Here is a 286,385-nt window from a genome sequence, read left to right on the forward strand (position 1 = left end):
GGAAGGGCTCGAGGGCTGCCTTCAGCAAGCATTCCCAGCACCCGGGGAACATTTTCCTTTTATTTCTGAAGAGGGATCTGGGCAGAAGGGCACACATCTACTACAATGGGGTTAAGCTTCAGATGGGATTAATTTGTATTTAGGCTGGGACGAAACCCAGCATCCTCTGCCCTCCCTCAGCTCACTATCTAGGATGAGCCCCTGGATGCCAAAGAAGAGTCAGGAGCTAGTACTTTTCCCAGCGTGAGACACTCTGAGTGATCAATTTATGGGAATAAAGTGAGACTGGATTGGACTGGGAGTTTGACTCTTAGATCTGATAGAAGAGAAAGAAGGCTATCAGAAGTGAGAATACTTGGCTGGTTGGTGCACTGTGCTAATAAGACTAAAGGTATAACACCCATGTGGGCCAATGAGATTCATTCTTTTGCTCATCATTAACTTGGGGTGAGCATGCATTAGCAGATAATTCGAGGCAAAAGATACCAATTCCCCAAATCGTGTCATGACAAAATAGTGCTCTACTATGACCACCCGCTCCCCCAATAAACACACCTTACCCCAACCCCACACTATCTCCAGAGAATTGAGCTCCCAACGGCATAAAGTCTCCAATTAATTATGAAAAGGTTTATTATGGCAGAAAATAATGTCACCAAGGCTGAATCCCGGATATTTGACTGTGCTGATTTTGATAGGCCCCTTCCAAGTTTCACAGTGGTTACATTCCCCTAATCCCTTAGTAATTATTAGAGATGTCTAGGAAAAAAAAAAACCCACCATATTCTTTTGATGAGAATGATTGTTTGGTATTCCTATTTATTTATTCACTTGTAATGAGCAAGAGACACTCGGTGAGGAACACTCTATCAGATCCCTTTATGCATAAATTATTTGAGGGTAAGATTTATGCTCAAAGAATAATGAGGTAAACAGGAGCAAACGGAATAATTTAAAAGCAATTCATAACAAGGAAGCGATCACATACATACCGAAAGCATGGAGAACCCCATCCTGTTGCTCTGTTCTGTTTGAAGTCAGGTCAAAGGAGAATTTCATCCCAGGGTCCAGTTCTCCAGTGAAACCCCAAAATGCTTTCTCTTGTTTTAACCATGTCACAACTCGAGACCTGAGTGTTGAGAAAGAGAAACCGTTGGTACCTTCATTAAGATTGTTTTGGCTTACTTTTATTTTCTAAATTAAATCATCATCGGTGCTTTTCCTAAAAGTTTCCTCCTTGAGAAAGAGTGCTCATCGAAACTATGTTTAGTTCGCCAAAGCTCTTAAAACAATATACAAAAACTTAAAAGAGAGCCAGGCTTGGAATGCAATTCATATGCAAAGACTCTGGATCAAGCCAAAAGGCATTACTTAAAACTATGAACAAATAACTTTGTGACTAGAATTGTAAACAGAAATATAATTTGCTAATGGTTTGTTCCTGAAGTCAGACGTCCCTCCTCTTACCTGGTTATTAATCTGGGACATCAGGGAAATGAGACAGAAATAATATATCTGAACTTCATTTAGAAATTTGACAGGATTTCTTCTGCTGTCTGAATGGGTTTAATACAGAAATACGTTCTGGATAATCAATGGCAACCTGGAGGTGTGTCTTTAAAGCAATGTTGCAGTCCTGTATTTTTTTTCAATGACTGTATTACAACTAAAATGATTGATAAAATCTGTGAATAATAACCTAAGCTAGGAGGAATAGTTCTATAGCTTTAACTACCAATTAGAAACCTATATGCTCCAAATTTACGTCTCTAGCCTGTTTTCTGAGCTCCATATCTATCCAGCAGACACTTCTACCTGATACACCAAAAACTCAACATGGCTAAAGCTGAATTAATCACCTCTACTCTACCCTCCAACTGCTTCATCTCCTATAATTCCTAATAAATAGAAGCTTCATGTAGCATCTCAAGCTAGAATATTTCAGTTTATTATATTACGTCTAGAGTACAAAACATTCAGTTGTCAGCACCCCACTTCTATCCCCTTGAGCCTTATTTCAGGGCATGCTGGCCTGACTTCTATCTGTCCCTCTTTACCTGAGGTCTTTCTCAGGCCTCCAGAGCCTACTCTGCTTGCACACATAGCAGGCCAGGCATGCTGGGAACTAACCACCCACTGTTCCTCAGCAATCCTTGACTGGATTATTGGCAGGAGGTGGTGTATACATACCCCAGCTCCCTTGCTTCCCAGGTGGGATGACTCTGGGGGTCATGTTTTATACTCTGAGAGTTCCCAGGTGGGATGAAGCACCAGTTGCCCACAACAGTAATGCTATTGGCTGCCTTTACTTCCCCTTCTGCCTTTCCCACTCTCCTACTCATACCTTCTGGGATCACTTCACAAATAAATTACTTGTACTCAAATCCTTGTCTTAGGGTCTGCTTCTGGGAGAACACAAAGACATCAACCAATTACTGCCAACTAAGCAGAAAATAATTATCTACTAAATCAGAATTTGAGGATATCAGGATTAAAAAGGCATCTCCTTAAAAACATTTTTTAAAACTTGGCAATTTGACAGCACCTGCAGGCTGGGATGATATTGATAGGAACAGCTAAGTTAGAGGGTCCAACTGCACTTGGCATCCAGATCACTGGCTACTGAGGGTTGCTGTTCATTGATCTTAACAGCACCCACACCTCTCTGGGCCTACTTTCTACCACCTGTCCTTCCCTCTTGATTCCCCCCAACACCTCCCTGTTTCACGTCCCTATGTCTCTGACTGTTCTATCTGCCATTTTCCTAGAAATTTCTATTTGTCCTTTAAAACACAATAAAGCTGCCCATTCTTCCAGGTATCCTCTTGCCTCATTCCCCTACACCAATGGAGTCGTTCTCCACTCTGATTATTCCTCGTGCAGAATGACACAATTATCAATCAACTGAATATTTAATATTAAAATACAAGTGAGTTAAATTGGAGGGCATAGAAATCTACCCTGGCTCTCTCATGCACTCACAGCCTAAGCATGATGGTTCTTAATAATGATTCATTTGTTTATTATCATTCCTTTGTTCCTTTGTTCCACAGCTAGTTGAGTTAGAATGCAATCTTTAAACAAGCGTGCAGAACTTAAATCCAGATAGAGTACCCTGAAAATGAGGGACTATTACGCATTATTTTAAAACAATCTTTATAATAAAAGTAAAATGCTTATGCTATCATGTTAATTGAGAAGAACAGGATACAAAATTCAGTGTGCAGCATAAATTCAAAAATTGTGAGTTTGGGCTTTCTTTGTGGCGCAGTGGTTAAGAATCCGCCTGCCAATGCAGGGGACACGGGTTTGAGCCCTGGTCCAGGAAGATCCCACATGCCAGGAAGCAACTAAGCTCGTGCACCACAACTACTGAACTTGTGCTCTAGAGCCTGCAAGCCACAGCTACTGAGCCCTCGTGCCACAATTACTGAAGCCCGCACTCCTGGAGCCTGTGCTCCGCAACAGGAGAAGCCGCCGCAATGAGAAACCCACGCACCGCAACGAAGAGTAGCCCCTGCTCGCCGCAAGTAGAGAAAGCCCGCATGCAGTAATGAAGACCCAATGCAGCCAAAAATAAATAAAATAAATAAATTTATAAAAAAAAATAAATTGTGAGTTTGAAAAAAGTGGAAAGAAATCCATTAATGGTAACGGCAGTGGATGTCGGGTGTGGGACTCTGGTGATTATTTTTCTGCTGCTCTCTACTTTTTATGTTTTCCAAGTCTTCAATAATGAGCAGGTTTCAGAAAATAACAATGACACCTTTTTCACCTGTAAGGAATGATTTCCCATAGATCAGTCACCATGGAAGAAATTTTATAAGTTATTAAAGAATTATCTACAAACCATGTCAAGAGACCATGAGGCTTTATGGGTGAATCCCTTCAAATGTTGAAAACTACATCACATCAGTCTGCTGCCACATAATTCGTTTCAGAGCATAGCAAAAGCTGAAAAGCTACACAGTTTTGTTTTTTAATGAAAGAAGTATGACCCTGAAACCCAGTCTTATTACACACACACACACCCCTTACCTATGGATCAATGACCCTAATCAATGTAGGCAGAAGAATACTAAATAAAATACTAGCCAATCAAATTCAACAGCATCTAAAAGAATTTTCTTCTGCAATCAGATAAACTATCCAGGAATGAATAAGTGATTTAATATTAGGAAAACTATCCCTATAATGAATAACACCAATAGGGCAAAGGAGAAAAATCATGTCAACGAATACTAAGCAAGCAGTAGGTAAAAGTTTTAAAGTATATTTCATAAAACTGGGGATAGAAGGATCCTTAATATCATTGATCAACACACTTAGCCATAAACAATTTTAGTTATGGGTAACGTGCTCTGTAATCATTCTGACCTAGGTTTAAATTCTGCCTATACATTTTCTGCCTATGAGATTTTCACTAAGTTACTTAATATTTCTGCTTTGGTTCTGTCTATAAAATTGGCATTATAATTTCTTACCACATAGAGTTAGTGTGAGCATAATTCAAGCGATGCATTTTACGTGCTTAGTACAGTACCTGGAATTTAGTGATACTCAGTAAATGCTATAATATCACTTATACTAAATGCTGTTTAATACCCTGTACATTGTATTTGTACATTGTTATTTACACATTGTATACAAATGTGTATACATTACAAATGTATAAAAACATTTTTAACAAATTCTATGATGATGATAACAATAATAAACACTAGTAGTGATAATAGTAAAACTGTTGTACTTCAGAATTTACTTGTGGAGATTCTTCTCCCCTATACCCCAAATACACATGCCTGAGGGTCTTCTCCCAGGTCATTCTAATGTATACCAAATGTTGTGAATCACTAAATTAGAGGCATTTCTAGTAAAATTATAAATAAGAGAATATAAAATATTACCAAACTGTTGACTACTGTTCTGAAAGATCCAGGCAATGCAACAGTCATGAAATAGAAGGGAGAGGTGTACCTATAGTTGATGAAGATAAATTTGTTATTTTCAGATGGCCTTTCATTAAACATAAAAACTTCAAGACAATCAAAACACTCTCTCATGATAAGCCCTCTTAGAATCAAGAGGAGGGGACTTCCCTGGTGGTGCAGTGGTTAAGAATCCGCCTACCAATGCAGGGGACATGGGTTCGATCCCTGGTCCAGGAAGATCCCACATGCCACGGAGCAACTAAGCCCATGCGTCACAACTACTGAACCTGTGCTCTACAGCCCATGAGCCACAACTACTGAGCCCTCGCGCCACAGCTACTGAAGCCCATGTGCCCTCGAGCCTGTGTGCCGCAACTACTGAGCCCGTGTGCTGCAACTACTGGAGCCCGGGCACCTAGAGCCCCGTGCTCTGCAACAAGTCACCACTATGAGAAGCCTGTGCACCGCAATGAAGAGTAACCCCCTCTCGCCGCAACTAGAGAAAGCCTGTGCGCAGCAACGAAGACCCAATGCAGCCAAAAAAACAAAACAAAACAAAAGAATCAAGAGGAGGGTTCATGACAGTGGTCAGATACAAGATCAATATACAGTAAGTTCCCTACATACGAACATTCAAGTTGAGAGCTTTCAAAGATGCGAACGTGCATCTGGTTCCAGCAAGGAACCAGAACCTGTGCCATCAACGTCAGGCATGAGTGAAATTGCAGCTTGCCCTCCATCTCCTGTTGCTGATGATCCTTCAGCTCTACCATCTCCCACCTCCTCTCCCTCCTCCAGTCAGTAACTCTTCTAGCCTGTTCACTCAGTGCCAGCCCCTGTATGCCAGCTGTTGTACTGTACACTACTGTACTTTTCAAGTTACTGTACTGTAAGATTAAAAATATTTTCCTTATTTTTTTGTGTTTGTTTTTTATGTATTATTTGTGTGAAAAGTATTATAAACCTATTACAGTACAGTACTATATAGCCAATTGTGTTAGTTGGGTACCTAGGCTAACTTTATTGGACTTAGGAACAAATTGGACTTACGAACGTGCTCTTGGAATGGAACTCGTTCATATGTAGGAGACTTACTGTATTTAAAAAAACAAAAAGTTTTTCAACAATATCCATTTAGACCATATAGCCACGTAATAGAAAAAACATCCATACATAATAGTGCTAAACACATAAAATACCTAGAAACAACTTTGCAAGAAATGTGATACATATGAAGGAAAGTATAGTACTTTACCAGGTGGTACAAAAGAAGAGTTGAATAAACATAGAGATGTTCAATACTTCTAGAAGAGTGGGCTGAATATTGGAATTTGGGAAGCACTCATAGGCTTAATGCAATCCCAATAAAAATACTAATAAATTTTTAAAAAATTAAATAATTTGGATTCTATCTGAAGACTATGAGAAAATAAACAGCCTGGAGCTTGACATAGAGCAGGTACTTAATAAATGCTAGCTAACTTCCTCTTGCTTCTTAGCAAAGTTCTGATGCCTCCGACCATGGTGATCTACTCCTTTAATTCTTACAATTACCATTCATTTGGCACTTACTGTACAATTTTTGGAAGCTCTATTTTACATTGAATTTTTAGTTAATTTACATTATTGGGTTATTAATTATTCTCTCCAAAATAGATTGTAAACTCCTTGAAGTCAAGGACTAGGCTTATATATATTTGAACCAAATACGTAATGCGCACTAGTCATCTACAGAGAACTGGGGGTGATAAGAAATAGACTACAGAACTGTTAATAGCTCATCACTATAGAATAAAATAAAATACTGTTACTGTTACAGTTACAGTTGAGAAAGTCAAACTTTGGAGCCACCTAAGCAATCTGAATGCCAACCACAGTCCTGACTGGAGTGAGCCTTCTCTTAGCTAGAGCAATTACTGCTGAATATCATGTTGGCTGAGGGGTCACTTCATTCCTAAAATATGCTGGAGCTGATAAGAAGCGGCAGAGGTCAATTCAAGAGTGCAGTGAGGATTCTTGCAAAATAAGGGTGATTAATTAGAAGAAATATGTGTCTACTTAATAGCAGTCAATGGCCTAGGAGGCCAAAGGAATGAATGAACTCCCCAGTTCCCAAAGCTTCAAAGCAAAATATCTCAGAATCATGCTCTGAGTAGGCCTGGCAGATTCTCAAAGTAGAGTGGTTGCAAAATACTCACTTGATATTTTAAGCATATTTTGTATGCTTAAATTTCTAAAAATTGGTAAAAGTTGTGGAGAAGATACTGCTAGTCAGGAAGTAAACATGGAGAACGTAAGTATTAAATTGGTATGTGTGCAGTTTCCAAGAACTATGAGTAAGCAAACTGCTCCCTGACTTCACCTTATGGATGTCATTTTACCTAAATATATGCAGGGGATATTAATACTATACTTGTGTTTACCTTAACAACCACCAGGCCTGTGTGAAAATCAGCTTCACAGCCAAATAAAGTGACAAAAATGACAACTCCAAGAACACAGAAACCACTTTGCAAGTTTTGCTGGCATATTCTGTGTAATCTCCAGAAAAGAAGTCTTATACATTTGTACACTGGCTGCCTACCCTACCTATTTCTCAAGCCCCCATTTAACACTCTGGGGAGGGATCTTACTAAAATGCCAACACTCAAGTCAGATAAATGCCTCTAGCCTTCAAAATTTGTCCAGTGTTTCAGCTATTACTAAGAAGTGGGTAAATCTCACCCATAACTCAGAGCTCCAAATTTCTGAGCAGAACTGTGATGTTTCAGAGCACCTATTCACACACCCCCCAAATGAAGAGAAGGGTTGTGCGAGCCTCCAAATGAAGTCAGCTTCAACACGACTGAGTTCACTGTGGCAAATGATCAACTGCTGATGATAATAAGTAAGGTAGGCCTGCCATCTCTGCATCACCCCCGGGTCCTCACGTAATTTGGAGGGCTACAACAAACGTGAAGACACTGAAGATACGGCCTGCACTTTACCATAATTTAAAACACATTTGAGAAGAAAATTCACAAACAAAGCACAAGAATTAAATGGTAATTAAAGGTAACAAGAAAAACTGTTGAAGTTACATAATACTTATTTGATGATAGGAAGTTTCCAGATATGTGCTGCAGACAGTAACTCTAAAGGGGATTCAGAGGACAGAGGCTGCACTGTGGACGGGGGTCATTAGAAGAGGCGTTAGGAAGAGCTCGGTCTTTAATTGGGAGGTCACTTAGCTTATCAATTAAGGCAAAGGGTTCTGAGCAACACGCTGTGCTTTCCAATCCTGCTTCAACTCAGAGGAGCTGTGTGTCCTTAACACTATTATTTGATCCTTCTAAGCTTCAGTTTTCTCACCTGTAAAATGGGAATAGTAACAGGATCCACCTTAAAGGGTTGAGTCAGATAATGAATGTGAAGCAGCGTCTGGTATATGGTAAGGACTCAATCAAACATCAGCACACAAACAAACAAGACAACTTGACCCTGAAAGATAGATTGTTTGTGCTGGAGAGGGTGTGGAGAAAAGAGAACCCTCCTACACTGCTGGTGGGAATGTAAATTGGTGCAGCCATTACGGAGAACCGTATAGATGTTCCTTAAAAAACTAAAAATAAAGTTACCATATGATCCTGGGCATATGTCTGGAGAAAACTCTAATTTGAAAAGATACATGCACCCCAATGTTCACTGCTGCACTATTTACAAGAGCCAAGACATGGAAGCAACCTAAGTGTCCATCGACAAAGGAATAAAGAAAACATGGTATCAATATATATACACAATGGAATATTACTCAGCCATAAAAAAGAATGAAATAACGCCATTTGCAGCAACATGGGTGGACCTAGTCATTATCATATTAATTGAAGTAAGTCAGACAAATATCATATTATATCACTTATATGTGAAATCCAAAAAAAAATGATATAAATGAACTTATTTACAAAACAAAAATAGACTCACAGACGTAGAAAACAAACTTATGGTTACCAAAGGGGATAGGTGGAGGTTGGGGGGATAAATTAAGAGTTTGGAATTAGCAGATACACACTACTATATATAAAATAGATAACCAGCAAGGACCTGCTGTATAGCACAGGGAACTATATTCAATATCTTGTAATAACCTATAATGAAAAGGAATCTAAATAAGAATAGATATATCTTAAAAAAATAAAATAAATAAACTACAAAGACCCACTGTATAGCACAACTATACTCAATATCTTGTAATAAACTATAATGGAAAAGAATCTGAAAAAGAACAGATATATATATAACTGAATCACTTTGCTGTACACCTGAAACTAATACAACATTGTAAATTAACTATACTTCAATTTTAAAAGTTAAAAAAAAAGATAGATTGTTTGGAAGTGGACTAAAGAGGGATATTATAGATCAGATGATGCTTGGCGGGAAACAGCTTAAGTCAGTCTCTGATTCCTTACATTACTCACCTAAGGTCCTGGTTATTTATTATAAACCACCAGGATTTAGGGGAATTTGGGAGAATACCCACTGGGCCTTTGCCTTAGAATCTGATGGGGAGGAAACCACATCTTCACTTCCTGATTTTCCATTGAACACATTTTGGGCCTAGCACACCACCATCGGAATAACATTCCAAAAACTCAGAAAGCCCAAGCTGAAAGAGCAAAATAACTGCCTGACCCAGGAGAAGGGGGTGAATTTTCATGAAGCCAGGCTTAAGAGTCACTCTGACACTCAAAAGAGTTATGTCTGTAACACACCATTGAGAAAGAGCTTTTCAATTAAGTGAAAACTTGAGCCAATCTAAATGTTTGGAATGGTGTAGACAGCTCACCCCCTTCCCACCCCTCCCCTGCACTTGCATTACCCCTTTCCCCCATTATTTTCATATTATTTCATTTTCATATTGTTCAGCAAATAACGGGCTGAAATTTTGGCTCCATTGATCAGATGTCTAGCATTCTATAGCCAGAGCCAATGAATAGAAAACAACTCACTCAAGAACCATTCTAGCCAAGAAAGGGCAATAAATGGGCCATTTCACTATCATCCATAATGACTCCCAAATCCCACATTTCTACATATGATCTGGCAATTACGGCTATGGATTGAGGATTTCAAAGCAATTTCTGCCATTCCAGGTGCAAGCATAGTTGTTTAATTGGTGTTTGCAGCTTAGGAGGAGGGAGTTTATTGGACTCTTTCTCTATGGCCTCCCAAAATCCAGCTGCAAAATCTAAACTCCCTTGCAAAACAACTTCACACCTAAGCATAAAGATTCAGGGAAATATTTAGAGGAGCAAAAAGAGAGCTCACTATTGAATAGCAGCTTTCAGGGGAGGGAGGAAAGGCCAGCCACGATGTCCTTCAGCTCCATGTTTCTGGAGGACACGTTGGCCGTAGCACCAGACTGCCAGGTTGGCAGAAGCTCCTGGTGCGTGCTGCATCTTGCCTTCGGGGGGAGACCTGTGACACCTTTTCTTCTCTCATACCACGGCGTGGGAGGCATGTCAGAGAATCTACAGCCAACATAAAAGTCAATTTTTACAATCACTTCTGTGCCGAATGGCCCACTTTCCCCCTTGCGCTTGGGGACTTCATCGTATTACGGAGAGGCAGCAAAACAGGCCCATTCTTTTCGGCAACCAGACACATCTTCAGGCAATCACTGTGAGAGAAGAGGGGCTCGCAGACCAGCTTGCAACTCCCCAGCAGCCACTATCACAGGTTCTTACAGGTCACCTTCAAGCAGAATGCTAGGGATAAATGCCTCTCATTTTAATCATGGAGTACAATTTTTAATACAAAGAAAATGCATTGATACAACATTACCACACTCCTAATAATGCATTTTTATTTCACAAAGCAACAGCTAGACTATGGCTAGGCCAACTCTAATTTCTTCAATCATAGTCTGTTGAGTCCCTCATCATATCTCGCTTGGATGACTGTAGCCCTTTCCCACCTGTCTTACTGTTTACCAGCCTCTTGTTATTCAGTTCACCCTTCACAGAGTGTTGTCTAAGAGACAGTGTGAATGTCTGAGCCCATTGCTCTAGTAGTTCCACGTTGCTATGGGAGGAAAGCCAAACATGGTTTAATGAAAGACACTACCCTCTGCTGATGTCTCATGATCCTGCCCTCTCTTCTCACCTACTCTACCCTCAACAACCTTATGACAGCTATTTTGAACTTCTATTTATGGAAGACTCCTTCTGTAGATTCCATCCTCAATTTATGCTTAGAGAGTTGATAGTTCTCTTCCAAAAGTCACCTCCTCTGTGAAGCCTTCCCTAATGACCCTTAGACCTAGAAGGTTAGCTTCTTCTTCCTTTGTGCTCCTGGAGCTCTCATTACCCATTTCTATCATGGAAGTCGTCATACAGGATTTGAAAGACTGAAATTCCACAGGGGAAAGAATGAGTTTTACTCCCTTTTCTATGCTCTGGCACATACGGAACTTTCTAAAAATGACCAGTGAAAGAATGAATGAGAGAGTGAGTGCATACTTGCTGCTTAAGAGGCCCTGGGCTTGTGTCTTCATTTTTCTCAATGTCTACACTTACAAACTGTACTCTGCCCTTAGTCATGCTCTCACGGATGTGTGTCACTGACCCAAGCAGCTGGGCTGACAATCAGACTCGAGGTGCCTATTCCTGATGATAGGTGAATTCCAGTGCACACTCACCAGCCCCATGACTAAGCTATCCAGAATACAGCTCCATGAGGGTAGGGATTTGGGCCTACACTGGGGCCTGGTGTATATAGTAAGCACTCACCAAGAGGGAGAACAGAGGGAAACCAGGTGAGGATCAGTGTCATCTCTGTGTTGGAGGAATCACACATGGGCTCAAGCTGAACTTCCCAACAATGCATGTGTTCAAATAGAGTATCACTCCACCTCTCGGAGGGTGGTAGCTCTGTTTCTTAGACTTTGAAGATTACCTGCTTCTCCAGAAATATTTACCTGGTGCAGGCAGCCTACCTGTTGGGGCCCCTCTCAAGATTTATCATCTGTGAAGATCCCTCTGTATCAAGTTGGTCCTTTCTTTTCTTAACCTCTCCCAGCATATATTTTGCCAATTAATTATAATCAGTTGTCTGTGTGTTTTAATCTTGTTTTCCCACCACAGTAGGTATCAATTTGGATACATCATTTTTAGATCTCATAGTGAGCAGCCCCTATACCAAGCACAGCAGGGACTCAACCCCTTCTTGTTTGATTGAAATGTTGAGGATTCACCAGTCTGGAGGGATTAAATGAGTGTGCGTTAGCGTAACAGCTAGCACCACAATCCCTCTTAGAAAGGAACTAACTACATTGAGAAAATACATTATTGGGCCATTTGGGGGTGAAACGATAAAGCCTCCAGGACAAGGTCTGGAAAAAAAAAAGCAGAATTGGAAGACAAGGGCAGAACAGGAAATTAATTGCTCTACACAGAAAGTGAGAGGATTTCCTTTTATTCCTGAGAGGACGCAGGGAGTGGAGAGGGAGAAAGAGGTCCCACCCATGTGGCCAGAGTCTGGAGCCCAGATTGGCAGGGACAGATTTCTAAGTAGCAGGGTGTGTAAGATCAAGTCTATGGTTTCCCTCATTCTCCTCCTCAATGTTTTAGGTTTTCCTCCCACACAGAGGCCCTGTGCAAGGCATCTGTATGTGTGATTGTTCATTGATGGAAATCCATGAGAAAGTAAACTGCTATATTGAGATCATCAGAAGCCAGAGCTGGATTCACACACATGAGCTATCAGCTGAGGGAATTAACCTGAAACAAGATCTCAGAGCCAGAAGTGAGGGAAAAGCCGTGAGTCTTCTCCTCTTCCTTCCCTCAATCCCCAGATCCTATGAGGATGGGGGTCTTACTACAAGTGGGGTGAGTTTCAAATGAGCTTTAGTAGGATCTCAAAGGGCAGATATTGAAATTGACATGTGCATGACACATGGATTACAGGCTGTCAAGACCCAGGGCTGCCATCAGTATGAATGAGTACACTGAGGCCTGGAGTGGGGAAGTGACTTGCCCAAGGTCATTCTGCTCTTTGGTGAAGGAAGTGGGTCCAGCACTCAGGCTTTTCCCAAACATTATTCCATCTTCTACTCTGTGCAGTGCCTCTGTCCTTAAATTGACCATGGGGGCCTAGAAACAGCGTCTTTCCAAGACTGTGGCATTTGCTGGACTTATAATTGGAGAAATTTAGGTTACCGTCCATGCCACTAAGGGCTATTATTTATCTGAAGGCTGGGATTACATCTGTGCCGCCTGGCCATCCGGGAGAGCCATCTGTCATTTGGGGGAATCCTAAGGGGATCTGGCATGGGTGGATGAGGTCCTGGGAATGGGCTGAATTGGGGATGCTGTTAAGTAGCCTCCAGGCCTCAATTACCAAGAGCCTCTTCACCTTGTGCCGCCTTTACTTGTGTGTTTCAGGAGCCCGGAAGGGAGCTCCTCATGGCTGCTGGAATCTCACATTTGCAGTTATGGAATACAGAAGATTTGCTTCCACCAGTCTCAGGACCAGTACCTGGGAGAGGCATACCAAGGGAAGGTCCTCTCTGAGAGGCTGCCTTCTTGGACCATCCCCTTTATTCCCAGGGAATCAGGGTGGCTTAGTGGAGTCTGTGAAATTCATTTACTTCTTCCTGTCCATCGGGTTTCTTTCCTGCAACTGACATTGCCCTGCAGGTACAGATAGGTATCATGAAGCTGAAATTGTGCTAAAACAAGGGGATTCTGCAGGTCAACGCAGCCACAGGCTTAACCGTTAGCTCCCAGCCACCAGGCTTGAGCAATGGCTGTCCCCAAAGAGCCAGGGAACCAGAGAGGTCACAGGCAGCCTGTCTCCTCAGGGGTCTGGGAAGGCTAGGAGAGAAACTGTCTGTCCGGGGTTGATTACAACAGAAACCAGAGCAAGCAGAGGAAGGGAGATGATAATGCTATGCAAATACAGCAGCCTGCTTTTGTCTCTTCTAACCACAAGCTCTAAACATTTGATAACAACATCAAAACCGAAAATTTATTTATCCCTGCTATTGTGTGAAACGATGGCTTCAAGAAAGAGAGGTTAAGGAGATTTAGTCGAGGTTAGCCAGCAAATCAGTAAATCCTGGAAATGATTCAGTCTCTCTGCTCTTCTCCAACTACCACCCTTTACTGTTTTCTATTGCTGTTTAAATATGAAGCTGTGTGAGCAAACAGAAAACGCTGTAGGTCCCTTCTAGTGGGTATGCAAACACAGGCTAAAAGCCATTTCCATTTTTGACTGGATGAAAATAACTTTTAGGCATTTTCTGTCTTCTTTTTAAATGACTGCCACGATAAACCTTTGAAAGGGGGTCAGGGGGAGGGCGTGTTTCTGAACCAGAAAAGCTGCTCTGGGAATAATCAGTTTTCCATAGTGAGAAGGAGGTCTGGGATTGACTTGTGTACCTCTTAGCTGCTAATGACCTATTGCAACACAGGTTTGGATTTGGAAGCATGCAGGAAGTGTTTGCTGAGTTTTAGGAGTCTGAGAAGTTGAAAATGAACTTGTAAACCTATTCCAGATTGCCCTCTGATTTCAGGGGTAACTGATTCTAACAGTGATAAAGATCTTTATTCCAACATCCCCTACTTCATAAAGTCTTCCCTGGACACCCCCTCTCCCATTCCACAGTCTCTTCCTACCTTTTTTTCTCCTCTATCCTTAACATTTATCACTATTTAACATATTATATGTTACTTATTTATCACTGTCTAAAGTAGTGTATATTTACTTATTTATCTTGTTTCTTGTCTTTTCCCCAAGTAGAAGCTAAGCTTCCTGATGGCAGTGATTTTTCTTGTTTTGCCCACTGTTTATCCCCAGGGTCTAGAACTGTGCCTGACACAGGGAGGTGCTTTAGGAAGACTTATCGAATAAATGAATGTAAGGAAGGTGATCAAAATGAAATCAAAATTCTTACAAGGTGTCTGCTCTATGCAAAGCACTAGTAGCTAATTTAAACAAGTATAAACCATAATAATTCCCTTGTATTGGTCTGCTAGGGCTGCTGTAACAACATATCACAGACTGGGTGCTTAAAAAATAGAAATTTTCGTACAGTTCTGGAGTTAAAAGTCCAAGACCAAGGTGTTGGCAGGTTTTATTTCTTCTGAGGCCTCTCTCTTTGGCTTGCAGTTGGCCACCTTCTTACACATCTTCACATGGTCACCCCTTGGTCTATGAGCATGCACCCCTGGTATCCCTCTGTGTGTCCAAATTTCCTCTCTTATAATGACACCAGTCAGGGGCCCATCCTAACAGCCACATTTTAATCACCTTGTTAAAAGCTATATCTCCAAATATTGTCACATTCTGTGGTATTGCAGGTTAGGGCTTCAACATATGAATTGGGGAGGGGGCTCATAACATCCCTCAAAAGGATTAAAGTGTGTTAGGAAAATAAGATAAAATTCCTTAGATATTAAAAAAAAATTATCAGGGAGAAAGAACAAAGTAAATGTAAGAAACGTAAGATACATCTACAGGATAGACAATGAAGTGGTAGAAGGTAGCAGGTTTGTAGTAGCTCCTTCTCTTTATCAGGTATTGGGGAAATTACATATATTTCTGAGCCTTGTTCCTCATCTGGAAAATGGGAATAATGGAATTGATGAGGAGAGTAAATGGGATGATGTATGCCACATTCCCAACAGCTTGGCATGTAGATGGTGTTTAGTAAATGCTGCTTACCTTCTTTTTTTCTTTTCTCCAAAAATACTACATTCATTTTGGTGCCATGTATTAACAGGAGCACTGATAGCACTGTGAAGACTGCCCTTCCTAGGCAGTCCTTTTTGTTTAACCACAAAAGTGATATCATTTTTTTCTGATTATGAAATAATATACACTCATGTTAAAATTCAAACACTATAGAAGTGAAGTAGAAAGTGAAAGAAACCCTGTTGACTAATACCCTCCCCAGCAACAGATAACCACGGTTCACAGTTTAGTGTGTAGCCTTCAGCCTTTTTCTCTATTTTTATATAAACATCTAATTTGTTTTTCATATAAAAGTAAAGTGATCCATGATGGGTATTTTTCTATGCCAATATGTACCGATCCAGCCCATTCGTTTTTACATTAGTATTTCATTATATTGAAGAAGGGGGACTGAACCTGATTTCTTTTCCGTGGAACTGCTCAGAGCCTTTAATATACACAGTGACTATCCAAGAGACTGATACACTAAGTGGCATGTGCCACTTATCAAATTATTGTGTCTCAGCTCTAAACCCACACTCTTTACTGGGTCTGCAGTGCTGGGATAGGACTCCGCTTTGATGACTGGCCTCCTGACATGCTCGGCCACTAGAGGGCTCTGGGGGAGACAGGGAGAATGGAGGAGGAACTTCCTGTTTGTTTCCTGCCTGTTTCACTCCTGTGTCACCCTAGCAGCACTTCTTTGAGTTGGCAGCAGCAAATACTTCTCCTAGCGGCAGCTGAATCCAGTCTGTTCTTTTTCCAACGCTTGCAGAACCAGCCTCGTTGCATCCGGGATGCCAGCACTAGCCAGCTAGCTCCCCTCTTAGAGGTCTACATCACAGACCCAAGGGGACTCCTCCTTCGAGCTCAGAGTCTAGCACCTGACAAGCTGTACCACCTCCTCAGAGGTCTAAGTTTCAGCAACTTGGTGTCCCTCCTGCAAGCTTCTATGATTTAACAGAACCAGCCCTGTAATACCAGCTGGCATATTTAAAATACCAGTCCTAGGGGAGATCGCTGCTTCCTGCAGTTGCTACCTCTGTGGTAACTTAGTGTTCTTGCTCTGCCTTCTCTGTTAGTAGTTAACAATTTTATATCTTTATATCAACTTCTTTCTGTTCAAATAATTGGTAGGTTTCTGTCTCCTGACCGATTTCTGACTGGTACACGACACTTCTGGACCTTATTTGACTATGTCCCCGTCCTCAAGGGACAGCTCAGAGTCCAGCCTTCTGCCAAACACTCTTGGAGAGAGGAGGCTCTGAGCATTGCTATTAAGTTAAAAAAATATATGATCATTAACAAAGGCTCATAAAGACTCGGTGAACCTCCCTGTACAAATAAGGGAAGGTAGAAAAAAGGCTGTATATGCTACCGATTTTAATATGCAACCATCATTTTTCAGCAACTAGATATGCCATTAGTGAAAAGACTTTGAAGAATCACCAAGATGCATGTTGAAAGTTAACCCTAAGGGTTTTTGTTTGAGCCAAGACTCGCAGATCTTGAACATTTAACCTTCGTCTGAGTTCATTTTATCATTTCTTAAAGTCTTTTAGTCATTTTGGCTTAATCATTTATCATGTTCTTTTTCTCTTAGATTGGTGGATTGGGATATCTTGTCTTTAAAATATAGTATTCAACCCAATAAGCCATGAATATTCTCTCTCCACTTTACAAAGCTAATTAAATTCTCCTTCCTACAATAGTATTGATTCTTCCTGCCAACTTTTCCTTTAAAATATCCTTCACACTCATTGTTTCCTATTCATCTCAGCTGCCACCAATTCCATCTGCGTTCCTCCTCTCCAGCCTCACTCGCTACAAGAACCTCTCTATGATTCTCCTAATCTCCAACTGCTCCCTCTTCCAGTTTACCCTCCATGCCATCACCTGACTGATTTACTGAGTTCCATAATTCTTCTGGTCAAAACGCTTCAAAGGTTCCCAAACACCTGCATTTCTAACTTCTGAGCACGATGCTCAAGTTCTTCTCAAAATGACTGCGGCAATTTGATCTCCATCAACTCAAGTTCCTGAATCTAATGCTCCAATCAAACATGTTTACTCATTGTCTTTAAGTTGGATCTCTGCCGTCTTGCCTACAAGCATGTATTCATTTCATTATCCTATCGAGAAAGCCCTACCTGTTCTTACTCCCTTCCAAACATTATCAGGTCTGCAAGGCTGAATTCAACATCCTTCTCTTAGCAATTGTCCTTTCCAGTATGCTGGTCTCTTCCTTCCCTGAATCCCTATAATGTTTAGTGTTTTCACCTCTAAAGAAGTAACACTAGCTGCCATTTATTGAGCACCCACTCTACGACAGTACTCACCTGGGTACTTTATTCTCACTAATCCTCTTTACAACTCTTCATCCTATTTTGGATGAAGAAATTAAGACTCAGATTGGTTAAGAGTTTCCTAAGGTCATGTAGCTTATCAAGAGGGGGCGTCAAGAGTAGAGGCTTCTGGGCTTCCCTGGTGGCACAGTGGTTGAGAATCTGCCTGCCAATGCAGGGGACATGGGTTCGAGCCCTGGTCTGGGAAGATCCCACATGCCGCGGAGCAACTAGGCCCGTGAGCCACAGCTACTGAGCCTGTGCGTCTGGAGCCTGTGCTCTGCAACAAGAGAGGCCACGACAGTGAGAGGCCCACACACCGCGATTAAGAGTGGCCCCCGCTCGCCGCAACTAGAGAAAGTGCTCGCACAGAAACGAAGACCCAACACAGCCAAAAATAAAAATAAATTAATTAATTAATTTAAAAAAAAGAGGAGAGGCTTCTTCCTTCAACTCTACCATGCTGTTATCCATTGAACTTCCAGTCAGAAGACCTGGGTTTACCTCAGGTTCTGTCACTAACAGTCAAATCTTGCATGGATCACTTCACTTCCACTGACTTTTGTTTTCTCATCTCCAAGGCCCCTTCCATCACTAACATTCAGAGAGCCAGTTCACAGAGGGTCATGGATCCGATTAAGTTCTTCCAGATGAGAGAAAAGATCTCAGAAAATCCCGACTGGTGTTTTTATTGGGCTTTTAATTCCTGGGAAAGGGAAGATGGGGTGGGGTCAGGACAATGAGGTGACTACTCTTTGCAGGATGCTTGGAGGCATCTTGTCATGTTGAATTAAGCATTTATCTTTATTTAGAAACTCCAGAAATTTTACAGGAAAGGTTTGTTAGGAGAGAGTTTAAATTATCAATCTGCCATAGAATCACAGATGAACAAAAGCTATGGAGATTTCTTTTTTCCTCTACACGGCAAAGGGGTTTGCCTTTCATTTTGAGGCGCTATGGAAGAGCAGACACACGTCTCTTTTTTCAGATGGGAGACTGTGTTTGGAAAACGCCAAAGCAAGCTGGGCCGACCCCAAGGAGAGTGCTAGGTAGCTGGAGGTCTGCAGCTTTTGCTTGAACACATGTCCTGACCCTTGGCCTTGCAGGGTGCAACTACACAGCACTGACAGAGCACTGTGCACGTGGAAATAGGAAGCCAATATAAAGACAGGGCCATTTAAATCTCAAAACCACGATTAAGTTTAATTCCTCAATGTACTTACCTTGACTCTAGTTGTATAACAGGGAAGAATAAATCTTACTCCATAATAGACCTGTTCCTTTTACACTAACCTTTGTATTCTATTGCTTTTGCTTCAAGTTAAGAATGTTGTCAAGAGCCTGAAATATACAGGATAGCCCATTCTCAAGGCTCTGACCTTTAAGGGTATAACACTTTTCCATTCATATAGAGATTAAAACGTTGTAGAACAGAGAATAACATGTGTCTGGCTGGAGGTTTATGGGAACATCGTGACCTGACCTACATGGACAGCTGCAAGGACAAAGGATCCCGGCACCAAGAAGTTTGCAGCAGCCAACCAGGCCCCTCCCTCACCTTTTAAAAATGCTTTGCTGAAATCCTTCAGGGAGTTCAGGGTTTTGGGGGGCAAGAGCCATCCATTCTCCTTGCATGGCCCTGCAATAAACCTTTCTCTGCTCCATACTGCAACGTTTTGGTTTGTTTGGCCTCACTGTACATCAGGCACACGAACTTGTGTTCAGTAACAGTTGTGGAAAGAACATGGATTTAGGAGTTAAGCAGACTGAAATTACAACCTGGTCCTTGTTATTCACCTATATGAGTTTCAGTTTTTTCTTTTGTAAAATAAGAGTCACACCACTTGCCTATTGCATTATTTTCTAGAACTCGAGGAAATGAGAAGGTAGGTAAGTACTCTCAGAGAAGGTACTCACCAAAGGTTACTTTCTCTCCCTGTCTGTACTTTAAATAGTTAATCAAATGCTAGCAACTAAACTATATGTATCTCTAAATTCAAATTGAGGTGGGAGGGTGGATGGCGTGTCTAAGAAAAAGGCCACAGGAACACTATCTATCCCACTTTATACATTTTCTCCTCATTTGAATATCCCATTTGTCAATCTTGCAAGGAAGAAAAAAAAAATCACTCATTGTTTGGGAGATTTCATGCTTTCCTCTCCATCCTGCTTCTTGAGATCAATCCTAAAAGAGTCAGCGCGGCACTTCTCAGCACTGCTACCGCCAATCCCAGGAAGCCGGTTCTTCTAGCACGCTTTTAAGTGCTCGCATGACTAATAAAGTGTGACATGGCTGAGATTTCCTAGGCTTCTCTTCGGGAGCATACATTCTACCTGACAAAATATGACTAAATTTAGCTGCCTTTAGACAACAAGCGTCTTCCAAACAAAGAGGGCATCAAAGGCAAAAATGAGCCATAACGTGTCTCTGTCCTAACACGGATTTGCCCAGCCTCTCACTGGCGGCCTGGCCCTCGGCACAGAGACACACACACTCACGAGCAGTGTCTGAGCTGTGCTGATGGTGACAAATACCAGGTAAGGTGACAGATAACTAGGTAAGGTGTTCCTCCTGCAGCCTCTGACCCCAGAGTTTTTACAGAGGTGGGAAATGGGTGTGTTGCGCAGCAGACAGAACAGGGACGGTGATCACAGTATCCGAAGCTCTGGTAGCGCCATCTGTGTGCTGATCTGTGCTCTAACCACTGCCCTCTGCAGCCTCCAATCGTAACATATCAGGCCTGGAAGAGAGCCCAGAGGTCATCTCACTTAACACCCCTGTTCTGTGCTTGGGACCACCAAGTTCCAAAGAGGGGAAGCAACTTGCCCAGGGTCCCACAGCCAATGGGTGGCTGACCTTAGGCAAGAAGGCCAAGCTCTTAACTCTCGGTCAAGCTCTTAAAACCGCTCCAAAGGAAAGAAAATGTGGGAAATCTGCCAGGACATATGGGAGGCACTTTGTGGAGAAGAATCGTATGTTGCTGAAGCATCCTAAGAGCTAAAACTGTCTCCCTTCCAGCTCAAAGTTTGTGTAGTTGGATCCAAAACATTGTGAACGCATTTGGCATGGATCACAAAGAAGACATTGACTTTGCTGTGGCAGGTAATGGCACTGAGGGTGACAGGGGACACTCTCGGCGTTCAGACAGAGACCCAACAGCAGTCAATCAATCGTAGGCTCAGACTCACAAGCTCAAAGAAAGACAGCCACAGTCCCCTGAGGTGTCAACTACCAAGCATGGAAAGGACATGGAATAGAGCCTTCCGGCTGAATTTCAGATCCAGGCACATCCTCTGCATGCCAGGCATTACTTGTTGGCCCTTGCATCATTCCCAGCCCCTTTTATGCTTTCCCCGTGCCTCAGGGAATGATAGCTGGGAGCTGCATTTCCTAGGTTCCTAGGTCAGCAGGGTTCCTGCTATGGTTTAGGTTCTGTCTATGAGATGCATTTAAATGAGTGTTGGCAGAGAAGCAGGTTATTTTTTTTTCTCTGGTACTGCTAGTGAACATATGGCTTTAGCCACATGTTATCAGTGGCCTCCATGTTCCCCTGACCGTCAGAGGTTGCAAGGCCAGCTGTGACCGTTGCCCAGGGTGGTTTTCTGCAGTTTCTTGACCCCCGGGAGGTGGCAGGAATTTCCTGATTCTCAGAATCACAGCTAAGGTGGTAAAGCTGAAAGCTGGTGGCCACCCCCTTGCTTTAACATATCCAGCCAGTCCTTCCAGAACTTTCAAAAGCACCTAATTCTGTGTTAAGTTCTTTTCTGTTTGAAATATCTACAGTGGTTTCTGATCTCTCGACTAAACACTGATTACCAATAGATTTAGTTATAGTAACAATTAATTTATGGAACACTTCCCAAATGCCAGGACTATACTAAGCATCATCTCATTCAATGTTCACTATAATATGGTAATCGTTCTCATTTTACAGATGAAAAAATGGAGGATTAGATAGATAAGATGACTTGCCTGGGTTCACCTACTCAGCAAATGGCAAGCCAAGATTGAACCCAGGCTATCCCACTCCAGAATCTACACTCTTAGTCACTTTGCAAACCCACTCCCTTCATTTTAGAATTGCAGCCTGCCTCAGAAGAGTCATGCTTAAGGCCACCATTGGAGACAAGCTTAATCTCAAAGGAAAGAGAAAGAAATCAGCGTTCAAGGAGAGAGACAGTGGAAGACATTCTTTGCCTCTTCCCTCTCTCACCCCTTCTTCTGCAGCTGATGAAATTTCACAAGCACATGCCAAGCCTCCATGTGCCTGACCCTCTACCTCAAAGTAACCTCTCTCCATAACTCCCCACCATCACCTGCGTGATAAGAGTTACTGCCCCTGGTTTCGGGATGAAGCCAGTTCAGATCTCCTCTGCACAGCCTTCTTCACTTGAGCACTCTATGGCTGCCCCAGTCAGAACAATTGCTTCCCTTGCTCCACTGCCATTTATGACCGGTGTCTCAACCCACTTTGAATTAGAACAAGTTGCATGTATGTTCCCCTCTTATTGGTTTGGAAGTGTCAGTTATCAGGCAGCACCTTTAATTCACACCACAGCAAAACTTTGACGGTGCCCCCGGCTCTTTCATGGGAATCTCCCTGCCAGCAGAATTCTGACCATCGGAATTTGGCTACACAATCCCCTATTTCCTCTTCAAATTCCCATTTCCTGATACCTCATCAGCTTCTACTGGGTTGGCCAAAAAGTGCCTTTGGTTTTTAAGTAAAAACAAAAGACACATTTTTCATTTTCACCAAGAACTTTATTGAACAACATGTTCACCCTTTTGTTCTACTACCTTCTGCCATTTTTCAGGCAACTTCATAATTCCATCTTCCCAAAACTTTTTATCTTTTTGAGCGAAGAACTGTTCCAGGTGCCTTTTACAGTCTTCCAGGGAATTGAAATTTTTTCTATTATGAGAATTTTGTAAAGACCGAAATAAATGGAAACTGGAAGGTGCAATGCCTGGTGAATACGGTGGATGGTTCATAACTTCCCAGCCAAGCTGTAACAGTTTTTGCCTGGCCATCAAAGAAACACGCAGTCTTGCGTTAGTTACCCTGATGGAAGATTATGCATTTTCTGCTGACTAATTCTGGATGCTTTTCGTCGAGTGCTGCTTTCAGTTGGTCTAATTGGGAGCAGTACTTGTTGGAATTAACCATTTGGTTTCCTGGAAAGAGCTCATAATAGAGGACTCCCTTCCAGTCCCACCATCTACACAACATCACCTTCTCTGGATGAAGACTGGCCTTTGGTGTGGTTGGTGGTGGTTCATTTCGCTTGCCCCATGGTCTCTTCCATTCCACATTATTGTACAGTATCCACTTTTCATTGCCTGTCACAATTTGTTTTAAAAATGGAACGTTTTTCATCACGTTTAAGTAGAGAATCGTATGTGGAAATACGGTTAAGAAGGTTTTTTTTCGCTTAACTTACGCGGAACTGAAACATGAAAGCGATTAACATAACCAAGCTGGTGCAAATGATTTTCAGCGCTTGATTTGGATATTTTGAGTGTGTCGGCTATCTCCCACGTGGTATAACGTTGATTGTTCTCAATTAATGTCTCGATTTGATTGCTATCAACTTCAACTGGTCTACCCGACCGTGGAGCATCGTCCAGCGAGAAATTTCCAGCACAAAACTTCGCAAACCACTTTTGACACGTTCGATCAGTCACAGCACCTTCCCCATAAGCTGCACAAATCTATTTTTGCATTTCAGTTGCATTTTTACCTTTCTTGAAATAATAAAGCATAATAGGCCAAAAATGTTGCTTTTTTCTTCCATCTTCAATATTAAAATGGCTACACAAAAATTCTCCAATTTTGATGTTTTTTTGTAAATGCACGTTGATATGACAGCTGTCACATACAACCTAACAAAATTGTTCTGAATGAAGTTAAAGACAACTAAGTGCTACTAGAGCCATCTTACAGAAAAAAACGAATGAATCTTTTGGCCAACTCAGTATTAAGTTTCTGTGCATGGCTCCTGACCACAGCTCTGATTCAGGTATGTGCTCACTTAGCAGTGGGTATCCTTTGACCTGACATCTGGTAATTGCCTGGTAAACACAAAACAGAGCTGGATCTATACTGGCATTCCAGAAATATTTCTAACACTCATATGGTGCATTACTCCTCAGCCCTATCCCTGACTGCCAGACAGCCTGTAGGTTTCTCACTGACAGCACAGTGACCCTTTCAAAGGAGAGATTCAGGAAATGTTAGTTGAACTGAAATAAAAGTGAATGCCCATAATTTGGAAGAGCCCCCAGAAATGAAAGATTCACTGAAATTGACAGTTACCAAAGAAGAAAGAGGTGTCATCTGCCATCTCAGGGGCAGTAAGGAGGTCAAGGAGGATGGGAATGGCCCAAAATGTATTTGAGAAAGTGTTTGTCCATTTGATTAGAGAATTCAGACAGAACAGATTAGATAGGATCCAAAAGAAAGAAGGAAGATACATGAAAAAACCTGGAGGTAGGGACCACATGGGGCTTTCTGAAGCTGAAAGGCAGACCCAGGGAAGCAATTGTCAGGGGATAAGTGTCAAGAAAAGGCTTTGTAGGGAAAGGAGAGGCACAGGAGGGAATGGGAGAGGAGAGAGCAAGTTCTCAGAAGATGGAATATAAAATAGGGACATGGGTCACAAGTTTAGGAAACAGATTAAAAGGGAACAGCGATGAATAAAAAAGAAGAAAGATGATGAAAGCAGGGAGAAAGACAACTACAGATTCTACTAGGCATTAAAAATGGCCAGGAAGATCGCTGAAAAATCCTTCATATGTGCAAAGTGAGCGATATGCATACTGGGAGATTCCTGTCATTGCTCTGAAGTTTCTGACTTTTCAGACATACCTATCCTTCACATGATATGCTGGTCAAGCCGTGCAGGAGAAGCGTCAATAACAAATAGTCTCCAAGTCTCGTTGGCTTAAAACTAGGACAGTTTATTTCTCGCTCACACTATAGGTCCATCATGGTTCAGCTGATGCTCTGTTCTACATGGTTCTCACTTAGGGACCCAGACTGAAGGGGGTTGCATCTCCCTGAGGGCATGAATACTGAGACAGAAAAGGAGAACACAGTGAATCATGCACTGACTCTTAAAGCTTCTGTCTGGGAATGAAGCATATCACATCCACTCACATTTCATGGACCACCAGCAAGTCACATGGCTATGACTACCATCAGAGGGGGCGGGAGTGTAATCCTACCGTGTACCTACAAGAACTAGAACCATTTTGATGAAGAGAATTAATGACTCCAGTGTAGTAAAGTCCCAGGTTCTCTATTTCCAGCATGGTGTTTTCTTAACCAGAATCCATAGAGCCATAAAGTATCAGAGCAGGAAGGGACCTAGCAAAGTATCTAGGCTCACTTTCTGAATTTACTGGTAGGAAAACTGAACCTCAAAGAGATGAAGTGACTTATCACGGACCACACTGCTGGTGGAACAGCAAGGTTGTTATTTCCCAGCTCTGCATGCTGCTTGTACCAGGGCACTTCTATTAGCCTAATAAATATCTACTCATTTGAACTACCAGATTTATTTCATTTTGCAACAGGCTTTTAATTACAACTAGAAGAAAAGGAAGGGTTTTTCTTGCCAAATGCCTTGGTGCTGCCAAGTTCCTTATACCTCCAATCATGAATCTCAACCATATCAATACCATATAAATAAACAGAAGGCAACTAGAGTGTGAAAATAAGAATTTGGGTAGCATTAGAGAGAAATGTTTGATGATACACATTATCACTTCTACAACACACAGAATTATTTTGGGCCATTAGGAGGGGTATGCTTAAGTGTATATGTGTGTGTAGTTTTTAATATATATTTGCATCTAGGTAGAATATTTCCAAAATGATGCCTAAGAAAGTTGTAATGGCAGGAGGGGATCTGCAATCAAGAGAGAGACTTTCATTTTCCCATATGCCCTATTGTATCATTTGGATTTTTCTACCATGCGTGTATTACTTTTTCAATAAAAATAGTTAATAAAACAATAAAAGCAGTTAGATTTTAAAAAGTAACAGATGTCAAAAAATGCTTAATGGGGCTGTGCAGTATCTTTTAGAGTAACATGAAGTAGAACAAGACAAGGAAAAAGACTAAAATGGAAGCAACTGACAGCACTTACCAGCAGGCAGTACATTTTTTAACAAGTTGCAATATATTTTTATGTCAGACAAGCATAATTTAAATATCATTAGGCTGGGATAGTCAAGATCTGGGTTCAAGCCCCCCAGATGTACTGCAATCTTTTGCTATTACTTTGGGAGTAAATCACTTGAACTTCTTTGTGGTTCAGATTTCCTATCTGTTAATAGCCCAAGGTTTGGGTTTTCTATACCAAGGTCCGCTGGTGCCCTGGTCACTTGAGTTTTACTGAAGAGCCAGCACATGCAGTGGTAAGATCAAGGGCCTTGGACACAGACATACTCTGGCTTGCATTTTACACCACCCACTTCTTAACTGTGAGACCTTGAGCAAATTACTTAATTTCTCTTCATTTTCAAAAAGGTTGGGTAATGTCTGCCTTCAGAATTGCTGTAAAGATGAACTAAATGCCAATACAGAGAACTCCTGGTCCTTGACGGCACTCAAACATTTTAAATTCCTTTCTGAAACCATCTCAACAAACCAACTGAAAAGATCCTGCAGCTGAGGAAGACAAAAATTACCCATTTCTGGCATCTAATTCTTTTCTTTAAGTGAGTCTATGTTGACATAAACTAGGATGGAACAGGCCCAGACAGAAGTGACAACCTTCTGGTGATCAGAATCTTTAATCCATAACACGTGTAGTTCTTGATCCCAGCCAGTATTTCTTTACAGTGTTATCTCAACAAGGAACAGACATCTTAAGAAAGCAGACTGATTACGAGAATAACAATAATTTTATAGTTTATAAAATGCTTTTACACATACTATTCCATTAAATCCCCCAAAGTAATTGTGACTCATTCATCCATGTTTTCAATCATCTAGTCAATAAGTAGTTATTGACTATCTACTATATGCCAGGCACTGTACTAAGTACCAGAAATATACTGAGAGATAAAAGAGCTATATTACCTGCCCTCAGAAATCCTATCATTTAATGGGGGGGAGGGGAGACATACACTAATCAAATTATCATAAAAATAAATGATAAATTAGATCTGAGTGCTTTTCAGGCAGACAGGACAGCATGTGCAAAGACCCTGTGGCAGAAAGGGAAGGAATCATACTATCAGGGGACAGAAAGATTCCAAAGTGACACAGTCATAGCATGAGGTGACTTCTAGGAGACCCCGGAGAGGTGGGTTGGGGTGGGGTAGGCTTTGCAGTGCCAAGGAGAGATGTCCTTAGGAAGTACAGACATTTGCCAGGGGCTAAATTCAGAGCACAGAGCTGACAAGGTGCACAAAAGAATATGCTGGCTGTAAGCAGGTGGAGAAGTAGGGAGACACGGGTTAAATCACCTGTGCTTTCTGAATGGAATTCAAAAAGCCTGAGGAAGTCATTGTCCCATTTGTGTCTTGGAAAAGCTCTACAAGGGAGGGAGGAGGGGGGAGGGAAGGAAGGGTAGGGTTCATGAGCCTTATTTCCAAGATAGAGGGAAGAAAGCTATATAATGCTTCAGGGAAGATGGTGACTTGGTAGCTTTTCTTTAATAAGAAATTCATGGTTTCAATACTTTCCTTGGTACTCACATCTTTTCTCAGTTCTTTCTCCTGACCCACAGACACCTACATTTATTACTGTTGATGGCGTTTGGAAATTGTGCCAGTACCCGGAAACCAGACAGTAAACTAAGTTGATCCGCAATTGTGTGAAGCATCTGGACGTACGGGGTACCCCACATAATCAAGACTACCGAAATCCCTGACAACCTTTTCTCCAGGAGAGTGGGTTGTGAGTCTTGAGACAGTCACGGGAAAGGACAGTGGTTCTCAAGCCTGGTAACACAGTAGATTCAGCTGATGACAATTTAAAAAAAAAAAAAAACAAACTATGACTGGGTTCCAACCACATGAGAGCCTCTGGAGTGAGGACCAAGCACCGGTACCTTCTTAGTGCTCATTCTGCTGCCCAGCCAGGGGGAGGAACCACTGGCACGGAGAAATCACAACCGCGTCCACGTCCTTGGTTGTTGGTTATGTGAACTAGGGAAAGTCACCCCTGTCTCTGGACCTCCATGTTCCTATCTCTCCACTTGGGGAGCCATTCCTGATGTCCTCAAAGGCCTCTGCCAGCTGTCACAATCTAGGACTCTAACTCTACTTTAGGAAGTGTCTCTGCATCCACCATGAGTCCTATTCCTGCCTGGGTTCTATTGCTCCCTCCCCCAAGTGCCCCCCCCAACTTGAGGCATGGCATCATGGGAAGAGCACTGAGCCAGGAGCCAGGAGACCAGTCTTCTAGTCCACACACACAAGCTGTTAGCTGACCAACACAGAAAACATCACTCGAACTCTTTAGACCTCAGTTTGCCACATCCGTTAGATGGTGCTCATGCTGACCCTTCTCAGCACTGAACGCAGGAAGCTGGACCAGACGACCCACCCAGGACATTCCAGCTCCAAGAGTCTCTGAGGATCCCAGACTAGACGTGTGAATTACGTTTAGAAATACAAATAAAAACACGCAAGCCAGTGCTCCCTGCGATGAATATTCTATGGGCTCTGGTGCTTTACGATCCCCTCACAGTACAATTGTTCTTACCTGCACTATGCTGTTCTGACCCGTGACATGTTGTTTCAATAGCAGCACCTGCCCACAACTTTGAAGGAAACTGAGAGCAACTGGGGCTATAGGATCCATTTTGATCTGCCCACAAGCCTCCAAGGGGCTGATGACTACAGTTGCAGGAAAGAAAAAGCGTTATTACCGCTGATGGTAGCACAAGGTCACCATCGGCAAGGAGGGGACAAGAGGATGATCCCACATCAGTGGGATGTAAGATATGACTCCACCTAATGGGCCTATGTTATGATTTATGTGCTGTGGACTCCCAAACTCCCTTTCCTCACCTGAGCTCCATATTTAACTGCCCCCTAAATCGTTTTTTTTAAAAAAGGGGGGAATTCCCATGTCATAACATTGAGAGTTGGCCAACAAGCATCCCTCTCCACGACCTCGTGTGTTGAGGCCTGTAAAATCTCTTGCTGAAATATCTCACCTACCCACCCCCACTCCATCTCTAAGCCTTTCCCAACCAAATACCCCAGCCTCCTATCTGCTCTTCTTGCTAATTACTCCCCCTCAATCTATCCTGGCTGAATGACTGCACAGTTTAATCACTCTGCCCCCTAAAAAGCTCTTCTATCTAAAGAAATCACCCCACTATTTCTTGTTCATCACCCTCTTTAGTTCCTTCACAGCACTTACCACAGTCTGCTTCTTCATATGTTTGTTCACTTCCCTGCTGTCTGTCCCTCCCCTAGAATCTCAGTGCCAGGAGGGTATGTTCCTAGTCTTGCTCATGTGAGGCCTCAACATTTAGCACAGTGCTTGGCACATGGTAGACCCCCCCAACAAAATATTTATTGAGTAAATAAATGAATGAAAGCTCATCGGGTAAAATCCAAATGTTTTAACCTTGCGTGCTAGACTCCTGCACCATGTGGCCTGAGACCCCCCTCGTTGCCCTATCCAAGGCCCCTGTTCCCCATGCCCTACGATAAGCGTTGTTTGCTGTTCTTCCAAACCACCATGGCCTTGAATGTTCCTTGAATGAACGGAGTTGGAACCTGATGGTCCCAATGTCTGAAATGACACCCCCCCCCCAGCAAAGTCCTAATCATCTTTGAGAGGCGAGCTTACATTTCACATCTTTTAAGAGCCCCACCCCCGCACAGCCCTCTGCCCATCTGTCTCCTGCAATCCCAGGATGCTCTGAAATCCCTTTACTGGATCTTTCACTGCCTCTCACTACGCTCATTTGTTGAAATGACTGCTTCCCACTCTGGACTGTGAGCAACTTAGGAACAAACATTCTCTTTGTTCATCTTCGTTTTCCATCAGCGCCTGGCATGGGATCCAGTCCATAGTTGATGAATGTCTGCGAATTGTATCTGCAATTCTAGAAGCTGTCCTGTGTGAACATTAGTCCCATTACAAGTTGCATCAATTCATAACTGTAAGAACTGAAGGGCCAGTGGTCCTGGACTTCCTAACTACCCATCCCCGGAGGGTACACCCAGGAATTCCATTTATTCATAGACTTTCGATTGTGACAAAAAGAAGCGGAAAAACAAGTCCACTTTTGGCAATAAAGTCAGATGGATTTCAAACAAGGAGATGGTCCTCCACTTTATCCTTCTGCTGGAAATGACCTTCTGTCAGCAAACATTACTGAGTGCCTACTAAGTACCAGGCACTGTGTTAGGCACCAGAACCTCCCAAAGTCAAGCAAGACATGGCCACGACCTGAAGGGGCAGGGAGAAGATATCCTTCCTGTTCCTCTGCCTTGAAGTTTAACTTCAAACCTGATTGTTATTGATAAATGAAAATCTCAACCAAATTGGTGAGCCTGGAGGGCAATTCAAGCAGCTCTCCAGGAGATGAGGGTCCTTCTTTTTGCTCTTCTCAGGCGTCATGTCCAATGACTGAACAGCAGACAGCACAGCGATGGGGAGCACCTGACCTACTGACAAAGAGGCACGAGGGAAGGTCCCCACTGTGGAGGAGCTCCCAGAGGTCATGGTACCAGGCAGCCTAGGGCACATTCATGAGATTTAGGGCAGCACAGAAGTGTGCCAATTTCAGAGCCCCGCCCAGATTGCCCCTAAATCATCTGAAATACTCCTTAAAAAAAGATCACTTGGATTTCCTGGATGACTCATCCCATTGCCCCAGAACACTGGCAGATGTCCCAATTGTTTACCGGCTTAGGATTTTTCTACTTTGGGGAAAAATGTCTCCAAGTGTGCAGAGCACAGGGGATAGATGAACTGCCCTTCCAGCGTGTTACCGTCTCCGCTGTCAATCGGAAGAGACATAAGCTGCTAGTAAAGAATTCCCTACGAGTCTGAAAAGCAGTATTCATGCTCCTTATCCAGGGTGGCCTTTAGGAAGGTCAGCATCTGCTTCCACAGTCCTTCTCTCTCCCTGACCTCTTGCTAACATAGGGATACATATCTCTGGGATGACCTAACCTAGCTTAGGGCTGAGCAGGGATCCTTTTGAGATTTAGAGAGCCTTTTATGAGTTTTTGGCTTGATCTCCCTTTTTGGTTTTAAAACCCAAATTACATCTATTACATTCCTCAATAGAAAGGCTCTGCTGGCCAGAAGGGAATAATAAATTTTATAAATTACCCAATTAATCGCAACAGCAAACAATTAAGCTGGTGGGGATGGTCGGCATTCTACCTTCTTTTTGGAGGGATGTTTTAAGATGTACATGATGACATTGTTAATTTTATTATTGATGTTGCTTAAACTTCTTATCAGTCCCAAGAGATTGGCATTAACTGGGCTAATTCATAGTGAAATAAAGCTGATTTGAAATGTACCTCTCTGAAAAGTCTATCCTCATAAAATTTCTCAAGTTTCTTTTACTCAGCTCATGATATGTTTTTCGGAAGGAGGGAGATGACATTGAATACTCCTGGGGCACAATTACGGGCACCTATTACTCATGGAGCCCATCTATGAGCAAAGAGCCAGGCAATTCATAGGTGTTCCCCTCTCTGGTTTCACAATCCATCAAACCCTGGGACTCAGAGGATCTGAAACCAGCCTGTCCTACTCCCTCAGGATCATGCCCGCCCCACCCCCCCCACCCCGCTCCCCCACTGCCACCCTCTGCTTCAGTTTTGCTTTAAGAACTGGAATTTGGAGACCTGCTCACATGGATCTGATGATCAAACCTCCATGCATCCTAGATTCCTTTTTACTGCTTTGGAGGATAAAGTGAGGCCCTGAACAGCGATGACAGACATAATAATAGTTACCTTTCTCCAGGGCTTATATGTGCCAGGAGTTTATACTCTTATTTTTAGTAATCATCAGAAGTCCTCTATGGTATAAATCATCATACTCCTTTTATAATTGTAAAGCTAAGGTTCAAAAGAGGTTATTTAACTTGCTTAGGGCTGCTGAGTGGACCCAAGCAGGCAATGAAGGATCTGACATTTGGGAAGATGTACAATGTGAGATGGACCAGAGCACGTGGTTCAAGATTCAGGCTGGTGTTGACGAAAGGAACCAGAAAACAGACAATGGCCACAGGTGTCAAGGCCAGTTTATTGCCTTTTAAGAGGCATGCAGAACTTATGACAATGACTTCAGCCAGTAGGAAATCACCAGCAATTATATTGCAGCATCAGTGTGATGGGGCAGAGGTATGTGTGGTGAAGGCAGTGGGTTGCTACCCTGCAACACCAGAACTTTAGAGCTGCAGAGACCATATAAGCCAACCCGTCATTTTGGAGCCCAAAGTGTACAAGACCTGAAAGTGCAGGTGACCTATCCAAGTTCACACAGCTTATGGGAGGTGGAATAAGAACCAGAAACCAGGTGTCCTATGCCCTAGGCTGATATGCTCGCTCACACACATGTGTTACAGTGTTGGACACTTATGAAGCAAGTCAAACATAGCTTCTCTCTTTTTATAAGAGATTATAACATGGAGACAAAACCAGGAACACATGTAATAATATGGGAGCCCATAAAGTGGGCGATGGAAAGAAGCCTACTTTACAGTTGAGGGGGACAAAATTCCAGAGGTGATAGTGAATTTCCCTAGGCTTTATTGTTGGTTAGTGGCAGAGCTAAGACTAAAATGTCCCAAATCTTAGCCCCATGCTTTCCCGTCTCATTCGTTGTCATTAGCCCTCTTGCCTACTGCCATAAATGCAGGTGACCATGGGCTCAACAAAATGTTATGAAAAAAATAACCCTTACCTAATATCAACTAGTAAGCACCTCTCTAGAAGAATAGGAATCTTCAATATCTAAAAGAATCAATACTGAATGATTAGAAGAAAATAATGGAAAATGAAGTAACTGAATTCAGGTCAACACTTACTTTTCTAATCAACATTTTATTTCAAATATGCCTTGAGTGTATGCTGGGCATAAAAATAACAACTGTGCTTATAATGACTACCACTTATTGGCCATCATTTTTATACATTACCTTATTTGACCCTTAAAATAATCTAATAAGTAAATATCTTCCATCCCTGAGGCATAGAATGCTAGCTGCCTACCTCAATATCCATTCTGCCTTTCCCTTTAGAAATACAAACTTGAGTTCCAACTGGATATATTTTTGCCCAGTCAACTAAATGTATTTCCCAGATATTCTTACATGTAAGTGTGGTTATATAACTAAATTTGGTAAAAGAAATGTAAGTAGAGTAGTCATAGAAGTCTTCTAGGAAGTTTTCTTAAAGGGAGAGGACATGCCTATTTTTGCCTCCTTTCTCTAGCCTACTTTTTAGAAGATGCATGTGATGGCTGGAGCTCTAGCTTCCATTTTGAGCCATGAGGATAACTACATTTGAGGCATGGTCAAGCAGACAGCTGAGAGGATTCAGAGTCCCTGACCATTCCGTGGAGTTACTCTACCATTGCTGGACCACCTACTCTGAACATCTATTGTCTGTGGGGAAAAAACTTGTTTAAGCAGCATAACCTTAGGCTGTTTATTATATACAACCAAAACCTAATCCTAACTAATATACAGTTGACCCTTGAAAAAAAATACAGGGGTAAGGGATACCAACCCCCTGCACAGCAAAAAATCCATGTATAACTTCTGACTCCCCTAAAACTTAACTATTCATAGCCTACTGTTGATCGGAAGCTTTACCAGTAACATAAACAGTTAATTAACACATATTCTCTATGTTATGTGTATTATAACTGTATTCTTAAAATAAAGTAAGCTAAAGAAAATGTTATTTAAAAAATCATAAGGAATAGAAAATACATTTACAGTACTGTATCGTATTTATCAATACCGTAAGTTTACACTGTTTACAAGATGAATCTTCTGTCAGTACCTACATCAATATTGTGTTAGATGATACAAAACACTGTAGATGTTATATGTATTACTAACACTAGACATCAAAAGTGAAAGGTGATGTGAAAAAAATTCATATTTATTTACAGTTATTCATGCATTGATAACAAAGAAGCAGCAATATGACTGCTTTATGGTAGCTTAGTGTAATCGATAGGAATGCTTCATGGTAGCCTAGCCTATATACCAATAAATGAATCATGATAAAATTTTTATGGCATGCAGTATTATAGTCATATTCATAATACAGTACTGGACACATTGTTACATTAAAAAAAACACACCAGCGAAGAGAGGCTGATGTGCACTTTCTCCAATTATGAGAGAGAGGGGCATACTGTATGGTAATGTAATTCTTTGAAAGCAAAGGTATAAAATGGCAAGAAAACTAACACAGTATTAATTTTATATTAAATATCACTCACCTTATACCTATGTAAGGATAGAATAGTATCTACACACATTTTATGCATTCATGACATTCCTAACTTTATCTTAATTTTTTTGATATTTCTAGGCTATGTGGCTCATCAACAACAAGTTTTTCTCAAATCATGGCAAATCTCCAAATATTTTTCCAATATATTTATTGAAAAAAACTCGTATTAAAGTGGACTGGCAGCTCAAACCTATGTTGTTCAAGGGTCAACTGTAATTCCCCTTTGCCTACGAGGAAAAGGAGGCTTAGAGAGGTTAAGGAACTCCTTCCACTTCCACGACAGGATGCTAAACAGTTAACCCTTGAACAAGGGGGTTATCCACGTATAACTTAGAGTTGGCCTCTGTATTGGAAGTCCCTCCGCATCCGTGGATCCAACCAACCACAGATGATGTAGTAATACAGTATTTACTATCGAAAAATAACCGCCTATAAGTGGACCCACACAGTTAAAACCTGTGTGGTTCAAGGGTCAACTATATATGTAACACAAATCTATTGCATTTTTCTCCTGGGAGCACAGGAAGAATACGTTTCCCAGGTTCCCTTGCTGTTAGATTGGGGCCATATGGCTGAATTCTGGCCGATGGGATACGTGTAAAAGTGATATATCTGTAACTTCTAGGCCAGGCAATAAAATCCCCTGCATTATCCTCCATGCTTGCTCTTCCATTTGGAAGCGATAATCCATGCTTAAGATGGGGTTATCACAGGATAGAAGGGCACTGAGTTCCTGCATGACTGTGGGGAGCAGGAACTCCTGCCATGCCCTACAGACCCACATGTGACCAACATAATAGAGAAATAAACCTTAGGATGTTAAGGCACTGAGATGGTGGAGTTGTTACTGCAGCTGGCGTTGCTGATCCTTATTAAGTAAACTTCATTCAGCTAGTGAGTAGAGAAGCTGGAATTCGGTTTCTGGGGTTGTTTGAGTCTAAAGCCTATGCTTTGGTCCCTGCCTTGGAGGAGTTCATAATGCATCATGAGAAGACGAATGGGTACATCATTAGGTTCAATGAAGTGTGGGAATCCCAAAACAGAATTCTACATAGTATACAGTGCAGCATGGAAGAGGTAATGGTCATTCTGAAGGTCTGAGGAAGTCTCAGCCAGGAGGTGAAAAAGGTAACATTATACCAGATATTTTAAGGACACGAGGAAGCTTAGGGCAAAGCCTCTGCCTTCCATACCTTACAGCCAGGCTGTGGAAGCAGGACAACTGCAAATGAAGCAAAAGCAACAGTGAGAGGCAGTGCCCTGTGTGGTTAAGAGACGGACTAAGTGACAAGATACTGAGAGCATCTCAAGAGCTAAGATGAAAGTTGAGTGAAATCTGGAGTGCACATGGAAGGCTTCAGGGAGGAGACTAACTCCAAATTAGACCTGGAAGGACAGATGGGATTTGAGTTGGTACAAGGAAGATACAGGAAACATTTCATGGGAAAGAAACAGAAAGAGAAAAGACGAAGGTGGAATTTTTCATTTAACAAAGATAGGTTAAGCCCGTACAGTGTGGCAGGAGTTTGCCTGAAACTTGAAAAGTTAAGTCAGATGAACTTCCTGTCCTCAAGGAGTCCATGGTCTGGAGGAGGTGAGAATGTCTATTGCTCAATAGTCACCACAGCATGAAAAGTGCTCTCAGAGGCGTGTGCAAAGCACAGGGGGCGCAGAGGGGATAGAGGAAGACCAGCAAGGACTTAGGTGAAGATTCCGCCAGTGGGGCAGGACGATTTCATGGGGTCCTAAAGGAAGAGTTGTAATTGTCCAGGCTGACAAGGTGCAGGCAGGGAAAACCATTCCAAGCACAGGAAACAGCCTCTGCAAAGGGTGCAAGAAAGGCTATGCTACGTCCAGGGATGGTAAGACAACTAATGTGGCTACAGTGGAGGTTCATGCTGGTATGCAGCCATAGCAGCCAAGACTGGATAAATAAGCAGAAGTAATTAGGAAGATTTTTAAAATCCAGGAAGAAGAGTTTACCTGAAGTGCAATAATCAAGAACCGCCCACAGCGCAGAGATATACAGAGTCCTTTAGACGTATGTATGGAATTCAGACCTCACTTTCCTCATTTGGGGAACATATTGGAAGGAAATCTGCATTTTCAATGTGGCTTAAAAATCTGGAAGGGAAAGTGTCAGTCAAGTTAGAGTACAGAGCACACTTTTCATCTCAGACCACAGCCAACCATGGTAAGACAAGAGTGGGAGTGGCAGAAGTAGATATGCATGGAGGAGAGATGAGAAAAAGATTTGGGCAGGAGAGAGAATGGTTAGGAAAAAAAGACATAGAAACTTCAATAGTGAAGGTAATTGAAGGTGCAAATCCAGGTAAGGCCTCAAGGTATCAGTTGTTTTCTCCTCTTTTTCTTCCAAAAATATTGAATACCTTACTCTACTACTTTTTTCCAAGCACATTTTTGATTTAGCCATGAACAACCATAAATAAAAGATTGATAAATTGGACTTGATCAAAATTTTAAATGTCTGCTGTTTCAGAATCACTTTTAGGAAAATGAAAAAATAAGCCACAGACTAGGAGAAAATATTTGCAACACACCGATAAACACATCTGATAAAGGACTAGTATTTACAGTATATAAAGAGTACCTGAAATGCAATAATAAGAAAACAAATGACCCAGTTAAAAACTGAACAAAAGATATGAAAAGATGCTTCACTAAGAATGAGTTATAGATGGCAAATAAGCAAAAAAAAAAGATGTTAAACATCATTAGTAATGGGGATATGCAAATTAAAACCACAACAAGCTAGCACTACACACTATTCTGATGGTCCAAATTTTAAAAAGATGATTCCAAATGCTAGTGGGTATGCATACCAAGTGAGACTCTCATACATTGCCGGTGGAAATGCAGAAGCATACAGTCACAATGGAAACCAGTTATGGCAGATTATTATAAAGTTAAACACACACTTAGCATATGACCAGTAATTTTGTTCCAAGGTATCATCCAAGACACATGAAAAGTTATGCCCACATAAAAACCTATGTGCAAAGGTTTATGGTAACTTTATAATCTCCAAAAATGGAAGCAATCCAAATGTCCATCAATTGGTGAATAGATAAACCAATTGTGGAACATTGGAACACCCACATAATGAAACACTGCTCAGCAATAAAAAGGAACAAACTGCTGATAACATGCAACAACATAGATAAATCTCACCATTTCGAAAAGTGAAAGAAGCCAGACTCAAAGGTCTCCATACTCTGCGCTTCCACTTATGTGATATTCTGGAAGTGGCAAAACTATTAGAATAAGGAAGAGTTCAGTGGTTGTCAGGTGTTTCTAAGATAGCAGAAGAGGATTCACTATGCAGAAGTCAGAGATAACTGTCTGGGATGATAGAAATAGTCTATATCTAGATGGTGGTGATGGTTGCAGAGTTGTCTATGCTGTTAACATTGATGGAACTGTCCACCTAATAAAGTGGATTTCATTCTTGGTACATCATAACCTAGTGACTTTGACTTAAGAAAAAAAACCACAACTATTACATTCAGAATGGATAAACAACAAGGTCCTACTGTATAGCACAGGGAACTATATCCAGTCTCCTGGGATAAACCAAAATGGAAAAGAATATGAAAAAAAGAATGTCTCTAGGTGTAAAACTGAGTCGCTTTGCTGTAGGGCAGAGATTGCCACAACGTTGTAAATCAACTATACTGCAATTAAAACAAAAGGAAAAGAAAGAGAAAAACACAAAAAAACAAACCAGCAGTGTAGAGAGGCACCGTGTCCTTAAGGAGCTTGCAGCCCTGTCTCTGGACATGCTGTCTAAGCCTCTTCCCAAGTGACCACTGGCTGACTCTCCTTCCACGTGGCCTTGAATGAAGTGTAGTAGAGATCTTGAAGCAGGCTTTCTAGACCATGGAGAAACACCGCAGGGGAGCTTCAGACTTTCTAGATGGAAGGGACTAGGCATGGCAAACTGAATGGAAGAGGGGTCTGGGGATTTATGCTGATCTTGCAGATCATAACAAGCCCATTGTTCTTATTCAGGTTGCCTAACACAGACCAAAAAAAAAAACCCTAGCAAACCCTCCTGAGGAAGCTTTATTCACACTTTACATCTGATTAAGAAATTGTCCATGCCGGGGAGGGGTAAATTAGGAGTTTGGGACTAACATATACACACTACTATATATAAAATAGGTAACCAACAAGGACCTACTGCACAGCACAGGGAACTCTACCCAATATTTTGTAATAACCTATAAGGGAAAAGAATATAAAAAAAGATATACATGTATGTATAACTGAATCACTTTGCTATACACTTGAAATTAACACAACATTGTAAATCAACTGTACTTCAGTAAAAATAAAATTTTAAAAAAAGAATATGAAGAAAAGAAAGTGTTCGAAAAATTGAGATATTACCCTCAAGGTATTTTGCTTCTCTACCAATCTCAGTTTCTCACATGAAAGGTGAGCATCTACCTAGTATCCCAAATGTGTGTTTTAGTGACTGCTAGAACAATCTAGCAGCTACAGTTAAGACTAAATGTCCCTCCTCTGAAATATCAACTGTTTAAATATGATTACCGAATGTTTAATAGTAAAATTCCAATGTTAAGTTTTGAAAAAAAAGAAAAAGAAATTATCTGTGCCCAATTAGATTGTCTAAAAATTTGCAGTGGCCTGAGGAGGGGTAACTACCCCATGGCTCCCTCACTGCAAGGCAGCTTCTGCTGCATTCACCTAAAGAAGGAAGGAACTGCCTTTACCTGAAAAAGCAAGGCTCTAACCTCAGCTTCCCTCCTCATACAAACTCCTCAGGGAAAAAAATCTCTTGGGTAGAGGGACCTCAGACAGGAACAGCTCCAGGAACCATGGATTATTCAAATGCTGAAGTGCTGACCCAGACCTTAAAGGGGCTCTCAGGGAGGTTGCCTCTAACACAAAGCATGTCACACTGCTAGTGGGTTTCTCAGAAAATATCCCCTTTCCTCCTAAGACATCTGAGGGAAATACTTTATAAACTGAAGTATGTTTTCCTGGAGGGCACCATTTCTTCAACTCATTTTGATTATCCATGAGGTTTTTAAGCTCCATAGTTTAAAGGGGTTTCACTAGAATACATTTTTTAATCAAATGGCTATGAAATCTCAAAGGATCCCCAACTGCTTTACTTGGGTAGCACACCATGAGCAACTGGAATTAAAATGGGACCAGAGAAGATAATCTACGCAAAGGTAAAGCCAGCTGAAAGGTTAAAAAAAAAAAAAAAAAAAAAAGGAAACAAATCAGCCACACCTCAGAACATTCACAGCTCTAGGAAAACATCAATTAAAAGTATTAGTTACAAATAATTCCTGAGGAACTCACACCAAAATCCCCCACTGTGTCTCTCTTACTATTTACCTAGGTGTTTTAATTTGCACCTAATGCCAAATGCCTTTCTTCCTAGTTTTGGTTTCCCATTTGTTTTATTCCTCTCCAGGTAGAATGATGACTGGCTGTTTTAAAACATATGACTATTTTGACAACTTAGAATAAAATAAGCGAGTTACCTCTTTATCGCTAAGGAACCCTATAATTTGGTAATTCAGCACTCAGCTACCTTCCATGAGAATTCAGCTTAGCTGAGCATCAACCATGTCTCAGACATTGAGCTAGGCACTGTGGCTAGAAATGCGGATAGAGGTACAGTCCTGTTTTAATGAACTTGAGGTCCTGAAGAGTATGCAGACATGCAAACAAATTGTTATACTTTGTGATAAGTGATACTGCGAAGGTACAGTACACAGGGGAGGAAATGAGTACCTCTGCGTCATTGAAGCTGACTACTAAGCCCACCCTTTTAAGGATGAACAGTAATTCCGCAAGGCAACAAGGGTGGAAGGGCATTCCAGACAGGGGAAATAGCAAGTGGGAAGGATGAGTTGTTGACAGCATGATGCATTTCAAGGACCGCAAGAACTTAGATACCGCAAGAACTTAGATCAAGTGCAAGGTAGAAGAGGAATACGAGAGAAGCAAGCAGGGACTGGATCACAAAGAACTTTGTCTGCCGTGCCAAGGAGTTTAGACCTCAGCAATAGGAAATGCGGCACCAGGCAAAGGTTCCAAACAGAGGGCAGACACAATCGTATTTCTATTGTAGAAAGATTACTTTGCCAGCAAAAGGAACATCAGAGCCTGAGCAGGCAGAGGCAGATTCATTGGAGAGATGCCACGGATACCCAACAGTGGTAGTGGTGGTGTGGGGTAAGGAGAGGCAGAAGTTAGGACAGGTCCCAAGTTTCTAAGTCGGGAGGCTAGGTGGTTGATGGTGTCACCCAAAGAGATGGAGAATATGGAAGAGAGACGAGGTCTGAGAGGTAAAGGGTGGAGGTGGGGAAGATGATGGCTTATTTGGGGAGAAATCAAGTTTTCCATCTCGGTGGAGATATCTGGGAAGTGATGATTAAAAAACCTAGAGCGAAAAAAAAAAATCACCTGAGGAGAAGGTGAGAAGAGCAGATGAAGAAGGCAGAGCCTGGAGAATGCACCAGAATACTGAAGGCAAGCAGAAGAAGCAAGTCCAGGCAAAGGCGCTAAGAACAAGAGCAACGGGTCCAAACTAGAGATTTTCAGACTCTCACTATCTGACTGTGGAGCCTTTTTCTCAAACAAAATCTCAGCTGAGTCTCAGAATGTAAAACAGAAGTAGAGTTGGTTCCCAGAAGGAAGCCCACTAACACTTTAGCCCACAGAGTAGAGCCTGAAAAGCACAGAGCTAAATGATGCCATGGCAAACAGGGAGCACAAACACCCCTCCTCAACAGCAGTAGGTCTGAGGAACAGACCTCCCCCTACCAGTGAGTTAAGAAAATGAAACCTACAAGCTAGTTATGGCATTACAAAAAATAATGCAAGACAAATCCGGGTTTATTGCATGTTTGACAAGTATGAACATAGAGCAAAGACTGGTAGCACCAGAGGACCACCTCTTCCTCATCCCATTGAAGAAACAGAGGTCGAGAGCTAGGTAGCTGATTGGTTTGCCAAACTAGTTGTCCTAGGTCACAATCTAGACAGTGGCTGAGTGAGGACTAAGTTTCTAGTTCAGGGTTCTTATTACTGTATTCACTCCATGCCAACCCTGCTAGAACTCAATCCGGAACTGAAACCCAAGCCTAAAGCAGAATTGGTAATTCCATTATAATTCTCAGCTTTGACTCCAGTCACTGTGCTGGGCTCTCCAGAAGAGCTCACTCAATGCTTCCTGCTTGAATGGTGGAGCTCATGTAGAAAGAACTTTGGGAGCCTGGGTTGCTCTTCTGAGGTCAAAGAGCCTTTGGACCAGAAAGAGTACTTCTATTTATTCAGCATTAACCACCTAGAACAGTTCCTTAAACCGAGGTCAGTGGTGCTGGAGAAGTGTTAAGACTTGCACCTGTCAGATGGCAAAGCCATCTAGGAAAAGATGGTACACGGTCCTCACAATAGCACCGTGGAATGCCAACCTTCCCTACCTTCAATGACTCCAAGACAATCTCATGAGAATATCTGTGCCAAGATGACAGGACCAGCTATGGGACCAGAGTGGCAGCTAGATCTCCAAGCAAGTGGAGGTGGCAAGAACATGGCTGGAAATGGAGGTCCAGAACATGGCACCCCTGTGGCTTCTCACCGCTAAAATATCCTAGTAGGAGTTGGCCATAATCTACAAACTCTCGGAAATCGGAGGCAAGCCTGAAAGGTTTATTATCCACCAACCTCAAGGGTCAGCCTGAGACGGATACTGGAAGAGGAAGGAGGAGCAGGCAAGCAATTTGCCTTTAAACTTATCTTGCTCTTCTGGAGCGGATTAACTTTTGGCTTGCTGCAGCACAATTCTCCTCTAGGTTTGCTGCTGGCAAAGCTAGTGACTTACTGCTTGCTGCAGCTTCACCACCCTGAAGAGCTCCCCCCACCTCCCCCTCCCTGCAGGTATGTGTGTTTCTCTTTTATACCACTGGAGTGAAGATGAGGAGTTTCAGGCTTGGTCTGACACAGACTCTCCCACTTGAATTACTAGAGTCTCGTCACAGACTGGAGGGTAACAAGAAAGGATAAGTACATAACAGTTTTCCATCCAAAGAAATCCAAGTCTCTATCTTGTCCAGAGGCAGTATCAGAGGTAATTTAAGTAGGCAGGGTAAAAATATACAAAACGCAATCTGGCTTGGGAGAAAGAAGTTCCACTCTCAATGTTCCCAAGTATTATATTTGGATTTTGAGGATCAAATATAAAACAGAGGCTAGCCAAAGATTGCTTAACTTCTAAAAGTCCCGGCAAGTAACTCAAATGAGTTGATGTCCTCCTAATGCTGTTCTGGAATTCTGTTAGGGGAACAGAATGTCCCACAAGATTCCAGGAATCTCTACATCTGCAACACAAGTACAAATAATTTTCTCAGTATTTTAGCCTTTGTTCAGTAGGAGTCGGTTTGCAGGGGTGGAGTCTATAGAAATTGCTTACTGCTGGCTTTTAAAAATGAAGTCAGGGGCTTCCCTGGTGGCGCAGTGGTTGAGAATCTGCCTGCCAATGCAGGAGACACGGGTTCGAGCCCTGGTCTGGGAAGATCCCACATGCCGCGGAGCAACTGGGCCCGTGAGCCACAACTACTGAGCCTGCGCGTCTGGAGCCTGTGCTCCGCAACAAGAGAGGCCCCGACAGTGAGAGGCCCGCGCACCGCGATGAAGAGTGGCCCCCGCTCGCCGCAACTAGAGAAAGCCCTCGCACAGAAACGAAGACCCAACACAGCCATAAATAAAAGAAATAAATAAAAAATTAAAAAAAAAAAAAAAAATGAAGTCAGACTGAAAAGCAAAGGAGAATCTCTAAACCCACCATGGGAACAGGTCTCAGTGAGGGCAGTGTGGGGCTTAGGTTTGGGGGACGGTCCTCCAAGTAGCCCTTTGGGAGAAACCAAACGAGAGAAAAAGATCAAAACACAACTTGAGCCCAGGGTTACAAATTACAGCATTCAGCATGGTAACATACAGAAACAACTATCAGTAACTAGGGCGTGGATGTGGGTTAATCTTGGAGTGTTAGGAAAAATCAGACAGACGGTGGAGGCGGCCACGACATTTGGGCTCTCTGCCTTCTGAGGCTTCTTTACCCAGCTGCCAGTTCTTGGGAGCACATAATAGCAAGAGTACCTGTGGGCTGGACTACATGCCTCAACCAGACCGGGCCTCAGGCAGTGCTTCCGGACTTGGCCTTAACAAGGAGGCTAAAGGGAAGGAATGTGATCCATACTGACAGAATCCAGCCTCTCTACCTGCCTGCTTCATCCTTGGAGCCACTCACTAAGGTTCTACTCCAGCTCACAGAGGCTGTGGAATAATACCTCATCATACTAGCCACCATCTACTGGGCACCATGCAGGTGCTTTATATGTATACATTCTCCAATTCTTCAATTTAGTCTTCTCTACAATCTTATTACATGGCTATTACTTTCAACTCCATTTTACGGTTGAGAAAACAAAGGCTTATAAGGGTCAAATAACTCTCCTAGAGTTTAGACAATCTTCAAAGCCGGGTTGGTCTAGCTCTATACCTGTGCTCTCTCCTCTCTAGAAGGTGTGGGAACAGAGTAGCTAGTCTAGGACACATCCCCAATGAACCATGTTTCCAATGTTCCTCTGGGGGACACCTATCAGTTCACTTTACTTAGTTCACCCTTCTTGCCTTTCTAATCACCACCCCACTGATCCATAAGAAAGCTAATAGGAGAAGCTTTTGATAGTGAGGCAGGCACTAAGGATGGACCACAGAGGATCCAGGCACTTCTGTTGAACACATGCTCCTGAATGTTGAGTCCTAATCCAGTAAGTCCTGCATAATGAAAGGAGTACAATTTACCCAAAGGAAAAGAGAGGAATCTGTCTAATGACCAACCTAGAAAAAAAATGTGCAGAAAATGGTTACTCAAAGAAACCAGGCAGAGAAAACTAAAGGGGTTGGAGGGGAAGGCAAAATGTGTCTTTTTAAAATGTTTCTGTGATTTTAGTGATTATCCAACTTGATGTAATATTTTTAATCAAACTTCATAAAAATGAGGAACTCATTTTATCCCATATACTAACTTTTCCATCCTAGTTAGTGATTTCTTTAGATATTATTATAGTGAGTTGTGCATGAGTCTGTCTGCCAAGGGCAAGGCTGGCTTTTCAAATCTGGTTTCCCTGGACCAGTGCCCAGCCCTGGGCTTCAAGCAGAGTTGATCTCTAACACATATATGTTTGATTTATGAACAAATGGATGAACGGAGGAATAACTGATTGGATTTTATTTGTAGTGGCCAGGTTTAAATATTTTTAATATAAAATTTAAATTATTTTTCTTTCCTTTAAAGGGCAGCAGCTGCCTGTGAAATCCTGCTGTTGGCTAATTTCAGCATTTTCAGCGTGGGTGGAAGCACTCTGGCTTTGGCTGATCTGGGCTGCAGTGTCGCTGTGGCTCTCTCGCCTCCTCTGGATGACCACTGCCTATCACTCACTCTCCACTTCTCCCTTCTACAGAGAAGAGGGAATAGTCAATCACTACCACTGTCTTCCCCAGCCCACTTCATCACACCCTGTTCCTTACAGGGCCACAAGAAAACCTCATTTTCTTAGACACGTTAAATACCCCCATCACATACACACCTGTGAAGTTCTCCTATGGGATGGTAAAATGTGAAACAATTGGGACCAGGGGCACAGAGGTACCCAAATCCATCCTCAATTAAAAAAAAAAAATACTACAGAGGCAGCTGTATAAAATACCAACACCCCCACACTCAGTGCCATCTTCTCTCTTTACCACACTCCATGGCAGACCACGTGGGAGTGGGCTGCGTCTTATCCCTGCATGCTGGTTTCTCTGAAAGAAGGAAAAGCCAGGGTCTGAGTCCAGGAGAGAAGAGAACAGATAAAAGGTCAGGTGGGTTCCCTGGAGGCACAGAACTGTGAACACTGATGAGCGTTCCAACTCATCCCTGCTGTCAACCTATTACGCCTGGAGTCCTGCTGTGGATAGATGTCCTGGTGGTGAAGAACCTTGCCAAAATGCACATTCTACTAACCCATGCACACTTACTTATTGACTCATTGATTTGGAAGGCAACAGAGCATAGCTGTTAAGAACATGGACCAGGCTGCCTGGGTTCAAATCTTGACTCAAACACATACTAGCTGTAATCTTGGCTTATCACTTCTGTTTCTTTATCTGCAAAATGGGGATGATGATGTTAATAATGGTACCTACATTACAAGATGGTTATGAAGATTCATGGAGCAGGTAGGTATAAAGATTTTACTTTGCCATGTTGAAACTACTTTATTCTGTGAGACTAAGGGCTATCAAAAAACTCATAAGATTCATCTTCAAGAAACTTAAATCCTTCAAAGAAACATGAGATATGCACATTCACATCTAAAACCCTGGGTCCAGCGACTTCCCTGGTGGTCCAGTGGTTAAGACTCCATGCTCCCAATGCAGGGGGCCCGGGTTGGATCCCTGGTCAGGGAACTAGATCCCTCATGCCGCAACTAAAAGATATCACATGACGCAAGGAAGATCCTACACACAGCAACGAAGATACCGCATGCTGCAACTAAGCCCCGGCACAGCCAAATAAATAAATAAATATTAAAACAAACAAACAAACAAAAAAACCCTAATCCTTAAGGGCCATACTTTAAAAAATAATAATAAAATAAAATAAATAAATAAAACCCTGGGTCCAAAGTGATAAGTACTATACGAAAGGTACAAGGAAGTATTATGGGAGTTCCGAGAAGTTATTTCTTCCAAAGTGGTGGAGGAGGAATTGAGAAAACTTTGGAGAAGGGGGCAATGGAACTGAGTCTTAATAAATGATAGGAATTGTAGATGCAGATATGGAAAATATGGGCATTCAACAAGAAGAAACTGTAGGATCAAAGATAGAGAGGTAGAAGAATCTGAGGTAATGTGTGGAGGAGAGAAAATAGTTTGGTTGGTTAAGGCAGGCAATTACCAATGCTTCAGACTCCACCCTATCCTTCTAGGTTCTGATTTAATTGATCTCTGTTCCGGTCTGAGCATTAGCAAGGCAGTGGCTATGATGGCTGAAAACCAGGGCTGACTAGTCAGGTAACTCAGGATTCAGAGGTGAAAGGCTTTGCGGCCTGGGTGGGACTTCCCAGGTATCTCCCCAGGCTCAGGCTTAACTACCGAAGACCAAGAGGGCCATTAAGTGAGACTCAGAAAAAGATGGAAGAAACAGAGAACAAGGAATTGTGGGAGGGTTTTCTGGTCTTCCTTGACATTACATAATAGATTCATCATTCATACTTTGATGAGAACCATTTGTATGGAATTTTACCCCATCTGTAGATAATGAGCACCATAGGTTTGGTGCCTATATTCTAAGTAACATTCCTTTTCTTGGTTCATTTTTTTCAAAAACTTTTTTTTTTTAATTTTTATTTATTTATTTTTTGGCCATGCCACACAGCATGCAGGATCTTAGTTCTCCAACCAGGGATCAAACCCGCGCCCCCTGCAGTGGAAGTGCGGAGTCTTAACCACTGGACCGCCTGGGAAGTCCCTCCTTTTCTTGGTTCTACACCTCCCAATCAGCTTCCTCTCCATCTCAGTTCTTCCCCTTCTGATTCCTCAATCACTCTTCACAAATTTCACAAACGGTCCCCTGGGTGCAGACAGCTAGGCTTTGTTGGACACATCCTCACTTACGTGCTCCAATGCCTTCATCCATCTGTAGGCAGCTGACATGTCCCTTCTCTGCCTCAGCCTTTTCACACCAGAGTTTCATTTTCTTAGTCAGTCTCCTGTCCCTTGAACCATTCCTGTGCTCTCACTCTGTATCTTCTCCAGCTCCACCTTCTCTTTCCGGAGATGTGAGGACCTGCAGTAACATCCCACTATCCCGGCTGTGCATTCCATGTAGTTCCACATAAAAGCCCCGCTCCATCAAATAAAGGGCTGCTCCCATCTCACTAAAACCCACCTCCTAACTGGGATCTGATTAAACCTCTGGATACGTGAGCTTTCCCACGCATTTTATTTAACATACATGTATATGTATGTATATGTACACACATATGTATAATAATCTGTTCCAGATTAAAGCTAAGTACCTATTACCCTCCAAATGCAAAGTCTGACTCTTTCAGTTTAAAGAGGCTTATTGTGAGCCAAGTAGAAGGACGTCCTATCTTCAAGACACGAGAGTCTTCCTTTGATTTCATTTTCCTTGGTCCCCATCTATCTGAACGCTGCTTAGCAAATGAAGTTCTGCAGAAGAGAAGGAGCTGGGATGGCATCACTGACATCCTCAAAGAACAGAGGAACATTTTTAGCACAAGCACCGTCACACACATTTTCTACCGCTTCCATGAAATGACATGCACTGTACGAAAATGACACCTGCCATCTATTCTCCAGTACATCACAAAATGCAGTGATTTTATACATAAATCTTCAACAGAGGAGGAACAATGAGACACGAGCTCAGCGTTCCTTTGTTTCCAGTCAGTCCTGGGCATGGTAGCCACGGAGCAAGGTCAGGAACACGCCTGTTCCTGCAGCCTTACTGCAAAGGGAGACCGGGAACCACAAACCCTGCCTGCACTCACTCAAGCCCTCTGCTTTTAAACTATCCTTTTTTCCCTCATTTCAAAATTATCTAAAGACCAATTGGTTCCAGGCAGCTCTTTCTGTATATTAATTTTTAATTGGAGAAATAGCAATTAGATGGCTGCATTGATTGCCAGTTCCCGTAATCTTTTTTAATTTGAGATAACAATCTATTTAAAAAATGAGTTTGTCCCTACAATATCTTTTCTTAATGGCAATAATAACTGAAGTTATATACAAAACCAGCAGAGCAGTCCACAGGGAAGGGGTCTAAATTATACATGGAATATTCTGCACCTTGTTTGTCAGTTACAACAAAAACCTTACCACAGGTGCCCTATGAAAATGGTCAATTTCATATGTTGTTTTTATTAATACCATTTTTGAAACAACCAGAGCAACTCTGAAAAGAAGATTTTCATGGTTTGAGGCCAACTTTTCCATACTCAAGAAACTTAAGACATGTAGATAATAAAAATTTTTACTCAGCTCCTTGCTGTGGACCCTGGGCAGAGGAAGATTAAGAGGGAGAAAGAGGAATTAGAGAGGAGTAGACATCCTACTTGGGAGGAACTCCCAAGCTATCCCCAAATACTCCTAGCAGGCAGGAGTGTGGAGGGCTCCAAGGGAGTCTGCAATAAATAATCCTCCTTTCCCAACCAGGTTCTGAGCAATTTGAGAAACAGAAGAGTTGAGATAGAGGCCAAGTATCACCTTTATTACTCACAGAAGCTAAGCAAAAGAATATAGCTTAGGTGAGAGTCCAGTGGACCAGACCACTGAACCCCTGAGCCAGGAAGGCTTATTACCCACTCAGTCACAATGTGGCAGCCACCCAGGAAAGAAGAGCATATGGAGGAGTCTAGGACCCCAACTGCTCTCTAAAAAAGGAGGGGGGCACTTGCAAGAGAAAGAACAGAGGTACCGCCAGCTGAGCATGCTTAGTTACTCTTTCCCCATTTACCAATCAGAGGGCCACGCCCCCTCCCCAGGGTGTGAGAAAACAAAGGCCAGGAGTATGTATTAAGGAAAATCACTCCTCATGGAAACCAAGATTGAGAAAATGGATTTTCCTCTAAAATCAAAAGAGGGAACTGGGATCCGGAAGTGACTTGCTTCCACCCAAAATGGCTTTTTTGGAGGGTTCTCTCATAATTTTATCTTAAAATTGTATAAGATTTGTCTTCTGTTCCATAAAATTTCATAGAAAAGGTTTGGGGCAGACCACCTGAGAAATTTTATAGTGGTCATTTGGAGAACTCTTTGAAATTGAGCAGATGTGAGTTTGAATTCTACCCTTCTAGTTTGAGTAAGTTCTGTATCTTAATTTCCTCATCTGAAAAATGAGGATAATGACTGGACTACCTTAGTGGGACATCAGGAAATGATTAGAAAAGTTAGGTCAGAGAAAATGCTCTGGAATGTACTAACTTGATAAATGTTATGTGAATTTATGTCTAATTATATTCCATAAAAATGTCTGTGTTTATGCTATGAGTCTCATGCTCCTGGGCACCCATTGAGAAGCCTGGGGTTCACATCCTCCAGCAAGAGAAGCTTTGTTTATGTGCCTCAGCTGATCACTCCTTCTCTGCCTTCTGAATCTCAAACCCCTCTCCTCCAGCCCATACCTCAGGCAGTGTGACCTAAAAGCCTGTGATGAAAAGTGTTCAAGTGAAGATGGAAAGGAGGAGAGAGATGCAAAGATGACCCCTCAAGAACTTCTAATCCAGCAAGAGTAAAGAAAAAAACAACTTATTATTCACAAGTGAGGTACAGTGTGGAAATAGTACAGATCAAAATTTATGGTAACCTGGAATGGGAATGGGGTTTAAATCTTCCCTCCTCACCCTGCTGTGATCCCTCAGGAGTTTGTCTCAATGTGCTCACTGGAGACACCTTAAAATTAGGGAGTTACCACCTCTGACCAGAACTTACAAAATTAAGAGAACACCAATATGAGCAGATATGTTCACCAGAACTCATCTGAGAATGAGCTAGCTGCCATGACTCTTGAAAGGCATAATATGCAGAAAAATGATATACAGTTTATTAGGATAGCTGCCTCAGAAACACATTACCCACAGGAAGAGATAAAATCTAAGATACACATAACTTAAATAATGTGATGGATAAATTCATGGATAATAATAATAGCTAATATTTATTACAGTTACTACAGTACTGAGGACTTGGCTTGCATTATCTCACTAAAAAATGGCAGATTCCCATAAAGCATGGTTCCAAAGGAGCATGGCCTAGGTGGAGTTCCCTGGGAAACAGACTCGAAGGCCGAGGTTTATGGGCAGGAGGTTGATGGGGAGAGCTCGCAGGAACAACACCTGTGAGGAGTGAGGGAAGCAGGACTCAGCGAGGAAGCAGCGCCAACACAGTGCAGTCACAGAAGTCTCGGGTGATCCCACAGGGAGCTCTGAAGCTGAGATGGCCCTTCAGGGACATCCCCAATGGAGGCAAGGGGGCCAGGACTTATACCCCTGCAATGACCAGTTATTGGCTACAGGCTGCTCCTGGGGAGGGGATGTGGCTGGAGAGAGGCAGCACCCTTCAGCTGAAGGCAATGCACAGGGAGAGACACACTGTGAGCGGTCAGCAGACAGTGCCCCTGGTAGCTGGGGGACGGAGTCTTGCAGGCCTCAAGTGGGGGTGCAGAGGCACACCACAGTATTCACTCCAGGAGGGAGGAACAAGATGAAGCTCAATTTATTTAGCACTACATTGGTCCCAGGCACTGTGCAGGGCACTTTCCTTACTGTCTTTAATCCCGCTGTGTAGGCATCAGTGACTTATCCCAACCTCCAGAGAAATTTCAAGATCCCCTCCTTCCTCTAAACTAGTGGTTCTCAACTGGGGGGTGGTTTTACCCTCCAGGGGACATTGCCAGAGCAGTGTCTAGAGACATTTTTATTTGTCACAACTGGGAGTGGGGTACTACTGGCATAGGTAGAGGCTAGGGATGCTGCAAAACATCCTACAATGCACAGAACAGCTTCCACAACAAAGAATTTCCAGCCCAAATGTCCACAGTGCTGTGGGTGAGAAACTCTGCTGTAATCATTAGGAAGGAGAACACACAGAGGGGCCACAGTAATCTGGGAAAGAGTCTTCAATCACGTGGCTCATTCACTTGGCTTTTTCCTCTCCTGGTTCTTTTGGCATCTCTAGGCTTCTTGAATTTTCTGAATGGAAGGCCTTGATCCATGTGATTTGTACCACAAGGTGGGCCTGGGTCTGCTTCCCCTTTGCCACTCCTCCAGCCTGGCAGGACCAGGTGGGTTTCATGAGAGGGGTCTGGGGTTGAGGACAGAGGATAGGACAGTGTTACTTTAGTCTGTGGGGGAGAAGATGCTCCATTCCTTTGCTTTATCTTTGTGCTTCTTCTTGCCATCAGAGGGCTAAGATTCCAAATGCCCAGATAAAATGGGTGAGAGGAAAGGGGCTCAGGAGGATACACTTATTCTGGGTCTTAGGCCAGATAAGCACAGCTGTCTAAGCTTACAGCTCACCAGGGAAGAAGTCCACTTACACATAAATAGTATGCATTTTCCTGGAATGCCCCCTCTGCAGATCTTCAACAAACTCTCCCAGTTGATGGGCCATTCTGGATCCCAACCACCTCTATTTTTTCCATCAGAAGAATAAGAATTGTCATTGATGTCACCATGTTACAGATGAAAAATCAGGACATAGAAAGGTTAAGCAACCTGTCCATGGCCACTCAGCTAGTTAATGGCAGGGCTGAGATTTATAACCAGGTTTGTGTGGTTACAAAACACATGCTCATTGTTTGAGAAACATATTTACTCTTTGAAATTAATCAGATGGGATGTGCACGTCTTCCTATACGTCCCTTGATACCCTGAGACACAATCTGGACTGGACCCAGTCTCTTAAGCTTTCTGCTCTTTTCTTATTTCTAGTGTAAGAACTCTGAGCTTTCTGATTTCTAAGGGAAGGCAAGAAATGAAAGACAAGCTGGGTGATTTATATAAAGTGATAATGTGAGCCCATCTCCTTGTAGCCATCATTTTAGTCTGCAATAAAAATGACTGGTCTGACACCCTCCAATTCCTGAATATCCAGAAGGCCTAACTGCTTGGACTCTTAGACATAAAGCTCTCTGTTAATAGACCTGTCAATTTCTTAAAGTGAGCAGTTTTTCATAACACTCTATGAAACAGGGAAAAAAAATAAAATTAAAAAGGAACATAGAATTTAACATGAAAATACGTGTATCATTTATTGAGCATGAGCTAAAAGCAGCAGAAAAAGAAACTGAAAGAGGAACAGTGGCTAGTGATGGAAAACAGAAGATTGCTTAGGAACAGGATTCTATACCTACCAAACAGGGCCCCTATTTTTAGCAACTTAAAAATAACCCAAAAAACAGACATTCATTAAGTATTTAACTTAGAAGTAAAAACCTTTGTTTTTCTAATAGCAATCTAGTATCCTTGTTATGATAGATTTACTAACCTCAATTTAGACTCTCAGAGATCAGATTCATGTCCCATAAAATATATAGGGAATACATTACCAAGCAAATATATAGTAATAGTTGACATAAATACTTATGAACTATTAATTTTTCAGTTATAAACAATGTTCTTTTCTTGAGCCTTTTTTTTAAATGAATTTATTTATCTATTATTTATTTTTGGCTGAGTTCGGTCTTCGTCGCTGTGCGCAGGCTTTCTCTAGTTGCGGCGAGCGGGGTCTACTCTTTGTTGTGGTGCACGGGCTTCTCATTGTGATGGCTTCTCTTGTTGTGGAGCACAGGCTCTAAGTGTGCGGGCTTCAGTAGTTGTGGCACACGGGCTCAGTAGCTGTGGCTCGCGGGCTCTAGAGCACAGGCTCAGTAGTTGTGGTGCACAGGCTTAGTTGCTCCGCGGCATGTGGGATCTTCCCAGACCAGGGCTCGAACCTGTGTCCCCTGCACTGGCAGGCGGATTCTTAACCACTGCGCCACCAGGGAAGTCCCTCTTGAGCCATTTTAATTCGTGAAATTATTTAGAAGGCTACAGACACCAAGGAACAAACTGCTATACTGTGTTATGCAAATGTTTTTTCCAAATATGGAAGTCATAAGAATAGAATACATCTAGTGATCAACATATAATTATAAAGAATATTTCAAGGCTTCATTAATGGCAGCTGTTCATGAGATATTTGGAAGTGTTCAATGATTTTTATTATTCCTCTATAAATGTAGCTAATTTATGAAGGTCATCCTCCTTTACATTGCTCTATTATCATTTGCCCCAAATTTTAAGCCTGTTCAAATATAATTTAGAGGATATGTTTGCCTATCAAGAAAAATCTGAGAATGCAGAAGCTAACCTCAATACGACGGATTTCTATCTTTTTTTAGAGATAGCGTAACATAATAAACAAGCACTGGCATTCAAGTCAGTAGAGATGGGTTAGGGTCTCACCCCCCCCACGATCAAGTTTTTAACCATGGGCTAGTCACTGAACCTCACCATGTCTGTTTCTTATATGGAAATGAATGTACTAATCTCTGCCCTACCAACCTCTTAGGGTTGTTGTGAGGACACATGACATAGTTATATGAAAATACTTTGCACACTGAATGAAGGTAAATAGGGTATCAAAATGAGAAACAATTACGTTTTTGGAGAACATGCTGTTGAGAAAGAAACAGTAATCAAATGCAAACATATTCACTTGGGGAGGGTAGATCTGACAAGCCTAAGGTAGAAGCGAGTTTGAGAATTCTTTATCCCCCTTCCTCAGGTGTGCAAACCATCTTGATTATTGATTTACTTCTCGCTTGATCCCTTGCTTTGTTCATCTCAAATATCAAGGGCTTCCAATACACCCCCTCTTCTGACCAATCCTTCCAATGAGAAGGTACATTGGTTTAACATACCTAGGGCTACCATAAGGTTATAAAAACATTTTGAATGCTGTAAAGCACTCCTGAAATGGTATACAATAAAAACAGTAGAAAGAACAATATAATAAGTATCATTACTGACTCATGATAGTAGGGCATTCAGTTAAATTTGAAGTCTATATAAACAATGTTTTATTTTTCACCATAAGTATGCCCCAAATATTGCATGAAACATAATTATACTAAAAACTATTCATTGTTTACCTGACATTCAAATTTAACTGGGCATCCTGACTTTGCCTGGTTTGGTTTGGTTGGGGGGCTAAATCTGGCAATTCTTTGAGAATTCCTTATTTCCCTTCCCCAAGCATGACAAACCACCTTGATTATTGAGAGTATTTACTTCTTGTTTTATCCCTTGCTTTGTTCATCTCAAATATTAAGGGCTTCCAGTACACCATCTCTTCTGACCATTCCTTTCAGGTATCCCAGCACCTGCGCCACCATAAACCATTAGAACATTATTATTCTCCAGTACACAGTTGACCCTTGAACAACACGGGTTTGAACTGCATGAGTCCACTTATACAAGGATTTTTTTCAATAGTGAATACTGTAGTACTCCATGATCAGAGGTTGGTTAAATCCACGGATGCAGAACCTCCGATACAGAGAAACTGCAGATAGGAAGGGCTGACTGTAAAGTTACACTTGGATTTTAACTGCATGGAGGGGCAGTGCCCATAACTTCCAGGTTGTTCGAGGGTCAACTGTATTCATCTGTGCATTTTTCTTCCCAACCAAAAAGTGAATTAATTGAGGGAAGAGACATTCATTTTGATCACCCAGTGCCTGGCTCAATGCCTGGCACATAGCAGGTAATTAGAAAATGTTTTATGAATTGAAGATCACAGCTTTCTTCACGTTCTATGCTCTCACCATGGGAAACCTTGCTCATGTCTGCTACTTAATTGATCAACCACCAATGGACAACTCAACAATGCATGTCTCTGTTCTGGACTTCTCTATTGAGCTCCAGATCCATGTTTTCCAACAAACTATGAGCTGTCTCCACCTAGATTCCCAAGAGCACCTCAAATGCAACCTGCCCAAGACTGACCACATCATCTCCCTCTGAAAGCTGCTTCTCTCTTGGCACGGTATCCTGTAACCCAGGCTAGAAAATCAGAGTCCTTCTAGATTACTTCCTCTCCCTCACTTCCCCCATCACTAAGCCCTTTTCATCAAGAAATTTTTGAGGAACTTTTGAAAGGCAAGTTCTGATTCAGGTAGTATGGCCTGTGGCCAGGGAGTGGGTATTTTCTGAAAGTGCTCAATTTGATTCAGTGGTATTTAGGGCCCAGTGTCGTGTAGAACACAGCAAAACACCTAGAAACAGCCTCTCTGTACAGGCCTACTAATTCAATTAAAAACATGGAAATAACCCCCATCTGTTTTGTACTAATAATTTTGAGAGCCTTACTAGCTTTTGACCTGAAACACTATTTTCATTTATGTATGGGAATTTTTAGTGGCCTTTGTATTCCTAGGTACTATTTGGGATAACTCCCCTACACAAAGCTCAAGAATGTATTTCTCATTTTATAATGAAAATTGTTACAAAACTTGTAATATAAAAATTCATGTTCTAAGTAGGCACTTACTTAGTATTCATTTTATTACAGGTCTTATCACCTAGACTCTGACAGCACCATCGATTAGAAATGAAAGGAATGAATAGAGAAAATAAATATTTTGGATTATTTAGAGTTATTCTCCTGCATACACACACACACACACACACACACACACACACACACACACACACACACATTAGGATAAGTCACCAGCTGGGGACTTACAGATGCCCAACTTACCTGAAATTCTTCTTGGAATATGCTTCAAGTCCAGAATATGCTTAAAACTCAGAGCTTAACTGTAAATACTCAAAAACACTCCCAATTTGCTACCTTCTTGAGAGCAAACCATTTACCTCCATCCTGCATCCTTGCATATGAAATGGTAACTCTGAAAAATCTTACCATCAGTGAAAAAAATAATTTTTCTAAACTTTTTAAATAAATGGTTTGCCCAAGGGTAAGACCTTTTATACCATCTTAGCCGAGAGCAAATTTCCCTAGACAAATTGGCTGGCTGCTTCTTGAATTCTTCTCAGCTAAAATTGAAGCACTCCTATTATTGATATTAGCTGGCCATACTTTTTTTTCCTTAAATCCATGTATTTTGTTACACTGGAAGAAAATTAGATTGTATTAGGTTGTGTACAACACAGATCTTCAAAACATTCACCCTGTCAAAATAATTTCTTAATTAGTGGTACAACATACTTTTCTGAGACAGAACTTGTCAGAAAAACATCTTGCAGTGGGGAGCTTAAGTGAATTCATTCTCAGGATTTTAATAAGACTACATTTTGCCTCCTATACGGAGGGGGAATAAAGTAAAATTGTCTGGCAATTCTTTGCTTCCTTGGAGACCCACTTCAGGAAAAAAAAAAGTTTCAGCTACTTTTTTAAAACATTTATCTATCTATCTATCTATTTATTTATCGCTTCGCTGGGTCTTCACTGCTGCGCGCGGGCTTTCTCTAGTTGTGGAGAGCAGGGGCTACTCTTTGTTGCAGTGCGTGGGCTTCTCATTGTGGTGGCGTCTCTTGTTACGGAGCACGGGCTCTAGGTGTCCAGGCTTCAGTAGTTATGGCACACAGGCTCAGGAGCTGTGGCTCACGGGCTCTAGAGCGCAGGCTCAGAAGTTGTGGCACACGGGCTTAGCTGCTCCATGGCACGTGGGATCTTCCTGGACCAGGGCTCGCACTCGTGTCTCCTGCATTGGCAGGTGGGTTCTTAACCACTGCACCACCAGGGAAGTCCTCAGCTACTTTTATAAAGAAATTCCTTACATTTTTGTTAAGAAAATGAAAAAATACATTAGGTTATTATAGGTTGAGTTGGTGATAAAACTTATAGAATAAAGTATTGAGAGAAAAACTAAACCTTCCTTCTCAAAAATAATATCCAACCATGAGTTTGTATAAAATGAACTGATTACATACAAGGATCCAATTAAAGAACACACCATGCTGTACCTGAAACTGCTGTAAAATATTTTACCAGTCAGTCGCTAAGTACTTTAAAGACATTTCTTTATTCATATCAAGCATAAATATATCAGTGTTTTAGGTTTAGAAAACAGAAGAACTGGATTTTCAATCTCGTTTTGCCACATTTCCAGGTGATAATAAGAAAACCAGTTAACTTCTTCAAACTTCCTTTATTCATCTGTAAAAGGGGCCCAGTACGTGCACCCTACTGGTCTCACAGGGTTATTATGAGGAAAAAATGTTGTCGTGACTGGGGTCATGCTTTGCAAATAAAAGCAACAGCTGCCATCTAGGTGTCTACTCTGGGTCACGCACTACATTAGATGCTCCTCATAAATGGAGGATGAGCGAGAATTTCCTACCCACAGCTTTTAAGTGAGGAAATCGAGGCTCAAAGAGGTTAAGCGTCTTGCCCTGAATCAAACATATATGAAGCAGTAGAACTGAGATTGGAACTTGAGTCCATGGGACCCATGCCTGCCACTGCCCCTTTCTGCCCTTCCTCACTCCCTTCTCCTCCTCTTCCCCTCAAAAGTTATGGTCTGGGCTTTGGTGGAGGATAGAGAAAAGAGCTTAGGACTGAGCCCTTGGCTAGCACACAACAGGGGTGATCATCATGTCTTGCTCCTGAAAAATTAGTCCCTTGGAGCATTGCCAAAGACCAGCACAAAGACCAGACTGGAGTGGGATTGGGGCTGGGCTACACGATCCTAATTCAAAGGAAGGTTGTAAAATGGGACCCCTGGGGTTCGGACTCAGGGTCTGCAAAAGTCCAGACGGCAGAGTGAAAAGCAGAGGCAGTTCATGCCCTCATTACCATCCAGTGTGGGGACCGCACGGTAATGATGTCCTGCTTGGCAGCGCCAGTGTTAATGAGCATCTGCTTTGTGCAAGGAGCTTGGACACGCACCCCGAAGGATACCCAGAAGTGTAGGACATAGTTCCTGTCCTCACAGAGGGCAAAAGAGCAAAAATACACATGTGAGAAAGAAAGTGGCAGTACACGATCAAACTGTTCTAGAGAATAGTCAAGAAGCCATCACAAGGCAGTATGCAAAGAACTGCCATTTGCGTGCTATAGATAATAAAGTGCTGTGAGAAAGCACAGGGTGGGAGGCCTTTCAGGCCAAAAGGGTCAGGAAATGCTTTAAGGAGGAAATCAAATTAAATCTTTATGACATTTCAGGTATTTTCACTTCCTCCCACCTTAAGCTGGGCATTTATTCTTCACTCCTTGTAGTATCTTCTAAAACAGACCTACTGGCCAGAGTTCCTTGTTCTGTGTGTAAAGGAGCCATATGAGCACATCAGGGCCAGCGTATCATTAATACCAACTTCGTTAAGGAACAGAGATCCAGACCACAAAGCATTAAGCAGGCCACTGGAGAACAGATGGGAGCGTGGAGAGAAGACTTCCTGGGTGGGAGAATACAGCATGTGCAAAAGCACAGAGGAAGATAATGTAACTTGCCACTAGGAGACGGAATGTAAGGTCATCTGGCAGGAAGAGGAGCTGTAGAGAGGACTGGTGGGCGGTGACACTGGGCTGGTGAGTTAGAAGCCCTTGGGGCCAGGCTAAGGAGTCAGAATTGGACTTCCCTAGGGGTCCAGTGGTTAAGACTGTGCGCTTCCACTGCAGGGGGCACAGGTTCAATCTCTGGTCGGGGAAGTAAGATCCCACATGCCATGTGTCCAAAAAAAAAAAGTCAGAATTTCATCAAACAGGCAATGGGGTAACACTGAAGTTAGGAGTTCAGCATGGTCAAAGATAACTTTGCAAATAAATTTAGGGAAGGTGTTCATTTGGTCCAGAAGACAGTAAAGAACAACAGCTTAGGTGAGAGATAATTAAGAATCTAGGCAATGGGTGTGATGGGTGTGGTTAGGGAAGGGACTTGTGTAAATAACTGGATTTGATCAGTGATTGGCTACAGGGGAAGTCTGAAGAGTAAGGAAGGCACTATTAATTCATTCAACAAGTATTAACTGACTACCCATGTGCTAGGCATTGTTCTCGATGTTTGGGGTTTGTTGATGAAAAAAAAAAAAGACATACAAAGATCCTTGTCTTCACAAGCCCAAAGTAGAGCAGAGACAGACAATTAACAATGGACATAATCATTAAGTATATATGCTAGAAATTGATTAGTGCCAAGCAGACTAAGAGGGGTTGGAAGTGCCAGGAGTAGGATAGGACATGTTTCACAGAGAAGGTGGCATTTGAGCAAAGATCTGAGGATGAGGGAGACAGCCATGAAGATACCGTCAAGCGGAGGGAAGAGGCAGTGCAAAGGGCCTAAGGTGGGAGAATTTCTGGCATGCTCAAGAAAAATTAAGGAGGCAGTGCACCTGGAGCAGACAGAATGAGGAGGAGGGTAGGAAGGGATGAAGAAATGGGCGGTGGGAAGGGTCTGTATCACATAACAACTTACAGGCCATTGTAAGGACTTCGGCTTTTACTCTGAGTGAGATAGGGCTCCACTGTAGGGTTTTGAGCAGAGAAGTGACGCGATCTGATTTGTGTTTTAAAAGGATCACTACAGCTGCTAGATGGAGAAGGATCTGCAGGGGGCAAGTACAAAAGGAAGAGGACCAGCTAGGAGACCTTGGCAGTAATTCAAGCGAGAGGGGATGGATGCTCACAGCAGAAAGGCAGCAGCGGAAGTAGTGAGAAGTGGTAGAATTCTAGATACACTTCTCACAATAAGTCTAACAAGATACACCCTGAATTGGATTTAGGGTGTGAGAGAAAGAAAGGAGTGAATGATGGACATATTAAGAGTGAGGTATCTGGACCTCCAATTGGAAACTTCCAGAAGTCAGCTGGATAGAAATGTCTGTATTAGAGATACATTTGAGAATTACTGGCACTTATTTGGTATTTAAAGCCATAAGACAGAATGAGGAAAGGAGTGAAGATAAAGGGAAGAGGCCCAACACCTGAGTCTTGATATACCCCAACGTGAGGCAAAAAATGAGGAGGAACCAGCAAAGAGGGCTGAAGTGGAGCAGTCAGTGAAATCGGAAACCAAGTGAAAAAAAAATGTCAGAGGGGGTAATCAGCCATGTCAAATGCATGGATAGGCCAAGCAAGGTGAGGGTTAAGAACTGATCACTGGCTTTATTAATCTGGAGTCATGGGTATGTATGAGTGCAGTTTTAGAGGGTTTAATCAGGAAGGCTAATGGAGCCTGTTTTAAGCAAAGGCAGGGCAATGTTAAGGAACTTGGTTTCAGACAATTTTCATTTCATGGTTTTTTTCTTATGTAGGAAGTGCACTGCAATTCTCTACTTTGTCACTTTCTGAGGGTAGACCAAAATGTTTGTCCAGACCAAACTGAGGCTCTCTCAAACAACTGGAACCCCATGAGGGAAGTTCTGAGTGATCCTACTGTCCTATCCCATAGCATTTAATTGTATTTACTGGTTTGTTCTTTGGTATCCAAAATAATATGTTATATATTCTATTCAAATATAATTCCATTCTCTGTAAACAATGACCCAACTTAGGCCCCCAGATGAACTTGCGGGCAGTTAACAGATGCCTAACCTTCCCCCAGTCCACAGTCAATTACAGTCAAGTTGACATATCTATTCACAGCTGTCTGTGGCGTCACTTTATCATGAGACATCAGGTATCCATTCATTTCACAAATATTTATGTGGAGCCCACTTGGGAGCAATCTATTTGCTAGGCCCTGGGGAAACAACCATGGACAAGGCACAGATGTGGTCTTCAGCAAGTACAGCTGAGTGGAGGTAGTGGATAACAGTTAAAAAATTGATTCCCAGAGTTAAGACGGAGGACATTCAGAGACTAATGGGAGCACCTCTGCAGAGCAGGTATACACACACAGGGGAGCAAGGAACATTACAGTGGCAAATGCATAGCCATTTTACAAACTCACATGACATATTTTACTTTCCCTCCTAGAAAGTGAATCTGAGTAAGTCTATACATTTAGAAAAATTCAATGCAACTACATGGTTTGCAAATTTGCCCCCATAGATAGAGGGCAAGGAGAGACTGAAGGAAGAGGCAGATCACTCCAGGTTAGTAGGTGGCAGTTTCAATAAGCAAGGGAACTTATGAAGCTTGTCTTGGGCAGCCACAGGATCTCCACAACTGCCCACCAGAATCTTAACCCAGAGGCCTTAACTGGGTTCAGTCACCTTTACAGTCCAGGTGGTCGCAACATCACCTTACTCTCTCAAGGCTGCATCCTTGCAACAGTTCTCACTTGGAACAGTGGGAATGTTCCACAACGTACACTCCAAGGACATGGAGGGGATAAGGAGCCTCTGACTGCCCAGGTCCAGCTCACGGTCAACTGGCAGTTGTGCCCACTTGATGACCTCCTCCAACACTACTACTGACCACTTTGGCTTATGACTTTGTCAGTCATTGATTCACTCATTTACTGAGCATTCACTAAGCACAGAGACTCTACATGGCCAGACTGGTGCACTGGGAATACAAAGATGAGGAGAGTGGAATTCCTGTCCTCAACCTCATCATTTCTACTCCTCTTCACAGGCCCATCTTCATACCACTGGGAGTTTAGAGAGTTTCCATCTCTATATTCTCTCATAGCTGGCTACCGGGAGTAAAAAGGAAATAGATGAAGAACAACAATCTCGTCTTGCCACCTTCACTTATCAACATCCTACTTGCCCTCCAAAGGCCAAATCAAATGCTACCTCCTTAATGAAGCCTTTCCTAACAACCCCAAGGTGACCTTTATCTTATGTAAGCCAAAGCTCCTTATGTAGGGTTTCATAGGGCCTTTAGTGCATGGACTCTAATAGTATATGTTTAGTATACATTTGTATATCCCCAGTTAAATTCCAAGTTAATTGAGGTCAACTTTCTGATTTACTTTTACCTCTGGCAAAGACTTAATTCAAGTATGTATATATTAGATGGTCAATGAACATTTGTTGAAAGAATGAACAAAAACATGTTACTTAAACCCTTCCAACTCTTTCTTCTCTCATCCTCTTCATTTCTTATATGTGAACAAAATTTGAACAAAATTGAACAAAACCTATTTGTTTTTCTGACTATAGAAGCCATATGTTCATTGGAGAAAAAGGAAAATTTAAAAAAGGAATTAAAATACCCATAATTCCAGAATATGGCCACTGTTTAACATCTTAGTGTATTTTTTTCAGTATATACATATTTAGGTTTCAAACAAAACTGCTGTCTTGCTCTTTATAAAATTTTACATTCTAGCTCAGAGATGATGTTACCGCAAGAATGTCAATGCCAAGAAATTTCAGGCTGAAATAACACAAGTTAGAAGAGGAGGCTATCCTATAAGATTCTTTGATTAAATTGGAGAATATAGTTCCATTCATTAATTCCACAATCCACTGATGTAATGTATCTCCTGGGATATCAGGAGTTGTTCAAATGTGAAATTGGGGTCCAGGCACCTGTAGGACTCTGAGTTCCTTTCACTTCTGGTATTGTTGTATGACAATTTAATTCCATCATATATGAGGAAATAACTCGGACTACTGTTGGGTGTATTTACTCAGAAATCTTAATCAATCTTATTAATGAAGCCATTAATAAATGGCCTCCTCTTATAGATGAGAGAACTGAGACTCAAAGAGGAGAATTCCCTGGCAAAGTTTAACTTCACACCACTATCGTCCAACTCCAAGTCTGCCGTTTTTCTTGGTACTGGGATTTTTCTCAATCAGAGCCGGAACTAAGATGAGGTCATGTCTAGCTAGTGGTCATGGAAAAAGATAGAGGGGATCATCGATGCTGAATCAACCTGCTGGCCACGTGTGGTGATGCTTCCCAGAACCAGGATAGATGTTGGTTCAAGAAAACAAGGGGGTGTTAGTCCTTTTAAAGGAGTTTATATTCTCATTGACAAGGCAGTCTTGTCTCCTGACACTACCACATGCTGTCCATGGTGATTTACTAGTCAAGAGCCAATAAGCATTGCAGGACAGGGCCAGTGCAAGCTGTCAAGGCCAGGTGGAAAAGGCAAAGCCAATGACTAGTGGGAAAGTCAGGAGGTTGGAAAGCTAGGAGAGAGCAGGTGGGGTGCTGAGGCCTGGGAGCAGAGCAGGAACTCAAAGCAGGGAGCATGACCAGGTGTAGGAAATCAGAATAGCCAACAGGAGATATCAAATTCCCAACTCAACCAGTCAGAGATGGGCTTCTTTGCCAGTCTGGGTTCCAAAGTCAGTGAGCAAGCAGCCAAGGTATACTCATTTGGGTTCAAACATTATTTGGGGCCGAAGTGCTGGCATTCCTTTTGAAAAGTCTGTGTTCCTGAGACCCCCACCTGTACTTATCTTCAGGGCATGACCTCTAATTCCACATGACTGCCAGTTCCAGGACGTGCATCATAATACAACGGCATTATAGAACTGGGCTGAATTTAGGCCAGATGATTTTGGGTAAGAGACTCCACTTCTTAGCCACATACTCAGACCCCTTAGTGTAGCCACCCCTTCAGACCCCATGTGACGGAATTTTTTTTTTTTTTATAAATTTATTTTATTTATTTATTTTTGGCTGTGCTGGGTCTTTGTCGCCGTGCATGGGCTTTCTCTAGCTGTGGTGAGCGGGGGCTACTCTTCGTTGCAGTGCGTGGGCTTCTCATTGCAGTGGCTTCTCTTGTTGCGGAGCACGGGCTCTAGGCACCCAGGCTTCAGTAGTTGTGGCATGTGGGCTCAGTAGTTGTGGCTTGCGGGCTCTAGAGCACAGGCTCAGTAGTTGTGGCGCACGGGCTTAGTTGCTCCGCAGCGTGTGGGATCTTCCCGGACCAGGGCTTGAACCCGTGTCACCTGCCTTGGCAGGCGGATTCTTAACCACTGCACCACCAGGAAAGCCCCATGTGACAGATTTTAACAATGTGTATGAGGATATGGTAGGGCAAAAAATGGAAAATCTCATATTTTCTTTTATGCAAGAGCTCATTGGTTAAGTGAATTAAAGTTTCTAAATACATTTTCAAATACTGTATCACCGGGACTTCCCTGGTGGCACAGTGGTTAGGAATCCGCCTGCCAGTGCAGGGGACACGGGTTTGAGCCCTGGTCCGGGAAGATCCCACATGCTGCGGAGCAACTAAGCCCGTGCGCCGCAACTACTGAGCCCACGAGCCACAACTACTGAAGCCCGCACGCCTAGAGCCCGTGATCCACAACGAGAAGCCACTGCAATGAGAAGCCCGCGCACCGCAACGAAGAGTAGCCCCCGCTCGCCACAACTAAAGAAAGCCCGCGCGCAGCAATGAAGACCCAGCTCAGCCAAAAATAAATAAATACATTTATTTAAAAATATATATATACTGTATCACCGTACTGAACGGTCAGGAAACCAGCTTTTGGTCACTCAGGTCCCTGAGTTCTAAAATTCAGCTTCTTTCTATATAAAATAAGAAATAGTTTAAATTTATCTCAAATTTCATTTTTAAATAAGCCTTTCGTTTTAATTAATTTTAGATACAGAAAAGTTGCAAAGATAGTACAGAGTTTTGTTTCCCCAGTTTCTTCCAATGTCAGCATATTATGTCACCATGATTCATTTGTCAAAGCTAAGAAATTATCATTGGGAAATCACTATTAACTAAAAAACAGACTTTATTCATATTTCACCACATTTCATTTTGATTCCAAAATGTTACTGTTTGCAAATATGATGGCATCTGATTTGTTATTTTTTGATAATTTTTAAGGGCCTATTTTGAGGTGAATGAGGTTTAGTGGACATATATTCACACTTCGGGAACATGCTCAAGAAAAAGTTCTGATGGGAAACACATAAATCAGAACTCCTATGTTGGAGATCCAGGGGCCAAAGACTTGGCTGGTAGGGACTGGGGCCAGCTATTATGACTAAGAAATAAGTATGTGGCAGAGAAGTAACTGGTAGTTGCCAGAGGGAAGGAAGGTAGGGGTTGGGAAAAATAGGTAAAGGGAATTAAGAGGCACAAACTTCCAGCTATAAAATAAATAAGTCACCGGGATGTAAAGTAGAGCATAGGGAATATAATCAACAGTAACATAATAACCTTGTATGGTCACAGATGGTTTTCTAGACTTATCATGTGATCATTTCATAATGTATATAAATGTTGAAGTACTGTATTACACATCTGAAACTAATATTATATGTTAACTATACTTCAAGAAAAAAGTAAACAGAAAAAAAAAAGAAATGAGTAAGTGGAATGGTTTTATATTTTACTCAAATTATTCCAATCTTCTAGTCCCACCCATTGAAATCTCAGTCTTAAAATATAGCTGGGAACCCTTGTGCCCAACAGAGCAGAACTCATTACATATACACTTGGCAATTCATTCTCTTCAATGTATCTGTAGTTGCTTTTGCTTTGTTTGTGTTTTCATTCTTAACAAGGATCTAGTCTGGATTAAGATGGTAAAATATATACAAGCCTCTAATGTAAATATGCTACAGCATCACAATAATCACCATGAGATAACGGACCTTATGTTTTTAATCAACTCTGTATTTTCCTCCTTTCTAATTTTCTCACTCATCCCATTTCTTGAGAAATGAAGCACTGATAATTCTGAAAGGGATTCTCTTCAAATGATGCCTTTTTAGGGAAAATTAGTTAATATATAAAGATTAGCACAATAATTTATTGAAGGCTTAAAGACCTTTTATAATCATGCAGGTTAAAAAAAAATGTGAGGCATTGTACTGACAAATTTATAAATATTAGCTCTTTTATTCCCTCTGGAATCCATTATTTCCATTTTATAGATGGGGAAACTGAGGATTGTGAAGGCAATTTGCCCAATCTGCACAACCATGGCAAACAGTGGAATCCAGAGCCCACCTTCTTAACGTCTATGTCATACGGGCCCCTGTTCTCACAAAGTTTGGACACTAGCCATAGAGCCACAATTACCACAGTGAGACAAATACAGCGACATTCGGCAGTATTGTCATCCAAAGGAAGTGTGTATAATAGTGCTCTGTGAACCGTACACAACTACCTAGCATTAATGTTTGTTTAATTGTTATCTGGTGACACCATAGGCAGGAACTATCAATTTCCACCTGCTACACACCAATTACTTCAGTTAATTAGTGGCCCCATCTCTTCTAAGTCCTTTGGGAAGAATACCAAGTCCATGTACCAACTGAAATAAAGAAGGATGAAGAGGATGCAGACAACAGAGAAGGGAAAGGGAGACATTTTACATTTTTCAGAATCTGAATAACAACATCTTATGTTTTAGGACTGGCTCAAAAGACAGAATGCTTCTGCAAACGAAACCAAAATACCCTTTCAAAAGTTTCCTTTTCAAAGAGATTATAATTTCTGGAGACAAATCCCATTCTCCCTTTCCCAATTCATTCTTTTTTCCTTGAGAAAATATTTTTAAAAAAATAAATACATCTGGACAGTTTACAAAGTCCTCAGAGGCTGAAAAACTAGCTATAACAAGGACTGCACTTGACACATTTTTCTTCAGGCTAAGTTACTTCATTCAAGGTTTTAATGTTTAAATAAACTGCTACCCAAATCAATAATCTACAAAATCATTCACTCAGGGAGAGGTCTTCAATCCTTCTGCCCCATTTAAGGCTGATTTGTATGGCAAATGAATGCATTTTATTATATTTCACACAGTCTGCTCCCAGAACTCCTGCAAGAGTGGTGAGTATATATTCTGCAAAGAAAGGAATACAAAGCTCTTACTATGGTGCCACAAGCAGCACTTAGTACAGCTAAGACTGAATCTGGTCTGGGAATGTGATGGGGCAGGCATCAGGAAAACATCCTTTGTTCCTCGTCCCTCCCAGGCAGAGCAGTGAGATGGTCAAGCAGGCAGACTTGGGAGCTGGCTAGACTCAGTTAAATCCCAGCTCTGCTAATGGCTCAAAGTGAGACTTCAGGCAAGTTGCCTATCCTTTCTGTACTCCAGTTTCCTTATCTATACAATGGAGATGAGAGAACACTTACTTCATAGGTTACACCGTTGATATACAAATGTTAGCCACTCTTATTTATCACAGACTTATAGGAAAGAAATTTACATCAATTGCATCCCTAAAAACTGCAATTTCTGAGGCTCAACTAACCCCTGCCTATTTTCCCTGAGGAAGAACTGCATGGCCCCCTCCTGCAACAGCTCTGCAGGTCACTTCCTTCTTGCTTCCACGTAGAGCAGAGAGTAATTCCCATTGTAGAGCCTAGCCATCCCCAAATTCAAATTTTCACTCAGTAAAAAAAATTAAATTTTCTATTTTTCTGGTTAAGAATCATTATTGTGAAACAAACAATGACCCCATGAAACACAGTGAGAAATAACAGTTCATAAAAAAAGTAAGCAGAAGAACATATAACAATCTCTGAGGATGACAGGGGTGTTACTTAATACTATTTTATATGGGAATTAGGGATGGCTTCTTGGACAAGGTGGCACTAGAGCTGAGAAGTGATGGAAGTAAGGGAGGAATCCAGATGGAGGCAAAAACAAGTTCAAAGGCCCTACAGAGGGGGTGTACCGAGTTTGAGACGGGCAGAAAGAGTACACACCTAGAATATCTAGAATCCAGTGAGCAAGGGGAAGAGTGGTGGAAGATGGAGTCAGAGAGAGGTGGGGCCTGGCCATACAGGGGCTTGTAGGCCCTGGTAAAGACTTTGGATATCTCAGTGGGAAGCCAGTGGAGGCTTTTGAGCTGAGGGATGATGATCTGATTTATGTTTTAGAAGACTGCTCTGGCTGCTGGTGGAGGAAAGACCATTAGGGCTCATTAACAGAAAGAAGCAGGGGGACAAGGAAGGAAGTGACTACAGTGAGTAATGGTCATCTATAATGATGGCGGCTTGGGCTGTGATGGAGGTGGAGAAAAGTGCTAGACTCAGCGTTTATTTCCAAAAGAGAGGCAAAGGATTTGGTGATGGACTGGATATGTATGTGTGTGGAAAGGGGCTGTGAGAGAAACAGAGGAGACACCGGTTACTCAAAACTTTTTTTTTAAACATTTAATGAGATAGAGATGACTGTATGAGGAGTCTCTCTTAGCCATCTTTACTTCCATCACTAAGACTAGCAGAGTGCTATCTTTCCAGGACCATCTTATTTCCTCACAAAGGAATAGTATTTTCAAATCATTATTTCACAAGAGGTTCTAAGCCGAGTACGGAACATCAAAACCACAGCCCCTGGGACTTCCCTGGTGGCACAGTGGTTAAGAATCCACCTGCCAATGCAGGGGACACGGGTTTGATCCCCGGTCCGGGAAGATCCCACATGCCACAAAGCAACTAAGCCCGTGCACCACAACTACTGAGCCTGCGCTCTAGAGCCCACGAGCCACAACTACTGAGCCTGTACACCACGACTACTGAGCCCACACGCCACAACTACTGAAGCCCATGTGCTCTAGGGCCCGTGCTCCGCAACAAGAGAAGCCACTGCAATAAGAAGCCCACGCACCTCAACGAAGAGTAGCCCCCACTCGCCGCAACTAGAGAAAGCCCACGCGCAGCAACGAACACCCAAGGCAGCCATAAATAAATAAATAAATAAATACCACACCCCCATCTGAGAGCCTGGCTGTATTCATTCATTAGCTAAAGGATCACTGATTCAACAAACATTCACAATTTACTATGAGCTGGGTACTGTCCTAGGTGCTGAAGACACAGGGATTAAGTAAGACCCTCTCTCTACAGGAATTCAAAACTGTATTTTAGCAAAATTTCCAATTACTCCATACCATAGAGAGTAATTAAAATGCAGACATTAAGAGTGAAAACTATGAGGATACAGCGACATAAAGAGTTCCCTGTGTCCCCCTGTGATTTCACTGCTCCATGACTCTGCACGTTCTGCCAACTCCTCCCCAATGGGTGGAAAATCCTGGTCATTTAACTCAATCAACTCAAATTCATCAACCCCTGGAGAAGCTGCTCTGAATTCTTCCTGCTCCCAGGAGGGCTGAGTTCACTCATCATCCTTTGTGACCTTCTCCATTACAGCCCTCATCACCCTCTGTTCCAATTACTGGTTTGCATATCTATCTTCCCTGACAGACAATAAACATATTCACAGGGACCACGTCTTAATTTTTGTGTTTGGGGAGCCTAGAACATAATCTGACATGTAATAAGCACTCAATCAATGTGTGTTGAAAAAAGGAATGAACCAATCAATTTCATGATTCATTCCTAGAAGCTAGGAACCAGGATTTATACCTCTGAAATATCCATGGTGTCTAGAACAGAGAAACTATTTTATTTTTACTGCTTGAATTTCCACCCAGGGAGCATCTCTTATCATCATCTGTTCAGATTTTATTGAAAATATGACCTTGAGAAGGAGATTTTTGAATCTTCACTATTCCTTGAATGGGATTCAAGTGCTGGTATTTTCTAAGTTATGGAATCTGGGAAGAAACTTACTTTTCTCTAGCCACAAAAATCTTTCTGCAATGGTAGTACACGGAGTCAAGCCAAGAAACTCAGGCTTCATGCAAACCTTACTGTCCCTGGAAAAGAGTGTTTTTTGGCTATTAAATAAGCATACGAGAGGATACTTAAACAAAATTAAAAACTAGATTTCAGATATTGATATTCATTCCCTGAGACTAAATATCGATGTGGAGTTAAAGAACATTAAAGGTCTTTATCATGGAATGTGATATTGAACATAAAAAAAAAAAAATCAGGCATTAGAGGTTCCTAGAAAGATGGCAAATGGACAACATGTGTGACTCACCTCCATCATCATCTTTGAAATAACAAATAGAATATAAAATGAAAAAAATCTGTATCAAATTATAAATTGGGACAAGAGGACATTGGAAACTTAAGACTTTTTGATAGAGTTTAGGTGGGCAGCATGGAAAACAGACCATCTATCTCGGGGGTCAGCAAATTATGGGCTATTTTTTTAAGTAAATTTCATTGGAGTATAACCATGCTCAATTGTTTATATATTGTTTACGGCTGCTTTCTCAAAACAGGAGACGTGACTAATTTTGACAGAGATAATACCTCCTGCAAAGGCTAAAATATTTACTATCTGGCCCTTTGCATAAAAGGGTTGGAAATCTATTTTTTTTTAAGATTTAATTTTTTATTTATTTTTGGCTGTGTTGGGTTTTTGTTGCTGCGCACAGGCTTTCTCTAGTTGCAGTGAGCGGGGGCTACTCTTCATTGTGGTGCGTTGGCTTCTCCTTGCGGTGGCTTCTCTTGTTACGGAGCATGGGCTCTAGGCGCACGGGCTTCAGTAGTTGTGGCTCATGGGCTCCGTAGTTGTGGCTCACGGGCTCTAGAGCACAGGCTCAGTAGTTGTGGCGCACGGGCTTAGCTGCTCCGCAGCATGTGGGATCTTCCTGGACCAGGGATCAAACCTGTGTCCCCTGCATTGGCAGGCGGATTCTTAACCACTGCACCACCAGGGAAGTCCCGTGGGTTGGAAATCTTTTATCTAATCCTACACCTCCCAACCTGTGAAGGAACAGCTCACCTAGGGAAAAAGAGGAAGATACCCACTAACTGGAAGGAATGAGGACTGGAGATTAGGGCAGGTGAGGACAGTCAGCAACCTCTGACCCCCACCATAGCCTCTGCAGGCATAAAAACACCAATGACCAACCCAATAACGCAGGTCACAGCTGTGATCCCTGACCTGCCTTTGATACTGTGGGCCTCACTAGGCAAAGAGATGTAGTGGTACCCAAATCACCCCTGCCTGCAATAATCATTAATTTTTCAGCTGAGAGGTATAGCCTCCCAATACACAGCCTCTGGATTTGGCATCCGCCCTATACCCCCAGGCTGCTACAAGTACACACTGGCAAAGGAAAAATAAACTTCCCCCTTTGGCTAGGAGATTTGAAGTAGAAAACACACAGAATCTGACAACACTCACCTCAGCCCCCAGTACTAGAAAAGCATAAAACTCCTTTGGAAAGGACAAGCACAAGGAGGAAAAAAAAAAAAAAAAATCACTGGAAACAGACAAACTTTCTGAAGCTCACAAAATGAGGAACCACACTGAGAAATCAATGCTAACGTCTTCTTATGAAAATTACTGCAAGAAAAAACAATTTAGAAACTTTCTAACTACATTCTCAACATATTCCAAGAGGCTGTTGCATTTATAAAACTAAAACAGGTAGTCACAAAGAGGGAAGGAAAAACTGCTTTGAAGTGAAAAATGCCATTGCTAAACTAAAAAGTGCAATCCAGTAGGTAAACGGTGTTATTAGCATGCGAAGGCAACCCTGGCCTCCTGAAAGACAAAGACCCTTCTGGTTTGCAGAAGGTTTAAGATGTTGGCAACGTCAAGATACACAGAGGCATCAAGGGAGCAGAAAAGGCATTTCAGTTCCAAGGACTAAATATGCACAAATACACATTATAGTTTATGCTTTTACCCAGAGTCATAACTTTCCCAATTTCCAACCATTTTAGCTCCATCTTTTTCCACATCCACAGCAACTGGAAACATTGGCAAGTAAAGCGGGGGTGGGGGGGGGAGTTTATCTGGGTAAGAATGCTTCATTTGATCCTTTTTACCCTTTTTTGCACCTTGCCATACATACTATTTGCCAAATAGCACTTCAAAAGATGGATCTGTGATTGTAATGTCTTAGAATCAAGACCTCTAATTACATGCATGCATATAAAATATACACATTAGATTTAAAAAGTGCCACTGTTAGATAAATCCAATATATTATAGGTGGAGGAGGAAGGCGCTCAGTGAATCTGGACTAAGCCAAAGGTTCTTAAAGTAGGGTCTACAGACAGCATCTGTATCACCCGGAAATCTGTTAGAGATGCAAATTATTGAGCCTTACATCAGATTTACTACGTCTGAAATTCCAGAGGGAGGGACCCAGATTTTGTCTTAAGAAGACCTCTAAGTGATTCTGATGCGCACTAAAGCTTGAGAACTACTGCCCTCATCACACACACACACAAATAGGCTAGCAAAAGGCGTTAGAGCAGTGCTTCTCAATACTGGTTACATATTAGCATGACCTGGGGAGTGTTACACATTTCTGATGCCCTCCGATCACTCTGGGAGTGAATTCATACGATTCCAATGTGCCACCAAGTTTGAGAACCAATATTTCTTAAGCAAAAGGGAATCCCAAACGTAAACAGTGGCGCCATGGTAACAACTGGAAAGACATGCTATTGCAGAAGGTATTAATAGAAACAAGAAACAAAGCTAAGCAATAAGATAAGTTAGGATATGAACTGTGCCAAACAAATACAGAAAGATAGCTATAAACTTACCTGACCTGGAGAGCAACTGGAGAGAAATTCAGGCTGAACGGGTGTTTTTGAGCTTCTCTGAACCTTATATTGGGTGCAGAGGGGAGCACACCTGAAAACAATGAAGAAAAAAAAGAGGCATGGAAAACAAATCCAGGAAACCCAACACATCTGTGGTTCCCAAAGTTGTCCGCACCCTGAAATCACCTGGGGAGATTTAAACACTCCTGCTGCCTGTATTCCACCCCCAGAGAATTCCATTTAATTAGACTGAGTGTGACCTAAGCATTGGGCAATTTAAAAGATCCCCAGGTGAATTTAATATGTAAACAAGTTTGGGAATCACTACAATATATGTGGAACAGATATTGCAGAAGAATATGACCAAGCACACAGGAGAGGAGCAAAAATTAGAAGAAACAATAGAAGAAAATGATCCTAAGATGAAGAAAACCTTGTGCGTCATCACCAAAGGGCATCACTGATGCTTAGATAGAATAAGTTAAAAGAAACCAACTCAGATATAGCCTCATAAATTGTTAAATTGCAAGGTCAAAGAAAATATCATGAAGAACCCAGGCAAGGAAAAAAAATCATGTAAATATACAAGAAAAAGGGTCAATGTCTACACAGTTCTAACCACAGATAGTAATATATAAATAGTAACCTGAACACAATAACCAGCCAAATTCTCATCCATGTGTAAAGGCAACCAATGATATTATCTCCATGTACAGAAACCGGGGAGAATTACCAAGAGAGGAAACAATAAAACTGAGAAGTCAAGAATGAGGGATCTTTGCTACAAAAGAATGGGCAATGAGTGATACAACCACTAAACTAATGGGTTCTTAAACTTGGCTGCACATTGGAATCTCTGGGAAGCTTATAAGAGTACCACTGTTTTGCTGCTATGCCAGATATACTGATTTAATTGGTCTAGAGTGGGCCCCCCCCAAAAGTATTTTTAAGTAGTTCCCTAGGTGATTCTAATGTGTAGCTATGGTTGAGGATTACTGTACTAAAACAGTTAATTAAATAATTATCGCTGATAACAATTACTGAAAGAAGATGTATAATGAAAATAATAATTTAATAACAATCTGGCTCTAAACTTCCGTATTATATTTACTCCTTCCTTGGGGAAAATCAATTAAGTTGGTGTATTATTCTACAGTCTGAACACTCTGCCAGAGGGAAGTTCTCAGCCCCCATAAGCATCAACCCTGGCTGTGTGCATACACACATGCCTCAGATGATAGGGAGCAGCTGCTCCCTGCCCCCAGGTGAGGCTCAGAGTCCAGCTGGGATGAGGAAGCGGGGAAGAAGGGAAGTGCAGGAGCTCAGGAGAGAGGTCAGGAATCTCCTGAAGCTATCTGTGCTTTCCTTTGAGTTAGGCTTGATCTGTGAAGGGAAGAGTGTCCTTATATGTGCCACCCTAAGTAATGCCTGAACTCCAATACAGCACACTTGAGAAGCGGGGTGGGGAGTAAATAATCAAAAAGAGATGTTTCATGCAAGGGGCGTGTTGATTTTTAGATAGAACAAATTAAGAAAAATACACTAAGAATGAGAGAACATATACACAGGCAATTCCTTTTCTTTTTGTTTTCAAGTTTGGAATTAGAAAAAAAAATATTTATGGTAATAAAAATTTACTTAGCAAGTGCAACCAAGCCAAAGTGTAGACCAGGGTTTCTCAACTTTGGCCCTATCGACATTCCTGGCCAGATAATTGTTTGTCGTGCGGGCTGTTGTGAGCACTGCAGGATGTTCAGCAGCATCTCGGTTCTCTATGTATAAGATGCCAGAAGCACAACCCTCCCCTCAGTTGTGGCAACCAAAAATGTCTCCAGACATAGCCCGATAACCCCAGGGGAGCAAACTCACCACGGGGTGAACACCAACGGTTTAAACCAGATTTCACTATTCTGTTAGAAAAACTAGCAATTAATTTTCATCCTCTCTGGTTTGTATTAACTATGATCCTGTATTTTTATGTCATTTTATCCTTGACATTGTTAATCAGAGCTAAAAAACTGGTTCAAATATATTCTGAAATAATGGAAAGGTAACCACTAATAGAAAGAAAACCAGACTTTATATAATCTAAGTTACTTAAAATATAAAACAACAAAGTCTCTTTGTCAAGTGACAAGTTATTAAGAGCAGAAAGTTAAAGCAGGGTGGTAGAAGACCAAGCATAACTAGTGAAAATAAATGTGAATGGAGTAAACCTCCCCATTAGAACAGGAAGAACTACAGATCTAGGGTCAAAAATCACAAATTCAACTGTTCAGAAAAAAAAAGTTAGAATTAAAGGGCTATGCAAAATATACTTGGCAAAGCAAACCAAAAGGAAACAAGAACAGTGATATTATTGTCAAAGCTGAAGTTAAAGCTTAAAGCCTTATGGACCCAAAAGGTATATTCACAGTTAATGGCGTTAAAATAATCTTGAACTCAGAAGACAGTAGAATAACGAGCTATTGTTATTTTCTTCTTCCTACATTGCTCTAATTTCTAACTTAAGCTCCTTGAAGGCAGCAGCTGTATTTTATTTATTTTGTATTCAGTGCCACTGTGTCTGCCAAGGAAATCACCCTCATTTATAAATGTTTGTTGGCTAAGTAGATGTGTTTACATGATCCATGGACCCTGATGGAGTTCAATGATTCATTGCATGGGCCTCTATTTCCTCTCTGTAAAATGAGAAATCTCTGCTCTCCCACTTCTATACTGTGATATTTTTATCTCTCCCCACCCATCCCTTTTTTTAATGCTAGTTGCCTAAATTATGCCTCAAAATTAGTGTTAAGCTTATGGGACATGCAGACATTAAGGATCTCCCATATTAAGCAGTTTATATTGAGAAAGTAGTTATTAATCTGAAATGCTATAAGATCCATATTCAGCAAAACTATAAGGTAGTGTTGCTATGAGAACAGTCACGTCAGATGGGATTACATTTTGACAGCTCTTTCCAGCCCCGTATCTTTCAGAGAGAACGTTGCCTTGAAATGGTAGGTGAGGCTGCAAGCTCTGTGAAATTAGCCACACTGTTTTCCATTTTGCTAAGCCCGTCCCTGGCTCATAGTAGGTGCTCAGTAAATGGGTACTGACTGTGAACTAAAAAAAAGCCCCGTGTTTTCATTTACTAGATAGGGCCCTCAAAATGGCATTCTTTTCCTCTAAATTTCTCAATAGCTTTGAAGTGGGTATTTTAAAAATAGAACCTGTATTTGGACAAGAGGACATATGGAACAGTCTTAACGATGCCACTCAGTTTGTCACCACTCAGCTAGAACCACTACACAGGGGAAGCCACAGGAAAGGAAATCAAGACACTCCCAGCAACTGACTGAAGTGTGCACCCATCTCTCACCCAGGCTTCCTGCCTCCTGCCCCGTCAAATTAAATAACACAAAAGAAAAAATATCAGTCTAACAAGGTCTTATTTAATGTTCCAGACTGACTCAAATCCATACTGATCAAGTTCAATGTGAAGGTGGAGCCTGCAGCAATAAGTGAGATCATTCAAATATCTCACCTGTAAAAAAAATAAAACAAAACAGATTCTAACATTGTACAAAAACATTAGGTTGAGGAGAAAACCAATTTTTTTTTTTAAAAAAAGCTACTTTAAAAAGATGTAACCAAGTATTTATGCTTATGATAGATCTGAACATTTCTTTAAAAGAAGAGAAAAGATATTTTTAGGCAAGGAAAAAGAAGGAAATCACTAAGACTTGCCTAAAGCCCTTACTGATTTAGTTGCAAGGTTTAACTTCTGTGTTTCTATGATTTTTTTCTTAATGCAGCTCTAAAAATACCTTTTGTGGATGCTGAGTGTTGCTTTTTATACGTACTCAATCGATGAGTGCCCCATGTATGTGCCTAGCACCGTGCAGAGTATAAGAAGGATGCCCAAGAAATGTGAGTCACAGCCCTATTGTCTAGGAGTGCACAAGTCTGTGCAGAAAAATGGGATTACACATACAAATATGATTAAGATCTAAAATGAGGCAATATCTCATTAAAAGCCAAAATAAGTGATCCAAATAAAGACCACAGAAAAGCAATTCAGGAATAGATTAAAGAATGGATATTTGGAGAAGACAGACCTCTGCCACTTACTATTTCCTTAAGCAAATGTCCAACCCCTTTGTATACATGTTTCCTCAACCATTAAACAAGGAATGTGATACATCTATATCATGAGGCTGTTGTAGGCAACAGGTGTCAACAGCACAGTTAGAAATAAAAGCAAAAATAAACAAATGGGACCCAATCAAACTTATAAGGTTTTGCACAGCAAAGGAAACCATAAAAAAAATGAAAAGAAAACCTACAGACTGGGAGAAAATATTTGCAAATGATGTGACCGACAAGGGCTTAATTTCCAAAATATACAAACAGTTCATACAAATCAATAACAAAAAAACAACCCAATCAAAAAATGGGTGGAAGAGCTAAACAGACATTTGTCCAAAGAAGACATACAGATGATCAATAGGCACATGAAAAGAAGCTAAACATAGCTAATTATTAGAGAAATGCAAATCAAAACTAAAATGAGGTACCACCTCACACCAGTCAGAACGGCTGTCATTAAAAAGTCTACAAATAATTAATTCTGGAGTGGGTGTTGAGAACAGGAAACCCTCCTACATTGTTGGTGGGAATGTAAATTGGTGCAGCCATTATGGAGAACAGTATGGAGGTTCCTCAAAAAACTAAAAATAGAGTTGCCAAATGATCCAGCAATCCTGCTCCTGGCCATATATCGGACAAAACTATAATAACTCGAAAAGATACATGCACCCCTATGTTCATAACAGCGCTATTCACAATAGCCAAGGCATGGAAACAACCTAAATGTCCACTTACAGATTGAGATATATATATATATATATATATATATATGAATATTACTCAGCCATAAAAAAGAATGAAATAATGCCATTTGCAGCTACACAGATGGACTGAGAGATTTTCATACTAAGTGAAGTAATTCAGAAAGAGAAAGACAAATACCATATGATATCACTTATATGTGGAATCTAAAATATGACACAAATGAACGTGTCTACGAAATAGAAACAGACTCATGGACACAGAGAACAGACTTGTGGTTGGCAGGGGGTGGCGCAGGGGAGGGATGGAGTGGGCGTTTGGGATTAGCAGATGCAAACTATTATACACAGAAGGGATAAACAAAAAGGTTTTATTGCATAGTACAGGGAACTGTACAGGGAACTCTATTCAATATCCTGTAATAACCTACAATGGAAAATTTAAAAGTAAAAAGAATATATATACAAGACAAACAGAATTAAACAATACTTAAAAGAAAAAACAAAGAGTTGGCTATTGGAATTAAAAGAAGGGAGGATCTATGTACATCTACATGAGCCAAAAGACCTAGTAGAGGAGATATGGCCTGTAAGATGGCAGAATTAGCTAGGTGGAGAAAAGGTGAGCTTTGGCATATCATTTACCTTTTCTGGGTCTCAGTTTTCTCAGCAAGGTAACACATGTAATGGTTTCACCACACTGCCTGATTATCTAGTGCTGAGAAACAAGTGACCCCAGAACTTGGTGGCTTAAAACACTTATTTTTCTCAGTAGCTGCAATTTGGGCAACACTTGGTGGGGACAGCTGTTTCTATTCCACTCGGCATCAACGGGGGCAGCCTGAAGCCTGGGGGCTGGAATCATCTTAAGGTGGTTGATCCTGGCTGGGGTCTTAGCTGGAGCTATTGGCTGGAACACCTACATGTTGCCTCTCCATGTGGCTCATGCTTTCTCACAGCTGGTGGCTGGATTCCAAAGGTAAATATGCAAAGAGTGAGAAAATGTACCCTTTCCTATGATCTAGCCTCAGAAGTCACATGACATCATTTCCCTCATATTTTATTGTTTGGAGCCCTTGCAGGTTCACAAGGAGGGAAAACTGACATCACTTCTAGATGGGGAGTGGGCAAGGATCCAAAAGAATATGTGATACCAGAAATATTACTGCAGCTATTTTGGGGAAATACAGTGTGCCACACCTACTGTGCTTTCTAAAATGTTTGTAGTCGTTAGTAGCAGCAACAGTAGTAATACTGGAAAGAGGAAGCTTGGTGCAGAATGTCAAGAATTAGTAAGGCATTCAGCAAACATGCATTTATTACGGACATAACTATAAATAAGACACAATCCCTGCCCTCAAGGAATTATGATCACACAAACAATTATAACTCAATATGTTAAATTCTAGAACTGAGAACACGAAAAGCACTGGAGCTAAGAAAATTAAGTTTCTTGGAGATGGGGGAAGCCTTCAGTGACAAGCTGGAGGTTCAGTGACAACCATGGGGTTCAGGAGCTGATCCAGGTTTTCTGGGCCTTGAAGCTTATATGATTTGAGGCTACTCTTTAAGAAAAAGAATGCAAAACTACAAATGCAAAACCAGGTATAGCACCTTTGAAAGGGCCTGTGAAAGTGAGAAGCCCTGACACTTCAGCTTTAGCATGAAGTAAGATCAGCGAGACCTAAATCTGAGTGGAAAGGAAGTGAGGCCAAGAGGGAACTGACAGATTCGAATAAAAGGGAGGGGTCAAGGGACAAAGGGTCTTAGTAAGGCTGAAGAGCCCCAAATAGGGAATAAGATAGTGAAAGAATAGGGGCCATATTTGGAGGGGAGGCAACAGCAGGAAATAAGAATTTATTTACAATTGGATCTGATTTGGAGAGCCTGGAATGGCAGGAAACAAAGTTGGGATTTTATATTGTGAGCAGCTGAAATTCACTGGAAGATTCTGAAAATGAGAGTGAAATGATTTATGAAGTTTAGTGGGTAGAAAGGATTGAAGTGGGGAAAATGCTTTTCATAGACAATCTTTTGATACCTACAAGCTATCTGTCAATGTCCCAGACCAGATAACTGGCATTTAGCTTTATTGCTTCTGCTAAACACATCACTGGATCATTTATAACAGCTAAAAATAGTAAATCAGAGTATTTTAAAACATGGTAATTGTTAAATATATTTTTGGCGTATTTGTTCTTTGGGACATTATTATTCAGTTGTTAAAATCATATTTACAAGAAGTCTTCACAAAATGAGAAAACATTTAAAATTTCAAGTGAAAAAAGCAAGATGCAAAGCTATGTAACTATATATGTGTGTGTATATATATATGCATGTACATATACATGTACTTTTAAGTGATATGTACTTATATATTTGAGTACATATAAAACTACTGTAAGAAAATACGTCAAATATAACAATGATGTCCTTAACTGGTCGCCATGTCGTGAATTTTTTTTACTCTTTTGTTTCTATGTATTTTTAATAACGTACGTGTGTTGATTTAATGATTGGGTACAAAAATTAATTTAAAACATCCTGCTCATTTTTCAAAGTCCATCCCCAAATCCCACCTCCTCGGGAAGACTTCTCTGATGTGTGACCTTTCTCACCCCTCGCCCACACCCCAGACCACAACATGTATTTTCTTCTTTAAAATACATTAGAACTGCTTGTAACTCTCTTGCCACGTAATCGTACTCAGCATTCTGTACCAGCTCCTGTAGTAGCCCCCATAAGAACATAAACCCTATGACAAGGGACTAAGGCTGCAGCCCCATTTCAGTGCCTTGAATATAGTTGGTATTAAATACTTACTGAATTGAATCAGGTTCAGGGTATGTTGGCATTTGTGTAGGACAGAGTGCAAGTTATTCAAGCAACAAGGCATAAGTTGATATTTCCATAAAGGGAAAGTGCAGACAGACCACTTTCCAGTGACCAGTGACCATTCACTTTAAATGATGACAATAATACTGCTAAGGGCTTTGGCATCCGCCATCTCTTTTCAACCTTATAGTTCTGTGAGGGGCAGATATTCTTATCCACAAGATTAAATGAGATGTATATGTAAAGTGCTTATGTGCCTGGCACTAAGTCAGTGAATAAATGTTAACTTTTATTTTCTGTGATTTGCTCAAAAGTCACAGAACTCAACAGTCAGAGTGCTAGGACTAGAACACTTTAGCCCTATCTCCTACTTTTCCACTCTGCCACAATCATAGGCCTGGCAAGCAACTGTCTCTCTTCTCTCCAAGGATTCCTGGGGTGGACCTGCCCCAGCAGCTAACAAGGGTGAAAAGACTCTTGATATCCTGTGCTTTTTAATCAAATGATTCAGTCACTTCTCCAGTGACCCTGATCACCATTATGGCTCCAGAAAGGACAATTAGTCACTGAAAACTGAGGAATATTATCATATATTTAGTATCATCAGCCCACAGACTTTCTAGGAACAAAATGCAGTTCTTCCTAAAATGAATGCATCTTTCATGGCCATTATCCTGATGATAACAGCATTCATTTACTGAATGGCAACTATGGTTCTACCAGGTAACCTACATGGGTTAGCTCCATTTCATTATTACAGATGCCCTATGAGGTATGCATTAGCATCTCCATTTTTCACATGTTCATTGAGGCTCAGAGAAGTCAACTAAATTTTCCAAAGTTTCCAAGCTAGTGAATGGCACAGCTAGGTCTGGCTGGCTGCAAAGACCATGCTTCTTTCACTTTGCCATACAGTACGTAATCAACAAATACACTACAGCAATGATGATATAGTAGGCTATCAATAAAAACCACATACTAATAATAATATAGTAGGTGATTTAAGAATATGGGTTGAGGAAAATAACTGTCATCTTCAGGTCATCACTTATTTTGCCATCTTCAGGTAGTGTGGATGAGAGAAGAGGAGAGAATGGTGAAATACATTCTTGTCCCATAAAACTGTTCTTATTTATTTACCTTCTACCAGAGTCAAAATAAGCATCAAAACCCAGAAACCTCAGTCAATCCAAGCCTAGTTTAACCTTAATTCCTCCCCAGGCCCTTCAAGTGGACGATGCACATCACCAGCCCTTCCTTTTGCAGAACTTGACCTTCCATTCCCCTCCCTTTCCTAGCCTTTCTGCCTGTGCCCTGCTGGCACAGCGGCCGCCACTGCAGGCACATCCACAAAAGGTGAGTGAACACACTCGGAATGAACAAGAAGCCTAGGGGACAAGGTCAGGGCCTGTGTATCCGTCAGCCTTGAGGCAATGGGAGCAAAAGTGGAAATTGCTGAGTGGAGGAGAAGCCCGTGGTTTTTGGAAACTCAGCTTGGTTGATTGATGTTGCGTTCCCTTCTCTTTTGGGAGGTAGTGGGCAGAATAATCACGCTGCTCCCCAAAGCTGAAAGTTTGGGTTTTCTCCTTTTGTGCAGGCTGCAATGCTGTTTCTACCACCTGCCAAGGGCCAGCTGCCAGCTCCTTTGGGAAGCATTGTTTCGTTTTAAAGCAGGGGTGGAGGGAAGATGGAGCGACTCTGGCTCTTTCTTTCCAGAGAGCATTTTGTTCCTTCGGCTGTCAGGAAGCCTTTGTACAGACAGGTCTTTATTCCCAGGGCAGAAGAACTGGAGACAAGCATTAGACATTTGCCAATTCTTGATCACTTTCCTCACCCTTTATACTTTGTTCTCTTGAAATTTGTTTAGACCATGTCTTTTTCTTGAAAGGCTTTGAGACCTTTTTCAAAATAAGGTTTATCTACAGTAAGGCTATAAAATAGGAACAGAGAAGAGGAAGCCCAAGTCAAAGGGTGAGGCAGCCATACATATTTTAAATGTAAAGATAAGCAAAGCTGCTACGATTAAGCTTTAAAAATTAAGCTTTGTAATTAAAGCTAAAAATTAAGCTTTTAAAATTGTCTCTGAGATGCCTGCCAGATAGGATGAGAAGGGAAACATAGCACGTTATATAACTGTCAGACTAGGATCAAAGAGGAATTTGATGTTAAATTGCCACTTTGGGCATCTGTTTATACCTGCCTTGAAATTGTCCAGGCCACAATCATTATGGCCGTTTTTATATGAAGACTCGGCAGCTCTGAGGAGCCACTCGGGAGAGTATATTCAAAATTATTTTCTGTGTTGAATCTCGGCCCAGCCAAAGAAGAGATGCACAATCTACTGTTTAGGATCCTCAATTCTCTTAAAACGGTGTTAACTGATCCCCTTTTTCAGTTGGCTGTTTCTCCGAGGGGCACCACACTTAGCTGGCAACATATGAGAATTACACACTTTGTGTTTGATAAGGAGTATGATCTTGAACTTTTTACCACACTGTATCTATCAAGTTTACTAAGGTAAGCAGAATTTATAGAGGAGGCGGGGGTAATTCAAAAGATTTCTCATCTACCTTCTTCTAGATACATAATACCTGCCATGGGATTAAGTCAGGTCAGCTGGGAAGTGAATGATTTCTGTGGTACTATTTAATGGCCTCTCCCTAACACCCTCTCAGGGTCTTCTCTGAATTGCTTAAATATTTTTACTGAGTCACCCCCTGGTGTGATACCATCATCCTGTAATGAGAGATGATCAAAAAAAAAAAAAAAAGCCCCTTAAATTTATTGCCATATCTCCCTACAGATATTGAGGCAGTCCTCTGACCAAGAAGCCTTGAGAGAAATGAATCTCCTACACCAGGAATCGGTGCCCTTCTTCTAAGGAACCAGCATGCTCTCATATTTTGGATGCAGACAGGTAGGACTGATCTGATTTTCCTTTTAGAATCAGCTGATTCGAAGCTTAGAGCTGAATCTGGTCCCCAAGTCAGAAAGTGTATAGGACTTCATCGCTTATTCATGCTTGAATAAGCCTCAGCGCTGAAGCCTTGGACGAGGCTACTAGAGTTCTCACTTTGCCTCACCTTAAATTAACATGTCTTTAATTTTGAGAATTTTCTTTATTTCATTACACTGTCATTAGTTCTTGCTGGAACAAGGTGGGATTAATAAGCACACTTTTTTTTTTTAATGTCTTTACTGGAGTATAATTGCTTTACAATGGTGTGTTAGTTTCTGCTGTATAACAAAGTGAATCAGCTATACATATACATATATCCCCATATCTCCTCCCTCTTGCGTGTCCCTTCCACCCTCCCTATCCCATCCCTCTAGGTGGTCACAAAGCACCGAGCTGATCTCCCTGTGCTATGCGGCTGCTTCCCACTAGCTACTTGTTTTACATTTGGTAGTGTATATATGTCCATGTCACTCTCTCACTTCGTCCCAGCTTACCCTTCCCCCTCCCTGTGTCCTCAAGTCCATTCTCTACATCTGTGTCTTTATTCTTGTCCTGCCCCTAGGTTCTTCAGAACCTTTTTTTTTTAGATTCCATATATATGTGTTAGCATACGGTATTTGTTTTTCTCTTTCTGACTTACTTCACTCTGTATGACAGTCTCTAGGTCCATCCACCTCACTGCACATAATTCAATTTTGTTTCTTTTTATGGCTGAGTAATATTCCATTGTATATATGTGCCACATCTTCTTTATCCATTCATCTGTCGATGGACACTTAGGTTGAATAAGCACACTTCTTAAAAGAAAGTAAGGAGCATACTGATTCCTCAAGGGAGACAAAGGTTTTGCTGGCACTAAACTCTGAAAGAAATACGTAAAATGGGGATGTGACTTAGAGGCTACTGAATGGTAGAATGGACAAGGTCCTCAATGATAATTTTATAACAAGTACAGAAACTGCATTTGGACCACTTTTTTTTTCATTTTAAAATAAATCTTTGACAAAAGTTAAAGACCTAGGAAGTTGCTCAGTGCCCATCTATAGCAAAATGGATAAATTGTGATATATCCCACAAGGGAATACTATACAACAATAACAACAAATGACCTACAACTACATACAACAATATAGATAAATCTCACAGAGGTAATGTTGAAGTAAAGAAGGCAGATACAAAAGAGCATATATATGTGATTCCCTTGACATAAAGTTCAAGGTCAATTAGAGCATTTATGGCGTTAAAGGCAGGATAATTGCTTCCCCTGGTGGTGGTAGGCCCTGGAAGGGGGCACAAAGGGGGCTCTGACAACTGGTTTGTTTCTTGTTCTGGATGCTGGTTGCTTAGGTACATTTACCTTGTGAAAATTAACCAAACGATGACATGATTTGAGTACTTTCATTATATGTTGTACTTCAATAAAAAAACAAAAACCAAAAAAAGATGAAGAGGACCTACACTAAGTGAGGAGTACATTGAACAGCCTCAGTTTTGGAAATGGCCATGAATCTGATTTCAGCTTCAGCTTTCAAAAGTCCAAATAACCAAATGCCTACTTCACAGTCATTTCTGGCTTCCCTGAACTTATGCATGATCAATGATCATATGACCATAACCATTATCTCTTATTATTACATTTTAATAATGTCAGCAATATGAATGAGGTGTGTCATTTGATTTTATTGTTATTTTCAAACATAGGAAAGCATTCTAGTTGTATTAAGAAAAATCTCCTCATGCAGTTTATAAGTTGAATATTATTAGTCAGTTAGTGCATGATGCATATTTATTATTGCAAGAGTAAAATGCTATAACAATTAATGGTGTACAAAGTTTTTTTTTTTGGTACCAAAAACAATATCAGCTTTCAAATGGTTAAATAAATAGAAAAATAAGTTGACAAATAAATGCTAAGAGACAATGTTAGCTAGTTAATGTACATCCTTTTTGAGCCAACAAAGTATTTAAATATAGAAATTTAAATAACAATGCAAGGTGGAATAATAGAGATTCAGTTGTATCATATTTCTAATCCTTGTAGAATTGTTTGGTGTATTAGCATCCATTACATTAAAAAACCTTTAAGGAATGTATTTAAATTGTCGTTACTTAATTCCATTTAGGCCAAGAGTCTTTAAGAAAAAGTCTTATTTGGGAATTCTTCACATTTTGTGAGGACAAATTAAAAACAGAATGTCAAATTCACCATAGCAAAATTTCATGAGGAGGAAAAGCTCCAAAATCTTGTATAATAACCTTCACAATAAATTATCTTTGGTTCAGACAAAGTAAAAAATAAAAAGAATATGAAGAAAAGAGGAAATCATTAGACACAAATGAGGAACCCAAACAGATTTTATTCTCACCAAACTTCAACAAAACAACTGACTCGATAAGACTATTTTAGGAAGACAATCCTTATATTTTTATCCTCCTATAGAAGCTGAACTTTTTAAAAAGCTTGTTAAAATTATGCTATACTGTATACTAGTAAGTACATAGCATTTTCATTATTTAAAATAAAAGTTTTTTAGATGTGTCCTAAAAACAAAGTTCCTTCCAGAACACATGCTACTGAAAACCTTTTATTCTGAACTACATTCTGTTGTGTACATGAGTCTTGTGATGTTATTAAATATGTCAGTTTAAAGTGAATCTCTATGTAGTACTAGAAGCTCCTGCACTATAATGACAGACCTTTAATATTTGACTACTAAAATTTTAATAATAAAATTGTCATTGCACAGCAAAGGAAACCATAAACAAAATGAAAAGGCCACCTACAGAATAGGAGAAAACATTTGCAAATCAGATATCTGATAAGGGGTTAATATCCAAAATACATAAAGAACACATACAACTCAATAGCAAAAGACAATTTGATTAAAAAATGGGCAGAGGAACAGAACAGAACAGACACTTTTCCAAAGAAGACAATCCAAATGGCCAAGAGGTACATGAAAAGATGCTCAATACCACTAATCATCAGGAAAATGCAAATCCAACTGCAGTGAGATATCACTCACACATGCTGGAATGGCTATTGTCAAAAGGACACGAAATAACAAGTGCTGGCGAGGATGTGGAGAAAAGAGAACCTCCGTGCATTGTTGGTGGGAATGTAAATTGGTGTAGCCACTACGGAAAACAGTATAGGCGTTCCTCAAAAAATTAAAAATAGAGCTACCATATGATCCAGCAATTCCACTTCCGTATCTATACCCAAAGGAAACAAAATCATTGTCTTGAAAAGATATCTGCAACCTCACGTTCACTGCAACATTATTTATAATAGCCAAGACATGGAAGCAACGTAAGTATCCATCGATGGATAAATAGATAAAGAAGTTGTGGTATGTATATACATAGTGGAATATTATTCGGCCATAAAAGAGAAGGAAATCTTGCCTTTTATAACAACGTGGATAGACCTTGAGGGCATTATGATAATGAAATAAGTCAGACAGAGAAAGACATATGCTGTATGATCCCACTTGTATGTAGAATCTAAAAATAAGAAACTTATGAAAACAGAGAACAGACAGCTGTTACCAGAGGCAGGGGTTGGTAGAGGGCAAAATGTACAAACGTCCAGTTATAAGATAAATAAGTTCTGGAGGTGAAATGCACAGCATGGTGACTATAGCTAACAATCTGTATTGTATATTTGAAAGTTGCTAAGAGAGTAGATCTTAAAAGTTCTCATCATAAAAAAGAATTGTAATTTTGTGAAGTAACTAACTATATTAACTAAACTTATTGTGGTAATCATTTCACAATACATACATATACCAAATTATTATGTGGTACACCTCAGAATAATACAATGTGATATGTCAATTATATATGTCAATTATATCTCAACAAAACTGGAAAAGTGTCACAATGATTAATTTTTAAATAATATAGCAGATTCATTCTTATCTCCTAGAGGTTCATTCAACAATAGTGATATTTGTCTTGGAGTACTAATTTTAACACTTGGTCAGTTTTTAACTCATGCAACATTTCTATTTTTATTACACATGTAATTTAAGTACAATGTAGAAAAGTGAATGAGCCTAGGGCTAAGCCTCACGGTCTAAGAATTTGGCCTTCTCCAAGTCTCAACTGAACCCACCTCAGGGCCTTTGCACTCACCGTTTGCTCAGCCTGAAACACTTCTTGCCTAGGTCTTCACATCACGAATGCCTTACGACCATTCAGGTATTAGGTCAAAGTCTCTTTTCTAGAGGCCCACTCTGACATCCTCATGAAAGCAGAAATACGCCCAGCCCAGTTACATTCCGTCCCAAGCCCAGCACTCTGGATTACTTTGTTCCTGTGAGGATTTATTGTTAGTTGAAACTGCTGTATTTTTCCCCCATGTCCTTTTGTCTGTTTCTGCCCAATCAGGGTCCCTGCTCAGATGATGGCAGTGAAAAGAGACGCTTTTCTCCTTCCTCCCTCCTCACTGGTGCACTCAAAGCTTCTGGGCAGCACCTCCCATCACTGTCTAAGTGCCCAACCACCTGCAGGAGGAGGTGTGACACACACAGCTATGAGACCGAACTAGGTAGGCAGCCACCCTGGCTCTACCATCTACCATCTGTGACTCTGGACAAGCTTTTTAACCTTGCTTAGCTTACTTGAGAGGCTAATTTTTAAAAAGCTGTGTTTTATTTCTTAAGCTGTGTGGTTAGGTATAAAGCTGTTTTAAATTTTTATATACATATATATAATTAATATTATTTCCATGTATTTAATATTTAATTTTAAAAGTATGTGAAGCACTAGTACAAAACACATAAAACACAAAGGTTAGCTTCCTTCCTACCCCCTTTGCCTCCATACTTTTTGGAACATACTATTTTCCTTGTCCAAAATGCCTCTTGCCTTCCAAGGCACTTTTCTATCTGGAAGTTCCTATTCATCCTTTTATTTCTCTTAAAGGAAGCCTTCCCCACCCCAATGGCAAAGTTCATTGCTCCTTATCTCCTCAAACCATGAATATGCTATATGGACCTATAAATGTTGCTTGCCTACTCATCTAACCCTACCCACCTGTAAGCTCATTCAGAGTGTAAAATACAGCTCATGCATCTCCTTAGCCTCAGCACCTATCCCAGTCTCCTTTATATAGGAAAAACTCGGCACTTACTACATTAATAAGTTAATGCACTGATAACTAAGCACGTAATCTTGGACAAATTACTGAATCTCTCTGTACTGTACCTCAGCTGCTTCCTTTGTAAAATGAGGACATTATTAACCATATTATAGGACTGTCAGGAAGAATAACTACAAAAGCTCCATGAGGGCAGGGACTTACGTTTTTTGTTCACTGCTGAATCCCCAATGCCTAAAACAATGCCTGACACACAGGAGGCACTCAGTATTTCTAGCCTGACCCAAGCGCCACAGTCCATGCAGAGTGCTTGGCATACCGCCTGACCTACGGGCGGTCAATAAATGTTAGCTATTATTAGTAAATTTCTATTCCGGTCAGGGTCTACCTCACTGAACACACATCGAGGCTGGAAAATGATCAGACACTCTTTTAAGATGACATTTTCCTCGTCATGTAGCTATTCCCTTAATCACCCGCACCGAGCCCTCCCTCCTTCCCAGACCCTCCCTGCCAACCTCAGTTCCCAGGAAGCACGGGGTCTCTTCTGAACTGCTACGGTCTGCATTGTTAGGGATCCTTGCTGGACCCTGGTCATGCTGAGTCCCCAACTAGCCTGTGAACCCCCTGAGGTGCCTTCTGTCACCCCCTCAACAATACAGAGGGACTGATGGTTGGTCCACCTACTTAGTGAGCCGGGCCTTTAATACACCCTCCCCCTGCACACATATCCCTATCTTCAATCTCTCTTTACCCCTGTCTCGACTCCTTCACCTCCTTGCAAAAGTCTGCCCATCATTTACCAGATTCCATCTTTGGGGCATGGTTCAGTTCAATCCGTTTTAAGTTCCCCTAGGCATTTCTCACCCCACACTCCCCTTCGACACCATGGAAAGCCCGAGATCCCGCGAGATTTGGCTTCCGCTCAAAGAAGCGGTCAGGGCTGCCTGATTCCACCGTTCTCTAAGCAGGCCCTGAGGCTCGGTGCATCCGAGCCCATCACCACAAAGCACACCCTTCCTGCTTCTCCTGCCCCCTGTTTGCCTTTCTGGGAAACCCCATACTCCACCCACCCGGCCCAGGCCGCAGCCCACAGGTGTCCTCCTTGGTGTTTTGTAGAAGAGAGAATATTTCATGAGTGAGGGGACTGCGTGAAGGGCCCAACTCCCCAATTGCTTAAGGTTCTGAAAGAGAGAGTACTGACCTGAGGCTGCTCTTCAGGAGATAAGCTCGAGGGGCCGGCAGTGATGGTCACCGGGTATAAATTTTAGATGCCTGCAGCTGCTGAGACGAACTGCCGGCCCCAACGATGTACAATGGAACAGTGCGAGCGAGTTGTGGCGGCCGTGGACCTTGGCAGGTATCAGATAGGGGCCCCGGGGTCCCGCTCTAGAAGCCTCCGCTGCCCGGGTGCTTGGCGCTTCTGAAGGCTAGAGATTTGGGACCGCGCATGCGCAGTTCACTGGCGCAGTGCAGCCTGGGGCGGTCCCTCTTCCGCGCAGCCTTTGGACCAAAGCCGTTCCCCTCACCTGTGGGATCCCCTGGAGCCAGGAAGTGCTGCACTGTGACTGGGGGGTCGGGTGGGGTTTGCGTGATAGGTGGTGTGATTTAGACTTAACCAACTTCCGAGGGGTAGAGGATAACCCAGGTGACTAAGACAAAGTTCTTGTGGTTCAGGAGCAGGGAGAAGTAAAAGATGCCTTCCCTGCCATTCATATTTGTCTCATCCTTCAGAGTCCCCTAAGGAAATGCCGCCCTCCAGGAAGCTTCTTCCAGGGAAGTGGCTTCCAGGGAAGCCACTCTGTTTTGAGTATCCCTTTGTACGACTCCCCCTCAGGGGCTGTGTATTGCAGGAGAGGAGGGATCGAGGGAAGGGGGAGCACCGTTGGATTCAGCACTTGTGCCTGGGGTGCCCTGAGTAAACAGGCTTTCCCTGAGGGCCTCAGAGTGCTGGAGAATTCTTAGCATCTGCGTCTCCCAGGAGCTCCTGGCATGCAACTGACACTTGATGACTGTTTGTAACTAAGCAACTTATGCAAATTTTATTCTTTTCTTAGTATTAAACTGTTTCTCCAGGGATTGGAGAGCCCCTCCAAGTCCTGGACTGTTGCAAGGGGATATTAAAGGTCTGCTCAGTTAAAGAAGCAGTAAGCACTGCTTCAGAAAATCCTCCCAGCCCAGCCTGGAAAAATCCTAAGACTCAGGGACAGTTTCCTGTTCCTGTCTCTCCTGTACACATTCAAAGTGCCAGCTCTCACAGCTAGATTCCTAACTCTGTGATTTATGATCTGTTTGGCCTTGGGAAAGTTAAGTCAACTCTCTGAGCCTTGGTTCTCTCATCTGTAAAATGGAGGTTAATTTACCTTTTGTGGGTGTTGTGAGGATTAGAATTGATGTTTTTAACAGTGCTACAATTAATATAGTAAGAATTATAATGCATATAGCCTTTACTTTGTGCTCGGCACTGTTCTAAATGCTTTACATGTGAAGGGGATCAGGATATGCCACCCCCAAATATGCCACTTTGGCATAATGATTATTTTGAGCTGAAGGCAATTGAGAATCAGCAGATGCAGAAAGAGTTCTCTGCCCTCCCCTTATTTGTCCAAAATCAAGGCATAACTTTTTAGTTGTGAAGGTGTTTTCCCCACCTCCCTGTACCAGGAAGAGGAGAATGACTCTTATCACTGGAGATGAAGAGTCGACACAGATGTGAGTTTGCATACACAGAGCCTACTAAAATAACCCGTATCTTCCATTAGCTCCCCCATATTTCCCCATTTATTTCACCTCCCCATCATGTATCATCCCCTGAAGCCCAACCTCCCCTCCTTTGTAAAAATGGTCTGTAAGCCCCCAAGTCTAACCACTTTTTTGTTTCATATCTTTTTTGTGAAACTTTGTGCATGTAAATATTAATAATTATGTGTGCCTTTTCTCCTGTTAATCTGTCTTTTGTTAATTTAATTCACAGGTCCCGGTTTCCGAACATAAAAGGGTAGAGGAAAAGGTTTTCCTCTTCAACACATGAATTCACTCATTTAATGCTCCTAACAACCCTCTGAGGTAAGTGATCTTATCCTGATTTTACAAAGGAGGAAACAGACACACAAAGAGGTCATGTAACCTGCCCAAGATTGCGTGGCTCATTAGTTATGGAGTTTGTGAGATCCAAATTGCTCAGGCATTCTGATTCCGTGGGCCATGCTCTTAGCCTCTGCTTAATAAACAGTAGTTTTTACATTAGCTAACAATAAGCTGTAGTTATTCTCATGGTTAAAAATCTATAATTCTCTACCTTAAAGAAATACTCTGAAGATAGCCCTTTCTATTCTTCAATTGAAAAATATTTGAAGCTGGGAAAAAAGACATAGTTTATTCAAAGGTGATGCTGCAGGAAAAACATGGACATTACTGTGTAGAATGTTCAGGACCCTGAAATATTATGTGCAAACCTCAGGCTTCCCATTAAGCTATTTCCTAGAAGATTAAGTTCCAGCATAAAATACTAACTAGAACATGCACTTCTGCCTCAACAATATTCATTTTAAAACTTCCAATTTAAATAAAACATTTTAACTCCAGCTTTTCATCCCATAGCTTGTCTTAACGTCCCCAAAGCCTTCATGCAAATCCACTTTACTTTTCCATCACAAATTGTGGAGCTATTGTTTTCCTGGAATTGAAGAGAGAATTTATTCAAATTTGACCTAAAGCTATAGATAATAAGCCACTGAAAACAGTTCCCCCAGACACACAACTATGTCCCTACCCAATATAGTAGCCCCAAAGGAATTCTTATGGCCTAGTTATATCATCTGGGGATGGGGGTGAGGGTATTCAAACCGAATATGCTGACACTGCACTAACTATATACCAGGTACCCTGTAATGGCACCTTTGGACAACACAGAAAATGATTGTGTTCCAAGGATGGGCTGTAATGAGAAGGGAGGGTACAGAGAGCCACAGGCGGCATTGTTTCCAATCTAACAACACAACTGGGGGCAGGGGCAGACGTGTACTTGTTTTCAAAATAATAAATACTGTTGTTTTTGCACAAGGCTTTTGAGGAGAGCATGAAGTTTGAAGAGCCAACCAGCATTAGTAGATTTCTAGTTCCCTTACAAAGGTAGAAGTAGGCAGAGCAGCCTGACCAATGGAATTCTGTATGGCACTTGTTGGTCACTGATAAATTTTCTACCAAGTTTACAGATTTCCTCTTCACTGAAGCTCTATTACTTGGGCAAATGACTGGGCCTCTTTCAGCCTCAGTTTCTCTATCTGTTAAATGGGGATGAATTATAACAGGTAACTCATAGGTTATTGTGATACACACACATACGTACATAATATTTTTATGTTGTTAGATAGATAGAAAGAAAGAAAAATAGAACCTTCACAGTACCTGGATCATAGTAAATGAATAATAAATGTTAGCTTCCCCTTATGTCTCCCAAGTTCCCCCTAATTTGATGGAAAAGAAAAAGTGAAATCATCCCATTTGGAATGAAAATGAAACCCAACCTTTCATGTGCTCTATGAAGACAAGATCCATTCAGACAACAGAAAGAGCTCAAAGCCGAGCAGCATCACTCTATAATCCTTTACAGGATGATGACACTTGGCTGATTTGTCAAAAATCCTGCTACATATCCACACTGGGTGCTTCTAATGAATGTCAGATTTTAAGAATCAACGACATTGACATTACTCCATGGAGCAAAGACTGACGGCCCAACTTATAAATTCCCTGACGCATGTATTAGCAAGGAGGCAAGATAAGTTTTCTGTTCACTGGTCTTGTTCTGCTGTCAAATTCTGGGGGACTTGCATTTCAAGCAATATACCTAATCTCTTTAAATTAAATTATCTTCCTTTCACCAGCCAGAAATTTTTTTAGAAGAATATTATCAACTAAGTGGATCAGAAAATGTGGGTTTAAGTCTTGCTTCCTTGGTGAAATGATATTAAAATGAATGTTATTCCCCAGATAAATGATGTGTTCCAAGGGTCATACACTACAGCTGTTAGAAAGGTTTTTAAAAGAACCTTCAAATCAAAGGAGGAGGCACATATAAAATTAGAGAATTTCCTTCTTCAAAGGAATAGTGGGGGTGTTTTGCTTTTATCAGAACAATGATAACTTCCCCATCTCAATCTGGCTTCTCCATTGATATTATTTAATCACCAATACTATTGAAGTGTTAGGATGTGTGTAAAATATTTTTCTGTGTAAAAAATACTCTCAGCTTACCATTTCATTAAGAAGTTGTTTTTAAACTAAAATCCCACATACCTACCATCAAAAAATGCTAAGCTCTGCCTTTGCCTCATCCTCTTATATGGCCTATTTACTGCATAAAGCTTTTTTATGGTGATGGTCACATATATTGACCCCTCTTTTGGTGTAGTAAATGCTCACTTTGAGTTCCTGCCCAACACATACTTAGACGTTAAAAATTTCCTTGTGATTTCAAAGCTAAAACAATCTAAGCCAAATTTGCCCAAAGTCTTATATCTAGTAGTTGGAACCCAGTCCTCTTGACACTCTATAAGGCCAAGCTGAAATCTGTACTTTTAGCTTTACTTTTAGGCCTTATTACAAAGCCTTCCTCAGTGAAGTCCAGACCAGAGGTCAGCACATTTTTTTTCTATTAAGGATAAGATAGCAAATATTTTAGGCTCTGTGGGCCATATGGTTTCTGTCTCAACTACTCAACTCTGCAGTGCTATGCAAGAGCAGCCAAAGACAGTAAGTAAACGAATGAGTGTGATGTGTTCCAATAAAACTATGTCTTGGTTAGACTCATAACACACATATCATTAGCTCTGTTTATATCTTATCGCCAGGACTAAGTAGTAAATTTGTTAAGAGTACAGAATCATCTTACCCTGCACTGCCAGCCAATCTAAAGTCATGTAATACAATCTCTTTTTTTTTAATATCTTTATTGGAGTATAATTGCTTCACAATGGTGTGTTAGTTTCTGCTGTATGACAAAGTGAATCAGCTATGCATATACATATATCCCCATATCTCCTCCCTCTCGCGTCTCCCTCCACCCTCCCTATCCCACCCCTCTAGGTGGTCACAAAGCACCGAGCTGATCTCCCTGTGCTATGTGGCTGCTTCCCCCTAGCTATCTATTTTACATTTGGTAGTGTATATATGTCCATGTCACAATCTTGACATCAAGTAGTTTCTTAAAAGATACCTGATAATTGATCAAATGAGAGATGGAGGGAGGAATGTATATATACTTCAAGGGGTTCCTCCTGGAGATTTCTAGTTACTAGAATCAGCATTGTGGCTAGATAGCTTTAGTTCTACAAATGATGATACATACAATTCCATGTTCTGAGGAAGCTCTGAGGATCTTGGAATGTTTCACTCCTTTTTCCCCTAATTTACCCAATATCCATTTGATAAGGAGTGTTACTGCTAGTAAATAATTCTAGGAAATTAGATTGCTAGATTAAAATCACCAAATTGTTTTCTTGGTTATAAAATATTAAAAGCACACTTGCTTTTAAGTGAAACTTTCCAGTACTGAAGACTGGGGGGATATAACCCTAAAAGAGATTCCACCATGCTTGAACATGTGGGACTATGGGAAGCCCCTAATGAGCTAAGTCTTTCAAGTAAGATAGAAAGATCACATTTTCATTATACTTGACAGTTCTCTGAGAGTACCCCTTCCTGTTTCCATATTAGCTTGGAGAAAGCATGGGGTTTAATACCTGGCCATAGAGATGCTGTCTCAAAGCCAAAGATACCAAATACACTGTACAGCCTATGAGGACACGTGTCATCTTGTACTTAGAAATTACTGAATAATTACTAAATGGCAGACAGTATTAATTCAGCCACTATCCCTGTTTGTTCAAGAGCTTTCTGTTCTATAATCTAGTCAAGTCTAGACTGCCATTACAAAATGGGCAATGGTTTTCACTCCACAATACAGGTAGAAATGAAATAACCTTGTGAAGGCAGAATTTTTTTCCTTCCTATCAATGAACTTATACATTGGAGATTATAGTGCTCTGGATGGTAATTATTTCTAAAGGCTTCTAATCTATCTTGTGGGAATTTATCCCCTCCAAGGAAGGGGACAAAGCTACCCCTGCACCAGGTCGATAACATAACATGTGACTTCACCGTGACCAAGGAGAACGTGGATGAATTTTGAAGGTGAGATCAACAGCTTTTCAGGAAGAATATGAAATTTTGTATGACTTTAATGAAAACATCAGCCTTCTTTTTTAGGGTAATAACAGAGAAAGTCATGGGTGTGGCAAGAATGACGGGGCCTCCATAGCCCAAAGAGGAAGAGAATCAAGAATAAAGTCAGGGACTGGAATTTGAACATAAGTTTTAGACTAAAATTATTGAGACTAAATGTGGATTTTATGAATGATTTTAAATCTGAAAAAATCTAAAATTTTAATTTTAGTGTGGAAAAAGCATAATATGATTAAGAGATTAGGCTTTAGTTCCAATCAACCTGAGTGAGTCCCAGCTCAGCCCATTCTCAGCTGTGTGACCTCTGGCACACAGAGCACTCTAAGGCTCATTTTATAAGTTAGGTTTTAATCTAAACAAGAGGGATAATCATAGTACTCACCTATGTTATTGTGAGAATAAGCGGAATAATGCATCAGAAGTGCTTGCCCAATGTCTGCAGCACAGTAAAAGCAAACACTCAAGATACGGTAGGTTTTATGGGATACTTGTGACCAGAATGGAGGTAAAGGATACCATAATTCCTGTAACACCAAAAGAGTACATAATACCCAGAGTACCTCCATGAAACTTGACCTGGCTGTGCCTGCCAGCCCTTATTTCTTCTTTTCTCATCATCAACAATCCTCAACCATTCATGCACCAAGATTTTATTGAGCACCGGCTGTATTCCAGGTGCTTTACTAATCAATGATAACAAATTAGACACCTTCTCTCAGCCTAGATACTCTCTAAGTTACTCTCTCGGAGGGAAAGAAAAATATCTAAAAGGCAGAATGTGCAAAGTTCCACAATAGAGGTATGGACACTGAACAAGAGCAGGGTGGAAGAAGGCAAAGAGATCTCATTGGGGGAAATCACAGACAGCTACCTAGAATGGGTAGTGTTTGACTTGGGCACTGAAGGATGGATAGGATTTTTTCTGATGGAGGTGGAAGAGGAAGAAGTGAATTCCAAATTAAAGGTTCAGTTGAGGAAAGAGACAGGGGTGGTCAAGCACTGGGGGTCCACTTAGGGTCTAGTGAGGACTCTAGCTGCACTGGATAATAGGGTGGGTGGGAAGAAGTGTTAGTAGAAGTTGTTGGAAAGCTATGGTGGGGACAGTGCGTGGACCCCAAGTGTCAGGCTGATTCAGAAGAACTTGCCCTCCAAGAGGCATGTTTTCTTTAACAAAACACCCATCAGTGGTCAAGAAGGATGAGGACTAAGATAAAGCTAAAGGTTTGAACATTAGGAAGCCACCAAATGCAGTTTCTATGAACTAATAGGAGCAGAAGCCAAATGCAGTCACTTGAGGAGTTAGAACTTGGTAAGGAAATGTGTTTTGACTTCTTTTCTAAAGAAAACTGGCCATAGCTTGATATGAGAAGTAAAGGATTTTGTATTTATTTTTGTTTCCAAAAAGGGAGGCCTAAGCATATTTTAGGCTGAGGGAAGAGAGCCAGAAGGGGCAGAAGAAAGAGCAAGAAAGAATGTATAGTAGAACTATCTTCTCCAAAAACATACTTCATACTAGCCATGAAGTTTCCTTATTTTGAAGAGTTTGAATTCTGCAAAGATGAAGCTATTTCTTCTGCAGACACAGGAGTGAGACCAAGATGGTGAGTGAAAATACTTGAAGATCCTCTGGTTAAAAGGGGGTAGATTGAAAGCTCTCAAGTTGTAGAGCCTTGAGCAGTAAAGATGATGGGACTTAATCTTCTCCAGGTGCAAGGAATGGAAATAGGCATAGGAGCCTGAGAAGCCTGGACAATGGTTGGTTCAGCCACTATGGAGAATGCAGCAGGTAGTTGGCAATAAATTTATGGAGCCAGAGGCCAGCTAGGGTAATAGAGACCAGCTATTGAGTGGACCATATTACCACTGTTTTCATGACTTTCTCTAGACATGGGAGATGAGAAGGCAAGCAATACAGGTTCCTCAAGTTGGAAGTTGTCAAGGAGGAATGGTGGTATATGATATCACTGGTAGTGGGAGACAATAGGGAAGAAAGAATTCTATGAAAGGAAGGAGTAGGTGACCATTGGGTTTTGGCCAGAAGGGAAGGAAAGTGGTTCCAGGAGAGGGATCAAGGGACTGGTGGTTTTGATGCTGAAGACTAACAAGCACCTCGTGAGGAGCTAGGGGAGAAAGTGGAAGGTGGGAGTAGGGAGAGGTAGAAGGTGAGGGATTCTGCTCAGAAAAAGGAACTTGTGACTTCTGGATCTTTTCTGGCCCACACATTTGTGACACCGAGAATGCTAAAACTTTAGGTAGTCAAAATTTGCTTGCATTCACTTCCGCACTTAATATATACCGTCAAATATGTTATGTGAACACCTTGTCAGTGTAATAAAATTGTGAGTTTCCTGAAAGCAAGCATAACACACTCCTTTCTTTCATAATGCTGAAATAGGTAATAGAAGAGAGGTTTGTCATCAGTGACCAATAATTATTGATGAATTGAATTGAAATTCATTGACAATCATGGTGCTTGACTCCTCAAAGTCACTACTCTCCTTCTCTGTAACTGCCGAGGATTCCACTATGAGAGATGCAATCAGGACATTGCCCAGGTACCTTCTGAGGCATCTGAACTCCATTTCTGGCACTTAAAATCTAGAATATGCTCACAGATTCATAGAACAACCCTTGGTAGCTTTAATCCATCCAGGGATTGAGAAACAGTTTATTGTTGTGGCTAAAAGGATGGCTTTTAGAAGCCAACAGCCCTGGGTTCCAGTCTGAGCCCAGCCACTTATTAAGAGTGTAACCTGGGACTTCCCTGGTGGCGCAGTGGTTAAGAATCCGCCTGCCAGTGCAGGGGACACGGGTTCGAGCCCTGGTCCAGGAAGATCCCACATGCCACGGAGCAACTAAGCCCATGCTACTACTGAGCCTGTGCTCTAGAGCCAGCGAGCCACAACTACTGAGCCCGCATGCCACAACTACTGAAGCCTGCGCACCTACAGCCTGTGCTTGGCAACAAAGAGAAGCCACCGCAATGAGAAGCCCACACACTGCAACGAAGAGTAGCCCCTGCTCGCCGCAACTAGAGAAAGCCCGCATGCAGCAACGAAGACCCAACGCAGCCAAAAATAAATAAATACATAAATAAATTTTAAAAAAAGAGTGTGACCCTCTATCAATTATTTAGCTTCCCTATTCTCTGTCTCCAATCTGTTAAAAAAAAAAAGTAGTGGTGGAGTGGTACAGTATAAACCTCATGGGATCTTTGTATAAAGCATTTGGCACAGAGCCTGCTATATAGCAATCTACCAATAACAACAGTGACTGTTTAGAAACATACACTGCAGTGCTTATGCTACCTCTAAGCTTTAAGCAAAATTCTGGAGAATTTTGATAGGAGGAAGAGAAATCTTATAATCTCTACACATCTTAACCTCTCTTTGCATCAATCTCCTTATCTGAAAATAAGAGTAATCTAATGCCTACTTCAGAAGTTGTTACAATCATTCAATGAGTTAATATTTGCAAACTGCTTGAAACAATGCCTGAGAGCAATAAGCACCATTCAGGTATTTTTAGGGACTCTGGGTTTGTGATGAAAGGTTCTGCAAGTCAGCTGTCATTTGCAGTTTCTTTCTCTTCAGGAAGATTCTAGGAATAAATGTGTGGCCGTGGTTCTGTAAGGCCTGGACCATAAGCCAGCTTCTCAGAATGTCTTGTCTGAACAGGCTGTCATCCCCATTGTCTTTATATAATAGTCTAAAAGAAATTACAAACTCTTCTCATTACTAACTTCTTCTTTCCAGTTCCCATCAATATCATCTTGGCTCTTCTCCCAAGTCCACGGCACACATCTCCCAAGCTGCTCTATGTTGGGTTGAAGTGTCTTGCCCAATCAAGGTGGCAGATGGTCTGTGGTTGTATCTGAGAGTTCTCACGAAGAGAACCAGGTTGACCTCTGAAGTTCCTGTGTTTCTCCAACTCAGGACATATGAGTGGGGCCCATCGGTGGAGTACAGTGGGAAAACGTCAGAAGACTCAAGTTCAAGTCCATGTAATTTTCTAGTTTCAGAGAGGGTGCAAGGAGGTGCACCTCCAGCCAAATGAGCCCAAAGAAGTGTTTCAATTCATCAGTGGAGTGACAAGAGCTCTGCTGGGTCAGCCTCAGAGCTGAGGGGGGAATGCTATGTAGCAGAGGCAGTAATAGAAAATGATTTGAAGGATTAAAAAGGAAAAGGAGGATGGCTTCTTTTCATCTCTGAAAGAAAAACTGCACAGGCTAGTCTTAGCAGAATTGCCAAGTAGGCACATTTCACGGAGAAACACTTTCCTCCCTTCTCTCCCCTTCCATTCCCATGCCTCTGCCACACTTCCACCCCATACCTTGACTCTTCTCAGGCTTTTCAGGCTCCCAGAACCGACCAAGTTAGGCGGACAAACCAAGCGCCAATTAGAACACTCACAAAACAGGGACAGTGACATAAATATATTTTGCCATCATAGGAAAAACCAAAACTGAGTTTGACTTTTTTACCCTAATTTTGTAAAATAAAACTGTCTTTGGTTTGCACTGCATACTGGAGGCAATGGACCATTATGTTCTCTGTGCTTGGGGCCTCCATGGTTCTGAAAGCCTTGCCTCTGGCCTGCGCCCCCTGGTCTCTAGACCCACTGGTCCCTCAGGGGCCTGAGACAGATTGCTGAAGCTGATGACTAAATGATGCCAAAATGTCTGTGATTGCCAATGCATTAGGATGGGAGCTCCACCCAGAAAACCCATTTGTATCTTAACAGGAGCTTCAAGGAGATGGATGGTTGGACAGATGGATGATGGATACGTAGATAGATGATAGATAGATAGATGAGAGATAGATAGATAAAAGCAAGGGAAAATTCCAGGCACCTTGATAGATCAGAAAAGTAGATGTTTGTAGAAAGAACTCTTTCTGTTTCCCTCAAATCTTATTGCATTAGTAGCTGTGGTTGATCCTGGAGTCTGTCTTTGCGGGCTATTTTCATCTAACTTTCAAATAACAAGTCTGGCAATAGGGCTGGTGGGTAAGGGTGGGGGAAACACCTCCTCTGAGTCCTTTACTTCCACCTGATCGTCAGTTATCCACAGAAAGTAACCCTAGGCACCTTTCCTACTGTGTGCTGTTAGTTTATTTTTCTTCTACAGTCTGTACCCAAATATATAATTTTTCCTCTTCTTGGTTTGTAAACGGCTCAGTCACTAGGGAAAAAAAGCACAGTGATTACTAATGGGAGATGCCACTAAAGTTTCAGCTGTGAACAGGAGAAATCCAAGATGACCCATCATCTAAATGTCAACGCAAACACCATGCCATTCAGAATGAAACAAGGAAGGCTGCATGCAGGCAGCCAGAATATATTACCAACTGCATATTTAGCTCCAGAACTCTTGAATCTTTGCAAGGAAATTTAGGGGCTTCTCGCTTGATTAAATAGCCTGTGATGGAGGATTCAGTTGTTCCCCACAATAGTTGCATGCAAATGATAGATTCACATGGACTACAGCATCGAGAGCCCTTAGGGGGCTGTACATTTTTAAGTAATTCTGCCATTGTTTTTGCATAGTAATTGGAAACACGTTCTATTGGGATGTGATTCTTATTAGAAGAGAAGGTAGCTGCTCTCTGCTACAGGATTCTATTCATTTAGGGTCACAGGGACTTAAAGACAGAGGAAGAGCCTGCATTTATGCTCTAAAAGGCGTTCTGCATTAAACACCAGCAAATCTCTAGCCTGCATTAAAAGCTAACTTCCACTTTCTACTTTCATCTGCTTCTTTTCCCAGCTTCCTATTATTTATTTAGCCTGATTCTGCTTTGCGAATAAGTGACTCCCTAATGACCGAGTAGTAACTAGAGTTAAATTAGTCATGTAAGAGCAGCAAATTAGTAAATGGCACCCCCGTTACCAGAGAAAGGCTGTAGCATGTGATGTGCTTAACGTGCTATTATCATCCAGAAGCAGGAGCTGTCCTGTGTGTATGATGCGTCTCAGCGGTCCTGCTCACCATACGGCATGGGACTTGGCTGGGATGGAAAGCTGTGGGGTCATCTAACCATACCCTCCCACCCGTTTCTTCCTTGTGCTTCTTGGATATTTGAGTGAATGCTAGCCTGAGTCAGGGTCACAGAACGCAACTGACAGCCTCACAGGAAAGGTCAAGTCTGTGACATTGTGGAACTCCACTAACATAAATGAGGACAACCAGCCAGCCACGTAGGGAAGGAGGGGGAGCAGAAGGGCTTTGCATTCTTGCTATGCAAAGTATAGGCTTTGGACCAGCAGCAAGAGCATCACCCAGGAGCTTATTAGAAATGCAGGCTCTCTAGCCCCACCTAGACTTCCTGAATCAGAATCTGCATTTTCACAAGATGCGCAGATGATTTTTATGCACATTCATGTTTGAGAAGCACTGGCTTACATCTCTAAATGTCAGCATCCAAAACACAGAGACCCTGTGAGCCTTAGTCAATCCTCTACTGACAGTGTCTGGACCAGTGCCTGGCACATAGTAGGCACTCAAATATCTGTGAAATGAATAGAATGGGCATGAAAAAAGCAAAGGGAAAAAAAAACTGCATGGAAACACAAAATAACTTTGGCAGCAATGAAAAGGGAGAGAGGGAGGAAGAATCAAGTTCCAAAGGAAAAAGGAAAATCAAAGGCAGCACAAAGCATCCAGGGGGCTCCACCTGGCTGGTGGAGATGGGCTGTGGCCCCACCTACTGGCCAGAGTGGCTGGAGTGCCATCCTTGTCCATGACCTTCATTCACAAGTCTCTGCCTCTCCCACTGGCCTTAGGATGCTGGCCCCCTATCTTGCTCCACCAGGCCTGTTAGGCACGGTTATCTGTCCCACACAGCACCATCAGGTTACATTAAAGCTGAAGCTTAAATGCACCAATGTAAACTCTTTGCAGTGTCTTTAAAGTTCTGACCTCTGGGTTTTAGTGGATAGGAGGTCAATGGTGATTTACAGTAATCAGTCTCCTGGGGGGCTCGTGAGCCCAGAGCTTGAGCTTTCCAGCTAGAGAGGAATCATCAGGACCCTAAATATTAAGAGAGAAAATAAGTCAATGTGTCCCTGTAGACAAAAAAGTAAATCAACCCCAAACTCTGTTTTGTCCTCAATTCCCTTTTCATCTGGTCTGGTGGAGGAGAGTTTGGCCATACACGTGAAGGCAGGAAACTGAGTGTGCGTGAGTCTGGGGTATGTGGAGAGGAGGGTATGTCTGTTTTCCTGGACATGACAAAATAAAAGAGACTATTCAGCCCCCAATTAGGTTAATTAACCCAAATATGTAATTGTTTTCAATTTTTTAATTAGATCGGTATGGGAAATCACAAATTGAGTGGATTTACTCAGTTTTGGATTTATATCTTACTCAAAAGTAAGATGCTTTTGATATGATAATGGCTAATATCTATTGGGATCATGTGGACACTCGGCTGAGTACTTTATTTGCTCATTCAATCCTAACAACAACTCAATGAGATAGGAACTATTATTATCACCTTTTTAGATGTGAGAAAACTGAGGCACAGAGAGGTTAAGTAACTTGCCCAGGGTCACACAGCTGGTAAATAAGTAGGGAGTAGAAAATACAGGACTCAAACCCTGGTCTATATGATTGCAAGCCAGTGCTCTTAACCTCTCCACTATCCTGCATCTCTCTTATGTTTTTTTAATAAAGAGAAATGAAAGAGAGAGAGAGACATAAGAGTCAGAGATGGTTAGGAAAGGGAGACTAGAAGCTAGCAAATTACCCTGTGTGGCTAGAACTTACACTGTATAAAGAGAAAAGGCTTTTTAGGAGGGTGATGGTTTTAGAGAACTATTTGCAAGGTTGAATTCACCTCTTCTGGCCACTCTGAGGCAATTTTTTAGATTTCAAGAGTTATTTAGCAAATGGATCTTAGTGACCCAAGGAAAGAAAATGCTGTCCTTAAGGAGGAAAAATGTATTATTTTCTTCTGGTAGGATCAGGAGCTACCGCTGATTTGAGAAGAGAAATGGTCTCTAAGATCCAGCAAGACATGACAATAAGAGAGTCACAAATTTCTGTTTCTCTGCCCGGTCTTCCTAGGCCTGACTGAGCTAGGCCAGTAATTAGTATAACTTCATGTAAAATGTAATCACTATTTCTCTGATGGGGTCAAGCTCACAATGGAGGGGATTCTGCTGTCTAGTTTCACTAACCTCTCTGGCTCCATTTTTCTGGCTGGGTTGAGGTTTATCTCTTTGTGCAATTCAGTTTAATAATTTAAAAAAAAAACCCTAGAAACTAAAAGTAGCATATGAAAATTTGCAATGCATATAATTGTATTATAATTGGAGCCTCCAAAATAAGTCATGGCATTTATTTATTCATGTACCACATACCCTGTGGTCCCTTGGGAAAAGAAATGTTTAAATTAAGATGTATTATAAGACAGAATGCAGTGTTTTACACACTCAATTACAGCTCACTAGCATGTAGCTAGTGCTTATAAGATTTGCTCCCTCATACTCTGGCCTTGACTCTGGACATTTTTACCAAAAAAAAAAAAAAAAAGTCCCCTAGTCTCACTCCAAATTTGAAAAACTCATATTATTATTATTCTAACATATACTTCAATTTTATTTTTAGTTCATTTCCAAACAGGAAGATCTATTAACTTGATGAGGGGAGAAACATCAAAAAGAAACTCACAGTACATGCAAATAGAAATGAAAATCCTCTTTGCTTTATTATAATTTCCACCCTAAAAACATGTGCATAATTCATGATGGGGGATAAGGGGAAAGTATCAGATGTAGGGCTGGGGACCAACTTTTTAATAACGATTAGTGCTGTGAAAGCAGAAGCTTTTTTCTAATGAGTCAAGAGCCTGAGACAGAAACTCACAGAGGCAATGTCAGTTTGATCTTTCACCTTTACATCTTTGGAAACGGAGAACAGAAAAGAAGTTTACCCTTTAAACTTTCTGAAATGACCGTACATTTAATGAACTAAAATGTCAAATATTTGAAACTTTTAAGAAATCTTGCTCTTTTGCTTAACACACAAGATCATGTTTAAAAAAAAAATACTCAGTAGATATTCACATCCGTAACCTTATCTTTCTACAAGGAAAGAAAAAAGGCACGGAACTCTATGGGGGTGCCCAGGCTGCTGCTTTACTGCACTTCCACCTTGGCCAAGGACAAGATTTGCCTTCAGGAGGTGAGACCTTGACCTAGCCAAAGGGAAATGGCCACTGTGAGAGGGGGTGCTTCTTCTTCCCGGACACAAGTGCAAACTTTAATGAATCCTCTCCCTCTGCCACGCGCCCCAGACGGCGATGGGAAATCTGAGTGCACCTGCTGCATCTCCCTTCATATCACGTTGCTGTTATGAAAAATAGTTTGCTATTTTGGAACCCCCTGGCAGCCAGAGTGAATCGCCCAGGGCCCCAAGCTCGTTTATCTTGTGTCAGAAGCAAAGCCAAATGAACGCCACCTCACCCAGCACCTGAAGAATGGGAAGAAGCTCGGAGAGAGTAAAAATAACCAAGGGCTGGGAAATGGTGCCGAGACAAGCGGCCTGTACGGGTTAAGTAGGGCTTCTTGCAACCCCTCTGACTTTTTAGAGCACAGCACTTGGAGACAGGAGGCGGAGAGCATTTCCCACAAAGAAGCGAACTTTGGGGGTCTGAGGTCTGGGGTGCAGGGGGTTGTTCCTGCCCAGTTTCATCCAGTTCTGGAAAGCTGGGACTCTCATGTTTTAACGGGAACTCCCATTGGCATCCGGGCCATTCTTTCTGGGGTCTGCTGGGCTTGGACTGGAGGTGTGGACACAGACAAGGGGCATTCCTAGGACCTGGGCAAGTCCAGCCAACCAGCAAGTATCACATTCTCTCCCCCTCCCTCAAACCAGAGGATGGTTGAGGGTGAGGTCATGAGACTGGGGCTGAAGGAAAAGGTATTAAAAAAAAAAAAGGCAGAGGGAGAGAGAGAAATAAGAGGAGCTGGAAAGGCTTATGGCAGAGACTAAGCTAGTATCCGAGTTTTAAGGACGGATAGGATTGAGGCTGTGAAGAGGAATAATGAACAATGAAGTTCTACCAGTGGGTGGGCGGATGAGGGAGTGAAAACAAATAGGTAGTTGTGAGAATGAACGTGTAATTTGCTTATCAATGTTGCTTTCAGAAGCCACAATCAGATATTATGGTTTCAAAGCCTTCATACACAAGTCTTGAGTCTGCAAGTTACTTTCTGTGGCCCTAGGCAAGTTCCCACCTTAAAACTTCAGTCTTCCTCATCTTTAAAATAAAAAGGAGGGATCCATAGTCCCACCATATACACATCAGTCACTACAAGGATTAAGTTAGAAAAGTAAATGTGTCTAGCAAACACCTAATAGAATGAGTGTCTGGTCAGTGTCATTGAGTCATAGAGGTAGAGTCTGGAGAAGGGGCAGTACCCCTGAGAGAAAAAGACAACACAAGGGAGGAAAGGAGAAATCAGAGAGGAAGTCATGAACTACCTCTGGTCTGCCAGGAACCATGAAAACTGAAGCTACAAGTATACTGACCTGACAGACCTTCCGCTTCTTAATAAGCAGTACATGGTTCTGAAATCATCCAGAAAAAATAAAAATAAAAAGAAACAAAAAAACAAACACTAGGTGCTTATAGGGCCCCAACACCTTGAAACAGAAACAATGTCTGAGAAAAATAATCAGAAATGATGTTGGGCTCATTAACACCAGAAGTTAAAAGAGTTTTCCATAATTTTAGGTTCATGTTTCAGCATTTCTGATGTCAATCATTTACAATAATTAAACAGTGAGATAACACTGAGATTATGTGGGTTAGAAATAAATGCAGGTCTTCAATGAATGACCCGAATCTGTTACAGTTAAAAGGGGACTGGAAGGCATTGAGATCTTAGGGCATGAAACCCCTCTTCTGCTTTAAGAAAAATCTAGCCCAAGTCAGCAGAAACAGAAAGTTTACCATCTGTTTGTTGGCTTTTGACATGGTTATTTCAGTTCAGTTCCAAAAGGAAAGTTGTATCCAATACAATTATTTTTAGAGTTTCTCAAAATTATTTTTATTGGGGGTAAATAAAGCAAGGAAAACGTTATTCAGCAAAATTTAGTCCATTAGTTTCAAAGACTGTGTCCTATCTTTCCGCAAGCAATACAATCTGGCAACAACAACAATTCTTGGATTTGGGGACCAAGGACATGCAACAAGGCACTGTAACTTTTCCAAATGCCCCAAACTGTCATTCCTGTAGAAATGGGATGTATTGGGCATAATGTAGACAAGAACTAGAAGACATTGCTTGAGGCAGCCCTTCAATTCAATTCAGTTCCAGGGTGTGGCTCCAAGTCAGATGTGCTTAACAAATTGGAAATACTGTTGCAATGGAAGAGTGTGGCTTTTTTAAAAGCAAAGCCAAAGCAGCACAATTCAGAATGTTATGTGCATGCTCCAGGTGTTCAGATTACAGGTAGGACCTTGTGTAGCAAGTTGCAAGCTCAGAAACTCCTCACAGTTCTATATACAATGCCTGAAATGTGTCACCTGTGCCCAAAACAATGTGATAGCATCACTGGTTGGGGGTCTCAAACTCAGGGTACCAATGACTCTTCAGGATTATACAGAATGACTTCTTATTTTTTTTTTCAGAACAAGCTAATATCCACTTCCAGAAATAGTTACCTAAGGGAAAGTTTGCCTAAGGTGGTTGTTGGCAGAGGATGTCTCTGGGTATAGCCTATTGGTACAAATCTTCTGGGAATTCTCTGCAGAGGTTTTGTGAATGGGTCCTTATAAAAGCCAAGTGCAGCCAATGATTTGTTGATACTGACTTATGGCTACTCCTGCATTGTGGCACTTGGAGCTTCATCTTACACAACCAATGGTTACCTTAAGAGAGATTCAGCCATGATAAATTTGTCTCTGATACTGAAGTACCTGAACTAGTTGAACATGTTAGTTTATCCTCAACTGTACTTGACCTTATGTTTCAGATTTGCTTGAAAGTTTCTTTTCTACTCTAGCCTTTTGTTTTCAGAAGAAATGCAGAGGTATATATGTGTAATTTCATCTTCACACGTTCTGATACCACTGTTAGACATCAATCCTTATGACAATGTCTCTTCGGTCATTTGGTAGATTCCTTAGCTGTTCCCTGAATTCTAGTATGTATGTCACGTGTTGCTACAGTCTTTATATCTGAAGATCAGTTTGGGTATAAACTCCTTGGCTCACTGTTTATGTCATTGAGTATCCTAAACATATTTCTCCCTTGTCTTCACATAGTAAAGCATTGCTTTTGAAAAGACTTAAGACAATCTGATTTTTTACCCTCTCTTGTGAATGACTCAATATCATGGTGTGGATGCTCAGAGAAGCCTCTTCTTTTCATTTTTAAGCCCGTTTGGCCACATTGGATTGATTTTGCCAGCAAAAAAAAACATTTTTAGTGTATATTTTTTATTTACCTTTTATATCAAGAAAGTTTGTTTGAATTAGGGTTTTTAATATTAATTCTGTTCCATGCTTTGGTTTCTTTTGGGGGAACTTCCTCTGTACACTTACTGGATCTTCACTGCCTATCTTCTGTATCACTTCTGCTCTAATCTGTTTTATTTATTTTTCAATTTCTTTTTGATTTAAACAGTTTTTTTAATCTCTTTTCCATCCTCTATTTCTCATAAGGAATTTTCTGTGGTGTTTATTCACTCTTGTGTTCCTTCTCATGAAGTCCTCATTTCTAATATTTTATTTTATTTTTAATTATTTTCTCAGTTTAGATAGATCTTTTTTCTTTTTAAAAAATTTATTTATTTTATTTTTGGCTGCCTTGGGTCTTTGTTGCTGCACGTGGGCTTTCTCTAGCTGTGGCGACCAGGGGCTACTCTTCATTGCAGTGCGCAGGCTTCTCATTGTGGTGGCTTCTCTCGTTGCCAAGCATGGGCTCTAGGCGCGTGGGCTCCAGTAGTTGTGGCTCGCAGGCTCCCGAGTGCAGGCTCAGTAGTTGTGGCACACAGGCTTAGTTGCTCCATGGCATGTGGGATCTTTCCAGACCAGGGCTCAAACCCATGTCCCCTGCATTGACAGGCGGATTCTTAACCACTGCACCACCAAGGAAGTCCTAGATTTTTTTCAGACTACCTTTTCTCTTTTATCCATTCATATAATTTCTGAATTTTTCTAATTCATATTTTTGCTGTTCTTCCATAGCTTCTATTATTTTCTTACATCTACTTTGAAATATTACTTTATAATTTTCATCTACATTGTGGGCATGCTTTTCTGGTTTCTTTGATTGTCTATAGGGATGTTTATTGGGTCTTTATAATAATTTGTATGGGATAGGGTTTTTTTCTTACAATACTTTGTATGAGATTTGCCCACAATCCTTTTCTGTTTCTTGTTTTAAGTGAAATAACTTTTTCTGTGCTAGAAGGAGAAGACGAACCAGGATAGCATTCTTAGAGTCAGTCATAGCTCTACAGCTCCCTTTTCTGTTATTTTTGTTAAGTGCTCAAAATCATTTGCCCTGATACTTCCTGAGATGTGCTGACTATGCTCCCCTTCCCTACTTTTTTCTTCTTTTCTTTGCTCCTATTGTCCCTAACCTAACCAATTTGAATTCTACTCACACAAGTTTCTCCTCCCTGGGGGAATCACCTTGTAAGGAGGACTTGGATGGTCAGTATCAAAAGCACATAGGTCCTAGATTGCTCTGGCAACACAAGCCTTACCCGTGAATTCTACTCTGCTAACTTCTTTTCCAGTTTTGGCTGCTCTCCTTGGATTAGCATGCTGAGCTTCCTGCTGAGCATCGGTTGTTAGCTTGGGAATTCGCAGTCAGTTCGTAAGAAGCCCCTCTTTTTTCCTGTCTACTTTCTCCTTACCATGGAGGTCCAGTTGATATTGATCAATATTTGGCATTTGTGGGGATACCTTTTCACTTAGTTTTATTGTACATGGCTTTTGGTTTTGCTATCCTAGTTACTCTGTCTTCTTTTTTTTTTTTTTTATGGGTGGCTCCAGGGAGATTTTAAAAAGTACATCATAGCCATGACCATCTCCCAGAGTTTTCCCAGTGCCATTTTAAGGAATGTCAAAAAGTAATTCTGGGAATACAATAAATCAATTAATTAAAAAAGAAAAACTACTGATACATGCAACAAAGTGGATTAATCTGAAAAACAGTATGTTAAGCAAAGTAAGGCAGACACAAAAAAGTATGCACCATATGATTCCTTTTATATAAAGTTCATGAATGGAAAACCAATATATGCTGGTATAAGTTAGAATATGGTCAGTTCTGTAGCAATGGTAATTAACAGGAAAGGGGCATGAGGGAACTTTCTGGAGGGGTAAAAATATTCTATAACTTGATCTGTGTGGTGGGTACCTGGGTGCATAAATATAAAAAGTTTATCTAGCTGTACACTTAAGATTTATACATTTTACTGTATCTAGATTATACTTCAATAAAGAATTTTAAAAATATATATATATTTTAAAGTAATTCTGATTGCCCCCAAAAGAATTTCAAACTACATTCTAGTTTCTTTCAACTTAGCACAATGCCTGCAACATAATAGGAATGCAGTAAATGACTGTTAAATGAATGAAATAAATTATCCACTGAAGCCATATATGACTTCATCTCTTACTACCATGTGTCAGCTTCTTTTCTAAAACCAATTTCTTCATCTCTCATTAGATAATGTGTTGATGACCACTGAAGGCCATAGTCATTACTTTTGTTCAGTTTAATTTAGAGAATTTTGATTGTATATCTCCTATGTTTTAAATACTATTTTAGGCACCATGAGGTATAAAATCATGAATGAAACTATTCTTAACCGCCAAGTTCTTACAACACAGTCCAGTCTTTCAAATAGCACTTAATCTATAAATCTTAAATGGGAAGATCCTCTTCTCCAAATACATAAGAAAAAGGTTGTAAACTAAACAGTGGGTTTAAAAATCATTGTTCCAAAATATACTGATCAAGGCACAGCTACTTAAAATCAGCACAATACTAGCCATCATTAGGAAGAAAATGCTGAGTAAGAACAAGGATTTGGGTATCAGTTGTGATAGCTGGATGCTGGTGACAAGGAATCACAACAAGGAGAAGGAAACATTTGCTCCAGTTCTCTGACAAACCCGGCACCCCAAGACAAGCAACTTTGGAAAAAATAGGAGGAAATATCACGTATGTAGTGTTCTCATGATGACCACCTTTACCAGGGGCTGGAGCATCAGCTACTCTTCTTCCAGCATACCCCCATCCCCCAGCTAATTAAACCAGCAACACCAGAATAAACAACAGTACATGAAGTTTTCACAGGTGTAGATTCAGAAGAAATAGATAAAAGGATATTGTTTTTCATACAGGGAGGACTTAACATAGGAAAATTATTGAATCAAGATGAGACATTAACTGAGATGATAACCTATAAATTAACAGTTGAACAATATATTATGAGGCTCTATAAATTTTTTTTTGGTTTCTTTTCCTACCCTTTTGGTGTCAACACTGACAATCTTGAAGCTGCTGTTAGAGCATATCTTGAGCAGGATGTGTCTGACCCTAGATCCCATGTCTTATGCTCAGTTAATATTCGTGGGTGAAGTGAGACAGGAAATCTTATGAGAATAGAAAAGGGTGGCTTGATAATATCCCTTCTCCCATTAGCTCCCAGAGCCTCTTCAGAAAGGTCAAACTCACATCTTTCACATTCTACCATTGTTCTTGAACGTTAAAATCTTCAATATAGGGATGACAGATCAACAGAAGAGCATCTGTCAAAGGCGAAGGTATCAATAGTGACATTTTTTTTCTGGCCCAAGGGAGCAAAGTCATTTGGGGAAATGAGCCCATAGATCAAAAAGGCTCTAAATCATTCTTAAGTCAGTACTGCAGTTAATTTACTATCACAAATCACCAAAATATTTATAGCTATTTTTCCAAAGCTTAATGCATATAGAAAGCAGTTAAATAAATCACCAATGTTAATTATCATAATTTGTATTAATAGAGAGGAAGTAATTTTAGATTTCCTAGCCAAAGATCACAGACTGCTGACTATGTTCTATATGTTCAAAGTGTCTCTTCAGTTATGCACCAAGAAGGTGAAGTAGCTGCTATGAGTTTTAGAATTTATGACTGATTAACTTGGCTAGTTACCAAACTTCAAAGGAGATCAGTTGCAAGGATGTGAGCTCCACTTGAGCTAGTTAGAACTATTCTGCCTGGATAAGGAAGGAAGAGACCTATGTACTAATCTTGATTTTTCCTACTTTCTAATCATAATGAGCCTGGACAACATACTTGACCTCAGTGAGACTTCATCCATAAGATGAAGATAATACAAATCCTTTTCGCTTCTTCTGGACTTTTTGGATATCACTTTCAACTGTATATACCTCTTTAATTCCAACATACTGACCCTCAAAAACAGGGTCAGCCATCTCAAAACTCTGCTTACAAGGGAGGCTGCGTGAGCTTAGTACAAATCCTCACCTTCATCGTGAAAACATTTCAAAGCCATCTTCCTCTACAGAGACAGTGTTCTGGGCTGGAAGGAAAAATTCTTTCCTAATTGAAACAATGGAGTTAATTAGTGAGAAAAAATACAATTCCCCAAATTAGGTTCTGGCAAGAACATTTTGATTCAGGATTGCCAAGAAATTCTTATTGGTCACAGAAAGGCCATTTTTACACTAGCAAAGCAAAATGTACCTTGGCAATAGCTCCACAGGGTAGTCACAATGGAGGTATTTTTCTCAAAACATCAAGCCACACATTGGAGTGTTAAAAAAAAAAAAATTACCAAAAAAATACCTTTTTGTACACATATATACTTCACTTTATCACAGAAACAATCTTTGCTCAAATAGAAAATCACCCAAAAATAGTTATTTAGGCTTCATAAGCCATCATTATACCATATTAAGGCATTGGTATACTCTCACCAATAACTCCTCTTGAAAAACAATAGTGCAACCTCATTGTCTTTGGTTTCCAGAAGGATCTCATCTTAAAGTAATGAGGTCAGAGAAGGGAATGATTCTCAGCAGCTGTTTGGTGGTAGCAATAGCACTCAAGCAGGAGTTAATGGATAGATGATGGTGACTTTTACACTTCCTAGTCCTATAGTATGCGTGGGGACTGTGCTACACTTGAGAGATACAAGAGAGAAGGATTCACCTAAGAAAGTAACTGACCACCCAGTTAGGGAGACAGTATCAATAAACAAGGAATATCATACAACAATATATAATCACTATTAGTCCATGATATGCAGATTATGAATCAAATATTCCGCAACCTTTTTTAAAGTAGGAACCCCTTTTTTATTTTCCTCAAGTCTTATAAATAACTATAGGGAAAGGGGGAAGAAAGAGCTAGAACAATATCTCTTACAATCAAATATGTAAGGCTTTGAACACAATCAGATTTCGGAAAATCCTGCAATGGGAGTTATGAAAGAGTACAATGGAGAATGGAAAAGACTGGAAGGTGGGAGAGATTGTACGAAGAATCACATGAGGCTCGCCTACCTCATGTTTTGCCCATGTTTTACTCATGGGGCCAGAAGGACCAGGAGAGAAGTACTGATTTCAGTGACTACAGAGGCAGGAAGAGGTTGCCCAGCAGGCTCTCAGGCTGCATAACTAGAGGGAGAGGTCAAGAAAAGAAGCCAAGGACCAAAGCCAGAGAAGCAAGGCCAAGTGAAGCTCAGCTTCAAGGGATGGGGGTCATGAGGCAAGAAGCTGGTGAGATCAGAACAGGAGGTGCTAAAGGCAAGGTGAGTGAGGTAACTGAGTTCAAAACTGAGATCCCCAACAATGTCAGGGTACAAGGAGGCCGATCCCAAACTAGTGCCTGCTTTGCAGCCTCTGTGTACATGTAACATTTCCAAGAATAGAGGAGCGTTGAGCAACCAGAAGTAGACAGTCTGCAAAGGGCAGAGGCATAATAAAACATTTTAAAAATAAAATCAACAGCTAATGCAATCAGGTTTATCTAATAGGACATTTTGGAATAAAAATCTTTTCATTAGTCAGCTGGTCCCTTTGTAGCCCTTTTAAAGACTTTTTCATTGTTATCTGGGTTGACATCACTTTTATGATGTCATAAAAGAAATTATTTTCTCAACCTACCCTCCATGGGAACGAGAATACATGGAAAACCATATGAACTGTATTCCAAAAATATTGTTTAGGTTAAAGGACATCCAAATACAATGCAACAATTGAGCCAGATAGAGTCAGGAGTGACCTGGCACAGCTTTTGCCCAATGAGGTGGACTCATCCTCTTACCTCACCATTGTCTCACTCTGCTACCATTTTCATGTAGAATTACTCCATTTTATTCATGCACTTTCTGCATACTCTGAAAATTATTAGACTAGGAACCAGTTTCTGGCTTCCCAGTTAAAGCTACCAGCAAATATTCAATGCAAACTAAGTCACCTGATTAACCCTATCCTACCTTCACTTTATACCTGAAACCCAGTCTCTGATGTAGGGTGAAGCATAAAGGCCAAGGACAGAATCCAGAGAACAGATCAGGAGGGTTCCAGCTCATCACACCCAACTTGGAGCTATATGTCTTTTTGAAATGGATTTTATAGAATTTCTAGCACTTGCACAAAAATCATCAAATATGTCAAAAATGATTGAATTTGACAGATTCAGTGCCAGTTATTAAGGTTAATGTTGAACATAACTTCATCATAAAGTAAAATCACATTTGTTTCACTGGCTTAATGTCTAGGCTCTTCAACTTAACATATATTGAACATCTACTATGTATCAGGCTCTGCTAGGCACTAGGAGCATGAATATGAATAAACAGGGTAAGACATTGTTCCCATCCTCAAAGCACTCCCAATCCAGTAAAGGGAGATGGAGCCATAAACCAATGACTAAAATACAATGTAAACCTATTACTGTGGAATTAGTAAAAAAAAAAAAAAAAAAAAAAAGGTATATATATATATATCACAGATAAGGAAGCAACTTTTGAATTCTACTGCTGTCTGCATGGAAGAAAGGAAAGAAAACTACAGGAAAGGAAAAAATATCTGTTCTTCTATTGTTAAATTATTTCATCATCTGATCTATCCAACTTAATCATTTCTATTTATTTAATGGGTCTGAAAATCTTTACATACCATATTACTCTGTACATTGCACTTTCTAATAAGTTATCCTATTCCAAGATCGCAACAGCCTTCTGGGTGAGGTAGTTGGAACATTGTACACATTTTACAGGTAAGACTGCAATCCGGAGACCGGGGTGAACTGGAGTTTGGGAATCAAAACAAATCAAGATTGAAATAGGGCTGATTCTGCCTAATTGGGCCCCTCTCTGAGTTTCCCTCGGAAAGAAGGAGAAGAACAAAACCCTGTGAGTGCAGACTCCCTCTGCCACCATAGAACATCCAACCAGCCCTCACCCGGCCCGACTTCCGTTAAATGCTCCCTGCCGCCCTGGGTTTTAAATTATTTAAATAATTAACAGGCTCTATAGATGTAATGCTGTGAATGGCCTTGTGATCTGGGAAGACAGTTACACCTTTGGAGATCTTTAGCAAATAAACTGAAAACTCGGCTGTGTGAATTTTCTCTCTGCCATAATTAGCAGCAGATGGACGACTTTTATGGAGCCACCTGTCAGCAGGAAGACTCTCCTTACAGTTTCTAGTTTCTAGAAGGAGCAGGATTAAAATAGACCAGCGCCTTTCCCTTCAAGTACTCTTAAGGGTCCCAGATGTAATCGGATCTGCCAGAGACTGACAGGATTCAAGAGGCAGCCACTCCTCGTGGCGCTGGCTCACCTGTGAGGCAGGAGCAGGAACAAGACAGAACATTACTTCTCAGCAAGTTTGGGCAGCTGATCGTTTCCGAAAACTTGGAGAGCAAACCAGGAGTCAGCCTGTGCTGAAACGTTCCATTTTACTAACCTTTTTATCCAATTTGAAAATACAAATAGAGCTCTCAGGGCGTAATTAGCGGCAATGACTCTTAATACCTGCTTTCCAAATTTGACCTTAATGGACATTCATTAAAATGGGCTCTGACTTCACAGCCGCGTTAGCAGAAAATGGAAAAGTCCATCTATCATTGTCAGCTCCCATTTTCTGCGTAATCATTCCTGGAAGAAAGAGGCCTGCAAGTGTGCACAGGGGTGGTGGAGGAGCTGGAGAGGAATTGCAAAGAGCTATGCCAAGAGCTGGTGCCTGAGTTTCCCTGAAGAGTACTGGTGCCTTGAGAGAGGTGTGGCCTGGAATCCTGGCCAGAAGTCAGGGACCTGGGTGCTAGATTCTGCTCCACCTTGGCTTTGCTGTGTGAGCTGAGGGGAGTCACTGCATACATCTGTGCTTTTACCTCATCTGTTAAGAAAGGGTAAAAATGCCACACTTGCTGCATAATGCTTTGTGAGCACCAGAATAATGTATGTAAAAAATGACTTAAAAAGCATAAATTACTATGTAATTGCTATGTGATTGGGTTTTTTAAGAATGCCAGTATCAATGACAATGGAGGGGCGGGGATGGGGGAGTAAAACAATCCTAGGTTCTGTTAAGTCTACTCCGTGGGGATGCACTGATCCTATTTTGCAGAATAAATTTGGGGGGGTTCCTTTCCAGATTGCAGTGAATAAAGTATTTCTCCAAGACAGATGAGGGGTAATGCAAGGTGGGGAGGCTGATGTGGAGGTGTGCTCTTCCTGAGAGTTCAGGTAAGAGGAAATGCCAGACCTGGGCACCTGAACACCAAAGGGTACCTAAGTGACTGAAGGAAGAAGAGCCCTGGGCCAGGAGCCAGAAGATGGGGGACGCTGCCCGGCTCTGACAGTAACTCGCTGTCATTTTCCCAGCCTATGACCTCCTGACTTCCTGATATCAACTGAAATCAATAGCAGGATGCTTTGTGGGACAGGAATAGGGCTAAGGGCAGTAGGAAAATTGAGGAAGTTGAGGACAAATTGGTTTGTACTTTAAATTGGCCCCAGAAGAAGATACTTCAGGCAGATACTGACGTGAAGCTTCACAGCGATTCACTTCTTCTGCCCACAGTCTTCTTGACTCCTTGTATCAATAGAGAATTAAGGTCCACAAGAACAAAATGTTCCCCTTGGAGTTTGAAAAAAGCAAATGTTGGATAAATTAAAGGGAAAACAACTCTACACAGTGGGTGGTCAAATAAAGGAGCTAAAATACTGAAGCGTAGATCCAGGATCTAAATTCACCTAAAAATCTCCAGGGTGGATTTTTCATCCAATTTCATTTGGATAATTAAAGAGCCATCTGTTCTAAGTCACGCTGCCTGAACCTTATCTGATGAGAGATTTGTTTGAAGCTTCTGACCCTCTCTGCAGCCTCTCCACACTCGGTTTCAGCCTCCGCTCACTGAGCACTTGTTGGTATCAGGCCCTGTACCTCATGTTTTCATGAACTTCTCTAACTTTAATCTTCTTAACAAAACCATAAAGAAAGTGTTTATGGCTCCAGTATTATACAGGAGGGAACTGGGGCTCAAACAAGCTAAGTAACTTAACCAGAACCAAAAGGCAGGATTTAGACCTAGCTACCCTGGGTTGCAATCCAATTCTTTTTCCATCACTGCACAGGTGATTTCAGCAAAACCTAGTTCTTCCTTCTAAATGGCCAATTTTGACAGCAAAGCCATTTGCTGACATTCTTATATTTGCTGACATGCAGTGGTTTTCGTTAGTTGCTTGGTAATTATACATATTTCAATGTAGCTTTCTATCACTTAAAGGCAATATTATTCTGTCAATATTTTGGTTGTCTGATGCTCTAACAATCATTGTTGCATCCCCGGGGCTTAACATTAAAAGGAACATGTATAAATGTTTGATGAATAAATGAATGATGGGAAGAGACTTAAACTACAAGGTTGCCCAGGCAGCTGGAGTGGCACCCCGGTATAAGGCTGAGACAAATGAGGACTCAGGTACGTTCTGGTAGCTGGCCACCTGCAAGGCCCTCAGAGCGTGTGCTTCAGCTGTGCTATGGGCCTCTGGCTCCTCTGAGCCAGGCCAGAGAAAAACAGAAGCCATCACATTCCCAAGGCACAAGGTGAACTCATGCAAAGGCCCTGGTTTGCCTCATGTGAGCTCTTGGGAACATTCCTTCTCAGCTCCTTATGATGAGGGTCTGTGTCCTTAAATGACAAGCATATTTCTCCCTGGCATAAAAATAGCTGAACTTGACATACTGTGCTCCTTTCAGCTTAATGACAACTTCAGTTTACAAAAGGGTAGTGCCAAGTCCAGGCTCAAACATCTTTGTTTGTGTAATGGCAGCATCTAAAAGATGCCAAACACAATCCAGAATCCTGTCCCTTAATTGATTACATTTGTTGTCGCGGAAGAAAAGAAGGAAGTAGCATTTACTGAATGACTACCATGGGTCAGGAAATTCACATGCATTTTCTCATGTAATCCTGGGAGGGAGACATTATTATTATCTTCATTTTAAATAAGATGAGACAACTGGGACCTGGAAAAGTTATCTAGCTTGACCAAGATCGCTCATCAGTGAGTGGTGGATATAAGATGAGTGGTGGATATAAGATTCAAGCCCAGATCAGACACCACAGCAGAAGACTCTTCCAAATTCCAAGATGCCTCTGTGGCTCAGATGCCAAAAGAGAACCCAGATGTGTTGAGAAGGGATTAGGGAAGGCTGAACTGAGGAAGAATAAGAGGAATATCAGGTTCCCATAGGTCATGTACTAGGTTCAGAACCAGGAGCTGTGAAGAATGATCTGGATTCTGTGCTAACAATGGTGTCACTTTGGAAATGGCTGCACCACCCCTGGCCTTAGTGTACTTACCTGTGAGGGACAGAGGAGGGATGGTGGTATTCAGAGTTTCTCTACTTCCCTCCCACTCCCCACTACTGGGGAGAATACCCCATTTTCAAGATGGGGAAGTAGACGAGGAACTTCAGTGTTCATAGTGCTTGTTGCTAAGTCGATGTTTCCCTCGAAAAGCGTAAAGGCTTCTTCACATTTGGCTGCCCCTACACTATTTGCCACCTCTGAACCTAAAACTGGCAGCCCTGATCAAAGGTCCACCTTCAGCTGCCCCCGCCTGGAGGAGGGAGAGGGTAACAACAAATGACAGAAGGACTGAAGAAAGGGGAGGGCTTCAGGCCCAGGCTGTTCTGATAAATGGAGGGGAGTAAAGGCACCAAAGACTTAAGCTGGGCTTAAGATGGCTTAAGAAGATGGCTCCCACCTCCCTGCCCGAGCTCATATGACAGCTTCAGAGTCTCGGGTAGGGTCTCCAGTGGCACAACAGTTACCTTAGGATAAGAAATCACCCCGTATACTCCCACGACACACTACTTCATTATCCCTTCCCTTGTCTTCTAGTACAAGTCCAACTCATTTTGTCAAAGTAAGGAAAGGGGAGAATTTGTCCCCACTTAGAAGATGTCACCTCTGAGCTCTCCTGCTCCCTGCTCCTTAGAAAGTCATGGGTGACACTTTTATAATCTTGTCCAGACTTGAAAATGACATTGCATCGTATCTGCCACTATGCTTTTGGCCAACTCAGATTTCTGCATTGAAAAATTTCCACTCAGCCTCCAAAAAGCAAGAAAAAAAAAAAAGATAAGGTCTTGAAAAGCTGGTCGGCTACTTTCTTCCAAATCACAGCTGAAGGAAATTGAGATGAGGCGCTACCTTGCCACTGGCCTTCCGCCAAGAGAAGCTGACTGAGGAAGCAAATCAGACGTCTCTCTTGGAAGACGCTGTGCTCTGGGGGATGCTCTCCACCTGCTGATGCCCAGGGCCTCTCATTCGGGGCAGCACCCTCCACGGAGATGCTTCCCCTGGACTTCCTGGAGCTTCAGGGGCTTGTCCTGCCCTGTGACTGGCTCTCTCCCTTCCAGTGCTCCAAGCGTGTCCTCTGCCGAGCGGCAAGAGCTGATTATTTATCCATAAAACATGAGATTTGTGGAGAGGGTGGTGGAGAGGCAGAACGGGGGAGGAAGGAACGTTGGTGAAAGGGAGCATAAATAGTTAATTTGATGATGATTTAGAATGACTCTCCTTGCTGTTTGAGATGAAAAAGCTGCAGTGAGTTCAGAAAATACTAAAATAGGGCCTCATACAGGCATTTCATTTAGATTTAATAAGACTGATTATTAAGAGCATATTTCATGACGATTAAGAATTCTGACAGTCTCCCATCCACCAACTTTAATGGGCGCCACAAAAATTAAAATACTTATTTATACGACTAAAGTGCTAATAAGTTCATTTTGAGAAATTCTCTTTTGAGGACTTGCATAGGCTTTAACTTTTTATAGGAGAAGTAGAGAGACTCCAAGATGGTAGGCTCTAGAGACCGGAGGGAAACTTGGGAGAAATTGCGGTGAGAGGCCCCTGCCTCTACCTGAGTTATCAAAAAAGAGAGCCACGCCCCCATCTCCCTCCCAGTCTTGATGAACACACAAGCACAGGCACATAGGTGAAGACATCCTTATGCCTTTCAGCTGCTGCCTCATTTCCTCAGCCTTCTCTAGCTCCTCAGAGCTGGGTGCGCTATTACCCGTCACCCCCAGCCCATTCTCTTGCCTCCGACCTGCTCTTGAGTTGATCTGAGTTTGAAGCAAAAATAACTGAAAGAGCTCACTCCCTACTTTAGGAAACTCCTAAAAGAGATGGTCTCTGCATGCCCCATCATCAGGCTACTTCCTTGCAAGAAGTCTGTCTTACTGCCCCCACTATTCCATGTGCAAGTCACAAGCTGTGAGGTCCGTGAGAGCCCCTGACATCTCTGGTGTGAGCCTGGTCTGCGAGACTGGTCTCAGCCTCGATCCTCACCCAAGGGTCCAGCTGGCTTCCCTGACTCATTCCCAGCTTGAGGCTCTACCCTGAACCCCAGCTCTTTGACTGAGGCCCTAATTCTTTATGTCTCCCCTCTCCCGGGGGCTGGCTCTGTGTCCCCTGCGGTCCCCAGGCACCAGCTGGGCCCTGCCAGATATGGGCAGATCTGCACCCATATCCTCAGGCAGGGACTAGGGGAGAGACACTGAACTCATACTGCCCAGGATGTGAATACCAGCCCCTCATGGGCTGTGAAATAAAGGAAAGTTCCTGAACCTCTCTGAGTCTCAAATTCTCCTTTGAAGAATAGTGCCTACCTCACAGGGCTGTTGTGAGAATTAAATAAGATAATGCCAGTAAAAATGTTTAGCACAGAGCCTCCTCATATACAATAAGCTTTCCATGGATGGTACCTATTAATACTACTAACGATATTATTTACCAATGACAATGATGAATTCCAATCCTAGCCTGTCTTGCTGAGTGCTCATTGTTCTATCCTTTGCTGAGAAAATTTTGGACTTGAAACCATTTCTCCAGTCACCAGCCAACTCCATCCTAGTCTCCTACCAGCTTTCACCACGGCAGTGTCACCTGGGTTTCAGCATGCTTCGCATCCTGGGCTTTTTCCCCTTGGTAATTCCTGTCGCTAGTTGGCAAACTCTGGGTCCCACCATTGGCTCAAACATCTTGACTTCCCTGTACAACCTCACAGAGTAAAAACTCAATATATCTTGGCTGTTGACAGCTGGAGTCTGGTGTGGGCTTTTATCCCACAGTCCCGGTCCCTGATGTGCCAATGGTGCAGATCCCCTCCTTTTCTGCATCTGTCTCCTGCTCCTTCTCTACCCCATGTGGTTCTTCCCTATGTCCCTTCTGCCTGCATTTATGCCTTTGCTCATTGAATGCATCTCCTCTGGCTGAGCCCAGCTGGTGGCATCCAGGTCTGAAACAGGTTGAATGGTGGCCCCCAAAAGATATGTCTATGTCTTAACCCCCAGAACCCGTAAATGTGACCTTATTTGGAAAAAGGTCTTCACTGATGTAATTTAGTTAAGGATCTTGAGATGAGATCATCCTAGACTTGGGCCCTAAATCCAGCGAAGAGAAAGGCAGAGGGAGATTTGTGACCCCAACATACAGGGGAAAAGGCCACGTGGAGACAGAGGCAGAAGTTGGAGATGAGCAGCCCCAAGCCAAGGAATGCTGAAGCCACAGAAACTGGAGGAGGCAAGGGAGGATTCTCCCCTAGAGCCTTCAGAGGGAGTGCGGCCCTGCTGACACCTTGATTTCAGACTTCTGGACAATACAACCGTGCGGGAATAAACTATAATTTTAAGCCACGTATTTTGTAGTAATTTCTTACAGCAGCCCTAGGAAACTAGTAAAGAAGCTAAAGAAAAGCTGGCCAGTAGTCAGAAGCTGTGGTTACATGCATCTGTGGGACACCCAGTCTCCCAGTTCACAGAGCATCTGAAGGAAAGCTGTGGAAAGCAGGTGAGTTGGGTCAGAGGGCAGGGAACCCTGGTAGTGACCTTGACTCTGGGGAGTAGAGTCTGGCAATGCCACATCCGCGCACCGTGTAAAGAAGGTCCTCATGGTCAACATGAAGTATAATTTTGAAATATCTAGACTTATGATATGTGGGCCTCCATTTGTGCCCTTGCTCCAGCCCACAAGTGTCAAGGTGGGGCTGGTTGTAGAGACAGTAGCAAAGCTCAGGCTTGGAGTCCCACACACCAGGCTTTTACTCTCTGCTAAGCCACTTGGTAGCTGTGTGAGTTTGGGCCAGTGATTTCACCTCTCTGCACTTTGGTTTCCTCATCTGTAAAATGGGACAATTAATATCTTCCTTGCAAGTTAAAGGTTAGAAAGAGCAAAGGACCTACCTCTCTACAGGTACCTATAGGCACAGAATAAGAAATGGGTTTTCTTATATTATTATATTTTAATAATATAATATATATATTATTCATATTTTCAGGGGTAGAAAGTCCCATAAATTCCTATCTCCTTTTCTTGCTCCAAGGAAAAACTAGAGAAGACGGTAACTGAAAAAGTATTAATTCTACATTAAGCATTCAGGAAGAAAGCTTTTGTGGATTTCACCCATGGCCATTATCAAGAGCCATAGAATCACGGAATGTTTAGTACCAGAAGGGTCTTTAGCAACTATCTAATTCAAGCCCTTTAGTGTGTAGATGTGGAAACTGAGGCTCAGGGGGAAGGAAGTTGCCCAAGTCATTCAGTGGATCTCCCTAACTAAGCTGGTGTTAGCAACTGGGCCCCTGATCCCCCGTCCTAACCTCATTTTATTTTGTCAGATAGTGGTGGTGCCACAGCCACTGGGTACAGCTCTCTCTCCTGAGGTTGGAGGGAGCCTCTGTCTGACAAGTTAAGGCCACGTTTACACAAAAATTCAGCTGGGTGAGCCAACGTCCAAAAATCCACTTAAGACTTGCTTCACGTCCCAGTGAAAAGGAAAGATGAAAATTTCTTTTGAAACATACCTACCACACATTCATCAGAGGCAGAAAATTGTTGTCCCCTTGTAATTTATATCAAAGACTACTGTGCGTGAATTAGCTGGGTTTCATCTTTTTAAATGTCAGCCCAGATGACCCATATCTGTGTAGGCATGTGAATATAAGGTTATAACAACATTTGAAAGGATCCCAAAAAAGTGTTTTTGCCACAGTTTTAGTGTGATCAAAACATATCATTTCAAGAGTCACAATATTTATCATTTTAATATTAATAACATCATTTTGCATAAAGCACCATACAAGGAATATTAGGACTATAAAGATTCCCAGGCTGGGGCTTCCCTGGTGGCGCAGTGGTTGAGAATCTGCCTGCCAATGCAGGGGACACGGGTTCGAGCCCTGGTCTGGGAAGATCCCACATGCCACGGAGCAACTAGGCCCGTGAGCCACAACTACTGAGCCTGCGCGTCTGGAGCCTGTGCTCCACAACAAGAGAGGCCGCGATAGTGAGAGGCCTGCGCACCGTGAAGAGTGGCCCCCGCTTGCCGCAACTAGAGAAAGCCCTCGCACAGAGACGAAGACCCAACACAGCCATAAATAAATAAATTAATAAATAAAGCCAGAAAACATCTTAAAAAAAAAAAAAGATTCCCAGGCTGGAAAAAAAAAGGGTAAAATATTCAGAATATGTCAGAGAGAGAGAACCAGCAGTGTCACTAACACAGAATCCAATTTCTTTTCTTTGCAGATATTTAAGGCAACCATGCATTCCCAAAGATAGGGACAGCAATCGACAAGGAATAGGAACAATTTATTTATGAGTCATCTATCCTGCAAGTCAGTAAATGAAACTTACCCAAAAAGGAACCGTGTTTTATGGCTCATGGCCCTATAAATTAAGCTTAGTGAAATCCTTCCTGGATGCTTAGAACAAAACGCCCTGAATTAGGGGCTGGTCAAGGAGAACGCATTCAGGGCATTTCCCACAGCCTGATAATGACATGCTTAAGCAGCATCTTTATACGCAGGACAAAATGGAAATAAAAGGAAACACTGGACCAGCGAGCTGTGTCGGTGAGAAAACAGAGCATCGGTCTCAGTAGGAACAGGGCTTTTTTCAAAGAGCTTCTTGGGGTAAGTTGTGGGAAGCTCCACTGTGTGGCGAGGTGGCTACAACCACAGGTTTTAGACTCGGACTGCCCCAGTTAGAGTCACAAACTTAACATTTCCTGTCTATGCGAGCATGGGTCCATTATTTCAACTCTCTGCCTCAGTCTCCTCTTCTATGCAGTAGGAATAATACAAGTCCCTACCTCATAGGGTTGTTGTGAGAATTAAATGAGATAAAACCTGTGAAGAGTTTAGAATAGTGCTCAATGCACATTAGATATGATGATGATGATTATCTGGACCTCACCCCACTTTCTCCAGAGGCCATAGGATCAGACAACCTGACGTGAGAGCCAGCACGATCATCTAAGCAATGAAATCTCTCTGTTTCCAGGTTTTCATCTGTAAGATTGGAATAATGCAAAAGGCACAGTACTTGGAGACAGTCAGACCTAAATTCAAATTTTAGCCCTGCCACTTACGAGTTGCATGTCCTCACCTCATCTACAAAATGAGTAATACAGCTTTATTTGCAGGGCTGTCATGAGGATAGGTCATATACTGTAGGTGGGATGTCCTGTATCTATCAGATACTCAATAAAAGCTACTTCCCATCCTCATTCCTTCTCTTCTTTAGATACCTCAAAGGGAAAAATCTTCCTCAACTCTCAAACAATACACATAATTTTTTTAAGTAGTATTATACATATAGATAAAATCTCAAATATCTCAAAACAATACTTAGGGCATTTCCCTGTCTGCTCATACTTCATCTTCAGAACATGTCATAACGAAAAGACAACCCTCAGAATGGGAGAAAATATTTGCAAACAAATCAATGGAGAAAGGATTAATCTCCAAAATATATAAACAGCTCATGCAGCTCAATATCAAAAAAACAAACAACCCAATCAAAAAATGCGCAGAAGACCTAAATAGACATTTCTCCAAAGAAGACAAACAGATGGCCAAGAGGCATGTGAAAAGATGCTCAACATCGCTAATTACTAGAGAAGTGCAAATCAAAACTACAATGAGGTATCACCTCACACTGGTTAGAATGGGCATCATCAGAAAATCTACAAACGATAAATGCTGGAGAGGGTGTGGAGAAAAGGGAACCCTCTTGCACTGTTGGTAGGAATGTAAATCGATACAGCCACTATGGAAAACAGTCTGGAGGTCCCTTAAAAAACTAAAAATAGAATTACCATATGACCCAGCAATCCCAGTACCGGGCATATACCCAGAGAAAACCATAATTTAAAAAGACACATGCACCCCAATATTCACTGCAGCACAATTTACAATAGTCAGGTCATGGAAGCAACCTAAATGTCCATCGACAGACGAATGGATAAAGAAGATGTGGTACATATGTACAATGGAATATTACTCAGCCATAAAAAGGAACAAAATTGGGTCATTTGTAGCGATGTGGATAGACCTAGAGACTGTCATACAGAGTGAAGTAAGTCAGAAAAAAACAAATATCGTATATTAACGCATATTTGTGGAATCTAGAAAAATGGTACAGATGAACCAGTTTGCAAGGCAGAAATAGAGACACAGATGTACAGAACAAACATATGGACACCAAGGGGGGAAAGGGGGGGGGTGGGATGAATTGGGAGATTGGGATTGACATATATACACTAATATGTATAAAACAGATAACTAATGAGAACCTTCTGTAGAGCACTGGGAACTCCACTTCGCTGTGCAGTAGAAACTAACACAACATTGTAAAACAACTGTACCCCAATTAAAAAAAAAAACAAAGTGACAAGAATTTTTTAAGCTGAAAAAAAAAGAGCACGTCATAGGAAGAAATACTGAGCATGTATATATTTTTGCTTTATTTTCATGGCTTATTTCTAACCTTTATTCCAATCTACAATTTATGCTTAACAAATGGGTCCTCCCATTCCCTTCACAGAAGAGTTACTTTCTTCTGCAGTGGCTCGAGCATTTGGTATCTTCTAGGTGCATTCTCCAGGCTAAACCATTGCCAAACACAAGAAGACATTTACAGCTTCTCCACAAGGTGGGAGCTTAAAAGTTCCAAATTGTTTCAGTGGACCAGAATTCTCAAAATGCTGCTATCACACAAAACAGATTCTCCAGATGCATAATAAAGTTTAGCTCCCATTTCCTTGCTCGGGAAACTTCCCTAGTGCAGCCTCATCCATAAATGATGGCAGAGAAGGAGGAGAACTTCCAGATCTCAGTGCCTCTAGTGGATTAGGATACTATTTCAGTTCTTCAGTTCAATGGGAATCAAGGTGACCAACCCCAATAGAAAGTGACAACCAAAGACAGCCCATGTCACAAATGGAATCAAGTGACAGTTTCTGCTCCAACAATGTTAAGTATTCTGTTTAGCCAAATGGCAATCTTTGGTCAAAATCCTCACCTGTAAAATGAGAGACAGAAACCAGAGGCTAGAAATGATTGGGGAGCTTCTGATGGAATTCTCAGGACTCAACATGCAGGTAACATCAGGCTATACCCTTCCTTAAAAACTCTGACTTCCCATCAATAAAGCCTAAATGCTCCAGCACAGCAAACGTCTCAGCTCTTCATGGTTTGGCTTCACTTAACTTCTCCAATCATTCCTCCAAGGCCATGAAGCTTCCCTCATAACTACAGCTTACCACTCCCAAGGCACTGGGTCAACTTCCACTCTGCCTTGTTTTTCATCTTCTCTGTTCCCATAAAAGTCTTTCCTCTTCTTTAGCAATTGAGCTCCAACTCATTCCCAAAAAGTCAGCTCCAAAGCTACCTACTGTGTAAAATCTTCCCTAATCTGCCTAATCAAAATGGCTTGTCATGTTCCTGCTTGAAACACCTCAACAACTTGATACTGAACTTAGGATAAAGACCACAACCCGACCTGCCTTACAAAGCTCCCCATGTACTGGGCCAGCCTCATTTTGCACAGTGCACTTCACTCTCTGGATTCCAGTCTCACTGAACTTTCTTTTATATACTAATAGGCACCAGGCTCTTCCCTGCCACTGGGCCTTTGTACGTGCTATTCCTGGTGTCTGAGTTCCCTTCCTGTCCTTACCTTTTTCATCTAGTTAACTCCCATTTTTTTTTTAAGTCAGGTGTTATTTCCTTAGAGAAGCCTTCAGAGATCTCTCTGACAAGGTCAAATCTGCCTTGACTTTGACCTCTCTTACAGCACCATGTTTCTCATTCTTAGAGCTCATATCTCAGTTGTAATTTTACATTTCTGCATATATGTGTGATATCTGACTTAATTAACGTCAGTCTACACGCTAGCCATGAACCCTGTCTATGTTTGCTTGCCAGTGGATCCCTAGTACCTGTACAGTGCCTGACACGTGATAGGCACACCATCAATATTTGTTAGATGAATAAATCAAGAGACCTAAGAACACCAGGGCAGGCTCACTCTTGTAGAGCATTAGTGTTAGAGTACAGCTCAAACAATATAAGGGCCACAATTCTCTGTCATTTCCTTTTTATTGCTTATATTATAATGAGATGTTCATTTGTCTTAGTCCACTGGACAGGAAGCTCCTGAAAGTCAGGGGCTGTTTGACATCCTTTTTTATCTTCTATCATCTCCCGACACCTAGGTCCTAGCACAGAGCATGGCACCAGCAAGTGTCCAATAAGTGCCTGCTGAAATGCGAGGGGCTTCAGTTATCTCATGTTCACATCGCTTGCTCCGTTTGTGTAATTGTGAAAGTCGTGTCAACCGCCCCCAGGTGACCCAGGATTTACAGCGGCATCCACAGCAGGTTTCAAGGACTTTGCGTGCCAAAGAGGAGGGAGGAATCACAGAGAAGCTACAGCTCCCTAGAGCTGGAGGACCAAGCAAAATCAAAGTCTTGCTGATGAAGCAGTACAGCCAAGTGCCTCAGACCGGTCACTGAAGCCCAGGAGGTTCACAGGAGTGCCCCAGCCCCTGTTCAATCATTACTTGTAGAGTGAACTCTGCTGGCCAGAGAGTTTATCCTGAATGTGATTTATATAATCCACAGAGACCAAAAGACCACTTTGTGGTTTAGAACTTTCTTCTCTATAAAAATGCAAATAGGCATGTGCACACAAAATTTTGTTTCTAATTTCAGGGAATTTCTGGACCCTTAAAGCATAGCCATTGGCCCTGTATCACTCCTAATAGTCTATGGTATCCAAGTTAAGAACTCTTCATATAATGCATAAAGAAAACAAAACCCCAAGATATTTAAAGTTATTTGGAATATGCAGGAGTTAATTCTTATGTGTACATGAAAAGGAGTCAAGTTTATAAAGCAAACCTCCCAAGCCACACATATAGATCCCTTAGAGCAGCGGCCCCCAACTTTTTGGCACCAGGGACCAGTTTCGTGGAAGACAATTTTTCCCCAGATGGGGGGATGGTTCAGGCGGTAATGCAAGCGACGGGGAGCGACGGGGAGCGATGGGGAGCGGCAGATGAAGCTTCGCTCGCTCGCCCGCCCACCCGCTGCTCACCTCCTGCTGTGCGGCCCAGTTCCTAACAGGCCACAGACTGGTACCGGTCCGCGGCCCGGGGGTTGGGGATCCCTGCCTTAGAGAGCATCTGGTCCCATCAACACCTCCTTGGAATGGGTCTCAGTCCCATCCCAGCGTCTCTGTCCCCAGACTGTTGGCCCACCCAGGCCTGCCAGCTGCATCTTTAGCAACTTTCTAACTCATGGTTTTACTCTGTAGGTAGAGGGATAGAGCCAAACCTTAAGCCTCTCCTCTCTCATTCATCCTGTATTTTGCTGCAAGATTCTTAAATATTTTCTTAAAAGTACACATTAATTCAAAAGCATCCTCCATTATTTAACTGTCACAGACTCCTGACATTTCATTCCAAATATGCTGGTCCTGGCACATCCTGAAGAGCCACAAACAGGGAAGGGCAGCTTCTGAGCCTGTCAGTATCGACATGATTATTCTTCATCACGAGGTGTACTAGCTGAGTGAATTTTGCACCTAAACAAAGTCTCTCCTTTCATAAATATCTCACACGTATGCCAAGTGCTTTCATATCCAGCACGTTTTAACACTCACAAAAATCCTGTGTGAGGTCATTTGTCATTACCTTCATGTTACTGATGAGGAAACCACGGCTAAGTAACTTACCCAGGGAGACAAAGGTGAATGTGAGGATTCTGAACCTGAACCCAGGCAAGGCCTTCTGACTCCAACCCCCCTGCTCTTTTGTTCTACCTGATTCTTTAAGCTATTAAAGGTTGTTCTATGAAAAACATGTCCTGTGATACATATGTTGAGAAGCCAGTGACTTTATTGCAGAACTTCTCAGAGACCTCATATACCAGTGGGCGCCCTGAGCCGCTGTGAAGTCTACTGGCCACAGAGCCCTTCTGGAAGCACCTCAGGGAACTAGTGGTCCTCAGAACGCACGGCAGGGACCACTCCTCTGTGCCCCCTCAAAATGTTCTTCCTCCTCAGGATATTTCCTCTCCTCAGTGGTTGGGACCCGGCCTGGGAGGCCACGTGTGAGAGAAGCACCAGGACCAGACTAGGCCAGGATGGACGTGGCATGGGAGCCTAGGGCTGGGGTTGCTCTGAGGTCCTGAGGTCTCTGCATGAGCTCACCAAGGGTAGAAGCCAAGGATAGGCATTTGCTGGGAGCGCGATCTCCCTGGGGGCTTACAGGGCATGGAGGCACGCCTTCCAAATCTCACTGGGAAGACATCCACCACACTTAGGTTGTCACAGCCAACAGGGTATTAGGTGCCGTCTGGAGATACACAGACCGCAGAAACTGCAGCGCGACTCAGCAAGAAACATGTTGGCCATTCACTGAAGACAATCAAGTACTTTTTACAGAAAGTAGAAGCACAAACAGGACACCGATGCCGATGAGATTTTTGAAAACAAACAAAAAAGCTGTTCTCTCTTAAGACTCACCCATGCTGACAAAAATAAAGATTTAACAGAGGCCTGTATGTCCTGAGCCAAAGGTAGGGCACATTGTCTGAATAGGGATTTGTGCTTTTTTTTTTTCTAGTTGCCTGAGGCAATCTAGAAGAAGTTGTCTATATGCCAAAATATTGGCATTTTCAGTATTCAGTTTTTGTGAGGACGAAGAAACATAATATTTAAAATTAGGGCTGCCCCAGAAAACCTGGGCCACGTGATCATCTTCATTAAGTTAAATCACTTCAAATCAGGTGGGTATACACCTGGATTGCTCAATGAACTAGCTGATTAAATCTCTCAGACTGTGGAGCTGTGAATGTGGGTGTGGAGGCAGGGTGCAGGGACCATAGCCAGGGATGAATTTATGCACCAGGAGGGGCAGAAGCGGGCAAAGCAATGCAGGGAGGAAGCCATGCCCAGGGGCCCAGAGTTGAGCTTGAGGGCTCGTGGTCAAGGCAGACCCAGCAGCCAGAACCCGGGGGAGCCGTGTAAAGGGTCAAGAAACAGAGGGGGAGACCGCAGGACCTAGTAACAACAACAAACAGCCGGGAGTCAAGTGGGGGGAGGATCTGCAATCAAGCCAAGCAACACACAGCCGTCAGGGAGCACCAGCAGTGAGAAGACGTAGGGAGTGGCCTCAGCCCAAACACAGCAACAGGGGAGCCATATTAGAAGAGCTGAAGTGGGAGGAAATGGTCTGACAGACAAATCCAGCTCCCAAGTGGAAAGAGAGCCAGGCTTGAGCCTGGCAGTAAACTCCTGGAACACTTAGTGGACCTCTGGCAAATTCTTCTCCCCCAGAATTAACCAGCATGAAATCCTGGGAAGAGACTGGCTTTGAAACCTGGCTTCGTCGCTTACTAGCTGTGTGGCCTTGGAAAAGTCACTTAATATCGGGGTAACCACACGACTCCACTTGCCAGAGATAGTCCTGGTTTATATCTGTTGATTTTTTTTAAAAAAATAAAGAATTGTATCCTTAATAAGAGCTTTTGAGTAGAATTATTTTCTAAAAATACAATAATAGGTAAAAATAAATAAGTTAAAATATACACATATGTGTAATTGGAAGTACTTTTTGTCCCCCCTCACCTTTTGCTCTTAGAAGTGTCCCAGATTGGATGACTTCAGATCCAAGTCTCTGTTTGCCTATCTGGAAATAAGAAAATGGATTCTTTTGTAAGTTTTTTATAGATCATGTATATAAAGAACCCAGCAGAATACTTGCAATTCTCTTTTTCATGTTAATTCCCTTCTTTGGCTTTCTTAGCAAACTGTGTCTGAGGGAATAAGATGATATGGTCTCCGGGAGGAGAGAGGGATAGAGAAAACTAGAGCTAAGCCCCCTCCCTAAGCCAAGCATCCCCCAGGTCCACTGGCTGCCCTCACTTTCAGCTTCCATATGAGTTTAAGGAGATAAAACAGCTTCTGGGGGCACAGATGGAAGAGCAGCCAGCCCTTCTAACAAGTTCACCTAATCCTGAGGCTGGGTTCACTTAATCCGACACCAGGTCTCTGACACTCCTTTGGCTCCCGTCCTGCCAGACACCGTACCCCAGACAGCCTCACTTCAGACGAGTTCCCGCACTCTGAACCCTGCCTGACCCCAGAGGTGGTGCTATCCCTCATTCAGCAGATTGATTCAATTCCCTTTTTCAGAGCCATAACAATAGGCATCGCCCTTGCTAGTCTTGCGGGATATCAGGAAGGGTGAGGCCTGCTACCTGTCCCCCTGAAGCGGCTTGCCTTTCCCTGGGACCTCTGGAGTTGTCAAGCCCACATCCCAGCCTCTGCAGCACCACCCACCTGATGTTAGGAAGGAGAGAGTGAAATCAACACAAGGATGTCACTCGTGCCCTGGGGACTCCTGTGCTGCCCATCAGCTCAGACTCTTCATGGTCAGGTCGGTGACAATATGGTGGCCTTAGACTGGGGAGAGGATCCCAGGCTACGGCTGAGGGTCCAGGACAGTCTTGGTGGGCAGGGGAGTTTTACTTAAATCATTTCTTTACCATAGTGCAAGAACAATTAATTTAACATCTTTCAGCGTCCCAGATGACCAGGGGAAGAGAACCCCATTAGTGGTTCCTTAAAATTAGTACTAAATGTCCCGAGATACACGTATTTGGTAAATGAGAAAAAAAAAAAAAAAAAAAAAAACTCTCTCTGTAGGCACAGGGCAGATGAGATAATCAGAAATTTCTCATAACCCATTCTGAAAATATAGCCCTTGGAAGCCTTCAAAGTGATTATTTAGATAATAGGAGAGGGGTACAGGTGGTTCCCTGGGGAGCTGGAATTTCCTTCCACAGAGAAGGAAGTGAGGCCTGCCCATATCCAGAGGATTAGTTTTGAGGAAGTGAGAAAACCTTGGAGAGGACACCCTGTCCCAGTTTCTGCTGGAGCAGGCAGAGCCCTTGGGAGAGATCTCCGTGCTGGGGCTCAGCAGAGGGTGGGGAGGTTTCCCATATTCATGCTGAGATTTCAGCGCCATGGACTGGCCTGCAGGCCTCTGGCAGCTCCTGGCTGAAATCAGAGCTAGGGGAGTGCTCCGGGCAGAGGAAATACCTGTGAAGGTCCCAGAGCAGAAACTTTGGCGTTACCCAGGAACAAAAGAGAGGCCTCCTTTATTCAAACTTGAACACTTTTCACTATGAAATCTCTACATCAGCCTCTGTCTTCCCAAGTCCCAGCCTCCACTGAATTTGCAAGCTAGCCTAAGCTGATGAGGGAGCAGTTTAGAGGTCTCCTCTCCACTGGAAGGAGGGATCTGGGATGATTCTGCTGCCTAGACTCCATCTCCATATGCCACGCTTCCCCTGCTCCAGCTGTATTGGCCCAGTCCTCACAGCTGGGCTACTCCTTCCATGAACCCCTGCCCATTTTCCAGCGACTCTGAAGTTTGGCCCTGTTTTGGCCAGCCCTCTTGTGAACCCTACTTTTTGTCCCTACAACCATAGCCTAAGGTCCTACTCCAAATGGGCAGACAACCGACACCTAGCTTCAAATCCCACCACCATCAGGACATTCTGTGGCCCTCTGATACCAGTGCAGCCCAAATCAAGCCCAAGAACGCCACGCCCTTCGGACACCATGACTTGAACTCCAACGCCCCCTGGAGGCCAGCCCTACCCCTGGGGCCGTCCCTCTGTTTAGGTCCATACTTCCTAGCTTGGCCCACCAGGCCCCCACGACCCGGTCCTTGACGATCTTTCCTGCCTCATCTCCTACTGCCCCCCTCAACCTCCACACCCCAGGAATGCAGAAGGTCTGCACAAGTGTCGTCGTGAGCGTGAGCATACCACCTCCCTCCATCCCCTTTCCTCTACCCTCTCAGTTGGGCAGCTGCCTCCTACAGGAAGCCTTAACACCTTTTCTCTCTGTCGCCGTCCCCACTACATAACTGACTTCCCCCTTCTTTCTGCCAGCACTGACCCAACTGTACAGACTACCATGGCCCCCGAAACACTTCATAGCACCCTTGTGGTCATGCCTGTCTCCACTAATCAGGCTGTGAGTGCCCAGAGGACAGGCACTGGTCAGCATCATCTCTTTTCCTGTCACCCAGCACCATATAGCTGCTCAATACAGAAAGTCTTCCTGCTTTGCTTCCCTCTTTATACTGCTTCTTTGTGAGTAATCTGGAGTCAAGAGAGTAATCTAGAAGCACATCCAGAATAGGGATTTGAGACAAGGCCAAGGAGGCAGTCAAGTACCAGTTAAAAGTCAAGTAGTAGGTGAGAGAACCAGAGGGCAGGGCCAGGCAGCTGGCCGAGGCACCAAACACCAACTCTGGGTAAACAGCTCCCTCGGGAGTCTGTCGCCTGCTCCTGATGAGGGCAGAAGCCTGTACACCTGTCCACTCAGCCAGAGGGAGCACGGAGGTAGAGCCCGCGGGCAGATGTGATGGTCCCTCCTTCAATCAGCTTAATATTGTCTGACTCACGGAGTGTGCTTACGTGCCCCCAGGGTGATGGGGATGGTTTAGAACCCCTCACCAGGAGGACAGTCCCAAGGTTTCTACACTGGCTGCACCACAGGGGCTTCAAAAAGGCCCCACTCCAGATCAGTCAGAAGAGGCATGGCAGATGGCATCGATATTTTATGTACAGTGAAGGTCAGGACCCCTAAGGATGAGGCCCTCCTGAAGCGTATTTCCCCGCCACCTGGATTCTACTTTCCAGTTCTAACACAACTCTCGAGTATAGCTGAAAGACAAAAGGCCACAATAGCATCTAATTCAACATATGTGTATCAAATCAACACATTATACACCTTAAACTTACACAATGTTGTATGTCAATTATAGCTCCATAAACCTGGGGAAAAAAAGAAAATGGTACCTGGTTGAGGTCAGGGAGGTCTGTGCTATGGGAATCTATCCTATTAGTTGCCAGAAAAAATATATTGAAGAAGAGCTCCCTTCGAGGCTCCTAAATTCTCACAGTTTCTCCTTTTCTTGCAGAGGAGAAACACGGCATTATTCCATGACAGAGATCGCTGCAGGAACGGGTTACATTCACACCTAAGAAAACCGATGCCTGAGAATCCTCATATTTGTGTGTGACATTGTCTATGGAGAAAGAAGGCAAAGAATTACTCATTTTTATCATGCTTCTAATCCTCTGTGAAACTAGATGTCCCGACATTCCTGGGGGCCCTGAGCAGTAGGGTTTTGTGTGCTTAAGGATAAAGGTTTGGCGTGGTCTTCTTACGGGTCTTTCTGCCCAGCCTCTTGAACACAACGTAGCCCCTGAGAGGTCTCCGGCCCACTCCTTCTAGAGAAACAATGTAACAGCTTCCTACTGACCTCCCCACCTACTGAACTGTTCCAGGCCGGCTTATTCACCAAAGCCATTCACAGCCCTGAGAGCTTCGAGAATTTCTCCACAATAATACACTTCGCTGTCCCCAGCCTGTTCTCTGTTCAGCAGCCCCACTGCCACGCCGAAGGCACCAGCGGGTCATGTCAGACTAAGCTGAAGAGAAGAAAAGTGCCAAGTTCAAGCAAGCATTATGATTATGATTAGTGCTGCTTCTTCAGGAAAATGGTCCCCACGTGAGGGTCAGCGCACATTCAGCATCTCTGTGGTGTGTCTTCCTTCCATCAAAAGGCTGCTTCTCTGATTCCATGAAGCAAAGGACTGAGAAGGCGGAGCTGGATTTAAATGGGGAGAAAATTAATGAAGTGATTTCTCTGAGGAGTAGAAACCTTATTCCTTATTATTTCCCGTCTGCCATCCTCTCCATTGGCTGCCCCTCTGCACGAAGGGCAGGACCTGTGTGAGCCATTTAAACTTTCTCTTCTTGGACGTTTTATCTTATCAAAGGAGGGTTCGAATATTTGCTCTAACTCCCTAATGAGGGCAGATGCAACAAGACAAGGTCAGTGGAACTGCTCTTAAAGACATAAAGAAACATAATGCTTCATCATCGTTGTCACCAGCTGCAGCTTCAGACAAACCCCATTTCTGTTCAGATGAAAATAATTCCATGTCAGTGTAACAATCTGCCCGATCTGGGGATGGAGAAAAGCTCACAGTCTCTGCCATCCCCGAGTTCTCGACTTGCAAACAAATAATTGCCATACAGAAATGTGAGTCGCAGGGGGGCGTGGGGGGAGGCATTCAGGGCAGAATTTACAGAGAACGTGAGATCCAAGCTGTCTTCTGAAAGCGGAAATGATGAAATTTTTATTAGGGAAAATATTCACTAAGGAATTAAAGGCCACTAAAGGAATGTTTAAGATGAAAGGGCTCGGTGGGGTCGTGAAAGAACTAGAAAATTGAGGTCAAGGTTTTAAACCAGCAGTCTGGTATTGCAAGAGTGATAGCAGAATGGCAAGAAAACGGACTCGTGAATTATCAGCTGAGACTACCAGCAACCACTCTCTCTCCATCTACAGGGTGCTGTACTCACCTATCAGGGATTACATTCTCAATCTCATGTTTTTATAGCACTTAGCACTCCAAAGGGCAGGTGTTAGTGTCTTTTGCTCCTTACAGGTCCCTTCCCTCCATCCATACCAAAAGAATTTACAAAGGATACATATTTAGCCCGAAACAAATCATCACATTTGTCAAACAAATCCAAGTTTATTAGGGCTGATGTTGCAAATAATTTCCTCATTATGTAAATGAATAAAATCTGTTTTCAATTAATCTCTAGGCTTTACTTGCATTATAAGAATAAAATCTGTTTTTATCTTATTAGGGGGTTGCTATTTTTAACAAGTATCATGGAGGGGAACATTGACAATGATCAGAAATGGCAGAATTGATTCATCTAACAAGGTCAGTGGTGCAGTGGCAATTCTAGGAATTCCATGCAATCGAACAAACTCCCAGCTCACAATGTGCAATGACCTTGAAACAGGTAGAATTAGTGGAAGGGTGATTCAGCCTCAGTTCAACTAACTTTAGTTGTTAAGCTCTGTTTTGGGGTAAATCTTCTACCCTGAACAACACTCTAGTTCTTCCTTTTATATATAAAGAGAAAGAGAGGTAGGAGGGAAGGGAGGATGGAGAAGTATGTACTCTATATATAGTGTTATATGTATACATATATATATATGTACATGGAAAGAGGGAGAGAGAGAGAGATGCTATCAAATAGTTCCTATTTTGTATATATACCTTGATAGTTAACATTTCCTTTGCTCCTCGTTCCTTCTTGCATCTCAGATGGTCCTTCTGTATTCGTTTTTCTTCTTTCAAGAGTACATCACTTAGAACAGGGGTCCCCAACCCCCAGGCCAGGGCCTGTTAAGAACTGGCCTGCACAGCAGGAGGTGAGCGGCGGGCGGGCGAGCGAGCCAGCGAAGCTTCATCTGCCGCTCCCCATTGCTCCCCATTGCTCCCCATCGCTGGCATTACCGCCTGAACCATTCCCCCCGCCCCCCGTCTGTGGAAAAATTGTCTTCCATGAAACCAGTCCCTGGTGCCAAAAAGGTTGGAGACCGCTGATTTAGAAAATCCGTAAGTAAGAGTCTGTTGGTACTAAAATCTCTTTTTCAGTTTTGCTTTGTTCACCTTATTTTTAAAAAGTATTCTTTTGCCCTCATTCCCTCCTTTCATAATTCTAGACTGAGAATTACTTTCCTTTCCAGGCATCTATGGTACATCCCTTCATCCACTGCCCTGCAACACGGCTGACTTGCTCAGTCTAACCCACTGTTCTAAGTACACAATCTGTATTTTCATCCTGGCTTTTTTTGGGATCTCCTCTTTGTCTTTGGCCTACAGTTTTACTGTGATGTGTTTAGGTGTGGATTTCTTTTATTTATCCTGCATGGAGCTCATAAGACATTCTGAACCAAAGATTTGTCTTTCTCAGAAACTGTTCATCCGTTGTATCTTCCAGAGCTCTGCACAGACCTCACTCTAGTCTCCATGTCTCTTAGAGTCTGTCATTTTTGAGCCTTTGCCTTTCTGTGCTGAATTTTGTATATTTTTCTTAAGTTCCAAGTCACTGGTTTTCTCTTTGGTGTGTCAAATATGGTTGTGGGCGGCATCAAAGAACCTGGAAGATAGCACCACTGAGGTTTTTATTCTTTTATATTGAGGTATAACTCGTATTCACAGTGAAAACACACATCTTATGTGTAGAGCCTGATAACCTTTTACAGGTGTACACACTCATGTACCCATCACCCATATCAAGATATAGAACATTGCCAGCACCCAGCCTGCTCCTTCATGCTCCTTCTCAATCAATACCCTCCCACTGAGTCAGCCACTATTCTGACCACAGCAATCGTGGATTAGCTTTGTTCTGGTTTTGAACTTCCTATACATAGACTCCTATAGCCTGCATACTCTGTATCTGGCTTCTTTTGCTTCTTAGTAAGACCGTGAGGTTTATCCATGTTGTTGCATTAGCAGTTTGTTCCTTCCATTGCACTGTAACATTCCATTGTATGAATATACTGCAGTTTATTTATCCCTTCTGCTGTTGATGGATTTCTGCATTTTTCAGTTTAGGGCTATTATTTCATTGAATTTTTGATTTTAATTATTATTTTTTTTATTTCCAGACATTCCATTTAGAACTTTTTCAAATATCTCATGTCAGGTTGTTTTTGATAGTCTCTTGCTCCTTACTTCTATTTTTCTTTTCCTCTTTTGTTTCATGTTAAATATGTGAGGTCATTGCTGTTGACTCTACTCGTGATGCTTTGTCTCCTTATATGTTTTGTGATTTCTGATTAGGAGTTCGTGTTCATTGGGACTCAGCCTATGGGAATTCTTTACAGCATGGACTGAATGTGGATTCCTCCAGAGATTTGTGTTCCTGCCTGCCAGGTCAGCTTTAAATTAAAATTCTCAGCTTGTGGTTATTCAGACCATGCAAATACTGTGAATTCAGGCTCCAAATTCATGTAAAAGCTGGTGCATTGCCACGTTCTCCATCCGTCAGTAGCCGGTCTGAATCAGTCAAGGTTCTGCCTTGCTGTCTGCCTCCATGAAATGGGTATTTTTACTAATGCACCTTTTCCCTGAGGATGTTGCCCTTCATCGGTCCCACATTCACTCAGGAGTCCCCAACTGGTCTCCCACCCATATAGGCCTTTCTGCCTACCTCCCTAACACATAGGCACAGATACTAGCAGCCAGAGCTCCAGGTCACCTCTGGAATTTATTGGTAGTTGGCAATAAAGCAGGCAGCAACCTCAGCCCTCATCTCTTTGGACTCCTGCTCCTGTTCCATTCTTAACCTCGGAGAAGTTCCCTACCCTACTGTATGCTCATTCTTTTATTTAAAAATTAAGACATATTCATTTTGTTCAGCATATTTAGATAGTTTAGATATTTTGCCAAGCAGATTTAGGTAGTTTACAAACTATCTAGTCCACCATTTCTCCAGATGTGGTGGTCCATTCAAGCTTTTTAGTTCTCAGTTTTCAACAAGGCAGGTGGAATGTCCTTCAATGTTCATCTTCCAAAACATCCTTTAAGCATCCCCTCTCTGCTCTCCTGCCCTTCACCCCACAAACAAACAATCCCTCTCTTCTAGGTACTTCTTCTTGGTACTTATCTTTATCATATGATATTCTTTTGCCCACAGGCCTGCCTCTTTCACTAAACTTCCCCAGATTCTAAGTTCCTGGGGGTCAGAGCTGTGTGGGTACACAGCCAGGCACAGGCCCTGACATAGAAGGAGCTCCACAAATGCTTATTGGAATGAACTGAGCTGAGGGTCTAATGTCCACAAAATATCCCTATGGAAACTTAATCCTGGCATCCTTAAGCCCTCAATGAAAAGTATCTGTGGAAACTATAAGAAAACCACACACATGAAAGCAGCCTCTCCATACAAGGCCAGTGGAATCAAAACTGAAGTCGCAGGAGGCCAAAATCCAGAACTCGATTACACATAGCAGCAGCAGTGGTAAGCAAGGCTGAGCCCTGATGGGAATAATCATCTCATTCCCTTGGAATCTTTTTCTCTGAGCCTCAAGTTTCAGGCTATGAAAGTATTACCATACTATTTCTTAAGATATTTACAATGAGATAAGGAATTTTCCTTTTTTGAGTGGATTTTATTATTATACCATCTTTCATGTTGAAATTAACAGGAGAAAATTAAGCACTTAAAAAAATTATTTTCACCAGGCTCGTTATTGTAGTTTCCCAGGATGACCAGCATTGAGTAATGGGTTGTAACATTATGTGTGTCCAACTTGATATCAGATACTAAGGTGCTCAGATACCTTACAGCATTTTCTTTCTTCATGAAAGTTGATTAAAAATTAAACTACAAAAACCACTGATAAGGCAACTAGATTGAATGTTCAAGCCTAAAGCTTATCACCCCAGAGAGTTTGTGTGATGATACCAGCATGATCTGATTTCAAGGATAAGCAAGATCAACTTAGTGGCCCTTTGGAATGATAGTGATTAGAGAAAGCTGCAGATGCCTTTGCCAAGAAATTCTAAGGGCTGCATAAATTCTAATGTATGTAACAGCTATTTCTCCAGGCCATGCCAGCCTGGGGGCACAGTAAAGGTGGAAGATAAAAATAAACCAGTCGGGCTTCCCTGGTGGTGCAGTGGTTGAGAATCTGCCTGCCAATGCAGGGGACACGGGTTCGAGCCCTGGTCTGGGAAGATCCCACATGCCGCGGAGCAACTAGGCCCGTGAGCCACAATTACTGAGCCTGCGCGTCTGGAGCCTGTGCTCCGCAACAAGAGAGGCCGCGATAGTGAGAGGCCTGCGCATCGCGATGAAGAGTGGCCCCCGCTTGCCGCAACTGGAGAAAGCCCTCGCGCAGAAACGAAGACCCAACACAGCCATAAATAAATAAATAAATAAATTTAAAATAAATGTGATTTGAATAAAATATAAAAAAAAAGGATTCCTTCTTAAAAAAATAAATAAATAAATAAATAAATAAACCAGTCATTCCATAGCTTAGTCCTCACCAGCTACTAGAATGCTCTCTCTGACAAGTGCCTCTTTCAGATTCAAGGGCTATGCGTAGAGGATGTTAAGGAGACAACTTTGGAGTATGTGGTCCCTGATGTGTCATGTCACCTCCTGGTACCATGTGGTACCACAGTCACACCAAGAGGATGTCTAACTGTTCCCAAGTAAGCTGGATACCTAGTCCCCCCTACAGGAGATGCCCTCCTCCAGGATCCTTCCAAGCCCGTATTGGCACATGGCTGGCTTTGCAAAACCTGGGTGGTACACTGTTGCAGTAATGCACTCAAATTTTTCACATGCCCTGTCTCCTCCCACATTGACTCTGGGCTTGGTCATGTGACTTGCTTTGGCCCCTGAGACAAACAGCAAACATGAAAAATGCAGAGACTTAAAAAGTGACTGCACATTAGAGTTTGTCCTCTTTCCTGTAGTTCTTGGAACTCTTCCACCCCCATGAGAACAAGCCCAGGCTAGAACCCTAGAAAATGAAAGAGTGAAGGAGTGTGAGTCCTCTCAGCTGAAAAATGTATCAGACCAACTAGCCCCAGAAGATCCAGCAGCTGGCTTCAAACATAAGAGTTAGCCCAGCCAAGACCTAAAGAAGAATCACCTAGCAAGGTCCAGGCCAACTTTCCAACCCATAGAACCATGAGCTAAATAAATAATTGTGGTTTTAAGTCGCTAAATACTGGGGTAGTTTGTTATGTACCAAAAGTCAATTTATACAGCCTTTCACAAAGATGTGGAAAAAATAAATATATCCATGGAATGGCTGGTAAAAGAGGATGCATAAAGTAAAACCAGAGACCTGCAGCAAGACATTATAGGCCCTTGAAGAGGTGTAAAACCCAAGGATTTAGCTATCATTTCCTTCATATCATTTGAAGAGGTTACAAAGCCCACTTATTTCAAATACCTCTGTCACCCGTGAACCATGGTACCAACCTCCTACCTACATCATATCTTGATGAAACTTCCAAGCAGTGCAGTGTGGAGGGAGAAAGTGAAACACAGTAGTCAAGAGCTCTGGAATCAGACACTGAAATCAACACTGGAATCCTCAGTTTCATCCTCTCTAAACTGGGGAGATAATAGTACTACCTCACAGAGCTGTTGTTGCAAAGGTTAAATAATGCATGTCCAGTGTTTGCTGCAATGTCTGACACATATAAGTGCTCAAAAATATTAGCTTGTCTTAGCCATAAGGTTGGGAGTGAATAAAAATAATTAGCTACCATTTATTGAATCCCTACCATGTGAAAGACACTATGCTAAATGCCCATGTACATTATCCCATTTAATCCTCATGATATCATTGTGAGGTAGCTATGCTCCCATTTTAGAGTTGAGGAAAATGAGGCACAGAGAGATTAAGTAACTTGCCTGGTGCCACATAGCTGGGAAGTGGCAGATACTGATTCAACCCCCTTAAACAACATGCCACGTGGCCTCCCATCCAATCATTGCCTAATGGTTACAAAGCAATTACAAAAGACTTTCAAAATGTGGTCCCACATTGCATTTTCATCGTTTTAACAGGCTTCCAAGACTGTGTCTGTACCGAGCACTCTGCCTGGAAAGTTTTCCCCATCCACAGTCCTCGCCCGTCACCCGTTAAAAAATCCTTATCATTTTGGGCCCAGTTCAAAAACTACCTCCTGTTGAGCTGCTCTTAGATTTCTCTAGTCGATAAGGATGTGAGCTCTGAAGTTAGACCACCTCCGTGGGAATCCCAACTTCTGCCATCCACTAATTATGTGAACTTGGGCAAGAGACACCTCTCTAAATCTCTAAATCTTGGTTTCCTTCTCTGGAAAATGGGGGAAATGATGCCTATTTCACAAAGATAGATAGATAGATAGATAGATAGATAGATAGATAGATAGATAGATAGATAGATAGGTAGATAGGGAATCAAGCACAGTGCCTCATCCAGAGTTAGCACACAATGTTACCTAGCACCATTTTTATCCACATCTGGGTTCCCATAACATTTTTATTTCAGCACATTTGCATGCATTGTAGTTAATTATCTCCCTTACTAGATATTGTAGCCTTTGAGGTCAGAGATCACGTTTCTTGGTCCCCCATCCTTATTCAGCCACACAGTAAGCACTTGCTACATGTCTGTTGAAATTGATTTAATCCAACTGATTATCAGTCCTTAGTTTAGGCATTTAATCTCCCTGATAGAACTTAGGTTGGCTCAGCCATAGTTTAAGCATTAATATGTTGGACTACATCAGTAACTTTCAAACACTGTTGTTCAGTGTTTACAATGACACTCTTTTCTCAAACAAATTTATACATGGATACTAAAATATGAAATGGATTCCGTGCAGAGATGCTGTGGTTAAAGACAGCTATGAAGTGCAGATCTTATCTACTAGGCCCCCTCACTTTCTCAGGCACCTCTAAGGAAGCCTGGACCATAGGAGCACCCATCTGGACATGCCCCCTGCTAGTCCAGACTTCTCCATAAAGCAGGGGCCAGGTCCCCAGATGCTCCATCCCTGCAGGTGAATCCAACTCCGAGCATTAACCTGTTAAGGATGAGGAAAGACATTTCTGAAGGGAAAAATAAGCCCTCAAATCACCAGAAAGTCCTTCGGGGAAGAAGGATGAGTAATGCTCATTTGACAGCCCTAACAGAGAGTGAGCCTGGTGTTGGAACCGTGGGGTCTTGAATTAAATCCTCTTGAATTGTCCTCCCGATTATGGGGCATGGGAGACAATTGGCCCCCATGAGCTAAACATGGGCCCAAAGTTTTGCAGCCGCCAACCAGAGTTTTAGGTACCAGTAGGAAGTGACAAGTCATGGGGATACAGGAGTACTTGAATATTTCAAAAAGCCAAAGGATAATGTTAGGCAGAGACACCAAGCTCCTTTGCAACTGGCAGGAATGACATCAATGGGAGAACTCGAGCTCATCGGAACCCTTAATTGGCAGGTGTACATGTCTTTGAAGAATAAATAAATTATTGCTTCATAAAATAAAGTTGTTTTGTACAAAAATCTTTTAAAAACATAGCATCCACTGAGAAATCATAGTAGAAAATGTTTACCGACGGCTCACTACGTGCCAGGTGACTAATATTCACATTCATCAAGCCTGTGCAACAAGCATTACTATCTTTGCAAACAAGGAAACCAAGCCAGGGAAGCTAGGTTTATTCCTTTTTGGCCCTCAGCCGGCAAATAATGTCACAAGATTTAAATTCGTGCCTCCTTTGTTCCTGTATTTCACACTTGACTCTCCACTGGATCACTTCTCTGTTAATGAGAAGATTACTGTCTGACTTCCCCCACCTCTAAGAGTGACTACTGAATGAACTATTTGGTAACATTACTCCTTTCATACTGGCTCTCACAAAGCATAGAAATCACCTGGGGATGTGTTCAAATGCAGATGTACCCTGAACCTGGAGATTCTGATTCAGTCAGGACTGGCGTGGGTCTGGGAGTCTGTATTTTAACTAGTACAGAAGATGATTCTGGGGCAAGTGGGTTTCCATCCCTACTTGGAAAACATTATCTCTAGGATATAATCAACGTTACCAACAAAGAGGATGTTTGGAAAGCTTTAGGCTTAACTTTTATTTTACTATCTGGAAAGTTTCAAAACACTTAGAGGCTTCCAGATCAAGAATTGCTCCTTAGGGCTTCTCTGGTGGCGCAGCGGTTGACAGTCTGCCTGCCGATGCAGGGGACACGGGTTCGAGCCCTGGTCTGGGAAGATCCCACATGCCGCGGAGCAACTAGGCCCGTGAGCCACAATTACTGAGCCTGCGCGTCTGCAGCCTGTGCTCCACAACAAGAGAGGCCGTGATAGTGAGAGGCCCGCGCACCGCGAGGAAGAGTGGCCCCCGCTTGCCGCAACTGGAGAAAGCCCTCGCATAGAAACGAAGACCCAACACAGCCATAAATAAGTAAATAAATAAATTTAAAAATAAAATAATTGCTCCTTAGAGTTAATAAGGACAGAATGTGGCTGGTATAGAGGGCAATCCTAAATTTGTTCCGGTCTCCCATCATCCCAGCCAGGAAGATGTCACTAATCTTCAGGGCTAGCTGTCCCAAGACAGAACTTGAATAAGGAAGAGAAAGAAAGGGCACCCCTGTCTCTCCTCTTTGAAACATAAAAGTAAAGACGGCAAGGAGAATGCTGATGGTGACAGATGTAAGAAGTTTATTATATATTGCAGAGATCCAGATTAGGAAAAGCTTTCTCAATCCAATTTTTCTGCTTAAAGCAGAAAGCAAGTAAGGCCATCTTGGGGGTGCTACCAGTCTCACAGAGCTCATTGACAAGAAGCCTGTAGGCTGTTTGGAAACCCGGCCACAGTGCCCAATGGATGGAGTTTTGAGGATGTAATCATGAACCTCATCTTTCTCACTTAAAAGGAATCTGCTTAGGGTGAAGCAGGGTGGGAAGCTGTTTTGCTGAAATGAGTTTCAGGGTAAAGTGACCGGAGACTGCAGACTCTGAATGTGACAGGGAGCACCCCAGCAGGCGAGGACAGAGGTGACCCTGTCTTTGAAGTGATGACAAGCGACACCCACACCCCTCCTTTTCTACTTTCTCCCCCAAATTTAACATTAAATTGAGTGTCAGATGGCAAGGTGCTGGCAAGATTAAGTGGAGAGCTCAAACAAATGCCTTTTACAAGCTCCCTTCCCAAGGGATCAAATTAATCAATGTGTCTGCCTGGCTGATCACTTAGCTCTTTTTCCAGATTTGAAAATAAAATCAGGAGGATTCTGGGAAGATGGCTAAGTAGTGAAAATACCAGGAAACCTCTCTCCCAAATACTCAAACTATCTGTTAAACCTTGAGACATGTGTAACCACAATGAGAAGCGAGAAACAATGGTATGCCAGTGCTGGTGAGAATTTATGAAAGATGGGTCAAGAACTAAGAATCAGCCCATCACAGGTAGCTTTGAGTCCCAGGTATCTATTTTCTCCAACTCAGATGAACACTTGGGCCTCTATACCCAAGAATCTGTACTTTTCCTATGCTGAAAGTTCGACTATTCTTTGATTGAATCTGCATTTTCTCAACCCAAAAGACCACTCAGTCTCACCTGAAGCTTCCTTCTGCTTCTGTGGACCAAGGGTCTTAGAAGATCATGAGCTGCTGGCTGACATCTTCCTTCTCATCTAGATTTAGAATTACTTTTGCAGGGGATATTCTATCCTCTCCTCAACCTGAATGCTTTGAGGTGCCAAGAGCTCTGCTGTCCAGTATGGTGGCCACTAGCTACATGTGCCTATTCAAATTCAAACTGAAATTAATTGAAATTAAATGAAATTTAAAATTCAGGTCCTCAGTCACATTGACCACATTTCAAGTGCTTAATAACCACATGTGGCAAATAGCTACTCTAGTGGACAGAGCAGATAGTATCACCTCAGAAAGTTCTACTGGACAACCCTGGCTTGGAGGACTGGAAGAACTTGGAGGTGGGCACACAATTCTTTCTACAAGACAGGAATTGCTGTGGTCGACCTGAAGGACGGAATGCACAGTGTTCAGGCACAACACAAAGGAATTGATGGCAATTCTCACTTCCTGACTCTTCACCACTACCAGGTCGACGTTTCTCCTAACTCACGAACATAGTAACAGAAAAAGAATAAAATCAAGTGAAGTCTGTGAAAATATCCAACACAAGGTAATGAGAGCTACTGCACCTTCAGAGTAAAATTCTTTCTCTGAAATGGATTTGCTCCAAAACCATACCAATTTTAGGAAAAACAATTGCTTCATGTTTTCAATAAGATACCATTGGACATGGCTTTTATTGAATCAAAAAGACTACTCCAAAATAAAATGGCAGTAGCCAAGTAGTAACCACCTTTTGATTAATGAAGCAGAGAACAAATCTGAGAAACCCTCCTAAAATTCTGAGGAAGTGAATGAAGAGATTAAATAGATTGCTCTGTAGAGAACCCCAAAAGGGAAAATGGAATCACAGTTCATTTCACACACACAGATACACACACGCAGCTTATACACCACACTTCTTGATGAAATCCTCACCAGCTATCAATTCTGATTGATCTCAAAATATGAGACTTTCACTTATAAAAACTTTTACTCATAAAATCAGAAGATTAAAAAATTATGGGATAAGTAAAGAGACCAAAAACTTGAAAGAGGAGAACCAAGCTGAAAAATTTGAGGCCAATAGCTTCCATTGAAATAGAAGGAATTCAGGAAATAATATATCATGCTTCTTGAATATACGTATTTATATATTCAGTGAAACAAGAGCAAATGGAAAAACTGGAAAATATGGAAGAGTTATTGTAAAATGTTTTAAATCACCGTATTTTTTAAAAGAACTGAACAAAGGCAGTGGAGAACAAGAAAGACACTAAAAAAAGGAGGAAATAATTTAAAAGACTGATTCATGACATTCTTGCATAACGAAAAGCAAAAATGTAAATGCTAAGAGAACATATAAGAAGCAAGGACGATGGATGCAGTAGATCTAATTCTTTTATGCCAGAAGTTAAGGACAGAAAACTAGCAATAATCAGATTTCTGATTAAAGAAGAAAGTGTGAACACATGCATTTAGCAATACTAGAACCCCACTAAAAAGACAGTAAAGAAAAGAATGAAAGATAAAGTTGAGGAAATCTCCCAAAATACAGAGGAAAAAGACAAAGAGATAGAAAATGGGGGGGAAATGTAAAAAAATTAGAGGACCAAATTGGGAGAATGGGGACCAGGAAGTGAGCATGTGTGGTAGAAATGGGGAGGGGCAGTGATAAAACAACTTCCAAAATGGGAATGCAACAGATGACACCAACAACTCAGACTCAAGATATAATAAAATAAGCATGTTATTAAAAAAAAAAAAGGAGATTAAAAAAATAAGATTTGAAAGTAGATGCCTCTGGAAAATAGAAAATTGCAGGAAGGGGAATTGGCTGGTAGGGAGAGGGATGTTCTTCACAGCAAGCCTTGTGGGATTACTTGACTTTTTAAATAATGTGCATGTAAAACTTTGGGAAAAATAAAAGCTAAATTTTAAGAAGAAGCCATAAGGCTTAAAATGAATAGAAGAACATTTTCCCAAGGAAGCCTTGACTCTTCATACTGAAAAGAGCTGACTGTTGAAAGCAAGATTATTGTTGAAAGAATTGACCTAGGTATAACCAGGGGGAATATAAACTCCAACGATAAAGAGGAAATCTTTTGTTTTCCAGATTGGAAGAAAATGATAATCTACCACAGAAAGAGAAAACCAGGATCAGATTAGTAATTTCATTTAATAATTGTACTGTCCGTTTCCTAATAATTTGTGTGTGCATCTAGCTTTTATCTTTGGACAGTAGAATTACTAAATAAAACCAGTATCTGGGTATTTTTTAAAAACTATGAACAAAATCTATGACATATGAATTGAGGGAGAAAGGCCAATAAACTTTTTTTTTTTTTTATGAAAGGAACTATTAGCAACAGATATATAGGTTATAAGAATGAAAGAATACTGTTATATTTGAAAACATCAATGATATTGGTAACATTCTGAAAAAAATCACTAAAATTGATGTGAGATAAAATCTGACTAGAATAATAAAAGATAAAATGTTTTTGTTTTTTTAACATCTTTATTGGAGTATAATTGCTTTACAATGTTGTGTTAGCTTCTGCTGTATAACAAAGTGAATCAGCTATACATATACATATATCCCCATATCTCCTCCCTCTTGCATCTCCTCCCACCCTCCCTATCCCACCCCTCTAGGTGCTCACAAAGCACGGAGCTGATCTCCCTGTGCTATGCGGCTGCTTCCCACTAGCTATCTATTTTACATTTGGTAGTGTATATATGTCCATGCCACTCCCTCACTTCGTCCCAGCTTCCTTCAAAAATTTCTGGCATGAGTTTCTCTTACTCCTGATTTTTTAAAAACTTCTAAAAAAAGTGGTGGGGGCGTGGTGGTGTGATGAATTGGGAGATTGGGATTGACATATATACACTTTATAAAAAAAAGAAAAGAAAAAAAATTCTAAAAAAATGAAAGAAAAAAAAGACCATTACAAATTTCTAAAAATTTTGATGAACATAAAATAATATTAAAAGGTACACAATTCCAAGGAAACATAAAAGCGACACAAAACCCAAAGTATACAGGATAAAAATTTATAGATCAATATTATTTATAAATATATAAAAATCTCAACTATAATAGTAAATAAAATTCAATAACTACTTTAAAGACCTGACAATTATAATCAAATAGGGATAATTTCTGGAAAGCGTGGACAGATCAGTATTAGAAATTATAATAATTTCACCAATATGCCAAGTAAGAAAAATGAGACAACCTTATCATAAAAAGATAAAAAGACAGTAGGTAAAATTCAATACCTACTATTTATAAAACATCTTCTAATAGTGCAAATAGAAGCATCTCTCACTCAACATATTAACATTTGTTTTAAACCAGCAAACACTACTCTTAAAGCTGATACCACTATAGACAACACTAGTAACATCAGGCACAAAACAAATATATCCACAGTGAAATTCTAACCAGTAAAAAGATGGAAATAGGAAGAGTATACATATTAGAAAGGAAACAGGAAAATTATTACTATTTTCAGAAATCCATTGAAAAAATAGTTGAATCAATTTTTAAGAGTCAATAAAACTGCTAGACAAAGATATAGAATATTTCATGAGAAAAAAAAAAACCATTCCCAATAGAACTAAAAATATAATATACGAAGATGGAATCTTAATGGGAAGTGTGTGTGACCTAGATTGGGAGAGGTGGGGGTAACAGCCTAGACTATTTTACTGAGAGATATAAAGTAAAATTTGACTAACGGGAAGACTCAGCATGTTCTTCTATGAAAAGTTTAAATATTTTAAGGATGTCAATTCTTTTCAATTAAAGTATTGCTTTAAAGCAATTTCAATAAAAATCCCAATAGGGTTTTTTTTTCTTAAACTGGATAAAATTATTGCAAAGTTAATTTGGAAGAATAATCAAGAAAAAATATTTTTAAAGTATATTAAAAAGTAATATGGGGGTGAAAGAAGCCCTCCCAAATCCAGAACATACAGTAAAACATCAATAATTAAAACAGTCTGGTACTGATGCAAAAATAAATGGCTTGATCAGAGCACAGAATAGAGAGTAATTAGAGTTAAATATAAGATTACCAATCAACAGAGAAAGAAGGATTTCTCAACAACATGTTGGCCTTCACTGTGGTTGCGTTTATGGCTCCAGAGAAACAGCACACCTTGGATATGGAGGACAGGGAAGCTTTCTTCTTCGGACTTCACTAAGTGGGAACTTTCACACAACTTGGCTAAGTCTTTCTCCAACATCCTTTTTCAACGTGGATTTACCTACATTCATTTCCCCCAGAATAACTCCACTTCTTTCAACTCTGCTCCTTACCAAGGCTGAGCTTTATCTTCCTAATCCTTTTTATCTTTTCTACTCCCTACCCCACCCTACCCTTTCTAAGTTTTACCAATAAAATAATGTTGTGGTAACTGGTTAATTGTTCATATTTTTATGTCATACCATGGGGCAAGGTAAATTCTGGATTAATTAATTGGCTAAAAAAATTTAGAAAAATTAAAAGGATAAAACTGAGATTCCTTAATATGTTATGATATACTAAGTTATAAAAAGATGGATTAATTACAAGTAAACTATCAACCAAATCATTACCTAAAAATATAAAATATTATATATCTAAAACATAGTGTAAAGGAAAGGCAAATAACAGACTAACATGTTGAATAAAGCACAGGATGAATAATTTTATTATATGACAAGCCCATAAAATTGCTTATTATAAAGCCCTAATAATATCCCAATAAATACGTAAAGAACTTGAGCAGATAATCCATATAAGAGGACATGCTACTACTAGTAAATAAACATTTATAAAAATATGCAATTTATCGGTAATCAAAGAAATAGAAATTAAAACCAGTTACTGTTATTAACCCATAAAAGTAACAATTTTTTAAAATAGCAACACCAATTATTGGCAAAGCTCCAGGAAAGTTTATTTCTTTATATTGCTAGTGGCAGTAAAAGTATTACAATGTATTTGTAAAGTAATTTGGTCTTGATCAAAAGTTGTCAAAATGTTTTTGACCCAGTAATTCCATTGCTGGGAATATGACCTAAGAAAATAATCTGAAGCCTAGGAAAAAACTGGTGCATGAAGATGTCCAACTCCGTATTGTAACTGCAAAAAAGATAAAACTATATACAAAGTAAAAAATAATGTAATAAATTATGACAAATCTACTGGAATTAAACACCATTCAAAGTCATGGTTATGAGGATTAAGTGGCAACATGGAAAATATGAATAATTATAACTCATTACAACTCTCAAAAACTTAGATATGACAAATTACTATAAGGATATAAGTACAAATATTAATATATAAATAAATAAATAATAAACGATAAATAATAATAATAATATATTGAACATCAACTATGCCAGGCACTTTACATACATAATCTTTAAGCCTCATATCAACTCTAGGAGATAGAGAAACAGGTAACAAGATCATAAACTAATAAGAACTCTAGCTTCTTCCCTATTGATATTAGTTCTTCCCTATTGATATTTTTCCCTATTGATATTCCCTATTGATATTATTGATATTATTTGTCACTAATAGATATTAGTGACAAATGTGTCACTTAGGTCACCCTTCATGCAGCTGCCCCAAGTGCCCTCAGCTCTCAACGTTCTCCAGGAATTGCCCTCAGCTGAAGGAAAAAAAGGTCACTCAAGGTCACACCCCATTCCCAGAACAAACTATACCCAATATCTGGTCATTGCAGAGACATAAAGGCCCAGCTCCCTAGCTCCAGCTGAGGACAATGCTGAAAGGCCATCCCAGCCTCCGAGCTCTTGCATCGTCAGCTGAGGCCTCTGTTGAGACTGCACTGTGACCTCAACTCTCCCTCTACTCCAGCTTGCCGACGACCCTTCCCCACAGGTGTTATTCCTCAGAGGATTCCCTGAGAAAATCCCTACACACTGATCTCGGTCTCAGAGCCTGCTTTCAGGGGATCTCAACTTAGAGCAGTTAATGCTAGGAATGGTCCAAGACAGCAGCATTAAGATGGGAGCCAGATCACGGGCGCCACTGCCAGTGGTGGGTGGAGCCTGGTTTGCACCTAAGACAAGCTTGCAGTACAACTGTTAAAATGCTTGCAAGTGGTGAACTGAGATGGTATATCAGCCGAAGGAATGCAATAGGTCAGATATTTAGGAGATAGAGGGAAAACGGGAATTTTAAGGACAATAGAATTGGATGACTGTTTCTGGGGACACATGAGGCTTTAGAGAAAGGTAAGGAAGTGCTGAGGGTGATGAGTCATCAATTCAAAGCTAAGTGTGAAAAGCCTAGGGCTTCCTTGGGGGATGAAAAGGTAAAACTGAGGGTCAGGACTAAGACCAGGACTTACTCACGAGAGAGCAGAGCTCCAGAGAAGGTTCAGTTCTCAACACAGGCAGGTCTACTATGGCAAGGTCAGTGGGACCCTGAAGTATATGATGGAATCAATGGGGTTGATGCTCTAACAAACTTTGATCCCTGGATTCCCCTGAACCCTCTGGCTACAGAAGTGTCCAGAAGTGTCCAGCTCCTCCCTAATGAGGGCCGGTGCTTCCCATCACTTGCCCATGTTGCAGAGGCCTCTCCCCTGTAAGACAATATATTCACCCTACTGCCCAAGGTCCACCTCCACTTTCTTTCCCTCATGCCCAACAAATGGGGTTAAGTCAAAATACAACCCAGGATTTAAAGCTAGAAATTGTAGTAAGAAACATGCAGATAAAATGGACAACAAATCAAGAACATATAATGGATGGTTTTCTCTGGTTCTCTTTGCTTCTATAAATCCACAGCTTCCTACTACCCATTTATTTTCACTGCCCTCTCTCACCCATGCTTTGACTGGCCTCCAGCCCCGGCCCTCCCTGTCCAACTTACTGCCCATTTAGTTAAAAGGCACCCTGGAATATCAAGTATTTTGATCAGAATCTTGTGCCCACACAAAAGGGTACAGAGCCAGACTGATAAAAGACAAACCACGGCACTGAAACTTAGCTCTTTGGCTTGTGGCCCTCCAGCACAATGCTCTGTAGATCTCGTCAGGAATGATAAGTTTTATTGGCAAGCCACAATTATGGGACCAAATAGCCCAATTCAAGTAGCGTTTGCCTTTTGAAAACTTATTCTCTTACAGACCAGCCTAAGCTTGCATTGAAACCACTAAAGGTTACATTTAAAATGATTTATCAACCATTTGTTAACAGTAAGGCAATATCTGTCTAGATATCTTAATATCAATGTAGTCTGCCATAACTATTTCAAAGGTTCTTTTGTCCATTTTTTTTTCACTGCTGTATGATCCAAACCCATATGACCCTCCAGTATCAGAGACTGCATAAAAATATAAAATGAAGAAAAATCACAAAATATTTCTGGTTGGATCAGAAGTATGGCAAGCAATGATACAACTTTACTGTCAGAGTAACCTGCATTGTAGGAAGAATCAACATTAAATAACTGGTCCTCTTTTATTTTCTATTCTGGCAGCTACCCTATATGAATTCTTCTTTTAAATTTTTGGGTTCTTGTTTATTTCCTTCTACTAATGTACACACCCACCCACAACGACTTCGGTGTTTGCAGCTTTGGATAGTCACTGTTTTTAGAAAACGTAGTTGCGAGAGAACAGGTAGCCAAAATTCAGAATGTTTCAATATGGAGTTTGTGCCTAATGGGGCCAATACTTCAAGCTAACTTTGCTATGATGCTGAAATCACTGCCATCTTGTTTAAGTCCTCTAGTGCTAGAGATCTGAGGTCCATGATACACTTTCTGCTCTGCACTTGAGGTGGCTAAAGAATTGGTGCTGAATATATAATGGCAGCAAAACAAAATGTGATATATTTTATGCATGTCCGTAAAGGAATAACCTATTCTTAGCCTCTAGAAAATAGAAATTAGGACACACCTTAATTCCAAAGTATTGTAATTTTAATTTAAATTGTTAGGAGGCTTGGTGCTAACAGTCTATTTTCCAATAAAATCTTTAATGTATTTCTGAAAAATGCTGAAAGTTGTCAATGCAAGAGTGATCATCTAATAGCTCTGCCAATAGCTGATTTATTTTTCTTCAAGCAAGTTGAACAAATTAATGAAAAAAGGAATACATAATAACCTACACAAACCTAAAACATAGCCTTGAAATAACAATACTATGGGAATAGTAAATCAGTTGTAGTTGAAGATTTTAACATACTTCTCTCAGAAACTGATAGATGATGTAGACATTGAACTAAAATTTTAAAATGTTTAATAACACGATTAATAAAAATTTACATCAAATGGAGAAAAGAAATTCATTTTGAGAAAAAACAGAACCTTCATAAAAATTACCTATGTACTGGCTTCAAAGGAAGCTTTCATAAATTCCAAAGAATTAATATTTTACAGTCTGTTTCTATGACCATAATACAGATGTAAATTACAAAACGGTATATTTACAAAAACTCCCATATGTCTGAAAGTGAAGTAACTCATACCTACAGGTTAAAGCTATGATTGCATGGGAAATTATGAAATACAGTCATTGCTCTTATAGTACAGATTATGTATTCCTACAAAAGTACTGTGTCATGGAATTTCACACACACGCGTGCACGCGCACACACACACACACATACACACAAAGTAACAGGACTCAAGGGTAAAAAAATGGGTGAGGGGTTATGGTAGGCAGAATTTTTAGGCATGATCCTCAAGATTCCACTATCTAATCTCTGGTACCTGTGAATTTAACGACATATCACTCCCATAATTTAGTTCTATTACATGGCACAGCTGACCCTAAAATAGGGAAATTATCCAGGTGGATCTCATTTAATCACGTTAGGCCTTAAAAGGAGAGAACTTTCTCAGGTGGCAGAAGAGGAGGGTATAAGAGGAAGTCAGAGAGACTGGAAGCATGAGAAAGATTGCATAAATCACGGCTGGCTTGAAGATGTAGAGGGCCACATGAGAAGGCCCTAAGAGCAGAGAGCAGACACCAGCTGACAGACAGCCAGGAAATGGGGACCTCACTTCTACAACAAGAAAGAACTGAATTCTGCCAATGAACAGTGAGTTGGAAAAGGACCGTTAGCCCCAGATGAGAACTGAGCCCTGGTGGATAACTTGCGTTTAGCATGGTGAGACCCTAAGAAGAAAATCCAGCCAAACCATGCTGGACTTCTGACCTACAGAAATTTTTGTGCTGTTTTAACCACTACAGTTAAGGTAATTTGTTACACAGCAAGATAAAAATAATACAGGAGTAGAACACTCAAAAAACATGTACAGTTTTTTAATATAAGTAACACAGTAAAAAAAATATTCAAAAACTGCTCTGCAGTTTTAAATATCTTAAATACCTAATAAATAAATACTATAATAAACATGAGTTTTCTTTAATTTTGGCTCCAGAATTTCATACATCTTCATTAGATTATCCCTATTAGATTTGTTATTCAGACCATCTGCATCTTTGCTAACCTTTTTTTCTGTTTGACCTATCAACAAACAAAAGAGGTGAGTTGAAATTACCCACTGTGATGAGGGATTTATCCATTTATCCCTATAGTTTTATCAGGTTTTGCTTTACATACTTTAGGGCTATTTTATTAATTGCATACATGTTCAGAATTGTTGTATCTTTTTGATGAATCAAACCTTTTATCATTATCTAGTGACCTTTTCAAGTCCTAAGGTTTATATTTAAAACCTACTTTTTCTGCCACTAAAATAATTATATCAATCCTCTTTTGGTAAATATTTACCTGATGTATCTTTTCTCATGCTTTTATTTAAAATTTTCTATTTTCATTATGATTTAGCCTCCTATAAAAAATATGAAACTAGATTTTTAATCTCATCTGACAATCTCTGTCTTTTGAGGATTTAGACCACTTATATTCATAATGAGTGTTTATATATGAGAATTTGTTGCTACAACTTTAGTTTCTAATTTCAATTTAATGAACATTTTCTAATTTCCCTCTCTTTTTAAATTTATTTATTTACTTATTTATTTACTTATATGTTTATTTATTTATTTATTTTTGGCTGCATTGGGTCTTTGTTGCTTCATGCAGGCTTTCTCTAGTTGCGGCAAGTCAGGGCTACTCTTTGTTGTGGTGCATGGGCTTCTTATTGTGGTGGCTTCTCTTGTTGTGGAGCACAGGCTCCAGGTGCATGGGCTTCAGTAGTTGTGGTGCACGGGCTCAGTAGTTGTAGCTCGTGGGCTCTAGAGCGCAGGCTCAGTAGTTCTGGCGCATGGGCTTAGTTGCTCTGCTGCATGTGGGATCTTCCCGGACAAGGGAAGACCCTGCCTTCTTTTTAAATATCAATATCTACAGCTTCCCCCTAGGAACACAAAATATTACCCTGCTCTCCTATCCCTTGGTGTCCCTACCTACCCACATACTCCACTCCAAACCTTCCTTCTGATACTCTGTAGAATTTTAATTCTGTGTTCTCAAGCATATACTTTCTCTTTCCCTTTCTTTTAACTTCAACTTCAGAGAAAAAAATATACCCAATCTTTGCCAAAATTTTTAATCACCCTCACTTTACATATTTCTTTCAGCATCTACTAGACTTGTTTCTCCATTTATATGACCGCTTCCTTCAAAAGTATTTTCAGTGTGGCTCTTTGCGGTCTTGTAGACCTGCAAATACTTTTGTGATGTGTTTGCATTTCCATGCTAATATGAATGGATATAAAATTTTAGGTATAAAATACCATGGGTCCTTACATAAGAAAGGCCGGGGGGTGTGACACGTAGAGACATAGAGGGAGGGCTATGTGAAGACAGAGGCAGAGACTGGAAACATGCAGCCCCAAACGAAGAACAGCAAGGAATGTCAACAACCAGAAGCTAAGAAAAGCCATGGAAAATATTCTTCCCCAGAGCCTCCAAAAGGAAACAACCCTGTTGACACACTGATTTCAAACTTCTGACCTCCACAACTGTGAGAGAATAAATTTCTGTTGGTTTAGGCCACCCAGTTTGTGGTCATTTATTATAGCCGCCCAAGAGAGCTAACACATATGGGTTGGCATCTGTTAATTGTTTCTTCCCATGAGACTAGGTCACATTTTCCTGGCTCTTAATAGGTTGAGTAATTTTGTATTGTATCCTAGACATTGTAAATACTAAGCTGGAAAGACTCTGGATTATATTCTATTTCCTCAAAGAGTGTTGACATTTGTATTTTGGTAGACAATTCACTTGCTTAGACTCAGACTACAAACTGTCACACCTGGGATGGGGAGAGTTCAGACCTCAGTTCAGGTTTTTAAGCCCTAGCTGCATGATGCTTCCAGCTTGTCCCATGCATTCATAATCTAGGGATTAGCCAGAAACTTGAGCTGAGTTTAAATACAGAATTTGCAGTTCCTCTTCTCTAGCTCTTTCCTTTCCAGGATTTCCTCCCTCACACCCTGGCATCCCTGGACGACATGGGCTCTTTCCCCTCGTTCCTCTGTCCAAAAATTCAGAGGGCTCTGTGTCAGTTTCAGCTGTCACTGAGCCATGGAAATTACTCTATGGGAGTTGCTTGCTTCAAGTTTCAAGTCACCTCCAAAATCTGCCTACTTCGTTTCAGTCACCAAATCCCTCAAGAAGTTGTTTTTGGTATTTTTGTCTATAATTCATAGCTTTTTTAAATAAAGAATTAGCTTGTTAGATGCTTGCTTCTCCAAATCAGAAATTTCAGCATCACTGGATAGGTGATCCCAATGTACAAGGTAAATCTATTCTAAGGTTTAACCTAGGGTTGATTTCTCAGGGGTGGAAGCCAGTAACCCATGTTAACTAGTCAACTAAGCAAGAACTGGAAACCAAGCTAGAATATGGGCTCATGTTAATTTGCCTCTGATTCCAGAGCCCAAGCTCTTAGAAACTCTTACAATTAATTGAAATCAAAAGTAACTTGAGGGCTTCTCTGGTGGCGCAGTGGTTGAGAATCTGCCTGCTAATGCAGGGCACACGGGTTCGAGACCTGGTCTGGGAAAATCCCACATGCCGCGGAGCAACTGGGCCCGTGAGCCACAACTGCTGAGCCTGCACGTCTGGAGCCTGTGCCCCGCAACAAGAGAGGCCGCGATAGTGAGAGGCCCGCGCACCGCAATGAAGAGTGGCCCCCGCACCACGATGAAGAGTGGCCCCCGCTTGCCGCAACTAGAGAAAGCCCTCGCACGAGACGAAGACCCAACACAGCTAAAAATAAATAAATAAATAAATCAATAAATAAATAGAATAGCTATTAAAAAAAAAAAAAAGATCCTTAACTTGATCACATAAAAAAAAAAAAAGTAACTTCAGTTTTAGAACAGAGTTATTTTGTAAACATTCGATACTTCTTAGAGGCTAGGACTCAACATTTGGTCTCCTACCCCCATTTAAAACCAGTTTTGTCTTGGGACTTCCCTGGCGGTCCAGTGGTTAAAGACTCTGCGGTTCCACTGTAGGGACCATGGGTTCAGTCCCTGGTGGGGGAACTAAGATCCCGCATGCCACGCGGCACAGCCAAAAAATAATAAAAGCAGTTTTGTCTTGATAGGAATTTTCCAAAATAATGTAAAGAATACATTTATTCTTTTATATTCAGAGCTACATCATACCATTCATTAAAACAAAAATAAAAACAAGCCAACTATGCCCATTATCAGCAGATATTCCTCCCTGAGTATCAAAGATCTGTATTTACAACTACGCCATCCAGAGCATTATGGGCAATATGGTGTTTGATAGTGTTAAACCAGTTTATGCTGCATTTATCAAATGGCTGGTAGTAATTAATAGCTTCTATGTGAAATCTCATTTTTTTGAATAGCAGAAAGAATCCCAGATCCCCTAGAGGCAACTTCATCAACCGTTATTTCCTTTGGTCACTTAAAAAGGAAAATAGTGAGCCCCGGCAAATTCCAATTTGAATCTGTTCATCTTGGCCCCTGCCTTGCACTAGAATTGAAAACGTAATCTCCAGCCCTTCTTCACAAACAGAATTGTTGTTATTATTCTGTTTTCCACATGTGAGAAGCTGTCACCTCTGTCAGCTTTAGCGCATCTCCATTTGTGACTCCAAAACCAAACTCACAGGTCTGAACACACACTGTGCATCTCAGGTGGAAAGGTAATTTCTCTCCTAACGCACCAAGAGACCTACTGATAAGAGCCAAGTCCCTGGTTTGAATATTTGTTCCCATCACCTCCTAACAACATATTAATGCATCTAATGTCCTCCACATATGCCAGACATCTCTACTCCTTGGATATTCCCTGACACGGGATCCAGGAACTGTTATTACCTAGTGCCAGAAGGGTGCCACTTAGGGAAAGATGATATTTGATTCTCAGTCCTCCTCCATGGAAACTAGCCTCTGGTTGCTACAGTCTTGCTCAGATACCCTCTCTCCCTAACTGTGACCATGACCCAGTCCTTTCTTATGGATAACAAAGTCCATTCCTCTGTAGTTCCTATCACTCCAGAAGCTGGCCACCTGGAAACAGAGAAACAAGATTTGGCATCAGGAACAGTATGAGACCCAGGAGGTAACTTCAGGGGTGGGCAAGGGAGTTGTTAAAGGTATCCCACTCAAAGGGCATCAGCTAATAATCATCCTAATCATAGTGGACCAAAACAAAATGCTGTCTGTAAGCATTTCCAAATTCTAAGAGTAAAACACCATATATCCCAGGAGTGAAGACAATTTTTTTTAAGGTTATGGGCCTGCAGTGGTTTTTTTGCAAAGAAGGGGAGGGACTGAAGAACCAAGAAGAACAGAACTAATCTGCATGATAAAGCAGGTCTTTTTGGGAGAAGCTATTGCATTATAAATTGAGTTTAGGGTTTCCTGGGATATCAGGTAGAGGGAGTACCAGAGAGAGGCAGAATTTAAGTAAGAGAAAATGGAAACAAGGATTCTTATCTGAATGAATGAAAAGAGTGGGCCCTTAATATCATAGAGGGAGGCAGGGCTTAATGGCAGGTCAAGGAGGGGCTTCCAGTGATGGTGCATGACCAGTGATGGGCTTCAGGGGCAGGGCTATCTGGTTGAGTTCTCTGTCCTCATCCCCCTGGATAACTCCAGTCCTCAGTCAAGTGCGTTAAACACAAGAGTCTTGATATGCTGTGGGGAAGCCTGGGTCCACACTTGGGACAGTGAGTGATGGGGAGGAAAGTCTTGCTTTAACTCTCCACCTCCTGTGGCTAGCATGAAGTGGCAGCAGAGCATCTAGAGAGAACGGGGGTCTGAGAGCTCCAGCAGCAAAGTGAATGGGTTCTACGGTAGACTAGCAAGTGCTAGTGAGTTGTAAAATGACAAAGAACAGAAAACAAGTTACCCTTTCCTCCAGTATACTATTAGCTCCAGCCAAGACCCTTCTATGATGTGTCTAGGACACAGGCAGGCCGTGATAACTAGGTTATACTGAGTCCAGGTTGTGAGCAAGGGTGTGTCGTGGGAAGGCGAACATGGGCCACAAAAATCTGAAATCAAGTAAGGAGTGCTCAGATGCATCTCACCTAATTGCTCACCAGGTACTGCAGTATTTTTATGGGCTCAGCTGTTGGTAAGTTTGCTCTTGTGTGGGTTCATATTAAAGGCATCCCTTTCATAACATGCAATCTTTGGACACCCGTATCGTCTTGATTTGTGTGCGGAGCGCTTTCTTACTCAGAAAAGGCATCTAACCGGGGCTAAACATTTCATCTTTCTACACTGCAAGGTCCCTAACCACCAAGTTCACTGAGTGCTAACGATACACAGGCACCTCTGCAACACTGAGATTACTGAAATTCAATCCCAAAGAAGCCCCTCAAAGCAATCTGGGTAGACAAGCAAACTTTTGTTTCTCATCAAAGACTAGCTCACAGACATAGCAGGACCAGATGTTCTAAGAAACTGCCAATATTGTCAGAGACTATGGATCTCAACTTGGTTAGAAATGAGAAGAGAGTTAATGTTTATTGAAGTCCTACTTTGGGCCAGGGTAAGTTAGATATTTTCACAAACATGTGATCACCAAACCCTACAATTCCTCTACAAAAGTTAGACATTATGAGGAAACAGGGGCTTAAACCAGTCTGGGATCTGCTTGGCCCAGGTCTAACTCCACGGCCCAAGATCTTCCCATACTGACATCCTGCCCCAGAGGTACACAAGTCATAAAGGTACAGCTAAGTGACTGCTCACAGGATGCCATGGAATATTCTGGTAGTTCCAAACTGACAGTTACAACCTATTTGTACATCATGACTTCAATTCAGTCAGTCTTGACCAACAATAAAAAAAAAAAAAAAGAATAGAATAGAAAATATCACAACGTGGATTTGAACTGCATAGATCCACTTATACATTGATTTTTTTTAAAATAGTAAATACTACAGTACTACATGATCCACAGTTGGTTGAATCTGGGCATGCCCAACCGCAGATATGGAGGGATACAGATTTTTGATGGTGTGGAGGGTCAGTGCACCAATACCCGTACCCGTGTTGCTCAAGAATCAATTGTACATTGCGCTAAGTATAGGTAATTAATAATTCGTGGGAAAAAACATATGTGTGTGTGTATATATATATATACATGTCACACACATGTATGAACTGCATCATTGTGTAAAATATGCTTCTTAATATGAGTTTTGTTCAAAGACATTTGAAAAACTCTTAATTGAAATTAAGACAGGAACTACTGAATAGTAGAATCTCAGGAAATTTCACTGGCCTCATGGTGTTCCACATGCAGTGAGAGCCAGGTATCCTGAACCAATCTGATTCAAAGAGAAAGACTTCAAAAAGAATGTCTATGCCCTCAATTTCCATAACATCCCACTCCTCATACTGCTGGTTCTCATCTATTAACCCATCACCATAACCCCTGCTTCCATGAGAAGGAAGGAGGAGAGGGTAGGTGGACCCCATCAATCAAGAGGGCTACTGCTGGCTCCCAAGTCCCTGGTCCTAGGAGGCTCTGACTCCACCTTCTCCATTGGCCATGGGACGTCCTCATAGACCTCATCCTATGATATACCTGACCCTATGATATTCCAAATGGGCCACAACCAGGAACCACAGGCCTAACCTCAAAATTCCTTAAATCTAGCTTCTATGAACCAGACAGGAGAAAAGCAGATAATCCTCCCCTTTCTCACCAAGAGCCTTGTTGGCAACTACTGGGAAGTGTGTTTGTTTAACAAGATGTCCCGGCTCTATCTGGACCAGCTAGAGGTACTTCACAGTGTTTGTCTGGTCAGCACTTTCCTGCCTTGAGACACTCTTTTGCATTGACTGGGGAGGGAACAACTTTGGAATGTGTTCCACCGCCCTCAAAGTTTATCATTAATTCTGCTTGAGTATGACACATCTGTTTGCTACTGTAACTATAGTAAGCATTTGTCTTCCATCCCTTCTACTCGCCTCATCTTTCAGGCATCTCTGTGCAAGCTTCTTGGCAGTACCCGGTATGGGCAGAAAAGAGAGGAAATGATCCTTGCTCACAGCAGCACTTCTTCACAGTTACAGGCAGCTTTATAATTGACAAAGCACCGTCAAAGCCTTATGTCAGCTAATCATCTATACAGGAGGCACTCACCTAACCCTCAGAATTGTCAGGACCTCGAAGATCCCAGAGGCGAAGTGCCTCACCTAGGCTCACATGGCCTGTGTGTGCTGGAGAACTGAAGCCCAAGCCTGCTCATCCTAAATGCCGTGCTTGGACAAGAGCCGGCAGGGCTCACCACAGACAAGCCCACCATTCCAGGACTTTAATAATAACCATGATTACCACGGCACAACATGGAGAATGTGATGGGCTCTGCTCTGTGATGAACATGTTCCAGGGAGCGTCTCATTTGTTTTTCACTGCAATCCTTTAAGCTAAGGAGCATTGTTCCGCCCATTTTGTAGATGAGCTAATGGAAGTTTAGAAACAGTGAGAGCATTTATCCGAGACCTCTTGGCTAGGAAGGAGCCCAGTGAGACTCGAGCCCGGGCACGTCTGCAGGCTACATCATCTTACACATGCTTAGTCCTTCCTTCTTTTAAAACCCTTCCATTTAACTCATTAGATTCTCTTTATATTCCTCCGACTATTTAGGATCTTTTTATCCCCTTTTACAAATGAGGAAATAAGGCTTAGAAGAAACTGTCAAGAAACAGAATTTCAGACTTTGAAGGGATGCCAGAGCTCAATTGTTCACTTGTTTTATTCTCAGTAGATGAAGAAACAGGTCCAGAGACATGCAGTGACTCTCTCTATATCACACAGCATATCAGCGACACAGCCTGGAAGTAAACCCACATCTCCTAAGCCCCTACCTCTGCCCCAGGGGGCTTCTCCTGATTCTCACTATTGGGGAAATAGTCATTTCTGGGCAATTTATTTCATTTCCCTGAGCCTCAGGTTATTAGTTTGGCCAGAGCTGCCATAACAAAATACCACATACTGGGCTTAAACAACAGAAACTTATTTCCTCACTGCTCTGGACACTAGAAGTCTGAGATCAAGGTGCCGGCAGGTCTGGTTTCTCCTGAGGCTTCTCTCCTTGGCTTGCAGATGGTGCCTTCTTGCTGTGTCTTCATGTGATGTTTTCTCTGTGCTTGTGAAACCCTGGTGTTCCTCTTTTATAAGGACACCAATCCTACTGGATGAGGGCCCCACCCTTATGACTTCATTAACCTTAATGACCTCTTTAAAGGCCCTACCTCCAAATATAGACCCATTGGGAGTTAGGGCTTACACATATGGATTTAGGGAGGACACAGTTCAGTCCATAACAGCTTCCTGATCTCTACCATGGGGACACTATCATGCCCCTCACTCACCACCCTTCCAAGTCTGTTGGAGGATTAAGAGGGTGAACAGAGATCATCTGACACAGTGCCCAGCTGAGGGCAAGAGCCTGATCAACGGCTGTTTGCTTCCATCCCGCCCTCCAAGTAGGGTAGAGAGCAGAGGATGGAGGATGGAAAAAAGTGCTAATGCATCGTCACTCAGAAGGAGAGTCTTGCTGGTGTCAGGGGAATAACAAGTTCTCGAGAGTAAGAAAGCAACTTACTGTTCGTTATGCTTCCAATTGCCACAGTTGGCATATTATGTTAAAGACACTTAGTGTCGGAGAGAAGAAAGCTGCTTTGCAGGCATAAAGAACTTTATGGAAGCGGAGACTTTAGCATGCTTCATGCTGACTGACAGAATGTCTTCTCTTTAAGTGAGAGGCTGTCAGGCACCATACTGTTAAGAGCTTATCAAATTTGTACACAGGATATTCTTTATTGCATCATTCCATCAGATCCTTGCAATATTCGTGTAAAATCAAATGGAGAGTCATGCTAAATGCCGGACACTATAAGATCTCCATTGTCAGGTGATGACAAGTCTCATTTTTTTAGAGACCAATGACCAAATGACCTGCCCCCCACCTACACACACACACACAAAACCACAAGGCCCTTTCTTAGGTTCTAATCCTTGTCTAGTTGCCCTTAATCATTTTTTTAAAATGGAAATACAAAGCAAGGATGGATGCCAGTGACAGTGGACACATTAAATATTTGCTCATGAGTAACCATGAGCAACTCAGGACAGGCAGGTTCAAGGAGCTCAGAGCCAGGGTTCTAGCATGAGCTCAGCCATCAGCTGCACGTGCACTTAACCTCTCAGTTCTCAGTTTCCTCACCTGCAAAATGAGTTGGTTCACTGAAGGATCTCCATGGCCCACCCAACCTGGACCATCCAAATGATGTTATGAAGGTCACTTTCCCCACACCCAGGCCTCTCTCCTGCTCCGTCTCCGACCATCTCAGCTCTTTTACCCACTCCCTGTGGTTCTAGAGTCTGTCCTTCAGCCCTGACCTCACTCCTCAGCATCAGACCCACGTCTCCCAGGGACCTTTAGGAATTCCATTGTCACTGAAACTCAAAATATTCACCAATGAACTTAAGTCTGTTTCTCTAAGCTCTTTATTCATCTGGGCTTCTCCATCCCGTCAGCAGCACCCACCACGGAACACAGAGAAGACCACGGACTCTGGAATCAGAGAGATCTGAGTTTCAAACCTGTTTCCAGAACTTCTAGGTACTTCTTTCATTCCCAAGGACTGATTCAGGGTTTACCCTGTGCCAAGATGTTTTGAAGATACACAGATGAAAAAGACCTGCCCAACTTTCGAGGAGCTCTGCGTCCAGCTACAGGACACTGAGAAGAAGAGCCAACCTCTCGGAGGCAGGACATCTCATACAGTCACCTCCCAGGGCTGCTGTAAACTAACCTTCGTAAGTAAAGCCCCGTGTTCTGCTTCTGCCCTTTCTCTCCTTTACAGCTCACACTGATTTCTCCCTCTGTTCCCAGGGACGTAAGGCCTGACTGCTCTCTGCCATTACCACAGTGCCTGACCTGACCTCCTTGGGTACAGGCGTCTTAGCTCACTGGACTTCTCACAGTTCTCAACACACAGAAGGTGTCCAGTCAAGAATCGCCATTGCTGTGCTGTAAGGATGGCAAACGTCAGGCTAGAGAGCTTTTGAGCTCCCTGCGGACAGGGGATTTGTCTTTCTCTTCTGGTGTTGGTGCAAAGCACAGAGCCTGGCACATAGTAGGTAGTTAATAAATAATAACTGTCATCCTACCACACTGGAGGTTCCCGATGCTCACGGTTCTTTGTTTAAACCCTCATCTCCCTCGTGTATGTGTCAAGGAAAATTAACAGCATGATTTGGGTGAACAACAGGGAAGCCAGCACAATTCCCCCTGACTTCCCCATCACAATTAGTAATAGACTCGTTCCCTCCCTTCTCCCTCCCTGATCTTTTCATTGTTCAGTAAAGAATGAAATGTGCTGATGAAAACTCACAAAAGGTGCTGAAGCCCACTGAAAAGGCAAAGAGGGGGAAAAAAAAGATTTTTAGGAAAGAAGGAAGCACAATGGTAGGAATAATAAACTAAGGCACCAGGAACATCTCTGCCAGGTGGCCACAAATGGTTTTCTATTTCTGTCCTTGTCAAGTGCATCGTTGGATGAGACCATGCACAAATACTTCCTCTCTGACAAGAGACACCTTTGTGCAGTGAGTCCTTCATTAGTTCTCCTCTATCAGGTGATCTCATGTTCCTCTGGGCAGTTTTATTAGCACTCTCGATCCTCGGAACACTTAAACCAAGTCACCATCACACTGATCATTATTAGCATTGCTCAAAGTACATGTTCTAAAAACCCATATTAAAAATGCCCTGATTCATTTCCAACTAAAGAGTTTTTAGCCCAAGGAACTTGGCACATCTGTTTTAGAAATCAGTCATCTATGAAAGGCTTTTCTCTTCTGTACATTCTGTAGGCAGAGAGCAATAACCCAGCAGGCTTTCCTTTATCTTTGGAAAAAGGAGTCAAAATTCCATTTATAAAGCAATCCTTAAAATAACTTGGAGAAACATCTGGTTCCAGTGAGTGGTCCAGGTCAGGATGGCAGTCACCAATTAGTTAACCACAGAAAACAGATGGATTTTCAAATCTGTCTACCAAGAATGATTTGCTGAGTGCCTGCTTCAAGTGCCAAAGCTGCGCTAGGTGCCCTTGCCCCCAGGTTGATGATCGCCTCAGTGGGAATATGGCAGTGGCAGGTGGGAAGTTGATGGGAACAACACAGGACCAGGTGGTCATGGTGGAGGAGGTGGCATGTGAGCTGGACCTGATAGGCAGGGTAGGAACTGGATGGAGGGAGAGAGAAAGGAAGGCATTAGTGGGGCCTGTATACAGGGCCTGGAGTATCCTTCGTTCATCTGCCTGACCTTCTACCAAGTGCCAGTGGGGGCAGGTCCAGAGCCAAGTAGGTGGAGGCAGATTAGCCATGATACTAGTGAAGGTTAAGGTCATATGATTATGACCTGCAAATTTTGTATAAAATTTCCAAAAGGTAACTTAACTTCAATTGGATTACTGCTGTCTCTTACCAATCCAATTTACCCTCCATTATCTTTCCCCTTCAGAGTCAGGGGCCATTATAGTGGTCTTGAGCATCGGGGTGGATGCAGCTTTCGGGAAGTTGAATTGGGGAAACATTTTGAGTTTAGTGGAATGTATTTATGTAGAATATGATAACTCCCAAGTAAAATTAAGTTATTGCTAGCCATTCTAGATTCCAGGTACATTCCTAACAAAATCAATTCAAAGAGCATTGAAGGTTAGTCAATGAACAACAACAACAACAAAAAAGGGAAATGCTCTGAAATCTTACAGTTCTCATAGGAAAAACGCTTGATTGTTTTCCCAAACTTGACAAAAATCCTAAGAATTTACATGAAATTACCAAGTTGTGAAGCTGAATGAAATTATTCTAAATCATGAATAATAAAAACCAATTTCAATCAACTATGATAAAGAAAAGAGTGAATTATCTTTCTGTTTTCGCTATAGACAATATTCCAAAACATTGTCATGGGAAAAAGTGATCAAAGAGTGTGAAACAAAAAGTGTACAAATAAAGAGATTTATCAGTTGATTCACTGATTAAAAACAGTGAGTGATTTCTCCAGTTTGGTACACTTGTGGTATATGTCAGCTTTTTAACATTTGTAATTTGGTATGATTTCTTTGCTTATTCTAAATTAATAATTTTATGCCTAATTTTGTATTCTTTTTCCTAAAGTCGATCCCCTAAGATCAACAGAATAACTCATGAAACACATTCTTTAAAAAGCACATAAAGGGGTAAAGTGAGGGCCCCGAGGAGGGATCTTCTAAGTCAGCCTGAGGTGTTGGAAAGGAGGACAATGTGGGAGAGAAAAGGATAGCATTTGGGCAGGTGTCCCCGAAGATGACAGAGCTCAGAATGGCATGGTGGGTAGAGAAGGCAAGGCTGCCCACGGCCAATAGACCAGGGCCATCTTAGGTGGTTGGGTCCTGTTTCACCCCCAACAAGACACTCTTCTTTTGTTCTCAAGTAACTGAGTCCCTTTGAGCACTGCAACTTCTATCCATGTTTTCACGTCTTGCCATTTCCTCTAGTTCTTTATCCAAGAGCAGGTTTCCACTCGCCAAAAATCAAAAAATAAATGTAATCACTTCCTATATAAGTAGACACCATACAACCACTACATTTGGTTCCAATACTTGCTCTATTATTAACTATTATTCTATTATGAAGTGAGCCCATTTTTCTTCAACCTGTCCTCAGTGAAGACCTCCATCACAGATCTTTCCTGCCTCCTCAAATGACATCCTGCTCACTTCCTGTCTGTGCCCTCCTGAGGAAGGAAAAAGGGACTGTCCCCTCCACCCACCCTCTACGGTCATAACTAACCCCCTTGAAACACGCTGCTCTGTTGCTATTGGTTCATATATCTTTTTCCATAGCATATACAAAAAGGAAATTAAACAAGGAGATAGTGCATGATTATATATTGGCAAGCTTTTCCCTTGCAGAAGGACCTCAGGCAGTGCCTCTGGAAATGAAAAAGAACGTCTATTGTGTACCTGCCATGTGCTGCACATTGTGTTAACCACATTATAGACATTATAACAATTATTTCTCAAGCCGAACTGTGCAACAGATGTCATTATCCCAGAGAGGTTAATGGCCTTTCTGAGGTCACACAGCCCACTGGAAGTGATTGCATTTCGGTGGCCTGAAAGTCTGCTCATTTCAGTACATCCATGGTTTTTCCTCTCTACCCCTGCCTCCCTCATCTCCCCATTTGGGTTTCTCTGTCTACAAGTGCTTGAACATAAAACAGTATCACTTTGGGTAAAAAGCACTATTCAGTGAATGTTCCCTAAAAGGCAGAGGTATCACTAATATGGTTACTTTTCTTTCCCGTTGGCCTACTCTTAGTTAAGCCAAATCTTTGAGTTGATCTTCAGTTGCAAATATGGAGGACAACCTAATTTTAAATCAGCATTGGGCCAAGAACAAGATTACCTTTTCAAGGTTTACCCAGCACCCAGTGTTGACAAGCCATCCTTCAAAGACAGCGGGAATGGCAAGGTTGAGAGATTCTAAACCCGGCACCACAAAGACTCTATTGAAAAAGAAGAACAGAATCCCCTGCCTCCTGTAGCAAACGCCATTCACTCCAGGGACTGGATGTCAGCACAAGCCAAAGCAGATCTCATTCATCCTTGTCCAACCCCAGGGAGCCAGGGCACTCTATTCAAGGCAGAATTTTCAAAGTTTCCCCATTCCCTCCTTGCCATCTCCCTACAGCCAGGTGGCCAGCTGATTCTGATTGATCCCAACAATGTTTCTTCTCATATCTGAATTTCACAAGCATGTGAGAAGTCTCAGGTGTGGGTTTTTCCCCCTACTGCTTCTAATAAGCCAGGTCCTCACACTTGAAATAAAGCCCGCTTCAAGAGACTCTTCCTGGCTAGCTGTGCAGCCTCTCGGCGGGGGATTCCACTCTTTGGGGGCTTTCAGGACTTCAGAATCTAAAATCAGACGGTTGGAATGACAGCACATGACGTGACCCCAGAGGAAATTTGCTTCCCTTTTTGTGGGATGTCTGCTGCTTTAGAATCCTCCAAGGAACACACCTGGTGGAAGGAATCTTCAGGGGAATGAGAACAAGGAAGATGGGACCAAGAGATTTCATTATCACTGGCAAGGGGTGTGGGTGGAGGTCCTGCCTGGGAGGCCCCTTGCTGCCCTGAGTGCCACACTTCTAGAGATTTAACAGCCAGAGCAGACCTGGAGTGATGGGAAGCCAGGATGATCAAGGGGAGGCAGGCTCTGCCGTGTTAGGAAAGGTTTCAAACAATACAGCTTCCTCTGTCTGAAAAGACCAGGGCTCAGAAACAATCTAATCAAAGTCTCTGAAGATAATGATGAAGAGAAGTGAGAAGTTGTACATGGCCTTGTTCAGCTAACCCTACACATGAGGACTAGGGAGCAGCCTCCAAATTGGAAGAAAGCCATTTGGGAACAATTGAAAGGAAATATAACTTTACACAGCAGGTAGGAAACTTAGGGGACTTACTAGCCCTGGAGGTGGTAGAGGCCATTTATAAATAGACTCAAAGCATGTTGAGAGGAATTTGTGGAACAGGAGATTCATTGTGGATCACTGAGAAGTCCAGATGTGTGACTGGAGTTTGCCATAATCTTTTGAAATTGACCTAACGTGCAGTTATCAAATTTCTTGTTCTATGTCACATGAGATGGATGACATTCGCAAACACACACTCTCTCCAAATTTTGGCCTCTGGCATAGATAAAATTTGAGCTGTACCTCCCACTTGAGCATCTACTCAAGCAAAGATATTAGAATGCATGTGAATTGTTTTTAAAGGGGAAGATTCCTGGGTATCTGGACCTAGGGTCCTGACAGGGGTGAGACTGTGTTGATGAGTCAGCCAAGGCAGGTCAAATACCAGGTCTACAGAGGGTTCCAGACTGACTCAATCATGACAAGTTTCTGAAACACTGCAAGGCATGGATCTCTGCAAGCTGTGACCATGTGCAAGTCTCTTAAACTATGTGAGCCTTAGTTTTCTAATCTGTAAAATGGGCACTATAAATAGTACCTTGAAATGTTTTTCTAAGATTATATAATATCTATAAGGACTCTAGGATAGTCTTTCATATATTGTAGAAACATGACATGGGTGGCTATTATTGTTTAATGCTTGCCAAGGTAGCTGGGCCAGGACATGGAGCTGAGACCTTGTCTTAGGCAAGTCATGCTGCCTTGAATTTGATTCCACAGAAATTGACTGGCTTAACCACTGATATCTCTGGTAGCTATCCTGTCATATGAGGATACCTGTGTCAAAAATGCAATTTGGAACTTGAGTGAGGGGGTAGTTGGATCCTTCTAGAATACTGCAAATTTAACAGGTTGCTATGGGTTTAACTGTGTCCCCTCGAAATTCATACGTTAAAGTCCTAACACCCAGTACCTCAGAATGTGACCTTATTTGGAAATAGGGTCATTGCAGATGTAATTAGGAAAGGGAATCCTTGTTATAAAGTGGCAGAAAACTTGGCTGAATTGTGTTCTGTGTGTGGCAAGTAGAACTTAGATGTAATAAATTTGGATATTTTGAGGAGGAGATCTCTAAGTCAAGTGTTGGCGATATGGACTGATTTCTCCCTGCTGCTTATAGTAAAAGGTGAAAGGAGAGAGGTAAACTGAAGAAGGAGCTACTAAGCAGAAAGAAACCGGAACTTAAAGATCTGGAAAATTCTCAACCTATGCATAATGCAAAAAAAAAAATGGCAACGCGTGCTGTGGAGAGAGCACCAGCGGTGTGGCCAGATAACATTTTGCTACGAGAACAGTCATGTGATTTGGGGATCCAACAACCACCGCAGCAGAAATGCTGCCAGCTTGGACTGAAGGGTACAGAGTCAGGACAAAAATGAAGGAAAGCTGTCAGACTTTTGGGATTCTACAGAAAGGAAATGGGCGATAGAGCTGTTTGCCTGCAAACGTGTTATCCTTCAAGAAAAGGGAAAAATGACTCTGAGGGTAGGGCCACCTCCTTCGTTCCAGAGAGAAAAGCTACTTCTTCCATTCCAGAGGGCAGAGCTGCTGCTCAGGGCTGAGGAGGTGAGGTTGCTGCCTGGGTGGGCCCAGAGGACAGAGCAGCCGGCCAAGGAGGGTTATTCTCAAGCCAAAAAATCCAGTGGAATTTACCCTGCTAGATTTCAGATTTGCTTGCCTTTTCCTTCTGATTTCTCCCTTTTGGAATGGATTATCTATCTTGTGCCTGTCCCACTGTTGAATTTTGCAAGCAGATAACTTGTCTGTTTTCACAGGTTCGCAAATAAAGAGGAATTTTGCCTCAGGATAAAATCATACCCTGAGTATCACCCACACCTGATTTAGATGATACTCGGATGAGATTTGGGACTTAAGAGCTGATGCTGGAATTAGTTATCTTTTGGAGACATTGCACTGTGGTGACTGTATTTTGCATATAAGAAGGCCATAAATTTGGGGGGACCAGAGGGAAGACTGCTGGGCATTCAACTGTGTCCCCTCAAAACTCACATGTTGAAGTCCTAATTCCCTGTAGCTCAGAATGTAACCTGATTTGGAAATAGGGTGTTACAGACGTAATCAGTTAAGATGAGGTCATACTGGTGTAGTGGTCCTCTAATCCAACATGACTGGTGTCCTTATCAAAAGGGGAAATGAGGACACACACATGCATACAGGGAGAATGCCATGTGAAAATTGGAGTTATGCTGTCACAAGCCAAGGAACTACCAGAAGCTAGGAGAGAGGGCTGGAAAAGAGCTTTCCCTAGCACCTTCAGAGGGAGCACAGCCATGCTGGCATCTTGATCTTAGACTTCTGGCCTCCAGAGCTGGGAGACAATAAATTTCTGTTAAGCCACTCAGTTTGTGGTACTTTATTACAGCAGCCATAGCAAACTAATACACAGGTTCATACAAAACATCTAAACACAAATGACTAAAAACATTTTAGAAATGTTCCCATCAGATAGAAAATTAAACTCTTCACTTATTAGCAGTTGAATGCTGTCCACATGGAATGGTTCAGTCTTTCTGAAATCATTAGTGATTTATTGAAGATGGACTGATTACCTTGCACAGCAGATTAAGATGAGAATTAACCCATTTTGAAAACCTCCAAGTTTGCATACCAAATTCAGTGAATTTATGAGCAAAGACTAAAAGGAACAATGAAAAAACCCAAGAGCTTTTGTACTAAGTAGGTGTCAGGGAGGAAGACATTTTCCTTTACCCCCAGGGTTCTTCAGGCTGGTCTAAGAATTAAATTGACACTGAGAGATTAACAGAAGAAAATCAAACAAAAGTTTAATAATGTGTGTACGTGGGAGAGACTCAGGAAAATTGAGTAACTTGCCAAAATGGCTGAAACCCTCACCTTAAATACCATCTTCAGCTAAAGACACAAGAGGATGTTAAAGCTGGGGAGACTCAGTTATGGGCGGTGACCAGGAAAAGCACAGAAAACAAGGGTAAGGTTATTATGTGGATTTAAGTCAGTGCCTTCTCCACTGATAAGTTTCTAGGGATTTGGTCATCCTCCTCTTCCTGGTACATCTATGAGACACCCTCACAAATGGAGATTTCTCTGGTAAATGTAAATTTTTCTTACAAAAGGGTAACTCTTACTTGGTGTTCAGAGTTTTTCCCACGTCTGCTGTTTCTTAGAAAATAACCAGCTTGGGCTTCCCTGGTGGCGCAGTGGTTGAGAATCCGCCTGCCAATGTCCCATGGGGGCATGGGTTCGAGCCCTGGTCCGGGAAGATCGCACATGCCATGGAGCAACTAAGCCCATGTGCCACAACTGCTGAAGCCTGCGCACCTAGAGTCCGTGCTCCACAACAGGAGAAGCCACCGCAATGAGAAGCCTGCACACTGCAATGAAGAGTAGCCCCCGCTCGCCACAACTAGAAAAAGCCCATGCTCAGCAATGAAGACCCAGTGCAGCCATAAATTTAAAAAATAAATAAATAAATAAATAACCAGCTTAAAATAATTAATATGCCAAAGAGATATATTTTGGGTGGGAAATTCTATTTCCCTACATAGGCATGGCAAAGGGTGAGTATATATAGATGATACATAGATAGATACAGACACCCACACATATTTGTACATACACACATATACACATACATACATGTTTATGTACTCATACATTAAAGCTACGCTGTCTTCTTGATGTGAAAGAAATCTATCACCGTAAGTATGGGTTGGGTGTTTCCCCTCTTTAGCCTGGAGTTCGGCCCGTCTCCCTGGCTGGCTATGTTCTAAAGCTCAGCCAGCTTGTGGGGACTCCTCCAGGAGCACCTGTTATCATGGGGCCCACCCCTCCCTTTTGATTCTGACGGCCAACAGTCAGACCCAGAGAAAAAAAGGGCCCAGAAAATAACTTCACTTTAGATCAAAAGATTCTGAGGAGAAAAGAAGTAAAGTGAGGGCAACTAAGAGAGAGAGATATTGATTCTTTTCTCACAAATGAAGTCAGGATTATTCATTCTTGCCCTTTTTTTAAGGACAATTAATAGAAATTTCTAAAACTCAGAATGTCGAAATCATTAGTAGCTGATCACTTGAAGCCAGGAAGCAGCTGTTATGATTAATGGCTGAATTTTAAATATTTCGGGCGGATCAAGGAACTCCCCCACCCCCCTGGCTGTCACGTGTGCCTCCCCAGGACGCTGGGGACAGTGTGATGGCATCTCCACAGGTTCCTTCCTCACTAGAATTCTGTGTAATTCAAAAAAAAATCCTAACTAAAATTCAAATCCACTCATTCATCAGGCAGCATGAGGTAGGAGGGTAGTAGAAAGAGTATGGATGAATTTGGAAGGAAAAAAATGAATTTTGGTCTCTGCCATTTTATGCAAACTTAGGTATATCATTCAAATACCTGATTTGCTCACTTGCAAAATGGAAGTGAAGATGGTAAAGCCTTCTTTTTCTGATATATAGAAAATTCAAAAGAAAAAAAGAGCAAAATATTCAGTGCTATTCAAATGTAAAGTATTGGAACCTCCTATGTGCTGGAATTAGTTAACTTTTACAAAGACACATGGACACTGATGAAACCAAATGGGGGAGAGGGGTATTAAGGATGAATAAGGCCTGATTCTGCCCCCAAGGAGATTTCAGGCCGGTAGGCACATAGAGTCATTTTACAGATAATCATGATTTCAAGGAGAAAAAGGAAATACCATAGAGGTGGGGGGGGTGGTGGTCACTTCAGGCTTGGGGGATGGTAATGAATCTAAGAAGCCTTCAAAGAAGAAGTGATATTTGTGGAACAAATCAGCTGAGACTTGGAGGTCATGGTTCCTGAATTTTGCTGAGTTTGAGGAGCCAGAAGGGAAACCAGTGCCACTGAGAGAAAGTGAAACCTTCCAATTCCCTTGTTGAAGCAGGAACCCAGTGTTCTTGTTAAGCTGCCTGAAAGCATGGCAAAAATAGAACAGGTCAAGCGTGTCTCCATATCAAACCATTTCCATCTCTCCAGCGTTACTAAAAATAAAAGGGCGATCATCTGGATGGGGATGATATGCCCTTGTTCATGTCTATCAGATGCTTTAAAGCCCCCAAAATCCTTGCTACACCTGAGATGAAGGAAAAGGAGACTGCCATGGTAGATGACTCTCTCTCCTCTCTCTCTCTTTTTTTTTTTAATTTGTCTAAAAAGAGAACAGCAAAATATAAAGAAATAAGAAGATGGAAACCATGGGGGATCGTGCCTGGCCCTCCTCCCTGGGAGCACGATGAGGGTCACCCAGGATCTCCGTTCCAGTCCACTCTCTGCAACCCCCCGAGTTGCATCTCCTTAAAAGGCAGTTTTGATCACATCACCATTATACTCAATGGACAGGGCTCCCTGGTGCCTATGAAATTAAGCTCACATTTTTAAAATTAAAATCCTCCATGACAGGATCCCAACTGATTTTTGCAACATTATCTTCTTTCTTTTTCTTCGTTATCTCTTCCTTTTGTTCCAGCAAAGCTGGATGACACGCTCTCCCTGAATCTGCTAGGAACTTTCCTGCTCCCTTCGTGATCAGCCTCCTGTTCCCTGGTCCTTAAAGCCTCTATCCCACATCCACCTTTCAAAATTGAAGCCATTGTTCCAGGACCAATTCAAATCTCATCCCCATCCAATTAAACAATCACTTCTCTGAGCCCCTTCCATAAGCTCCTTCTGAATGCTCACTGGAGATGCAAAGATGAGTAGCACCTGCCCTGCCCTCTACCTACTACTTCAGGAAAAAAAAGACAGACACATAAACAATTAACTATAATACACTGTGCTGGTACGTATAATGCATGGTGTAGACAGACTCTTTAAATATTAATTCTGCTATTGAAAAGGGATCATGGAAGGCTCAGAGAGGTGGTGGAATCTCAGCTGGGGCTATAAGGAGGAGCAGTGGATTTCCAGGTAAAGATGCGAGAATGGTGCAGGCCAAGGCACAGAGGCAAGTGCAAAACATGATCAAAAACAAGGACAGCTTCAAGGTGGTTGGAACCCAGAGTGTGTGAAGCAGGAGTAGGGCATGAGTCTGGAAAGGAATTTCTGGGACCTAGTGTGTTGGGTATGCCAGGGTAGGAGTTTGGACCTTAACCCACAGGCATGGGGTCTTTTAAGGGTCATTTTAGGATCAACGTCTGATATTATATGTTTGATGTTACCTGATAACTCTGGTAGCAGTATGGAGGGCAGCCTGAAGACAAAGACAGCAGTTAGGAAGCTATTCTTACAGTCCACAGAGGACAGAATGGGGAGTGTGTACCATGATGGAGGCAGTGTTCATAGAAAAGAAGGGATGCATATAAGGCCCCAGGTCTATCAGGACTTTCCTAACCTACCCCTTATCCTTGGGTAGATATTATTTCTCTCTGCTATTTAATTTAAAACACTACTCATATTTTTATATGCATTGGCATTTTTGACTCATATTACAGTTAGTTTTATGTTTTATCCTCCCACTACTAAATCAAAAATTCCTGAGTCAATTATGGTAGGTGCTCAAGAAATGAGTGAAGGGACTCATAAAAAACTGTCTTTGAATTGTTCGGTTTCCAGAAATAGAATCCCACACAACATAACTCAGAGAAAGGGAGGTTTATTATTAGGATGCAAAGATAGCTCATGGAAACTGGGGCCAGGAAACAGAACCAGGCCCCGGGGGAGGAACTTCCAGGTTAGGGACAATTATGAACTAACTCCTGGTGTCTGGATCTCTCAGTTCAAATTCTCAAAAGTGAAGATCTGACTGTCTACCCCAGGTTCAGTCAACTGTGGCCAGGTAGGGGTGGTGTCACATGATACAAGCACAGCAAAGACAGTGCACCCTTTCTGCTAGGGTTGAGCGTTTCTTGTCTGGATAAAACATCTTTGCTAGAGATAATAATTTCAAAATTACTTCACAGACATTGGTCTCAACTTTTCACAAGTCACAGTCCTGTGAGATAGGAATGGGTCTTCTCCCCCCACCCTTAATCTCCCTTTTACAAGCAAGTAAAGAAGCTCAGAGAAGCTATGTGATTGGCTCAGTATCACACAGGAAGTCATTTGTAGAACAAAATATCTAAATCTAGAAATACACATTTTTCAAACCCAAGACGGTTTTGACCAGATGATGTGATGTTTCAAAACATTCCTAAATCATTCATTTATTGACAGGTATTTTCTGAGCACTTATATGGACCAAACCCTGTGCTTGGGATTGGGATGAATTTTTTAAAGTGAATATTTTACTCATGTTGATCACAGAAGCAAGGTGAATCTTTCAACTTACCACTAAAGAAATGCGGCAAATGGGAAAGTGCTTTATTAAAGTACTGAAACTCTTTCCCAAAGTTTCTATAATTAGTTCAGATATTTAGTGATATTCTAAAGTTATTTTATTTGGCAATAATATTTAAGATTAATATATTCTCTCTGGTATCTATAGTAACCGGTCTTGTGGCACAGTATGAAGATTGGGGATTTATTTATATTTAGGCTTCACCCAAGAGGAAGATTTTTGTATAATTTATTGCTACATTTAGAGAGCATAAAACCTTTAGGCCACAATGTGTAGTTAATATTCAGAATTAAGTCAGTTTATTATGCGTCAACTGGTAGGTCAAATTCAGCTTTGTGTGCTATAATTTATAATACAGGTTTTTGCCTGGAGCAACATGGAAGCCCTGGAGCAGTGCGTGAATTATTACAACTAAATCGGGCACTACCTGCCAGAATATACACTACTGCTTGTATTTCTATTGCACGAAGACTATAAACATGATTTCCGAGAGCTCTGTGCTGCAAGGACATCTAAATAAAATATCAGTTTCATGACCGGTGTCAGCAGTTAGAAACTTCTTTCCTTTACTTGCAGCTGCTGCAAGTCTGGGTTTCTGTGGCAATTCACTTCTTAGCCACTTACTAAATGGCAGTTTACAGGTTTTATGACCACACAGTGTAAGCATATTTCTCTCTTTTAATGAGCACACAAACTACCCTGCAGTACACTTATGATCATTATTAAAACTGTATTTGGAAAGCACCCTTAAATATGGCATTTAATAAGCCAAGATATTTTAATAAAAGATTCAGTACATACTTAAACTATATTATGAATTTCTTTTGTTGAATACCACTTGTGTTTTTGATCACTGTTTACCCAGCTCCTTAGCTAAGATTTCTAAACTAAAACATGGATGAGCTCTTTTCGGACTGTAGGTTTCAACTGTCTTAATTCCAAGGGATACTCTATTCTCTGAACAAACGCCAGCAAATGTGGTCACCTCTTGGTGATGGATGAGTAGATTTCCTATTTTACAGATCTATAGAAATTACAGAAAACAATTTTAATCTAAACATCTCAAAGTAGGAGAAGGTTCAGTAAACTCTGGAACACGTAATCTGTTTATACAGCCATTTACATGATGTTTACAAAGAGCATACAATCAAAATTTTTATATTACTGAATTCTGACCTAGCCTATCCCAGTGAAGGTCAAAGTCCAAAATTAATGTTAGAAAAATGTTAAAGCTCACCCAGGGCATAATCACATAACACATCCCAGGCACTTAGGAGGCGAGGTAGGTTTCAGCAATCCCTGTCTCTTCTTCTGCCAAGGATACATGCTATTGGCATCAGTGGGAAAAATTTAGCCAAGGAGGAAAAGACAACCAGAAACAGATTTTGCCCTAATAAAAACTGGATACTTTTTATGATCATAGTCCAAAAGTCTTCAATAAGGGCAAAGATCCTGGGGTAGAAATGAGCTTGGCATGTTCAAGGAACACCCAAGCGGTCTATATTTGTACGGATAAGAGTCCTGACTCAAACTTTTCGTAAACTAGCAGTTTCAGTTTGGGATACCAAATTTTAGTAACCCTTAGTAACTGACATTGTAGGAGTCTAATAAATAAACCTGAGTCCTATACAAAAACAAAAGTGAAAAAAAAAAAGAAACTAACAATATCTTTCTTATGGAGGCAGCATTTGCCCATAAGAATCAAAGAAAAGTACTGGAATTTTAAATCAAATCCTTGTCCATCAGGAAGTTGGCTATAATCAAGCTTTAAAAGTCACCAGACAATACCAGGGCCTCTCTCCCTTGTTCCCAGTTAGTGCAGCCAGAGTTGCTCATAGCTAGAAGCCTAGCTCACTGATGCTGCTGAGCTAGGATATCTGGAAATGCCTAGGGGAGACCCAACCGTTGATGTGACATCAGCTGTCTCGTGATGCAGCACGGGGAGAGAGCTGTCCAAGCAACTGTGTACCTGGTTCGCTTGACTGTATGATCTTTAGGGTCTTTCCAGCACTGAAATTCTGTAGACCTATACCTCCTGCCTGAAAGGACCGGGATGTGCCAATCCCTCAGCAAGCGTGCAACAAGAACCTTCTCCAATACGGCACACTGCCTCCAAAATGGTAGTCAGCTACTTTGAAGCAGTGATTATATTTAATACGTGTTTTATATCATTTTGGCTTGAGCATGGAGCACACAGGTGTGGGAAGAGACCACCCCTGTCAGCCACAGGGGCCCAGCCCTGCCCCGGAGGTACAGTTGTCATCTGCGATGGGGGCACTGAGCACGCACCTGAAGGTGAAATTTGGCTCCTGCCATGAACACATTTACTTGCTTGACTAAAGAAAACAGGTGCGTGGCCGCCTCACATAAGGGAACTCACTGCTCAACGGGATATGTGACTAGGCAAGCTGGAGCAGGTGTGCAGCCTGGCAGGCAGACCCCAAAGAAGCTTCGGGAAGGCTATGGGACAATGACGGCAGTGTGCTATCTGGCTGCTCTTTTGTGTCGCCTCCCAAGCCCACAAGGCTGAGAACATGCCAAAGCCCTTGCTACCGCAACATCAGGGAGAATTGCAGGCAGCAGCTGGCAGGTTTGGGATTGAAGGCAGATGGTCTTTTGGGCAAATAATCACCAACTTGGGAGTCTCCATGCTTCAGGAAGCCCCTAAGGTTCAGTGAGGCTCCATCCTTCCATCCTTCACATATTCAACAAATATTTGTTAAGCACCTGCTAGTTTCATTATTTTAAAGCAGATTTTTAAATCTTATATGTACCACTTTTCAGGTTTCCCACATTTATGAAAACATCACCACATTCTTTCTGCTTGGCCCGGGATTACAGTATTTCCTGAACTCCAAGCAGCATGTTTGTTCTCATTTTAACAGTTTTTAAATCAGAAGTATTACAGTTGTTTCTTTTTTTCCTAAAAATCTATAATGTGGTACATATTGGATATAATTCTTTGATGGTATCTTAGCAAAAAGAACTATTGTATATCAATCAATTCTCATTGACCATAATTAGCTTTTACAAACAAAAAGTTCTGAGTAAGACAATTTTTTTTTTTAATGGGAGAAAGAGAACAAACTACTGACACACACAACAATGTGGATGAATCTCAAATACATGACACTGAGTGAAAGAATCCGGACACAAAAGGCTATATCCTGTATGATTCCATTTACACAATATTCTTGAAAAGATAAAGCTAAAGGGATAGAGAACAGATCAGTGGTTGCCAAAGGCTGTGGGAGAAGAGGATGGTTTGACTACAAAGGAAGATAAGAGAATATTTGGAGGTGATGAAACTATTTTGTATCATGATTGTGTGGTGGTTGCATAACTGTATAGTTTGTCAAATCTCTTAGAACTATACACCAAAAAGGGTGAATTTTTCTGGAAAAAAAAAAGGAAAATTATTTTCAAATAATTAAAGAATTATGTTGTGGGGAATGCAAAAAGAAGTTGGGGGTGCTTAATTATTATTGCAGTGCATATGATAGACAAATTCTAAATACGAGGGGTCCACAGTGGTAGAAAGGTCTGGGCACATAATAGGGAAGGCCTAGATTTTACTTTAAATATCCTCAAATGCTGAGACAATACTTATAGTCACAGAGCTGCTAAAGCATGTTTGTAACCTCAGATACATTCAGGGAAGAGAAGAGAAGGAAACTAGACCCCTTTTCCCTTTCTGCAGGGGAAGAAGTAGAGTCCCTAGCACAAAAGAGTTTATTTCAACTTACAAGAAAGTAAACTCCACAAGGGCAAGGAGTTTGAATTACATACAGATGAATAGCTAGTACTCTAGAAAGTGTCAGACCCATGTCAGAAATACAGTGTTGAATGAATGAGTTGAAGCTGATGTGCCTAGATTTACTCAAATGATCATCCTCCATTTCCAAGTACATGGATATGTCAGATAAAATTTAACAAAAGAATGTTGAGTACATAATGGAGCTCAAAATCAAGGTAGGTGACAAAACTAAAGAGAAAGGGAGTGACAAAACAAAATCACTGTGGTGAGCAAAAAGCAACTAAAATGAGCCACATGCAAGAAGTTGGGACCCCCATCTGTGCCATATAAATGTGTGGAGTCTAAATTCATAACTTTCATATTGCATACTGTGTGACCTCCAACCTTAACAGAAATTAACATAAATATGAATTGGGACCAAGGAGCCCTGGCAAAGGCAACCACCAAGTCACCATTGGCCTATGAGACTCCCACAGAAAGCAAACCCCACATAAGTTGACCTCATAATCCAAGATTACAGATAAAGCAAGCTAAAACAACACTATGGAAAGAGTTAGCTAATGCAACCATTGTGCCTATAAATAAAAAGGCAATTTAAAATAGGCTTTAAAATAATTATGATTAGATATTCAAAGCAGAGGCAGATTCACTGTAAAGTTAATGAAGCTAATGCTTCTGGGCCTCTCACAGGCACAGACCCTTTGCAAAGCCCTGGGAGGGACCCTGGAAATGTACTCACATGGCCTCATGTTGTTATAAAATTTACAAAAGATATTTTAACGTTAATTAATTAACACCACTGTCTCTTTCCATTCTGCCTCATTCACACTTCTTATCTGAAGATATGAGAATGGCAATGGGCATCTTTGGGGTTGGACTACAGTTGAAAATGTATTTAGTTTGGAGTTCGTGGGACATATCTATGTGTTCCATAGTCATTTCCATGTAGTGACATGAAGGTATGGGACCAGAGATTGTATCCTACTATAAGCTTGTCCTAGAGTACCCTGCACCACGAATATGTAGAAAAGAAAAAAAAATTGAAATGTATAGAGCCAGAGGCTCATATGTAGAAAATTCTTTCAAGTCTTACAGATAATATATGAAAGAAATTAGATCGAGTTTTCCCCAAATTCGACAGAGATTCTTAAAATGCATGATATTGCCAAAAGCTATGTGTGAAACTGAAACTAACTTTTATAAACCACAAATAATAAAAGTTAAATTCTGATCAAATATACTAGAGAAAAGACTGAGTTATCTTTCTGTTCTCCCTTTAAAAAATATTATAAACTTGTTATAGGATGAGAAAATCAAGGATAGAGCTGCATCAGGCAGTTAATTAATAAAAGTATTTTACTTTTCTGGACTTTTTGTGATATTTGTGGTATTTGGCAGCTTTTTGAAATCTATAATTTTTTGTGGTTTCTTTTCTCATCCCAAACAAATATTACCTAGTATACTCAATTTTGTATTTGTAATTGTTTACTCTTTTTCTTAAAGAGGGGCCTTCCAAATGTATAAGCTTCGGGTTCCACAAATCCTTGATCTGCCCCTGGTTCAAAAGTTAACAGCAGGAACAGAAATTATATGGCAAAAATAGGGCAGTTTGAAAAAGAAAAGATTTGAAAGAGAATCAAATAGAAAATCTAGAAATAAAAATATAGAGTCAGTGAAAAAAAATTCAGTGGAACAGTTAAACAGAAAACTAGACAGAACCACTGAGAGATTAAGTGAAATATAAAAATAGGTATAAGGAAACTGTTCAGAATGCAACACAGAGAGACAGAAAATATGAAAAAGAGTTAAGACACGTGAAAGGTATAGTAATTTCCAACTTACACATTATGTGTTCCAGAACATGGAAACAAAAAGGATGAAAAAGAGTAAATATTCGAAGAGATAACACTCAAGAATTTTCCAGAAATGAAGACAGAAGTCCTCATATTGTGGAAATATAAAAAATCATGAGCAGAATAAATTAAAGCAAATGCACACATATACACACTGTAATAAACAGTACATTATAAACAAAAAGACAACTTTAAAAGCCATCAGAGACAAAAAGAGAAGTTAACAAGCAATAACAATTAGGCTGACTGAAGACTTCTACCAACAACAGCAGATGCTGAAAGACAATGGAATATGCTATCCAGTTAAACCACCCACCATTCAAGAATGAATGCTAGGGCCCTAATGAAACTTAAAAGCTTCAGCACAGCAAAGGAAACTATAAACAAGACGAAAAGACAACCCTGAGAATGGGAGAAAATATTTGCAAATGAATCAATGGACAAAGGATTAATCTCCAAAATATATAACAGCTCCTGCAGCTCAATATTAAAAAAACAAACAACCCAATCAAAAAATGGGCAGAAGACCTAAATAGACACTTCTCCAAAGAAGACATACAGATGGCCAAGAGGCACATGAAAAGCTGCTCAACATCACTAATTATTAGAGAAATGCAAATCAAAACTACAGTGAGGTATCACCTCACACCAGTAAGAATGGGCATCATCAGAAAATCTACAAACAACAAATGCTGGAGAGGGTGTGGAGAAAAGGGAACCCTCCTGCACTGTTGGTGGGAATGTAAATTGATACAGCCACTATGGAGAACAGTATGGAGGTTCCTTAAAGAACTAAAAATAGAATTACCATATGACCCAGCTATCCCACTACTGGGCATATATCCAGAGAAAACCATAATTCAAAAAGACACATGCACCCCAATGTTCATTGCAGCACTATTTACAATAGCCAGGTCATGGAAGCAACCTAAATGCCCATCGACAGATGAATGGATAAAGAAGATGTGGTACATACACAGAATGGAATATTACTCAGCCATAAAAAGGAACAAAATTGGGTCAATTGTAGAGACGTGGATGGACCTGTCATACAGAGTGAAGTAAGTCAGAAAGAGAAAAACAGATATCGTATATTAACGCATATATGTGGAATCTAGAAAAATGGTACAGATGAACCGGTTTGCAAGGCAGAAATAGAGACACAGATGTAAAGAACAAACATATGGACACCAAGGGGGGAAAGTGGGGGATGGGGGTGGTGGTGGTGGTGGTGGTGGTGGTGGTGGTGGGATGAATTGGGAGATTGGGATTGACATATATACACTAATACGTATAAAATAGATAACTAATAAGAACCTGTGGTATAAAAATTAATTAAATTAAATTTTTTAAAAAAGAATGAATGCTAAACAATGGCATTTGTAGATAAAGAATGAGAGAGTTTACCATACACAGATCTTTTTTTGAAATACCAAGAGTACACTTAAGGAAGAAAGGGAACCTAAAATGAAAAACAGGACTTCAAAAAGTAATGATAAGCAAAGATACTGGCAAACTTGTGGATAATTCTAAATAAGGTTTGACTGCTTATCTAAGAAATAATAAGAGAGAGAGAAAAAATCAAGGAAAATAAACACTGGATAAAAATAAAATGGAAGGTATGAGTGGAACCATACAAATACTTAAAGAAGATATAGGTGAATTTCTCTTTAACATCAGTATAGGGAAAGGCATTCTAACTGTGACCCAAAATCCAAAGGTAACAAGAGAAAATGCTGATAAATGTTTCCAAAAATAAACATTTATTTTTAAAATATTTTAAGTTATTGATAAAAAAGAAAAAAAACGTAAGCAAAGTCAAAAGACAACTGACAAACTGGGAGGAAATACTTGCAGAAGATAACACAAAGGGTTAACATTACTAACATATAAACAACTCATAAAAATTGAGGGATAAAGTACCAAAACTCGAATAGAAAAATGGAAAGAAGACATGAGCAGATAATTTACCAAAAGAATGATATAAATACAGCACCAAACATAAAAAAGACATTAAACTCACTCATAACTTGATAAATGCAAATTAAAATGAGATCCCTTTTCTTATCAGATTAGTGAAATTTTTTAAAACTACACATTTATTGAAAAATCTGTGGTGGAAGAGGAAGTAACAGCTCTCAAATAAAGTTGTGAAAATGGAAATTGGAAATTACTACAACTCTCTATGAGTTGTCAGTATCTAACAAATTATATATGCATTTGCCTTTTGATGGAGCATTTCCACTTTTAGGAATTCACCCTGAAGATACACCTCCAACAATACAAAAATACACATGCATGAGGTTGTTCATGGCAGCACTGTTTGTCATTGCAGAATATTGGAAACAGTCTAAATACCCACATTTAGGAGAGTAGTTGAACTATGGTACATCCACACAATGCAATACTGCACAACTATAAGCTAGAAAGAGGAAGATTCTATGAACTGATATGAAATGATTTTCTAATTTTGTCTACTAAAAGGACCTAAAAGCAATGACACCACAGTAGCAAAGAGCACACCTAGCAACCAGATTTTGGTTTCAGAATCTGATTTCCAACAAAAGGAACCAGAACTCCTTGGAGAAATGGCAGATTTCAGGGCTAGGGCAGGGACAGCATAAAGTGAGCCTAGAATATCTTATGGTGCCAAAAGTAAACAAGTGTTCAAAAAATGATGGGGGCATGTCAAAAAGCACAGAAGCCAACTTGAGGAAACTCCCAATGGCAAACCTGAGACGTTTTGAACAATAACATAAATGATGATAGTAAAAGATTATGCCCCATAAGAATAAAAGTGAGTATACAATGATAGGAATAAAAATATTGAATAAATACAGAAAAGGGACAGCTCTTCCTTATAGGATATTTCAATTAATAAATGTAAAAGAAATGATGAACTAGAAAAATCACCATTTGCCAACACTGTTAATAGTAAGAGTGGTAGGCAAGAATCATCAATGGATGTTAAAATTAATGAGAAATTTTATGATGAGAATCGGGATAGCTGCACGTCACAAAATATCCCCTTACAAGATATTTCTCAGTTGCACAAGGAAATGTGGTAACTTTACAGTGGAAAAACCTGACAGACATTCCCATAACCAAGTGATCAAAGTTAACATCACCAGCAACAAGACAAATTGGTATCACACAGTACTAAAGAAAGCACAACATCGTGTCTGTGGTATTCTTGCCAAAAATAAATAACCTGAATTTAATTATGAAGAAACGTCAGACGAACCCAAAGTGAAGATCATTCTGCAAAATGTATTTGGCTAGTACTCTACAAAATGTAAAGGTCATGAAAGATAAAGAAAAGTGAGGAACTATCCCAGATTGGAGGAGATAAAGAAGCTATGACAACTAAATGCAGTGAGTGACCCTGGACTGAACCCTGGATTGGATCCTGGTCCTGGAAAAGTATAATTTGGGAACAATTGAAAAAAATGTGAGTACAGTTTACAGATTAGTGATGAGTATTGTACCAATGTTAATTTCCTAGTTTTGATAATTTTACTGTGATTGTTTGAGGATGAAGAAGAAGGATATGCTGGAATTATCCGTACTATTTTTGCAACCTTCTGTAAGTCTGAAATTATTACAAAATGAAAATTAAGAAATAAAAATATATTTAAAAGATTGCATATTAAAATTGTAGGAGTACCATTAAAAAACAAAAATGAAGAAAAAACAGAAAATTTAAGCACTCCAACAGAAAACAAGAAAGGGGGAAAATAGAAGCAAAGAAATAGCTTGTTAAATACAAAACAAAATAAGATGGTAGAAATAAGACCAAAGATATCAGTAAACACAACAAATAAAATTAAATTCACTAAGTTAAACAAACCAGAGACACCTAAATGAATTTTAACCCAGAAATACTCTGTTTTAAAAAATACACATTTAAAAAAAATTTTTTGGCCTCACTGTGGGATCTTAGTTCCCCAACCAAGGATCGAACCCACGCCCCTTGCAGCGGAAGTGTGGAGTCTTAACCACTGGACCGCCAGGGAAGTCCCTAAAGAATACACATTCAAAGCAAGGTTGAACACAGAAGTTGAATGTAAAGGAATTGATAAATAAGTTTTGAACAAAAAAGGAATTTAAAATTGTATATAGTAGGAGTATATTAGCAAAATGGGTAATAGAATTTATGAGAAAAAGCATAAAAATAAGAGTGTATTTTAGGATAATTGACCCTAGCTGCTATGACTGACCAACTCCTAAAATCCCAATGGCTTAATATATAAAGTCTGACATCAGTGAAGAGGCCTGCCTTCATACTGCAGCTATGATCATCTGGAACATATGGCCTCCAAGATGATCTCCAAAACTAGTCAGATGGCCCCAAGCTAACAGCAAGGATGCAGAACACAAGCTACACCTGCCACAAGGAGGGAAAATTATAATCATAAAAGGGAAAACCCGCCAACGAGATGTAACAATCATGAATTTGTGCGTGCCCAACGGTCTCTTCTCATGTAAAGCAAAAAGTGACAGAGTTAAACTGATAAGTTGACAAATGGACAGCAAGTGGGAATTTTCTTCACACATCAGTTAGTAAGAGATCAAGCAAACCAAAAATTAGTAAATAGATTCGAACAGCCCTAATGCCAATCCGGATTTAATTATACAGAGCCCTGCCACCCAAGTGGAGAATGCACATTCTTTTCACTTACATGGAACATCATAAGTTGATCACCCACTAGGTCAGAGAGGTTGTTTCCAGAAATCCTACGGAGTCTATGTCATTAAGAATTCACAATATGACTTGAAAGTAATTATAACAAAAATAAAGCAGAAAAAGATAAAAGGCATAAATTTAGAAAGTAAAAATCATACTTCTAGGTAACCAATGAGTTAAAGAAAAAATTATAGAATGGAGGTTATGAAATATTTGGAACTGAATGACAAGGAAAGCACTATATATCAAATTTATGCTAGTCAATGACAGGAGAGAATTATAGAAAAATTTATAGTCTTAAATTCCTGTATTAAATATTGAAAATAAATGAGTTAAACATTCAATTCAAGAAGTAGGAAAAGGAAAAACAGATTAAACTCAAAGAAAGTAAAAGAGAATAAATTTAAAAGATAGGAGTAAAAATTCATAGAAAAAATATATTAACAATCTATAAAACTAAAAGCTGGTTTTTGAATGACCAGTGAGGCGGAAAAAACCCTCAAGCAAGGCCACCCAATGAAAAAAGAAAGAAAAAGTGATAAACTGTACCTACATAAGAGTATCCTATGAAAGAATTAAATTCTTATAAATTCAAAAAATTAGATGACATAGGAAATTATACATAGATAATAGAGAGATATAGATATAGATACAGTTATACAAATAAATTTGTGTGTTTTCACACACATACATACCCATACACACACACACACACACACTCCCATACACACACACACACACCCCCAAGAAAAAATTAGAATAACTGAATAAACCAATAACCATTAAATAAACTGAACTGCAACTCAGTAACTGGTTTTCCACATGACAAAAGGTAAATTGAATCCTTGGATCACACTCTACACAAAAATAAACCCCAGATAAATTAAATGCCTATATGTAAAAAAAACAAAACTTTTATAATTAGTATATAATAAAATATAGACTATATTTTGAAATAATAGGTAAAGCTAGCTATATGGATCTGAATGCAGGCCACGTAAAGAATTCTGAAAATCATTAAGAAGAAGATAAATATACCACTAGCAAAATGGTCAAATATATGGGCAAGCAGTTCACCATAGGGAGAAACGTAATGTCCCTAATAATAAGTTACTTGCACATTTAAAACTACAAGATATGATCAGACAACTTAAATAATACCAAATGTTGGAGGAATGTGGGGAAACAGTAACCATCATACAACGCTGGCAGAAGTATAAATTGGTGTAATTACTTCAGAGAGCAATTTAGCAATTGCCTATCTAGTTCAATAATTCCATTCCTAGTCAAACATCTTCCAATATTACTATACCTCCATTCTCCTTAAAAAGAAAACTAATCTAAATAGTTTACATATTTTATTAAACCCTCAAAAAAAATCCTCACATGTAATCCTTATATATCTAAACACTTTCAAGTAACTGGGGTAAAAAATGAAAAATTACGCTGTTCATTTTATATGATACCTTGATACCAAAACCAGAAATCCTCACACATTTTTACAAGGAGAATGGCATAAAAATGCTCACCACAATATTACTTGAAATAGCCAATATCCACAAAAGAGAAATGTCCATCAGTAGGGAAATGGACACATTATAAAATACTCATATAATGAACTACTATACCGCTGTTAAAATGAATGGACTGAGCTATCTGTATCAACATAGATAGATTGTGATAACACAAAAATGAGTGAAAACAGCAAGTTGAGAACCCTAAGGTTGGTATGATGTCACTTGTGTTATACAGAAGTAAATAGATAAATAGACATCACACCAAATTCCTGTGAGTGGAGAGGAAGGAAAGAGAATGGAAGTGAGAAGGGGTACAAGGAGACTTCAACTTGACTGGAGAAAAAAAGAGTCAAAGACTGAAACAAAATCAAGTTGCCTCCAACTCCTTCTGCCCAGGCCAGTGTCCCATACAGGGTCTACCCAGTGAAGGGACAGTGCTTTATTTCATCAAATTTGAATCGTCTGCACCTGTTACATCATCAGTACAGTAGCCAGCATCCCACGGGCCACTTTGTTGCAGACAGAAATTTCCCAACCTTCTCCCGTTCTAAGGACCAAAAGACTATAGCTGGCTTCCCTGACTTCTGGCAGTTGTAAGAATTCTTTCTATTATTGTCTGGGACCCTGACACACAGACATCTCTAGTCTTCCCTTTCCTTTTCAGGCTCTGCTTGCTTCTTTGAGGACCTCACCACATACAAAAGTTAGTGTGCTCTGCTTTGGTGTTCAGGGCTCTGGAAAACTCCCTCTGGGCAATATAGCATAGTAATTAGAGTACAGTCTCTGGAGTCCAGTCTTTGGGATTCTTATTCTGTCTGTGTGACCCTGGGCGAGGCACCTGGCCTCTCTGTGCCTCAATTTCAGGCTTCATAAAATAGAAATGAAATAGGAGCTACTGGGAAGTTTCTTGGGAGGTTTATGTAATAAGAGTTCACCTTTGTCACATGCATACTATGTGTCAGTCACTAGGCTAAGTGCTTAACCTGTCTTAACTAAGCTAATCCTCTTAATCACCCTACGAGATAGACATTTTTCTATCTCCATTCTACAGTTGAGGACATAGAAACACAAATAGGTTAAATTATTCATCTAAACTTACACAGTTAGCAAACAGCTTGCCCCTCCTTGTTGGGTCTTTGACCGCTGTACTACACTGCCTTCTGGTATAAGGGGGATAAAGAGGTTCCTGGGTAGCACTTCACAGGGTGCTTAGACCCAGAAAATACTCAATACATGTTAGTTGCTGTAACTGACATTCATACCCAAACTATTCAGCAAACACACATTTCACAGAAGCTGCCAGGCCTTGTCCACCAAGTGAACAACTGAGCATAGGACTCACTCCTGGGAGCAAACCTGTGAGGTCCCGTCCTGCTTCTGAAGGTGAGTGTCAGAGACAGCAGAGAGCCGCCGTTGCTTTGACCATGCGGCTCTGCGTCTGCCAACCCATCCCTTGAGAAGCACGGCCATGAGCGTTACAGCCCGGCAAGGAGCATCTGTTCAAACTACTTGTTTCATGCACTTTAGTTTTCTAAGGCTTATAATAATGCAAACTCTTCAAGAATAGGGACTTCTGTGTCACCTCCCCCATCCAGTTCAAACGTTATACTCTTGTTGAAGGATGTGTTTATTGTGCGTTAAATAAATAAGTGGTTGGCTTATTTAGAGACAAATTTTTTCAACCTAAAAGACTGAGAATCTCTGAGATTAGTCAGACTTCTGAAATGGTGTCAGCTGAGATGCTGCTTTGGTGTCTACGGGACCTGAGGAATGAATCAACAAGAAATTCCTCCCTAACTTAAACAGCCAAAGAAAAGGGAATGCTTATGTCAATTAGGGTTTGTACATACAAAGGAATATTGTGAAGCCAATAAAAATCACAGTTATAAGGGTTTTTAATGATATGGGAAAAGGCTTGTGATAGAATGTTCAGTGGAAAAGTAGGATACATAACTGCATATAAATTGCAATCTCAGCTATATATAAGCACAGAAGAAAGATTGAAAAAAATGCAGTAAATGTTAACAGTGTCTATCTCTGAATGGTGAGATGCTGGCTAATTTGTAGCTCTTTCTTTAGACTTCTTGGTGTGTTTACAATTTCTACAAAGCACCTATTACTTTGTGTCAGAAAGAATGTTAACTTTTTTAAATTTTCTTGAAACATTCCTAGGAAATGCAGCTTGCTACAAAAACCAGCACCACAGCCATGTTCATCTGCCAAGGGCAGCAAAGAATGAAAATACGTGGAGTCAGAGAGCTCTTTCTGGGCTTGCACCTTCCAGACACCAGCTAGGGAAGTTTGGGTGAGTCACTGTTAAGCTCTTCAGTTTCTTCTTTGGACAAATAAAAGTAACAGCCCCACCTCATCCAGATACTGTCAGCACTACGTGATGGAACAGCAATGAAAGGACTTTGTAAACCCAAGTACTGTCTAACCTTCAGCTGGTTTTATCTGCTCTACCATGATGGCACAGGTATTGAGTACTGCCCTCTGCTCTCAGACTCACTCACACACACCTTTCTACCTCAGTATGCTTATGCAAAAGAGAACCCTAAGTACAACTGCCTTTCACTAACTCCCATGCCAGGCCACACTCCGCCACTGGGACCCTGCCACCTCTCCACCAGCACTCCATCACCTTTCCAGTGGCCAGCTGCTGCCAAGGGGCTCACAGCCACACCTGCTTACCTAGAGGGGGTTAGTGTTTGAGCAGGAAAAGAGGTGACATCATCCTGAGTGCTTCCTATGAAGTGGGTACCAGCTAAGGGCAGCACAGGGCAGGTGCAAGAAGAAAAGCCAAAACAGAAAAATGAGCACCAAAATACAGAAGGGAGAGGGCAGCATTTCAAGAACTGTGGCTTCAATGGCTCCGGTCTCTCCACAGGGACAAGCCAGAGCTGGACATGGAGAAAGCTTTGTTGGCATCTGGTTGACTTTCCAAAATCAGCCCTGTTGGTTAGCATCCAATTCACTAACCGGAGTCATCCTTAAGGGACTCTTAACATTTCACAGCCCTTATAGGTTGCAAAATATTTTGACATACATTTCCTCTCTTGATCTTCACAACATGTCTGTGAGGAAAATACCATCACCTCCATCATAAAGATAGATAAAAAAATTAGATCTTGGATAATTTAAATGCACAATTCAAGGCCACACATTTTACTCTAAATAATCCAGTTGGATCTCAGTTAATCAAACTGTGTCTGGTGCCAGGTCCTTTTGTGTTTTTTGTTTTTTTTTTTAACATCTTTATTGCAGTATAATTGCTTTACAACGGTGTGTAAGTTTCTGCTGTATAAGAAAGCGTATCAGCTATACATATACATATATCCCCATATCCTCTCCGTCTTGCATCTCCCTCCCACCCTCCCTATCCCACCCCTCTAGGTGGTCACAAAGCACAGAGCTGATCTCCCTGTGCTATGCGGCTGCTTCCCACTAGCTATCTATTTTACATTTGGTAGTGTATATATGTCCAGGCCACTCTCTCACTTCGTCCCAGCTTACCCTTCCCCCTTCCCGTGTCCTCAAGGCCATTCTCTACGTCTGCATCTTTATTCCTGTCCTGCCCCTAGGTTTTTCAGAACCACTTTTTTTTTTTTTTTTTAGATTCCATATATATGTATTAGCATACGGTATTTGTTTTTCTCTGTCTGACTTACTTCACTCTGTATGACAGACTCTAGGTTAATCCACCTCATTACAAATAACTCAATTTCGTTTCTCTTTATCGCTGAGTAATATTCCATTGTATATACGTGCCACATCTTCTTTATCCATTCATCAGTCGATGGACACTTAGGTTGCTTCCATGTCCTGGCTATGGTAAATAGTGCTGCAATGAACATTGTGGTACATCACTCTTTTTGAATTATGGTTTTCTCAGGGTATATGCCCAGTAGTGGGGTTGCTGGGTCTTATGGTAGTTCTATTTTTAGTTTTTAAAGGAACCTCCATACTGTTCTCCATAGTGGCTGTATCAGTTTATATTCCCATCCACAGTGCAAGAGGGTTTCCTTTTCTCCACACCCTCTCCAGCATTTATTTATTTATTTTTAAATTTATTTATTTATTTATTTATTTTTGGCTGTGTTGGGTCTTCGTTTCTGTGCGAAGGCTTTCTCTAGTTGCGGCGAGCAGGGGCCAGTCTTCATCGTGGTGCGCAGGCCTCTCACTATCGCGGCCTCTCTTGTTGCGGAGCACAGGCTCCAGATGCGCAGACTCAGTAGTTGTGGCTCACGGGCTCAGTTGCTCCGCGGCATGTGGGATCTTCCCAGACCAGGGCTCGAACCCGTGTCCCCTGCATTGGCAGGTGGATTCTCAACCACTGCACCACCAGGGAAGCCCCCCAGCATTTATTGTTCGTAGAATTTTTGATGATGGCCATTCTGACCAGTGTGAGGTGATACCTCATTGTAGTTTTGATCTACATTTCTCTAATGTTTAGTGATGTTGAGCATCCTTTCATGTGTTTGATGGCAATCTGTGTATCTTCTCTGGAGAAACGTCTATTTAGGTCTTCTGCCCATTTTTGGATTGGGTTGTTTTCTTTTGATATTGAGCTGCATGAGCTGCTTGTCTATTTTGGAGATTAATCCTTTGTCAGTTGCTTCATTTGCAAATATTTTCTCCCATTCTGAGGGTTGTCTTTTTGTCTTATTTAAGGTTTCCTTTGCTGTGCAAAAGCTTTTAAATTTCATTAGGCCCCATTTCTTTATTTTTGTTTTAATTTCCATTTCTCTAGGAGGTGGGTCAAAAAGGATCTTGCTGTGATTTATGTCAGAGAGTGTTCTGCCTATGTTTTCCTCTAAGAGTTTTATAGTGTCTGGCTTTAAATTTAGGTCTTTAATCCATTTTGAGTTTATTTTTGTATATGGTGTTAGAGAGTGTTCTAATCTCACTCTTTTACATGTAGCTGTCTAGTTTTCCCAGCACCACTTATTGAAGAGGCTGTCTTTTCTCCATTGTATATTCTTGCCTCCTATATCAAAGATAAGGTAACCATAGGTGCATGGGTTTATCTCTGGGCTTTCTATCCTGTTCCAATGATCTATATTTCTGTTTTTGTGCCAGTACCATACTGTCTTTTTTTTTTTTTTTTAATAAATTTATTTATTTATTTATTTTTGGCTGTGTTGGGTCTTCGTTTCTGTGCGAGGGCTTTCTCTAGTTGCGGCGAGCGGGGGCCACTCTTCATCGCAGTGCGCGAACCTCTCACTATCGCGGCCTCTCTTGTTGCGGAGCACAGGCTCCAGACGCGCAGGCTCAGTAGTTGTGGCTCATGGGCCTAGTTGCTCCGCGGCATGTGGGGTCCTCCCAGACCAGGGTTCGAACCCGTGTCCCCTGCATTGGCAGGCAGATTCTCAACCACTGCACCACCAGGGAAGCCCCATACTGTCTTGATTACTGTAGTTTTGTAGTATAGTCTGAAGTCCAAGAGGCTGATTCCTCCAGCTCCTTTTTTCTTTCTCAAGATTGCTTTGGCTATTCGGGGTCTTTTGTGTTTCCATACAAATTGTGAAATTTTTTGTTCTAGTTCTGTGAAAAATGCCATTGGCAGTTTGATAGTGATTGCATTGAATCTGTAGATTGCTTTGGGTAGTTATAGTCATTTTCACAAGTCTTGATTCTTCCAATCCGAGAACATGGTACATCTCTCCATCCGTTTGTATCATCTTTAATTTCCTTCATCAGTGTCTTAAAGTTTTCTGCATACAGGTCTTCTGTCTCCTTAGGTAGGTTTATTCCTAGGTAGTTTATTCTTTTTGTTGCAATGGTAAGTGGGAGTGTTTCCTAATTTCTCTTTGAGATTTTTCATCATTAGTGTATAGGAATGTAAGAGATTTCTGTGCATTAATTTTGTATCCTGTTACTTTACCAAATTCAATGATTAGCTCTAGTAGTTTTCTGGTAGCATCTTTAGGATTCTCTATGTATATTATCATGTCATCTACAAACAGTGACAGTTTTACTTCTTTTCCGATTTGGATTCCTTTTATTTCTTTTTGTTGTCTGATTGCTGTGACTAAAACTTCCAAAACTATGTTGAATAATAGTGGTGAGAGTGGGCCACCTTGTCTTGTTCCTGATCTTAGTGGAAATGGTTTCAGTTTTTCACCATTGAGAATGATGTTGGCTGTGCGTTTGTCATATATGGCATTTATTATGTTGAGGTAAGTTCCCTCTATGCCTACTTTCTGGACGGTTTTTATCATAAATGGGTGCTGAATTCTGTCAAAAGCTTTTTCTGCATCTATTGAGATAATCATATAGTTTTTCTCCTTCAATTTGTTAACATGGTTTATCACATTGATTGATTTGCGTATATTGAAGAATCCTTGCATTCCTGGGAAAAACTCCACTTGATCATGATCCTTTTAATGTGCTGTTGGATTCTGTTTGCTAGTATTTTGTTGAGGATTTTTGCATCTATGTTCATCAGTGATATTGGCCTGTAGTTTTCTTTTGTGACATCTTTGTCTGGTTTTGGTATCAGGGTGATGGTGACCTCACAGAATGAGTTTGGGAGTGTTCCTCCCTCTGCTATATTTTGGAAGAGTTTGAGAAGGATAGGTGTTAGCTCTTCTCTAAACGTTTGATAGAATTCACCTGTGAAGTCGTCTGGTCCTGGGCTTTTGTTTGTTGGAAGGTTTTTAATCACAGTTTCAATTTCAGTGCTTGTGACTGGTCTGTTTATATTTTCTATTTCTTCCTGGTTCAGTCTAGGAAGGTTGTGCTTTTCTAAGAATTTGTCCATTTCTTCCAGATTGTCCATTTTATTGGCATAGAGCTGCTTGTAGTAGCCTCTTAGGATGCATTGTATTTCTGTGGTGTCTGTTGTAACTTCTCCTTTTTCATTTCTAATTTTATTGATTTGAGTCCTCTCCTTCTTTTTCTTGATGAGTCTAGCTAATGGTTTATCAATTTTGTTTATCTTCTCAAAGAACCAGCTTTTAGTTTTATTGATCTTTGCTATCGTTTCATTTCTTTTTCATTTATTTCTGATGTAATCTTTCTGATTCCTTTCCTTCTGTTAACTTTGTGGGTTTTTTTGTTCTTTTTTCTCTAGTTGCTTTAGGTCTAAGGTTAGGTTGTTTATGTGAGATTTTTCTTGTTTCTTGAGGTAGGATTGTATTGCTATAAACTTCCCTCTTAGAACTGCTTTTGCTGCATCCCATAGGTTTGGGATCATCATGTTTTTATTGTCATTTGTTTCTAGGTATTTTTTTATTTCCTCTTTGATTTCTTCAGTGATCTCTTGGTTATTTAGTAGTGTATTGTTTAGCCTCCATGTGTTTGTGTTTTTTATAGTTTTTTTTCCTGTAATTGATATCTAGTTTTACAGCATTATGGTCAGAAGAGATATTTGATACGATTTCAATTTTCTTAAATTTACCAAGGCTTGATTTGTGACCCAGGATATGATCTATCCTGGAGAATGTTCCATGAGCACTTGAGAAGAAAGTATATTCTGTTGTTGTTGGATGGAATGTCCTATAAATATCAGTGAAGTCCATACTGTTTAATGTGTCATTTAGAGTTTGTGTTTCCTTATTTACTTTCATTTTGGATGATCTGTCCATTGGTGAAAGTGGGGTGTTAAAGTCCCCTACTATGATGGTGTTATTGTCGATTTCCCCTTTTATGGCTGTTAGCATTTGCCTTATGTACTGAGGTGCTCCTATGTTGGGAGCATAAATATTTACAATTTTTATATCTTCTTCTTGGATTGATCCCTTGATCATTATGTAGCGTCCTTCTTTGTCTCTTGTAATAGTCTTTGTTTTAAAGTCTATTTTGTCTGATATGAGAATTGCTACTCCAGCTTTCTTTTGATTTCCATTTGCATGGAATATCTTTTTCCATCCCCTCACTTTCAGTCTGTATGTGTCCCTAGGTCTGAAGTGGGTCTCTTGTAGACAGCATATGTATGGGCCTTGTTTTTGTATCCATTCAGCCAGTTTATGTCTTTTGGTTGGAGCATTTAATCCATTTACATTATAGTTATCTATATGTATGTTCCTATTACCATTTTCTTAATTGTTATGTGTTTGTTACTGTAAGTCTAGAGAAGCTCCTTTAGCATTTGTTGTAAAGCTGGTTTGGTGGGGCTGAATTCTCTTAGCTTTTGCTTGTCTGTAAAGGTTTTAATTTCTCTGTCGAATCTGAATGAGATCCCTGCTGGGTAGAGTAATCTCGGTTGTAGGTTTTTCCCTTTCATCACTTTAAATATGTCCTGCCACATGCTTCTGGCTTGCAGAGTTTCTGCTGAAAGATCAGCTGTTAACCTTATGGGGATTCCCTTGTGTGTTATTTGTTGTTTTTCCCTTGCTGCTTTTAATATTTGTTCTTTGAATTTAATTTTTGATAGTTTGATTAATATGTGTCTTGGCTTGTTTCTCCTTGGATTTATCCTGTATGGGACTCTCTGCACTTCCTGGACTTGATTGACTATTCCCTTTTCCACATTAGGGAAGTTTTCAACTATAATCTCTTCAAATATTTTCTCAGTCCCTTTCTTTTTCTCCTCTCCTTCTGGGACTCCTATAATTCGAACGTTGGTGCATTTAACGTTGTCCCAGAGGTCTCTGAGACTGTCTTCAATTCTTTTTATTCTTTTTTCTTTATTCTACCCTGCTGCAGTTATTTCCACTCTTTTATCTTCCAGGTCACTTATCCGTTCTTCTGCCTCAGTTATTCTGCTATTGATTTCATCTAGAGAATTTTTAATTTCATTTATTGCATTGTTCATCATTGTTTGTTTGCTCTTTAGTTCTTCTAGGTCCTTGTTAAACGTTTCTTGTATTGTCTCCATTCTATTTCTGAGATTTTGGATCATCTCTACTATCATTATTCTGAATTCTTTTTCAGGTAGACTGCCTATTTCCTCTTCATTTGTTTGGTCTGGTGGGTTTTTACCTTGCTCCTTCATCTGCTGTGTATTTCTCTGTCTTCCCATTTTGCTTAACTTACTGTGTTTGGGGTCTCCTTTTCACAGGCTGTAGGTTCGTAGTTCCCATTGTTTTTGGTGTCTGCCCCTAGTGGGTAAGGTTGGTTCAGTGGGTTATGTAGGCTTCCTGGTATAGGGGACTGGTGCCTGTGTTCTGGTGGATGAGGCTGGATCTTGTCTTTCTGGTGGGCAGGACCGCGTCCGGTGGTGTGTTTTGGGGTGTCTGTGAACTTAGTATGATTTTAGGCAGCCTCTCTGTTAATGGGTGGGGTTGTGTTCCTGTCTTGCTAGTTGTTTGGCATGGGGTGTCCAGCACTGGAACTTGCTGGTCGTTGAGTGGAGCTGGGTCTTAGCATTGAGATGGAGATCTCTGGGAGAGCTCTCACTGATTGATATTACGAGGGGCTGGGAGGTCTCTGGTGGACCAATGTCCTGAACTCGGCTATCCCACCTCAGAGGCTCAGGCCTGACACCCGGCCGGAGCACCAAGACCCTGTCAGTCACACGGCTCTCGGCCCTGGTTCACGCGCTTCCCATCACTCTGCCAGCTCCTGCCTCCGCACCTCCCTCCGTCTCGGTTTGATCTTTACTTCCCACGCTCGGTGGGGGGTGGAGGGTAGTGCAGAGGATGCCAGCGGGCAGCTGCCCCGCCGCGTCCTCATCTGCACCCCACGCCAGGCTTGCTGGGTCCCTCCCAGTCACGGGGCAGGGTCCGCAAAGACAGCTCAACTGCCGGACAGACCCACAGACCCGGCGAGGAGCGGTCCTCTAGTTTTTTACAACTGACCAATGTCTTGTTAGATTATTGTTGGCTGACCTTGTTCCACCCATGCTTTCCAGACCCAGCTCCTGTTTTAATTTTTGGTTTTGTTTTTTAATTTTAACAGTAGGAATTAGATACCTCTTTGGGGTTATTCATTCACTTACACATTTATTAAGAGCCTAAAATGCATCAAACACTGTTCCTTGCAATAGAGAGTTGGAGGAACAGGATGAATCAGGTCCCTTATCTTTTTCATCCTCATTTTTGCAGGAAAAATGCATGTGTCACATCTCTCTCATCTCTAACCCTTCATTATTTCCCTCCTGGACTGTTTCAGTAGGCTCCTAGCTGGTCTCTGGCCTACAGCCCCGCTCCTGTCTCTTTTATAGTAGCTCAGGGCCACAATTCTCTTCTGCTGCAACTCTCACTTGTTATGCATGGCTGCAAGAAAAGAACAAGACTTTAAGACGGGCTGCAGGGACCCTCTGGCTCAATTTCCTCCCTTTGCCCCCATCTCTTGTCATTCCCCCTGTACTTGAATCTTGCTCTGGTGAGAAGCCACTCAGATCTCCAACCCACTTGCCGTTGCTCATTCCTAGCTTTGCCCATACAGCACTCTTTGCCAGGCATGCCCCTTCCTTATTCTTGCCTAGCCCATTTCCATTCAGCCTTTATTAAAAAACAAACAAAAAAAAAAAACCCAAAAACTCAGATACTTCCTTTTCTTAGAATGCTTTTCTGATCATCTTCCTTGCCTCCTGGAAGCCACATCTTCTCACATGGAGTTAATCCCTGGTCACATTGCATTGTCAGCTTTCTATACCTGTCTCTCCTTCTAGACTGTGATCCCCAGAGAGCAGAGGGGGTTATAGTCACACGTTAGCACCTAGCTCACAGCCGGCCTGGAACATAGTAGAGTCTCAGTAAATAGCTTTTAATTGAATTAATTGAATTGAGAAAACAAATGGTGTTCTGAATCATATACTTACTCCCCACCTAAGACAAAGCTACTGTTGTCTTCTCATATCTTTTAGCCTGGTAGAGGGTAGGGTGAAGGAGGGATCATGTGATTCCATACATTATCTATTTTAATGTGTTAATCTTAGAACCATTCATCATGTCCAGGTTTATTACGTATTTGTTGAAAGATGAATGTTCTGTTGGGTTTTGTGTGCAAGGACTAAAAAACAGTTTTTGAGCATCTACGACGGGCTCTGCCCTACAGGGCATACAGTAGTATTAGACATCTCTCTACCTGCAAGGAGACATGGTCGTTCTTTTTTTTTTTTTTTTTTTTTTATTTATTGGCTGTGTTGGGTCTTCATTGCTGCGCGTGGGCTTTCTCTAGTTGTGGTGAGCAGGGGCTATTCTTCGTTGCAGTGCACAGGCTTCTCATTGCGGTGGCTTCTCTTTGTTGCAGAGCACCGGCTCTAGGCACACAGGCTCAGTAGTTGTGGCTCACGGGCTCTAGAGCACAGGCTCAGTAGTTGTGGTGCACGGGCTTAGTTGCTCCGCGGCATGTGGGATCTTCCTGGACCAGGGCTCGAACCCAAACCCCCTGCATGGCAGGCAGATTCTTAACCACTGTGCCACCAGGGAAGTCCCAACAAGGTCGTTCTTCAGGATAGGATCTGAGCACTTGGGTGGGAGGATGCTGTTTACCTAGGAGTCCAAGCTTGGGGAAGAATCAACAGTAGAGGGGAGCCATCAGAGCAAAGAGGACAGACGAGCTGTCTAGGGGAGAGGAAACAGAGCCAAGAGCAAAAGCTCAGGTCTTGAGTCCTGGGCTCCCTGAGATCTAAGCAGATGAGGAAGAGCAGCCATCTATAATGTGAAGGGCAGCAGGAAGGTCAAGGACGAAGAAGACATTCACGTTGGATGATAAGACAGGCTCCCTAAGGGCACTCTGCTTGGACTGTAACTACAGGGAAGCTGGGGCCATTTCTGCAGCTCCTTTTATAGCTCAGTAAGTGCTTTTCCATTATTGTGTTTTCATTGACTAATGGACAACAAGGCTTAAACGGGCTCCGTGAGGCCCTTAAGCCAGAGTAGATCCATTTCTCTCTCTCTCAAGATGGGAACAGGAGGAGGAGGGGTAATTCCCCACCGCTGGGCTCCAAAGTCAGCTCCCTGCACCTTACCAAGCACCACCACATCAGTATTCCAACCCCAGAGTCCCTCCAAATACCTATGTGAACATCCATTTACATTTAGATTGTGCTTTCCAGGATTCAGACTCTTTCCCTGAAAACTCTAACAATCCAATTATCAAGAAAACCAACATGTCATTTCTAAGCCTTTTGGGTGGAGTCCTTCTCCTACCCCAGGAAACTCCTCCGTTGAGCATGAAGCAGCTCCAGGTGTCCCTGTCTGGATGGGTTTGGTCAGCATCCCAGCACACTTGAGGACAAAATTAAAAATATATGTGCTCTTCAGTAGGGAAAGATGAAGGCTGAGGAAGCATGGGATCAAACTGTTCCCTTCATTTTAATGGGTAGAGAGGGAGGGCTTGTTAGGAAAACTTTAGAGAGGAAAGGCTTGGAAAAACCACTTGGTATGGTAGAAAGAGCTCTGCTCTGGAATTACAGAGAGTTCACTTCAATTCCCAGTCCCATGGCTTCTTAGCTTTTTGAGCTTCAATTTATCTATACATCTCTACACAGTAAGGTCAAAGAGTTTCAGGTAACTGGGTTATTATGTACCTTAAAAAGATGTCTTGATATTTAATGGAGCAATGTATATAAATATCTCTGGTACAAAGTGGACATTCAGTAAATGTTATGCCCTTCTTTGTGAAGAATGGGGATGGCAACTGGGGGAAAACACAGAGATCAACATATTCCTGGGAAGTGGGAACCTATGAGTCAAACCATAGAGGACTGGGCAGTGAAGGAATTCATTTGCAAGTTCAGTGTCTTGAGAATTACTTGCTCCAGTGAAAATAGTGGTTCTTTCATCAAATCTTGGACTAGGAGATCCAGGGCTGAATTTAAGGACAAGTGAAAGTGAGACAGGAAGGAAGGGGGCAGGGCACAACCATTAAAAAAATGACACAACCATTAAGAACAGGATATCATAAAAATTGGTTAGAACCTACCAGGCCCAAGATGGCAGAAGATTCGACTTCCAATAGATCCTGAACCTCATTATATGCTCACTGTAATACATTAGCTATATGACACACTCACAGGCGCCATGACAGTTCTGAGGCCAACCATAAAAGGTCAAAAAGTGGATGGTGGGACTTCCCTGGTGGTCCAGCAGTAAAGAATCCGTCTTGCAATGCAGAGGACTCGGGTTCAATCCCTGATCAGGGAACTAAGATCTCACATGCCTCAGGGCAACTAAGCCCATGTGCCACAACTACTGAGCTCGCGCACCTCAACTAGAGCCCTCGTGCTGCAAACTACAGAGCCCACGCGCTCTGGAACCTGTGCACCACAACTAGAGAAGAGAAAACCCGCACGCCACAACTAGGGAGAAGCCCGCACACTGCAACTAAGACCCGACGTAGCCAAAAATAAATGAAATAAATAAATAAATAAATAATCTTTAAAAAAATAAAAGTGTATGCATTTAAAAAAAAAGGGGCTTCCCTGGTGGCACAGTGGTTAGGAATCCACCTGCCAATGCACGGGACACGGGTTTGAGCCCTGATCCAGGAAGATCCCACATGCTGCGGAGCAGCTAAGCCCGTGCGGAGCCTGTGCTCAAGCCTGTGAGCCACAACTACTGAGCCCATGTGCCACAACTACTGAAGCCCGCACGCCTACAGCCTGTGCTCCTCAACAAGAGAAGCCATCGCAATGAGAAGCTTGTGCACCTCAACGAAGAGTAGCCCCCACTCGCCGCAACTAGAGAAAGCCCGCACACAGCAACAAAGACCCAACGCAGCCAAAAATAAATAAAAAAATAAAATAAATTTATTAAAAAAAAAAGTGGATGGTGCCCCAATTCCTGGAAATTCCCACCCCTTTCTCCAAGATAGAATATTCCTCCCACTCGTTAGCCTATGAAATTACCCAGCCCATAAAATCTAACCACCCCCACAGCCCAGGGCCGCTGTCACTTTCCAAGACGACCCCAAGCCGTGGGGCTGCTTCTCCCGCCTTCTGAGACAGTCCACACTCTGTCTATGGAATGTGTATCTCTCTAAATAAACCTGCCTTCACTTTACAGTGAAGATGGCCTGCTCTTAAATTCTTTCCTGCAAAAAGTCAAGGACCCTCACTTGGCGGCCGGTCCCAATGACTACATCCGAGACCTGGGACATGACCATCCTCTTGTGCCCCATATTTTTCCTACAACGAAAGGAAAGGAAGTACTTCTTCACCCAGCAGGCAATCAACAGGGGGAATGCGTCATGCCTGGGGATGCACCAAAGCTATTCCCTCTGAGGTATCAGTGAGGTTTCCCCTCCCTACTTGCTAGAAATCCAAGCCAAGTCAGGAGAAGAAAAGGAAGGAAATAAAGAACAGAGTAAGAATAAAACAACTGATACACACACTCCACGTTCTGCATACACATGAGTCAGAGTGCCAGCACCCAAGCAGGCCTGGGTGCTGGAAATCCCAGATCACAACTTTGGCGTACAACAAAGCTATTAGGCCAATCTCTGTGAAGGTCCCACATGGTCTAACGGACATTAAAAACCCAAATGCCTTCAGCGGCCTTCAGTCAATATCTCCATAGCATCTGGTGGTCCAAGATGCCTTCACAGCACTCTTCCTTATCAGCCAGCCCTTACAGTCATCTTTGATGGAGAGGAGAAGACTCCATATTGTATATTTTGGATATGGGATAGATGAAGAAATCAGGACACAGAGAAGAACCTGGCCAAGAAGCATGAAAAGCTGATCTTGTTAGTGCTCACCTTTGATGTGGCTTTAAACCAGCGCCATCTTATTACCCCCATTTCCTCATTAGCAAAAGGAAGATGTCCATGTAGCTCACAACAAATGTCTGGGGAAGGAGAGATAACGGCCTATACTGGTATAGCCCCCAAAGCATATTCACATCCACTTTTCTTTTAAAATCCTTGTTGAAAGGAAGGTTGGGAAAACGGCAGTTTCTCCCCTTCATAGCTGAGGAACCTAAAATTCAGAGAATTTAAGTGGCTTCTCAGGAGCAAGTCAGGAGTAGAACTGGCCCCAGTCCCAATGCCCATTCCACTACAACCCACTGCCAATTTTTGCTATAAAAACTGATTGTAAATTATTCACAAAATATGGTGTTTCTTTTTATATAATTTTATTGTTTCCCACTTTGACCAAAGCATTGCATATTCATCATAGAAAATTTAGAAAGAATAAGTAAAACGAAGAAAATCATGATTATCCATAACTCCACTGAAATATAATGCTGCTTAAAGAAGAAATAAAAAGACAATGTAATAAATAACCTGATATACAATTCTGAGACTGCTGCAAAGATGATGGAGATCAAGAGATACACTGGGCAGCAACCAGACATGGCGTTTTGAGGAGCGTGGCTGTGATATGGCAGCAGTTAAAGGGAAAAGTGGAAACAGACTTTTTATTTTTAAGGTAGATCCGTATGCTATTGGGAATGATCGAGTGGAGAGGGAAACAGCTGACTTTCTGAGAAACAAAAGAAGCACTGGAGCAGTAGGCTCAAGAAGTAGTGCCCCAGGGAAGGGATGTGACTTATGGGCTTTCTGTCCAGATCACCAGGAGAGTAAATGGACACAGAACGGAAGGCGGGGAGATGTGTTGGTGAGTCTAGGGAAGTCCTATGCTGATTCCTTCTATCTCTAATTTTTTTTCGGTGTAATAGGACGCAAAGTATGAAAGGAAGAATGAGGAAGAGAGCTGGGGGCTTTGAGGAGAAAGGCTAGAGTAGCGATAGCTGTCTCAGAGGGTGGGAGAGAAAACATCACAGAGGACTCTTTTGAAGTCCTCAGCTCTGGTTTTGTGTTTTTGTCCAGCTGCAAAGGCACAGGACTGTAGGAGACAAATAGTTGGATTTAATCAGGTTTGTGGTGAATCAAGCCAGAATGCAGAAATGGGAGATGGGTAAGAGAGGTAGGGGTATGCAAAAGAACTGAAATGGTAAGGAGAGAGAAGCCTTCTGGAAAGTGTGAGAGAGACCTAATGTAGGTGCATTATGACTAAGCGGTGAAGGGAGGTTGGAGCTGGTGCAGGAAAGGACGTAAGATAGAGAGAAAGTCAGAGCAACGGAGGTTTGCACTTGTGATGGTTGGAAGCACTGCAGTTACTAATAACGACAAGGTCTGGGGTTTCGCCTTGAAGGTGAGTGGCTGAATTAGGGTGGGACAGAATCGTTAGCGACGGGAGCTCAAGGAATCAGGAGGCCAAAATACTGTAAACATCACATAGGTCTCTAATGAAATTATCAAGAATTAAGGTAATGTCTGAGAGTATAAAGGGAAACAGAACTAAAGTTACAGAGAAAATGTGGAGTGTGACCCAAAGATAAGTAGATAGCTTCCCACTACACCAGACAATAACACTGGCAGCATCACTGGGTATTGGATCTTGAAACCCTGATGATCGAAAGTATATACAGTAAGGTATTAAGTAGTGTGAAATGATTTAAGGATAGAAATTTCTTTTCAATAGATAAGAAGTCAAAGAAACGGGCAAAGGATATAAAATCTTAAAATTCATACATTCCCAACCTCTTCTACCTAGGGAATTCTATCATTTAAATGTATACAGACATTTTGAACGATACATCGTAGAGCTTCCTCTGAAGAGTGCTGAGTTTTGTCCCTGCAGATATTTAAATTACCAGTGGACTTTGGAGGAGAGAGGAGAAGATGGTGGAAGAGTAAGACGCGGAGATCACCTTCCTCCCCACAGATACATCAGAAATACATCTACACATGGAACTGCTCCTATAAATTACCAGTGGATCACCTTGAACTTTGGAAGCTTAGATTCAGGCTTTGTTAGAGCAGGTCTATTTCAGCGCCTTAGTCCTAAAATGTGGTCTTTACTGTAGCATGTGGTCTTTCTGGGATTTTAATGGCAAGCCCAAGGGGTTTACCCAGCCCCTCCAAGTCTCAGCAGTTTTCAACTCCCAACGCAGCCTCCCTCCAGAAGGCAGAAATTTCTGCTGAGCTCTTACAGTGAGCTACTGTCATTTTCCTTCTGCACTCCTGAAATCTCATCTTGTATATGCACAATTCAGGGGGCAGCCCAGGAATGGAGGGAAGTTTGTATGCAGCTTTGATGGTCATCACTTTCCAATATATCCTGCCTCAATTACCAGTTGCTCTGGCAGCCCTGATAGTAAGTGAGTGGCTTTCCCCTTGAGCTCCTCCACCGGCAATGCATAGACTGAGAAGTGCCCTCAGGGGAAAAGACTTAAGATGGGAGCCCCATCCAATACTGTTCCCGTATTTCAAATGTCACGTCCCTTCCAGCTTCTGCCTGTTATGCATTGCTTTCCAGTGCCTTCAAACAAGTGTTTCATATAGTGTCCATAGTTTATACCAGCAGGAAGGTTAGTCCAATAAAAGACAGTTTATTACTAGAACTGAAACTCTCAGAATGAGCCTGCTAAACACACATCACATCTTGTTTCTCCTCTGTTCAAAACCTTGCAAAGACCCCCAATCCACTCAGAGTAACAGTCAAAATTCTTACAGTGGCTCTACGTGGTCTGGCCCCTGGTAGCAAGAAAGGTGTTTCCAGAGATTTCTTTCTTAAGCTGAGACCTGGTGGGTGAACATGAGGACAAAATGGGAGAAGTGCTTTAGGCGACACCATGTGCAAAGGTGTAAGAGCATGAGACTTGGGAGTTCAGGGAACGCAACAGAAGGTATGATGAGGACAGGTAAGAGAATGGTCTAGAAGAGCATTTCCCAACCCTTAGTGTGCAATACCATGAACCGAGTCGCTTGTTGAAACACAGGTCCCTCGGACAGTCTGATATATAGCAGCTTTGAGAACTCCAAGCACAGACAAGTAAACTAGCTCACGAAGGGCTCCATGAATGGTAAAGAGTTTAGATTTTCATCTCTGAGAGATGGGAAATCATCCAGTACTTCTCACTGAATGCACCAGAGGACAAACAAGTGTGTCTCCATAACCAAATGCATTTCAAAGTCATGTTTTCCCTCTCTTAGCCTGGGCAAGGAGCTTTCCAGGAAAATACAACCTTCCTTTGCATCACAGCAGACATTAAAAATAGGACCTGGCACACAGTAGGTTCTCAATAAATGCTAAATAAATAAAATGTAAGATGATTTATATAACTGTCACCTCCACTCCATATAATTCCACGCTTGATATCTCTCTCTTTTAAAAGCCTTATTTATATATTCTTAAATCCCTTTTCCAAGCTCTAATCCCATTCAGAAAGCCTTTGGATTCAGCATGCCTTCGTTCACCAAATTTATAGGAAGGACAATCTTGAGCCATCTGGTGCCTATTTAATTTTTAACCACCTCTCCCTTGAAATATTTCTTTCTTCATTCTTATTTTGTCCTAAAAACTTGGCTATGAGCTAAACTGCGCCATCTGTGACTTCCAGTAAATACAACTGTTGCTAATGAAATTACCCAGTTTCATCATTTTGATTTAAACGCCTTGCCTGCTTTTCCTCTGACCTTTTGTTGCTTGCCATCAAACTCAAGCTTTTGTGAACTTAGATACATACATCCATGTAGGTCAGTCTTGAGGAATAAATCTTCTCCGTGAAGCACAAGAACCTCAGCCAAGCCCGCTCAGCAGGCTGACATGGGAGGTGGGGGCCGGAGCTGTGTAGAGAAATATGGATGGCACTTGTGCCCGTCCGCTCAATGTGCACAGGGCCCCAGGGCAGACCCCCGCCATGTGACCAAGTGGCTGCTCGGTCTGGCTCTCCAGCCTCCCATTTGTTAGGATGCTGATGATATTAATGAGTTGGGGTGTTGGAGCCCATTCCTTGGCCTTTGGTGTTGGTTCCCCCCTGCACAGAATCGCTTGACCTGATTGAAGAAAAGTTCAGAGACGCCAAACTTCGGCCAAGTGGGGAGAAGCTTTGGAAGAAGCCAGGTCCCTCACTACTAAGGACAGCTTTTCCATTTAGGTAGCACACCGGTTGTTGTCAACGGTCCCATCGAGGGAATGCAAGAGGATGAAGTAAGCATTCACCCACCAAGTTATTCAGTCATTGTGTTGTTATCATCAGTACTTTTATTATATTAGATAATTAAAGAACTGGAGGGTATTATTAGTAACAGCAGCAGCTGACACTGAGACTTTGGTGTGTACCGGGCACCGTGCTAAGTACCATACCTAATCAGTTCATTTAATCCTCACAGCAATCCTATGTCTGAGGCTTAAACAGGTTAAGTAATTCTCTCCTGCTCACAACCTTGAAGCTTTATTGCTTTGCATTTACTGGTGCTCTCTGTGTGCCAGACACTGTGCTAGAAACTGGGATACAAAACTGAAAACGATGTAGTCCTCACGCACTGTCAAAGGGAGCAAGAGATAAGAATGCAACTACACCATCTGAGTGAGGCTACAACAGAGTAGGAAAATATTCTGGGGTCACAGAGAGAAGGGATTCCATGCGGCAGAGCCAGGCAAAGATTCACAGCAGAGGAGATGTTAAATTGAGTTTGAAGGAGGAATGGGGGTTTGCCCACCAAGGATGAAGGGAGATGAAGGGCAGCAAGGGCAGAAGGAACAGTGTGTCGGAAGGAGGGGAAGCGTGGAAAGCAGGCAAAGGGGGAGGAAACACTGACTTAGCTGTGCAGGAGCAGGAAGGGCTGGGAAGTGTCCTGCCCAGGCAGAGGAGGCTGGGATCTGGAGTGGGGAGTCAACCTCAGGAGACACCAAAGCTCTTGTCACTGAGTCTCCACAGTGAACTGGAGGGGGTGGAGGGGGTCCTCCAAGGCAGCCCATCCATCAGATCTGGTTAATATTTGGCCTAAGCAGCAACAGGACTCCGCTTTGATCCCTCAACTTTCATTAGCCTTAAAGGACTTGCCTGCACCCCTAAGATGTTCAAGTCTTCATTGCAGAGATAAGATACATAATAGGCCCAAGGGGAAAGCAGTGGCCCTTGAATTGTCATACTGGACACCACCCCACACCCCCCCCCACCATTCTTACCTCTATCTCTGCCTTCCTTCTAACTTGAGAATGCTGATCCTACTGACCAGGAAGGAGGTCTGTGAGCAAAAGCTGTTTTCAGTTCTACCAATTGCAAAAGTATGTTCAGTCTCTGTAGGTGTTTTGTCAATGCAGTATGACTTGAGTGAAGGGAAAATGTCCACAATCCAAAATGCACCCTATTGATTCTGCCTTCAGTTTCTACATTGCTTCCTTCTTAGGACAGGGCTTTTAAAGGCTGATGCTAGAAAGAGAACACTATAGACGAGGGCTGACACCAGGAACAACTCCATCAAAAGAATGTCTCAGATCAGCCAATCTCCTCCAAAGGCCCTGAGAGGAGAGACAGGTGGGGCAAGAAAACCTTGTCTTGGAGCAAGAGTCAGCAAACATTTTCCGTAAAGGACTCGATAGTAAATATTTTAGGCTCTGTGGGCCACTTGGTCTCTGTTGCAACAATTTAACTCTGCTGTTGCAGCATGACAGCAACCATAGATAACACATGAATCAATGATGAATGGATATGACTGTGCTCCAATAAAACTTTATTTACAAAAACGGGATGTGGGCCAGACTTGGCCCACTGGCTGCAGTTTGCTAACGACTGCATTAGTGATCCCTACTATGACAGGTCAGTGGACAGCTGTAAAGGGAAACTAGATGACAATTTGACAAGGGCTCTGAGGATGCTAAAATTGGAATCTGCCCCATTAATTTGTTGTGCCCAAACATATTAAGGTCCCCGAGAGTGCTCATTGGAATAACCCTTTTGTTCTGACCTCCAAAAAAACAGTCTCAGCATCATCCTGACTTCATTCCTCATCTTCACCTGCTTTATCCAATCTGTCACTAAATGCTATTATTTCCTCCATTGAAATCTCTGAAACCAAAGCTTAAGAGGTTAAGAATTACATCCAGAGTTAGTTATACAGCAGTGAGGGACCAAGCCAGGACTTAAAACCAAGTTTGGCAGATACTAAGGATAGATGACTATCTTCACTGCATCTTTACTTTGCAAGAGCCCCTGGGAAATGTGTTTGGTATCAAGCACGCCAGGGTGCTAGACCTGTGGTGACAACACACAGCCTCTCTGGGAACTCTTCCCCCATGACCTTTGCCTTCTGTACTCACAGCTGGCCCCCCTGCAGACCTTGAGAAAGATACCTAGGAAATGAAACACATTTTTAAATATAAGTGTAATTGCTTGTGGATGCTGGGAATGCAGGCCTGGGGTCACACTGTAGTGTGGAAATGGATGAGTCAGAATGTGAACTTTTAAGTGAAAGGTGCAAGTTTCAAACAACTTTACCCAAAAGTGAAAATTCACATTAAAAAAAAACACTGCATGGTCTGAAACAAATATATATAAGTCAACAACAGCAGGGGGTGGGGGGACTATTATTTTATAATACTCTAACTTTATTCTTTAATTATCCATACCCTGTCAACTTCTAAAAATGTTGAAGGTGACTTACATATCCACTTAAACAAAACAAGGATAAAAGGGTTACAGCTAAGTATGAAAAGAAGAGAGATGCTTGAACCATGAAACCATAGAGTTCAAAATCATATGAGATAATCACAATCACTTAGGTCCACAGGAACACTGTTTGCTCTGGTGCAAAACTCTAAAACTGTGGTTCTAAAAATGTAGGGTCCCTAGGAATGACCTGGTAAGCCTCTGTAGAACAGCTTCCTGAGATACCCCTGCAATTCTGACTCAGTTGGTCTTGACCAGGGCCTAGGAATCCACATTTTCAATCCCGTTCCTGGTAATTTTGATGCAAGTGGTTTAGCGATCACACATGATAAATACTGATTTTTCAAGAACTCTTGGTACACTCTTTGAACAACACAATGATCATCATTATATCGGGAAGAAACTTAAGGTAAGAAATGTTATTGGAGTGACTTTTCAAAAAGCTCAAACCTTGGTAAAACCCTGAGGACATTTTATTTGAGATCTTTCTTTTTTCTTTATGTAGGCATTTATCACTATAAAATTTCCATTTTAGATCTGCTTTAGCTTCAGCTAGGTTTTGGTTTGTCTTTCCATTTTTGTTTGTTTCAAGATATTTTTAAATTTCCATTTTGATTTCTTCTTTGACCCATGGGTTGTTCAAGACTATGTTGTATAATTTCCACATATTTGTGAATTTTCCAGCTTTCCTTATGTTACTGATTTCTGGTTTCATACTACTGTGGTCAGAAAAGATACTTGGTATGATTTCAGTCTTTTGAAATTTTCTAAGGCTTGTTTTGTCACCTATCATTATGATCAATCCTAGAGAATGTTCCATGTACACCTGAGAAAAATGTGTATTCTGCTGCTGTTGGAAGAAATGTTCTATTCAAACCCAATAGAACCCTGTTTCAATAGGGAACAAGTTTCCCTTGTTGAACAATAGAACCCTGCTCAACAAGGAACAAGTTTACTTGTTGATTTTCTGTCTGGATGATCTATCCATTGTTGCAAGTGGGATACTGAAGGCCCTTACTATTATTGTATTGTCTATTTCTCCCTTCGGAACTGTTAGTATTTGCTTAATACAGTTAGGTGCTCCAATGTTGGGTACATCTATATTTACGATTGTCACAGCTTCTTGATGAATCATTATATAATGACCTTTTTTGACTCTTGTTACCATTTCTAGCTTAAAGTCTGTCTTGTCTAATAAAAGTATAGCTATTCCTGCTCTCTTTTAGTTTCACTTAAAATGGAATATTTTTTCCCATCCCTTCACTTTGAGCCCATGTGTGCCCTTAAAGCTAAAGTAAATCTCTTGTAGGCAGCATATAATTGGATACTGTTGTTGCTTTTTTTCCATCCAGCCACTCTATCCCTTTTAACTGGAGAATTTAATCCAGTTACATTTATAGCAGTTACGGATAAGTAAGAACTTATTAATGCCATCTTACTAATTTTTTTCTGGCTATTTTGTAGTTTCCTTGTTCCTTTCTTCCTCCTTTGCTGCCTTCCTTTTTGAACTGATGATTTTCCACAGTGGTATGTTTTGATTCCCTTCCCTTTATCTTGTGTGAATCTACTGTAGGCTTTTGCTTTGTGGTTACCAAGAGGCTTACATAAAACATCTTATAAATATAATAGCCAATATTATGCTCAAGAAACTAAAAAGAAAGGAAGAAACTAAGCCCAAAGTTATCAGAAGGAAGGAAATAACAAAGATCAGAGCAGAAATAAATGAAACAGAGACAAGAGAAACAAAAGAAAAGATTAACAACACTAAGAGCTAGTTTTTGAAAAGATAAACAGGCACTCAAATAAACAAAATCATAAATGAAAGAGGAGACATTACAATTAATACCACAGAAATAAAAAGGATCATTAGAGAATACTATGAACAGTTATATGCCAACAAATTGAATTACCTAGAAAAAAATGGATAAATTCCTGGAGACATCCAACCTACCAAGACTGATTCATGAAAAAATAAAACATGTGAACACACCAATAACATGTAAGGAGATTGTATCAGTAATCAAAAACCTCCCAACAAAGAAAATGCCAGGACCAGATGGATTCACTGGTGAGTTCTACCAAACACCCAAATAATTAACACCAGTTATCCTCAAACTCCTCCCAAAAACTGAAGAAAAGGGAACACTTCCAAACTCACTTTACAAGGCCAACATTACCCTGATATCAAAGCCAGGTAAGGACACTGCAAGAAAAGAAAACTACAGGCTAGTACTGCTGATGCATATAGATTAAAACAAAAAAAATTCTCAACAAAATACTAGCAAACTGAATTTAGCAGTACATTAAAAGGATCATACACCATGATCAAGTGGGATTTATTCCAGGAATGCAAGGATGTTTTAACATATGCAAATTAATAAATGTGAAACCCTAAATTAATATAATAAAGGAAAAAATCATATGATTATCCCAACAGATGCAGAAAAACAATCCTAAATTCATATGGAACCACAAAAGACCCTGAAGAGCCAAAGCAATCCTGAGAAAGAACAAAGCTGGAAAATCACACCTCCTGATTTCAAACTATACTACAAAGCTATAGTAATCAAAACAGTATGGCACTTGCATAAAAAGAGACACATAGAGCAATGGAACAGAATAGAGAGCCAGAAATAAACCCTCACATGTATGGTCAACTAATATTTGACAATGGAGCCACAAATCCTCAATGGTAAAAGGACAGTCTTTTCACTAAATGGTGTTGGGAAAACTGGATACCCACATGCATCAGAATGAAATTAGACCTCTATCTTGCACCACTCATAAAATTTACTTGAAATGGATTAAAGACAAACATAAGACCTGAAACCGTGAAGTGCCTCAAAGAAAACACAGGTGGAAGATCCTTGACATGGGTATTGGCAATGACTTTTTGGATATGACACCAAAAGCACAAGCAACAAAAGCAAAAATTAATCATGGAACTACATCAAACTAAAAAGGTTCTGCACAACAAAAGAAACAATCAACAAAATGAAAAGGTAACATATGGGATGGGAGAAAATATTTGCAAATCATGTATCTGGTAAGGGGTTAATATCCAAAATATATACAGAACTCATACAATTCAACAGCAATAAAAAAAAATAATCAATCTGACCAAAAAATGGACAGAGGAAATGAATAGATATATTTCCAAAGAAGACATACAAATGGCCAACAGGTATATGAAAAATGTCCAACATCACTAATCACCAGGGAAATGCAAATTAAAACCACAATGAGATATCACCTCACACCTGTTAGAATGGCTATCATCAAAAAGACAAGAGATAACAAGCATTGGCAAGGATGTGGAGAAAAGGGAACCCTTGTGCACTGTGGGTGGATTGTTAATTGGTACAGCCGCTATTGAAAACGGTATGGAGGTTCTTCAAAAAATTAAAAATAAAACTGTCATATGATCCAGCAATCTCACTTCTGGGTGTATATCCAAAGGAAATAAAAACAAGATCTCAAAGAGACATCTGCACTTTCATGTTTATTGCAGCACGATTCACAATAGCCAAGGTATGGAAACAACCTAAGTGTCCATCAATAGATGAATGGATAAGGAAGATATGGCATGCATATACAATGGAATATTTTTCAACCATGAGAAAGAAGGAAATCCTATCATTTGAGACAACATGGATGGACCTTAAGGGCTTTCTGCTAAGTGAAATAAGTCAGAAAAAGAAAGTCAAACACTGTATGTTCTCAAGTACATGTGTAATCTAAAAAACCTAACTCATAAAAACATAGAGTAGAATGGTAGTATCAGGAGCTGGCAGGTGGGGGAAATGGGGAGATGTTAGTCAAAGGGTATGAACTTTCAGTTATAAGATGAAGTTCTGAGAACCTACTGTACAGTAGGATGACTACAGTTGACAATACTGTATTGCATACTTGCAAGTTGCTAAGAGAGTAGATCTTAAATGTTCTCATCATAAGAAAGAAATGGTAATTATGCGAGGTGACGGAGGTGTTAGCTAATGTATGGTGGTAATAATTTCACAAAATATAACTGTATCAAATCAACACATTGTATACCTTAAACTTGCACAGTGTTATATCTCAGTTATATATTTCTTTTAAAAATATTGAGGATACAGCATTAAGCCACTGCCCTAGGAAGATGTTTCCCTTAGGAATTAAGGAAGTTCAGTACAGATATTTAGCTTTCTGGCAATTTCACTTGCTTCAAAAGGGAGCTCAGAGAGCCTAGGAGAACGCATGGTTGATTTCAGAGCTTCATATTGGGTCCCTATGTCACCTCCAGGAGACTGATTCAGTCTGGCACCTCTCCAAAATATGAGGATACTCTTCTCAACTTTGTTGTACAGCAGAAATTAACACAACATTGTAAATCAACTATACTTGAATAAAATAAATCTTTAAAACAAGACCTATGGATCACATGTCCCGTTCCCCCTCTCCTCTTCATCTTCTGCCATACCCCTAAATAAATCTCATTCCTCCAAATACCACTCTACTTGTCTTCCTGAATGCCTGCCACCCTGGGTGCCTTCTGTGCACCCCAGTCTCCCCCTTCTCCATCTCTCTGTGCCCAAAAGACAGAGCACATGGGCCACACGAACAGCGTCCTTGCCTTCCAAGTTCTGGCTCAATTTCTGCTGAGTCGCAGGGTGCCATAGGCTGCATTCACCCATCTGCCAAAGTTCCAGCTCCTGGCCGGCAGCCTTCTCCAGCAGCCATACTCTCCAGGTTCCAGTAACCACTCTCTCCTGTGCTCCTGCAGGCCCAGGTGGGAACAGTTTCCCATCAATTTTAACCCTGGGGTAGGCCACTTTTTTTTGGTGGCACTTTCACCTTGCTCATGTCTTTGTAAATCATGCCCCTCCTCGATTTCCCAGTGGTGGTGAGCAGGGGAAGGGATGGAGTCAAGGCCACTCAAGAAATGAAAAGGATGTTAGAAGCCAGACTGCCTTCACGGTAGTTGAAAGCAACTTCATGTGTTAGGGCAGGTAGCAATGTCCTTACTGTAAGAAAGGGGGAAACTGAAAAAAGAAAATCAATAGCAGAAGTTCACGGCACAATTTAGCAACCTTACCCCCTCCCTTCTGTGTGTCCAGGCTATCAGTGAGATAATTAGCAATGAAAGTATGTTAAACTTTGTTTTAAAAAGCAGGTTAAAAAAAAAATACCTAAAGGGGTGATGAATTCTGTAAGTAAAACCAGTTTTTCTCATCTGTAAAACTAATTATTATGATCATCCTTACATTTGAACAGTTTCCCAAGTGCTTTCACATGTATTCTCTCATTTGTGCACCTCACATCAACCCTATCCATCAAGTGGATAGTATTGTTCCCTCAACTCCATAATGTAGAGAATGAAGCTCTGAAAGTTTAAGGGACTTGCTCACAGACTCACATAAGTGGTACAGGCAAGCTTTCAGCGCTCTACCCATTGAATGAGCCTAGTTCAGGGAAGAAGTATACCGCCATGCCAGGTTGGCCAATAGGTTTCACATTATATCAATTCCCATTGGTAGGGCTTCCCTGGTGGCGCAGTGGTTGAGAATCTGCCTGCCAATGCAGGGGACACGGGTTCGAGCCCTGGTCTGGGAAGATCCCACATGCCGCAGAGCAACTGGGCCCGTGAGCCACAATTACTGAGCCTGCGCGTCTGGAGCCTGTGCTCCACAACAAGAGAGGCCACGACAGTGAGAGGCCTGTGCATCGCGATGAAGAGTGGCCCACACTTGCCACAACTAAAGAAAGCCCTTGCACAGAAACGAAGACCCTACACAGCCATAAATAAATAAATAATTGTAAAAAAAATTCCCATTGGTTGGTGGTGATTGCCTAGAGTCCTGTGTTGCGAAGGATTCTGAGGTTGAGTTTGGACTCAAGAGAAAAGAGTATTGTGATTAATTAGCAACATCTGGCAAAACATAGAATTCAGGAACAGTAGCGCGACTCTCTCTTGTTTTCTACCCTTGGTGTAGTGTTTGAGAGCACGGGCCTGGGAGGTTCATAGTTCTGTAATAGGGACTGACTCAACCTCTCCACTCAATATTCTGAGGCTTGGTTTCCTCATCTACAATCAAAGGGCCATAATACCAACTGCCTCATGGAGTTGACCTAAATTTATTTTCACATGAAATGAAGCTGTCATCCTCATCTAAGAGAATAAATCATTCAGAGAAAACTATTAACAGGACCCATTCTAGACTTAAAAATTCAACAAAGTAGCAGAGTGCAGTAGGGGAAGGGCTGGGCTTAGAGATTGGAATCCTGGAGTCTGGCCCAGTTCTGCTTTTATAATTTGTTCTAGAGCTTCAGAGATGTCCAGGAAGAGCTGTCATTCCTAAAGTAAGCCCAATGGAATGTATGGATCATAGAGTCTTTATTAGACACAGGCTGGCATAACTTGATGGCACTTAAAAATCAGTAGAGAATACTCCAATATAATTTATCAGCCTTCTTAGATGGGTGTCCTCTTTGTAGGTCTTGAGGAGTTCTGTATGAGCTGTGTCATCATGAGCAAGTTAATTTTCCTAAATAAGAGTTTCTTAGTCTATATAATCAGATTGTTGAAACAAAAAAGTTTTTAAAACAGCAACTTCTGTATTGGGGAAAGGATTATGGGAACTATTCTTCTCAATTTCCCCACTTCCTATAGTGTTATATCATCTTTATAATAATGAAAATAATAGTAAGAATAAATGATTTAACATCTGTTTGAAATGTTAAGTTCCTTAGAATCAACTTACTTTTCTCTTCTTATTTTCCCATTGCCTTCGATTCCCTCTCTTACTTTGTAAGTTTTTGTAATGCTTTCATTTATTTATTTATTTTTGGTAAACGGCTCTGTTTTCCTTGCAGAACATGGTGTGTATGTGTTATGTGCATGCTTTGTTCATGATAATGATTGAGGTGCACCTGAAATACACGCTCCTCATGCCCGAAAGTCCATCCTTCTTCTAACAGCGGCATCTATGGCTCTCATTTGTCTTGTCTTTTCAGTTATAAATGGTCCTGGGAGGGGCAACAGCTTAAGCCCCTAAACTTTGGAGCAGCTGAGTCAATTAGAGAGTTCCCAGAAGTTACAAGGGTAGTTTGCTAGTACTAAGACCCAGAGGAGGGCGAGAAGGCGCTTGGAACAGGGAGGCTGCTGAATTGTCAAAGGATTCCAGAGGCCTGGTCCCAACTGAAGCTAGAATACAGAATGATAACACCTCTCAAATCCCTCTATGTCAAAGCACAGTGTTTTAAATTGGATATGCATCAACCATTAAAACCATCACATTCACTGGAATTCACTGCTTACAATTTGTATTATAAATACAATTTACATTTTTAAAACCATTGTAAGTAATAAAATCATTCTCACTTGGTCAGAGGCAATGTAACTAAGCAGGACCTTATGGGGCCTTCCCAGAACAGGACCCCTCCCCATGTCCTCCACCTGCCTTTGTCTGTAGTAAAACTTTAGTCAAAGAATAAATTTAATCAGAGAAGTGAGAAAATGCAGAAAGAAAGGAGAATAGTCCAGTAAGACAAAACAATAATAGTTTAGCCATTAAACAAAGTCAAGGACCTTTAGTTCCTCCTCTAGGGCTAGAGATAATATCCTGAGCCACATTCTTTGAGTTGTTTTGCAGAGACTGAAACCCCCACTAGGTGGAAGAAGTTAACTGTCTGCTGCCCACAAGCATGTAGACCCCAGACCGCTTGGAACCAGAAGGTTGATGATGCTGACTCCCAATTACCTCACCACCAACCAATCAGAAGAATGTCCACAAGCTGATCACACACCCCACAACCCGGCTCCCTCACTCTGTCCTTATAAACCTTTCCCTGAAAGCCTTCAGGGAGTTTGGGACTTTTAAGCACTAGCTGCCCTGGACTCCTTGCTTGGCGCCTGCAATAAACGCTGCACTTTCCTTCACCGCAGCCTGGTGTCAGTAGACTGGCTTTACTGCACGTGGGCAAGCGGACCCAAGTTTGGTTTGGTAATGGCAATGCTAGTTGAACTCAGGCCTATGGTTTTTGCTCAGAAGCCATAACATGTAGATGGCATGTGTTCTCTTATTCACTTCCTAAATCTGTAAAGATGTGTTTCATAGTGTCTCATTCTCATGTATTTCTAATTTTCTCTTTTGATCGGTCATAATGTCATTCTGAGATCCAACAATAAATGAATGAATGAATATACATAACATACATATATAATATTCACTATATAAATACATCTATACACATAAAACACATATCTCACAGCCCACATATCTTGTTTAAGTGGCTCTTTCAGGAAGATTTATAATACTTTGCTTTACAAAGAAAGTTTAAAAAAGAGGGAAAATGAAATGAAACAATGACTGTTCCCTAGTGCAATTACTGTGTCAAATACTCCCCTGGGGAAAGGAATTTGCTGTTATTGTGAAATAAATTAATATAGAAACTAGACTCCTGCAGTAACTTTTCTTTATCCCCAGGCAGTATTTTCCTACTACCGCTCTCAGAATTCACTTTTGGCGATTCACATATGGGAGGTTGGAAATAGCTAGAAATTGTATGTTAGAATTTCAAATATATTCCCATTTCCAAAAATGTTAGCAGCTCCCCAAATTATCAGGGTGTGCACAATCGTTTAGAGATTGCCTGCCCCAGAAATCAACTGCTTGTCTTCTTCATCCTCTGGAAGGGTAAGAGCTTTCTCTTACCGTCCATTCAACTGCCACAAATCAGGATTTCTGTCCCAGCAGCTACCATTTGCTCAGAAAATTTGGAAGGACAAAGCCCTCTGGGCTGCAAGAAAAGTGCAGAAATGGCCAAGCTTAGTTAGTCTTTCCCCAAAACCCACAAGTCAGCCTTCACTGGATACCTTCACTACCCAGGCCGCCAGCACAAGCCCTCTGTGATTCCTAATTAGGTGCTCACTGCTCAGTTAATACCCCATTAGCCCCACAGTCTCTTAACATCAAACCACTGGAGAAAATTCTCTTCACCTCAGCCATATCATGAATGAACTTACAGTCAACAGTTGAAATCCATGCCGGCTGAAATTCACTCTAAACTAATCTTAAATCAACATCATAAGGGCAGTGTATGCAAAATTGATTAGGGAAAGTCTTCATCAAACTACAGAACAAAGCAGGGTCTTGAGAAGGAGGTTATTAGGGGGGGGAATCTGGAATATACAGTGCAAATAAGTATTAGGCCTGGAAAAGAAGATAATGACTGAATGTTCTTTGTTGACCTTTATAGTCTAAGCGTCTGTGCCAGGCCTGTCTATGTCATGGGAGCCTTGCTGATGAAGTAGTTCAAACCTCTTTAAGTAGCTCCCTCCTAGGCAGATACTTTGTCCCTTAAATGTGAAAATTACAACAAAACATAGCAACAACTCACACTTACTGAGTTCTTACTTTGTGCTAGGCTTCGATCTAAGGGCTTTTTATGTTTAGCTTGCTTAGACACAGCCTGAAAGGTGGGTATCATTACTATCTCCATTTAATGGGAAAGAAAACTGAGGCATAAGATCATAGCTATCACTGCATAGAACAGGGAGCAAGCAAGCCCTACAGATCAGAGGCCCTATGCCCTACATTATTAGCATTGTTGGCATTTTCAAATGCCAACAGGTTCAATAATAATAAGGATCATTATGTATCATTTATTAAGCACCATCTATGTTCCCTTGGGGTACGTGTGTATGAAAGTATAGTGTACATGCACTCTTTTATTTTTGGAGTCAAGCTGACTTTGGCACTCATACATGAAACACTGGCACCGGTTATTGAACTGGTTAAGAGCCAAGCTATGGCATCAGATGCTCTCGGATCAAACCTCAGCTCCACCACTGCTCGCTGTGTGACCTTGCACAAATTACTTGACCTCTCTTAGCCTCATCTATAAAATGAAGACAATAATGGCACCTACTTGGTTGGGTGGTTGTGAGGATGAAAGGAGATCATCTAAGGAAAGTGCTTAGAATGGTGCCTGGTGCATAATGAAAGTTAAATAAAGGTTGTAATTATTTTCCTCTGTTGATAGAGAAAAAAATTTTAATTGTCAATAGGTAAGCAGCCAGTATGACTCCTCCACCAAAAACGTAATTGGTCACATCGTCGTTTTACACCAATAATCATTAAGACAATAGACCTCTCTCTTTTATGGTGTTGATTTAGTTAGTTGGTTAGTTTCACTGGGCATGTCAAAGAGCACATCTTTTGACCCATTTCTGGTGTTTTCTGTGAATTGCATGGACTGAGGGAGACAATGCACCGGAGGGTGGGGGAGGGGCCCCAGAAACAAGGAGGAATGTAAAAGGCATTGTAAAATTCTGAGATATTATAAGTAGTTTTCTCCAAAAGGAAGAGTAAGGCATTGTATTCTTCTCTATTAATTCTTATTATGAGCAATACATCCTTGTGGTACAGAATTTAGAAAACAGAAAAAGGTATAGAAACGTTTTAAAGACGAAAAGAAGAACATCAGCTTCCATTATTGTAACACTTACTTTTTTGAGACTAGATACTCTGCAGTAACCACTGGCTGGCATGACCAGACCAACTGAGAAAAGAAGGTGGCCATTCTAATTGGCTAGTACCTGCCTTAACAGTTGTTATATATTTTGAATATTGCTCCTATGCTTGTGTGTATGTTTCATCCCTATGCGTTTATTTTTAATTACATTAGAAACATACTGAATATCTGTTTGTTCAGATTTTTTCATTGTTTTTATCACATGTAATGAACTTTTCCCATCATTAGACATTATTTGAGGGCAGCATTTTAAAATCATCTACTAATAATGCACAGATACACCATGATTTATTTAACTGTTCTATTACTGTTCAAAATTCATGTAGCTTCCATTTTTTGCCATTATAAATATCTTTACACATGAAACTTTGAGTAGCTAATGTGTTGTCATTTGAGCACATATTTACTTCCATAGTAAAATAACATTTTAATTTTAGAACAAGCTGTTACTTCTACAAATCACTGGGTTATCTGGTATGTTTGTGGGGATTTTGCTACTAGGAATGAAATTTATACCAGCCTTACATATACCATTAAATGTAAATGAATATAACAGTGTCCTTTAAAAGGTAAATTGCTATACAGCTATGTTATTGTTATTATTTATGGTCGTATTAGTCTCATCGACTGCTGACGTTATAAACGCTCTGGATTCTACCTTGACTTTTAGGCTTTTATAACTTTTAATAGACTTATTCCTCACCTAAAGAACATTATGATGCAATTTTATCTGCCTCCACCTAAAGATATTTCATATCCTTTTCCTGCCCCCCATTTGATGACTGCACCATTGCAAGACCCCAGATTTTGACATAACAAGTGCCTGGACACATTTCATTAAACAGCTGTCCAGGTAAGAGCAAAAAGGAAAGTCAAATGGACATGTGTTGTTTGCTGTCCAGCACACTCTCCCTCCTTCTGGATACCAATACCTTGAATTTCTGAAACATGTTGGTACCATGATGTGGAAGCCTAGAACCTTCTAGAAACCATGATGTGGAACTTGAGGATAGAGTCAGCAATGGACAAGGCCAAGCAGAGAAAGAAAGAGACTGGGTCAAACTTGTAGTCTGGGAAAGACAGCAGACTAAAGATAGCCTGAAAAGCCCTCTACTTCACATACTTAGAAACGCTGGATATGCATTATTTTCTTAAGGCAAGTCTAAGCTCATACAGAGGAGAAAAAAAAATTGTGAGAGAGTGTTCACACACACACACTCATTCCCTCCCTCTCCTCTCCCTCTCTCTCTATATATATATTCAGTCAAGTCACAAGTTAGCATGCTTAATCTCAATCCAATTAAATCAAGTCAGCTGAAGACGGCAGAGTGACAGAAAATGAGTAAAGATCTCAAAAGGTGAGCTCAGATCCCCCTGGCGAAGCCACCCACGGGATAATGATCCAGCCAATGATAGCCAAGTGAATGATGACCATCTCTATCTTTCTAAATGGCTAAGGAGAACACTTAGTAATAAGAAGAGGTGACCATCACGGCAGAGGAATTAGAAGAGATGGGGTTTGCAGAAGAGAAGGTAGCTGGCAAAAGTGGGAGGAAATCATTCCCAGGCCTTGTTAAGAAGATATCTGTTTGGTTACCTAATAATATAATTTTTAGTACTTTCAAGTGAGTGGATTTATGCTGACTCTCATATTTATGCTGTAATCTTTGCCATATGTTAATGAGATTGACAGTACATGAGATAAGCAATTATTTTCAGCAGCTTGTATCTTAAATGTTATGCCGGTTATCTTGATTATGAGCTTAAATACCAGCCTGGTGATGGATTCGTCTTTTAACTTTTCTCTCTTAAAAAGAGCAAAATTAGGAAATCGAAATACACCCCACATAGATTTTTCAATACGTAGTGAAAGTTAGTAGTGGCACAGTTGTAGCTGAGCTGGCATTTAAACATGTAATCTGCTGACCTTGAATTCCAAAGCAATTTCTTGTCCCTTAAAAATTTGGAACACATAAAAATTATATTAGCATCAATTATTTTAATCATTTTTGTTAAAATTTATCTTTTTCAATTTCAGTGAATTGGTATTATAATGCACTATCTCTTTTCGTCTCATATTCCCTCATTAATATTCATTGGAAGTATTTGCTACTTCAATAAACCCAGACTTTTTATTACATATTCATAAGTATTATTTTTTAAAGGTTTTGAGTTACTTCCACCTTCATTGAATATAATAATTTGTGCTTTATACTAATGTGACACCTCAGATATGGTCTAAAGTAACGAATCAGGATGGACTTCAACTCATCTTAGCAAGGACCTACACTTCTCCACTCTGCATCCGAACATCACATGGTTCTTGTGTTAATCAAGTCTTGTTGCCTGATGGGGGTCCAAGGATAAAGACCAGAGCTGACCACTTCAGCCCAATGCAGGGTTTCTTTCTTTTTTGTTTAGACATATATGTATTTGTTTATTAAAAATATATATACACAAGAAGCAGAAAGTAGGAAATATGGTCACTGATAGCAGCAGGGCAGGGTAGGGATGAAAGATGGACTGGACTTGATAGGCATGGATGTCAGTTATCTGTGGCTACTATGACAAGTTGCCACAAATTTAGTGGCTTAAAACAATAGAATTTTATACATTTCAGTTCTGGAGGTCAGAGATCTCAAACGAATGTCACAGAGCTAAAGTCAAATATCAGCAGGACGGGGTCCCTTTTTAGAAGCCTAGAGAAGAATACATTTCCTTATCTTTCCCAGCTTCCTCAAGATGTCCACATTCTTAAGCACTCTTCTCTTTGCCTCCGAAGATGGGAATAGGTAGGTAGAAGGCCAAGGGAGGCATGTTCTTAGACCAGGTGTGTCAGTTCTTCCTTACTCCACTGGGGGGCTGGGCATTACCCCAAGGGTGTGGGTTCCATCTGAACCCCTTACTGATGTCCTGGAAGATTTCCCAAAGCAGGGTTTCTTAATACGGAGCCTTTGGCAGGGTTTCAGGCATTTTGTGAACCCCCTGTAATAGTATGCAGGCTTTGGGGTGCAGGTATGTGGGTGCATTTTTCTGGTGAAGAAAGTCTATAGCTTTTATCAGATTCTCAAAGGAAGCTGTGATGATAATGATGGGAATGGTGGCGGCAGTGGTGGTGATGATAATAATTTTGAACCCCTAGTCTATGAAATATTTTGTCTGGATTTACATCAAAGAGTAGAGGGAGAGCGGCACATAGGAGTTGATAATTGTTGGATTCATTTGGTGAGTACACAGAGGGTCACATTCTCCATAATAAAAATTCCTTAAGGATAAATAAAGAAATGCTTACGAGTCTGGGGTCACCTCTTGTGTTGAGAAGCTGGAGCAGGTGTATTGAATTCAGAATATGCAGCTTGTGACCTGCTGAGTGAGGGGGCACAAGTTACCCATGCGTGGGTGGCAGGCAGCTCCCTCAGCATCCAGCTCTCACTTTGGGGAAGTGAAACCCATGGGGTCGTTTTGAGTGAAGGCACAGTTTCAATACATCCACACAAAGGAAGTAGTCACAAGATTTATTATTTCAGATCCCAGAAGCCAGGGGCCGCAATGAGTCGGGGGGAAGGGCAGTCTTCCTCCCTCCCAGGTCCTGAGGGAGAAGACAGAAAGCAGGGTACCAAGCACCTATTATAAGATGGTAGGGGCGGAGGTCACTAACTTTTCGTGGGCTTAACTCTAGGTAGTTATTTTATTTTATTTTTTAAAATTTATTTATTTTTGGCTGTGTCGGGTCTTCGTTGCTGCGCATGGGCTTTCTCAAGTTGCGGCGAGCGGGGGCTACTCTTTGTTGCGGTGCGCGGGTTTCTCATTGCGGTGGCTTCTCTTGTTGCGGAGCACGGGCTCTAGGCACACGGGCTTCAGTAGTTGTGGCTCGCAGGCTCAGTAGTTGTGGCTCATGGGCTTAGTTGTTCTGCGGCATGTGGGATCTTCCCGGACCAGGGCTCAAACCTGTTTCCCCTGCATTGGCGGGCGGATTCTTAACCACTGTGCCACCAGGGAAGCCCTAGGTGGTTATTTTAAAAGGTGCCCTGGGAAAAGCAAAGCAGGCACTGATGGCAGGAATCCTAAACTCAAGTCCTTATCAAAATGTCCAGACTCTTGGTGTGAGGAGGGTTATCACACTGTAAAATGCCTACGTAGCAACTCTGAAAAACAAGCTGTTTTTCAGAGAAACAGAAGTTGTTTTTCTCATCACATCTCTCTCCTAGACCTGTGAGGCCAGGTCATGAGTGTTTGCTTCCAGGGCCAGTAGATGAATCTTAAGAGGAGAAAGATTTTAAGAAGAACCACCACTAAGGACATGATCAAAAGCATTCTGCGATAGTTCCAACGCAAAGAAACAACTGACTGTATGTAGCCCAAAGATGACTCAGACGCACGTGATCCCAGGCATCCAAGGCTTTCTGCCCTCACTGTCACAGGAAGCAGGCAGTTGCACAAGTCAGACTAGGAAACCTTGGCACCAAAGATGACTCAAGTCAACTCCCCATAGTGACCCAGGATGCTCTGAGGCCAGGACCAAGCTACCCATGGGGAGGCCCTCCAAGAAAACCTGCAGTTGCCCTATAGAATGTGGAGTCTGGGGGCACCACCAACCCAAAAACCTCTGTGCGAAATGACCGGGATGTGACTTTTGTTCTGACCTACCTTTTGCACTGCTTTTTGTATGTGACCCAGCGACTTGGTCTCCATCCGTCACCAGGGCCCCTCTCTCTGCATTAGGTCCCTATCTGCAATCTTAACCTTTCTAGCTCATTTCTCCAGTTGGCCTTCATTTGGGCATTCATTCATTCACTCGGCAAGTATCTACGAGCTACTAGAAGGCCTTGGCTAGAAGTTGTACAGCTACCAAGAAAAAGTTACAATCCTTTGCCTCTAATAAGCCTGTGGTCCAAATAGATATTTGAATCCTCAGCTTTAAGACCACCAGGTCAAGCCCTAAAAAAGCCTGTGGCTCCTGAAACCATTGTTATAACATCTGCCTTAAACCCAAGGATCATCCCTGAAGAGGTTCTAGTGCCCCTGAGTTACATCCCTGGTTTGAGTCACATTTCTAGGCATGCTGATCAAAAACCAACATTTCCACTCTGGCTGAGAAAGAGGCAATGTCTCCATAAAGGACCACTCCACGCTTCTGAAATATACCACTTGTCCAAGAACCCACAGGCTTAAAAACCATTACTCCAAAGGAATTTAAACTGGCAGGGAACTCAGATCCCCATTTAATTTTACACCTATCATGAATAACTTTGGGGTAACTGTATATTTTTTTAATATCTATGTAGTGGCCTTTCCTTTGTCTCATACGCCACATATCTCAATCCTCATGACAACTCTGTGAAATACTCATTACTACTTTTTTAGAGATGAAGAGCTGAAACATGGAGAATTTCACAGAGGTAGCAGTAGCAAAGCTAACACTGGGCTTCTGACATTTGTTCTATGTGTCTTACAGATATTTTGTGAAAATTATCTTTTTCTGTAAAGTTCTCTTAAGATGCCCAGATGAACTCTGTATATCAGATGAAGCCCCTGGGATGTTACAAGCCATTTGCCCACTGAGTATTATTTCCCTTATCACAGGTAACAAGAGTTAGAGAAGATACCAAGTAATATTTTTAAGAATTAATTGATTCATTCAACATTTATTGAACATCTGCTGTATGTCAGATGCTACATTGGGATACTGAGTAGAAGCATCATGTTGGCCCTTCACTACCTATGCATGAAAAGGTGATACCAGGCACATCAAGACACTAAAATTCCTGCAGAGTAACTGTTACCCTAGCCACATCTATCTTCCACACCCTATGTCTCTATCTGTGCCTTTTCCATTTTCTTTTTTCAGATACACAAAGCTCTCATGCTCTTTCCCTCCTCCCACATTAGAATTTACTTTAAGAGGGCTTCCCTGGTGGTGCAGTGGTTGAGAATCCACATGCTAATGCAGGGGACACGATTCGAGCCCTGGTCTGGGAGGATCCCACATGCCGCGGAGCAGCTAAGACCAGGCGCCACAACTACTGAGCCTGTGCTCTAGAGCCTGTGAGCCACAACTACTGAGCCCACACGCTGCAACTACTGAAGCCCGTGCGCGTAGAGCCCGTGCTCCGCAAAAGGAGAGGCCACCGCAATGAGAAGCCCGCGCACCGCAACGAAGAGTAGCCCCCACTCAGCCAAAAATATATAAAATAAAAGTAAAATAAATAAATTTTTTTAAAAAAGAATTTACTTTAAGAAAGACCTCGATCAATCATTCACACTTCAGTAGTAATTTTATTGTCTGAGAGGGCATCTCCCAGGCCTTTTAAAACTAACTTCCAATGGGAAAAATAAGTTGGTCCCTTATTTTTAAATTTTGAGATATTGGCAAGCATGGCTGAAATTATAACTTAAAAACAGCCAAAATGCCTTCCCAGAATCATATTTGAAGGGATATGGAAGAAAGCATATTTGAGAAAGACCAATTATAACCCAAAATGTTACTGTCTGCCCTCTCCTTTATCTTGTCTTCTTTATCTATGGGAAGAAGCTGCCCTCTTGTTTTTTTCTGAGATCTCTGGCATGATCTTTACAAGATAATTATTTTCAGAAGTTCACCTGCACTCAATTCCTAGCATAGTGACTCTCTCTGAGGAGAGAGAATCCCTAAGTGGGTAGATCAAACCCCCCAGGTGGAACAGAAGACCATAAGTAATTTGAGAAAACATATTCAGTATTATGTTTGTATAGTTGAAAAATGAAAACACACCATTATTTTCATAGCATGGAAACTAAAGTCCAAAAAAAAAAAATTATCTTACCTGGTGAGGACATACAGAAGATACTGATTTTCGATGGAGATGGTGGAGGTGAGGGGGAGGGAATAAGGAGTGTCTCATAATCCTGGCAGTGAAGGAAGGGCATTTTAGGTACATCAAAATAAAGCACAAGCTTTAAAACGTTGAAAAAGACTGGTCTGTTCTGTGCTCAATTTACCTGCTGAATGAGTCAATAAATGTGTCCATCATCCTCTTAGCAATTTCATACATGTTTTACTACTACCAGATCCCTTCAATTACACCTTCCGCATCTCCAAAGGAACGAGCCACGGTGGCTGTAATCATGGCTTAACCCTGTACAATTAGATCATCCAGCATATTTCAGCTTCTGCGGTAGCCATCACGCCACACAAAGGAGAAAGGTGGACTACTGTACCTGATCTCCAGATCTACCACCGACGCAATCAGCAGAATCAACCACACCATGTCGGAGACCTGAAGGGCTGACTCGAATCTTTACAACCCAGGGGCCCTGCATCCATGCCAATAGCACAACAGTACACAGACTCGGTTCCCTCCACAGAAGTGCAGTGTCCAGTTTGTAAAATTTTGTAGTGAACTTAGGTATCTTCTCTATGACATCTCTGCTTTAATCTCCTCACACTAGGCCCCGATGAAAGACCTCCACCAGCAACCTAACCACAAGCTCCCCAGCAGCGGCGATGGTACCCATGACTCGGTGATTTGTCACAAGAAGCTGCTCTTCCACCTTTCCCAGTGGCTTCCGAGTAACAACAGGAGAGTTGGATTCTGTACAGATGGGTGTGAACAGCCGAGGGGTTCACCAGGAAGCACACCTTGGGGATTATTCCTTCTAGTTTGTTTCGTTTATGCTTTCCGGAAAATCTGAGCTGAAGGAATGGATGGGGACTTTCAACAGCCAGGTTGGCTGGTGACTCCTTGAGCCCCCAGGAGGGGACCAATCCCATGTAGAGCAGAGATGGTGCTCTATAGCAGGTTAACCTCCTCCTGCGACAGCATCTGGGGATTCAAGATCCAGACCTTCCTGGGTGAAAGGAGAGGAAATAAATTTTCCCTTCTCCTCGATCCACAAAAAGCTCACTCTTCAAACTTGCATGTGCAGAAGATTCACCTGGGGAATCTTAAAATGCAAATTCTGATTCAGGAGGCCAGGGTGGTGCCTGAAACTCTGTCTTTCTAACAAGCTCCCAAGTGAGACTGGTGCTGCCGGTCACTTGCCCTTACTCTGAGTAGCAAGGCAATAAATATAAACAACCCAGCTATTCAGCTGAGGAGTGGGGTGGGGGGGAGGGGCGGGTACTAGGAGGAAAATAGAAATATATTTGATATTTGATGCACTCATGTATTACTCAGTTTTTTCCTTTGTGTCCTGTCTTTGTAATTTTTAAAAAAGGTCAGATACATATAATCTTTTTTTTTTTAGAAGAAAAGGAAAGAAAAAATGACCAGCTCTGAGTTTTTTCTTGTTATGAAGTCGGTATCTGCTCACACCCTGCCCGAGGGTATGGCTTCGGAATTCTGGAATATCACAACCTGATACTAGAGCATGTGGGAACCAGGAGACTCTTTCTGAACAGAAGAGCTGACCACAGTCATGGTCAGATCTCGGTGAGATCTGTGCTTGACAAACCAGGGAACATGGTGGTCACAAGCCAAGGCAGCCAGAGGCCACCATGGTGCATCTCCCTGGATGTACACCGATTCAGGTATGGGGGCCGGGGGGCAGCTAACATGCATAAGTTAACTAATAAATCATTTAAAACATAATTTATGTCAAAACAAACATGGATATTTTATGTGGCAGAATTCAGACCCTAAATACATTTTTCAGATTAAACAGACACTTGAAAGAAAATTTCTCCTTGCCCCCCAGACCCCGGTCTCCCCTGTGATGTAGGGGCATCTTGGTTAAAAAACAAAACAAAACAAAACTGGAGAAGTGATGACCCACGTGAACCACAGTGGGGCTTAGACTAATGATCCCACAACCACCTCTGGGGACGCAGACAGGGAGACTGCCCCAGCAACGGCAGCATTTCCCAAAACTACAAGTCCCGTTCATCATCCATGGAGAGTTTAATTGTCCTGTCCCACCTTTGTGTCACTCCTCAGCATTACAATCTTACACTGATATTTTCAACTGAACTAAATAAACATCACCAACTACCTGTCCCACAAATACAACATGTCTACAGGTAAGCTCCTTGGATCTACACCCAGCCCTTCCAGACCTGCTCCTCTTCTCACATTACGTTTATCTCCATCCATCTGGAGAGAAGCTGAGCACTTCCCCAGCTTTTTCTCTCCTTTGCCCACAAGATCCAGTCTCTAAATCCTGTCATCTCTGAGGATGCCACCCATCTCCTGAGACCATTCCCTCCCTCTCCACCTTAGCTCAGCCCTCATCTCCTCTCACCTGGACTACTGCCATGACCTCCAAGCCAGGTTCGCTGTTCTGGGCTGTTCCCACCTCAATATTTCCTCCACACACTGGCTGCTGGAATGATCTTCCTAAAGCATGAACCCAGACCTGTCCCCTGTCCTGCCTAAGAGCTTTAACTGATCCCACCCCTTGTCCCTATCCTTCTCTCTGGATCAGATCCAAACTCCCAAACCAAGCTTTCTAAAGGCCCTTTATAATGTGGTCACCAAACTGCGGTTCCAGCCCCCGCCCCTCAGGTCCTCCTCTTGTTGTCATTCTCTGACCACCCCATGTTCCAGGGCCACTACTTTGTACATACAGTGTTCCTTCTGCCTAGAAAGATTCTTGCACCTTCTCCAACTGATGAAATCCGCTATCCTCCAAAACTCAGTTTAAATGTTACATAATTTATGAAACATCCCGCAGATCTCATGCTCATATAATCCTCCTCCCTCCTGACTCCCCCAGTACACCTTGTACCTGCCTCTATTATTGCCCTTCGCCATCATATCATGGTTATATGTCTACTGTGAGCTCTTCACAAATAAAAGCCAAGTATCTTTGTAGCCTCAGAGTCTAACCCAGAACAGCCCAGTGAATGAGTGCATGAATTAATGAAAGGTGGCTTTTCTACCCTGCTTTCTGTTTAATTCCATGCTTTCTGACCCAAGTAAGAGCCTACTGATCCCACTTGAGGAGAGACAGGAGTGAGGGACCATTAACCATTTCCCCAGCAGTTGAAAATCCTCCCCTTACCCCAGGGGAATGCCAGAAACCAAAACCTTACAGGAAATGTTGGTCCTGCTTGCCTGGGTCTCTCACATCAGTCCAATTGGTGACACTACTAATTTCCAGCAGCGGGATGGAGATAGAGAGAAGAGATACATTTCTGGGCAAGAATTCAGGACAGAAAAGTTGGATGTCTCCAACCTCCCTAAAATCAAGTTTTTTTAATTTCAAAATGCTGTGAATGAATTCCCAGGACATGAAAGTATAAAAGAACTAGAAGTCCAAGTAAATGTGATTAGAATTGTCTGTGCTGGTACATATTTGGTCTCTAATACTTATGTCAACACAATCCAGCACTGTCATGATGTATGTCATGTCTTCCTAACCAAACTGTAAACGCCTGTGAGCATACACTATATTTTTACCTACACTGGGTTAACTCTCTGGGCCTAATGCTGTCTTTTTAATACAGGAGAATTCCAATAAATGCTGTATACATGATCAAGGGTTGGCTGTATACATGTGTGTCTATATATACTACGTAATTTTTTCTGTTATACTTTGCCTACAGCTTTCACTTAAAAAATGGAAAAAAATGGAACCAATCAGGTTTTGCAAACAGAACAGGCATATAGTCCTGTGCTGATACCTAAATGGGTTTTGCTTTTGGTCCTGCCAGAGGCAGGGGGATTGATTAGTTAACTCCTCCAGGGGTCTTCCAGCCCTGTGGTTTTCACTCCGCATTTTTCCCCTGAGAAAGTCTATGCAGTCAACTATACACCCGAATGCTGAGGCGTCACTGTGGATTGGATCTGGCATCTAGAAACCGCACTGGTGAATCTTAAGTATGTTAATATGGATAATTTAAACCTTATAAATAGCTTCCCATAATGTGTTTCTTGCCTGAGGAGGTCTTTTGGTTGGAGTACACTACAATCAGGCTTGAGTTTGCAACTTAAAAAGAAAACCAGAATTTGAGAAGTATAAAATTTTATGTAGCTTTTTCTTTCATACGCTCATGTTTATTGAAAGGGCTGGTGGTAAGCTCAGGGAAAACGGAGCTGTGAAAGGGACACGGGGAGGTTGCTTCAGCTCTCTGTGGGTGCCTCCTTATTAAATTGGTGTGGTTTCAAAATCAAAAGCTAATTATTCCAATATTCTCACCTGAGATGGGCAGCCTGCCTGGGCCATGATGGTTCCCACTGACTCTTCAGCAATGAGCAGGTAAAATTTGGGTGATGACACCTAGAGAATGAATAAAGCAGGAAAAAATAGAACTTTACTACCCTCTTCCTAACTTAGAAACAAACAGATGAAAACATAAATTGGGCTTTAAGACCTAGTTTAATAATTATTTCCACACTGCTTATCTTTTTAACTGTATGTCTTCATTATCTTCTAAAACAAGTGTCAAGATTATAAAAGAGGTTCTTATACGGACTTCTTATGTGCGCTTAGACATTTCTTTAGCAGTACAGAACTTGGTAGAGAAGTTTCATGCCCAGGAGTCCTTCTAAAAGATGTTTGTGGGTGGTCAGCACCCTTGGAGAGCCCTCTTAAACTAATTCAGGAGGGCATCTGTCCTGGCGTTACCTGGTTACCAAATCCGGAAGTTCTTAGCAGAAAATGTTGAGGGACTTATTACATTTTTAACTTGCAGTTCATTTTGTAGTTATCAGAGAAATCAAACAGCATGAGTTCATGAATTTCTTTTTGAAATATAACTGAGTTGGCTAAATAGCAATTTTGAAAATGCAGGTTCTGGAGTCAGACCATGTTGACAAATGAAAACTCCACCATTTAGAGAGGGTGGAGCCTCCTTGTCTATAAAATGAGATCAGAATAGGATCAACTTCATAGGGTACTCGACAGAATTAAACGGGAAAAGGTAATCAAAATGCTTGTATAGGGACTCCCCTGGTGGTGCAGTGGTTAGGAATCTGTCTGCCAATGCAGGGGACACGGGTTCGAGCCCTGGTCTGGGAAGATCCCACATGCCGCGGAGCAACTAGGCCCGTGAGCCACAACTACTGAGCCTGCGCTGCAGAGCCCACGAGCCACACTGAGCCCACGCAGCACAACTACTGAAGCCCACGCTCCCTAGAGCCCGCGTGCTGAAACTACTGAGCCCACACGCGGCAACTACTGAAGCCTGTGTGCTCTAGGGCCTGCGTGTTGCCAACTACTGAGCCCGCATGCTGCAACTACTAAAGCCAGCGCGCCTAGAGCCTGTGCTGCGTAACAAGAGAAGCTGCTGCGATGAGAAGCCCGTGCACCGCAACGAAGAGTAGCCCCTGCTCGTCTAGACTAGAGAAAGCCCATGTGCAGCAATGAAGACCCAACACAGTCAAAAAAAAAAAGCTTGTATAAGGGAAGTTCTCATTACATATTTGCTATCATTATTTTAAATGTGTGATATTTGTGGTTCCAGGAGCCTTACCAATAAAGCAAATAGTGTATGATATTAACTTCTAGTGAATTTACAAATTATTAAACATGCCTCAATACAGAGGAGTCAAACAAGAAGAATACTGATGCATCTATAATTAATTCAAACATTTTGATAATAAATTGTTTCTCTAAGTCTCATGCTTTCAAACAAACTATAATTATATAGTGGTTTTATCTGTGCACACGATCACTGTGAGGGGGACAGAGGTCTCGGTGGGAAGGCCTCTATCGCCCTCCATGAGGTTGGGCGACAAAATGTCAGGTTCACATTGCTGGCATGAAGTCATGGTGAACAGGCACCAGGCTGAAAGGTAGGGAACTTAAGTCTGCTGTTAAACAGCACAAGTCTGGATCGAGTCACTTCACTTCCCTGGGCCTTGATTTCCTCATTTTTAAAATGAAAAGACACAACTAGATGGCTCTCCTGTCCCTGTCACCGCTCAGGTTTTATACTCCTACCCACTAACAACAAAATATTTGCTGTTCTGAATAACTGAATGTTCTATTTTACTTGACAAATAACATAAGTACCGTATATGAATGATAGATGTTCAAGAGATGTTGTTCATCCACAGGGGCTTGGTCTTAGAATCAAAACTCCTAGAATATGCATAAAGAACTCTTGATTTGATGACTCAGATGACACTTGAGGATCTGGTAGTGCCAGAAGTTTGTTATTAGAGACAAAAACCATAAAACTGTACCACAAAGAGTACCTGATTATGTGAACTTTGCTGGGGGCAGTAAGGAGTTCTACATAAGCTTAAGGTTAGCTGCCCTTATGTGTTAATATTTTAAAAGTTCAGAGTATACTTTTTAAGGTACATGTGAAATGAAAATGTTGCACTGTTGTAGGAGTGACGATATTATCCAGCACATAATTCTGGATCTGACACTAACTAGTTCAAGAACCTTAGCCAAGCCAGGTGAACCACTCTGAATCTCCTCTCTCTACATGTAAAATGAGGTGAGGATCCAAAGACATAACAGATGTGAAAACACACTGGAAAATAAAAACCATCATACAAATGCCATAAGCTGTTATTCTGCTCTGCCAAAGGAATGGCATGATCAGTTAATTCAAGTGGGATGGATTCAACATGCCAGTTCTTTGAGGTAAAGAGACCTCCAAATGGATGGGCTGTCAGCATTTTCCATCCAGATGCTTGCTCCTCTGTCAGTTTAGCCTAAGTCAACTCGAAGGCATCCCTTATGCTACATACACTCCTTATCAATTAAGCTCTCATTTAGATACTTAGGTTTTTGGGTTTTTTTTTTTTTTCACTTGGTCAAGCTTTATTTCAAGGCCTGAAAACACTGACTTAATCGAAAATGGCCCTACTGCAATTTCTTATAATATATAAATACTTTATATATAAAACTTAAAAAAAATGTAGACACTATTAACTAACTCCTAAACCACACACTACAGGCTTTTCAAAAGCAATAGTTATTTAACAAAATGTAAGGTGACAATATCAAAGAATTTTCACACTTAATGTGGACACAATCAGTCACAAGCTACTCAAACACAAATCCTTTTTACACTTTCCATGTTTGTTTTTAACTTCGTTTCATAGAACCACTGATAATTGAGGCTTCTTTCAAGTACAGGATTTCTAACATTAAATTACATTTTCTAAGTATTTCTACAAAGAAGAAATGAAAAAGATACATACTATATTGTTTGCCATAAATTCATACACCAAAAAGTCAAAACAATCCAACTGAATTTATTCCTGCTTCCCCCTTCTCCAACATTAGCTTTAGAAGTTCTTCTAAATATTATATAAACAGTTTTGTTAAAATCAGTTCTCATTTATGCAGATTAGGGGAAAATGGTTTTATAATGAGTTATCTTTAAAATTATCTTCTAGATAGCACCCTTTAGCCTTAAATTACATTGTGCACACACAACTACAACAGTCTGCATTTGCTCAGGAACATATAGTCACATTAAAAACAAATAACTTTGTATTTCATAGTTTAGTTGGCTCTTAGTTTCCCTAGGGGGGGAAACAAGTATTTTGTGTTGTTTAAGAAACTGGTATATATAAATGAAATGCTAGGTGTTCGTTTAAACTTTGAGGAAACCTACAGATCAACATGTGGGTGTTTTTTCTAAAATGCAAGAGCTATGCACTTAATCACTGTTCATATAGTGAAGTGACGGGATAGCAGATACAGACGCAGATGAAACTCTACATTTTGTAAATGTAAAGTTGGATATTCTAAATGGAAGAAGTGACACTGACAATTGTTTACAGGAAACAAAGGTTAAGAAAAATGTTGAAGAATATCTACTCTTAAAAAGAAATGTTATACAACACAAAAATGAGAACTAGAGATTCGAAAAACACTCATTTTACTGTCCCAAAAGAAAAACAAAAAAATAATAGGGAGTCTAGACCAATTAGAACTGAGGCAGCTGTAACAAAAATGGAACACAGTACAATGATTTGAGCCCTTAAAGGAAATGACTAACTAAAATGAAATTTCACGAGTCTTCATGTCTATAATAATATATAAATGCACAAAATATCAAAAATACGAAGTCTGGACTTTTCCCCTTAGGTTTGTAATAAACTGTCAAACCTCTGCTTAATATAGTTACTTTTATGAGCCTTCTGATTAGCAGAGCATACTATACAGGTACATGCATGCTAGAATTTTACCATGAGAATTATAGTTCTCATCTCAAACTAGTGACTTGCCTGTTACCCATATTTATATATATTTCATTTCCATTATAAAACACTTAAGACCTTTCTAGTGGTACATTTTAATCAACATATTACATAAGAAAGAATCTTGATTTTTAAAATGAACCTTTTTAGTACTGTAACATGATGGGTTTAATTGAACAGCTGGAACATACTATGGTAACTACATTGTACTGTTTAATTCACAGCTGTAGGAAAATGTTTGATTTTTAAAATATAACCAAGATGAGACTGTAGAGTTATGAGCAGTAAAATATTAGAAAACAGTGAATGAATAAATAAGATGCTTTTCCTTTAGTGGCCATTCATTATTTTGCTTTTAGGAACCTGGAAGAAATTGTCTTCTTTGAGTTTCAAACGTTCTGGTAAATCTAGTCGTTTCTTAGCTTCCTCAATATCACCTTGAATTGCTGAAATAAGTGACTCTAAAGAATCAAAGTTCTTTTCTGGTCTGAGGTAGCCGACGATGGCCACGTTGAGAATTTCCCCATAGAAGTCCTCTTTGAAAGTATGCATGATATGAGCTTCCATGGACTTTTTTGTATTCTTGTAGTATGGGTTCCAGCCTATGCTCACCACCATCTTATGGACGTCTCCACTTCCAACACTGGCCCAACCATAATATACGCCAGTGGATACGTCAGCTGTAAGATTATCTACTACTTGTTCAGGAAAGTTAGCTGTAGGGATGCCCGGCTGCTTGGGGCCGCGACCGAAGCTCCGCACCACCTGGCAGCAGCAGAAGTACGGCAGGTGCCTCATGACGTCGTCCGCTCGGGGTGCGGGCTGCGGTCCAGTCCGCGCGTCCGGCGGAGCCGCCGTCGAGGTGGTGCCCGAACGCCCCGGACCAGCCGGGGGACATGGGCGGGAGCTCCGGAGGCCAGCCGGCCAGGCGAGCACACGGGCGTACCACGGTCCGAGCGGCGCGGAGGACACGCCGCGGCGAGACGCTCACGCCGCGGACCGAACAGAAGGTGCCGGGCGACTCAGACGCTGCGTCTGGGCTCCGGAACGCCGGCGACCGCGGAAGGGCGGCTGTGGGCCAGGAGCGGAGCGGGCGCGGGCCGGCTTGGGAGGGCCCCCCAGCCCACCGAGCGCCGCGGGCCTACGCACTCTGCCCAGGCCGGGCCGATGCTTAGGTTTTAATTACACGACACATCTTGGCCTGCTGCAAAGTAAGAACTAGGAAGAGAGTGTGTGATCCATCTTTAAAACTCACTAGCTAACATCCTGAAGAAACAGAAAGGTAGCTAAGCATTCCCAGCCAGTCACCACGAATGAACAGTTACCTGAATGAGTATGTGGCGGGCACATTCTGGATCATAATGCAGCAGAGGATCTCATTCATTTCACTGCAAAGCTTACTGTAACGAAAACCGAGACCCTGCTTTCTGACCAGCCTGTTGCTACAACATGAATACTTCACTTTCTTCGTTTTCAACTGGAGGTGCGAAACAATGTTTTGAGAGCATTTTACACCTTCAATAAAAAGAAGGCAACAAGAAAATGTGCTGAGGGGTTCTTCTCTAGTCCAGGAAACGTAAATAAAAGTCTCAAACCAAACACCACTGACACAGTTGCAACACTTAGAAAAGTCGGTAGCATTTGTCTAGTAATAATCTAGACTCCACAGACTGCTCTCTTAGGGACATAGGTTCCTTTCCTTTCTTCTTACATTCATATCCGATTTTTGTGATCATTGTTAAACATTTAACTGGATTGATTCAACTGACTGGCTATATTTTGACAGCTCAAAGTACCAAGTTATTTAATTAACTCATTTTCAATTAACATAGTTGCTGCTAACCTGGTGTAAATTAAGTCTCCTCAGACTCTAGAAAAAGAGAGAAAGGAGGCCAATGGGACTGAGATTTCTATTGCATATCCCCTTCTGTCAGAAGTTTCCAGTTCAGGTCAGACCCATAAAAGAATGTCTTTTTTGTGGTTAAGTGTTAACTGGCAGCCAGGTGCTAAGATAGCGCTGAATCAGCCCAGAAGAGAGGGAGTAAAAGGAAGAAGAAAGTTTGGTTTATAGGCTGAAGTGAGCAAAGGAAACAGAGCCTGGCGAGAGTTATATATTGCTCCAGGCGGGCACAGGTGGATGGAACTGCAGGCCAGGTCAGAAAAAGAGAAAGATTTATGTCCTGTGCAAACAAAAGGCCAGAAGAAAAATCACCAATCCGGTTGGGCAGCTCTGAAGTGAAGGAAACAGCTGTTCATACAGTGAGGGAATGGTCAGGTAAGACGAGCTGGAAATAGTCATCAGAAGGCCATCTGCTGACCTGGGAAGGCATGCCCTCGAGGCACGGAACAAATCCTGTCCTCCAGGAGGCCACGCGGATGGGCCAGTCCTGGCCAGGCCAGGAAACAATGCCAGGATGAGGCATTAAAGTTACATGAGCCTCATGTAAGAAGTTGCCTGGCGAGTTTACTTCCGAATGTGAAGTCGAGTGGAAACACAATGTTTTCTTCTTTGAGAACTTGGCAAACCCACACCACCGGGCCTCTCTGTAAAGCAAGAATGCGGAGAGGTAGTTCATCAAATGCCAGTGCCCCATTACCCATCATCTTCTCCGGAGGCTGCTCCTCCACCCCTCCTGGCTGCTGGTGGGGGTAGCCGTTAGCTTGGGGCAGCTGCTGGCTTGGGGATAGTGCCACAGCACCCCAAGAACTTGTGGCCTAAGTGAGGAGAGTGGATGGGAAGTGGCCTTTGACCATGGAAGGCAGCCTGCTGGGCAACAGGATGGGCAAGCCAGAAGGGGCACAGAAAGGCAGGGGGAAATGAGAGCAGGAACTGGCAATGACCTTGCATTAATGGGCAGCATACCCCACTGAAATAAAGGCCGGCATGAGTGGGGCTTTGCTCTAAGGAAGCCGGCAGCAGCTGGGTCCTACCAATACTAATGAGCGTCATTATATCCCTTGTACAAACGAGCCAAATTTCAGACAAAAGGTGGGAGAGAGAAAAGATTTATATCATAACACAGAATACAAAATGTATGACCAAATGTCATGAAAGAACCAACTGATAATTGGTGGGACAGCAAAGGCAATCAGAAGAAAGCACTGCCTGTCCAAAGTACTAAGATTAATAAGAGTGAGTGTTGTGGCATTATTAGTGACCAAAATACGAAGCTGAAGTCAAATCCCTTGACCACCCTCCCTTCTCTCTCCCCTACCCCATATTTCAATACCTATGTCCTCATGGTGTTATAATTTACACACACATACAATACATATTCATATACATAGAAAGAGTGAAAGTAGTAACACTTGTTGAATCCTTATTATATGCCAAACGCTCTTCTATATCCCTTACAGGTATTAACTCATTCAGTCTTCACAACATGCCTAAGAGGTAGAAACTGTTTCTATCCCCATTTCACAGATAAGAAAATGAAGCACAGAGAGCATATGCCAGATAACACAGCTGGTAAGTATCTGAGCTGAGATCTGAACCAGGCATTCTGGGTCCTGAGTTAGCATCTTCATTTGAGTTCCTGAAATCTCAGACCAGGGACTTTGGTGATAAGTGGTTAATTATCAGTGCTGAGCTCCTCACATCCAGCCCTCTCCAGACTCCAGTCCTCAGAGCTACTGCTCTCTGAGGTGCTATCCCCTCATCTCTGTCCATTCAGATCCTTCTTTTTCTTCATGTCCCAGCTCAAGACCCAGGAGGTTACCCAGCTACGTGCCAAACCATTTTCTCTTCCTCCTCAGCCGACAGTGAGATTACATTTCCCGATCTCTTTCATTTAAGGGTGGCCATGTAACAGGCTTTAACAAGTGGAATGTCAGCAGAGTGACACGTGCCACTTCCAGGCCTAGCTTATGAAACTCTGCATGTGGAACCCTCCTTCTAGTTTGAGGCAGATAAGCATAGAGGCCTGGGAAGCCACATGCTGAAGCCAGTGACGCCATTTGATAGATGGTCCTGATCCCTAATCCCTGCTTTGAGGAGGGCCACCCACTAATCAGGAACGCCCACGTGGGTCCTCATGTAAGTGGGAAATAGACTTCCAACCATCATGTCGGAATCATCGTTAACCAGGAGTTTGTTTACTGTAACAGCCATCATCACTCTAACTAACATGAACTTTGATGGATCCACCTCTACACTAGGTTCTGTGTTTGTAAGCTGGTTCCTGACCTTAAAGAATCCACAGAAAAGGGCTTCCCTGGTGGCGCAGTGGTTAACAATCCACCTGTCAATGAAGGGGACACGGGTTCAAGCCCTGGTCCAGGAAGATCCCACATGCCGCGGAGCAACTAAGCCCGTGCGCCACAACTACTGAGCCTGTGAGCCACAACTACTGAAGCCCACACGCCTAGAGCCCGTGCTCCGCAATAAAACAAGCCACCGCAATGAGAAGCCCACGCACCGCAACGAAGAGTAGCCCCCACTCACCGCAACTAGAGAAAGCCCGCGCGCAGCAACCAACACACAATGCAGCCAAAAATAAATAAATAAAATAAATAAATTTTTTTTAAGTTTTCAAAAAAAAAAAATCCACAGAAAAGAGGGAAAAGAGATAAATAACATAAATAGAATATAAAAATGTTGCAATAACAGAATGTCTAATATTTTGTGGGAATACTGCTAAAAGCATGAAGTCAGGAAAAGCCATTAGAAATACAGTGACAGTAGAGGAAGAGGTGGAGTTAGCATCTCTCCCTGATAAACCCAGCCCATTCGTTCCATCCCAGTGAGGATACTGGGCCTCACTTTATGTTATATGGTGAAAACTGTCCTAGAAAAGCCAATCCTGGTGCCTATCATACTCACCAGCTCTGTTCAAGGGACATGCCCCCTTTGTGCCCCACATGAAGGGAAGCTGCCTCAAGCTCTGCCTTGAGCATGTCTGTGCCCCTAATTAGACCAAGGGTGGCCCAATCTCCAGGTTGACTTCAGTCTACTGGGGTGGTCTGATGTCACACTGTGCCCAGTGGTAATTAACTAGGCCATTCAGATTCTCCCACTCTGGAAGATGAATGAGTCAACCTTGAAGGAATTAGCCTATTGGAGCAGGATGAAAAAGAAGAAGGCAGGCAGAGAAGACTGGAACACAGGCTGTGCCACAATGAGAATGCAGATCCCACCACTGAGGGGCACGTTGGTCAGCTGCTTAGTGGCAAGCAGCAGATGGACTCTGGCTGATTGAAGCAGAAAAGGGATTTGTTAAAAGGATAACAGAGAGCTCACAGAAGCCCTCTGTCTTAGCCTGGACTGCTATTACATTCCATAGACTGGGTGGCTTAAACAAGAGGCATTCATTTCTCATGGTTCTAGAGACTGGAAAGTCCAAGACCGAGGTGCCAGCAGATTTGGTTCCTGGGGAGAACCCGATCCTGGCTTGCAGACAACCACCTTCTTGCTGTGCCTTTCCATGGCAGGGTCGAGGGAGCTCTCTTGTCTCTTCCTCTTATAAGGGCACTAAGGCCATCAGAGGGAGCACACTCTCACGACCTCATCTAAACCTAATCACCTCCCAATACTGTCATTGGGGTATATGGCTTCAACATATGAATCTACATAAACATTCATTCCATAACAGCCTCAGAAACAGAGCTAGGCTTGGGGGTTCTGCTGCCAGGAACCACAGCCAAAATCACTCTGTAGTTATGTCCCATAATCCTCTGCCATCCACCACTCAGTGAAGGGACTTGTTCCATTAGCACCAGTGCGCCAGGCACTGCCCTGTTCATCTTCTGTGGCACTTGTCACCTCCCACCTTCTGCCAGGATCATTTCTGACCACATCTGATCCCCCTACAAGAACAGTAGATCTGTCTCTCTATGCCTCTCACGGCCCCATCAGGAGTCTTCAGCATAGTGGTTAAGTGAATGCATCAATATCTAATGAATAAAAAGAATTTCCATTTAATATGACAGCTGCCTAAAGTAATAAAGCTGCAATAACAGTAGCTACAATGTGTTGGGTATTTACTAAGTGCCAGTAAATTCTTCAGTGCTTGATGTGCAGTCTCTCATTTAATCTTTACAGTAACCTTGTAAGGAAAGCATTATTATTATCTCCATTTTACAGAAGCAGAAGCGTGGACTTAGGGAGGTAAGTAACTTGCCCAGTTTTACTCACCAAGTAAATTAGAGGAATAGGATTCAAGCTGTTGATAATGTCTCCAAAGCTCAGGATCATTACACTTTCAGATCATCTAAAATAGACCCCACCCGACACCTGCTCATGTTAAATGCCACCAAGATAAGAAAAAAAATTCCCATAGTCCATTTCTTTCCCCACTCACTCTTCCCTCCTCCCAAAAAAGTTAATAATGGAAAGACACACGACATATCCACCACAGATTACTGTGTCAGTCCATTCAGCTAATTTCAAAAAAGAGGATGCTAATTATTAGACATAATGAAAACTTGCTCTTCAACCACAATCCAAGGGGAATAGTCCAATTGATTAACAGGGATTTCAAACCACGCATTCAATTTCTCCTGCTCATGTTGTAATGGATGGGAAAAATTGGTTTGTAGACAGAGATTTTTGAGAGCTAAGTGTCTAAGACGCTGAAGGGAGCCACCTCATTAAGTCCTAGGCCTGGTTAGGCAGGCTCTCGAAACCAGAGGCAAAGCCAACGGCAGGTAAACTCACGACAGACATTATTTAATGAAAGTCTGCACTTTATCAGAGCATTCTTCCTGAGTCCTAGATTTTTTTGCATGTTTTTTTCTTTTTCTTTCTTTTTTAACCATTCGTTAGTCTTTAAAAAATGCAGCATTGAAGCAGTTAAAAATAAATCTAGGATTTGCAGAACAATAAGAACTTAATCATGGCAGCAAACTAAACATCAGGGACAATTTTAGTCTCCAAGTTAAAATATGGTGTCTCTGAGTAAATTGACTTTTCACAGAATACTCTAACATAATGCATAATAGTCAGGCACTCCAAGAGAAGCTCCTGGGTATTGGTCCAGAGCCCACAACCAGCAGAAAGATCATAGTGTATGTTGAATAAAATTACCCATTCTAAAGGTCCTCAGCTATCTTGAATATTTTATTAGAAACCTTTTTGTGGTGGAGACCAACTGGGAGCTCCTTCTCCAAGGAGCGAGCTGTCAACGGTAGGAGAATTGAAAACCAGACCAAGTCAAGCTTAATTAGATCTCCCCCCACCTCCAACCTCACACTTCTGGTATATTCTTTGCTGACCATGAAACTTGATAAATAATAATACATTGGGATTTGTTCCCCCCAACCTTTCAAAAAAGAAAAGTGCAATTGTGGACAGGTGGAGAAAGAAAATAAAAATGTAGTGGCAGATTTCAAGACTCTAGACAAAATATTAGCTGAATGCTACTAATAATGTAATCACAATAATGTGGTCAGAAAACTCACAGAGGTGCCTCAAGGGTGGCACTGGGCAAGGAGCAATTCAGATCCATGAGTAAATAGTTTCTGAGTCTCTGCTTTAAGGCCAGCACTTGCTGGGCAACACAGGAAAAGTGACCACATATTCCGGATTTTATGAGAAAAATCTCAATGTCAAATCTCCTCTTCCCTCATCCCTGAGACATCCACATGGTCTCATTAAAGCACATGTCCCAACTCTGGGTTCAGAAAATATGATTGCTGAAAGGATGGTGGATATAACTCACTGTACATGAGGAGTTAGTACTATAGTTACTGCAGTAAAGGCACTGAGTGTGGATGGCAGAGCTGGGAAATCATCATTCCTTACACCAAGCTCACTTTTATGGATTGCTATTTTCTGTTTTGTAGCTTTACATTTTTCTAAATCCTTAAGTATAACTTCCCTTCTTTGTAATTTGGCAAAGTGCAGGAGTTCATATAACATTTCGCTTGCCTCATATTTTCAGACAACTTTCTATTAATAGCATTATTTGTCATATAGCCTCCTTTTGAGGACACCCCTTCTACCCTTTGCAATAATTTTTACAGTGCTGCATTTCAAAAACAATTTAATAGGAGCCTGGTTTCTTTTGAAAAATGTGTGCATATCCAATTTTCCCTTAGTTTCACAATACACAACACATCTGTTATTTCAATGATAACAGATGTTATACTGAAATTGTAATAACTTGTGAGTTAACTGTATTCAAAACTTTATAGTTACACACGTTCCAATAACTTAATCCTCTACCATTATCTCTTCAAATTGATTTAGCTCTGCAGAAGTTGGAGAAAATCAAATATTCATTGTGTTTGCTTTGTGCATGTATACAAAAATCACATCATGATTTATCTCTCCTGGTATTAATCCTGTCTTCTTTGGAAAGATGGGGTAAAAATCATAACAGGATCAACAATCCCTCTTCTCTTTACTCATAAAGATAAATTTCATAGGCAATTCAGGATTAATATGCATGCATCTATGTGCAAGCTTTTTTATGGATTTGTAGGGGCCCTATAAATCCATTCTGCATTTCTAGCCATTTACTGTTTAAATAAATGACCTTTCCTCTTATCTCAGGGGCACAAGCCTACCCCCATTTGGCCATTTTATCTTTTATTAGGGAAGCATCTCTCTTCTCCCAAAGCAAACTACTTTTTTTCTCTCAAGCTTCCCTTTTGTCTTTTTTTTTTTTTTCTCCCAAATCCAGAGATTACAAACCCTGTGCTGAAATGTGTGGGTTACAATGACATATGCACAAGTAGACAGTGGGCCAGTATAGTGGGGGGTCTGAAGGAGCATGTTAAAGTCAGGAGAGCCTCCATCTTCTAGTACTTTCCATACCAGTGGAGAGCAGAAGACTTGTGCAACAACCATGAGTAAAACTACTCCTGGGAGCTGTTTGAATGAGACCATATACTAAGGGGGTCCAGGAAGGGCAAGGTAGGGAGGGCTGGGGGCCCAGCAGGGCATCGTAGGGGAGCACGGCCTGGAGTTGGGCCTTGGGAAATGGTGGGATTTTGAAAGGCTGAAACCCAGGGAGAGGGTACCCCCAATAATGCCAAGGCTCAGTAAGGACTGTGTGAGAGGGATGTGAGCAGAGGGGAGTCTGGCCTCTCTTTTGGCTGATCTACCCCAGCAAGAGGACCATGCTTTTGTCAATTTCCAATCTCTTCCTTGCACTTCCCTCTGAATAAAAGCTATAGAAACACCGGTCTTTTCACATATATGCTTCACCAAACACAGAGCCCCAAAAGTCACCAGCTGGACAGGCCTGGGTAGGAGAGAAACCCCTGAGGTGAGGAGCCTAAGTGCCCATCATTCACTGGGTCCCAATTTTGTTTTGGCCTGTGGGCTCTACTGACTTCAGAAAATTAGTTCCATTACGCTCAGCTCATTCCCAGACCAACTTGCCACGTCTACCACTCATCCTCTAGGGATTTCCCCCCAAATACCAGACCAGTGAGTGTTCAAACAACATGAGTGTCACTACAGATATTTACAAGTGGAGAGAAAGAGCTGCTTGAGGTGGGGACAGAAAATTAACTACCAAGTTAAGTATTAAAGGCTTCAGTTTCATCCTCTGTGTGGAGAGGCAATAGGGCACAGCAGGCTTTACAGCCAGACTGCCTGGGTTCAAGTCCCAGCTCGGCCACTTTCATGCACTTCTGACTTCTCTGTGTCTCAGCTCCCTTCGTGTATAAAATGGGTGTGATAATGATACTTACCTCATTGGGTTATTGTAGGGATTACAGGAGAAGAAATGTGTAATGTTCTCAGAACAGTACAGAGCATCCGGTATTGATGCTATATTTGTTATTATTATTGGGGCCATGGCCCTTCATTAGTGCTCGTATTAAAGAGCCAGAGTCCTTGCAGCCCACGGACCCAGCGCAGTGATCCCTTCCACTCTTGCCCTGAGCTTGTTCCCTGGCCTTTGCCCTGATACTCCCGCTTGGATCTCTTTCGTTCTGAGTGATGTGTTAGGTGACAACTTCTGTTTTGCAGGTTTAGTCCCTCTTACTGTCTTTTGACTAGTGCTCATTTCTCCAGAAAATGTAACCTTTCCTGCAAATGCAGCTCTGGGCCCAGCAGGCACACAATGAAGGCCAGGTGAATTGAGGTTGGCCATTCTGTTTTCACAAGCAGGCTTCTCTCAGCCTAGACCATGTCACTGTTAATGATGGATTGGTAAACATTTCCTCACTTGTCATAAGTCTTTGTGTGGGATATGATAGATTTCGTGCTATTCTTAAGGACAATTGAAAATAATATGAGCTACATGTGTTACCTGAGAAACAAAATATCAGTATTAGGTCTTTTTAAAAAATCAGAAACAAGGGGAAACAAATATTAGGTAATATCTGTAAATAAATTCTCCTGGGGACAGGAAGACTCAAAGAATATGAGGTTTAATTCTAAATTCAGTGGTGTTAGCAAGTCTGCCTTGCTCGAATGCTTTTTGGAAAAAAGCATTTGTAGAGCGTATACCCCATCTGTGCACACACACCATGGTGTTTTGCTTAATCCTCATGCCCCTGTGAAGGGGTTCATTGTTACTGAAAAGAAAAAACAGGGCTGAGTAAAAACGCCCTGAAAGCACCGACAAGGGACCAGGGAATGGGGTGGGGGTCACCCAAGGGAACTCTCATTCCATAAAAAGAAAACAAAGATAAAGTAATGGGACCACAGAGTAGCTGGTGTGATTGGCATTTGGAGGGAGGAGGGCAAAGACCTGGCCATAGAGGAGTCTGGAAACACGACTGTGAAGGTCTCCATGGCCCCACTGAGACAAAGGGGAGTGAAGAGACAGGTGTCCCTGTTTTCCTTCTAATTCTTAGAAGATTCTAACTCTTCATTCGGGTGCCAGGTGCTTGAATTCAGCAGGAAGACATGGATTCTTAACCTTTGGGCCACCTTAACTCTTAAGAAAGACCAGTAAATAAGCCTGCAGGATCTCTTGGATGAATTCTGAGTAAGTTGTGGTGACAGCTAGATGTTCACGTGAAGTTCCAAGGTGAGACTGTAGAAAACTTTGACTTGGGTAAAGGGTCCTTTCTGGTTTTTTGCTCCACACTTACTAATTGATACATTCCTCTTTCAACAAAGTGCAGTTTTGATTCTTCTACTTTATCAGCTCTTCACTCAGATCTGTGGTTCTTTATGGATTTGCCACCAATTTTAACAATTTGTGTCCATCTGTGGCAGATACCAGGGACACCCTCACACCAAAGCATCCTGTGTGTGCTGAGGATTCTTAGTGCTGTTTCTCCCAGAGGGCAGCTGAGCCGAGGACCACAGCTCTGCTCCTGCTTAGAACCCAAGGTCTGATCTCCTGCAACATGAAGGGTCTTGGGGAACACATTCTACAGTCAGGGTGTTCACAGCTATGTGCATGGTTACAGAGCCAGCTTTCTCCAGTTTAACACAGGTTGCCTTTTTTTTTTTTTTTTTTTTTTTTTGCTCCACCTTGCATCTCCCTCAGCTCAACTAAGTTCTCTCTGTACTAAAGAAAGCGAGCTTCCCCCTGGCTCTGTGCTCAGGGATGGTCCCTGTTTTAGGCCTTTGCTACCTCAAGCTGGGTGTTCTCTCCATCCAGGGCTTTTGCCCAGAATCTATCCAGCTGGATGGTTTCCCAGGCTCAGATCATGCCTTTTGAGCTTCTATCCCTGCTCTTGTTTTGACTTCCTGCTCCGTCATGTACACGCTGTTTGCCTGGTTCAGACCCAGAGCCTTGTCCAACCCAAGTTGTCTCTTGCACCATCATCCCCATCTCCTGCCACCAATCCCTGGCTCATCACCACAACAGTATTCTCAAAAACCCACATGCCTGGACTATTTCTTCTGTCTAGCAAAGAGGCAGATAATGATGGCACACACAATCCTTCATGGAGAACCTAACACAGGTCAGGCAGTTTTCCAAAGATGGAAAGGGCAATCATCACCCTCAAGGGGCTACAATCCAGTGGGAGAGATAGAGGATTAATAGAAAATTATAACTCAGTGCTGAAAAATGCTAAGATGGTGGTAGAAATAGAGTGTGATGTTTGCACAGAGAAGGGTAGCTAAGCCAGCATTGAGACAGTGAGGAAGGCTTCTCTGAGAAGGAAGGAAGGAAGGCCTTAAGGAGGATGGAGAGTTAGCTGGGTGAGGGAAAGGGGAGAAAACAGAAAGGGGTTGTTGTAAGAAAAGAGTTAGCATGTGTAAGGGGCAGGGAAGAAAGACAGCAGGAATCTGTGACCTGTAGATAATGCAGTTAAGAACGGAGCAAAAATGACAAGTGGGAGTGGTCTAAGTTGAGGCTATAGATATAGCCTGAGCTAGACCATGAAAAGTCTTGGCCACGGATTTGAGACTTTATCCAGGGGACATTAGGAAGTCACTCAAGTTGTTTTAAGCTTATGTGATCAATTTGTTTTAGAAGGGTCCCTCTGACTACCATATGGACCTACACTAGAGGGGAGCTAGGTTTGAGGCAAGCAAGTTAGGTAAATAGCCATTTGCAGAAGTGCTGATGGCCTGAGCTACTGCAGAAGCAATGGAGAGGGACAGGAATGGATAGATTCAGGAAATATGAAGGACTCGATGAGGGACAGGAAGAAATGAGTCACTCTCAGGTTTCTGATTTGGCCAACAGGGAAGACTGTGGTTCTTTTAGCTGGGACAGGGACCTCAAGAGGAGAAACAGGTTTTGAACCTGAGTTTGAGGAGCCCATGAGACATGCACGTGGAAGTATCAATCGGCTAGACGTGGACTTAGGAAGTGGGAATTCCACTTCACAGAGCACAGCCTGTGCTACCTCCTGGGATAATGAATTCCACAAGTTACCATGCTCTCTGTCTGAAATAGACTTTCCCCCCTCAGCCATCACAGCCCCACATAAAACAATCAAAAGCAGGAAGAAAGTAATTCCTCTCCTTGTTCTTTCCCCTCTTTTTGTAAGGAAGGAAAATCTTTTTCAAAGGCTCTCCCACCCAAGACCGCCCTTAAGTTTCATCAGCCAGAACTTGGTCATGTGGCCAGCCATGGATGGTTTGTTCCACTGAAAAAGAGAAATGAAATTGCCATGATTAGCCGTGACCAATCACAATTCAACCCTGAGGCTGGGGGAGGAATCTGCCTTCCTGAGCTTACTGCTGCCCAGGGATAAGTGAACAATATCCGTGTTCAGGATGAGTTCAGTTACGCCACGGTCGCTTAAAACCACAATGTTTATTTCTCCTTCTTGCTATAGGTCCAGGGCAGGATGATAAGGGGTCTCTGTTCATGGTTACCCTCCTTGGAGTCAGGTTGATGGAAGCTCCATCTAGGTCGGTGATTCTAGATTACACTGGCAGGGGAGGAGAACTCTTAAAGTCTCATACTGGCAATTAAATATTATGGTCTGGACCTAACAGCCAGAAGTAGTCACATGGCCACACTACGACCACAAGTGGGCCAGGAGTTTCAGTCTTCTAGGTGACTGGAATGAGAGGAGAGTCAGATATTGGAAAGCAAGCAGCATTAATGTCTACCAAATCTGCAATCCCTAGCAAATCCAGAGAACGTCCTGGTGTGGGAAACTACTATCTCCTGGGATAACCCATTTCATTTCTGCTCATCCTTGACTGACAAACAATCCATCCTTATAATGAATTAAAAACTCCCTCTACAGCATCTGTCCCTTGTTCTACATACTTATAGAACAATGTTTTTCATCTTTCCCATGACAGACCTTCAACTATTTGAAGATAATTATCATGCCCTCCCAGGTCCTCATTTTTAAAAATTGAATCAAAATTTCAATTAGGAATTCAAAAGTTCAAGTATCTGAAAATAGAGTGACTTTGAATTGCAAGTTTGGAAAAAACACAGGAATTTGGATTAACTTCAGAGAAAGAGAACCAAGCTGACATGTTGGATCAGAGGAAAAGACAATGGATAAGAAAGCAAGTTCCTATCTGAAACTGCAGACAGAGAACCAAATAATAGAAGATATCTTTTCTTCCTTGGACTCACATTAACTGTGAAATTCTCATTCCTTGGTTGCCATTTCACTTCCAGCCTGATAGAATAAGGATATTTCTGCAGTTACCTTCCTTGACTGCTGGGGGTAGTACCAATGCAAACATACCGAAAACTTGATATCCCTCCAATTCTACTAATTGACTCATCTTGTATTTAGACAAGTGTTATTTGAAGCTAAATTACAGAGTCTTAAGTCAGATAGAGACTCTTAGAATCTTTGACTAATGAATCTTTCTTTTTCAGAAGTGTTTCTTAATACAGACACTTCACTAAAAAGCCAGGAGAGATGGCAAATACAACTTCCCTACTTTCTTGAAGGTGCTTGTGAATTGTGGGTTAATAGCATAGCAGGGCAGCCAGTTAACACCTGCCTGTGGATTTACATACTTCCAGCCATATATCATCTCCCACCTGATACAGACTTTGTTGAAACCAGAAATGTTTTACCAGGACTGGAAGGTCAGTCCCATTTGTCAAAGCAGGGACAGTCCCTTTGTCTTAGACAGCCTTATCTGGGTTGTGAAGTCGCTCAAGGACATCATCTGCCTTCCAATTAGCAGAGCCTTGAGAAAGTTGAGCTCTGGGTACAGCAGGTCTTCTTACTTGTTTATTTCTAGCATTTACTTTTGTCCTGATTAGTAGGCCAGAGTCTACAGGCTGATAAGACAAAGACACCCATCATTTGAAAGGACCTAAGAGTTAACTGCACCAAAACTAATTGTAATGGGTTTCTGTCATGCTCATTTCATGAAAGGGCCTTGTGAGGTCAGTGAATACTGGCTAATGTCCAATAGGAGATAAAGGGGAATACTGGCTAATGTCCAACAGCAGATAACAAACAGCGAATTCATTTTGGCAAATATTTATTGAGCACTTACTATATGGCAGGCATTGGCAGGCACTAGGAACTACAATGAGGGGGCAAACAAGCCTGTCTCCAGCTTTCCTAGAGCTCATATCCTGGAGGGGGAGCCAGGTATCAACCACCGAGTCACATCAATCAGAACGTTCAGGGAGTGCTTACTAAGTGCCTGGCTCTGTTCCACATACTTTACATCTACTCATTAACATAATCCTTACCACAGTCCTATGAAGCAATTACTATCCTTGTCCCCCATTTTACAGATGAGCAAACTGAGTTACCAAGATATGAAGAAACTTGCCTTAGGTCATGTAGCCAGTAAGCGACAGAGCTGGGAATGAAACTCTGGCAGGCAGTCTGGCGTCTAAGGCCATCCTGCCCCTCAACAGACCCAGAAGCCTTTGGAAAAACTTTGAACCACACCCTTCCCAGGCCCTCTCTCTGGGCTTTCCCCAGCACCTGTTCTACTAATCGCTACACTACATTGCATCAAACTCAGGTGCACACTATTTTTTTTTTTTTTCTGACATTTCTGAACTCAGGATGCATCCTTCAATTGATAGCCAAAGTGTAATAGGTGGAGTTGTCATGCAGTTTTTTCTAAGTGGTAGGTAACATAATGGTGCAGCATACAAACGAAGGTGAGTTAGACTCGGTGGAAGATGGTACTTGGTGCTGATCTGCCTACCCCACTGGGAAAACACAGGGCTGGACCAGAGCAGGGCTCCATTGTTGGAGGAAAGAAGTTACTCCCATGTCTCATGAAAAAAGGAGCATGGAAAGTGATAGGTACAGAGTCATACTCTTAGAGCTGGGGGTGCCTCGGGAAGCACCACTTCACATGAGAAGCACCACTTATAGGAGCAGAAACTGAGGCCTGAGAGCAGAAGCTTTGGCTCAAAGTCAAACTCAAGAGTCAGTTCTTGACAGAGACAAGCAGACCAGGTCTCCAGACCTCCACCCAGCTCAGGGCTCCTGCTGTCCTCTGCTCTTCCAGCTAAAATTCTCCTACAAGAAGCCAAACCACAAGAATCCCAAAGCCAGCAGCAGTCAGCGAAGAAGGTCCTGTTTATATTCCTGTTGTTTAAGTAGACTCCTTTGTTCTGACAAAAAAATCTCTTGCCTTCAACAAAGGCATTCATAACAATAAATGCATTATTTCCTCCAAGAAAAGGTTCAATTTCACTGCTTTACAGGGACACAGGTTTACCCAGTATTTTCTTCAGTTACACTTCAGATTTGATGTCTCTCAATACGACTTTCCTTGAGCCCAAAACTGATCATTCCTGACCAACCAACAACCACCATTAAGCCATGGGTTTACAAATGGCATCTTTGTTTTTCCCTCCATGGAACTCAGCAGTGGTTGAAGCAGACGCAATATGCAGAGACACAAAAAATCTTTGAACTCAGGAAAAATGTGATTGTAAAAGCAGCCTTCTCTCCAGTCGAGGTTGGACAGAGCAGGAAGGCATTTAGGCTACTTCTGTTGTGCCTTTCATTAGGATGCTGCCTGCCAGCATTCTCCCTAAAAATAGTTGTCACGCCAGTGGAGTCCTCACTCTGGCAAAGAGACTGTTCTGCATCAAGATCCTTTTGAGCTGGTTCTTAAGTTACAGGAATTTTAACTAAATTAGAAAGTTTGCCACTTTGTTCCTCATAGAATAGGAGCCAGAGCCAGAGCTCCTGAAACACGGGTTCAGCTCAGTTCTGAGAAACAGGAAAATGTCGCCTTCATGGCTGGGCGCAAAAAATGTTGAAGCTGGAGGGGGTTTAGAACAAATGGAACCTCCTGCTTATTAATGCTTGGGTAGTCAATTTCTTCACCCAGCTATTTCCTTCACCACGTGCCTTCCTGCTAATGTTTTATCAGCGCTGGACCACAGAATGATACATGCTATCCTGTATAAAAAGGTAAAGATGCCTTAAAAACTAGTTCGGGTGTTTCAAAACACAGCTCCACTTTCTAAAGTGTTTTTATTTTTCCACAGATAAGGCTCTAAGGATTCTAGAACAGACAGTAGGAATGCCAAGTAAATAAACAATTCAAAATCTTCTCAGTCAGATCTGAAAAGAGTTTCCATAGCATTAGTGCCAAGTTGCTCATCTTACTTTTTAAGTTTCTTCTCTTAGCCTTTAACACATACCTTGATTTCCAAGAATCTAGCATCAGCTGTTGGGCAGTTTTAAAGACAAATTCTGTTTGCACCTTTTGGCATGCTTTTGATTTATTTTACATCCTTAGGGTACTTTCACTTGTATTGTCTCACTTTGGCTTCCCATACAAACCAGACCAACTGGGGTTCTCAAGAGTCCTTGGGCACGGGGCTCTCTTTGAGTCCCCAGCTCTGGAGACACAATTAATTTTCCCAAGCAACTGCAGTCATCACGATACTGTCTTGCTCAAAAAGTTATCATTTCACTCTTACCAATAAAAACAATTTTGAGATATAAGTATGTGTTTGTGTGTATTCCTGTCTGAAAATACACTACCATATTATAAGACATTAACAAAAATATTAATATGAAAGAGGAGGTTTACAAATCTGAATACAGGTTTTAATATTTTGCTGTGCCTGAATGGACTGGCTAGCATACTCCTGGAAGGAGTTGGTCCTATCGTGGAAATCTCAGTTTTAGAAGAGTCCTAACTGTTGAGTGGTATGCAAGGCTCTCCACAAGTAACTCCCAAACTTCTTCTCCAGCGTAATCTACTACTGTCCCTTCACTCAGACTGAGCCACTGGTTGCCTGGAGGCTCCAAGCCACCCTGTAGGCTTTGGGGCCAGGCTATGTGAGTCTAGGCTCTTCCATGAACTACCTGTTAGATCACAGGTAAGTCACTCATTCTCCTTCTGTTTCCTCATCCGTAGAATAAGAAAAATAAAGACATCTGTGTCGATGTTCTTGCTGTGACATCAGACGAAAATGCACAGTGAGATCACACTTGGTAATGGTTAAGTGTGACAAAAATCTTTTGAATATATTAATTCCTATAAAATACAGGTACGTTTAAAGTCATAGGTACAGATCAGACAGACTCTGGGTGGACTGTCTTACAAACAGAAAACATCATCCTTCATCAGATCCTTAATTTAAATACTATTGAGTCTTTTTAAGCTATTTATCAGTCTCATTAACACATCAAAAATTTAAGTCTCACACAGCAATCATCTACTGAAGGCGTAAAGTGTGGCTCTGGCAAAAAATGAAAGGGGTAGACTTCGGAGAAGAGAAAAGCCCTGACCAACTGGAAGAATGGAGATGAGTAAAACTGGGAGACAAGCCAGTTTGGGGTGGTAAAATCAAAAGTCTAATTACAGACATGTCAGGTATGAGATGCCTATTTGATATCTGCATGAGGATGTAGACAGGGCAGTTGTACCTATGAGTCAGGGCTCAGGGGAGACATGTGGCATAAAGATATGAATTTGGGAGTGACATTCTTCTCAAGCTTCAAGGGACAGTTCAAATGCCACCTCTTCTATGGACCCTTCTCTAATCCCCCTCAGCTACACAAAAGTTCTCCATCCTTGGATTTTACAATGCTTTCTGTATACTTCCTTGAGTACCTACCTCTGCCTCCCTTTTATCTCATTACTTGTGTACTAGACTGTAGACTCTTTGAAGACAAGAATTATGTCACTTTCACCTTTGTGTTCTCTCAATGTCTAGCACTATGCCCTTCTATATTTGGAACACAATAATGTGACATTGGCTTAATTAATTAATCTCCTCTAACTATAATAAGCTCCGCAAAAATTCCTTGAAAAAAAAGTAAATCCAGAATGTTCGATAAATGAATGAATGATCAATCAATCCCTGGAGTCACATTAAAAGATTCAGATAGAATTGGCCCTGTGCAGAACTGAGTGAAGCCTGGTGTTCTCCCAACCTGACAAAACCAGTTGCCCAATGCCCAGTGAACTCCCCAGGACTGTCCATCATGGTGTCCCACTTAGGTTCACCTTCTCCAATTCTGTGCACTTTAGCCTTTCGTTTCCTTTCTTACCCAATAAAAAGGTGCCAGCCCAGCCAGCTGTCACCTTGGAAGTCAGACTGCAAGGTGAAAGCAAACCAATTAGACCAGCTAACTCGTGCTAGTGGGCTCATGGAGCCTATTGCCTAGATGTCTTTTCCCTCCTACCCCACACAGTTTCATTTTAACGAGGGTCTTGAGAGACCCTATGCCTTAGAGAAAAGGTGACTTCAGGGCAGGATATACTTGCTCTTGCTGTGTCCTCAACAAGCAAGGCTTTCTTCCTATGCTGAGTCTGGACAGAAGTGCTGAGAAATGATTAAGAGGAAGCAACTTGTTGGGAACGTAGATATTCAGCTCTGCCCTGGAGGCTGCTCTTTCAGCCAGTGTGCCCAGTTCCAGCTCTGGGACCAGGGAGTCTTTCGACCTGTGGCAGGTTCCTGGCTCCCTGGGTCTAAGTCTCTATTCATGAAAAATAAGCCTATTGAGCTGGACTTCACAGATCCCTTCTGGTTCCTTAGTTCAATCAAACACAAAATTTAATGTTCAAAATTTCAAAACTCTCTACCCATTTATCAAGCTATCCTCATTTTTACATTCCATAACATCCTTGTATAATATGGTTACAAACCGCCATCTCCTGCTCTGTACAGTGGTGTTAATAAAAACGACACTTGCCTCCCAGGGTTGCTGTGAGGATTTTATTAGAAACTCCACTGTAAATTCTGACTTGTACTAAATTTAGTTATTATTATTTTGTTATTAAAGAGTCTCCTTCTCTCTTTCTTTGCAGGTGGGAAGAAAAAGATTGCTACTAATTCCAAGTTAGAAACGTTTTTTAAAAGACTGGATAACCTTGGGTCTGAAGCAAGAGTCCTAACAAACCTTCACAGTAGAAAGCAGGGAAAATGTATGAGGACAGGAGAATTCAGGGAAATCTCAACTCCCCTTCTGATGCCAGGTCATTACGAGATCTCCAAAGGGCAAATGGGTCTGATAGACCATATATTCGTAGGTGTGGAAAATTAGAGGAATTCTTTACTCCACCCATTCCACTGTTTTCCATACAAAGCTGTTCCCAAGCGTGTATTCCAGGACAGTGAGTTAAGGGCACTACAAAATAGATGGAGGCATGAGCTTCTCGTATTTGGGGATTATTCCTATGTGGGATTAGAAAACAATGAATTCTATAAGCAAATAAACATATTACATCAATAGGTTCTGAGCATTATCTAAGAGCATTCTTAACATTAAATGAATAATACCATTTCTTTGTACAACCATTTAACAAATCTAAATTGCATTGAAAACTGAAAAGAAAAAGAAATGCCCATTTTGAGTCCCAATATTAAAATACACCAAAATATCAGTAATTCAAGCAGACTAACTAGGGAGAAAGTCTGAATTGGGAACGATTCTTTAAAGAAATATAGCTTTAGTAGCCTCAGAAAGATAGAGAAAACAGCAAACCTGACCAAGTATGGCAAGTCAATGATTTTAGGAACTATTTTAAAAGTATAATAAATATTATCATTATAACGCGTATATTTCCATATTTCTCCCTAGTTCCTTTTACAAGAGAATAAAAACTGAGATTATATGAGATGCTCTATATGTTAGACCTAAGAAATACCCAGTCTTAGATGAGTGGCTAGTGAGAGGCTGAGGAAACAGTCCTCGCCTCTGGACAAAGGAAACTACTCTTTGGCAGAGACAAAGTAGAACTATAGAAAGTATGAGTGGGGATACCTACAAGTTTTCTGTTTCTATAATCTTTGAGCTCAGGCAGTCCTCAGCTCAGCTCTTGTTCCATTGGTTGGTACACTGATGGGGAGCCAAACAATGTGGTTAACTCTTCAGAGCCATGTTCTGTGACATATTGCACCCTGAATGACTCTGCATGCCAGTGTGACCTGGGGAAAATGAGAGAGTTCTCTGCTTCCTGAAAACTTTTTGCCTCTACTAAGAAGAAAGATTAACTTCTCCTGGCACTTGCCTAAAGAACCACAAATCACAAATGCTAGGAATCTGAATAAATTGTCACAAAGTAACCACGTGAAGCAGGGTCTAAAAAAATAATAGACCTCTCTCCTTCACTTTCCCCACAGAAGTTAAATCTTAAAACAACCCATCACAATGTTCAGGACAACACTATAATCAATCAATGACTCTAAGGCTTGAATCAAGATGTTTGGAGATGATAAAATATGAAATGCAATGGACTTGCCATCCTAAGGCAGCCACGTCAATCAGTGCATCACATAAAAACCCATGCAGGGAAGAAATCAATGCTTCCAAATGGAAAAAAAAAAAAACCACACAACTTCCGACATTCAACCTACAGAAAGCTGTTGGGTCGCCTTTTTAAAATTCTTCCTTGAAAGAGTTTTAAAAATTATCACGCCTAAGTCAAAATTCAAGCTTAAATACCAATATATGTTTTCACAGTAGAATTTATTAGTGTAGTAACATTAATTACATATACTCCATGATCTTATTAGACCTTGAAATTTTAGTTGCTTACATATGATTTTGACTTGTTTTAAGGACTGTGAGAAGAAATAGCACTTGGATTTAGTTAATTCCCAGCTACTTTAAATAACAGGTTTAACTTAATCAAAAACAAGTAAGTGAGACTTCTGTTTGTAATCATGAGGGAGTACTTGGTACCAGACTAGCCCTGCTGTTGCAAACAACTCTCAAACTAGACAAAATATATGAATAAGTTATTTTCAGTTGTTGGAAAACAGTAGACACATGACTTGTCATCCCTGAGAGAAAAAAAATATATGCGATGATTGCCATCAGCACCCCACATTTCTGCCTGAAGTTAGTTTCTGGACAACAAAGTAGGGAGGTGGTTCCCAAGCAGAACTCTGAGGCCTTGATAAGCTGAAGAGTTATAGATAGGAAATCAGGGCTGATGAAGTAGGTTGATTTGTAGAACAGGGCACCATAGAAGACGAAGCTGCTCAGAGAAAGAGTTCCAGAAATGTATGAAGGGATCCCCTAATTCTTTGGCAAAATAATAAGTTGTATATTCTCAGAACATGTACTAAGGTGAACATGCTCAGGCAATATGACCTAGATGGAGATTCCAGAAGTCACACAGTGCTGCAAAACATAAGAATTTTGAACAGCCAGAGTTTAGAGACCTTTCTAAATACTCCCAGTCATTCAACTGGGCCTCTAGCCAACTGTAGTAAGATCTCATCTAGACTTGCTCTAACAAAACTTATTACTAAAACCCAAAGGTATGAAGCACCAAATTCCTTAGATTCCGAGTCACCAAAGGCACAGAGGTGAAAAAGAATGTGATGTGGACTTTATATTCTCTGTGCCTTTCTCTCGCTTCGGCTATGCCATCTTGTGGTGCCACTCTGGTCCTTCCCTGCGACTGGCCATTGCCCACTTTAAAATTCAACTCAGTCATCTTTCTTCCTGGAAGACTCTCCTAAATGTAACCTCCATCTTCAGATTGGATTCCTTCTCTAAGTTCATGCATCTGCAAATATCTGTTTCCCTGCCCTCAATACAAACTTAGCTTGGGTACCCAAATAACACAGGTTTGTTAATCACAATACACAGCACATAATCTAAAAACATTAGATGCATAAAGAAGGAAAAGTTAACCCACAACTAGGGGGGAAAAATTAACAGAAATAGGCCCAGAGGTGATACATATTTTAAAATTAGCAGACAATTCAAAATAGCTATTATGTTTAAGGACTTTTTTAGAAGATGGACATAATGAGCGAACATACCTCACCGTAAACAAAGGGACAGTATTTTAAAAAAAAACTGGAAGTTCTAGAGTTGAACAATCTAATAAATGAAAGAAAAAATTCACCGGATGAGCTTACAAGTAATTTGCCACTGCAGAAGAAAGTGAATTTGAAGATAGGGTAGTAGAAATCATAACTGAAATAGAGAAAAAGAAGGTTAAAAAAAATGAACAGACTCTCAGTGACATGTTGGAAAACATCAAGCCAGTATACACATAATTTGTGTCCCACAAGTAAAGAAGAGAAAAATTAGGGCAAAAAAAATATTTGGAGAAATAATGGCTAAAATTTACCTAAATTTGATGAAAAATATCAACCAACCAATACAAGAAGTTCAACAAAACCAAGTAAGAAAAAGACAAAGAAAACCACACCTAGGGACTTCCCTGGAGGTCCAGTGGTTAAGACTTTGCCTTCCAATGCAGGAGGTGTGGGTTCAATCCCTGGTCAGAGACCTAAGATCCCACATGCCTCGCAGCCAAAAAACCAAAACATAAAACAGAAGCAATATTCAATAAAGACTTAAAAAAAAAGAGGTCCACATCAAAAAAAAATTTTTAAAAACCCACACCTACATATATTAGGGTAAATTAGGTAGAAACCAGAGATGAAGAGAAAATCCTAAAAGCAGCCAAAGAAAAGCACACACTGTCTACAAGGAACAATGATAAAAGCAACTACTGTCTTCCCGAGAGAAATGGTGCAAACCAGAAGACAATGGAATGATACATTTAAAACGCTAAAATAAGGGACTTCCCTGGTGGTCCAGTGGTTAAGACTCCGCACTCCCAATTCAGGGGTCCCAGGTTCAATCCCTGGTCAGGGAACTAGATCCCGCAGGCTGCAACTAAGAGCCCACATGCCACAACTACATATCCCACACACAGCAACGAAGATCCCACATGCCACAACTAAGACCTGGCAAAGCCAAATAAATAAAATAAATAAATAAATACCAAAAAATAAAAAAATAAAAAATGAAATGTTAAAATAAGACAACCTGTCAACCTAGAATAGTATATCCAATAAAAGTACCCTTCAAAAAAAAGTGAAAGAATTATCACAAGCAAACCTATACTGTAATAAATATTAAAGTAAGTCCTTTAATTAATAGATTAATTAAGTTCTATTAATAAATTAATAGAAAACTATACCAGATGGAAACATGGATCTACATAAAGAAATGAAAAGCAACAGAAATGTAAATATGTGGGTAAAATATAAAAGACTTTTTAATTTAATTTATTTAAACTATAACTACCTTTAGAAAAAATAATAAAAAGGTATTATGGGTTTATAATATATAAGTAAAATGTGACAATAATAGCACATAGAATGGAATGGGGTAAATGGGAGCATATGATCATAAGTTAATTATAATATAGGTGAAATGGTGTAATATTAATTCATGGTAGATTGTAATGTGTTAAGAATTTATATTGTAATCCCTCAAGCAAACATGAAAAAAAAGTAAAACAAAGTGGTATAGATAAAAAGCTAATCAAAGAAGTAAAACGTAATACTGAAATGTAGTCAAGTAATAAAAACAAATAGCAAAATGGTAAACTTAAAGCCAATCATGTCAATAACTCATTAATAAAGTGGATTAAGACTCTAATTCAAAGTTAGAGGATATCAGACTAGATAAAAAAATAAAGATCAAGCTATATGTCGCTTATATCTTCAAATATAAAGATACATAAAAGTTCAAAGTAAAAGATGGAAAATATTACACATGCAAACCTAATCATGTGGCTTTGTAGACAACAAAGTAGTCCTCAAAACAAGGACCAGAGATAAAAAGGGACATTTTATAATGATAAAGGGGCCAGTACAGGGAAAAGACATAACAGTTTTGAATATGTATATATCCAACAATAGAATTTCAAGATATATGAAGCAAAAACTGACAGAATTGAATGTACTGATTCCAATTTATATTGTTTTAACACACCTCTCTCAGTAATCAATAAAAATAGACAAAAATCGGTGAAAAAAGAAATCTAAGCAACATTATCAATTAACTTAGCCTAACTGATATTTACACAATGCCGCACCCACACAACAGCAGAACACACATTCTTTACAAGTTAATGTGTAACTGAAGTAGACTGTATGTTGAGCCATAAAACATGGCTTTATAAATTTAGAAAAGTGAAATCATACAGAGTATGGCCTCTGACCACAATGGACTTAAACTAGAAAATAGTAATAAGATATATAGAAATTCCTCAAATATTTGGAAATTAAGCCAAACACTCCTGAATAACTCATAGGTCAAAGAATTCATTTTAGTAGACATCTTTCCTCAGCTGTTAAGACTATACATATATTTCTATACCCTGATTTTTCCCTAGATATTACAACATATGCATCTTCCTCTCTTACTATAAACTCTTGATAAATATTCATTTAGCAGAGCAAATATATCTTTTTTCGAGTTTGTAATTCAAAAAATCATGTCCTTTTTGGATATACTGACTGTTTCAGGTTTTCTATAATGTATGTAACACTGCATGAATGGATTTATGCATAAGGCTTTTTCTCTCTTTCATATTATTTACAAAGGATGGTAGTAGGGTAACTAGTTGAAAGGACCTAAATATTTTTAAGGCTCTAGAAATAGATATGGAAAAATTACATTCCATTAGGGTTGTTGCAATTTACATAACCATGTAATAGTTCCTAAAGCTAGAAAGGTTGGGTTGAGGACACAGTCAAATTTCTGCACTTAGTGGAAATTTAATCTTGTGTTAAATGCTGACTTAAAATGTTAATTTTTTTTTTTTTTTTTGGCTGTGCTGCATGGCTATGGGATCTTAGTTCCCTGACCAGGGATTGAACCCAGGCCCCCTGCAGTGGAAGTGCAGCATCCTAACCACTGGACTGCCAGGGAATTCCCTTAAAATGTTAATTTTAAAGGAAATTTTAAAATATTTAAAACTGAATGATAATGAAAATATATCACTTGAAAATTTGTGGGATATAAATAAAGCAGTGCTTAGAGGTAAACTTATTGCTCTAAATGCTTCTATCAGGAATGGGGGAAAGTATAAAACCACATATCTGAACTTTCTCCTTAGGAAGCTAAGAGAAGAAAAGCAATTTTAAACCAACATAAGTAAAATGATGAAAAAAAAAAAGAGTAGAGTAGAAGCCAATGAAATAGGAAATAGACCAACACTATAATAAATAAATGTAAACAAATATTAGTTCTCTGAAAATATCAAAAACGTTATAACCCCTTTAACTAGACTGATCAAAAATAAAAGAACAAAGCATAAATTACCAGTATCTAGAATGAAAGATGACATCACTAGAGATACATTAAAAAAAAAAATAGTAAAGGAATATTATGAAAAACTTTACACCAATAAAGTTGACAAATCAGATGAAATGGATAAATTCCTTGAAAGATGTAAATTAATGTAACTGACGCAAGAAGATGCAGATAATCTGAATAGCCCTTAATTTAAGGAATTAAATTAATAATTAGAACTCTTCCCACAATGAGAAGTCCAGTTCCAAATAGCTTCTCAGTTTAATTTTAACAAACATTTAAAGAACAAATAAAATACTACCAATCATACAGAATTTCCTTCGGCAGAGAAGGACTGAAATTCTCCCAAACCATTTTATGAGATTAGCATAACCCTGATACCAAAAAATGAGTTTTATAAGCAAAGCACAAACCATGGACATAAAAACAAAAATATTTAATAAAATTTAAAGAAATCTAATCCAGAAATAAATAAAGGGTTAATACTTCATGACTATGAGGGTTTCATACAAGGAATGCAAGGTTGGTTCAACATTTGAAAATCAAAATGAACATGGTATAACTGCATTTTTCAATTTGCTTTAATCATCCTCAGCAATATTTTGTAGTGTTTATTGTGCAAGTCTTTCACATCTTTCCTTAAAGTTATTCCTAGGTATCTGTTGTTTTGATGCTCTTATACAATATGATTCTTTTAAATTTTCATTGGTCATTGCTAATATTTAGAAATACAATTGATTTTTGTATATTGACTTTGTAGCCACTAGTGTTGCTAAATTCACTTATCGGTTCTCGCATTTTTTTAGATTCTGTAAGTTTTCTATGAAGACAATCATGTCATCTGCTAATAGCAACAGTTTTGCTTGTTCTTTTCCAATTTCATCCCTTTTATTTTTTTTCCTTGCCTTTAGTACTAGAAAATAAAGAAAAAGCTGTCTGGAAGGTTGTAAACTAACAGTTATAGTTGGGCCTGAAATTTAACTCACAGTTTCCTGGTAACCAAAATGACAAGGGAAATATGCAGTGAAATGTTACATTTCTCTCACTGTCTATAAACAGTAACATACCAATTACTCAAGGAAAGGAAAACTTTTCCCTTGCATATAACCAGTAGTTTGACTTAATGTTTATAAATGTCTTTGATCCACAAATATGTTTTCCAAATCTCATTTTTCGTATTGTTCTATAGGTTCCTAAGACTGTTTATTTTTTTCAATCTTTTTTCTTTCTGTTGTTCAAATTGGATAATTTCTATTGATCTATCATCAGATTCACTGGCTTTTTTCTCTGTCACAGCCATTCTGCTATTTAGCCCATCTAGTGAATTGGGGGGGGGAGGGATATTGTATTTTTCAGTTCTTAATTTCCTTTTGATCCTTTATATCTTTTATCTCTTTGCTGAGAATTTCTTTCTATAATTTCAAGAACGTTTTACCTTATTTCTCAAAGCATGATTATATTGACTGCTTTAAAGTCTCTGTCTGGTAATTCCAACATCTCTGCTTTCTTAAGGTTGGAGTCTGTTCGTTTTTCTCTTCAATGTTGAAGTTTTCCTGGTTTTTCCAATGCTGAGTAAGTTTGGGTTGTATCCTGGGCATTTTGAATCCTAAGAAGGTTGACTTTCATTTGCTTTAGTAGGCAATCACCAAGGTTAGAGGTCCAGGCTGCAAGTTCTAAGCTGCCTTCTCTGGGCTATAGTTATCAGTTCAGGTTTCAAAGTGTTTGTTGTGCTATTTAGATCTGTCCTGCATCTGGGCCAGAGTAGCCAGTGTGGGAACTCGGTGATGATCTACCCTGTAGCTCAGTTCTCAAAGCCTGTGGTATGCTGCTTAGGGTCAGATTCATGCATGTGTAGTTCAGAAGGGAACCCAGAAAATTCATATATAACTTTATGAGATTATTCTCTTGACATCTCTTCTTGACCACTCTTCTCTTCATGATCTCAACACTTCCAGGCTCTCTGGGCCCCTCTTCCCAGTCCTCCAGCCAGAAAGCTGGGACTTAAATTTCACTGCTCTGCCATGACCTCCCACAATTGTGTCTGCCCGAGGGCCAAGCAGTGGGAGCACACACAGAGAGAGAAAAAAAAAAAAAATGTGGAAAGTCACTCCACACTCTTGGGGCCATAGGTATTCTGGTCAGAAAGAAGGGTTTCCTCTCTTAGAATTTTAGGCACCTGTCTGGTTACAACTGTTTTCATTGTTCTGCCTGGAGATAGGGCAAGGAAAAAGGGGGGAAATCCCAAAGACTACTCCGACTTTCTCTAACCTGAAGGTACCCTTTTCCTGCTCCTCAGACCAGAAGACAGGAGTCTCTTCAGTTTCTGTTTCCACACCCAGTGTGCATCTCCATGTTCGAGACTCCTTTTGAGTCCAAACCTGTTGCTATCAGAGGAGAATAAAGAGAGAAACTTCCTCACCACCGGTTTGGTTGAACTTCAAATTCTGGTCTCCTTTCACAATCTGCCTGCTACCGTTTACTTTTCAGAATCTTCCAACAGCTGCTTCATGCATTCTGCCCAGGATTTCTTATTTCTTTTAGTGGCAAAGACAGGGTAGAGTGTGTTTACTCTATATGCCATAGCACCAGAACTCGCAAATCTCATTTTTTTAAAAAAATGTTTTTATTTATCAAACTGTTGTGAAGTATGTTGACATGCAAATATGTTATATCTCAAATTTTAACTTAAAGGAAAATACCAACGTGTTCACTGGAGCTTCCAGGTAACTTCATGTTTATTGAGCTCTCAGAATAAAGCTTCCCTGACCTTTTCTTTTAATGGAAGAGTATTCTGAGATTGTAAGGCAAGCTGTTAGAAAACTTACAACTTACAATTACGGACCTATGTAAATCTGGCTTTTCTTGATACTGTACAACCTAAACATGAAAAAAACAGAAATAGAGCAGATGCTGAAACTGATAAAAGATGGCAATTGTCATCAATCACTAGCAGTTTCAAATTTCTGTGTTCTTCAACACTTCCCTGCTTTCATTGATTAACTGTATATCAAGTACTGACCTTAAAAAAATACATTCTGCTACTAAAATACCTACCAATTTATCTGTTCAATATGTTAGTTTCTTAGGAGATTTTGACAACAGGTTTCTGCTACTTAAGAAAAAAAACAAAAAACCTTGGAAAGCCATGATGCTAGAATGGGACACAATTTTGTTCAGGCTGAGAGTGCCCATCCCCCACCTCACAAGGGCACATGGTCCCTCACACAAATGCACATAGACACACGAGGGTCAAGATGCCTATAAACAAAATACACTTTTATCAGTCACTAACTCTGTTGCTAAAAATCACCCCCTCTGAGCTGAAACCAAGTAGCTATAAATGTTTTCTCGAACTGAACAGAACCCATCATTCCTTTCAGCCAGGACCTCGGCTCAACAAACACAGACCCGGGGGACTCAGAGTTCACGGAATGACAATGTTGTAAACAAACTACTTTTAAACCTAGGTGAATAGGTCTATAAAAGATTAATCATGTGCTTCCTACAGGAACTCCTAAGGTAGGAACTTGATAGAAACTACCAGGCAGTATGGTGGGAAGAAAAATGACAGTCAAGTCGCATTACCAAAAAACGACATGAGATGCGGGTGTTGTACTTGACTCAGAGGAAGGTCATGGAATTGGATTTCCTTAATGCATCTCTGTTTAAATGTTGGGGCCGTGTGCTCTGGAAACACTCTCCTGTGGATTTAGACTTGAAATATGCCCAGCAGCTCTCAGAAGGACAGGGTCAAATATCTGGGAGGTAAATGCAGGCTCTTTTTTCATGTGTCACATGGCCACGTCCCCTTTGCTGGAAAATAAACAGGTTGACTATCACTCTATTCACCTGTGTGAAGTATGGACACAGAGGGAGCATTTATCTTCCCAATCGACCTTTATCCAGGATGACGCCCTGTTCTTGCCTTGCTTCAAAGTCACCTACTTACACACACATTTCCTCGGGAGTCAGAGTCTTTTGCTTAATAGGGGAGAAGTGAGTTGGCTCTGGAAGAAAAAACCAGGAAGCTGACTTGCAGGGGACTCTGTTAGCATTTCCCGAAGCCATACGCAGACACTTCTGGGCTTCACTTCTCTCCTTCACAAGGGCACACAACCCCTAGTAACATTAATGGAAGTTTTTCACAGGCAATAAGTGCTTAAAAGTAGACCCATTTATATGCTACACTTCATGTTAAAATTTGGTGTTGGTCAGGCTGGCAGAGAGTAAAAACTCCTCTATAGTTGGAGTAGAATCAAATTCCTACTCTTCCCTATTAAAACATCCTGTTTATTGGATTATTTCTCTAACAATCCTCTTCAAGGAACTTTGCACAAATGCAAGTTTCATGCCATGATTTACGAACCCTTGGCCATGAAATAACCTGGGTCAGAGAAAAATCCATGTGGGCCTGGATATGGGGACTGGCTTAGGAGTTGCTTGGTAGAACAGCACCCACTGGTGGCAGAAGCAGTGAGTGAGTGAGGTCCTGGGAGCCTGTGATTACAGAGAGTACCAACACCAGGAAATCTACAACTTGAAATATTCCCACTCCATCATCCTAACAACCCCATTTCAGGAGGGTTCCTTCATGCTGTGTGTCCAGGAATTCTGCCTAGTGGACATTTCTATTGAACACTTGCCCAACAAAAATTTGGTTCAACTCTGAAACAGCAACTATGCTGAGTTCTTGGTAAAAGTGACTGAAAAAGACATGGGACCTGCATTCCTAAGCTTAGATTTACAATTTAATATTAAGCAAGTTCTGTGTTCAAGGTATACATGGGGTAACATGAGGACACACAGAAGGAAGTGCTGCCCAGAGATTTCAGGAAAGCTTTTCCAGAGTGATGGTGTGCTTGCATACAGTCTGTAAGGGTGACTGTGCTGGCTAAGTGAAGAGTGGAACAAGAGAATACCTGATACAGTGGAGAGTTTTGCATAACTCATGCCAAGAACTGCGCATTCTTCATGCAAGCTGAAGAAGTATTGTGAGGTTACAGTGCACAGGGTATTTATGGGAGGGTGATGGTAAATGAGAATGAAAAAGTAAGCAAGGGTCAGAGCATGAGGAGAGGGTGGTGTTAATCCTATAGGCAATGAATGGGGAATATTGGTCAGTTCTAAGCAGGAGAATGCCATGAGGAAGTGCACATTTCTGATACATCCACTCAGCAGCAGTGGAACAGGTCATTCCAGCAGAGAGGCCGATCAGGGCTGTCACAATAATCCAGGCAAGTGGAGATAATGGTGTGGACAAAAGAGAAACAGTTGGAATGCAGAGGTAAAGAAAGATTTAGGAGCTTTAATGAAGGAACAATTTGTTTGACTTTGCAACTGCTTGTTATTGGCGTTGTAGGAAAGGAATCAATTACAATACAGATATCAGGGTTGGGGTCCTGGTTGGAAGGTGGAACTAGTTCCTGAAGTAGAGCGCATGGGAGGAGAAGCCATTTTGGGGGGTGGAGGAGACTTTAAAAAATTTTTTTTAAATTTTAATGTGAGATTTATTGAGGTATAATTTACATGTAGTAAATTCACCCATTTTAGGTGTTCAGTTCTGAGGTTTGACAAACATATACAGTCGTGTAACTTCCTCAGCTGTCAGGATATAGAATATTCCCATCACCTTTCTCTGAAGTCACTCACTTTCCTTTATCCCAGATCTCGCAACCACTGATCTGATTTCTGTCCTGACAGATATTTGCCTTTCCGGAATTTCAAGTAAGTGAAATCATACAGTATGTAGTCTTTTGTTTGACTTTTCCACTTAATGCTTTTGAGATTCATCCATGTTGTTGCTTGTATCCATAGTTTGTCCTTTTATATTACTAGGTAGCATCCCATTGTATATATCATAAGTTGTTTATCTGTTCACCAGTTGATGGACATTTGGGTTGTTTCCAGTTTGGGGCTTTTATAAATAAATTTGCTGTGAATACTCAAGTACAAGTCTATATGAACATTTGTTTTCATTTCTCATGAGTAAAGACCTAGAAGTGGGATTTCTTGGTTGTATGGGTTAGGATTTAGCACTATAAGATGTTGCCAAACCTTTTCATTGTGCCTGTGACACTGCATTCTCACTAGCAATGAAAAAGAGTTCCAGTTGCATTGTATCTTTATCAGAATTTGGTATTGCTGGCATTTCATGTTAGCCATTCTAATAGGTATGTAGTGGTGTCTCATTGTGGTTCTGATTTGCATTTCTCTAATGAATAATGGTGTTGAATAACTTTTCATGTGCTTATAAGATCATATCTCTGGTAAGGGTTTATTCAAGTTATTGGCCCATTCTTTATTGTTGTTTGTTTTAGTGATGAATATCAAGAGTTGTTTATATATTCTGAATACAAGTCCTTTATCACATATATTATTTGCAAATATTTTCTTCCATTCTGTGGCTTGTCTTTTTATATTTCTAATGATGCTTTCAAAGAGTAGAAGTACTAAGGTTTGACTAAGTCTAATTTATCAAACTTTTCTTTTATGTGTCTTGTCAAGGAAATCATTGCCTTGTCCACGGTTTTAAATTTTTTAATCCAATGTTTTACTATAGAAGTTTTAAAGATTTAGATTTTATATTTTAGGTGTATGATCCATTTTGAGTTCATTTTTGTATATGGTGTGAGATATGTGGGTCCATTTATTTACCTATGTATGCCTAGTTGTTCCAGCACCATTTCTTGGGAAGTTAAGAAGCCAGTTTCAAGGGGAACAAGATGAGTTCTTTTTGGTCATGCTGTGTTTGAGATGTTCTTGTCCATCTATCCACGTGGTTATATACAGTAGGCAGTGAGTCTGAAACTAAGGAAGAGATGTATATAACGATTTAGGAATATAGTCTTTGTGGTATTTGAACCCACGGGATTTAATCAGTCCTCCAATTAAAATGGATCTGGCCAAGAGAGAAACTAGAGATGCAGCATGGAGGAACAGGATAGAACTTCTTTGATCAAAACACAGTCAACCGCACACTAAAGATTTGGAACAGGACTTCAGCATCTAAATCCTACTATCCATACCTTCCATTGGAGAAGAAGAAATGAGAGACAGGGTAATAACCATGGATAACTGTGAGGTTCTAAATTAGGGTAGTGGTCATGTTTGGGGAAAAAAAGTAAATAATACATATTGGATGTGAATGTAACTTTGATAGGTACACACAGGGTGATACAGATGTACAAGAAAATGTTAAGGCTTAATAAAGAAGAAAATCTGGTAAGCTTAGACTGGTAAATTTTCCTATATATAGGTCTTATGTTATTTACAGGCCTACAGCATTCACAATAAATGTTTAAACTTGAACTTCTATTATCTGTGATAGCCTATAGTACAAAAATAAAGTTGTCACCCACCTGGTGCATATAAGAACAGCGAACACACTTGTGTACAAATGTTCCCAGACCTCTTTTATCTCTCTCCTATTGTTCAGAATCTTTGTCTCCTTACCTGTATGATGTGAGGATAAAGAAAGAAGGATGGTGTATGCAAAGTGTTGGAAAGTCCTGCACTGAGTCAACTCTATCATTTGATAACTGTGTGAACAAGCTCGCTTTCTCTGTAAAATGGAGATGCTAATGTCCACTTTTTAAGTATTAAGCAAGATAATATATGAAGAAAGCTGGGATTCTAGTAAGTGCTCAAAAATGTTTCCTGAGCAGAACTGAATTGAAATGATTAAAGTACTGTTGCTGTGACAAAGGTATAAAGCATTTGGTGGTGTAATACAGCACAGAGAGGAAGAGAAAGCCTCTGGGTATCTTCCATCGCCCATTCCAGATTCACCTTTCACTCTCCTCCATTTGGTTGCCTGTCCTTGCAGGGTGATCTCTAGTGATCTCTATGAATGTACCAAAAGTCTCCCTTGAGCCTGGCTTCTGGAGGGTTCAGAGAATAAGGCACTTGAGCAAAGGATCAAGGGAGAAAGAGTTCAGTAGCTAAGTATTCCCTGACTGGCTCCCTCCCCGTGGGGGCACCTTTGGCTGGTGTTGTCTCTGGAACAAGGCTTCTTAACTTTTTCATGTCCCTTCGTTCTCTTTGGCAATCTAGTGAAGTATATAGACATCTTTCCAGATTAATAATTTTAAATTCATAAAATAAAACACATAAGATTACACAGAAAGCCAATCATGTTGGAATATAGTTTAATATATATATTTAGTTATATACAGTGTGAACTTATAGAGGCACATATACATAGTTATGTATTTGGAATATACAATACAACATATATACTTACTTATTAACACATTAAATACCAAGACAATATAATATAGGCAAGTTGAGGTTACATTTATTTTTTAAGAGGCATGGCAATGCAGTCTCTCGTTGAGCATGTAAAATCACATTAAACTCTGGGGTGACCATTGACTGACGACACGCACAAGAAGTTGGACATGCAACTAATTTTTTGGGGTTTTTTTTTCGTGCAACTAACTTTGACTTTTTGTTTTAATGATTACAAATGTTAAAAATTCTTCAGAAAGATACAATATTACAAGTAGAATTGAAGTTTTCATAGCTCACTTCACAAGATCAAGGTGAACTTCTCCCATGAATCTCCAAAATTTGTCAAGGCTGTTTGAAACTTCAACTGTAGTGAGTCTTTGGTCCTATGATCAACATGTCTCTCTTTGGTTTAATCCACACCTTCGATATATTTATATCAGAAAGAGAAGGATTGTGAATCCCTAACTCAACTGCAGTGCCATCAAGATAGGGATACGTTTTGCAAAACTTTTGAAGAGTTTCCAGGCGTCTTCTGATTTATCTTTTCAAAGAAATTGACAGAGAATTTTGTATCTCAACTTCATCCTGAAAAAGCAACTCCTCGGGGCTTCCCTGGTGGCGCAGTGGTTGAGAATCTGCCTGCTAATGCGGGGGACACGGGTTCGAGCCCTGGTCTGGGAGGATCCCACATGCCACGGAGCAGCTGGGCCCGTGAGCCACAACTACTGAGCCTGCGCGTTTGGAGCCTGTGCCCCGCAACGGGAGAGGCCGCGATAGTGAGAGGCCCGCGCACCGCGATGAAGAGTGGTCCCCGCACCGCGATGAAGAGTGGCCCCCGCTTGCCGCAGCTAGAGAAAGCCCTCGCACGAACCGAAGACCCAACACAGTCAAAAATAAAATAAAATAAATAAATATATTTCCAAGGCAACTAAATGTAACTTTAAGAAAAAAAAAAAAAAAAAAAAAGCAACTCCTCCAGCAGTTGAAAGTTTGCAAGGACACTGGCCTTCGCTTTTTTCCTCTGTATCAGGAGCTAAAGTAAGAAAGTTTTTTCCAATTTTTCAGTAGCATCCACAATGATAACTTTAAGACCCTGAATTCAAGTATTTCTCTTATTTATATAGTTAAACATATCTGCAAGGTAAGCCAATTCATGGATAAAATTCTTTCAGAAAGGTTCAAGAATGGGTTTTCTTTTTCTCTGAGAAAAGGTAAAATTCTGGCTTTAGTTTGCTAGCCGTGGCCAGAAGGCTCTCCTGCCAGAGACCCCTGTGTAGGAGAAAAGTTCCTCATAGCCTGCTCCTATTTCTGGACAAAATCTTTCTTAAACACTATGATTCAGAAACTGCTCCTGATAAAGTTGATGCCTTTATGGCTGTTTATCGAACTTCTTTCAGGATTGCTGTCAGAATCTAGACATGACATAAACACACGCCTGTGGGAAATGGAGTTAGTGACACAAATGTAAGGAGCCTGCAGCTTCACTATATACCAAAAGCAGATGCATCATCAGGTATTATAGAAGCACCATCTGGGCAGAATCTGAAGCTTTTATTTCTAGGCAAAGTTTTGTTTTTACCGTTTCCAAAATACTAAAGGGCTTTGTAGTTTCCGAAAGGGACTCACAAAATAACAATTCTTTAAATATATCAGCATGCACATAGGGAGCAAAACTGAGGAGCTGGATATTGTGCTAAATGCCTGTTTGCATCTGGCCGTGTACTGAGTGCAAACAGCAAAGCTGCCAATTCTCAGTGACAGGCTTCAGAATGTTTTTTTAACAAAATCAACTATTCCAGACTAGATCTCGCCATTTAACAAGGGTATTACTATCAGCTTCTCTCTTCTGCTCTGGTCCACAAACCAGCCCATGTTTGTCCATTGCTTTACTACCATCTCTCCAATGGCATGGAGCTTCTTTATTTGGCAAATCCAAATGTGGAAGTATCCTACACAGAATTAAGAATTCTCATTTGAACCATCCAGTTTTTCAAACTCTTAGCAACTCTGAAAATGACTATTTTCACAAATTTATCAAACAACTGTAGACAGGAAATACTGAAAAGCATCATAGGTATCTGGAACACCAAAATGAGAACAAGTCTACCTTGACCGGCACCATCACATAAACATATGTATATAGGAAGATTACGATCATGTTTCTTCCAGCAACACGTCTAAGTACTGTTATATTTTCAAAGTAGTGATGCACAGATGATATTTTAAGATATCCACAAACTGTACTGTGTTATCAAAGATTGTGTGATTCACTCATTACAAAATCACAGGTACTACTAACACTAACATGGGTTATTAACTACATTCATGATCAAAAGAAATTCTAAAATTCAGTTAGATGTTAGTGAAAATGGAGGTTTAATTTTCCCCCCAATCATGTTCATGAACTCCCTGAAATATATCCATATGCCAAGATTAAGTAACCTGTAGAAGGAGAAATGGCCTGAGGTTCTACTCTGTCTCATGGGAAGTAGGTAGGATGGCTGGTCAGAACCAAATTAGGAAAGTGAGAACAGGAAGCCTGAAAGAGAAGTATGGGGACAAACCCCTCAGAATGGTAAATAATAGAAAGATACGTGTAACTTTAAATGCCCACCAGAGGCATCCACAGTGAAGGCAGCCTTCAGTAATAAGGTAGACAAGATGACCAATCCTGTGGATGTCAGGCAGCCCCTTTCCCCAGCCATCTGATACCTTCTCAATATGCCTGCTCGTGTACAAAGTGGCTTTATTTGCAGGGATGAAGACTATGGATATTCTGAACACCACAGTCATATCCTCATCAAGGCTGATCTCGTTACTGCCAGTATTGAGTGTCCAACATGCCATCAGCAAAGACCAATGCTGAGTGACACGCATCCCCAGGGGACCAGCCAGCTACCAGGTGGCAAGTTGATTACATTAGATCCTCCTGATCATGGAGTGACCAATGATTTGTCACCATAGGATTAGACACACATTTTACGTATATATTTGCCATTCTTACCCAAACCGGTCCTGCTAAAGCCACTAGTGATGGACTTACAGAATATCTTATCCAAGACTGTAGTATCCCATACGATGTTGCCTCCAACCAGGGGACATATTTTATAACAAAGGAGGGCCAGACATGGGCTCACACGGAGGAGTTAATCGGACTTAAACTCAGATGCAGCTAGCTGGATAGACGTTGAATAACCTGCTAAGGATCTAGTTAAACACCAGCTGGAGAAACACCCTGTGGGGTTAGGCTACCCTCCTGCACGGTGCAGAGCATACCTTGGACCAGCAGCCTCTGTATGGTTTCATCTTTACTGTAGTCAGGAAGCTTGGGTTCAAGAAACTAGGAGCAGAATTGGGAGTGGTTCTCCTATTTCTCTTTTTTTTCTTTTTTTTAATTTATTTATTTTTGGCTGCATTGGGTCTTCATTGCTGCACATGGGCTTTCTCTAGTTGTGGTGAGTGGTCGCTACTCTTCGTTGCAGTACGCAGGCTTCTCATTGCAGTGGCTTCTCTTGCTGTGGAGCACGGGCTCTAGGCATGTGGGCTTCAGTAGTTGTGGCACGTGGGCTCTAGAGCACAGGCTCAGTAATTGTGGCGCACGGGCTTAGTTGCACCGTGGCATGTGGGATCTTCCTGGACCAGGGCTCGAACCCGTGTCCCCTGCATTGGCAGGCAGATTCTTAACCACTGCGCCACCAGGGAAGCCTGGTTCTCCTATTTCTAATAACTCACTTAAAGAATTTCTGCTTCCCATTCCTACAGCTTTGGGCTCAGTGAGTTTGGAAGTCATGGCCCCAATGAATTGAAAGCTGAGATTCCCCTGACCATTTTGAGCTTCTCATACCATTGAACAAAAAGGAATTTAAAGGGGTTATTCTAATAGCTGGTATTCATGTGCATGATCCCAACTGCTGGGTGGAAAACAGACTGCTGATACCCAATAGAAACAGAAAGGATTAGGTTTGAAATCCAAAATATTCACTGGAGTGCCTTTTAGTACTCCCTTGCCCAGTGGCCTTGATCAATGGAACACAATAAAACCAAGACTGCCAAGGCTTCGCATCTTACAGGAAAAAGGTTTTTGGTATCCTCAGCAATAAAGTAACTTTAAAGAATCCCATCTAACCTATGGGTCTGGAAAAGGGTAAAGGCAACATGGAATTGTGGTGAGAGAAAATAGCTATGATTATCAATGTGGACCTCAAGACTAGTTCAGAAGTAAGGACTGGAACATCTGTGTTTTAGGTTACTTCATATTTATTTTATTTTTTTATATATTTTTCTTTATTTGTTTCAGAAGGTTTTTTTTTAATTAATTTATTTTTGGCTGCACTGGGTCTTCGTTGCTGCGCACGTGCTTTCTCTAGTTGCGGGGAGCAGGGTCTACTCTTCCTTACGATGCGCGGGCTTCTCATCGCAGTGACTTCTCTTTTTGCAGAGCACAGGCTCTAGGCGCACGGGCTTCAGTAGTTGTGGCACGTGGGCTCAGTAGTTGAGGCACGCAGGCTCGAGGAGGCAGGCTCAGTAGTTGTGGCGCACAGGGTTAGTTGCTCTGCGGCACGTGGGATCTTCCCGGACCAGGGCTCGGAGCCATGTCCCCTGCATTGGCAGGCGGATTCTTAACCACTGCGCCACCAGGGAAGCCCCAGGTTACTTAATATTTAGTTTCTCCCTCTGCCCCCGCCCACAACTACCTTATACAAAGAATATTAGTAGTGGTTAGTGGGTTAAGATTCCCATATAAGTAAAACAACTGATGGAACTTTTGCATTTGCTGCTTGGAGAATATGAACTTTTCACACACACAAAGAATGAATGGATTCTGCACGACAAAAGGGGTGGACTGCACTTAGGATTTTCCATTTCTCCTCCAGATCCACTCTCATTCCTCCTCTACCTGCCCTGCTCTCTGCCTCCAGGCTGATCCACTTGGATCTCAACAAGAAGACTCCCATGCCCTCCGGCATCTACTTGGGTGTTGGCTAATGGGGAGCTGTAGCAGGAGATCAAAAGGGAAGAGAGAGCAACCAGAGTATTTGATTAGCTAGGCCTGATTTCTCTCCAGATAGCCTTTTATGCATAACTCCATGCTTATGGGTTTGAATTCTGGGAACTCCTTCCTTTTGTCATCCTTTTGGATTTAGGGATGCTGATGAGTCTACACACTGTCCATTCTTCTTTGAATAGTATCTCTATTTTTTCTATTGGTAACTTTATCAAACCCTCCTGGAATTACCCTAATGTGAGTACATCCTTTGTTTCCTTTTGAGTCTTGTCTGATATAGAGATTCCCTGAGGAGGTGAATGTCAAGCTGGATCTTTCAGGACACATGGAAGATCACCAGGGCAAGGCGCGTATGACAGAGAAAAGCATCTATTTCACCAGCATTTCAGTACCTACAGGACTGATAGAGCCGAATATGTTCTAGAAACCACAATGTTTGCTGGGGCATGATCTTGGCAGAAACATGACGGAAGATGAAACTGGAAAATGCACAGAACACAAAGAGCCTCAGCGCCAAAGCACGGGATATCATCCCAGGAGGGGCAGGAAACAGAATCCAAAATTGTTTCCTTCTTTTTGTCATTAAAATGTATTATCTTTCCCTTCTGAAAGCCATTGCCTTACTGGAATTAAATCCACGTAATTATTTTGCCTCCAGTGGGTAAAAAAGATAGTCACTTTAAAAAGTGCAATGACATCCCCTGTACATTTGGCTCAGAAATAACTCTTACCCTGTCAGATGCCAACATGTTACATGGAATCATCGCAGCCCTCTCCAGTCTGCACCAAAGGAACAATTTCCCCTCTTTCATCTTCCCTTCTCCATTGAGCAGCTGAGCAGGCCCCTGAGAGAATCCTGACTCTCTTGACTTGGCAGGGTCTGTGGATGTGTGCAGAAGAGCATTTTTGCTTTGTTTAGAAACATCTGTGGGAAATCATGGGCATCAATATGGCATATATGGCAAGAGTTCGGGCTTCTGATACAAAGCCCTTTCTTTGGCCTGAGTGGCAGTCCCTATAATCCTCGGGATTCCTCTGGTAGATTGCTGACTATCTCCAACACCAGCTTGTTGCTGTTTCAAAGCGCTTAGCTGGCTTTTACGGAGTTCCTGGGCTGATGTGTCTTAAGTTCCCACTGTGCTTTCCAGGCCAAGCATTTCTGGACTTTTTGAATATCCTTCAAAGTATGTGGACTGTTGAGGAGGCAAAGTGTACCAAGGGTTTATTAACTGACTAATCCCCTCTCTTGGTAAAACAGTGTTTGTTTTTCCAAATACCTAAATGACCATCTGCATTCCATTACCTTAGGCAAATCTGCAGATTCAGGGCCCTCCTTATCACTCACATTACTAATTAGCACAGTTACTCTATTTGAGATGCTGGACGACAGGATCAGTGTGGCATCCAGACACTGGAAGCCAAGGCTCTCATCTCTAATGCGTCCTTGGCCTCCTCTGCTGCAGAGTGGGCTTCGGCCCATTAACGGCCCTGTTTCTTAGCTGTCCAAGGACTTGACTTAATTACACTGCAAGTCTCTGTCTTCATTGGAAGTCTCCACACATGCTGTTTGCCCCATTATTATGGATTGCATTTCCTCTCTGCCACAATGTTTCATTCTTGTCCTTCCTTGGGCTTTAGTGGCTAATAGACATTTGCATTAATTTTCATTTCTCCTGGTGCTTAATAAACATCCTCTTAGGCACTCATCCTGAAAGTAGGAAACTGTCTAGTTCAACCAAAAAGCTGAACTCCAGACTTCATAGAACCAAAACTTGTCTCTCTATTGGTACTGTCCCCCATCTCTCACGTCCTCTGAGGGACAACTCCAGGGACCTAGCAGAAACTCTGTCCTTGCCTAATGTGCTTACACTTATCTGAGGTTTTCTGGTTGCCCTTCCTTAGTGAACCTCGTAAAAGTCACACTTACACAGACACAGACACACACACGCACGCATATGCATTCAAACACACATACTCTGTGAATAAAGTCCACTGCTGCATCCGGTGACCCAGGAATGGTTAAGTATACTATGATACTCATTCAATAGAAGAGTGTGCAGTTACTAATATGATGTATATAAAGATTACATAAAACACTGTGAGAAAATACTCACGTTGTGCTGTTAGCAGGAAACAAAATGCGACATACAACATTATCACCATTACGTTTTAAAATATACATACATATTTACATCCCCATGGCTAAGAAAAAGACAGGAAGGAGATATACCAAAATATTTACAATGGTTGGGTTGGGAATAGAATTTCTTGGAAAGAATTCTTTCTATTTCTTTCATTTCAAAGAGAGAATATTTATTTTTAGGACAGAAAATAATAACCTAAAAAATAAAAGAGAAAAAGCAAATATATTTTCTCATCATTGGAGATTCCCAGATAATTAAAATCAATGGATGTAGAGGATAAAACACAGAAAGAGATGTAAATTGGGACCACTGGACAGATAGCCAGAAAATTTAAGAGCAGTGTCTTCGAATCAGGAGGATTCCAAGAACTTTATTTAACCACTAGGTCAGTCTCTTTTGCAGACACACCACGACTGTGTTAAAACTATCAGTGGAGGGAGCTGGGAGGTTGCTGACCTCACCATTATGTAGAGGAGAATGGGGGTGAAGCTATGGAGAAAACGGCCCCTTTCATAGCCACCAGGCCAGGGGAGATGGAAAGAATGAGACAGGAAACTAACCTAAATAACAGACACCACCACTCTGACTACTAGATTAAGAAAGCAAATTTAAGTATTACACAAATGAGTATTTATTTAAAATCAGAGAAATCACCACAAATTACAAGTAAAAGAATTTGACAGGGGGCGTTCCTGGTGGCGCAGTGGTTAAGAATCTGCCTGCCAATGCAGGGGACATGGGTTCGAGCCCTGGTCCGGAAAGATCCCCCATGCCATGGAGCAACGAAGCCCATGCGCCACAACTACTGAGCCTGTGCTCTACAGCCCACGAGCCACAACTACTGAAGTCCGTGTGCCTAGAGCCCATGCTCTGCAACAAAAGCCACCGCAATGAGAAGCCCGCGCACCGCAACGAAGAGTAGCCCCTGCTCGCCGCAACTAGAGAAAGCCCGAGTGCAGCAAGACCCAGCGCAGCCAAAAATAAATAAATAAATAAATTCTTTTTAAAAAAATGCAGGTGGATAAGCCTTTAAAAAAAAAAAAAGAAGTTGACAAATACAAAGCACCACAAAATCCATAAAAATAACATTTTACTTACTTAACTGCCCTAAACATCTCTATAATATTGCTTCTCCTACAATTTTGACTGTATACTTCATCATTACCACTTCATGTGGCAATTATTTTATAATATTTCCTAACTAAAAATTTTAAAGGTAATTCAGTCTTTCCTCTGGTGTGGTTAATTGAAACCTTAAAATAATTTCTATTTTGAGATCATTTTAGACTTACAGAAGAGTGGCAAAGATAGCACAAAGAGCTCACCCGGCTTCCCCTAATGTAAACATTTTATGTAGCTCTAGGACAATCATAAAACTTAAGAAATTAACACTGGTACAATGCTATGAACAAAACTATGGACTTCACTTGGATTTCACTAGTTTTTCCACTTACATCTTTTCTCTGTCCCAGGATTCAATCCATATTGCATTTAATGGCTGTTCTTTAGTCTCCTCCTATCTGTGGCAGTTCCTCAGCTTTTCCTTGTCTTTCAAGACCTTGAACTTTTCGAAGGGCACTGGTCAGGTACCTTGCAGAAGGTCCCTCAATTTGAATTTCTGGGGTTTTCTCGTGATTAAATTGAGCGTATGCATTACTGGAAAGAATTCCACAGAGGTGACATCCCCAGTGCATCATTTCAGGAGGACATGAGTTGCTCTGTCTTATCAAGGTGATGTTAACCTGATCCTTGGTTAAGGTGGCACGTGTCCAATTTCTCCACTGGAAAGTTACTATTTCTCCATTTGTATTTAATAAACATTGGGGAGAAGATACTTTGAGACTATGCAGAATTCCTGGTTCTCCTTAAGCTTTCATCTCAAATTTTATTATCCATTGGTGGAACTTGCTTACAGCAATTATTAGTGTGGTTAATACTGTGGTTTTAATGGTGATTTTCTATTTCTCTCATTCCATCTTTATTTATTAAGTGGCATTCTTCCCTATGAAAGAGTTGTCCCTTCTCCCACATTCATTTATCAATTACTTTTCATATGTGTATGGACTCATGGCTATTTATTTTATTCTTTGGGTTATAATCCAATGCTATCCTAATTACTTTTTGCTCAAATTCTTCTAGCTTTGACCACTGGGAGTTCTTTGAGATTGATTCCTGTGCTCTTCAACATGCTCCCACTTTTTTTGTTTGTTTTTTTAGGACTTCCGGACTTTTTGTTAGAGGCTCAACTTGTCTGTTCCCCATCCCTGCCCTGGAAATCCACCACTTAGCCAAGGAACTCTGGTTCCTTTCCATGGAGAACAGTATTTAGAAACCAAGATGTGGATAGTAGATTTGCTCGTTGCTCCTAGGACGTCACTGCTTCCAGGCCCTCTCCGTGGACTGAGGAAGAAAGTATATGCATGTACATTAACCCTTGTATGCATGCACATCTAATTTCTGTATCTGCGTATTTGTGTATTTACATGTGTATGTGTATATTATATACACACTAAGAGTTCCTAATAATTTTCTGAATCCAGTCCAGCACCACAATATTCATTCTACACTTGCCTGTTTCCGTACCTATAACTTCTTCATCTTACAGTAAGAAAGCTGGCTCTCATTACTGACAATACATTTCCTTATTTTTCAACCCTAATATACCCAGAAAGCAGTTTCAGGATTGCTAACCCAAATCCCCATAGGAAAAGTGTGTGTGTGCACAGTACTTTCTGTCTTTAGTTTTATGGTGTCAAGTCAAAAACACAGATTTCCAAAAGCACTTAAGTCAGCTCCTTTCTTCTCAACCCCCCTTCAGTGTAGTTATGTCAGTGGTTCTCAAAAAGAGCTATTTTACCCCCAGGGCACATGAGACAATGTCTGGAGATATTTTAGGTTATCACAACTGGGGAGGTAACACTAATATCTACTGAGTAGAGGCCAAGGATGCTGTTAAACACTCTACAATGCCCAGGGGAGCTACAGATAAGAATTATCTGGCCTTAAGTGTCATTAAATTCAAAAATATATCTTTTTTTCTTAAAGATATTCTCCTTCTAATAGAATGTGAATTTTTTTGTTCAGTATTCCAACATAAGGAAGTGAAGAATTTTTGTTGATTTAATCATGTATCATTGCTTTCATTTCACAGTCTTAATCTTCATCTGAATTTTCTCATAGTTCTTTAATAAATGAAGACAATGAAAGAATATACTCTTCTTATAGGCCCATATCAGGAATCTGTAAATTCTTACTTATGTATTGACATGTTCCAAATGATCTTTGCAAACTGCAGTCAAACTAGCATATTTCCAGACAACTTTCCTTTAGCAGAATCCCAAAAGTGTTCATGGCCACCTCAGGCTACCTGGACACAAAGGGAAGTGTGATGGAGGAGAAGCTGGATGGAAAGAGACTGCGGTTTTAACCAAATGTTGTTAAAATGTCTTACTTTTGCGAATTTTACAAAAATATGTGAACATGTTCCTAGGGATTCTCCTAGGGCCTTGGATGAGATCGGAGATGAAGGACCTTCAAAGCTTACACTCTATTAGTTTCAAATAGTTCTTTTCCACCCAGAAGATGGAGATGGTTACAAAAAATCCAGGCTCTCAAGGAGCTTGTGGTCTAGGAAAGAAGGCAGATCTGTGTTCAGAGGTGCCTCAGGAGACAGGAACAGCCAGACATTTAGAACAGAACCTCGTACAGCCCTTCTCACACACCCCGTGAAACTAAACACCTGTGAGACCTTTGTTTCTGCGTGTCCACCCCTCCTCATCGCTCACCAAGTGATGGCCTTCTCACACTGACCCCTAGGTGGCTCTGGAGGCCAAGGCAAGGCTGACTCCTGAATTTTCCTTTGCCCTTTCCTTTTTACACAGGAGTGTGGGGTAGAGTAAGAGCTTGAAAGAGGATAAAATACATCAAAAATATCATCATCCTAAACACTGTGATTTGAAGTCATTTTTCACTGCCAAGAAAGAAAGAAAGAAAAAAAAAAAACACAGTAGTCATGCCTCTGATGGCAATGTTTACTCTTCCAGGGAGAGGACATATGGGAGAGCTTCTGACAAGACTGTCAAAACTGTATTCAGCAATTTAACTAGTAATAATAGTGAAAAACAACAAATAAAGCCTTGAATTAATCCAGCATCTTTCATCTCCATATATCAAAGGGTGTTGCCAATGTTCCTGATAACGACATGTCTGTGAAACACGGAAGTGGCAGGCACTGTCATTCCCCAGTGACAGATGAAAGAACAGAGAAGCTAAGAAACTCTCCCCCAGTGAATCAGCCAGGGACCTGCGGGGGCAGATCAGCCTCTCTCTGAGGTATCAACAACACCTCCCTGGGCTGTTGGAGCACTTGCTTTGAGGAATTTGGGTTTAAGGAGTGCCTGAACGTGAGCTACACAGAGCATCTGTGGAAGGCATCGAACCTGTGTTCTCCAGAAATTTGTCAACAAAATGCATCCACCAAGATAGCTCTGCATCTCTGCAGGTGGATCAGCAAGACTCTTCTTAAAGGTCAGCTGTTCATGGGCCTTGCTGGATATGCTCTGGGAAGGCACTGGTCCCACAGAGCCTACCACTGGGGAGTTCATAATACATGGAATCAATTAAGGGAAGATACACACAATCCCTTCAAAACCCACACTCCAGCCACAGGAAGCTGCCTGCAGTTTCCCCACGTGCAAAAGCATGGGCTTCTGTGCCTTTGTTTATGCTGTTTCCTCTCCTTTGCTTGTCCCCCTCCATGACACTATGGAAGCATCACCTACACTATCAAACCACACACACACATATCTTTCCTTCCTTTCTGTACCTTCCAGATTCTATATAGATCTCTGTCAAGGGCCCTGTAACTCTACTGCATATACTTGTTTACACATCTGTATTCCCTACCAAATTCTCAGCTCTTTGTCAGGGGAATGTATTATAGTTATCTTTGTATGTCCAATGTAGCTCATACCAAATGTTCAGTAATTGTTTCAGGAAAGAAAGAAGGAAGGAAGGACAGGAGGGAAGGAAAAGGAACTAGTATCTACTGCACAACTATTTGTTTGGCAGGCCCTGTGCTAGACATATATTTGTTCAGCATTTAGTGTGTGCTTCTCATCTGATGAGAACTTGTACCTTTTTTGAACTTCAGAATTTTCTCAGCTATTATCTTTTTGAAAACTGCTTTTCTCCTATTCCTTCAAGTCCCTATTTCTTGAAGTCCATCTGTTGGAGACTCTTGGTCTGTCCTCCACGTCCCTTTCCTGTTTCCATCTCTTTATCTCTGTGCCACATTCAGGTGACCTCCCCAGTGTTAATTCCCAAATCACTGATGCTCTCTTGGGCACATCAAGTCCAGAGTCGATCTTGTCTCCTGAACATATCTTTATTCCAATTGCTTTATTTTTCATTTCCAGTGCCTAATTAGTTCATTTTCACATACACCTGTTCTTGATTTCTACCTGCCTGTTTTTGTTTCATGATTTCACACTGTTTAGGTGTTATTCCTTCCTTTATATCTTTAAGAATCTCAAACGTACTCATTTTAAAGTAATTTTCAGATTGCTCTATTATTCACTTTCAATGGGAGTGAATGCTACTGATTTTTGAGCTTGTTGACTGTCTTTCTCAGTATTAGTTTTCTTCATGTGCTTTGGGACTTTCGTTGGCAAGTTCATTTGGAATGTTTCCCTCCCAACACCTCTCTCCTCTAATCCTTCCCTGTCTGGAAGTTGATCAGTCCCCCCCCTGTTAGGACTCCTAGTCCAGAGTCAGCTCTGATAACGGTGGGTCAGGTTTCCTTTTCCAAGGTGATCTTGGGGGTAGCACAGATCTAGTCACTGGGCCAGCAGTGGCTACTTGAGGTCCTGGTGGTGTGTCTTCCTCTGCTTCTTTCCTCCGCCTAGGCATTCAGCTCTGCAACATGCTGCATCTCCAAGCAGTGACTGAAGTTTCTTCTAGCCCTTTCTGAAGACCTGGCAGTGAGCCCTTCCGTTTCACCCAGTGAGCTTGGGTCCAGTCCCCAATCATGAGTCCAAAACTTCTGGTCCCTGTCATCTCACAGCAGCTGTATTTCAAGTCCCCTCTGCCTATCCTCAAGTCCAAGAACCCAGCAAGTCTACTGTGTTGTTTCTGGCCCACTGAGGTGTTCATCTTGTTGAGTGTGGCTATGTTTGAGTTCTTTTTGAAATATTTCATTTCACATTGCAATGTATTTGACATCAAGGGAACTTCAAGGCATGAACTCCCAACACCGTCTTGGCTTCAAGTCCCAGTCTAGACATTTTCACATCATCAGTGACTTCATGAGCAATGATCCCCAGATGCCCAGAATGTACACTGTCACCTGCAGGCCCAGCTCTCCAGGCCTTGGTCCTGGGCCAATGAGAGCCAGACCTGGGAACATGCAGAGCCCTGCACATGAGCTAGCATAGTCTGCAAATAGTCTCTAGCTCTCCTGCCTGTGCACCTCAGGGTGGAGCCAGCTCGAGTCCCCACGCAGAACTAAGCTGCAGCTCCCGTAAAGCCAGCACCCAGCATCTGAGTGAGCCCACACTGCCCAAGTCTGCCTCGAAGGCTCACTCCCCTTGACCTCTTACCTAGCCTTGTCTGGATTTTGTCAGACTCTCACTGAAAAAAACCTAATGTCCCACCTAAGGCTATCACTTCTCCAACCTCTCAGACCAGACCCCCAGAGCACTGAACTTGAATCTAATACTCCCAGACTTGGTCCAGACTTCAGGCCTCTCTCAGGCCCACACCACACTCCTCCTGACCTGGTCCCAGCTGATGCCTTCCCCCTGGCAGCTCTCATCCCCACTAAGCGTTCTACGCCCAATTACAATGTGTGTGTGTGTGGAGGGGTGGAAGTTCCCACAAACAATGCTCCCCACCAGCTGGGTGCCCTACAATTCAAGTCAATTCTGACACTGTCTCCCTGGAGATGGGATCAGATCCCACAGGTTAAGGGCTCAGTCCCAACCAGACTGCCCCCACTCCTACTTCAGAAGCCAATCTCAAGAGCAGCTTGTCACCTGTGCTTCTGGCCGACTTTCTGACAGACTAATCAAGGGTTCCAATGACCCACTCCTTGGGTTTGATTAACTTAACAAAAGCAGCTCACAGAACCCAGAGAAATATTTTACCTACTAGATTACCAGTTTGTTATAAAAGGATATAACTCAGGAACAACCAGATAGAAGAGATGCGTAGGGCAGGGTATCAGGAAGCTTCACAGAGCTTCCGTGCCCTCTCCAGGCGCACCACTCTGAATTCCATCTTTTGGGGTATTTATGGAGGCTTCATTACATAGGCACAATTGATTAAATCATTGGCCTTGGCAATTGAACTCAATCTCCAGCCCTTCTTCCCTTCCCAGAGGTTGGGGGAATGGAAGTGAAAATTCCAGCCCTCTAATCACCTGGTTGGTTCCCCTGGCAACCAGCTCCCATCCTTAGGTGCTTTCCAAAAGTCGCCTCATTAACATACCAAAAGATACCTTTAAGGGTCTCATCACAAGAAATTCCAAGGGTTTTGGGAGATATGTGCCAGAAAAGGCCACAGAGACCAAATATATACATTTCTTATTACAACTCACAATATCACACTCACCCATCTGGGGCTGGACAAGAGACAGTGTTCATGCATGCTCTCATGTAGTTCTTAAGTAGATATTGTTACCATTTTTATCTATCATAACTACAATAGCAATATTTATTCTCTGCTCACAATGTTCCAGGATCTGTGCCTAGTACCTCACCGACAATAATTCACCCAATCCTTGCAACAGTCCTATGAAGTGGCCAATTTCATCATCTTCCCACTTTATGGATGCAGAAGCTGAGGCTCAGGCTTAGTATCTCTAAGACCCTAGAGACACTAGGTGCTGGAACCAGAATTTGAACCCAGGTTCACCTCAACCCAAAGCCCATGTCCTTAGCCAAATGCTTCACTGCCAAATCCATCCTGGCATTGATCTTGCCAGAACTCTTTGTGGCATTTGACACTATCACCAATGTCTTCCTCCTAGGAAGTGCCTCCTCCTTTACAGGCTTCCAGGTGACTGACCTGGACAGAGTTTCCTCTCACCCAGATCTCTTTCACAGGTGCTCCTTGTTTTGCCCATGAATCCTGGTGTTCCCCAAACTCCCACCTTCTTAGACACAGACTCCTCAATTTCCACATTCAACATGTTTAATTCTGAACTCATTACTTACATCCCCATCTCAGTTCCTGGCAACACCATCCACCCAGGCCCCCAAACCAGAAGCCAGAGTCAGCCCTATACAGCCCTGTCACTTAATCTCACAGCCCATCAATGGATGCGGCAGCAGACTCTCCCTCCTGAGCACCCTGAGTCATCCCACCTGACATTCCCAGAGCCTACAGAGGAGAGCCCCAAGCCCCAACCAGACGCCCAGAGCACACTTCTCCATCCTCATCATTTACTCCCAGCATCCACGCCTAGAGCCCTGGAGCCCTAGCTGCCTCTATCACCTGCCACTTTCCACTTCCCAAAAGCCTTTCTCTTGGGTTCTGAGCAAGGACAGGGCACTGTCGTCTCTGCCCTCAGCTCTCCGGGGACTCACCAGTGTGGCCTAGTTGGACTTTCTTCTGACCATCCTGCTCCAACAGCCCATGCCAGGCATCAGGATCTCTCCAGCAGGCGAGGGAGCACAGGGATTCCCCTCTTCCTTTCTGCCTCCAGCCCCGCCCCACTTCTAGCCTTCATCCAACATTTAGGTAATTAACCAACAACTGGCAACAGATACAAAAAAGCAACTTCTCACCCCAACAGGGGAGTGTAATGTTCAATTCTATTTTTCTAAGGGCAGTGATCAGAAGCCTGTGCACACAGAAGAGATGCTTTGATAGGGTCGCCAACATCTGAAGTCAGCAAGGAGGCTTAAATGAAAGAATTAAGAGAAACAGATCTCAGCTGGAGCTCTATGCAGAACGCTATGATGCTAAAATTTGCATTTAATAGGGGCCACATGGCAGAAACGTTCCATCATGACAGAGTGCCACAGAATGACGTCAGCGGTGAGTCCCCAGTTCCCTAAGGCTGTGTCCCCACCTACAAACACACAACCCACCACGCACCCCACACTGAGTCAGTTCCAAACTTTTGACTGATTGGCCCCCAACAGGTTGTTAAACTGCATCTCCTGCTAATCCCCAGTCTATTCCTTATCAGTTCAAATGCAAATGTTGAAATACTTCAGGTGGAAAAGGTAACCAAAAAAGAAGTACAAATGGCTAATAAACATATAAAAAAATTCAACCATAGGAGTAATGAAAGAAATACAAATTAAGACATGATACTATTTTTATCTATAAAATTGGCAAAATTAAAATAATGATAAAATTCCTCCCTGCTAGAGAGGATGCTGGTGGCCTCAAGGAGCACCCACACCCCAGGGCAAAAGAAACCTCGGTAGTCCTTCAACAGTCTTCAAGAGTTAACTTATCAGTGTCCTTAAACATTTCACCATTAGCAGAGCCTTGCTGAGCATAAGGTGGCTTATGTGTGCGAATGGGGAGGGTGGAGAGAGGAGGGCAGGGAATGACCACACACACACACCGACACATCCACACTGTCTGACCATGAACGGGGCCATACTGCACCCCACCCTGCCACACTGGTCTGTTAAAGAGGGCATGACCAATTCTGCCTTTATAGGCTTACAATTTAAAAGTGCAGTCAAGACTCATACCCAAATCTGTAGAAAATAGGCAAACAGAATTAGATGCTGTCAGAGAAGAAAAAGTGCTGGGTGCGTTCAGAAAAGAGGAGATTATTTCCAACTAGGCCATCAGGGCGGAAATGAATTTTGTCAAAGGTATAGGGTGAAAAGTATTCTAGGGGCAA

General features: G+C 41.4%; 1 pseudogene across 1 annotated transcript; it reads right to left on the minus strand.

Annotated features, from left to right (window-relative positions):
- Positions 1-71,345: 71,345 nt before the first annotated feature.
- Positions 71,346-236,231, minus strand: LOC309626842 (riboflavin kinase pseudogene; annotated as a pseudogene). The gene is made up of 2 exons (XR_014249435.1): positions 231,333-236,231; positions 71,346-72,482 (listed from the first exon to the last, which is right to left on the minus strand). The product of XR_014249435.1 is annotated as a riboflavin kinase pseudogene (transcript).
- Between the last annotated feature and the right edge of the window lie 50,154 nt (positions 236,232-286,385).

The sequence above is a fragment of the Balaenoptera borealis genome, assembly GCF_965194805.1.
Source record: "Balaenoptera borealis genome assembly, chromosome: 3".
In the NCBI taxonomy this organism is placed as follows: domain Eukaryota; kingdom Metazoa; phylum Chordata; class Mammalia; order Artiodactyla; family Balaenopteridae; genus Balaenoptera; species Balaenoptera borealis.